This window comes from Gouania willdenowi, chromosome 21 (assembly GCF_900634775.1).
Source record: "Gouania willdenowi chromosome 21, fGouWil2.1, whole genome shotgun sequence".
Lineage (NCBI taxonomy): Eukaryota > Metazoa > Chordata > Actinopteri > Blenniiformes > Gobiesocidae > Gouania > Gouania willdenowi.
This window is the reverse complement of record NC_041064.1, coordinates 25622557-25839978: the sequence shown is the minus strand read 5'-3', so window position 1 is coordinate 25839978 and position 217422 is coordinate 25622557. Positions and strand designations below refer to the sequence as shown.

Sequence of the window (217422 nt, the reverse complement as noted above, 5' to 3'; positions counted from 1 at the left end):
TGCAAAATACCACATACACAAAGCCAAATGGAACCAAAACAAACCAAATCAACATCACTTCCAAAACGAAATAACCCAGTATTTTCACACAATTGAAAGCACTGCAAACAAAAAGGCCATAAACATTTACAAAACACTCAAGAAAAATATCAACACGAGCACCTAAGCTATCCCTTATGACTATGTGTTACATTGTGTTGTATTGTATTTAAATGAGTTTAAATAATGTAAAAAAATAAAAAATAAAATGTTAGGCTAATGCTGACGCTAAGCTAATGCTAACATTAAGCTAATGCTAATGCTAATGCTAGCTCACGCTATTGTTCCCACTGGCTCTCAGCTTCGTTTTTTTTTCAGCGAAAAATGTTAAAATGGATTTAAAAATATCAAATTGTGTGTCCACTGTGCAGCTACAATTTTAGCAGCAACAAGATATAAACGGAGCCCTAGTTGGCACCGCCTTCTCATCTACCAGCCAATCAGAGGCTGGAGAGGAGGTTTCCCATAAGCCTTTGTGGCGGCAGAAACGGAGAAGTCTCCTGTCTACCGGGCCACCAGAAGGCTTTAAAGAGGCCAAAATTCCATCCCTGACTAGTTTTCTCCGTGATTTCGATGCTGCTTGTTTTGCAAACACTTTGGAGAATTCACCGTAAATACATGAAGCTAAGCTAAGTAGGGCAGCATTTTTTCCAACCAGACTCAGAGCCATCTTTTTTATTTATTTTAATTTATCTTTTTATTTACAGAGATTTCTACAATGTACAAACAATATTTATAAATTATATACATGCAAAGGACGGACCACATCCAATCTAATAAAACACCAGTGACGTCACCCAGAAAATGCATACAAATATAGTTTTCTCAGGGAATCAGTTCCTGTTTATTGTATTTTATCCTCTATGGTTTATTATGTTGGAGAAGAAGCATTATTGTCAAATAGATTTGTTTAAAAAAAAAAAAAAAAAGACAGTGGATTTGTTATCCTAATCAGTGACATGCAGTCAGGGAAGGCAAGGTAGACAGTGCCTACCCAAGGGTGAATTTATATTTTTATTATTTGTTTTAATTATAATATAGTTATAAATGATTTATTTTTCCATTTACGATCGCCTACAGTACCTATAATTTTGAAAGTGTCTGCATTTTGTTCGTTTCATAACCCAAATGACTAAATAGCGCTATTTCCTGGAACAGCTGCAGTCTCACTCTGCTGTAAGTCAGGAGGAGGCCACACCCCCTCCCAAAAGCACATTGCTGCTCTGCCTCTTTTCCATAGCGTGTTTTTATAAATAATGCTGCGTGTCAATTCTTGCATGAATGGTAAAGGCTTGTTGGGGACAGTGCTGGATTCAGGAACAACTTAAAAAACTCATACAATACATTTCAGTGTTGTAAAAAGAATACCGTCATGTTTTGTGTGTTTAGTTTTCAATTTTTACTTTAATAAAAAAATTTGAGTTTTATAAGTAAATGGTAAATGGACTTGATTTTATATAGCGCTTTATCACCACACTGAAGCAGTCCCAAAGCGCTTTACATATCAGCTCATTCACCCAATCACTCTCACATTCACACACCAGTGGGACAGGACTGCCATGCAAGGCGCTAGTCGACCACTGGGAGCAACTTAGGGTTCAGTGTCTTGCCCAAGGACACTTCGACACATAGTCAGGTACTGGGATCGAACCCCCAACCTCTCGATCAGAAGACGACCCACTACCACCTGAGCCACGGTGTTTTTGGTTTCTTCTTTTAAGTATCTTTAAAATAATTAATATAGATCTAGGCAGCAAAGGGGCCAATATTAAAAAAAATACATTATAAAATCAAAGAGAGAATGTCAAGACAAACAACCACCACAGTGTTGTAGAGGACACTCTCTAGTATCACTGTGATAAGTTTCATGAATTTTTACTGTAGAATAATGAAATCATCTTCGGTTAAACTTATTTTGAAGCTTGGATAGCGCGACCAAGGAAATGGGAAACCTGGATGGCGTTGCCGCAGTTAACAATCAGTCTCGCATAAGTATCTCACTTCACCGCAGTGAAGGGTTTTTGTTAGATATTCAAAAATCATGATTGGGACTGGTCAGTGATCTCCAGCATCTCCTCTTACAGTCGAGTAGGTGTGGTCTTGTGTATCAGTGAGACAGACAACAAAATGGAAGATTGTAAACATATAAAACCATACTATTCAATTCAGCGTTATTCAAATCTTCTCTTCGATATCATATCTTGAAATATCATGAATTATGAGACAGTTTGATACCAAACATGACTGGAAAATAGCCTAGCATTACTTCAGGAACTGGTTAATGAATTTTCCTTGTAATTACTTGTAAACATAAATGTCAAAAATGTTTTCTGGTATTTTAAGCACTTTTTAAATGATGAGACATTTAAAATAGCATTCTGTGGGTATAAAATTACTGAAAAGAGTGGAATAGGACAGACAATATTTGCAATTTCAATTTCTGCAGAAACCATTACAATAATGTTTTTATTTGTGACTTTTCGAAACATAGTATCATTTCTTTTGTTCTCAATATTTCACTGGGACACATCCCAGAGGAGGCCTGGACAGTGTCCTTGTGTGACAGCTCACCACAGGGGCTCCGGGGTCAGAGGGACAGTTCTGTGATCTTACAGCATCCCAAAGGTATCTGTTTGTAAAGGAGGGAGAAGACGGGCGTTCTTCCCCGTGTGGAGTCGTAAAAAGAGTTCAATACTGGAAACTTCAAAGTGTTGTAGCCAGTCAATTTGGCTCCGTTATTGGGTTCAAAGGAAGCATAGTGGGTTAGCTATGATAAAGAAACGTGATAAAGAAACAGGCTCCTTGGTTAATCCTGTTAGAAAGAGGTCTTTAGGCTTGATGTGGTTTTGGTTCCCTGCATAATAAATGCTTAGTTTTATCAATAATATTAATACTGAGAATACTACTATAATACTTTTATCAAATTATTATTATTATCATTATCATTACTACTGCTACTACTAGTGTTGTGTTCAAGACCACTCTATCCGAGACCAAGACTTGCCCGAGACCAGAATGCACCGAGACCAAGATAAGACCAAGACTTTCGGGAGCCGAGACCGAGTCAAGACCAAGACCGAGACGAGCCGAAACCGAGACCAAGACCAAGACCATAAACATTTTTTTTTTTCAACTTAAAAAATATATATAAATAAATAAAATTATTACAAAATTTGACAGTTAAATAACATTCTCTCTTTAATTTTAGTTTCTTTTTAATACATTTGATGGACAAAAAAGGTGCCTGCAAAAAAATTTTTAAAAATATTAAAACTACTACTGCTACTGATAAATTCACAATTATTCTACATATTTGAAAACAAGATTTTTATGTCAGCTGAATGTACAGCAAGTGTTTAAAAGTATTTCCGCCAAGAAATAATGATTCTCGATTCTGATTCTTTCAGTTGTGCAGGTCAACAGGTCACAGATTTCACAAGATACTTTTTTAGTTTGAAAAAGCCTTTACACAGGTTATTTTTATTAATTCACTTTGTTGATTTGGTTTAATTTGGTTCCTGTAATGTAACTAGGATATTCAATTAACAAAAGTTTCCAGCTGTAACTATAAAAGTGAAACTTTCTGAAATAAAACTACAAACAAGTTGTCAGCAGTGTAAAAAACAAAGAGCTGCAGGTAGATGTGAAACTAAATAATTATTGAGAATTATTATTATTATTATTCTGGATACAGTGGAAACAGAAACTTTAAAAAATTATTATATTGTGAACCTGTTTATATTGTAGAGAACATATTATATACATAAATGTAATTGGAGTCTAAAGCCACAAAAAAACACCACTTTAAAAAATGTATATATTTTTTTAATTTTAAAAGATATAATAAACGTGAAACACACCCTTTGCAATAATAACTGTACATGCTTTCTCTTAATTGAATATTAATATTAAAAATCTGTAACTATACCAGCTAATCTTCTGCCCATATTTAGATTTATTTTACTTTAATTCTTGTTCTATTCTATATCATTCTGTCGTGTTGTTTGCACATTGTGTTCTTTGATTTTCAGACATATGTTACTGAATAGAAAAATCAAACAGGAAAAGAAAGTTCCTTGTACTGAAACTTTTATATTTTATTTTGACTTTTGATTGCACTGTTAGTGCAATGATTTTGGATTTTGCACCTTTTTTTTTATTGTTCCCTCGAGACATTTGCACTATACCTGTAGGTGTTATATTGTATTACAGTGCATTATTCTACATTTTAAAATAGGTTGTATTATTTTTTTCCAATGGTGTGTTGTGTCGCAGAATTGTTTTGTCTTGATATTTAAAATATATAATAATGTGTACACACTGTGTACTGACTTAAAGAAGAAAAAAAAAAAGAAAAAAAAAACTTTACCTATTTTTATTCAGGCATGGCCATGGCCTAAAGCCGGCCTTGCTAGGGTCGCCAGAAATGTGTGATATATGCTTTATCCACACGAGACAAAAACAATAATGTTGCTTTAAAAAAAAAGTGCATTATTTAAATACACGTTTTCCATGGCAACCGCTTCATTTCTCACCCTATATAAGCGGTTAGAAAGAAAACAAACCGTTTTCCAGTATTTGTGTCTGCAGTTCACTGTTCAGTCTACAAGGAAAACTCTCTCAGAAATCGCCAGCGATTATTTCTGAACATTATCAACCAGAATATCACATATTAACAACCTCCGCTCTCAAAATGAAGTAAGTAGAAGTTTTATTAGGCTTTATTTTACCGTCAAGTAGTTCCTACTACATTCCACCAGGCGGCAGCACTGCTCCGACATCTTCGTACATGTGGAGGTCATTCATCACAAAGTATAATAATAATAATAGCAACATAATTACAGATATAACTACTAATTTAAATGATATACAGCTGATAGGAGTGTGTGTCACAAGTATTTACACAAAACTGACTTGTCTTTAATGATGTTTCAACATTTTTCGTAACGTTTTATTTTTATTTTTGGCTAACTATTATAGAAGAGCAATTTTCAAGTGTTTTGTGCATCCTCTAAATATATTTTCATTTGTATAACATTTGAATTCAAATAATTTGGCAAGATATGGATCATTTTGTGTGTTTTTGGAGTCATTTTGTGTATTTTTGGGGGGTTTCTATTGTTATTTTGTGTCTTTTTCTGCATTTATGTTGTTGATTTGTGCATTTTTGGGGTCACTCTGTATTATTGTTGTGGTTTTCTGTATTTTCTTGTCTTTTTGTGTAACTTTGTTGACAGTTTGTGTGTCTTTGTAGCTATTCTATAATGTTTTGTTGTTTTCATAGTCATTTTGTTCCTTGAAGTAGTTGTGTTTGTCTTTGTTGAGTCATTTAGTGTAATTTTTCATTTGTTTTTATGTTTTTGTGCATTTTACTGTTGATTTGTGTGTTGTTGGAGTCATTTTGTGTGTTTTTGTTATTTGGGGATTCTTATTGTATTTTTCTGTCTTTTTCTGCATTTATGTTGTTGATTTGTGCATTTTTGGGGTCACTTTCTCTATTATTGTTGTTGTTTTCTGTATTTTCTTGTCATTTTGTGTAACTTTGTTGACAATTTGTGTGTCTTTGCTGTTGTGTCTGTCTTTGTTGAGTCATTTAGTGCAACTTTTCATTTATTTAGATTTTTTTCAATGTTTTTGTGTATTTCACTGTTTATTCATGTGCTTTGGGAATCATTTTGTGTATTATGTTTAGGTTTATATTCCTTCCAGCTTCTCTCTCTCTCTCTTTGTGTGTGTGTGTGTGTGTGTATCTTATTTATTTTCTTTGTCTCCTTGTTTATTTCTTTGTGTCACAGGACACCATTGAACATGCTGATGGATCCTGTGGTCCAGGAGGAGGAGGAGTTGAAGAATCTCCTTCCTGAGATTACAGATGTTGTGGAGCTGTATCCAGAGGTTGCAGGACTGGTGCACTGGGCGACTTACCCTGTGATGTCATCTCCTGCTCCTCCTCTTTGTAAATGTCCTCCTCCACCGTTAACAGACCTCCAAGTAAGAATCACTGAAACACATGGTGCCAATGTGGGCAACATCACAGCATACATTTGTTCATCCATTAAGAACAGACAGACCCTTCCTCATTCTTCTATATGACTCTGTCGTTGTTATAAACACAGTTTTTAATGGATTTATTTAGATCTTTTTATCCAGTCCTTATGTGGCATTGGAATATCACCCAGTTTGGTTTCTTTGACAGACCCAAGCAATAGTTTTTTGGTGGATGGTTGATATCATGGTTGGGATAAAAAAAAATTGTAATCACATAATTGATATCTAATTACAATTATAGAATGATTATAATTGTAATTGTATTTGGGGAAAAAAACTGTTGCTGTTGTAATCATAATTAAATTGTAATTGAGTTCAGATAATTGACTTTGTAATAGTAATTATTCAGTGCCAAGGCACAAAAATGTAAAAATCTGGGAATTTTTTTTTTTTCAGATAAGGCTGTCATAAAATCCAGTAAGGCATAAAAATAAAAATAAAATAAAAATAATAAAATGTAGAACACCCACATTTCAGAGATATGGCTGTATATAGTAAGGCATAAAAATGGAAAAATATGGCTTTTTTTTTTTACTGTTAAGACAATTTTAAAAATTGAAGGAAAAAAAAATAATAATTAAGGGGTATACTGACAGAAAAGAGGCTCAGACGCCCACACCAAAAACAATAATACCAATATTTTCATTAATTAGGAAGTCTAACAAATTAACCAAGAGATCAAAAACAAATTGAATGATAGATAATAATTTTTAGTGTATTTTATAGTTGATTTAAGACGTGGGAGACAACTGACCCGTTATCATGGTGCTAACAGAAAGCTAACATAAGAGGAAGGTCACATTTTATGGGGTTATTCATTCCAGGCTCAGTAATTGTGATTAACTGAATTTGAACTTTAGTAATTGACAACGTAATTGTAATTGACTTTCAGGGGGAAAATCATATTTGTAATTTGAATTGTAATTGGAAAAAATGCAGGTCACCATACTCATAATATAGTTGTAATTGAACATGGATAATTGAGGATGTAATTGTAATAGAAAAATGCAATTGACCCAAACCCTGGTGTCTAACATTCATGTTTTTGTGTCTCCAGTTTTACAGCACTCCTTTCTTCCCACGTGAATGTTTTCCGTCTTTTGAAGAACCGTAAGCAAAGCAAACAAACACACCTGATCCATCAGACGTTGGTCCACATGTTTGTGACATGATTTCTCATCCAGCGTGTTTATGTTTTTATCTTTGTAGAGATGAGTTGGATGAGTTATTGGCTGTCATGCCACCAGAGGCCCTGGAACCCATCCCAGTTCCAAAGTAAGTGTCCTTGAGTTGTTTTAATTGTCTTTTTTTTCTGAGTAACTCTTGATCAGAGTGTCTCCCTGCTCTCTCTCTCTACTACTCTCTGCTCACTGTTTGTGTTTTGTTCCTTCAGAAAAAGGAAGCGTGAGGAGGGTAAGGGCCCATATGTTAAGAAACCTCCCAACGCATTCATGCTTTTCTTAAAAAGTGAGAGGAAGACGGTGCAGGAAGAGCTCGGCATTAGAAACAGTGCTGCCATCAACAAAGTTCTTTCTGAACGTGTACGTTTGTTGGTTCCTCAATAAGTTATCTGTGATCTTCACATTTTTGTCTTCGTTGTGTTTGTGTGTGTGTGTGTGTGTGTGTGACACTTTGTTGTTGTTCATCCACAGTGGAAGTCTTTGGAAGAAAACAAAAGAGAACTCTTTCAAGCAGAAGCCCAAATAGAAGCTGACATCCATGCTCTGAATAACCCCGGCTGGAGCAACAAAGCAAACTACGTAAGTCTACTCTGCAGAAATGTTTACCCATCAACCTTAGAGGTGATGACATCATGACTGTGGAAGTGTTTAATCAGCTGACTAGAATTTTCACGTGTCTGTTTTTAGGGGAAAAAGAGTAAAAAATCACGGACTAAAGCTCCACCTCTGCCTCCACCCTCCTGCTGATGGGAATGTATAATAAACATCACCAACATACTAACGGTAAGTATCATTACTCAAAACATCACTTCATTTTATGAGGATTTTATTTCTAAATGGTTTTTCCACAAATGTGAAATCAGGTCATCAGTTACTATAAAACAAGAATAATGTGTATCTAAAGTAATATGCAGACATGGACACACACTCTGAACACAGGTTTAATCTCAACTGTGTGTTTTATTGTTTTAGTCTAAGACACATGTCAAACTAAACTTTAGATCATCCAATTCATCCCCTTGGAAAAAAGTTAAAATGACATAGAAAACAATATATCAGCTTCTCCAAATATTTCAAGGAAACTCTAGTCTTTTCATGCTTAGATCACATGATGGCAGTCATTTTTAATTGCAAATTGTTGAAAGAACTCTCAGTTTTTCCCAAACTGTGCAATTTTCATCAAATTATTTCACAAGGGTTTCCTGAATTACATTAAAATTTCTCACAATATCAAGAAAATTTGAAGAGAATAACATACCGGGAATAATATCTCTCACTTATTGCTTGGATATTGTCGATACCTTAATCAATACTAATAATAATTCATCAATGCTCTAAAACAAAAATGAGGTGTACCTTAATGTGATGTGCAGACATGGACACACTCTCTGAGAACAAGTTTAATCAGATGTGTTTTAATGTCTCAGTCTAAGAGTATTGAGTTTTGCATCAATTTAACTTCAAATTGTGTCTGTGCTCTCCATAGATTGTTTGAAATGCATATATCAGCATCTAAGATGTTCTTTAACCATGTGAATTAGTTTAGTTTATGGTGGATTCTATCATAGAAACTCACCTAGAAACAAGCCTGCAGTAGAATCAGAAGACTCATCAGCTGTTCTCTATATTTTACTAGCACCAAGGACAGCAACGACATCAGCAGCAACAACAGCAAGGGCAACTTCAGCAGCAACATCAACAGCAACAACGGCAATAGCAACAACAAGGGCAATGTCAACAGCAACATCATCAGCAACAACAGCATCAGCAGCGACAGCAAGGGCAACGACAGCATCAACATCAACATCAACAGCTGCAACAGCAACAGCAGCAGCAACAACAAGGGCAATGTCCGCAGCAACATCAACAGCAACAGCAGCAGCAACAACGAGGGCAACATCATCAGCAACATAAACAGTGGCAACTATTGATGTTGCTGGTGATATTTCCCTTGTTGTTGCTGCTGATGCTGTTGCAGCTGTTGACGTTGCTGTTGACTTTGCCCATGTTGTTGCTGCTGCTGTTGCTGTAACAATAAGGGCAACATCAGCAGCAATATCAACAGTGGCAACAGCATCAGCAGCAACAACAACAAGGGCAATGTCAGCAGCAACATCAACAGTGACAGCAGTTGCAACGACAAGGATGTTAACAGCAACATCAACAGCAGCAACAACAAGGATGATGCTGTTGCCACTGTTGATGTTGTTGTTGAAGTTGCCCTTGTTGTTGCTGATGCTGCTGTTGATGTTGCTGCTGATGTTGCCCTTGTTGTTGAATCAGAAGACTCATCAGCTGTTGTCTATTTTTTCCTAGCATCAAGGACAGCAACGACATCAGCAGCAAGAACAACAAGGGCGACGTCAGCAGCAACAGCAACAACAAGGGCAATGTCAACAGCAACATCAGCAGCAACTACAGCATCAGCAGCTACAACAAGATCAATGTCATCAACAGCATCAGCAGCAATATCAACAGGGGCAACTATTGTTGCTGCTGATATTGCTGTTGATGTCCTTGTCGTTGCTGCTGCTGTCACTGTTGATGTTGCTGCTGATGCTGTTGCCGCTGTTGCTGCTGATGTTGCTTTTGTTGTTGAATCAGAAGACTCGTCAGCTGTTCTCTATTTTTTCCTAGCACCAAGGACAGACAGCTAGAACAAGGGCAACGTCAGCAGTAACAACGGCAACAGCAACAACAAGGACAATGTCAACAGCAGCATCAGCAGCAACAACGAGGGCAACGTCAGCAGCACCATCAACAGCATCAGCAGCAACAACAAGAGCAACATCAGCAACAACATCAACAATGGCAACAGCATCAGCCTTGTTGTTGTTCTAATTTCTATCTTATGTCTATATCTATAGCTATATATATTTTTATATATGTATCTAAATGTATAATAAAACAATATTTGAACTAAGTGGGAAAAGAACTTGCTTTCTAACTCACACACACACATCACAAAAAGGTATTAGAAGTCTATTTATTCAGAGTCAATAGAAAATCATTGACCAATGTCAATGTGTCAATAAATATTTTATCGATTACTTTTTTTTTTTTAATATCTGTAAATAAGGAAACTGGGTTTTCAGAAATAATTCAGGAGAAGGTTTTTCAAGGTGTTCAGGGACCAGGATTTATATTGATAGCTGCTGAAAAATTATTTTGGCGCAAAACAATCAGTAAATTTAAAAGTCCAACCTTCTTTTAAAAAAAATAAATTATACAACCTAAACATTAATGACCCTTCCTTACATGTGAGTATATAAGTTGCACGTGAAGTGCAAAAGTGCTGAGTCTTATAAAAAGTATGCCCCAGAAGAGGCTGGAAGGGCTCAGATAGTTAACCAATGAAACTTACACACAGAAACTGGTGAATTACTGACGTGTTTTTGGCTGTACCAATCGGTCAGACCATAAAAACATTTGGAGTTTTATAGACTGTCAAAAGTTATATCAAATCAGGGAGAACAATGTAAAAAGTTATCAGAGGAAAGGAGGTGTTTGTGGTTAGTGAAGCTGAACCAGGATCTACGAGGCTAAAATCTGGACAACATCTGAATTTGTGTGGCTCATTTCTTGTCAGGTAAGTCAATTAATGATAGCAGCAGCTCTTAACTAATTTTCTAGTGTGATGATAGGAATATAATTCATATCAAGCTACTACATGTGGTATTATTGATATTTATTTACACTAGTACAGTGCCCGTCGGATGTATGCATTCATGTGGGAGCATAAGTACAGTTGCCAATTATGGTCAGATGAGTATGTGTTTGAAGGTTGGAAGTACAAAGAGGTGTACATACTCTGTACTCTGTAGTGTTATAAAGAGGTTTTGTTTGGGGGTGCAAAGTAAAGTAGTGTGATTCTGGAATCATTTTGTGTATTTTTGTATCTTTTTTGGTGTCGTTTTGTGCATTTCTGTTGTCATTTTGTGTATTTTTTGTCTTAAGATTTAGTTTTGTGTATTTTGAGTCATATTCATATATTTGTTGTTGTTTGGTGTATTTTTCTGTAATGTATGTTTTTGGAGTCATTTTGTGTGTTTTTGGAGCATTTTTGTATATTTTTGTGCATTTCTGTTGTCATTTTGTGTACTTTTTGTATAAATATTGTTTAGTTGTTTTGTTTAACGTCATTATCTATATTTTTGTATCTTTCAATTGTCTTTTTTGAATAATTATTGTTTTTTGTTGTCATTGTAGTGTGATTTTGGAGTCATTTTGTGTATTTTTATGCATTTCTGTTGTCATTTTGCGTATTTTTTGTATAAATATTTAGTTTTGTGTATTTTGAATTATTTTAATATTTTTGTTGTCGTTTGGTGTGTGTGTGTGTGTGTGTGTGTGTATGTCGCTACTCTGCGGCTCACACACGCACGCGCTTTAGCCACGCACATGCACGGACATCAGTGACTCACATCAGACCCAATCAGTGAGACTTGAGAGCTTTGCTAGTCTATCAGTGTGAACGCGCCTGCTCAGACGCCCCTCCCCCTCTAAACTATCTATAGCAGGGGCCCCCAATCCTGGTCCTCAAGGGCCACTATCCAGCATGTTTTAGATGTTTCTCTCTTCCAACACATCTGATTCAAATGATGAACTCATCATCAAGCTCTGCAGAAGCCTGATTACAATCCTGGTCATTTCAATCAGTTGTGTTGGAAGAGGGAAACATCTAAAACATGCTGGATAGTGGCCCTTGAGGACCAGGATTGGTGACCCCTGATCTATAGTGTACATCCGGGTAATCCTGACGGTCATATTCTGTGCACACTATCGAAGAGGGACTAGTACGCACTAAATATGAATGAGAATAGTGCGTAGTGCGCCATTTCGGACACAGCCTCCCTCTCGCTTACTCGTGTGTTTGCAGTCCGTGTCTGCTTGGCTGTGTGTGCAGTGATTGGCTCTGGCTGCACACGTGACTCCAGCTCGCCTCTGTGAGGAGCTGTGCAGTGAAATAGATATAGATGGTGCACTAGCGCCCCCTCACACGCTGAGGTCAAAAGCTGAATAGGTTTCACTTCTGGGTGAACATGAATGTGTCGTCAAGCTGAAATAAAATTAAAATAAACATTTGGAAATTACCAAATTACTCCAAAATAACAGATGCACACACTCAGGGTATTTGGAAGCCGTTGCCAAAGTTTCAGGTCGAACAGGCACCACATCGGTGAGCTATTCGCTACACACACACGCACACATACAAACCTTTTTTGCTTTTATAGATAGATTATTATTATTATTGACTTTATTCTTCCAGCCATTGAAAATGTTCTAAATTTATTGTTGTTATTTTTGTACTAATAAATAATAATAGAGTTCCACATGTTGAAATTCTTTGTTCAAATTAAAACAACTCCCGTTTGGCGTATTTATGTCTCTGAAAAAGTATTCTAGTAGCTCTTGTTCTAGTAGCTGGGGGGCAATAAGCAAGCCCACCCCACGTGTTGGAGTTCAAACCCAGTGAACGAGAGGGTCGCGTCCCTACGCCTTTGGGATGGGGACAGGTCTCTCACCGTTGTCTCGGCCTAGGGGCCCAATATTGGCACAGAGTACCCGGCCATTATCAAAAACTAATTCTAGGGGGAAAATGTTTCTGGAGCAGGGCCGGCCATCCCGACATGTAACACAGGTGGCCGCCTAGGGCGCCATCTGCTGGAGGGCCGCACCCCCCAAATTTATATATTTTTTTTAATATAATTTTAAAAGGTATAATACATTTGAAACACACCCTTTGCAATAATACCTGTACATGTTTTCACTTAATTGAATAATATTAAATGAGTGTCTATGAAAAGCACTAAATAAAATCCAATGTATCATTCATATTATTATTATCCTTGGGTGTCCATAAAGTTGCCTGTAGTATTGTAGTTGGTTGCTAATGAATTCAACCAGGACTCCAAGCTCCGAGTATGCTTTACGACGACTGTGTCCTCTTGAACTAAAGTATCCTCTTTACTATTATATATATTATTATTTATTTTCTAAGTAAAGCACCATCACACAATCTCAAGCAACTGTATTCTATACGTTTACTTCTTCAAACATAAATCGAGTTTAAAAATACAGAACAAAATTTTGATATAAATAGTTAATTAAATAATAATAGAAATAAATGTAATTGGTTTTAGAAAAAAATAATCATTAGGAAAAATAATTAGATAAATATAAATATATTTATTTATTTTTTGTAATTTTATAGATTATTATTCTTTTTCAAATTGTCTTTTTGTTCATTTTCTGTTATTCATATGAGCACTTTTGTAGTCATTCTGTATATTTTTGTGTATCTTTGCTGTCATTTTGTGTGCATCATAGTAATGTATGTTTTGGAGTTATTTTATGTATGTATTTACCTGGATCATTACATATATGCCAACATATTAAATACTGTACATCCAATACATTGAAAATATCTCTTTTGACTATAATCTTAAGTCTTTTTCAGACCAGGAGCAGTTTATTGTTAAAAAGAACTTGCACATTGACCAAATTCATGTCTTAAAATAAATAATTCAGTTGTAAGCTGTGCAATATTAATGGGCTATTTATTTTATGGATGAAACCTTGATTCAGAGCAGCCCTATTGCTCCTGTTTCATGCTCCAACCTGCTCACTCCACATTATTCCTCACTTTTTTCTGTGAAAGGTTATTTCTCTTTTTACATTTGGTCAGAAGAGAGAAAGTAAATGTTTGTATTTTAGTGATGAAAAGCAAAACTGCATTTTTACAAGGTCCAAACATTCTGTGTGATAGCTATTTGTGACAATGTAAAAAAAAAAATCTAACCACTTTGAAGATCAATCATCCTAAATTCAGTGAATAATTGATTGTTGAGAGCCTCTAAACTCTGTTGATTTACAAACACTTCTGCCTCTGCTCATACCCTCTCAAGATGGAGTCGCTTGGTCACGCCTCTACAGTGTCGATTAGACGTGAGACTTCAATGTTTTCAATGGAAATAGTTGTCTTTTTAAACAATAATTCAATTTTTATCTTGACATATGTATGATCTCAGTGGGCCAGACCAGTCAATTTATGGCATGATACTCTATAAATAATGTCAGGGGGTGCATTGGGAAAAACAAGTGCACGTGTGGGTTACAAGTTCCAGATCAGGATGGATCTACAAAGCACAGGAAACAGTGAGGTATCAAAGGATCTTGGCTTCTTACGCTGCTAAAACAGGTTAAAGTCAATGTATTATGAATGAATTGAATGAGAGAACTGTTGCAAACTGAAACAAAGAGGAGCTTGTTTTATATTTTTTGCATCTGGTCCTTAAAGCTGATATCTGGAGTTTCTGAGACATCTATGTTTATGTATCATTCTTTTGAAATTCATAAAAAATTCCTAACTAGTCTTTTACTGTGGTTTACTGCAGGTGGTCATTCATATACATTAATGTACAGTATATAAGGCCCTCCTTCGTCCTATAGACCCCTATACAAATGGAAATGATCACTGAGTGCACCCAGCCAATAAGCTTCAACTTCCTGTTTTTGAGACTGTCAATCAAAGTGAATGTGGAACTGTGCACTGAAACAATGCCGAGCGTCACAACAGCAAACAGGTAAATATGATTTTGGCTCTTACCTGACCCATAGACCTATATCAATGCGACCCGATGAGACCTTGTTATGTTCTGCGATGTGCGTGCAGAAAAGTAGAGGCGTGGCTTCTGGTAGATTGCAGAGGCAGGGGGAGGAAGTGGAGCTATTTATGGGCGGGACATTGAGACATTTCTCAGAAACTCCGGATAGCAGCTTTAAGGTCACAGGTTTGCTCTTTCTCTCCATTTACTGCAGAAAACAGCCTCCAGCTGAGTGAATCAGGCAGTGAAAGTGACTGTGCGCTCACCTGAAAACATCAGGAGGATTTGCGGTAAAGACTGATCCAGTCCCATCAGTGTGTGGCTGAATTTGATATCATCATGACTTCCACAGACATTTAGTGAATGGGGAAAAAAACAAGAGAACATTGTATTGATAATTTAAATAAATATTAAATGTGTACACGCTGCACATAGACTTCTTTTCTCTTTGGGGGGCGCCGAAGTCGACTTTCACCAAGGGCACCAAATGAACCTGGGGACAGGGAAGGGGGAGGGGGATTCCTGCTGTGAGCTTGGAATGGTCCGAGCTGGCAGTATGAGTACTCATACTGCTCATACCAGAGAACACCCACTTACATGGCACTGATGAGGCTGGTGTGTATAAAAATTGTAGGGACAGTTGTAAGAGGCTTGGGTATCTGTGGTCTCGATCCTCCTCATATTTTTTGGCCACCATTTCTTTGACGGTCTGGAAATTACAACAAGTGAAAGGCTTTCACACGTAAAGTGAGGAATAATGTGGAGTGAGCAGGTTGTAGTGTATAAGAAATACAGACGGGGCAATAGAGCTTCGCTGCATTCACATTTTATCCATAAAACAAAATACAAATAAAACAGCTCACGTCACACTATCTCATGTATGCACACCTTACTAGTGAAATGTATAATTTCAGACATAATTTTGATTCAACTGCATGATTATTTCAGCAATAAACAGTCATTGGCCAATAATAATAATAATAATAATGCATTGGATTTTATATAGCACTTTATCATAGACACTCAAAGCTCATCTTGATCGGAGCAAAGTTCCCATTAAAGGCAATGCATGGACATTGAAAATAAATCATAACTTACAAATTTCTCAACCAATTTTCATGTGGTTTACTTTATTGTCAAATTATGGTCTATTAATACAAAACATGAAATGAAAAAAAAAATTAAAATTTTCTCAGTTTCCTTGTTTCAACTGTACATCTTACTGTACAACAGTTTGAAGCACAATGTAGACCTACAGGCATCCATGAGTTGTTACTTTGCATGCCTTTGAAAAAAATGTTAAGTCCTGTCACTTTGACCTGAATAGCTTAGGGCAAAAATAGCCATTTATTTTACTGTAAGACTGGTACAAGATGGTCTACAGACTGGTACCAAAAGATTCCCAAGTCTCCCGAGAGTTACGGGAATGTCTTAAATAGCGTCTCCCTGATGCCCACAAATCAAGTACAATCTCACAAAACATTGATCAAGCAAGAAAGCGTGCACACACAAGACTGTATTTGCCAGAGAAAGAGAGTTGGGAACAGGGTAAGTTTGTAGTCCACGGGTCGGTGGTTGAGGATCACTGCATTAATACATTCCATTGCTGTTTTTCCTTTAACAATAAATAAACTAACTAACCAGCATCTGTGGGTATTTGTGATATTATCTTAACTGTAATGAATGTGTGACTGGTGACAAACAATCTCACAGTGAAGTGAATACTGGTAAACTAAACAAAGCAATATATTATCAATGACACAATGACATAATAATTCAAATGGAGCAAGTGCTGCCCTGTTTAGCCAGAGAGTAATCCATTTTCTTGTTTTTCTTTGGTTTGAAGAGCATGCAGAGGAAGACACAGATGACCATGAAAAAGCAGGATGCAGCTACCAGAGCAACCAGCAGCCATGTGAAGGTGGAGTCTGCCAAGAGTGCAACAAAAGGTTCATTAATGACAAATCATTAAAACTATCCATCAGATTATCATGAGTGTGATGGGGGATGTATAACCCAAATAAAATGCATTCAACAATCTCTTGGATGCTTTTTATGGAGAAAACACTCACCCTCTAATTGCAGCCATGCTACAACCTCACGAGTCCCTCCCTTGTTCTGAGCGACACATTTGATCCCTGTTCTCCTCTCTTCTTCTGTTATTCTTTCAACAACCAGCCGCTGCTCTATCTGACAACCTCCAGGTACGCCAGTGACTCTGGAAACAACAAATATACAACACAGAAAGAACAAATTTAACTTCATATATAGTTAATCACTGTAGTGAATCAAAACTGAATCTAAGATTGTGTTTTATGGTGCATTAATTGATTCATTTAATTATTGCATCTTTTATGTAAAAAGACCTTTAACCTGAAGCGATGTACCCACTACTCTTGCACACTTAAAAATTATAATGATTTAACAAAGACTTTAAAATATCACCTGCCAACCCGCCAAGTGCAGGTAAAAATTAATGTTGGCGGGAAACATTGCAGCAGTACTAGCCATTTTGGCTAGTGAAGAACAAGTCTGTTTTAATTGGCAGGCTGTGAGCTTCAACATCAATTCTCGTAGCGCCATTTTCTGTCTCGTAAACTCCTTTCCTCTCCCTCTGAGCTCTGCCCATCATGGGTAATCTCTCATCCAAAGCTGCGCTGCTACTACCTACATGGCACCAGTTGGTCACTACATCATTGTACATGCTCAATAGTCACAGGAGAGCTTCGTCACACTGTCTCCTAGCAACCCCACCCGAAAAACACAATTAACGTCTTTAGACGTCTTTGGCAGTCAACGTTACTAAACCAAAAGACGTCTTTAGACGTTTTTAGCAGGCAATGAGTTAAGGGAGTCAGGCCTACGGTTTCAACCTAGTTTACCCAAGAAGTCCATAAGTCATGACCATGCTGGCTTTTACCATTCCATCAAACTCTTCTCAGCTTGGAGCTCCCCAGCTGAGCCAAGCCAGCTGACAGTGTTTAGCTTAAGTGCTAAGCTAAGCTTATATGAACATATTATTTCTGACTCTTTTTGAGTTTTAATACTAAATAGATGTTGAGTCGTGAGTGGCTTTAAAATGTGCACCATACAGTTTGTGGGCAGTGGGATTTGTTTACATTAGTATAGCATGCATGTTGTAAAAAAAAATTATCTACAGAACATGCAGTTCTTAGTTAGTACTGATTACTTCTATTCTTTCTAACTTCAAACAGTGTTCCAGGGATCCAATGTTCATCAGTTATGAGAATATACTTTATAAAAAGTTGACTTCTCAACCAAATACACCCAAAGTTCCATATTGCACCTTTTAGGCATTGTTACAACATTGTTTTTAAGTTAAATGTTTATATTTTTACCATTTTAATGTATTTCTGCAATCACCTAAAATAAAACCTATTTAAAGAAACATGAAGGCTTAAATCTATTCTGTTGCACTCATAATGTAGTTTTTTTGCTGGAAAAAAATTTGGTTTGTAGAAAATGTTGTTGGCTGGTAACTTTAAGAATCTACTAGCCATGCTGCCTGGTGATCTAAAAACTTTATTTAAAGCTCTGGATGTAACATCATGTACAATGTAGGCCTACAGTGAAAATGATCTCTGAATTTTACCTATCCTGTTGAGGAATCATATACAGTATAACTAGAATATTTACATTTCCTGAAGAAAATACAAGTGAGGATGCCAGTGCTGGCCCACGTCATTGAACACTTAGCATTAGCCAAGCATTACTTTTAGCATTAGCCTAGCATTACCATTAACATCAGCGAGCATTAACATTACAATTTGCTATCATTAGCATGTGCTATCATTAGCATTAACCTATCATTACCATTAGCATTAGCTAGCATTAGTCTAACATTAGCATCTGCTAGAATTAGCCTAACATTAACCTAGCATTAACTAACATTAGCCTAGCATTAGCTAACATTAGCCCAGCATTAACATTAGCATTTGCTAGCATTAGCTAACATTAGCCCAGCATTAACATTAGCATTTGCTAGCATTAACATGTGCCTCGGATTAATATTAGCATTAGCCTATTAGAACATTAACATAGATTAGCCATATAATTAGCATTAGTTTGATATTAGCACTAGCCTAGCATTAGTACTACTACCCCCTATGACAATGTGTGTACCCCTGGGGGTACCCGTACTCCACTTTGGGAACCTAGGCTCTATATCACAGTATAGTTTGTGAAATGAGACACCAAAAGAAGTTTAGGAGCTTTTGTGAAGGGCAAAGACACAAAAAGCAATGCATAACTAACGTTTCTTTGATCAAATCACAGTAATGATCTAAATCAATAATAAAAAAGATATCCATACATACATTCAAAAATATCACATTGAAGCCAAACAATTCCCCAATCTGAGATTACAATCTAAAATTCAGATTGTAAAACCCAACAAGGGTCAACATGCAGGTTATTGTTCAAGGTAATTACACATCTGTTTATCCTATAAAAAAGCAACACAAGCCATACTTGCATACATCGCTTGAAGATGTTTATTATCAATAATGAATAAACATTTAATAACAAATAATTAAATTTATACATTTTTATAATTGTTTTTTTTTTTTTTTTTTTTTTTTTTTTTACCTTGTCTGCACATGCTTTCGAAGGTTAACACTACAAGAAGTGCAATCTTTTGACAGCAATGCATATTTTATTATTGCAATTAAATAAATTTATTTATTTCATTGCATAATTGTGACCGTCACCAGCCCTCCCTAGGGAAGGGTAAGAAATACTTTATTAAAGGGAGGATGTAAAAAAGAGAGGGCAGTGTTACACCAAGGTGAGGGGTTGGAGGGGGGTGGGGAAGTTAGCAGGGAAGAGGGATACAAGATAGGATATGGAATGGGTGAGGAATAGTTTTAAGTGATGCGATGTGAAATTGTGGTTGTGTATATTGTGTTTATTGTTGTGTTGTCAAGCCAGTTTGGTGACCAGTGTGTGGTTTAGGAATAATGGTGGTGGCTGTGAACAGAGGAAGAGGTGAGTGGAAATTCCATAAAACAGGTATTTGGGAACAACGTGTCTAAGGTTGAGCCCAGTATGAGTGTTATCCCACAGCCCAAGGCCAGTGCATCCATGACAAATGTATTTCCAAGTACCGCCACTGCAAAACCCAAGAGCCGCCCCCGGGCCCGAAGAAGCAGTCAGGCCAGCAGCAAGAGCAGGCAGCCTAAGGGCCCCCGGCGACCACCCCACGGCCAAGCAGTCCCCGAACGCCCCCAAGATCCCAAGCCGAGAGGCAGCCATCGCCCCCCCATACACACCCGAGAAAGCCCCAAGGAGCCAAGGACCCAGCGCACCACGCCACCGCCCGGGACCCGGCCACGGCCCAGCAGGACCGCACAGCCCCGGACAGCCCACGGCCAGCAGCCCAGGGCCCGCCGCCCCCCGGACAGCGCCAGCCACGGAGCAGCGCCCCCCGCCGGCCCGCGAGCAATCGGCGATCCCCACCGCGGGGACGGAGGCACCCCAACGGCACACATCAAGTGCGGGACAGCAGCCCCCAGCCAAAGATGCCCCGGACCCACCCACCAGTCCGCAAACGGCAGGATAGACCCACCAGGCGGCCGACAGCAACCTCCACCACCGGAACAGCTAGCGCCGCCCCCCAGTAAACAGCATCACCCCGAGGCGCCAAGCAACCCCGCCCCAACCCCGGCGAGGACACCAGCACCCCCCAGCACACCCACCCCCCAAACCGGCGAGGCAGGCCGCCCCGGGCCCGCACACCGCGGGGCCCGCCCCCAAGGCCACCAGGAGACAAAGCAAGCACCAAGCCACACCCAAGGGGGAGAGGCACCCCCGCGCCCCACCCGGCCGACACAGCCCGGAAAGACCCCGCAAGGAGAGACCCCGGCAAAGCCCCCCCGGTGCTCCCCCTCCAGCCTCTGTGGATTTATGTGTATGTGGTGTAATAGGCCGGAGGGTGTAAAAGATGATACACCCTCCAGGGGGTGACATGTTGAGATGCGATTAAAATTGGAGGGATTAGTAGGGCAACTAGAGGTGGGAGGGCCGCCCCCACGCCACTACATAGTAACACAGGTGGCGGCCCCCTCCACCCCCAGCCCCACAGTCCAGCCCCCCAAGGGTTGGGTATTGGTGTGTGGTGCATTTTGTGAGTGAGCCAGACCAGCTGGGAGTGGGGTGAAGTGAACATGTAGGAGGCCTGTCCAGTGTGAGCCGGGCCCGTCCGCGTGGCGGGCCATGCGAGAGGGTAGATGGCGCAGACGGGCAAGTGGCACTGCGGGCCCCGGAACAGCACAGCCGGAGACCCCCCCCCCACGGCACCCCCCAGACCGCGCCGGCCCCGCGGAGCACGGCGACACCCCCCACCCCCGGGCACAGCCAGGCACCAACAACATCCCCCGGCGCCCCAGGGGGCGACCCCCGCCGCCCGCCGGCCCGGAGCAACGCCACCCCGCCACCAAGGGGAGCGGCCGAGCAGGGGGGAGGCCCATGCCCGCACCAGGGCCAGCACAGGCCCACCCGGCGCCACGATACAACACTCTCCACCGGGAGGCGGCCCCGGCCCCCCCCGACGAGAGAGGACGCCATCCACCGCCAAGCAGGGCCACCCCGCCAGCCACGGACCGGCAAGCCAGAGTACCGAAGCACCCCCAGCCCGGAACCGCCCCCCCACACCAACGGCGCCAATAGAGCCCCCCCCCCCCACGGAGGCAATCCCCGACGACCCACGCACCGGCACGAGGCCCCCCCCCGACGCCAGCACACCCCAAACAACAGCGGGCCCAAGGCCACCAGCCCCGTCCCGCCCAAGGCTGCGCAGCGCCGCCACGAGCCGCGGCCGGTCCCCGGGCAGATGGCCGGAGAGCACCTCCCCGGACACGTAGCCCAAGGATCCGCCCCCGGGGCACCCCCGCCCCGGAATCGCGCCCACGGCGCCCGGTGCACCCAGCCAGCAGACCAGCCAATCCCAACGCGGATCCACCGGGCCAGGAACCACGCGCCGCGCCCCCGCACACCCGCCCAATACGACCCCCGGGGAGGCCCCATAGCACCCCTCACCCCACCCCCTAGCCATAACGTCCACACCCCGGCCATTGCGGTCGTACAAAAAGCCCCCGAGGGGGCCCCGCCTAGCTCGTCGCGCAAGCGACATCCCTAGCAAAGGTGCGCCCCAGGGAGCCAAGCCAAGGACCCGCAAGGGCCGACGGAGCAACCCACAGCCACACCCCGCCACCCAGCAACCCAGGAGGCAATCGCCGACCCCGGGCAGCAGCCACCCCCAAAGCTACCCTCACCCCGGATCCCCCCGGACCGGAGCCAAGGACCCCACCACCCCAGGCCCCCCAACGAGACCACCCCCCAGCCAACCCACCCGGCACGGCACCGCCCGTCCCCCAGGCGGGAGCCACAGCCCCCCCACCAGCGCCCCAGGCCAACGGGAGCTCCCCAAACCAAACCCCACAGGATGGCGGGCGCAAGAGCAAAGGAGGAGGAGGGGGGGAGGACGAGACAGGGGGACAGGGAGCAAGGGGAAGGAGCGGCAGGGGAGCACGCAGGGCCCCAGCCCCAGAGACCAACCAGATGCGCATGCAAGGGGCAACGGCGCCAAATCAAACAGCCCCGGGACCCCGTGAACACCCAGAAGGAATGCACACCCGTGCTGAGGCAACAAGGCACCCCGGCAACCCACCCCAGCCATCCTGACCAAGACCACCCCAGAGGCCCAAGGCGGCCCCGGCCTACAGTTGGGCTAGTGCGTTAGTAAAGAGTGGTGCTGGCAGTCGCTTGCAGGCTAGATCATCAGGCTTTTAAAAATTTAGATTTAATGCAATTAAAAAAGGAGTCCAACGCTCCTCATTTTTATAATTGTAATTACCTTCTTCCTCCCTGCAGAGCGTGGTTGGCGAGGTGAGATGACTCCAATGATTGGCTGTTTACCAGCCATGTGACTACAGTAGACTCTGCCATTGAACACTCAATCAGCACCAAGCACATCAGCTCCAGCCCTGACCCTAAAATCAGCCAACAAAACATAATCTGATGCCTTAATATTCATAAAAGCACCCAGTAGATTTGAACTGTTTGAATACTGACCATGAGCCCGTTCATAAATTGTTCCGTTGAGAGGTGACACAATCATTGGAGCTTTGATTTCCGGAGCTGAGAAATAATAAAAGAGTTTTTTTTTTTTATTGATCGCTGATAATATCTTGACTTCTTGAGGACTTGGAAGACAATTAAAATACTGACAGATGACAGCGGGGCTGAGTGCTACATCAGTGGTCGGAAAATCACTCAGAGTCTGTGTAGTGGTAGAAGAGTCGAAGCCTGACAAAAACAAATAAAAACAAAATAGATTTTAGTGGTAGAGAAACGTGACAATAAGAAAAGTCGACAGAGATTTAATTTGTTCGTGTTCTGAGCATGATAAGACATCTGGGGCTACAGGATCATACAAAAAGCCCGTAGATAGTAGATATCTTACTAATTGTTAGGTTAATTATGTATGTTGTCATGAACGGTGTTAATCATGTATTTTTTCATAGTGGTGTAGTGGTTAGCACATCTGCCCAGCAAAAAAGGTCCTTGTTCAACCTCTGGGTGGACACTTGGGTACTTTCTGTGACGGTTTGCATATTATTTCTGCGCTTGCATGGGTTTTCTTGCTTGTTCAGGGTCACAGGGGTCTGCTTGTGCCAGTACTCAATGAGTGCTAGGTGGGGGGGGGTGCCAGTCCATCACATTAATCCTATTCCCAATTTATGATGTAATGGAAACTCAATTTATACTATGCTGCTCAAAAAATGGAAAAGGGGCACGCCTTAAATAACGCATTCTAGAGTTCAATAAATGAAATACTCCAGTTGAATATCTTTATTCGTTACATAGTGTAATGTATTGAGGACAAAATGCATGATCAATAAAAATCAAGTCATTATCCCAAGGAGGTCTGGTTAAGAGAGAGGTGGGGCTATGGCATCATCGTTTGCAGAGTATGCGTATACGCCATCCACACGGCGACCCAGCAGGTGGCGTTTACGATGTTTACACTCTGGGACTCGTTTTCAGAAGTGAACGTATTCGGCTTCCAGTTCTGGGGAATGGGAAAGCAAGTCCATAGCAACGATGAACTGCTGCTGACACACTCCAGCCACATGAGGCCTGGCATTATCAGGCTCCACTCAGGTCTTCTGCTGATTGGATGTGGCATTTTCCTGATTCATCGCAAAATTCGGATTACATTGGCAGCAATACTGGAAATCGCTTGTCATCGATGGAAGGGGCCGAGCTTTCAGAACTCTCCGATGAATTCCACCGTGGTGAACTTTAAGAGGAGTGGAGAGATTGTCTCAGGGAAATGGCCACATTATTGGATTATTGATTGAATGACCAGGAACAATAGGGCTGGCAGTCATGTTGTGGCAAGCCCGTCTGAAAACATCTTCTATTATCTATTATCTTCTATTCTACCCCTCCTGAGAACAGCCTGTCAAGGTCTCTATGGTTGGATGTTGATTCGACGCACTGTCCTTTCCCTTACTTTTCATAAAGACCTGCGATCTGGCTCGGCTAACAAACTCTCAAGGTCATCTCTACGGCAACGCCATCCCACGTCATCGGCTGGAGAACTAAGAGAGACTACAGTTCTCCTGTTCCTGTTCCCCCGTGTTATATGTGATTGTCTTTTCATGTTTCTTGGTTGGGGTGTAACTGAAACTGAATTTCCCCTCTGGGATTAATAAAGTATAATCAATCAATCAATCATCCCGATAAACAATGGTAGTCAGGGTACCTCTGTCTACCACATGGATGGCTGCACATTGCCTCCCCAGTACATCACTGACCCACTGCCAAACTGGTCATGCTGGAGGTTTTTGCAGTCAGCAGAATGTACTCCATGGCGTCTCCAGACTATGTCACTTCTGTCATATCTGCTCAGTGTGAACCTGCTCTCATCCTTAAAGAGCACAGGGCACCAACGATGCATGGTGTTGGGCTGTACACTACGCATGGACATCTGCCCTCATTGAGTGGTTTGCGGTTCAACCAGTTTGTGATACTCTGACGTTCTCTCTCTGCGTCCTGTTCTGTTCTCCTCTTTCTGTCCACTAAACTCAACCATTCCACCAGATGGCCGCTACCTCTGAGTCTGGTTCTGCTGCAGGTTTCTTCCTGATAAAAGTGAAAATGTTTGGGTTTTTTCATCATAACTACAGTATGTCTACATTTTGTAGGACTCTGGCACCTTTGCACAAAGGATCAGATAGTTGTCCTGCTCCGTGTTTCCTGACAAACACAGCGTGCATTTATATGCCACCCTGGATGGGTTGTAGACACCACCTCATATTACCTCAAGTAATGAGGGAACTGGCAAAATGTACAAGCCTGTTTCCTCACTAGGTTATCACTCTTCATTTCCACCGATTGTCTGTTCAATTTGTACAACACCATGTGAAATGGATTCACAATCATTTGCGTTCCCTAAATATTTTGTAAAGAATGTATTTAAGCAGATGACTACCAACCATCTGTTTATGCATGCAGTAGTTTAATTTTTGAGAAATACCTCCTACACAATTCCATGCAGTGGTGTTACCAACCTTGCACTTGAAGCAGGATGGCTCTGCTGACTTTGTAGAGCTGGTTGTTTATTTGCACTGTAAGCTGACATGTGTAGACTCCTGCATGTGAACGCGTCACTGCAGGGATCAGGAGTCTTCCTTCTTCCTGGTGGAAGGAGCTTTCACTGCCCAGCTGATGCGTGGAGTGGTCCTGTTGAAGATGCACTGTTATACAATCAGTTTAAGTCTATTTTACAGATTAGAAACACTGATTTAAAAATGTGCACTTGCAAATGTTGTCTTCGTACATTATACCGTAGAGGAGTCGTCTTCTGATCGAGAGATTAGGGGTTTGATGCAAGTCTATACCTGTCTATGTGTCAAAGTGACCTTGGACGAGACACTGAACCCTTAGTTGCCCCCAGTGGTTGACCAGTGCCTTGCATGGCAGCTCAGTCCCATTGGTGCGTGAATGAGCTGGTATTGTAAAGCGCTTTGGGAGTTTAGTCATAAAAGTGCTATATGAATCAAGTCCATATATATTTGGGGAAAATTGGGAGCCTTCTTGTTCTTGTGGGCGACCGTGGCTCAGGTGGTAGTGGGTCGTCTTCTGATCGAGAGGTTGAGGGTTCGATCCCTATACCTGACTATGTGTCGAAGTGTCCTTGGGCAAGACACTGAACCCTAAGTTGCTCCCAGTGGTTGACTAGCGCCTTGCATGGCAGTCCTGTCCCACTGGTGTGTGAATGGGTGAATGAGCTGCTATGTAAAGCGCTTTAAGACTGCTTCAGTGTGGTGATAAAGCGCTATATAAAATCTAGTCCATTTAACCTAATTTTTACAGTGTAATGAACTTGATTCCTAAGTCAAAAGGAAAATTACAAAAATAGAAGTAGCGGAAACAAGACATGATTATTCTCTTTTAAAAGTTACCCACCTTGTTCCACCTGATCTGTTCCTCTGTTGCATTGAAGTAACCTACAGATGGACATCTGAATTTCAGCTGCTCTCCCACACTTACTGGCACTGGATAGGACAGTGTGTCCATGTCCACAGAGGAGGACTGGAACACGTGCAAGGTGATACTGCCAGCGATGCAGAAAGAGTTGTTTCTGGGGACAAATGTAAACCTTAAAGTTAGCAAACACATTTTTTAAAAGTCAAAATACTTTTTAAGATCAGAGGTTTCACTTTTAGCTCAGACTTTTTTCATTAAAGTTCTACAAGCACAAAATTGGAGGCATGTTTTTTGAACAATGAAATATAAAACAGGCTTCTCAATTTGTGGGTTGCAGCCCAAAAGTAGGTCACAGGCCTTTTTCAAGAGGGGAACAATGGAAAATAAATTTATTTTTATTTATTTATTCAGTTCATTTCCGACATGGTTGCAATCACAGAAATTCATTTTGACATTCAGAGCAGAATCACATCATTGTTTTTTTTTTTTTTTTTTTTTTTTTTTTGTTCTTTTGCATGCCGGAAAGGGCGACGGAAAAAAGCATTATGCTTGTCCAGATCCGTCCCCTACAGCGCTTTCATTTTGCATATTTTTAACAGCATGTGGTATTATCACACTTCTAACACTAGAGGACAGTAATTGTGAAAAACTTCAAACACAGATAAACATCCTCTCAGTGTCTGTTCATAATAAATCCATAGATGGAAAAGTACAGCACAGTTCTGAGACGATCAGTCCCCAAAAATACTTTATGTTGGAATAAGAAGGGACTTGAATATTTTCTTCTTTTTTTGGCAGGGTGGCTTCTGCTCAACAATAAAGATTATGCTTTTGTATTTGTGCTAGACAAAAATAACAATAATAATGATAGTAAAACACAGAGCTACAGTAGTTATTAACCCCTTGACTTCCCCAGTTCTACTATACGATAATTCAATTAAATCCAACTTTATTTATATAGACAACAATGTCATCTCAAAGCGCTTAACAAAAAAAAAAAAAGGAACCATTGTTGTCATTGTCGGCATTTGGAAACACTTAAATATTCAATTCAACTTTATTTATACAGCGCAAATTACAACAATAGTCATCTCGAATTGCTATCAAAATCTTAAGAAAAAAGAAAAAACCCAACAAATCCGCACGAAGACGCATCAGCTACAGTGGGGAGAAAAAACTCCCTTTTATTGGGAAGAACTCTCAAGCAAAAATAAAAAAAACTCCTGGTAAGATAAAAGTATGGGACAAAAAGTTTTGGTAACACTTGAAGTTTTATACATAAGGCTGACATCACGCTGTCATTATCTGTCATTAGCATGAATAAGGTGTCATGAAGGCTGTCATTCAGTATTATTCAGGGTTGTTAGGGTTAGGGTTAGTGTTAAGGGTTAGGGCTAGCGGTTAGGGTAATGAAGGGTTAGGGCTAGCGGTTAGGGTAATGAAGGGTTAGGGCTAGCAGTTAGGGTAATGAAGGGTTAGGGCTAGCGGTTAGGGTAATGAAGGGTTAGGGCTAGCGGCTAGGGTAATGAAGGGTTAGGGCTAGCGGTTAGGGTAATGAAGGGTTAGGGCTAGCGGTTAGGGTAATGAAGGGTTCGGGCTAGCGGTTAGGGTAATGAAGGGTTCGGGCTAGCGGTTAGGGTAATGAAGGGTTAGGGCTAGCGGTTAGGGTAATGAAGGGTTAGGGCTAGCGGTTAGGGTAATGAAGGGTTAGGGCTAGCGGTTAGGGTAATGAAGGGTTAGGGCTAGCGGTTAGGGTAATGAAGGGTTAGGGCTAGCGGTTAGGGTAATGAAGGGTTAGGGCAGGGGTCTGCAACCTTTACTCTCAAAAGAGCCATTTTGTCTTATCTCACCTGGATTAAAGTCCTTCCAGAGACGAAAAAAAAAAAAAAACCTTTTTAATGAAAACAACATAGTGTATACATTTCTATACAGTTAAAATTATATAGAATAATGTTTTGAAAACTAATTACATTTTTTTTTTTTAGATAATGTATTTGAAGGGCTACAAAAAATAACTTGAATTTGACAACACATGTCAGTCAACACATGCTGATCACTAATTTCTTGCCACATATCAAGCATGCATATTTAGACAGCATGTTGGCAGTTAAATGAATCTGTCCCCACATAATTCAAATGTATATTTACGTCCAGGATAGACTTTTAGTAGATTTAGTTATCTTGCCAGGGATTTAAAACTTAAAGTTAACCACAGGTGCAGGAAAAAGTTAATGGTCTGTAGATGTTTCAGGACCTGAAGTGAGTTATTGCAGGTTGACAAATCGTTATATCGTGATTTTATTTGGTTTCAAAATCATTAATCATTAATGCCCTCTGTAAGAAAATAATTATTGATTTCAATATTTTTGAAAGCTTTAGGGAGCCATTGCAAAAGAGTCAAAGAGCCACATGAGGCTCCAGAGCCGGCAGGTTGCAGACCCCTGGGTTAGGGTTAGGGTTAGACAGCCTTTATGACATCTATTCATGCTATGACAGGTGTCCTGTCATAATAATGACAAGCGTAATGTCAGCCTTATGTATAAAACTTCAAGTACAGTGTTTCCAAAGTGGTTTTAAAGGGCCTATTGATATTTGCAGTGATATAGAAAAAATAACAATCCGGATTTTCTTACCCTAATCAGTTATTGAATCGGTTATTGAATTAGTTTGATTTAATAAGTCTGGAAATGAAATGTGTCATGGAATCTTCATGCATGGAACATTTGCATGGAACTCCATTTACCAGTTTGAAATGTGGTGGTGGTAAACGGTGATGAGGGTACCTGTACGTGCAGGTGTATTCTCCTGAATCTGAAACCTCTGCAGGGAGGAACCACATCTGTTTGTCATGCTGTTGGACTCGACTTTTGTCCAAATAAGCTTCGTCCTCTGTGCTGACGTTCTTAGTGATGAAAACTCAGCTGGACGGAGGAAAATAAATTCCTCACTTGAAGAACTCTCCTGAACTTTGGAAGTGGAGGATTACGGCCTCGCCCTCCACTCTAAAGACTTCCACCTCTGGGGACACCAGGAGGCAGCCGTCTGGAGGAAGGAAAGCACACAAAAAAATCAGCACACACACTGCTTTGTCACAAACATCTGCTCTGAACTGCTGCATTTTGTTACCTTTTGTTGGAAGAGGAGGCAATGGAGGTCTTCTTCCATCTGCATTACCAAAGATGATCACAGCAAACAGCATTACCAAGTATATCATGACCTTTGCAAGCATGCACACTTCTGTAATAAAGCGACAAAAGAATAACACAGTGAAGGAACAGTTCAGTCAGTGACTCCAAGGTTTAGCTAAAAAAGTAAACCAAAGGTGAAGCATAAGAAACAATCCAGAGGAACAATGGAAGCACCTCTGAGATGTTGGCTGTTGATGTCTTTCCTGCAGCTCTACTATCTAATGATGACATTTTTTGTTGTATATGTAGTCTTGTAAAGGTTGTAAAAGTTGTGAGGTCACATTCGTCATGACATGTTGACGCTACTCTCATTCCGCCCCCACGATCTGGGTTAAAATGAACGGTTTCTGTTAAGTAACAGCTCTCAAAGCTGAGTCACAATACAGTGTCAAAGTTCACTTATTCAAGGTTATAAAGGGTTCTGAGATGACCAAGTCCGGTTTTTCTGCTGTTAGTATATGTATGTAAATGATAGAGGCTCAGTCGGTTTGAGAATTTAGTTTAGTTATGAGAACAGTTCTATTCTTTATTCTTTGCTATTGAGATTTAATCATGTTACTGTTGTTATGTTAAATGATATAGATCTAGAAGTATCTGTTTGAACAATGCTTCTGAAAACATGAGTTCCTTTGTAGGAGCCATAATCTTAACATTGGGATAAGATGAGATTGTATCTTGTTAATATTATCATTACGTACTGCAGTTTAGGGCTGTTACAGCATCAAGAAACAAAAGGAGAAAATGAAATAAAATCAGTTCTGTGTGTTTTTCCATCAGTAAGACGAGACAATTTTGTTGTATGATAATGATTCTGTAGTGATTCATCCACAGGAAATAAAGTAATTATGGTAATTATTGATCATGTCATTTAGTGTTGAAATATGTGGGGCTAAATTCCATTTAATTTGCCTTTTAGAGCATTGTTTTCACTGAACTTTTCTAATTTGTATATATTTGTTGGTTCCCAGACTGCTTTGTATTGAGATAAACCACTGTTTCCATTTCTATTTTTGGATTATCAACGGACATCTTCTGATGTACAAATTATTTTCCGAATGCAAAATCTCATTGCGATGAGTCAGCAAAGGGCAATCCCCACTCATAGCAGGAATGTCATTAATATGACTGGGAGGCTATTTCCAATCAAGATGTTGATTTTAATGAGACTTTTCATACAATTACTTTTGTTCATTTTGGACCAAAGATTAGAAAAGTCATACTTACTGTATATGGTCCATTATGTAAAATTTAGGACTACCGTATTTTTCGGACTATAAGGCGCACCCGATTATAAGGTGCACTATCAATGAAGGGGTCTGACTGGGTCTATTTTCATACATAAGGCGCACCGGTTTTTTATTATTATTATTATTATTATTATTATCAAGACGCATTAAGCGAAATAAAAGTCAGATTAGTCAAATATAATTCAACTCATTAACAATAACTCTCAACATTGTTCAGGTTTAACACATAAAATACAGAACAATACACTCACTTTTTCAGTTCAGTATGTTGAAGCACAGTAGTTAATTTCATATATAATTTTCATATATATTTATAAGGCGCACTGTTGATTTTTGAGAAAATTAAAGGATTTTAAGTGCGCTTTATAGTCCGAAAAATACGGTAGTTAAAAAAAACATCTCTGGAAAAACAACATTTCCACGACAAATCCAATCCAGTGCTGGTTTTCAGGGAGACTTGTGTGAAATTATTTTTAAAATTCGCCCATTTTTTCAGTTTTACCAAAACAGCAATATCCACAATAATGTAAATATTGTTAAACAAAAATAGTTTTACTTATCATTCTTCTTGACACATAGGGAGAAAAATGGCTCCTTCTGGACTAAAACTAAACTAAAACAGAAATAGTATGAAAACAAGAAAAAGGCTTTGCTTCAGTTTGATCATGTTTTTCTTCTTATTGTCTTGTTGGTGACCTGTTTTAGTTTAGTTTCATTTTGGTCTGTGCCTGTGGATCCATGTTTAAATACCTTTACACACTCTGGTCAATATGTGTGTGTTTCAAACTAGGTGTGTCCAATCTCCTGTTTACCTTCCTGCACTTTTCAGGGTTTGTTTGAACAATGAATGACTGAAGTCAAATTCCTCCCTTTCATTCCTGTCTGCATGGTCCTTCTTTTGTGAATTCTTAAATTAGTTTTGTTTTCAGCAGTGAATAGACCCACTAATGGGCCTTGTACTGTATGTTTTGATTTGGTTTTTTTATTAAATGGACTTATTTATGCACCTGTGATGGAGAAAGTGAAGCTTTCTGATCCTCTGAATCAATACAAAGGAAATGGTTTGTGGGAGGGACCATAGTGACATCTGTTGGTTTATCCACTATTGATTGGTATTCAATTGTAAGTTGTTTAACAACAAAAACTTTATAAATGGTAAATGGACTTGATTTGCATAGCGCTGAGGTAGTCTCAAAGCGCTTTACAATATCAGCTCATCCACCCATTCACACACCAATGGGACTGAGCTGCTATGCAAGGCCCAAGTCGACCGCTTTGGGTTCAGTGTCTTGCTCAAGGACACTTCCATACAAACCCCCAACCTCTCGATCAGAAGACGACCCCTCTACCACCTGATCCCCGGTCAACTTTGACAGCTTTGCAATCTTCAAACACTGTAGCACTGAGTACTGTTGTGATTGTGCCATAATAAACAATAGTAGATAAATGAACATCAGATATAGACACACATGTTTGGGAAATGGGAAATACTTCTGCAACTATTAGTCAAAAATCCTTGCAGTCAAAGCAGAAAAAATTGGTTTTAAACATGACCAATTAAAGGACAGCCTTGATTTAGAAACGATATAATTTGTATACATAACACTGCAAAAAATAATGTGCATTTAAAAAGAAACAAAAAATCATTACAGCAGTTTTACACAACAGTAACATACTAAGGAGAAACACTGAGAAGATAACAGTGTACACACTGTACTGGTCTTAACTATTTGTAAATGAATACAAATCTATAAGTGTTGAGGGATTTTACATTAGAGCGCTCGTTCTCCGCCTCCGGGAGAGAACCAGCGATCAATATCACCCAGTCAGGCATCGGTGAAGAGTGAAGAGGTGGGTGGGAGCGGCTGTGTGTCTCCGCTTGTGTATTGGTTGAGGTTACAAGGGGCGGGGTCAATAAGCATAAGTTCAACATTTAGATATAAGATTAAGCATTTAGATATGATATAACATTTAGATTAACATATAATATTACATTTAGATTTCAACATTTACATTTAATATTTAGATTTAGATAACATTTAGATATAAGATGCAGTTAGTAAGAACATAACATTTAGATTTAGATTATATTTAGACTTAGATTTAACATTTAGATACAACATATAACAATTAGATTTAACATTTAGATTAACATTAAATATTTAGATATTGATTTAACATTTAGATATAACATATACCATTTAAATATTTAGATTTAATGCTTCTTCTTTTTTTTTTACCTCTATATATGTGGTTAAATGTTGTGTTAAATGCAGGAAAATGTGCTTAATGTGATAAAAGTGAGATAAATAATGAAAATGTGTTAGCTACAACTTTTACACTATTCTTTTTACACTTGGCACCCCATATTCTGAGTCATGTGATTTTATGAGTAACGAACCAGACACAAAGATATCTGTTGCACTGTTACTACTACTTGGAGAAAAAAAAAAAAAAAATCAAAGCTGTGCCTCTGTGCAGACTTTATAAATTCAACATTACACTATGTACTACAGTATATACTGTATCTCATCCTCATTCCTCTTTCCACATTCTAACAGGCTTAAAGCTGATACTCCATCAGGAAGGAATACTTTAATGAGACATTTGTGATTATTCTCTGCTGCTTTCCAATCACCTGTTTTATTTTCTGGACACACCATTCCCCTCTCTCCCTCTGTCACAAACCTGGGGGTTAAATTTGACCCCCACCTTTCCTTTGACAGTCATGTCTCCTCCAGGCTGGACTACTGTAACGCACTCTTCACCAAAAGCTCCAGTATGTGTAGAACAGTGCTGTCAGGGTCCTGATGAGGGTGTGGAAACACGAGCACATCCCCCCCATCCTCCGTACACTGCACTGGCTCCCACATAGAATATAAGATCCTCCTGCACAGCCATCACTGTCTACACGGTGCAGCCCCCCCCCTCACCTCACTGAACTGCTCACCCCACACACCTCAACCAGGACCCGGTCAGGCCAACAGCATGGTCTGGTCACGCCCAGGACACAGCTCAAAACAATTGCCCCCCACCTGTGGAACGCCCTCCAGACCACCTCAGGGCCCCGCAAACGGTGGACATTTTTAAGAAAAGACTTAAATATCACCTTTTTACAGACACTTATTTTAACAGTTAATGCCTCTTTTAGTCCTGTCTTTTAATATATGTTGTGTTTTATTGTTTTAATCCTGTTGCACTTTGAGGTTTGGCATCAAATGTAAAGTGCATTACAAATAAAATGTATTATTATTATTATTAGTTGAATTTCTATCACGTGTGTCAAAGTCAAGGTCTGGGAGACAAAGTCAGCACGTCCAATATGGGCAGAAGGATTGTGTTAATCATTAAGAACACCATTCTTCAGTTCTGAATATCTTTTAGCTAATGTTTAAGATCTATGTTGATTGTACGTTAAGTTAATGTTTCGTTTATTATTACGCCCGAGGTCGTATATGTGAGTAAAGTATAAATCACTAACTAACCATTTCAACATCTTATGACAGCTTCAATGTAACCCGTTTGAACATTTGTATGATTAAAAAAATACTCACAGTGTGTAGGTGTGTGTGTCGTCCCAGCGTTGTGACTGTGATGTTTTTGGAGCACAGACTCGAGAGTAAACCTCTGATCTTTTTAAGTTCCCTTCCCCTCTGAAATTTCAATGGTTTCCCAATGTAACGCAATGTACTACAGAGCTCACCACGAGTCTGCTAACCTCACAACATAGAGGACACACTATTTTCCAATCGTGGGAGATAAGCTGTCATTGCATTCCAGAATTTCCTACAGATCTATACACCGTATCAGCTGTTGACTCAGAACATCTTCCATTTATGGTATTGTCAACATTTGTGTTTGTGGAGTGGGAAATCCCCTTAAACACAAACCAGGGACCAAAACATGAACATCATAAAGGAAAGAAGCAACTATTCAAGATGATTCTTCTTCGACTTGTTTCTGACTCATTTCTGAACTTCATGGACGAGACCATGTACAGTTTTGCTCAGTTTGTGTTAACATGATCCAAAAGTTAATTAAAATTTGCATGCATATCTACATGATAAGCACATCACAAGCTGAAGAAGTCTTTAAAATTGTCTTTATTCAAAGAAGAAAAAAAAACCTTCAGGAAAATACACAACTTCCTGTCATACACAGAAAGAACATAAGTTAAAGTAGCATGGCAGAAAGAGCAGAGGAAGGAGAACACGTCACTGCAGCGTTTCCATGATGAAGCAGCATTACGTGTATTACCTGAAATGAACACCTGTGTTTCCTATTGTTTGCAGAGTAGCTTAGTAAGAAGCTGAGATGGCAAATACAAATGTAAAACAAGCAGATAAAACCTCGGCTCACAAAGCAGAAACAAAGAAGATGCATATGCACGGAACAGAAAGAGCGTGATGCACATTAGTGGAACAAAACATCGCAGCTGTAAACATTTCGCCACCTAAGGTGTGTAATCATAGCAAACCAACGCAGCCGCATATTCACGTGTACATAGACTCACAGAAACAATAGAAACTATTGTTAATCTTCTTGACTAGGTCTAAAACTGAGGAATACACAATGTTTCAAGTGATTTAGTTAAAGAGGGTTTCCACATAGTAGTTTGTAATTACAGGTTTACGCTCGCCGTGCTTCTTGGCACTTTGTAAAAAGCGGCTGCGTCGTTTGCTTGCTCTTCTCATTTTTCCGTCCTTCGCGTAGGAAATCCAAAATCACTGCTTGTCATCAAGACTTTAATGCAGTTAGAGACACACACTGAGGATTCCTGCACACAGAGCTCAGACCACGAGGAGACTTGACAATAAGCTAATCACACATCACAGCACTGCTCAGTGATTCATTTGTGACCCCATGGATGTGGACACAGAGTACACACCCCAGGGTCCTTTGGCCCCATTTCAGAAGATCACAACAGAAAAATCCAGCTGCGTGTTTGACCTGAAGGAGAATCCATCCAGCAGGCCGTGGCTCAGTCTTTCACGTGTACCACTTAAATAACAGCCGGAGCAGGAAAAAGGAAAAGAGGGCTCAAAACAGGTCAAATATCTCCTCATATCCTCCAAGAAAGAAAAAGAAGACCTTCAGGGGAAAAACTTGCCAGTTTTCGAGACACTTCATCACAGTAACACTGAACTCCAGAGTCTGTAGCTTGAACTTAAACCGTTTGCGTCCCATATTGGTGAGATAACATGCCTGGATCCTGGTAAACGTTTCTCAGCTCAGACACTTGTTTTTTATCCTTTCATTTCACAGCTGCAGAAAAATGACTGAAAATATCTACACCTGACGTAGAGTTTGCAGCTTTCAAATCCAACAACTACGATTGATCACTTGTGAACATACAAAAAAACATCACCTCATGCTTCGGACCACCACACAGTAAACAGTCTGTCTACATTCTCCACACTAAGCGTGTTTGCGTTTCATACAGATGATACAAACTGAAGGTGAAGATAACAGAAATAACAAACGTGGAAGATGTAAAGTTAAAACCAACCTGCTGATCATGCCTTTTCCTCTCTGACACATACATACTACATGTTCTCTACTTTACCTCTCCTTTCTCTGCAAACATCTATTCACAACACTTCAAGATTCTCAGGTTCAGCTTGTCGGTTCTGTCATGTTTGATCCATTTGGTGGGACAAACATGACAAATGACACTCTGTGGAAGCTTTGATGAACTTTATTGGAAATATACTTCTCTGTTTTTTTTAATTTTAGCCCCACATTATTTATCTTCTTAGACAAACACGCTGTACACCTCTGTGGTTTAACTGTCATCTGTGGGTGGATGTGCAGACATAAATAAAATAAAAAACCATAAAAAATGTTAAACTCCACATAGCTACATTTATCTTTAAAGAATATTAATAGATATAACGGTAATGATTTAAAAATACTATTCTGAAGTCCATCCGCTTCCTCCTCTTTTGTCCACAGCACGACGCGTCATCCAACACACACACACACACCACACCCAACACACACACACACACACACACACACACACACCACACACACACACACACACACTAATTGAGTCCTATCAACCAGCCTGTTAACACAAGGTCTGTCTATCACTTCTGAAGTTACAGCTCTTTTCCTCATCCAGCTTTTACATTTCAGCCTCAGCAGACGCTCCCTTTGCCAGCACGTCAGCAGCTTTTGGAGCAAACAGAAGAACCTTAGCACACACCACTGCAGTAATAGTACGACACACTCTCAACCCAGCAGCCCATCACTCATTGGAATAGCCAGAGGGTGGGCGTGCTGAACAGAAACTCCCATTAAAGAAGCTGGCCTGCAGAAGGTAGTAGTAGTAGTAATGGTAGCAATTGCTGTATTGATAGTTTACAACCGTCCAGCTAACTGACCAGAAGATGTAGAGGTACAACATCCACTCTATCACAACAAACAAGAGCACCAAGAGAACAAAGAGGGGAACAACAAGCTGTTTGCCTCCTTTTGTTGAATTCCCAATTCATTAACTTCATTTCAAAGATTGACCCCTGATTTCATTTTCTGTCGCCGGCAACTCAGCCGAAGTTCCAGAGCCGATCCCTGGAGGCAGCGCAATGAAGGCAGCGCATTTGTTCTCTTCTGGTTGTCCAAGGGCTGACAGAGACGTCAACAGTGGGTTCTGAGATCCAGTGTTATCGAGGGAGGAGACGATGTGGAGGAGGAGGAGGAGGAAGGAACAGACAGAGAGGAGCAGTGTGTGGACCTCTACCAGCTCAGCAGGTTGCTTCGGCCCAGAGTCATGAAGTAAACCTGGCTTGAGCCTCCGGAACGAACGGAGGCAAAAAATACCTGGGGAGGGCACACAAACATGTTCGGCATTAGGATTCCACTATGAGTGTTGTTTCTGTCTGACAGAATACACATCAAATATATTCAGAAAGACTTGTGGAGTTCTCCAAGGCCCCATTCTCGGACCACCATCTTCTCCATATTTAAATGCTTCCTCATCACTCAAATCAAGGCTAACAGTAAGATATGTTATCAACATATGGCACAAACTAGCACTGCAAGGGATAAAATGAGCACGACAGCTGGTTCTACGATCTCAGTGCTTTGGCAGATCGTCGTCACATTCTAATCCTTCACGATCTAAAGGTGTGTTCACACCAAACGCAACTTCAGCAACTCTGGTGACTAGATTACATTCAAAATCAATGTAAATGATGCAACTTCAAGCGACTTCCCTTCAAGTGACGTGACTCACGCAATTCCAGCGACTCGATCGTGCAATTTGATTGACTGGAAGTTGCTCAAAGTTGAAAATTTTTAACTTTTCAAGTGACTTTGAGTGACGCTGTGTTGCAACATCCAATCGACAATTACTTTCTCCCCAGGTCACTCCCCCAGTCATCACATCACTGGGGTAGATGAAGCGATGAAGTGAGCAAAAAGCACGACTATGGTCAAGCAACTCATCACGGGCAATTTTAGCAACTATACTGTAGTCGCTGAAGTCGCGTTCGTTGTGAACTTTACACCGATCTGATCAGCTATATTGTATCAACCGATATTTTGCATTTTATGCAATTAATATGATCGGCTGTAATGTCTTAATTCGCAGATCCAATCAATGACGTCATTGACGTGATGAAACTTTCTGTAGATGCTCCCATTGTATTGTTTTATCCGTCTCACTTACACTGAAGAGTTGTTTGCTTTACGTGACACGGCTCTAAAGTATTTCACTCGCATGTTGTGCACAAAGGTGAAAACCTATCGTTATTGGCAAAAATAACCCCAGCTACTGGCTCTGAAAGCGGAGGGGGCAAGCGTTTCTGTTAGTGTGGTGTGTTGGTATGTACAGTATATTGTGTGTGTGTGTGTTAAAAGAGAGAGTCCTAGAGCGAAGAGGGGCGGTGGTTGGACACAGAAGCGTGGTTTTGGCAATGCCACAGTCGGAAATAGCAGTTGCTCCTAATGCCAGTGCCTGACAAACTTCAAGTGTGGTCTGCCTCCGCAGCTTAACATCTAACGCTCTTATAGTTGACACAGCTCGCTGTTTACGGGACAAAATTAAATGGTTTAGCTCACATTTACACCTGCAAGTGCTCGGTCTGCATCGCATTTTTAAAAGCGGAGCCTTGACGCTCTTGTGGAAGTATCACTCCCTCACACTCAAAGGCTGCGTTTAGGTCCCGAACATGGTTACCGTTTGATTTTCGTGAATCTGTATCCCGTAGTACCAAAGGAATTTGGTCGTTACCTAAAAAAACAACCGAACTTCATATGATCGGATCGGTGATCATTTTTTTAAAACTCACTGATCAGTGATTGGCCCAAAAATCCTGAAAGCTTAGTTATAACGCACGCCCTTAATGACAACCATTTTAACAATTAAAGTGTTGGGTTTTGTAATGTTAATCAATAGCTTCTAATGTACAAACCTGTCAGTGCAAATGGACAGCAGAAACATTACAGTGGATACAATTGTAAATTGGGTGTTGAAGCAGTTTCTGAGAGACACATGCCTAACTATATTGAGCCTGGAGGACTCTCACTAAATGTCTATGAGATGTTTTCATTGATCTTTATTTACATTTATAAATATAAATACAGAAGTATCAGGTGGCAGGTAAAAGGAGTTTTCACCTTGTCGTTTCGTTCGCAGAGAAACTTGAGTCTCTGGGCTCGTTTGTGCATGAAAACACCATCCAGATGTCCCGTCTCCACAGAGCGGATCTCGATGGCCTTCTCTCCCCATCCCATGATCTGGTTGGAGCGAATGTAGGCTGTATAGACAAACATGGATTATTACACTGTGTGCACAGTACTGTGGGACTGCATGGATTTAATCCAGTGAGGATCTTCTATCGGTGAGACTTAGAAGTTGTGCTACCGTACATTACAAACGTCTCATAAAATTAACTTGATGAATATCAAATATTTTAAATGACATTGAGTGAAAGTCATAAGTGAGGAGCTTTGCTGTTACTAACTCACCCACTGAGGTGGGCATCTCCCCCCACTGAAGCACCACATCCTTGGTGATGCGCCCGTAGGTATTGACGTACACACCCTCGTCCTCGTAGCACACCAGCAGCTCAATGCCATCAGTGTTGGGGAGGATGATAATGGCATGAGATTGAATACTGGTCTGGATCTGAAAAAAAGTGACACCCAAGGTGTTTGATGAGCTGCTGAGTACCATTGATCATTTGTCTCTAATCGACTAATCTATCAAACCATCCATACTTTCACTGGAAATCATCACACATAAAGCCATCATAGAAACAACTTGTTACCCAACAAATGATGCTGCGTTCTTACGTGTGTAGGCAGATAGATGTCATAAACTGCTCCAGAGTCGACATCCACAGCGTGAAATCCTGAGTATGAGCCGTAGATGACCTTTAACCTTTGCCCTTCTTCTACGGTTAAATCGACCAGTAGAGGTTTATGCACCAGGTCACCAAAGGACTGAAAAAACAGGGAAATTGATGTGTTTCACCTTTTGAATTTGGCAGCAAGCGTAATTAAAGACAGCTTTTCAAAAAAAGATCATGTTTTCACCTTGAAGGCCATGAACTTGTGGTAGGGTTTGGGTGCCCAGGCATAGACCTCCACCGAGTTCTTCAGAGCCAGAACCAAAAACTTGATCCTTTCATATTTCACTGGAAAAAAACCCCACAAACTTTTCAAACCCATGGAGGTGGAAATTTTAGCTACTGTTATTTTTACTGTTCAAACATGGTTTGGTTGACCACTTCATCAACCGGCAGACTAAATAACTGATAAAACATTTGTGATAAAGACAAACTGTGTCTGTTTATTTTATTTCTATCTGGGAATGTAGAGGGGGTAGATTTTAATGAGCTCCATGCATTTTGATAGAAGTTGTTTCCATTTTCTGCCAGGAATCTTTTCCAAACCAAACTGAATCTGTCGGATCAGGGGCCTCATTTATAACCATTGCACATGGAAAATACTTTCCACACAAAGTTTGTGATTTTAAAAAACAAATTTAGCGGGTCCGTTAACTCTGACATTGGCGTACAAACATTTTGAAGATGTGGGAAATGACGGCACTGGTGGTAATGTGGAGAATTAAAGAAAGATTCATCTCACACTGTTTTTACAGCCTTTTTTTCCCCCACTGTCTAACCTTTTGTCAAACTAATCCTTTACTGTGTTAAATCAGTTGAATACAGAGATATTCTCCAGTTTCTCTAAAACAAATTGAATGATTTTAATGACCATCCTGTCTGAGAGAATGACAGAGTACGAAAAAAAGCAGACGAGATGCAAGAGTTGAGCTGCTGCTCCTCCCCATGATGAGGAGCCAGCTGAGATGCTAAAGTCACTGCTGGGGCAACTAGGATTACAGGAGGTTCATATTTTATGATGCTAACACAGACCCACCTGTAAGTACTACTTACCAACTTTGTAATGGACACAGCCTTCCAAGTCTCCTACAGTAGTCCAGCCTTGCTTCTTCTCCACCTCTGGATCATTGTGCAGGATCTTATTCCTAAGCCAGGACAGGTAGTACACACGAAGTTTGTTCTTTTTACCTGAAATTTGTAGAAAAGAAAGAAAAAAGTGACAAAAGGAGCAACATAACACATTAGCAACAAGTTTAAAAGCAGGTAATCTGCGAAAACACACCAAATAAAAAAGGTTTAATTTGGACCACAGTGTGCTACAATATTTTTTTTAAGTTATATTATATATATTATATTATATTATATAATATTATATTATCAGATCCAGCTGTCCTCTTTTGACACCACACGGTAAGAAAGCTTATAAAACAGAACTGAAAGGGGAAGAAGGCCTCAGAGGCTTTAGCTAAGAAGAGTTTTTTCCTTGTCTGTCTGGAAAACCTGACGTCTAGACGCCTAGACACCGACCTGACCGCCACAATCTGCTACTTCTCACAATTCTGTCCAGTTTCTTGTTCCACAGCCATTTCAGCTGTTACAAAGCCTGTGTTGGTCTTCAGCACACTGATTGTTTTTTTCTGTTTCTGTCACAAGTTTAATATAAAAAGAGACCCACACCCCCTATGGAATACCACAAGGGTTAATTATTCCCCATGCTTTTCCTCTGCATGAACATAAAACACATTGAGTTATGCTTGTCATATAAAACTTAATATACAAGGGCACGTAACCAAATTTGTCATCTTATTAAATATTAATGTATTTGTTGTACATGTGCATTTTCCTACAAAAAGAGATTTCATCATAAAATTATTTATGCTAAAATTATACTTGAATGAACATTAAAATACAATGTTAAAAAAAATAAAAGAATAAATCCAGAACCTTTTTTAATTTGGCATGCTAGGTGCTTTTTTCATAATTGTCCTATACATGTATCTATTAGCAAGATCACAAAAAATTAAACAAATCACTTATAAGTTGGTAAGATTGCTCTGTGCTGCACCACATACAGTGAAAATACCTCTAGGATGCATTTGAGTGGAAATTATTAGTAATAGCAGAAAAAAATCAGAAGTTGGCAAAGGAAACCAGTGTCAGAAAAGGAAATAACCACGAGTGCAACCCTGTGGTATTTGTTTTCATCATCATTCGTTGCCATTACGCGTGCCATTGTTACAACCGAGACAAGCATCACGCGTTCAGGGTGTTACTCAACATCCTCTTGGCCAAAACATCAGTGTGCAACACAGAAAGAAACAGGAAGTGGAAAACCAACATCATTTTTTTTTTAAATATGTGTGCGTGTATCTACGTCTAGGTATGGTCTACTATACAACACACTCGTCTGCTTTCTAAATGTTTAAGGTATTTGCGAAAAGCTGTTTTTACGTTTTTAAAAGTCTTGTACAAAATAAAATACATGACGTTAACATGCATAGAGTAATGTCAGAGTGTGTTTTCGCTGCAGGCAACTATTTTGGCAGATTTTTATAGCTGGGAACAATTGGCAAATAATGTGAGGCATGAGATAATATTCAGTAACACTTCACTTCAAGTTTTATACATAAGGCTGTCATTATTATGACATGACACCTGTCATTAGCATGAATAAGGTGTCATGAAGGCTGTCATTAAGTGTCGTTAGTAACCCTAACCCCTAACCCTTTTTTACCCTATCCCCTAACCATAACCCTACCTAACCCCACTAGATCCCTCCATCCAGGGGCGGGGGGGCTGGGAGGGCAGCACCCCTCTGGCCTGGGACCTCAAGGGGCCCGGATAGGAGGTAGGACTTAAGGGAGCCGAGCCTCTATCACGGCTCAGGGGAGATAGAGAAGGCGGGCCCTCCCATGACTTGTGCCGAGAAGCGCACAGAGTATGGGCAGTCACCCATCATACAGATTTATGGGGTTTATAGGGGTTATATAGACCCACTTTGTGTGGCGTATGCATTCTAAATTAGGTGCATGCGTGAGCAGGCTCAGTGCAAAACAACCAGAGGACTGCTGAGGCGATGGTGCACGGGAGAGGACAGAGCGCTATCTCAGTCTGGATCCAGTAAAAAGTGAACATAAAAAGCTGTAAATGGACTGATATGCAGCGAGGAGGAGACTTAATATAGATATGGAGACTCATCTATTGAAAATGATCAGAATACGTGGAAATACACAGAAACCTTTGTTAACAGGAGTACAGCAGCCCGCCTACCTGCCCGTTCATAACAGTTCTAAGCATCTAGAGACTTAATGCTTTTAGGTTTTCTTTCGTACATACACTGGGTTTTTCTATCAGATAAAACCATTCTGGCCATTGAACATCGGGCCAGAAGTGCACATCTGATTACCATGGGTCCTGTAATCGTTCACCTGTACTTAAAGTGAGTTTCTTTAAATAAGCGGCCGCGTCCTCAGGTGACAAGCTTTTGTACATACCCCAACTATTTACAAGCCTTCAGTAATTGCTATTTTTCAATTTTTCAAGCGTCACATATGGAAACAACATGGTTTCTGCACAGCGTATGCGCGCGCACGTCAGTCACGTGTCCCGCTTATTCTCCAAGTAAAAACTTATCAAAAACCAGTTGAGGTGCACATGAGGCTGAGTGGACTTGCCATGTTGTCCATGGAGAATGAGAGAGCAAAGAAAAACGACATACAGAGCATCGTGGATGAGCTTCAAATAGTGGTGAGTAAGCCTATAGTACTTCATATTGAAATAGTGTTTGTGAACATGTGGGCCGCTGTGCTAGTTTTACTAAACTTTATAGCTACTGATACAGGCTCTGAGTTGAAATGGTTAAAGTGGGAGTCAAAATACAGTGATCTCTATCTGTGGTGCTGAGATGATTTGAATTTGTGTTAGTGACAATCCTGAGCTTTTTGTTGTTCTCTTATTTTGTTATACCTCATGTCCGTTTGATGGACTTCAAAATGACATAGTCACTCTCCATGGTGTCAAAGCTTGTAAGCCCTGCAGTTACGGCCATGTGTATGTTGTAAAATGTTATCATGTGCTTTATTATTTGGGTTTAAAGGGCCCGGTCATTTGCCCTGCCCCCGGCCCGGCTCTGATTTTTTCCGCTATTGTCTCCATCTAACCCAAAAAATGCCAACATAGCTCCAAAAGTTTCATAATTTAGAGAACAACACTTAATGACTGCCTTCATGACACCGTATTCATGCTAATGACAGAGAGTGACCGTGTAATGTCAGCCTTATGGATAAAACTTCAAGTAAAGTGTGACCCAATATTCTATAGATGTGAACGACTCATAAAATATTGTAAGTGAAATGAATGTAGTTTTGTGTAATTTTGTCCAGAAACTGTGATCAGGTCAAGTGTCACAACTGAATCTGTATAACCATTCAATCTATAGTCATTCAATATGACTGCAGGCTCATCTCATGGATCATTTTTTTTTCCTCAACGCAGGGGAAATATTTTTCTAAATAAGGAGAATGTGCGTGCATGTGTGTGTGTGTGCGTGTGTGTGCGTACCTGAAATAGTAACCAGAACATTGAGTCCCTCGAGGACGTCCATCTGCTGGAAGCGCCTTCGGTTGATAAGTGGGTAAACTTTCCCCTGACCACTGCGATCCAACAACATCAGGCCACTCTCTGTCCCCACCAACAGGTTGACTCCTACACACACACACACATTCATTATTCATTTTTCCCACGTACTGTATGTAGAGTAGGGGTTTGAACTTGGTCCTCGAGGCTCACAGTTCTACACATTTGGTTGTCTTACCCCACAGAGCAGCGCACAGGATCTCAGAGTTGAACCTCTTCTTGTATTTGCGGATCTCTGGGGTGTCGCTCTGAGGGCGGGTGTTGACCGGGTTAACGTTGACCACCGAACCTTTCCGCGACGCGTCTGCCCTCAGCGCCTCTGCCAGCCGAGGGTCGTTAGCATAGCCTACAAGGTGAAAGGGAAGGGCTTAGGTAGGATGGTGTAGGGTGAGAAGCGTACCAGGCTAAGTGAGGATCAGTCAAATAAACAGAGAGGGATTCAAGTCTTCTACAGTTGTTCTCAAACGCCTTGTTTCATTTGAAAGCCCAGCTTAAGCCTATATAGTGTACGCCCATTTACGTAGTGGTATGAATAGCTGGGTTTCCATCATAGTTGGGGTCAATTATAATTGCAATCACGTAATTGATAATCAATTACAATTATGGCGTAATTATAATTGCAATTTAAAAATTATGTTGCTGTCAAAATCTTAATTAAATTGTAATTGAAAAAAATTATCAATTATAATTTAACGCAAAACTGGGGAACCATGTAACAGTTTTACGTACAGTTCTACACATGTCATAACAAGCTATCCTACATTTTACTATTTAAAAAAAAATAAATACATTGACACAAAAAAGTCTCAGACTCCAACTCCAAAAATATTAAAACCTATATTTTCATTGATTAGGAAGCCTAATCAGGCAACCAATAGATAGGAAATAAATTAGATGATAGATATTTGTTTTTAGTGTAATTAACAGCTGATAGTACAAGCAAAGCACATGTTCTTAAAATGTTGATTGAGACCCAACAGTGCAAGAGTGCTAAACAGTAAGGCATCCAATTCAGCCATTATTTTGATAAGTTGTTTTATCATAAAGTCAATAACTCCATAGTCCAATTCCAAATGTCTGTGATTAAACGTTTTAGGTCTTTGTGGATTCACTGTAGAGGTAAATAGGAACATGTGAAGCTGTATGACATTTAGACATAATAATTACAAGATTTTGTTATAAAATGAATGGCAATATTATTTGATTGTTGGCAACACCATACAATAAGTGTCTGTTTTGCATTTATCGTCCACTTGATGGTGCAGTAGAGCAAACAAAGCAGTAAGAAGCCTCTGTTCATGTGCAAAGCAGAGGCTGGAAAGCTTCAGTGCAACAAGTAAACATAATTAAAGCTTAGTAGGTTAGTAGGTTGGACGCAGTAAGAACCACCATTCTAGCTGAGAACTTAAAGGGGCATAGGGCAGGATTTATGAAAAAATAAACATTCATTTTAAGTATTTTAATGCTAATGGTTGATGAGTGCTCAAAACAAAGAGAATGAGCCACACACATTTATCCCTATTGCCTTGAACAGGATTGTGTGTGATACATTTTGTACTGCTGTTCTGGGGCCGATTTCCCCGCGCATTTCTGCAGACGTATAAATCATATGATGCTGATGGCTTGGAAAGGCGGCCCAATACCTCGGAAATAAAAAAATGAGAAGAAGACAGCTTGGAGACTGAAGGAAAACCAGCACGGTGGACAAACTATTGTTTGGTTCCACAGATAAATGCAGATGCATGTGCACAGGTCTTGCAGTAAAAAGTCACATGTACGGCGAGCAAATAAATAACCGTGTCACAGTTGGAGTGCGGATTGGGCCGCATTTTCTCATCTGAGTCCGACCCGACAGTGACAACGTCCTTTTTTCTAAAATAAATTACATAGTTTTAGTGGTAAGCACCGATTTTATTAACAAACAACTGTTAATGTCAACATCAGATCAGGGCACGGGTAACAAGAGAAAGTGAAACAAACAAGGGCGCAGTGACTCATCGGACCTATTTACAATACATAATCATGTATCAAAGATAAAGATAATCCATGTTACTGTGCAGAAAAAGGAATTTTTCAACAGTGTATTCCTTTATAAATGTCCCTCCTCTGCTCCATGTCCAGCGGATCCTGCTTTCACCGTTGCGGTTAAAGCTGCAGTCTACAGGGCTATAACAGCTGTGGCTGCTGCAGCAGGAAAGGAAGGACGCTGACACTATGTGATCGAACCTGATCACCAGTTCTAAATATCTGTCCGAACCCGACCCGTTCGATGCCGTTGGGTCCCGTCAGGGTTTGGTCAGGTATCTATCCTCTAGTATGAGCTGTAAACAGTTGATGCGCGCCACTACACCGGCTTGGCTGATGGCTACAGTTACACTAACCACAGTGGTGTCACTATGAAGTCTGATTTCTAGATCGTGTCCTATGCTCCTTTAATGACTGGAGCAGGAGAAAGTTCCAGATTTGATCATTTATAGTAAAACATTTCACTTTCTACTTCATGTATTTAACTGGCAGCTGGTCTGATATAGTGTTGTGACTGGGATTTTTGCTTTAATCCTTTATTGAAGCTGTAGTAACACAATGAATAATTTTTCCTACCAAACTTCCCACCGTCGTTCTCCCTGAGCAGATTGAGTCTCTTAAGTCTTACCGACATTGTTGAGAGCGCTGCCAGTGGATGGAGAGACCTGGAGAAGGCGTGGGTCAATAAACGGAGTGAAGGAGGATGATGACTTGTGTTTCTGCATGTTGTTACTGGACTGGCTCTAAAGGGGGTTGAATAAAGATTTATTCCAAGTGACCAGAAACAAAGTCAGCATTGATTTTTCAGAGAGAAAAACTAAAGTCAGCAATCATTCACAAACACAGACAGAGGTGCAGGAAAACTTTCTCATGCACTGAGGAAAGGTAAATAATATAAAACTGTATGGCGATGAAAAGCACCACAACAAAAGAGAAAGGTATAAAATATAAATCGTGTAAACCACACACAACAAAATGGGGAAAAACATGATCTGTGATGGAACTTGATGGGAAGCATACTTGCCGTGGCGCTGCTAACTGCTCTGTGTGTTTTGAGCTATTGTCTGCAATTGGAAATAAGTAACATCAAGGTAGAAAGTGAGATTTAAGTGTTTGGTGGATGCTTTGAAACCACACCCAGTCACTATAGCAGAGAGATGCTGGAGCGAGTCTTTTACTCATGGGTTTGTTCAAGTTGTGAAACTGAAGTACGTCTACCATGAGTTGGGATGTTACAGTGGATGACAGATACCAGGATGTCCCATCATTGATTCCGGTGTCCGGTTTGTACTGATGTCATTCAACACTTGTGTTTTATTTATCAATGTTGCACGCTCATGGCAGCATTTTGAAAAGGTAAACAAAAGGTTGTCTGCCTGCACTGGTAACTTACTATCAACATTTCCAAAATAACTGAATTTAACATCTCAGTTGCGCGCTGCATTGTGGGATCAGGTGGAAGTTCACGGTAACCAAAATATTTGCAACAAAAATGGCAAACACGAGAGAAATATGAACTATGAAAAATTTAAAGCACTATAGAGTTTAAAAATTAGGTGAATTTTGTCAAAATCGATTGTTTACGAGCTCTGGAAAGCAAAATGATGAACTTCTAGCACTTTGATATACAGTCAGGGAAAAAGTGGCTTGCTAAACATCAACTTCATCTTCTTAACGAATGTGTGGGGAAAAGTGATCCTGGCACAATGTGGACTGGGCACATTAATATTTAGCTTTAGTATAAATTATATGAGAATAAATTCAGGATAAAGACTTAAAATGAAGTTAGCTTTATCTGTTGGTAATACAGGCCTTCACTCCGTTACATTCCATAAGCTTGTACCAATAGAATGGTGAGAGATGGTATGAGCGTGGTGCATCCACAGAAAGGTGCTCCACCATCAGGGGTGCACTGGGACAAACATTCAGCCCAGGCATTTTCTGTCCAGACCAGCCCACTACATAATCAGTGGACACCAGCACAGTGAAGTAGTTATTGTTTCAGTAATGCTCAACATGTGGCTTTTTATGTCTTCATTTTGATTATTATTCCACCAGAAAACTTTAAAATGGGGACACTTTTTTAACCCCTTTTTAACTACTTCCTTTGCCCATTTTGCAACTTCCTTTGTACCATTTTTGCAACTTCCTTTGTACCATTTTTGCCTGACACTTTTTTCAGACTTAAGCTACATTTTGTCAATAAGTATCCCTTTTCTTCTTATTTTTGAAAGTTCTTTTGACACTTGTATCCTATTTTTTTCCTTTCTTTCTTTTTTTTTTGGCCACTTTTCATCCAATTAACGGGCGACCGTGGCTCAAGTGGTAGAGGGTTGTCTTCTGATCGAGAGGTTGGGGGTTCGATCCCAGTACCTGACTATGTGTTGAAGTGTCCATGGGCAAGACACTGAACCCTAAGTTGCTCCCAGTGGTCGACTAGTGTCTTGCATGGCAGTCCTGTCCCACTGGTGTGTGAATGTGAGAGTGATTGGGTGAATGAGCTGATATGTAAAGTGCTTTGAGACTGCTTCAGTGTGGGGATAAAGCACTATATAAATCAAGTCCATTTACCATTTAAGCTAACTTTAGTCCAATAAATACCACTTGTTTCTTTTTTACCCTACAATTTTCACTTTTTATTGGCACATTTTGCCAATTTAAGCTAACCTTTGCCATTACATACCACCTGGTTCTTCTTCATTTGCCCATTTTTGGCCACTCTTGACTGCTTTAGGCCCATTTTAGTCACTTTACACTCTTTTCTTGCCACATTTTTGGCACTTTTGGACCATTTTTGGCCACCTTTTACCATGTCTGCCTCCACTCACTCGTCAAAAACCAGCCCATTTTAGGTCGACGGCCCACCGGGATGAGGTTCGGTTTGCCAGATGGCCAGTCCATTCTCGTCAACCGATATATTAAACAAACATAAACCAAAAGACAACAGAGGGGTATTCCATAAAGGAGGGTTAACAAACTCTGAGTCTATCCATAAACTCTGGGTCAACATACCCCGCGATGGGAAACTCTGGGTATCGGATTCCATTACAGCTGGTATGAAGTGGGTCAATCAACCCTGAGTATGTAAACCTTGGGTTACTGACGTGCACGCGCGCGATAAAAAGCCATCATCAATAGATCGAAGATGAGTCGAGCTGCCATGGCAACCACCCGGAAAATAGTGATTTATTCACCATAATGGGTGAAATAAGCCGGTGCTTGAGGAATATGAGCCTGTTCTAAAGGTGCGTTCAGTCTTCAGTGACTATAGTGGCTTAAATCACCCGTAATTAGTCACACTTTTTGGTCGCTTCATCACTTTATTGCTTCAGTGACGTGACGAGCGGTAAATAATATGAATAAAATGTGTCTGAGGAGGCGTAGCAGCAGCATAGGATGGCAACATAGAGAGCCCTCCCGTTACACTGGATATTAAGACATTAAATGCCGCTCGATATTGCATCATTTATATTGATTTTTAATGTAATATTGTCGCCAGAGTCATCTATACGTCCTAAAAAAAACACTGAAGCGGGACGCGAACCCATGACCTATCGCTTCCAAGAGCAACGTCACAACTCACTGCGCCATCATATTTTCAGTGGATTCATCTAAATTATCATCTCCTCCTTTACTACAGACGTCAGTAGATGTTTTGATGCAGATCAACCTCTCAGTGTGAAACCGTAAAGCAACACAACATTAGTAATGATGTGAACACGTCTGTGGTGTGTGATGTTACTAATGTGTTTCAGAGAAGAGTTAAGGTTCATTAAAGTGTTCAGAAACGGTGTTCAGGTGGGAGGAGCCAGGTAGAAACCCAGGGTTTCTTTGATAAAACCTGCCAGCGACCAGGTTTCGTTCACGGACAATGTTGCCATGGTAACATACTGAGAGAAGAACATACCTCGCGTTTAGGAATGGGACACTCAGAGTTTGAACATAACCCGCTTTATGGAATACCCCTCTGTTCATTTCCAATGATCTAAATCAGAGTCACGGGCATGTTGAAGATTCATTTTTGCTGTGTCTCTTCCTGCTCACTCTGCTCTTGTCTCTGCTGCCCCTGGCTCACTCTCAAATATAAACGCAGCTCTAAATCATTTTTGCATCGACACTTAGTGTTGGCTATAGATTGGTAGAAAGCAGCAACGTTGTCTTGTTGGGCTGTATTTTCAACTTCTTTATCCAACAACACCTCCAGTGGCAAAAATGCAACTTTGTCGCCTAAAGTGCGATGATTAAAACATGACCTGGATCAGTATTGGCTTCCAAATCTCTAAAGCAGGTGTCCATGGTGTGGCTGAGGGGACGTACCTCTGTGAGGATACCCAGCTTGTCCAGCGGACTCAGAGGGGACATAGAGGAGGGACTGGCATGGCTGGAGGAGGAGGAGGAGGGGGACTGGGATGCAGTGGAGGGAGGAGAGGAATGGTGGCTCTGCTGGATCAGGTCAGGGAGGTGGTGGATGCGACCAGCAAAGCCATTCCTGTCCGAGTGCTGTGTGGGATGATGGTGATGGTGGTGGTGATGATGGTGGTGGTTGTGGGGGCTGGGGGTGTGGTGGAGGAGGCCCACGCCTGACGGAGAGCCAGGGCTTGGGGCGAAGCCTGTGAGCAGGCTGGGGTTGTGGGTTTGGCCCGAGCGCTTTCTGTTGTCACCTGCACTCTGGAAGTAGAAAGAGGGGCAGACAGCTGTGGGTCTACACATGTTTCTGATCAGCTCAGGAGGTGGGAAGGTGTGCGCTACAGTGTAGAACAGTCTACTGTGCCTATTCTACAGGCGGGAAGAAAACCCTGTTAGTCAATAACACCACATTTATTTTCTCTCTTTTCTGAGCACTAAAAACACATTTTAAAAAGATTTATCTACTTTAATATTGAAGTATTATCATCGTTGTCAAACTACTGTTTGGTGTCTGAGCTAAAAAAATATATTGAAATAAGAAGAACTGTCTCACTGAAATATTCTGTAACAATACAGCTTGAATAGAAATGTTGAATGTTATGAGTTTAGAATAATAATGTATCTAATCTTTTTCACAATTTAAAGTTTGTCTAGTTTGGTTGTCTCATGGAACTCATTGAGTAAAAGTGACTTTGTCATTTTGTGAAGCCTTTAAATCAGGGGGTATCAAACTCCTTTTAGTTCAGAGGCCAAATACGGACCAGTTTCATCTCAAGTGGGCCCCAGATTATAGGTGGGGAAAAAAGAACAATTTTAACATAATTATGCCCTAATTTTCAATATCAGTTTAATTCACCTAAAAAAATATTTATTTTGTTACCACATTGATGCGTATTTTAGAAGAATTTTGTTAGAAATTGCAAGATTTATCGCAAAATTGAGAGTTCTTTCTACAATTTGCAATTAGAAATGACTGCATTTATGTAATATAAACAAAGGAAAAATGCAAGCCCCTAAAAATATTACAGTGTTTCATTAAATTGGAGAATTTGAGAGATCTACAACTGAATCATTTGGTAATTTACACAACAATTAATGTTACTCTGTCATTTTTACTTTCTGCTGCGGGCCGAATTGGATGCTCTAAAGGACCGAATTTGGGCCCTGGGCTTTGAGTTTGATACATGTGCTTTAAATGAATGCTTATTGTTGTTGATTCGTCACTTTGCATAAACTGTATTGAAGCTTTATTTTGAACTTTGTGAATCCTCAGCCAAAGAGTCTATTCTCTAACGGTACATGAAATATCATAAGTTTGGGTTTTTAAGTGTCATTTTGCTGTTGGCAAAGTAATCATTGTAAAATATGTGTAATGAACACTAAGTCTTTTTTTTTTTTACATAATCCATACGGAACTAAACATGATCAACACAAAACATGAACAAACTGAATGTAAGAACAGTGGGAGAAAACAAAAAGGAATGAGTGAAAGTATGGGGTGAAGGACGCTTCCCTTCTTCACTGACAGTACCTGTCTGACAATCAGCGTGCTGTCTTTGCAGGGGGTCGAACCCGCATCACTTTCACCTTCATCATGAACGATCATGGTTTTCACAGACTCAGTCTCTCCATTGCTCAGCCTGGAAGAACTGCAAGAGAAATAGGACATAATTAGCATAAGTGGCAATGCCTCATGTGAGTTTGATTGTTTCCTATTAAAGACTGTATAAAGCAAATTCAGCCATTTTCTTCTGAACACATTAAATAGATCATAAATGTATTGACTTAAAACATGTAAAAAGCCATTCAAACATTTGTAATCTATTTGTGGAGCTTGGCTTCACAAACTGTGTTTGAAATTTTTGTTTTCAGGATTTAATGGGTGGGTCAGAAATCATGGACATGTTATGTAATGAAGCCATCATTAGCATAAACCCGCCCCTGCTGCTAAAGCACACCAAACTTCTGCAGCCTCCAGTGGGTGTAATTCGGCCCCTAGCCAAAAACAAACCACATATTCAGACTCAGGGGAATAAAAAGTGTCCGCCTGTGCCACATTATCCATGAAATTAGCACTTTTTTTTGCACCACGATTGTGTGTTTTGCCTCTAGCACTTTTGGAAGCACTATCGATGCTGGAGCTGCTTTCACACTGCACTCTCCCATAAACACAGTACACGGAGGCTATGCACTTCCTGTGCATTGGGCGTGGTTCCAGTGCCTCTAACTGACACGCACCCAGCATCTCAGTGCTTGCTTTTTCATGATTTTGGGACCTGATTTTCAAATTTGGCTCATTGGTCAATGACACGTTTCTGTGATGTGACAAACTCAGAGCACAAATGTATTTCTGCTTTACACGGACTTCAAGTATTAAATACAAGCTCTGATGGATGAAGATGTTAGAGATGACACACCATTGTCAGAATATTAAGACCTAATGGTGATGATGAATGTGAAGTGTTTCACAACCTGTGTCAATATGACAAATGTTACCGTAAAAATGACAGGATTTGCATTACATTTGATTATTAATTAAATTACATTTTATCTCTAATTTGACCATTTGGGGTTGCACTGTTTTAGTGACAATTATAACACAAACCAGAGCACTGAACTGAACAGCAGATGGCAGCAAAACACCAATGATACTCCAATACCCAAGCTAAAGTTATGTTAAATAAATGTATAAGGCCCAACAAGAACATGTTACTTAGTAGCTTTGCCTTTAGTTTGTATTGTGTGATGTTCAGTTCAGGATGTAAAAATGTATGTACTGTAAATAAAAAAATGACAATTTATTTTCATATCATGGTAACTGGCAAATGGACTTGATTTATATGTACATTTATATGTACATAAACAGTATATACAATACATATGCTTTTATTACCATCATTTAACATTACTGCACTGTAGTTTATTGTTATTTGTATTGATAGATCAACTGCAAATCGTACATTTCATACTAATCACATTATGTTGTTCAATAAATGTGAACATTCTCAGAATGTGCTTTTAATTTCTTTTTACGAAAAAGAGGGGAAAAATAAAAATTTTAATCATATATGTTATTAAACCAGCACTTTACAGATCCTATCTTTTAAATTTCAGCATTCTTAACAAATGGAAGATCAACGTAACCATTCTATGTAAAATATGTGATCATTTTGCGTAAAGAAATTGAGTAAACCTCTTAAAACAGAACCTGATCACAGATAGGAGACAATCTGAGCATGAGCTCATGCACATACACGGCTTTGGAGTCCTCTGGGCCTGAGGTCGACTCCTCTCCAGCCTCTTGGTCGACCTCTTCATCATCATCATCGTCGGTGGTGTCTGAATCTTCACTGGAAGAGGAGTAGTCTGTCACTTTATTTGGGGGGCGAACATCGTCCACTGCACGCAGTTCCTTCGCTAACGCCGTAAGGTCCTGAAAGCCAAACCAAGATGGGATTTTTAATTATTTCATATTCTCTGAGTATTCTGTTTCTCTCTCTGTGAGATCATTCAGCATCTCAGATTTCTCATCCTGGCCTGGTCATATTAGCAGGAAACAGAAAGCTGCGGGAGAGAAGAGGAAGTCATTGGGCAGCCAATAGGAAGCAGCAAAGCCAAAAGATGAAGTGAGGAGAGCGATGAGCTGACAGCTGACATTCTTCAGGCTACTGTGGGTAAGGTTAGTGGATTAATTCTACAATGAACCAGTTATTAAAACGGCAACGATGAAAAAGGAAGAAAAAGCCTTTAATCGAGGTTAGAGAGGCATGAGTTAAAACAGCCGAGGAGAGAAAGCAAGCTCATCAGCCAATCGAATCCAACCGGTTTGATCGCATCACGAGCACATTTCATGAAGCTGTTAATCAGAATCTTTCTTTAAACGTCATACACACAAATGTGAAGGTCACAGCAAACCATCGAACACACACTCAGAGAGAAGAAAAGCATTGTGTCGTGTGCATACTGAACATCTAACTCTAAGGCTACTCCCAGCTAGCAGCTAGCTAGCAGCTACTTCCTACTCAGCTCTAACTCTCACCGCTCGGTTGGGTCTGACCAAGTCCCTTCTGTCCTCTGATTTTTTCCCAGCGTTCTCAGGCCGCTGGAGGGGAGAACCCTCTGATTTGGAAGAGGCTAGAGGGTTTAGAATTACATCATGTCAATGTTGACTTTAAAACACTCTGGATGTTCTTTCATATTGGATTCATGGTGGACGTGGACTCACAGCGGGCCCTGAACCTCTCTCCAGAACCACATTGAGAACCGCGCTGTAAGCTGGAGTTGCTGGAGTTGCTGGAGGAGCTGGAGCCTCCGCTACCGGTGTTACTGGTCGGCCTGGGGACCAGCTTCTCCACTCGCTCCCACAGCAGCCGAGGCTCCGCAACACTACAGAGATGAACCACAGCAGAGTCACAGAAGACACTGGAAATCTGGCAGCGTGTGGTTTATTTTAAACCAGTGTAACATTTCTGTTGACTATTTGTGGATTGGTCATAACACAACCTCCTGTTTATATTGTGTTGCTCTTCTTTTGGCATGAAAAGTTTTTTAAAAGCATCAGACTTTTCCTGAATTGCTTGACTGTCACCTCAAACTGGTGAATGTGTTTCATAAGCTGATTTTGTAACATGTTTGCTTTGAAATAGACGCTTCTATTAGAAATTACTGTTTGCTGGGCTGCATCAATGCATAGATAGGTGCTACATACTGTATTTCAGTGTAAGGCAATACCATTACCCAAGAGTTTCCAGCAGACTAAAGTCCCAAGCAGCATTTTTTCGCTAGTGTACACAGAAATAAAAATCTCCTGATGCAGAATCAAACAATTTACATCATACTGGAGCCTTATCGTGCTCCTTACTACTGTCAGGCAGAGGTATTTCATTCCTTTGATAATTGACGTATATGTCATTTACAAAGTTCATAAATTAATAATCAACTTTTTTGTGCTAATGTGTGGTTCTCCTTCACATCCTACATTACATTCCTGCTTTTAAAACCTCAAGTTTAACAATAAACTCTTTATTTGCTGCCAAAAAATGAACACCCAGGCCACTGCCGGATAAAACAATTATTATCTTCAGCTATAAATCTATAAAGCTATAGAGTTACACAATACATACAAAATACATAAATTCATGTAACATAACTGATGTTCCCGATCAGGTTCACTGATGAGGAGATCAAATGTGCAAAAGTAAGCAGGAGGACCTCAGTGAAAGAACTGTGTGTGTAAGTGCTAACACACACACACATGCACAGTAAACAGGGTTAGACAGCAATCCCTCTTACATAATCTACACTCCCACTCTCCTGCTCTGATGAAAACAGCAAAAACAGTTAGGACAACCAGTGCAAAAATGATCTTGAATTCATCTTTGCACAGTGGATTTTATTCCACTCATTCAGTGCTAACGTCCTGTTTTTGAGCATTTCTAATCTTACCAGACAATAATCTTTACATTTGCAGGGTTTCACTGCTCCACTGAAATTCTCTTCTGATCTGACTTCCACAGTTTTTGCATCTGTAATACTACTGTAAACTTAATACTGATCTTTTGAAATACCTCTACGTGTGTTTTCTACAGATCTACCGGTAAGTGTTTTTGTGACTTAGTGTCAGATCAATGACTACCAGAGCAGTTGATCGTTGCAGCAGTTTATACCTGGGATTGTTGCGGTGCGCAGCATGGCTGCTGTTTGAGGCGTTGCCATGGTGATGAGGCGAGTCTCGCTTCGACAAAAGTGGTGACCTTGATGAAGTCCTGACAGGAATCTTTCATGATAAACACAATGACCAGCTTATACATACACACTCTAAAGAAACGTGACTGTGCTTCGATTAAACAAAATCCACCAATCTTCCGAATCCAACATTTAGAAAACAAATTCAACTGTGTTGAGACGTCAAAAGCAAAGGAGAAAAACAGCTGGGAGAAGTCCTCCATCCAGAGACTGAGCATAGATGTGAACAATAAAACCTGCACAGGCTCATCTTCCTGGCATGTGTGCATATACTGTATCTGCAGAGCAAAATAATGAGCGTACATACAGTACATAAATACATACAAAGATACGGACAGCAAGAAATAGGTTTACAGCTCAACTGCGCACCTTACCTAAAAAGGAAGATTATAGAAAAGAAGAAGCAATACATAGCAGACATATTTGAGTCTGAAAAATGTCCCTAAAGCCCGAACTTTTATATCACGATTGAAAGACTATGGTAGATAAATAACTAAAGAATCCAAAAAAATATTCACAATACAGGAAATTATTCTAAACTTTTTTGATTATAATAATTACTTCTATGAAATGTCTTTGAACCATCTTCCTCTTATTAAAGTGTTGGAGCGCTTAGTGTTAGGATAATATTTATACATAGTAGACCTGAGCAATACATAAAAATTCAAGATATATCGAGATTTCAATTTTGGTGATATAGAAAATTACAATATTGCCTATAACAAAATATTTTTATTTTATAACTTATTTTGTATTAAAATACTCATTTTAGGGAGTTGCTGCTTTTGCTACTGCTCAGAACAGCATGAAAAGCACAGTTAGACTGCTGAGTGCGTCTTAACGCAGACCTTTTCCTACAAAAAGACACGATACAGAACTCACACGTTTTTTGCATAAGCAAATTTAACTCAGAATTGTCTTTCTGGTAAGACTTTGAGTTAAAAATATTGAGATTTATATTCTATATCATCATTTTGAGAAAAAAATATTGAGAAATGAGTTTTGGTCCATAGGGAAGACTTTGACTAATATTGTGTGGATCAAATGAATGAATAATGACTATATGAGGCAGCAGCTCCTTCACTATTTACGTATATTATTGAAACTAAGAGGGTTCATTCATTGTGTTTACAGAATATTTGCAATGATAGGATGGATTCTACTGCTACAGGAGGAAGTTCTGATCCTATCTTACCCTGGGTGGAGCCTCTTCTGAAGTTGTGAGTTCATGGTGTGGGTCAATGTGTGTAGGCGTTGCTGATGTGGAGGGTGATGATGAGGATGATGATGATGAGGATGATGATGATGAAGGGAGATGAGGAAAATCATGGCTGCCCTGACGTTGATGGTTTTCAAAGTTAGAAACGAGCGTCTCAGTGAAGGAGTGTGAGTGCGACGCAGCGGGTGACGGGGAGGACGAGCTCGGCAAAACCAAACCTCTGCTACTCTTTAAAGCAGCCACGTGTGAGCGAACCTTCCAGACGACAAGGACAGAAGACAGTGGGAAGCACGGGTTAGTCTGCATGCAGTGAATACTAGGGGTGTAAATTGGCATGAATCTGACGATACGATACAATTCACGATTTGCATGTCACGATACGATATATCCAGAACTTAATTTGAGCCGGATCCTGCCGGCACCTCCAGATTTTGACCGGCACTTATTTGATTGGATGCAGCACCTAATTTAATTTTTTTTTAGCACCTTATTTGCCTTTGGGTGTTTTGATTTAATTTTGAAGTATTACGTTTGAATAGTGTCTTTTATTGAGTTGAAATCACTGGAAATGTCATTGTACACACAAAACTGAATGTAAAAACTGAGCACGAGTGAGGAAGAGAGGGGAAAGTCAGGCCACGCCCACGCTATGTCTAAAGTGTGATTTTGCGCAAAAATTGTTTCTCTGTCAGTTTGGAAGACGATAGAAAACAGTTTGATTTAAAGTGAAGTTAAGCCTGAGGTAAATAATGCTAAGTTTCTTTTATGGAAATCGTGGAGCAGCAGCACAGCAGCAGTTAGCGTAGCTAGTAGCAGCAGTTAGCGTAGCTAGTAGCAGCAGTTAGCGTAGTGAGTAGCAGCACCTGTCGCGATGATGAACCTGCCTCCAACAGACAGGACACAGGAGGAGAACTATCCAAGGGACATGAGGAGGACTCAGAGACAGAGAGAAGAAAAGGAAAGTTCCGGTATGGACATTGATACAGGCTCAGTTCAAAGCCAAGATGAGCTGCTACTCTTACTCTTACTTATGAAAGACAAGGCAGGTCTGGGCTGTGAAATATGTAAAAAAGTTGCAAGGATACAAAGGGCTCCATGGCTGTTCTTTTTTTTGCTGTTTTGGACAAATAAAATGTAAACACACGTTATATGTTCATTATGTGCTGTGCTGCTGATTTATGGCCTTATGGCTGTACCTTTGTGATGAGTGGCTAAATTAGCAGTGATTTTGCGCGGTCTTTGGTACTGAAACATGGCAGAGACGGATGCGCTCCGTAACGGGCGATTATCCATGCTTCTTTAACGCTGATTCATCATTCATTTATTAAATATTTAGGTTAATTGGTTGATTGTGTTCATGTGATATTATTGGCCCATTTAGTTAGCAAAAGGCCCTGTTAAAAAATGTATTCCGTGACATTTTTGTCTCTCTCTTACTGCAGGAACAACACGCTGCCTGTGTTCCAGGACCTGATGATTTACAAATTAAAGCTGATCTCTGGAGTTTCTGAGAAATCTGTTTATATATGATTCTTTTGAAATGCAAAAAAATACCTAACTTGTCTTTTACTATGGTCTACTGCCAGTGGTCATTTATATACATTAATGTGTATAAGTCCCTCCTTCATCCTACAGACCCCTATACAAATGGAAACGATCGTCGTGATCGCTCAGCCAATAGGCTTTGACTTCCTGTTTTTGAGAGTGTCAATCAAAGTGAATGCGTCACAACAGCAAACAGGTAAATATGATTTTGGCTCTTACCTAAACCATAGACCTATATCAATGTGCCCCGAGGCGCAGAAAAGTAGAGGCGTGGCTTCTGGTAGATTGGCAGAGGCAGTGGGAAGACGTGAGGTTGTTTAGGGCGAGACATTTCTCAGAAACTCCGGATATCGGCTTTAAGCACTGGATATATCCCAATACTAAACAATACGATATACATTGCCAAATCAATAATTACAAATTTCACCTTTACAAGTACAAAATTGTATGAAATACAATTATTTATTTTTTTTAAATTGCAAGAACTAGTACATTCTAACTTACTGTAATTCAAGCGCCAACATCAAAAACAAGTGGTATGTTTATCAAACTGTCAAAATCAATTTTTCAAAAATGTTCTTAAATTCTTAAAACACACACACGCACGCACGCACACACACACACACACACACACACACACACACACACACACACACACACACACACACACACACACACACACACACACACACACACACACACACACACACACACACACACACACACACTATCTATAAAAGCGCCCAGTGTGTTTTGTGAAAATATATAGCAATCAACTTCCAGCTAAAATGCCATGAGGAGTGAGGTAGTTTAACAAGGTCTGATGTGGTTTACTGACACCTACTGACCGGGCGTTTACGTGCTATGCATATGTTAACGCAATTAAAAGTTTTTTTTTTTTGTTAAAAAACATGATTAGAAAAATCGATTAGGACATTTTTTGGATCGATACGATAATCACGACAAAATAAACAGCAATGAAAACATGGTGGAAGGTGAAGGATGGTTATTCAACTACAAACCTCGAGCAGTGAGGTCAGCATGTTTTATACGTCTGGCCTACTTCAGGCTACATGTTGACTTCATTTTTCCTCCATAAAAGTTTTCAGGAAATAATTTCTCACTTTTGTACATCAGCAAATATAACGAAGTGATTAGAGAAAAAGGAGGACATCTATGATGAGCACAAAGTTTGCAAATAAAGTTTAGCATAAAACTCTTCCGTCTGCATGAGGCACAAATATTTCCTTCTTCGATTGACTGCACCTTGTCAAAGAAGAAAGGAAGAAATTAAGCTGAAACCCAGTACAAACCTAGAGAGAGAAACAGTCAAAAGATGCAACAGTGGATAGTTTAGACTGCATTATGAAAATTTACATGAGAAAAAGGATTTTATCAAGAAACAATTTAGAAGAGAGAGAGACAACAAAGAACAAAGAACAAAAACTAATTAAATGATGTGAAAAAGACAAACATAAATTTCATTTTTAAATGTTCAGGCCTTCAAAGTGTTGGTTTATGCGCTGTTTTGGCATAAAAAAAAAAAAAGTTTTACTTCTTAATCAATAAGCTTACTTTAGTCTGGGAAGGATAGAGGGATAACATTTTTCAAGTTCCACCAGATACATATCATTGCAAAATAAACATATCGCCTTAAATCCAGTGGCCATGATCAGGATGGTGTCAAAAACAACTAATTTTAGCAAGTCTTGTAATTAAAGCTGTAAATATTTTCAGGGATGGATAAAGCGATTGTTGGTGTGTGCGTGCCGGCCAACAGGCCTATAAATGTTAAAGGTTACTGGAAATATTTCATCACGTTTAGTCATGGAGAGCAACTGGACAGCTACAGCTAAACAAACAGTGTCATTAGTGGAAATGTTTGTTTGAAGTCCAGTTTCCTTTTTCTTGAAATTGGATCACATGAGAACAAAACACATGTTCCACATCTGTTGTCACATAAATACTGAGCCACTATTTAATAACATCCACAACAATGCTGGGCTGACCTAATTTAATGCATGTGGGGCTATTATTTTTTTTTTCTTCTACCACATCAACACTGACGGACGTTTAGAAAATCACACAAAAGTGATTATTTACACACACATCAGTGAAGAGCTGCTACATCAATGTGGTGTGTCTTAATAAACAATACTGCAGAGTGTAACAGTCACTCACTGCATCAACAGACAGAAAACACAGTAGATGCTGTGCATTGTTACAGTCAAACCTTATTAAACAGTGAAATTATGGTGGTTTAACTTGAAAGATGTTTTGTTAGTTGTAATCAACAAAATCTTTTTAATCCAAAAAGTAAACTTGATACTTGCACAGTAATGATCATTCATTGAGGCTAATACGTTTTATTTAACATTTTAATGTCAAAAATATTTTAAAAATATAATTTTAAAGCCCAGAATATTTACACTTTACTGCCTTACATTTTAACTGCATTTTGTCACATGAAACAAAATGTTCTCTTCTTAAAAAAATCCACATGATCTTCTTCATTAAATATTTTTAAATGATGTGTTTTTCTGTTTTACCATAAGCAAAAATTGCATGTTATTTCATTACAAATAGTTTCACTAGGAAATGTTTGTCATAGCTTGTCATAGTTGGTCTTAAAACCTGGTCCCATTACCAGACAATAAGGACATGTTGATTCACTGCCAAGTTGATTACTTGATAATGTACATGTGTAAATGTTCAGAAATCCTTAATAAAAAATAAGTAAAAAAAAAAAAAAAACCTGGTCCCAAGTGATATGATATACTGTTGATGAGGTAAAAAGGTGTGAACCAGATCAAATGACTCTTCAGTTTAGAGAAATAAAAGAAAAACCTGAGTTTGTTGTCGTTACCTGTGGTTCTCCGGTTCGATGCATAGCTGGTGCCTCGGTGGCAGGATTCCCATTGGGATACGAAGACTCAGAGCGTGGCGGTACTGGAGGCTGCGGTGGTTTGGTCTGAGCTGTCTGAGGAGATCCTTGGGCGTTCTTACGATATCGTTCATCGGCCTAAAGACGACACACACTGCTATTATTAGTGACGGTTTGAAACAACAGGTCACTGTGTGTCAGTACACAATGAGGTGTGTCTAAAAGATGGAAGTCATCCGCAGCTACAGCTGTTAGTTTTCCCCCTCACGTATTATTAAAATGAGAAAAGGTAGGTTAGAAAGCAGTCCACACATACAAGCAGAGAAACAAAGCCCATCATCAGGATCTGCAGAATGAGTGTTAACTAAATGTGCTCCACACACATAAACCAGAAGGAACACCAGTTTCATGCATTTTATTTCAGTTAAAACACAAAAGTAAGGACACACGCTCAGGTCCAGGAGCCTGATTCCCAAAAGAAACTAAAGCAAGGGTCTAAGGCTACGTTCACACTGCAGGTCTTAATGCACAATTCAGATTTTTCCAAAAAATCAGATTTTTTTTGGTGTGATTGTTCATAATACAGGTGTCTTCAATTAGTTTGGAATATGAACGAAATGCAACACTGAAGTGACCCACATGCACAGAAGAGGTCCTAAGGTGATCCATAACCCTGCAGGCACGTACGGTGTTTATGGAAGTAAATATGGAGGCGTCCCGAGTAGGACTATGTGTCGTGCTGAGAAATATTCTTCCCAAAAGAAGCCAGCACTACATAACATCAAGGAGACTAAAAAAAGAAGAGAGCTAGGTTTATTGCTCTATCCATTTGCAGTGTGATGGCTGCTACAGCTTTAAAACAGAGTGTTTGGATGGTTATGACGTAGGAGTCGGATAGAAAGCACCTCGGCCGTCTAAACTTCAGTCAAAAAATCAGAGATGTATCGAATTTAGGACCACATATGAAAGTGACCCGGGTCGAATTTAAAAAAATCAGAATTGTGCCGTTCAGACTGTCTTTAACAGATCGAATACAGTTCGCATATGGGCAAAAAGATTGGATTTGGGAACGTAGCCTAAAACACAAGTGCTTAAGTATTACAGTCCTGCATTATGTAGATGTATTCCCACTCCAACAAACCTGATTGTAAGAAGAAGCTTGTGATTAGCTTCAGGAAGACAAAAACCTTCTATATCATTTTAACTATCAAATCTTAAGACGTGTGAGTTCACCAATGGGATAACAGTTATTGAAGCGTCATTCACCCCTCAGCGTCAGCGAGCCGTCAGCCCAGAGCAGAGCAGTGTGAGTGAGGAAACGCAAGCAGAGGAAGCAATCGACAGCAACATCGAGATCTGACGTTCACCTCTCTGATTGGCTCAGAGTCAGGGGCAGGGCCTTGGACATCAGGAACAGGGGACTTGGATTCAGTCGACTTTTCTAGACTGGAAGCTGGACTGTGTCTGAACTGGTCAGACTGGCAGGTCTGTGCCTTTTTTATCCGGTTGGTTTCAGGGTTGTGTTGGGGTTTGCTGCTGGGCTGTGTGGTTGCTTTGCTACTTTCCACGGTTTGGTTTTGCTGAAGGGAGAGCAGGTAGGCCTGCTCCTGCTGCAGCTGCTTCTGGAGCTTCTGGGCTTGTCGCTGCTCCTCCAGCTCACGCCACTTATACTCCTGAGTGCAGGGAAGCGCAACATAACCATGCTGAGCCTCACTTTTAAAGGTGCAGTCTGCAACTCTTATAAAAGTGACTTTTTGTCATATTTGCTAAAGCTGTCACTATTTAAGGACAGCCTTACATGAAACTAGTAGTTTGTGTGAAAAAAACAGGATCATTGAGTTCCCCTGCTGCTACTGCTGCCTTTGGCAGATTGTCAGAATGCACCGCGACCGAGCAAAAAGAACCAAACAGAGCCAAGATTGTGTTTGATGGGCAGCTGTTGCTCACCGGCCCCGCCCCTTTCCTGGGCGAGAGCACTGTCTTTTTAACAATGTATGGTCTGGAGGAGTATAAGATGGAATTAGTGACTTTTTTGCTTGAAAGGTAATTACTGCTGCTTGATTTACATTATGTTTAATTTGTAATTGTTTCACTAGAACTCTGTAGTGCATGTGTTGTTGCTCCTGCTGCTGAGGTGTGTGTACATTGAGAGAGAGAATTGCTGCAGTAATATGCTTTTAACAGAGCATGTTAGCTCCTCTGAGCGAGGGACTTTGGAAAGTTTGGAGGCAGTGCAAGAGAGCAACAGGGAGGGAGGGGGAGAGAGGGATCTGAGAGTTGCGGACTGCACCTTTAAGGATTCACTTCATCTCCCGCTGGAGTCAAACATTTAAATCAAAATCATGAGTAGTGTGTATTATTTAATCAGCAGGACAGCAAAACGTCTTTGAGCAAAGACCCCAGTAATCAATAAATTAATCAATCTGACCAAAAAGATAACTTTTGTTAACTTTTACCCTTTACAGTTTTTTCCTTTTCTTTTCTTTGAAAGTCAAACTGATCAAACATAAATCTGTATTTGTCTGAAAAGATAGATAGATAGATAGATAGATAGATAGATAGATAGATAGATAGATAGATAGATAGATAGATAGATAAAGAAGAGAGCTCCACTAAAAAATAAATACTCCTTTTTGATCACAAAAACACATTCATGATCTTATATCCTCACATCTATCTTTTGATTTTCTTTAGCTGAATGATGGTTTTAGCAGCTGTAAATCTCTTAAGTTTTACATGTATTGTTTGTTCTCTCTATTCCTTGTTCCTTTTTCCTTGATGACTGGGGCTTAAGTTAAACACATTAGTTAGCTAAGTTAAAGGCAGTATGATGAATGTAGAGCTAAATGCAGCTTGCACTGCTAATGTGGTTCTAAGATTATCCATCATCTCTTCATTTTCCTACCCCTGCTTTGTTATTAGCGACTGCTTACCACGCAGCAGAAAGCAGCTGAAGAGCCTGCTAAATAGATTTGGGCCGAAAAGCAACAGAGCAAGAAAGTAATCTTCAGTCGAGAGGTTGATTGCTGGATACAAAGTCTGAGGCTTCATTTACAAAAGGTACTTACGCCCAAAAACGTGCGTATGTCAAAATCCACGACAAAATCCTGATGTTCAGAAACTGGAGCGAGCACGATAATGTGCGGTCTTTCACATCAAGTCCTGAGGTGGCGTACGTACGTTTCTACATAGATGATGCTTTAAATTCTAAGTATTTATGAGGCACACTACCAAAATAATACAATACATTCACACATGAACCCATGAGCTGCTGTTGGCCTGTATCATTTAAACATTTTTTTTCATAGTTTTTAATTTTTTTTTAAATCTGTCTAATCCCAGTCAGCCACATGTTATTCACTACCCGTCAGAGCTCTGTGTGCTGGGATCTCCTACAGGTGATCAGCTGCCCTCTGAGTAACAGACACGTTTATTTGACAAATTTTAACATAAACTGTGGAGGCTGGAGCTCGTGGAGCGCGTCACGTGAGATGATGCTAATGGACTGATAGGGTTAACATGTCAAGCATTAACTCCCATTGTCCTATATACACTTATTAACTGCCAAATAGCTTTTATTTTAGCCTGTCCACATCTGAAATCAAATTGAAAGATAATTAGAACCCAGTGTCTTGTTTCGAAATTGTGAATGTGCAAAATCTTGTCTGTCACGGTGTCAGGATGTGATTCATTATTTCCTAGTATTATTTCTGTCTCCAAAAGAAGCTGACAATTCAAACGTTGTAAATGGACCTCTCAGTGAACATCTGGAATGAAAACAAAGCAAACCCCCTTTTTAAAATGGATGACCAGCTTCCCCACTGTGACATCATCATCATCCCTCAGGGACCTGTAAACATCCCAACTACCCAAAGAAAACCCTGAGAAAGCTTCTTATGTTTGACCTCAGCAATGATAGATCCCCTTGGAACAGCAAAAACCATAACTTGGACTAAAACCCTTTGTACGTTTTAGAAAGCAAACTAATTAAATCCAGAAAAGTTTGTGTAAGGCTTAGGCTGAGAAGTAGAATAATAAAGGCTAACCATATAAAAACTGTGGAAGCATTAAAACATAAATGCTTGGGACATTGTAATTGATGGAAAAGCCATTAAAGGGCATGCGTAGTGAATTTTATTTTCAAGCTCTGTCAACTAGAAGTTTAGTCGGGTAACTTTATAGTTATTTTAGAGCAGCTAGGAGAGGAAAAAAACAGCTTGATCCTGAAGTTACGTCGAGCTACTGTACATAGTACAGGCCTCAGGTAGGACCGAATGTAAACACTAAACCACAATCAACAACTTCACGTCACCTTCAACATAACATGGCTGCTCCACATGGATTTTATTTTAATGTATTACATCTTGCAAAAAAAAAGGAAAAGCACTCTAAATGTGTGTTTTTTTGGCTTGTTTTAAAATAAATGTGCACATATCTCTGAATGATAATCTAACTTTATCCTAAAAACAAGACCGTCCTCCATGTGTCAGAAGATTCATGTAAAACGTCTCATGAATACTTCATGCATTTTCCTGCAGATTGTTTATTTTTAGTAATTTTTAAACCTGCTGCTTAACTGCTGGGAGGAATCCAGTGATGCTTAAACAATATGGACATAGTTACTTGAAACAACTGTCTTTCTAGCCTGAAGTCTCAGTGGAATCACAATAAACACACATTTATCATCAGATTAGGTCAAACATAAGTTTGTCTTTGTAGTATTTTACACTAATAATGCGCTAGATCCAGACAATGTTTTAAAACAATGAAAGTAGTCTGATTATGCCCCCAGTTTGTATTGTGTTAAAATAACTACTGTTCATGACAAAGGAACAGAGAATAAACCAAAGAAGATAGTATAATAAAGTAGTAGGTCAGAAATCTAAGAGTGTATTTCTATCTAGTGTCAGCAAATAATGTCAAATAGATTTTGTTGGGTAGGACAAAAGTCAAACAATATTTAAATTATGTATTTTTAACATTTTGGTAGAAGAAAAACTGTTTTATTTTATTGATATTTTTGCCACTTCATTTGTTTTTTGCTTTAACAATCTACATCATAATTGTGAAATAATCAAACTCAATGAGGCTGGAGTTTGCTCTACAAAATAAATATTTTAGCATATTGTGTTGGTCCTTTTACAATGCCCTGCAGACTACATTTCCATTATCAATAAACACCTGAGGTTAAACCATGAGTTGAGAAATCGATCAGAGTAAAGGTGGAGACATTGATTGCCCCTTTATGAACTGTGTGTGTGTGTGTGCGTGTGTGCGTGTGCGTGTGCGTGTGTGTGTGAGTGTGTGTGTGTGTGTGTGTGTGTGTGTGTGTGTGTGTGTGTGTGTGTGTGTGTGTGTGTGTGTGTGTTTAAATAAATGTGGAGACATATTTTGTTCATTGCTAATATAAAGAACACATTTTCTGCTTCATACATGACTAGTGCAGATACCCTTTAGGAAATAAAATAGCCTGAGGAAAACACAACACAACTATTCTAGTCTTTCGTTGGTCAGTGCACTGAGGATGAATTAAACCAACGCTGATTTAAATGTGATGTGTTAAGCACTAACCAGTAACATTGCCTGTTCATGAAGAAGCTGCTGTTGCAGAATCTCCAGGTGTCTCTGCTCTTCCTCCAGCTGACGACGGATGTATTCCTGTCAATCAAACACAAGGGACTCATCAAACGACAGGAAAACCCAGAAAATACCTGTTCAATATCAGTAGGAGGCAGGATTGGGTCAATTATAATTATAATTGTGTAATCGGTAATTAATTACAATTTCGACATAAATACAATTGTAATAGTAATTGAAAAAAATCAGTTGCTGTTGTAATCATAATTTACTTTGTAATTGGCATGGAGATTCTATAAAAAATTGTATATATTATATATCTATCTATCTATTAAAGCAAGGACCGTCTGTCTGTCTGTAGAGCGCAGATCTCCCTGACGCAGTGTCTGTTCGACCTGAAACTTTTCTAAAAGCTTGCACACATTATACTAGCAAAGCTCTCAAGTCTCACGCAATGGGCCTGAGACACACGCATTTCAACCTGATGTGAGTCACTGAGTGGGTGCATGGGCGCGACTGATGCGCGTGTGTGGAGCCCACAGAGGAGAGATGGACAAGTAGCGAGTCACACACACACACACACACACTCATACACACGCACGCACGCACGCACGCACGCACGCACGCACACACACACACACACACACACACACACACACACTAACAATTTTTTACATGTCACGTAGACAGTGCTACATAGTGAAGCGCGCCTGATCGCTATAGCTTCCCTAACGCCACACCTGCGTCTACGTGTGACTGATATATTTATGTTTGTTAGGTGCACATCCAGGTGTGGCATAGTTGTGCATACACTTTAATGTGTATGCACAACTATGCACAACTAACGCACTCGTATGCTAACGAGTGCGTTAGACTGGTGCGCATATATGTAGAAGCGAACCACCCCCACACACACACACACACACACACACACACACACACACACACACACACACACACACCACTAACCTTGAATGATAAGCACCCCTGCACTAAGAAATGCTGAATGCTAAATAAATAGTTTTATTTGTACGAATTTAAGTGTCTTTTTATCAGATTCTACCTAAACCGCAGTATTGGTGCAAACTTTATTTATCAATTTATCATGTTCATCGCAATCGCACTCGCTATTTTACTTTGCACCCGCATATATACCCCTTTATAACACTACAGAGTACAGAGTACAGAGTATGTACACCTCTTTGTACATCCAACCTTCAAACACATACTTACATTTCGCCATAATTGACAACTCTACATAAGCCCCCACTATATGAATACATACTTCCGACGGGCACTGTAATAGTTTGATTAAATACAAAACTGGGGAATGTAACTGATGCTTTGTACAATAAGTTTACAGCTATTGCTAAATTCCAACTGTTGTTTACTTAATAAGATATTATAATCAATGTACTGAAATGTAAATATGCTAAAATGACAACATACACTCACAAATACAAAAGCACTTACGTAACTGTAATTGATTTTCAGAACATTAAAAAAATCATAATTTATATTGTAATTGGGAAAAATGCTGGGCACTCTAATCGTAATTGAATTGGAATTGAACATGGATAATTGAAATTTAAATATTAAAATGTATTTGACCCCAACCCTGGTAGGAGCCAATGTATTATCCACATAATACATGATTATTTAAAATATTTGCTTACAAAGTGAAATTCATTATAGTGATAAAAGTTGAGTGTATCGGTTCAATCTGATTTGTTTCTACCTGTTCTCGGTCAGCTCTCCTCTTTTCTTCCTCGGCCCTCCTGCGCTCTTCCTCTTCTTTGCGGCGTCGCTCCATCTCTTCCACGCGTCTTTTCTCCTCCTGCTCACGTCGGCGTTGCTCGCGCTCCTGCTGCCTCCTCATCTCTCGCTCACGCCGTTGTTGCTACGAGTGAACAAAGCCAGCGTATTAAAAAGAAACCTGCACAAAACTATTCAAATATTATCTTGACCTAAGTTTTTTCGTTGGTAAGGCAAGTGTTTTTTGGGGTTATTTTTGCTTCAATTTTTTTTTGGTAAGTAAAAAGATCATCTGTGCTTTCAACTACTTACTGCCCTATTTGATATCTCTGTAAATTCTGCATAAAGATTTTCGACACCAATTATCTTTATGAAAATATCTAATTAAAAACCTTGCAAACAGTAGTTTTCCAAACATTGAATATCCCCTTGTATATGTAGGCCTGTTAAACATATGCAAAAACGCCAATTCAAAGTTATTAGTCATTCCTAAATAGTATTTTTTTTACTGCTAAAAAGAGAACAAGGAAATTTCTAGAGATGCACCAATACCGATACTGGTATCGGTCCAATCCTGCATTCATATACTCGCTAAAGTTCACTGATATGCAAGAACCGATACCCATTGCATCCTATAGCTTTGAATGATTGCCTGTCATTTCTGGGGACATACTGTATTTATACAGAACATGTTGTGAAATGTCAGTTTTATAGTCATTTTTTTTAAATTATTTATATCTAATATATAAACATTTATTGTAACAAGTAGAGAATAAAATTTGTCTTCCAATTTATTGAATTTTGCTTAAGAGTTTTGTGTCGGTATCGGTACTTGGGATCGGCAAGTACACATACCCAAATATTGTTTGGAAAAAGTGGTATCGAAGCATCCCTAGAAATGTTCATTAATTTTTTTAAAAAAAGCTGCCCTTTAATGAAATCAGTGGACAACTGTGCTCACGGACTTCTAGTCAATGTCTTCTTCAAAATATATTGTGTACTTTGATTAATTGAAATAAATATTCAACTTAGTGATCATTAATAGAAACATTTCACAGGCATGATTTCAGTTTACAGGGCGCAGTTTGAGACCTCAACTGTAAATAATCTGAACACAACGTAAAACGTCAACATGCAGCACATGTCAAAGAGCAGGAAATGATCAATAAGAAGGCAGAAATTTCAGAGATTAAAAGCACAAAAAAAGCACTATGGCTCTGGTTTGTATAAGATAAATCTGTAGTTTCACTGTTATAGTGATGAAGAAACAGCTTTTATCTACATACAACAGACTCTTAGTCCACTGCTCTTTAACTATTCTTTCATGCTAGGGTTAGCATAACCCTAACCCTTACGAGGGAATGTGCTTTAAGTCGTGTGTCTCGCACAGCAATGACAGAAATGGAGCCGGATTCAAACCCACAACCAATTCACCTTCAAGATGTTGGTCGATTTTCCTCTTTTTTAACCACAGAGGATCATCTCAATACTTTACGACATGCTTTATTTTGTAGCCCTGTGGTCATTAAATGGTTGTAATGCATTCATTTTCAATGGTGTCCTAATATTTGTGAGAGTACAGTGTAGGGGTAATTTTAAACATGCTGCACTTTAATGGTTTCCTGTTAAAGATGGCAGGCGCTTTAAAGTTAATCCACAAACTGACAAATAAATCCCAGGCTGTGCTCTCTGTGGATTAGATTTTTAGTCAGAGGTAAAATGATATGTATTTACAAGTGTGAGTGATTTCAATGCCCATAATTCTGAACTGGTGTCAAAATTTTAAGTGGGGTGTTATAGAGCACCTAATGTGAGTAAAGGTTTAAATCTGACAGGCAGTGCCGTGGGCCTCTCGAGCAGACACTTTTAATCATAGTTTTCTTTTACTAAAATGCAACTTAGTAGTAGTCAAAATGAAGTCATCAGGACTATTGCAGTTATAGTCTAGTTTTAGTCAGTATCATTTTAGTCGACTGAATCTGTTACAGATGTCAAATATACAGGATAAGGGTTTATGCTTTTTTTTTTAAAGATTTGATTACCATTTATTAACCTGATATTGAATTATATTAATGTGTAAGACCACATGATCACGAGTTCTGATTGGATTTCATCCCATAGCGATGAAATTAAACTTTTACGCTTTTTTAGTCAAAATATACTATATTATATCTATTTATTGTCACCTAAAGAAATCGACAAAATATAGGATGTAAATTTTTAGTCGACAAAATTAGCACTCACACACACACACATTTGTAAGAAAAGCTGCAGGACCCCAAAGTTATGGTCTTTGAAAATGTTGTGGTTTTACAAAGTGAGGATTCAGGTGATCAATGCAAACATGAGAGCACATGCAGGTTGGTATTTCACTGAACATGGCTCAGGATCAACTGTGGCTGAATCAGCAGTAACAAGCATGGTCATGAATCAAAGCCAAAGGTCTGCTGTGCTGCAGCTGCCGTGGGGAAACATGTCACACACAAACTTAAACACGAAACAAGCACATTTGGCCCAGTGATATTAAAGCAAAATGATCTGTCAGTCTTTTTGCGTTTCACCTGTTTTTCATGCTTTTTCTTACTACACTCCTTAGTCCTACCGCTTACTGTATATCGTTATCATCTCTTACTTCTCCAAAAATAATCTCCTCCCTTTCTTTGCATGTTGAGGAGGAAAAGCAACGGATTACAGGATAATTACAGAATAAATGGTTTTAGGTTAATTTCCCTGAGGACAGTACCTGTAATTACCTTTTTTCCTTCTGATAGCAACCTGTAATTGATTCTGGAATATAATATGAAATATCATCACAAAAACATCCAACAACATGGCCACAGGTCACAATCTGTAATTGTGATACTCCAGCCTGGCATGACTAATAACCAACCAGTTAAACTCAATACAAGCATGTTTAGACTGGAAAGAGTTCAAGCTGAAGCTAAACTCCATTAATGAGGATTCTACATTATGTACGGATGACTCCAGCAAAGCAAAGTGTGATATCAGTGTATTTCTTACCACTAACAACGGCCTGTGAGAATTCATATTCAGAGTTTAAATAAGTCATCTTTCACCATTTTCAACAGGATCTTTACAGTTCCATCTGTGTGCTCATACGTTGTCATGAATCTACCATTTTCAGTGATATCTTTCATTTAATTAACCTTTACCATGCGTCTGAGAGAGCATACACCTATAAAACCATTTAAATTTGGTCTGAATGATGATCAAACTTAATCCTGAATACAAAACTATCCTCCATCTTTAAGAAGATTCATGTACAACATTTCATAAATACTACATGCTTTTTCCCACGCAGTATTTATTTTTAGTTGTTTTTAAACCTGCCGCTTATCTGCTGGGAGGAATCCAGTGATGCTTCAACAATATATGGACAGAGTTACTTGAAACAACAAACAGTCTTTCTATCTTGGAGTCTCAGTGAAATTAGAATAAAGAGACATTTACCATCAGATTAGGTCAAATATGAGTTTGTCTTGTAGTATTTTACACTAATAATGCTCTAGATCCAGATCATGTTTTAAAACAATCAAAGTAGAGACTGTTTATGCCCCCAATGTTACAATAACTGTTCATGACAAAGAAGCAGAGAATAAAACAAGTATAATAAAGTAGTTGGTCAGATATCTAAAAGTTGGGCACAACAAAAGTCAAACAAATTTTTATTCAATTCCAAATTTTAATGTGTAACAATTTAAAGATGCGTTACAGTTTTCTATTGAACAGGTTTGTGTTTTAGAAATGTTTTACAATAATTTCAATTCAGTTTTTTTAAGAGGGTGATTTTAGAGAGGCTTTGAAAAACATTTAGGTGAAAGAAAAACTGCTTTATTATTATTATTATTATTATTTATTTGCAGATTTCAAAGGAATTCACAATAATCCTGGAAAAATCCATGGATGAGCCGCTCCCTCACATAGCCTGCACTCTATTGGCTACAGAAGGTGCTCTTCAAACAACTCTTCAAACAACCCCAATTAGAACGTGCAGGTAGGTGGGCTTCTGTATTCTGATGAGTTTCAACTGATGGGTTTCCATCGACACATGAACTCACCCCCTTACGTCTGCTCATCAGTCCATTTATAAGTCTTTATGGTCAGTTTTTACTAAAACTCTCACTGTCTCAGAGTCCAGTGCATGATCACTCATGAACAAACCTAATGTGGCAATTTGGCAACTCTATGCCATTTATTATTTCCTACGATTACAAACTTGCCAAGATTTGTTACATTTTAAACCTTGTTGTATCTTTTATTCACGAAGCCACAGCCCTCCCCTGCTCCAGAAACTTCTATTTATTACACATATTTACTTTTTATTTAAGCAAACCTATTTTAGGCATAGAGAATGAAACCAAATACATGACAGATGTAAAACATCTGCAGTCATTGCTTTCATACATCTTTCCTCTACATACAAGGCACATCTTACCCGTCCTGTGTGCTGGGACTGTATCACTTTACCCACAACTATCGAAGCTTGTTTTTGGAACTTTCTGTCACATAGATGTGCAGTGGTGGAGGCAGATTACTCATCCCACCAGGACTGACGGTCGGAACACACTTCTTACTCCCGACAGCTGCTTTCACTGGACAAATATGTGCCGACTCACCGAAAAATCCACACTTAGAACGCTCAGCCATATTGACCGCATCCTCAAATTTAAATGAAAAAATAGGAATGTATATGCCGGAAAATATATTCTTTTCCTTTACAATTTACATTTTGAGAAGACTGATTGTTAAAAGTGTTTGTCTAAATTGTGAAATAATCACACTTATTGAAGCTGGTGTTTGCGCTACAAAATAAACTTTAGTATATTGTGTCCACTCCTTTTAAAATGCCCAGCACACTTAAAGGCACACTGTGTAATTTTCAGCACTAGGGGCTCTAGACCTGTAACTTTCACGTCAAGCGCCGCAGCACTGTCGCAAAAATCAACAAACAGTCAGTCGGGCCAGCCTCCCATGTATTTTGATTGTGTATGCAGACAGTAGTTGACCTGTAACTTTGGGATAAGGATTGGCTCTAAGGGATGGGTCAGTCGGGCTGGGATGTGAGGGATGCCGGAGGTCCGGCACTCAGCCCACCATGCCACGTCTGTGGCGTTCCCCCCCGACTAACTGGCCTCACCAACTTCGTCGGCCCCCTTCGTCGGGGGTCAATGACACTGTCAAGTGCTGTATATTGGCCTGAGGAATCATTTAAAATAACTCATATGGATCAACTCTTTAGGTCAAAAAGTCTACGGTGTACCTTTAAAATGACCAGTATGAATCAGCCAGTGAGGTTAAACCATGATTTGAGAATTCACTCAGGAGGCATTGTTTCCAACTTCATGACCAGAAAAGCCTGTTTTTTTTTACGAGTAAACATTCAGTCTCACCTCCTCCAGCCTCCTCCTCTGCTCCTTCTGCTGCTCAATACGCTTCTGCCTCTCCGCCAACAGTTGGCGCTTGTACTCCTCCTGCTCTCGGAGCTGCTGCTCCTGCAGGAGCTGCTGGCGGCGCAGAGCCTCCGAGCGCTCCTTGTTTTCCTGCTGCAGACGGATAAAGTCCCGACGCAGAGTGGATTCACCTGGCACGTTTACAATTGAGCTGATGAAGCAAAACCACACCTTATAGTTAGTCGGAAATACAATCAACTCACTTAAAGGCACTACAAGGACTACACGGACACCATGGAAAAGGCAAAGTGTGAAAACTAATTAACATCATAATTAAGTTAAGTTCATTTATAACAATGTAACAAAACAATACATATCTTTTTTTAAACTTGATTGTCACTTAAGAGTTGTATATATAACAATTATATAGCAATATATAATGATTCAGATGTATGGGCACCCCTACTTAAAAAAAAATTGCATGAATGTTGAAATACGCAATCCGGATCTGATCCTGATGAAACTCGGTGAGGTAATTGAACAACCAACCTGACAAAACTGAGTCAAATTTCATAAAGATCAATACATTTTGAACTGAGATATCAATTTATGAAATTTCACCAAAGATGAGGGAAAGGATTTTTTTATTTTTTAAACTGATCCTGAATCAGAATATTCATCTGCATCTCTTCCAGGTCTATCTTTGTTTGACATTTTGTCAAAATCTGTTATGTACTTTTCATGCAATCCTACTAACAGATAAACAAACATTGGAGGAAATATTACCTCATTGGCAGAGGTAAAAAGGTTATTTTAGTTTTAAACTGAAATGACACCACAAGGTTACCTTGGTTCTCCCTCTTGCTCAGATGCTTCCTCCTCTTCCTCTTCACTACCACTGTATTCATACTCAGTCTCATCTGTAAGAAGACCATCAGGTTCAGTTTGATCACTGTACCAATTAATAAAACTAGTCTACAGTCAAGCAAAATGTGGAAAACAACTTTTAACAACACAAAAATATATTACATAGTACAAAAATATATTCACATTATTACAGATTACAGGGCCTGATTTTCTAATATTATAAATAAAAAAATGCTGAAGCAGATGAACATGCAAAATCTATGTGAGAAAGTCAATGCTGAGGAGATAAAGAGAAAAATTGCAAATGAAGTCAAGAAAAGATAGCAATTTGAAATGAAGAACAGGATTAAAAAATTATCTTATAATTATTCAGTCCAAAAATGTTGAATTCAGGAGTAAAGATTGAAGATTCCAAAGACACACATATCCATTTCATATCCATCATCACAGGCAAAAGCGTTAAATAGATTGCTGGTGTTAATTTGCCAGATACAATCTATGTTGTACAGAGCTAATAGATAACCTTTTCAAAAATGCCCTCAGAGTCTAGAAGCATAAAAAAAAATCAGATGAAAAGGCATGAATGTAAAGCAAAACATAGACATAATATGAGCTGATTAACCCTCCCCCTCCTCCCCCTCCTCCCGACATGCAGGGATGACCCGTTTGGCCCGGTTAGTTGATGGTTTTATCTCACCATCGCAACATTATCAATAATCCACTCATGTCCACACATGTTCTGTGTTAGTGTATGGAGCTGTGAGCTGCTGGATACGTCACAATATCACTCTGTAGCGCCATAATCTCCCTCGTTCCTGCTTCTCCTCCCCAGCTAATGGTAGCATCAGTGGCTAATCTCTCATCTAAAGGTGTACTGCTGACATCTTCAGGGCACAGTTGATCACTACAACACCCCACAGCTTAGATATTGATGAGGGACCTCCGCCAGGGTGTTTTCTAGTAATCCGCGTGAAAAAAACGCAAATGACGAGTTATCTCGTCAATGGCACTGAGCGTTAGGATTTGAAATGACGAGTTATCTCGTCAATGGCACTGAGTGAATTAATTGGATGAGTTCAGCTTTAGAGGACTCACCTTTTTCTCCCCTCTTCTTCTTGGTTCGGTCGATGTGGTCTTTGAGTTGAATACGAACTTGCCTCTCATTGGGCTGATCGCGGATAAACGGGTGTTTGAGCAGCTGTTCAGTGGGAGGCCGCTGAGTGTAGTTCTTCACCAGGCAGCCCTCGATGAAGCTGAAGAACTTCTTTGACCTGTTAGGGTGAAATGTGTGTTACTTTAAATTAAACAACCATCATCCACTTTTGAACATTAAAATCTTGATGGATTGGAATTGGATGAGGAAGTTGACGCACCATTTTTTGGACTTAAGTCTTGGAGGGGGGTTTCTGGGAATGAGGAAGAGTGCTCTCATTGGATGCATGTCACACAAAGCTAGTGAACACAACACAATCAATAAGAGGAAAGATCAGTGACACTAAACAAACTTTAATGCTTGTAAAATGACAAAGTGCAATTAGCTTGGTGCGTATGAGAATACTTACGAGGAGCTCCCTCAGCCATCTCTATAGCCGTGATTCCACATGACCACAGGTCACTCTAAAGAACAGATGATAACATAAGGTTGGTGACTTCTACACTCCTACCGTGAATCTATAGACTCCAACTGACCATGAATAAACTCCGACTCAACTCAGGGAAAATGTGTTATCTCCACAAAGAAAGATAGCGTTTAAACCGACAACCTTCATCTGAGTTTTTAACTTTGAGTAATGCTGTTCGTATAGAACGTGCTGTTTGTATATACATTGAGCACCAATACTACAAAGATGGATTAATATATCTGGGGTTATCTCTTTGTTAGCAGGCTTCACCAAACCAAACATTAGCAATGGTTAGGGTTGCTTGCAGACAATTGCAGACTATTAATGGATAAAATCGTGACACACTGATCAATTTCATTTTAATATGGCACAAACAGGTTTTTTATTCACGTATCCACCTCATTTTGAGTGCAGCCTGTGGCTCTGACGCTGCGTTCAGTATATGCTTAGTAAGCCTTCATCATGACGTGAACCATAGTTTTATTTCATACAACCTGTATTATCTTACAGAACTGAGACTCTCAGCGTCACCAACAGCGTGATATATGAATGAGGCTTCATCAGCAGATAGAGGCCAGTCTATCAAATGAAAATGGACATCTTTCCTATATGATGTGATGGAGTAAATGTAAAGGATTACATGTGACCATCAATATTTTTTCTCTCCTGTCAGTTGTCCGATCTGATCCACAAGAATGACCCGCCCATTCTTGGGCACGTCATTTTCCAAGGAACCGATTGGTCAGGAGGCAGTGTCGTAGTACAGCACACACGGAATAGATCCCAAAAGTTAGTGCAATAAGAGATAATCCATCTTTGTCGTACAGGCCCTGAAAGAATATTTGTGTTTGGTAGATACATCTATTGGAAAGCTTAGTTATTTCCCTTTTAAATGGTTTCATGTTTGTAAGGAACATGTATTTGTGGGCAGAGCAGCAGAGCTGAGTAAGTGGGTTGCACCCATGAAAGATTTCTGCAGAATGCAATGTGTTCACATGTAATAACCTTGCCACAATTTTCTTTCAGTTTTTATCATTTTATGTGTGTCACTGGTTGTAAGAAGTCACATTATTGTATTTCTTTTTACACGTTACTCCAAGTCCTCTACTGTGTCTCAAACTCTTTATGGAGCACCCAGCGTCCTCCTCACCCTGTAGTCGTAGGTTGCATCAGGGTTTTCATCACAGGCGATGACCTCTGGGGCCATCCAATAGGGGGTCCCGATAAATGTGTTCCTCCGGCCCACTGTCCGGTCCAGCTGAGCACTCACACCAAAATCCACTGATGATAAATAAGATCGAGTTAATATAAAAGAAGTACCTCAAAGTAGGAATAATATGGTTAAAACACAAAAAACAGACTAGGTTAGTTAGTGATTTGAATTGGCCAGGCACAAATTTTCAAAGCATCCAAAACTCAGAGTGGGCAGTGATTTAAAAAAAAATAAACCAACATAAAATCCTACCCAGTTTAACTTCAGCATTTTCAGTCAACAGCACGTTTTGTCCCTTGATGTCACGATGGATGACATGATGAGCGTGCAAGTGGGCCAATCCCTGTAGAGATGGAGAGAACCATATTTACCAGCCGTTATCTTACACTATACCCACAATATATCATGTGCCTAATTCTATCATTTTTGTGAGTATTGACTTTGATTAATAATATAATTATAAACACATTTAAATGAATAGAATGTCACTACATGTAGCATTAACATTTAAAAAAAAAAAAGATTGTCTCATTTTTGGATATATTTAAATAACTTGACATTTATATATATATATAGGGTTTTTTAAATCCAGTGATAACATGTGTACATGTTTTTAGAAGTAAATAGCAGTAAGAACAGCTAACCCTGAGTATTTCTCTTGAGATGTAGGCAATCCAGTCCTCCTTGAGCGTGTTGCCTTTGGTATTCTTGACCAGATCTGTGATGGAACCCGCACCACAAAACTCCATCACCAGCTGTAGGACACAGAGCGAGAGAGACAATTTACAGCTAGAAGATAAAGGGCTGTGGCATCGGTTCCCAAAGTGGGGTACGCAAATTGTCATCGGAGGTACGTTGCCAAAAATAAAAAAAATTGGAAACTAGAATCTAAATAGAGCAGCAGTCAGGGGCCTCCAAGCATTGCCACAAATTACACATTGGTAAGATTACTCTCTAGTGGTAACAGAGAAACTCTCACCAAAAAAGTGCAAAAATTATGAGAGCTACAGGTACATTGTTTTGTGCTAGCCAAACATGCTGTCAAGACTTTGATGCCCTTTGCCACCACGTACTTGTGTGAAAGTGGATTTTTAGCTTTGACAAACACGAAAACAAAATACAGAACAAGACTTTGCGTAGAGAAAGATTTAAGACTCAGATTTAAAGGGCCCATGTTAAGCTAAATCGACTTTTCTGTGCTCATAAAAGTGCTATCACATGCCCAAAGTGTTTTTTTAACTGAGTCTCTCAATTGTTAGTTAGAGGGAGATTTGCTCCTTTCTTACTGCAGGGTGAGCACAAACACCTCGCTCCAATTTGATGACGCACTGAGCTGGAGAAGCTGCGCCTCCAGGAAGCTCTCTGCCGTGATTGACATGTAAACAGACACGCCCACAAAGGTGAGCTTTTCAGCGTCCTTTGCGCAGTGCTATGTATGTATTTTCTACAGTCTATGTATGTACTGGCGAATGCCCAGCCCCCACGCTCTGTCTCATGTTTATAAAGCAGCATGAGCTCGGCTACAGAGTAGGTGGGAGGAGGGCGGGCCGTCCTCTGGCCCTACGTCACCAAGCGGGGAGGAGGAAGTCAGTGTCGTCTATAGACACGCCCGCTCATGAATATGCATAAGTAGGCCGCAAATCAGCCTGTTTGTGTAGACTTGCTCAGAAAGTGACTTTTCAGAGGCTAAAACTCTGGAAAACAGGTGAGTTTGGGAAAATAAACCTCAAATACTATGTTTTTGGGGTTCTTAGAACAAATCCCCCATCAACATAACCAACCATGCAACCATACAGGTGCTGATCATGAAATTAAAATATCATGAAAAAGTTGATTTATTTCAGTAATTCCATTCAAAAAGTGAAACTTGTATATTGTATACATTCATTTCACACAGATTGACATATTTCAAATGTTTGTTTCTTTTAATGATGATTATAACTGACAACGAATGAAATCCCCAAATTGAGTATCTCAGAAAAATAGAATATTGTGGAGAGGTTCAATATTGAAGACACCTGATGCCCTGCAAAGGCCTTTAAATGATCTCCAGTCTAGTTCTGTAGGCTACACAATCATGGGGAAGACTGCTGACCTGACAGTTGTCCAAAAGACGACTATTGACACCTTGCACAAGGACGGCAAGATGACACAAAAGGTCATTGCTAAAGAGACTGGCTGTTCACAGAGCTCTATGTCCAAGCACATTAATAGAGAGGTGAAGGGAAGGAAAAGATGTGGTGGAAAAAAGTGTAAAAGCAATAGGGATAACCGTGCCCTGGAGAGGATTGTGAAACAAAACCCATTCAAAAATGTGGGGGAGATTCACAAAGAGTGGACTGCAGCTAGAGACAGTGCTTCAAGAACCACCACGCACAGACGTATGCAAGACTTGGGTTTCAGCTGTCGCATTCCTTGTGTCAAGCCACTCTTGAACAAGAGACAGCGTCAGAAGCGTCTCGCCTGGGCTAAAGACAAAAAGGACTGGACTGCTGATGAGTAGTCCAAAGTTATGTTTTTTGATGAAGTACATTTTGCATGTCCTTTGGAAATCAAGGTCCCAGAGTCTGGAGGAAGAGAGGAGAGGCACAGAATCCATGTTGCTTCAGGTCAAGTGTTAAGTTTCCACAGTCAGTGATGGTTTGGGGTGCCATGTCATGTGCTGGTGTTGGTCCACTGTGTTTCCTTAGGTCCAAGGTCAACACAGCCGTCTACCACGAAGTTTTAGAACACTTTATGCTTCCTGCTGCTGACCAACTTTATGGAGATGCAGATTTCCTTTTCCAACAGGACTTGGCACCGGCACATCCCTGTTCTTGATTGGCCGACCAACTCGCCTGACCTGAAACCCATAGAAAATCTATGGTGTATTGTGAAGAGGAAGATACGAGACGCCAGACCCAACATTGTAGAAGAGGTGAAGGCCACTAACAGAACAACCTGGGCTCTCATAAAACCTGAGCAGTGCCATAGACTGATCGACTCCATGCCACGCCCCATTACTGCAGTAACACAGGCAAAAGGAGCTCCAACTACTTTTTTGTATCGGTCTTAAGTAATATTCTAATTTTCTGTGATACTGAATTTGGGGTTTTCATAAGTTGTCAGTTATAATCATCAAAATTAAAAGAAATAAACTTTTGAAATATATAAGTCTGTGTGTAATGAATTAATATAATATACACGTTTCACTTTTTGAATAGAATCACTGAAATAAATCAACTTTCTCATGATATTCTAATTTTATGACCAGCACCTGTATGTGCAACATGAATAACATACACAAAAATGTTTTATAAAATGCATTAACTAAACTATCCAGACATTCAGGGGTCTCCTCACCGGCTCATTAGACAATTGATACTAAATAATAAGTTGTGGCAAATTTTTCTCGTTTTTCTCTAGATTATCTCCTGTTGTGCAACACTTACATGTATATAGTATTTTAAAAAAAGGAGGGGGCAATTTCTGCCAGTAGAAAATCTAAAAGTGTTTTCACACCAGTCCAATATAAACACACTCTGAGTGTTTTCCTGTGAAAGTTTTGGTTAGGTGTGAAAACACTCATTAAACTCTCATTTGGAGTGAAAAAGTAGACTCTGGCTATCTTAAAAATATGATTCTATTTTCATTTGCATCTGAATCAAGGTGCAGTTGAATCACAGTGTAAATGTTAATGAATCAACCAGAAAAGCAAGTGAAACACAGATGAGTTGTTATTTTTCCAACCACAGCAGCGCTTTGTAGTTTCTCACTCTCAACTGCAACAGTTGCTGCACAAAGGAAGAACATAACATCTTTGCACTCTTGAGTGCCCATTCTACTTGATGAACATAAGGAAACTGTTGTAAATGCAAATGGGAAAAACAGAGAAACAGCAATAATTTCTTGGCAAAGAATTAAGTCTTAATTTTTAGGTATGAAAGTCAGAATACGTTCATGTAAAATAATCCAACACAATATTTGTAATTTGCCTTATTCTCTAACAATCTGTGTGAGGTTGTTTGTAGATCAGACAATAAACAGAGTTTTACACATTGCATGTTCTTCATGAGGAGTCAGTGACATAAAAGTGACCCTGAAGAGAGCGAACAGCGTGAAACCACAACAGTGAAGGCTGTAAAAAGGTGTCTGTCAGAGCAGCTGTAAAAACAAACAAGGGCAGTTCTGTGGAGAGAGATAAATCTGTTCTCTCCAGGAACAGCAGAGTTAAAGAGTCACAGAACAAAGTCAGCCTCCCTTCAACAAAGGAGCAACATCTAAACCTCTCCGGCTTACTTCAAATCCTCATTTCTTTAATAAACTAGGGGAATTATTTTCTATCTTCTGTATTCTCCTTTTGTTGTCACTCTCTGCTTTTTGTTATTTCATAACCCTTTTCAATTAAACTCTATTCTAATTTCTCTTAATGCTTAATGTCTTCTAGGCAATTTAAAGTTTTCTGTAGTGAAAAATCTCTAACAAAGTGAATTACAGCTTATTTAACAAATTTCCATTCAATACCAATCGGGTTGAATAAACTTGATTTACTAATCGATCAGTTAAACTATTGTGTTCTGTTCTCAGGCCATTTTTACAAACATCTTGTCATTAATTCATCCTGCGGTCTGGACTGACATGTTAAGGTGACTTTTCTGCTGCAAAAATGTACATTTGTTCACACACCATTATCATTTCTAATTCAGTTTGGCCCTCTTGATTTTTTAATAACAAATATGTTAAATTTAGAAAACTATGGATTCTGTATCTCCGTTTGACAGTTTCGACTGCCTTATGTAGTTTTCAGGCTAATAAAGAAAACAACTTATTTTTAAACTTTGTGTGGTAATCTAGTTCATATTATATCAGTTTATTTCAAACATTAAGGCAAAAACAACATCAAAAATCAAACAAAGAAGAACTTATAGTAGTGCTTGACTACTACAACAGGTTATATTAGAGAGTGTTTCTAATCTTGTGTATCTGCCATGTATGTGCGTCCAATTCTCATTTATAAACTTACCCAGAGCTGGTCATCATGACCAGGTGGGCTTTTCTTGATGAAGGCTCCATAGTAGGTGGCAATGTTCCTGTGGTGGGAATACTTCTTCAGCATGTTGATTTCTAGCTTAATTTCCTCCTCTTCATCCTAGAAGGCAGCAGGAGAAATGATAAAAGACACAGTTACTGGAAATATGAGACACAATGGAGGCTTTATTTGGTAAAGAGAGCCAACAGGTCATACAGTGTTATCAAGTACGTCACACAACCATTTGGTTTTGATGCTTCAAGGCAGTATGTCTGTCTTATTTTTCAGGCTTCCAGCCAACTAATCAACCAACAAACCAGACTGCTGACCCGGGAAATCCTTCTGCTAATCCCATCCCTATAGCAGCCTGAGGAGACCAGCAGTTGCTCAGCAGGTGAGCCAGACGTTCTGTCCGTCATTAACACAAACTGGTAACAAAAGAAGCACCTAAAAAACACCTTTACTTTAACATTTTACTTGATAGTCAAACAGCTTCACATGACTTTTGTTTAAACGTCTATGATGGAACGGCAGAAGTTATTGCCAAATTCTACTTGTGACTTTGTCTTCTCCTTGACCTGAAAACGCAATTGATTTAGTTTTTTTTTTTCTGTCTGTGCTTGTAAAAGCAGGCAGAGAAAAAGGCTTTGGAATGCACTTTAAGGGCTTCACAGCAAATAAAGGTCAAAACATCCCGGTAGGTAAAAACGACTCGCGTTTCCAGCTGAAAATATGAACAGTTCCCCCTGTGGTAGTGGCTTCATAGCTGAGAAAAACAGGCCACGTGACTTTACCTGTTACCATTATGACTAATGAAAAGCTGTCTAAGTCTTTCCCCCATGCTCTGCACAACATGCATGGGAATTATTATGTAGCACAGATTGGCTACGCTAAAGGCACTTCTAGTTTTAGGTGTTGTGCACTGGTATGGAAAAATGGTTAAATGTTTTAGTGTTATTCATTTTTCTGTTTCATATTTTTTTATTGATGTGTATACAAGAACATCAAAGGCACTTAAATATACCAGGGCACATTAGTGTCAGCATTAAACGTTTGTATACAACATTCAATTTTCATATTTTTAAGAACAAATAACAATTACAAGAAACAAAACCAGACAATTGAATGAAAAAAGTACTTAGACAGTCTACAGAAATATTAATCTGGGAACTTAAACATAGGAGTAAATAAAATAAATAACTAATAATGTTCAAATTAAAAACAATTAAAAAATTAAATTAAATTTGAAAAAAAATAATTAAAAAAAAGGAAAGAAGGAAATGTGGGGATGGTTATGTTGTCGCAAAAATATTGATAAACGGTTGTCATTTATTATAGAATTTTTTCAACTTTCCCCTTCTTGAGTGTCTAATTTTCTCTACTTTTAAAAATGACATAACCTCCTTAATCCATTGAGTGTTGGAATGGGCTGTTGTTGATTTTAATTAAGGAGGAGGTGGCATCTAGCAATTACGGAGGTAAAAGCTATTACTTCCAATTCTTTAGTAGAGTACCGAGTATACTCTTTAGGAAGACCAAAAAGACCAATGTGTGGTGAAGTGGCAATTAGGAGTGTGATGATATCTCGATACGGCGATATATCGCAATATTTTTTTGTATCGCACGATCGATTATCGATATGCTCGCGCTAAGTATTTTTTTTTCCAAAAACTTTTCTGCTTTTTTACTAAAATGTGCAGGTAGGTCTTCACATAACTGTTGTCACTTTTTGTTGAAGGAACCAATATATTGTTTACTGGAATATTGCACTATAATGGTGTCACTGGTAAGAAAGACCCTATTCTTGTTTACAGAAAGCACTATTGGAGATACTTATTCATTTACATTGGTATGTTGACACTTATTTACAGAAATGTTGCACTAAAATAGTGTCACTGTTCATAGGACACTTTTTCAATTTATTGTCTTTCTGTAATATAAAATAAAAATTGTATTTTTTCACTTAATCTTTTTTTTTCTTGTTATGTCATAGATTATCACAGATTGATTTCTGACCAATATATTGACAATAGCAGTATTGTCATATCGTGAGATAATTGTCATCATGAGCTTTGTATAGCGTATCGTATCGTGAGGTACCCAGAGGTTCCCACCCCGAGTGAGAATAGTTTTTTAGAGAACCTTGTTGAAGTAAATTTGCCAAAAATTTGTCAAGGCTGAGCAAAGGAAGAACATATGAGTAAGACTGGAAGGTGAGCCTCCACATCTGTCACAAACATCCACTGTATTTGGGAAAATCGGTGCCAACCTTGTCTTTGAGTAATGACATCTAAACACAACTTAAAACTGAGTGTTCTTTATTTTTAAATGGAAAACAGTGCACATGAATAATACACAGTCATGTTTTACCACATTTCAATCAACTAATGAGGATCAATCCAACCAGCAGGTAATTCATCTCGGACACCAAATTAAAGTGAAAAAGAATGAAAAAATAAAACCTAAAGCTCGAAAAAGAAAAAAGACGGTTATGTTTTCTTCCAATGAGACTGAACATTTCAATTTTCTGTTAAGAGTAAAGCTTTCACACATTCCCATTTTTCACTTTCACACTTCTGACAGGACATGGAGCAATGGGAGAGAGTGGGAGGTGAGATGAAGACAGACAGACATCTTTAATGTGTCTATTTAAGCTCTCTTTGACTCTCTAAACAGATAAAATAAGTAACAAAGTATAAGCTAAAAACCTAATTATTCAGTCTAGCTTTTATGTTTGCTTTATACTTTTTTATGTTTAGAATTTTAGAATGTAAGTCTTTAAAGTATTTTATTATTGTTGTGTTTCACTTTTTCTGTTTCTATGCTAAATTTAATGTTTCACATTTTATAAATTCCTCCGTTAGACCTTTCTATTTTGTTTTTCTTTGTTTCTATGGTTTTATTGACCCTTATATTGACCATGAGTCTATAAATAAAGATGACTATCTATCTATCTATCTATCTATCTATCTATCTATCTATCTATCTATCTATCTATCTATCTATCTATCTGTCTGTCTGTCTGTCTGTCGGTCTGTCTGTCTATCTACTTACTTCTGTGTGCATTAGTCTATAAATCTTTTTATTATTTTACCTTTTGTCAATCACTTTAGTGAAATCCTGTTAAGCACTTTGGAGTACAATTAAATTAGTAAGAAATGTGCTATATCAATAAAGTGTGATTGATTTTGGCTAACTGTTACGTTTGCTAAAATGCTGAATTATTGAGCACTGTAATAAACCAATAAATACAAATACAAAAATCTATAGTCAAGTCATAATCATCATCATCTTCATCATCATATGTGATGATGATGATGATGATGACATCAAATACTTGATTAGTAATACTGTATATTCGTGAAGAAGGCTGTCTAATTTTCTTTGTGAATACAGTCAGTCTTCTTCTGCCCCTTTTCCTTTGAATGTGGGTCAGAGCACGCACACACACACGCACGCACGCACGCACGCGCGCGCGCACGCACGCACACACACACACACACACACACACACACACACACACACAGATGTGAAGCAGTTTAACAGTGTTATTTGTTTTCGTGTCACATGAGTGCACGAGAGCTCCTGTGGTTCCTCTGCAGGTTTCATACACACGGATTCAAGTTTCACGACATACAAACGTTTCCAATGCAGACATCTTACTCGACTCAGTCGTCATTTTTGGCAGGTACCCACACAAAACAAATGTGAGTATTAAGGAAAAAAACCGCCAAAACGTGTGGAAATTGGGCTGCTTTTAACATTGTGTGGAAGGAAAACCACCGTCTCTGAAATTCCAAAACAAACAACCACTAAAATTATATATATATATATATATATATATATATATAAACGTGTTTCTTTCAGGTAATAGTTTGTCAAGAGATACATTGTTGACATTACTGTTAAATGCAATATGTATAAATGCATAAACGCACTTCCAATAAAGTGAAGTTTGTCAAAACTGTTTTTTATTTTTATGTTGACGAGGCGTGGGTGTTGTTGGCAGCTGAAACTAATAAAGTAACTTATATTCTGACTTAGTTACTTTTAGAATCAAGTAATTGCTAAAGTAACTAGGTTACTTTTTAGTAAGTTAAGTAATCATTAATCAGTGGTCACATTTATTTTTCAAGGTAAGTGTGGCAACAGTGGTCATAACAAAATAAATCTATACTTCAGAAGAACTTCTGTCTTTGCCTATAGAAAAACTGAGACTAAAATCTGAACCAATCTCCCAAAAAAATCGGTTTGATATAAATGTACGTCTTTGACAGTGTCAAAGTGCTGGGTGTCTACTTTCCTTTAGAAACATGTCAACTTGAAGCCAGAGGGAACAACAAAGATGTAAAAAAAAAAAAAAAGAAAAAGAAAAAGAAAGAAAATGCTGCTTGTGCACAAAAGAATACAAAACTCCTCCAAATATGCTGTATTGTCTTCCTTTTCATCCATCCAAGACCATGTATGTATGAGTGCATTTGTAGATCATAACATCAGCTCTATCATACTGACAATCCATCTGATTTATTTTAAAAATACAATCCTAAATCTTTGAAAGAAATTGCCTTCAGTCTTCTAAATGACACAAGTAAAGAAAAAGTGATTAAAAATCTATGCACACACTGATTCTTTTCAGGAAGTCTACAGAAAACAGTAGAGTCACCTCAAAAATGTCTGTGTGAGTATTTTTCCAGAGTTGAAGGGGAAAGACCACCCTGAGAGGAGCCGTAGATCACAAACACTAGCTGGATCTTCTTGCATGTAGACCATAATTATGAACACTGGCTGTAATTATGCAGATAGAAACATGCATAAGGGACTGTAAAAAGATGCTCTTTAGAAGAAGAATATCTAACATTAACATTAAAAGAGTTTTGAAGATGTTCAAACCATGTCATCCAGCCATGTGACTCCTGTTAAACTCACTCAAATCTGTGTTCACGTCATCCATTTTTCCAATTTTTAATACTTATGGTATTCGCTAACTTAATGGTCCTCTATTATGAAAATTTTTTTTTTCTGGTCTCTACATCTATAAACTGGTCCTCCCTGAGCCTGCCAACTCCCAGAATGAGGAAAACAAGCGATTCCTGCATGGTCTCTGCAGCCCACCATCTGGTAAAACGACGCTCCTACAGGCTGTTCAGATTCAGCTCCTGTCGTGACATCACCAAAGGACTCATTGGCCACGTTACATAATGTTTTTTAATTTGGAATTTGTTATTCCCAATTAAATCATTCGGAATTAAAGTGTTCTGCTTCGTGTTTACATGGAAATAGTAATTCCCAAACTGAGGTTTACATGTAAAACCCGTTACTCGGCTTTAGGTCATTCCACTTTAGGTCTGGAGTTGGGAAGGTTCTGATTGGTCAGGGGCAAACGTGACGTATCACGTCTATCAGGAAAAACAAACAACAACCTTTTATTGTCGACTGTAACACAGAATGACCACACATAAGAACCGTTTTCACTTTTATTTTGATTGTAGTTTTGAAGTAGCAGCTCAACAATAACACATGGTTTCAGTTTGAACCACGGAGCGGAAGAAGAGAAAGGAACTAATCACCAGTAAAAAAGCCCAGTAAAACTCCAAAAATCAATCACCAGGAATAATTATTTGCTCCCTGGTAAAGATAGTAGCTCTAACAACAGGTAAAATGATAAACTGGTGATATTACAGCCTGTACACGCAGTATGGGGACACATTTATTCCGCCTCCGATCCTAGTGCCTGCTGTTTGGTGAAGCCTGTTCCGTTTACCATATTTACCGAGTTTACTGTGTGTGTTTAATAAGTCAGTGTGTGTCCGTGTGAAACTCTGCATGTTTATGCTTCTGTCTATCCACTCTTTTCATTATATCCAGGCTCTTATTAAACAGGCTGGAGTCCTGGCCGCCGCCATCTTGGATTATGTCGTCAGCAGCGAGTCATCGCCGCAAGTCGCGCAAAATGACCCGAATTAACTTAAAGCGGAATTAACCAAGTTAAGTGTTGACAAGAAAGAGGAATTATCTAATTCGGAATTAAAATCCAAATAAACAAGCCACTTAATTTGGATTTAAGTTTAATTCGGAATTCAATTAGCATTAGGAATTAAGTGTTTACAAGGTCAGGTTAAAGAGGAATTAACTTTAATTCTGCTTTAAAGAGGAATTAAAGCTCCCATGTGAACGTGGCCATTGACATAGGCCGTCCTCCTCTGAGCGGTGATAGGAGTCTTTGTGACACAATGAGACACAGCGGTTGGACAAAACAGTGGACTATCACATTGAATGGACTATTCCTGTAATCACTAGAGGAGATGATGACAAGAAAGCGACTCAGCAGCTTTGGAAAGCATTTGAAGTGTTCGAACTCCTCTGCTTTTTGCTGCTCCTGCTGTGGTTCTGCAGACATACGTATACTGCTGGTGCACGGCGCACACACACTTCATGAAACAGTGTTTTTCTTACTCACAATCACAATAGCCACCTAAATAGCCATGTGATTTACTTTAATGTGCAGTTTTTTTGGCTGTGTGCGAATAGCAAAAGAAAATCGCTAGTGATCAACTGTTGTGTGACGTGACGTTTATAGACACGCCCACTCAAACAGCCCTGTTTTCGAATTAGTCAGAAAGTGACTTTTCAGAGGCTAAAACTCCATTAAACAGGTAAGTTTGGGAAAATAAACCTCAAATACTATGTTGGGGTTTTTAGAACAAATGGAGATGGATGAAAAATAGCATAATATGTTACCTTTAAAATAAGTTACTGTTCATAACACTAACGTAAGGTCACTGTTCATATTGTACATTTTACTTTGTTTTATATTGTATAATGTTGTGCTCCTGCTGTTCTACATGTTTCAACCATTGTTGTTTTTTTTCATGTTTCTCTTTTGTACACTTGTTATTTTGTATTTGTCCTGATGCTAACCCAGGTCATCACTGTAAACGAGAATTGGTTCTCTATGACCAACTTATTTACTTACAGTATATATATATATATATATATATATATATATATATATATATATATATATATATATATAAACATGTTTTTCTTTCAGGTAATAGTTTGTCAGGAAATACCATGTTGACATTACTGTTAAAAATGCACTTCCAATAAAGTGATTTTTGGCAAAACAGTTTTTTATTTTTACAGTATGTTGAGGAGGCGGGGGTGTTGTTGGCAGCTGCTAAATGTAACTATAAAGTAACTAGTTATTTTGTATCTGTCCTGATGCTGGTTCTTGGCCAGGTTGTCAATGTAAATTGGTTCTCAATGACCAACTGGTAAAAAAAAAAAATAAAAAAAAAAAATATATATATATATATTTATATACATATATTTTAAAGACATGGCTTTAGGTTTCATAAAAGACAAAGGCCTGGGCTGGACTGCGGCGATTCTGGGCTTTTAAGGTCCATCAGTTGAAGAGTATAAAAAGGCACCCATCACTTGTCTACAAAAGTTATTTCAAATGGAAAATGTTTTTTGTTTCACAGTTTTTCTGGTGTCTTGGTGCCTACTGTTGTTAGTAACAAAACTAACTATAAAATCACATAGCTGAAGCTACATTTTTCACAGCAGACATTGATCACTGCATTTGAAAAGCTTCCAGTGTTACTCACCTCAGTGACATCCATGACCTTGATTGCCGCCAGCTGTCCTGTTTTGACATGTCGGCCCTGTGAAGAAAAAACAGAAACGGGAAGAGATGAGGAAACAATAAACTTTCAGTACAACACAAACAAGTCGTTCAGTCATTCAATTTCAAATATCAATCACTGTTGAAAACACAAGATGACAGCAGCAATGACAGTTTCATGTACAAATATTGCTAATTATCGGCAAGACCCAAAAAACCTGTTTGGGCCCATACTATGAAGCTGGATAATTATATCCTGGATTTATTTCCGTTAGCGGGCTTCATCGAACCAAACATTGTCAGTCAGACAGAAGCTGTCCTACGAATTTTGATTACAACTCGCTAGGTTAAACATGTTGATTCCAGTCAGGCTACATGCGCACTCTTGAGACAAAGGTGGAGATTGCAGCGTCAGACCAATCACAATCACAAATAGTGTAGAGCAACTTACATCACAAATGATGAATAATTCTTTAAAAATATGAAGAATTAAAATCCATAATTCAGACCAAAAACAACACTGTTACTGCAGTAAAAGCAGCACGTAATTAATGCAGGAATTGATGATTGTTATTGCTTAAATTAGTGAGATTATAAACGGAAAATAAACAGACACTGATCAGTTTCACTTTCTCTTTTACCTTGTCTGTGGCTCTGATGCTGCGTTCATACAGCTCAGCCTAAATCATAAAGTGGAATATATTTATATTTTATTATCTTACAGGACTGAGGCTGACTTATTTCACTTATTTCATTTTATCAGATAAAAATGTCTACATTTTCTATAGGATGCCATCATCGGTAAATGAAAGGGTTGCATCGATGTTTAAATATTCTCTCCTGTCAGATCAGATCCACACAGTGTTCACACAATAATCCTCCTTTTATTGGATGGGTTGTTTTCTAAGAGATCTGATTGGTCAGGAGGCGGGACTTTAGTACTCGCTCAGATCTTATCCAGAACAAAAGCTGGTCCCGACCAGGTTAGTCGTTCAGCCTAAGCTACCGTGGTGATTTAGCTCCGAAAGACATTAGCCAGCTTCGTAGGACAGCACACAATGATAAAATCCCGGAAGTTAGCACGATAAGATGAAATCCAGTTTCGTAGTACAGGCCCTTTGTGTTGAGAAGCTTGTTGAGCTTAGACGGTATCTTCTGATTGACAGGTTGGAGGTTTGATCCCCCACTGAACCTTATGTTATTCCTGATTACTGGATTAGCACCTGTCTGTCACCTTTGGTGTTTGAATGTGCCTGACATTGTAAAGTCCTTAGGGGCTAATTTAAAGAATACAAACATGACACCCATGTCTCATGGACAAAGTGTGATGAGTAGGTGACACTAAGCTAAAAGGAAAGGCTATTTATCATTTAGCTTCAATCCAGTTTCCTCTGATATGACCTCCTCATATTCAAACGTCTTGTGTTTTTATTCTACCGTTGAAAAATGTGTAAGCCTGAGCATAGTTTCTGTAGCAATAACAAGGATACCCATCATGACAGAGCTTTAATAAGGTGGATGAAAAATCTTTCTTTAATATAATAAAAAATGATATCGAGGACTCTTGTGTGCTTTAAAAAGGCTTAATTAATAATTATTTGATTGATTACATGGTACGATAATAAGATATACATGAATTTAATGGACAAAAATACAGTGTTAAATCTGTTCAAATATATTACTCTGTGAATTTCAGGTTACTGTATAGTATCAAGTGTTCAAATTAGGGAAAATTTAAATAAATATTATGCAATAATTCTTATATAAATTAGTTTAAGTATCTCTTCATATTCTGGGTTCTCAAAAATGTTTTGTGGACTACATCTCAAAAGCCCCAAGAACTCAGGATTTCATTCTAAGGATAATTATTTTTGCAACAGATGCCATGTAGTTACCCTCAGGAAGTTGTGGAAAATATGTAAAACAATATATATATATTTACTACCTCAAAAGGTGAATTCTATTAGATTTTTTTAATTTATTTTTTTTATTTTAAATCCATCTAAAGCATTTATCACCCTCTAATCATTGCTGATATTATCAATGAAACCTTTTTTTCTGTACTATATCTTAGGTTGAACCTACACCAATAAATACATGTAAAGAGAGTTTCTAGATAGTAATAGCAGCTCATTATTAAAGGGCGAGCAGTTGAAAACTCTGCTGTCGTCCATAATAGATATTTGCTATTCTGTGTGAATTATTTTGGTCATTTCTGTTTAAATTGAATCACTTTAAAGACATAACTCTAGAACAATCCACAGTTCCGAATGTTGCTTGTTTTTTAAAAAGCGACATATCTGTTGTTTGCTGGGTTTCTCTCTGCACTACCATTGTTTACCTTCCTCTTCCTCTTCCCTTTGCTCCAGTTTGTGGTCTGCCTTAGCCTCCTGCTTCTGCTCTGCCCTTTGTCTCTATTTAGATGACATGCATGGCTCAACACAATGAGCATTTCAAACAGAAAATTCAAACTTTCCTGAGAACAAAGATACTTATACTGCATATTGTACTGTCACTTTAGAATTGGCTTCTTTATTTTATAAAATATCTACAACAAATATTTACCATAGAAACAAATCCTATAGTTCCTTCACTGTATTGAATCGAATCATATCGAATCATTTCGTATCAAATTGGTCTGTAAAAAAATCGTTTTTTAATCTGTGTATCTAGATGCATATCGAATCATTTATCACAGGGACATGTGCGACCCTATTAATTACACAATTAATGTTGTAAATTGGTTTACAAAAATAAAAATATATAACAGAGGGAAAAAACACCTAAAATGCACCTTAAACACGACTTTCTTGTTTACACATGCTGTTAAAACAAGTTGTTTTGATTTAAAAATGTAAATGAATTGTTGTTACCACAAACTTTACAAAATGTTTACTTCCTATTTGAGAGTGGAAATACATGTAATTATACACACGCAATGGCTACAAAATATGGCTTAGTGTTCAGGCTTTTTTATTTATTTAGAAAATGGATAGTGCACATTAATAAACATATGAAACGTGTAAATAAGTCAGATTTAAATTTTTTTAATTTGGACCCAATTGAACATGTACAGCTGAACAGATTTGGTAAGATATCCAAATATCAAAATGTAAACATGAGTTTGTTTTTATGACAGCTTATAAAACAACATATTTTGACAAAACCATTATTTTTTTTAATTAAAAAAGCGACCACAAATATTGTGTTTCAGTTTAAGTTGATTCTTCCTCGTCCTCCTGCCTTCATTCTTAAAGCGGCAGTTATTTTGCTGCCAGCTCCCCTGTCATTCCTGCAGGTAACTCTCTCAATCAGAGTTGACCTTTCGTTGCCGCACATGCCCTCTGGCAAACCTCAACAGGTTCATCTCTCATCGCTCAGACTGTGGACCGCACCAACTAAATGAAGGGAGCGAGATACCCCTGGCTCGGGTATCACAGTCCCTTTCCCAGACAAAGGAAACATGATACTGCTGGAAAAAAATGCAGGTTCATGCAGCAAAATAATGCAGATTAAAACTCTCTGTTTCATGTCAGTGAAAGCATTTAATCAATGTTCAGGTTTAAATGCCCACCAATCATTTTATGAGGTTGCACAAATCCATTGTTCTGTCACTGTATTCAAGACTATTGCCCACAAAGTCAATAGCTCATATATATATATATATATATATATATATATATATATAAATCTACTACTACTACTAAACACAGTTTACTGCAGAAAGTGATTTGTTGCCGACACTGTAATCTAAAGCAGTTCCTAAAAATCTGCATTTTATTTTACTCTATGATGAATATCAATTTCTTTTACTGCCTGAAAAAAAATGTTTCTGCTGTAAATTGTGCTTTTAACCCATTTTAAAAGGTCTTGTAGTTTCGACTTCTTTAACACTGTCTTTGGAAAGTATTTTTATGGTTTAGTGTAATTTTGAAAAGTTGGACAACTACTTTCTAACTGGGTGCAAAAAGGAAAAATGTTTTTGTGTGGTAAAACAGAAAACAAAGCATACACACACATATGGAGGCCAACATGCTGTGTGATGCCATATGAGCAGTGGTGACATCATGACAAACAAATGGAAGAACGGTGAGTTTTATTCCTCAGGTCTGATTTCATAAACACACCTTGAACTCCAGAAGAACACTCAGGACTGTCACACACCCTGAAAGGCTTCATAACATGTGTATATGAGTATGTGTAATTATTAATTCCCAATTCGGATGCACTATAAAAACACAAATTATCAACATACTGTAGTGCGTCTTTCTTCGTGTTGACGTCTGGGAGGAAGGTGACCTCCCAAGAAATCATCAGCCTCCGCCACACAGACAGACTTATAAGAGTTAAAAGATGACATCATCTTTGTTCTGGTTCCTTGTTTTTTTTGCAAACGAGACACAGATGGACACATACTGACACACATAAACATTCATTGTCCGACTAACAAAGAAAGAACTGGAAAGCTTGTTCCACAGCAGCATTTTGGAGCTTTTGATTGTGTGGTTTACGAAGTGCAACAAGAGAAGATTTAAAAACCAACTTCTGCAGGAGAAAAACAAAGAAAAAGAGCAGTCTGCCTTTGAAATTGCATTGTAAATATTCAAATACACTTCACGTTCTAACTAGTGATGCAACAAAAATTCGGCCACAGAAAATTTGCGTCAGAAAATGGCCCAACAGTTAATTTTCAGTTTTTAGTTAAAACACTTTTTTCACCAAAACAATGTGGCCGAAACAGGATGTTGTGATGACCCGCACAGTCAGTACGCATTTGTTTAGAAATGAGCCAACTCAACTGCAAAGCGGTCGTATTTCAGTACATTTGCACTAAAGCGTATTCTACGCAGAGGTTGAGACGGAGCACGGAATGAAAACAATGAAACATTGTCAACAACAGTAAAACAACTAGACACAAACAAAAACCACTTTTATATTTTCATTTAACAAATTTTAAATTGTGTTTTATCATATAGCCTAATAAATCATTTTTATGACTGAGATTTTGTAGGTTTTTGATTTAGTCATTGTATAATGTCCTCCCAAGTACAGGCGACTTGCATAGATGGGGTCCTAGAAAAACACCAACATTTCCACATGTAGCATGAGCACATCATAAGATAAGCACATTGAAAGCCCTGCAGAATGACCCCATAGCCAGGTGCTAAAGGAGGTAGCGGACAACATCTGCACAGGAAGCAAGCAATGCAAGCATCAACCCGGCACAATATTGTCTTCATCACATTAGGCTGCTGGCATCGGCTCACGCCTGGCAGCAAAAGGCGGACTTTGGTGAGAGAATTAAATTCCTAGAGCACATAGTGAGGACGTCACTCAGTCCAGATTTGGTGACATTAGACTCCTTAGGACACACAGTCCACAGAGAAAATCTGATTGAGGAAGCCCATGAGCGAAACAGGGCCAAATTCTTGGAGAGTAGTTGAAAATTCTTGAAGGCTTCCACTGCTCTGATCACTCCACGCTTTTTAATCAGCACCATTCAGGCCAACACACAACACTTTATAATGTTGGAGTCAATTAAACCCTCCTATGATCTTTCAGATGCTGTCACCTTTGACCTCAAGGTTCAACTCTGAGAAGAGAAGGAATCTGGGTTTCCCAGTAAAGTCAGTGTCTACTAATGTGCACCGAGTAGCAGTGGCTCTATTCGTTGCCATATTTAGACATTTCTTGCATATTGAACCGCATAAAGGCCTTTGTTCACATACAGAGAGAAGTACAATTTTTCTGAAAGCCTCTATTGGGGGCGTAAACGCACAGTCACTGTTATAAGACCAATGATCTGGATGTATTCCAATGCTGAGCTCAAGACTTTTCACCAGTAAAATATGGATTATGTAATTAAGTAATTTCCCCCTGGGATAACTTAAGTGATTGTGATCCTGATCCTTAACAGAACCTGAAGAAAGAAGGTTCTGTTAATGTTTCCTTTTTTCCTAGCAACCCTCACCAGGTGGTTAAAAACAATGTTTTTAAGAAAAGGCTCAACACATTAGGAATCTCTTTATAATGAATTTGAAGAACCAAATGATAGTAAGATGGAATAGGCTCCTGCATCCGATGAACCTGTTCACAAGAAGCAGGTAGAGGATCTGCTAACTTCAGTTTAAATGAATGTGCATGTTTATTTCCAACAGTGTTTACTCCTTTTGAATCTTAATGCTGTCTTGAATCTAGCTTAATAGTAAAAACATAGTAATAGTGATATATTTTTTAACCTGATGTGAATGCACCTTATGATGTTCTCTCACCCGTTCCTCAATGTTCGAGATATATTGATCTTGGGTGATGCAAGTTGTAGTCAGAGTAAGGGTTGGATATATGTATTAATAATTTTTTTTAATATAAAAGCTATTTGTATTGCACCAACTTGCATAAAATATATCCTTTAATTTGATTTAAAACTTGGTTCTTATGTCAGAATGAGGTCCAAGCAAAATCTAATCTCTAAATAGCGTACATACTGGAGGTCGCAGGGGAAACGCAGTGTTTCCATGTTAACTCGTGACCGCGTTTGCCTGAATTTACACACGGAGAAGAATCTCCATGATTCTTTTTGTTCACAAATGACTCTAAGAACCTTTTTTATAACAATCTGTGCAGCCATACTTCAGCGTGGTGCCTTCACAGTCCAGAACTATGACTTTGTTTCAGTTCAACTGGCGACCTACTGCCGACAGTCAAAAAAAAAAAAAAAAACATCTGACATTCGCAACACGTGTATAGACAAGAAAAAAATACAAGCCTATTTACTGTCGCTGTAGAGTGAATAACATGTACATCTGACTAAAGATGATTATGAGATGTGATTTCATTGTTGTTTGTACATCAACTTGAATGTGTTAAGCAAGTGAAATGACATTTGAACATCATGCAGAAGACATGTCTTACACATAGAGATTTATGCTGCGCACTTTCATTGACCTCCTATCATGTGTCCCACGAGTGTCCAACACCATATAAATTTAGCTATTCCATCACAGGTTTAATCACAGCATACGTATGTATTGTGTTCAGCGAAACAGACGCTATGAGCTCATATTAACTCGCAACTGAATTATTGTAAATCCACACAAATATAGTGATGTTGTGAGAAGAGTTTTATACATATTTATTTTAACTGAACGAAGCATTATTTCATGTCAATGTCAACTGGTGACCCACTTCTGACGGTCGCAACATCCCACAGTTTACAGCTGCTCACAGCCTGGAAAATAAAAAAATATTAACCTATTTAAAGAGATTAAACAGTAAATTTAACAGCTGGCTAAACATGATTATGGGGTGCATTATACACTTCTGTCATATATTATTTTCAACTTGAATGTAAAGTTATGTGGGACACAATAGGAGGTGCAGAGCGGCACAGCAGTGGTGGCTTCAAGTGCTGTCCTCGCGTTGTTGAAGACAACTTACATGTCGTATTACACGTAAGGGGAGACACAAATAGTAAAACAATACAACAACAACTAAAAGACGTGATAGCGGTGAGGTAGCTAGCATAGCACAGTGGTAGCATTCAGTGATCGCCAGAAGTAAACAGCCTTCCTGACATTTCAGCGGAAATTACGTCATGTTCCTGGGTGCAAAGAGCCCATTAGAGATCATTCTACAATTCAATGATAGCAACTGAATTATACTTATTGAGGGTTAGGGTTAGAGTTTGTGTCAAAAAGTCTTTTCACACTCTCGCACTGGTTCAGTTCTTCCGCTTTAGGTCAAAGGTCAAGAGAGATAAACTCGCCGGTGTAGGAAGCAAGTCTGACAGAGATTTTGATTATTTTACCTGTTTGAGCGTTGATTCCTTAAAAGATTTTTTGCATAAATGTGGTATCGGTCTCTGAGGCAGAAAAACAGAGTTAGCTACTAAAGCTAATGTTGCTAAAGCTAATGTTGCACACGAGCTGGAAATTCTGGTTTTCCTGACTTTTCAAACTGCTTCAGCTGATGGCGCTACTCCAGTTCACTTATCGACCTGTCCATCTTGTGCACTTCCTTCAAATTTGTAAAGTGAATTAAAATAATAGCTTAATAAAAATAATCATGGAGCTGGTCAGTGAATGGTGAAATTTACCTTTTCAAAGTGAGAACTCATACTGTCCTTTTCACACTCGGAAATCTTGCTTTGTCCCATCAATAATAATAATACATTTTATTTATAAGCGCTTTTCAAAAACTCTAAAACACTTTACAGTTGTTAAAACAACCACACAAGTCAGAAAAAGAAACCAACAACAACAATAAAGTAAATACAGAAAATATTTAACAATCAAAAGTTGAAAGCTTGGGAGAGGAGTAGGAAACAGAGGTCTGTTGCTGAAACGGCTTCTCTCAATGGTTTTACTAAAGTGCTCGGATACATGCATCATTCCTGGGTAGAGTCCTAATCTGCCCACTGGAGACCCAGGTAGTCTGCGATTTTATTCACCAGGGGTGGAAGCGAGGGGATATGCCCTAGCTTCAATACTGCTGCTTGAGCTGTTTCCATCAGTTTTTAAAAGTGCTCGGATTGGCCGAAATCGGCATCAGAGAAAAACCCTATGTGTAATATTAATAATATGTTAAAACACTAACAATCTCAGGAATAACATTAAAAATGCTGTTGGGTTGGAAATATCAACAGAGTGGACAAGCTTGTTTACGTTTATATTCCTCTCAACCTATGACCCCCCCCCCCAGGTCGCGCATGAGCAGTTCCAGAGTGTGAAAAGGCTTATATAGAGATGACATCATGTGGGTTAGGATTGAGTGAGGACAGACAGGTAGTAGGAGCGTTTGAGAGGCAGCATTGTATATCTGCTGTAATAAGATCTAGTGGTAGTAAAAGGGGGTTACACTGCTGCCACTTTCCATAACGTAATAGTCTGACACCTTATTTTTAGACACACTGTGAAGAGTGGCGATCATTGTACCTGATATAAAAGTCAGGGTTTTTCCAGAGATATGTGCTAGGGATGCACAATAATTATGGGCCCCATAAATCATCCACTGATTATAACATATTTAATATTTATTTATAAGCCCGATAACACAACTTGAACTAATACGTGCTAAGCTAGTTGAAGTGTGGTATGGAGGTCCTTCACAGGCCATATTTACATAGGAGCTTTAATTCCCCTATTATTCAGAACAAAAGTGAAATAATATTATGTACCTTATAAAAATGTTTTAAAATGTACTTCAGGGTTCACAACTACATTTGACCATTAAGTTTTTTTTCTTTAAGATCAACCCCATACGTTAAGTTTTTCTTAAAAATATGTTTTATATTGTCTGTTGTATCAAGAACCATGAGAACAAACTGACATTGAGAAAACACATGGTTGCATTTATATCAAAAGATGCTCAAAGTAAGTAGAAAATAAGCTCACATGAAGAAGTCACATTTTTCCCCAAAGCAAAAGTACAAAGTGACTGAAGCCTTCTGGGAATATGAAGTTCACAGACATGGGATAGCTAGACATCCCCTCAGTGTTGGTGTCATTGTAACATTCCTGCTTTAGCACAGCAGGCCTGAGGGATCAGCTGTCAAAACAGGCCAATATAATGGAGACAAAAAAGAGTTAACAAAGAAGACAGAGTGAGATAAAGTATCACACCTGCAGCACACGAGTTAGAGTTCTGCCAAATGAAAAAGGGTTATTGTATGTACCGGTAATTATGTTGAATGTACAAATTCTCTAGGGATGTCCCGATACAACTTTTTCATTTCCGATATGATACCGATATCAGTGTGAATCATACATACTTTTTTTTCCTCCCTCCTTCGCTCTCTTTTCTTTAATAGAAAAATAATAATTACTTATTTTGTAGTGTGGAATGTTAAAAAAGGCTTGATCAAGTGATGTTACTCAAACAGAGAACAATAGTCAGCAACAGTAGGTATGAGGAAAAACTGACTCATTTATTATTAACCAATTGGTTACATCATTTTAACCTTCAACATATTATCTACAGTTTTCTACAATTGAATAAAATAAATACAAAATTAATTGGGGAAAAAAAAAAAAATCGGAATATCCGGAAATTTGAATCCGATATCCTCAATCAGGCTAATATCGGATCGATATCCGATATTGATGTCGGATCGGGATACCCCTAGAATTCTCATTTTCATCTCTGGCTTGATCACTTTTAGCAATAAAAGAACGACAATTGAAAAAAAATAATTTTTCCTCCTTCAAATTTACCCTCCAGTGAAAAGCTTCTGGATGGAGCCCATATGAAGCAGCTGAGTACGGCGTAGGAATTTACCCGCTGTCAGGCACCATTACTCTTGTTATTACAAAGACAGCACTGATTCTGCCTCCACATGCCATCTTCCAGCATCCAAAGATGACACAGAGCAGAGAGTGCTGGCAGCTCATTATTCTCCCATAATTTCTCATCGGTGTTGATCATGTCTGACTAAGGCTTTGAGAAACAGGAATCCCAAAAAATTCATGGAGAACAAATCCTGCCTCCAAGCTCTGGGTGGGGCCCAATAAAGATCATCAATAATTCTCTTTAAAGAGTGAAGTGAGACTAAATATTAGTGTTCCAATCCTGTGAGGGTTTTTTTTAGAAAATGTAAGAAACTAATTAAATCAATATTGATATTATCAAGTTTATCTAATACTGAAAGCCCCTGGGTTAGTGGGTGAAACAGAAAATGATGGTATCAGAAGTAAGAACAGCGTGGGGAAAGTGAAATTATGTAAACTTCAGTATGTGCTGCTGACACTGTTAATGCGTAAAAGACACATTATTTATGATATTAATCCATTGGATAGGATATCCCATCCAATGGATTAATATCATAAATAACGTGTCTTTTATGCATTCACGGAGTCGGCAATTCGCATTCACAGCTGATGAAGCCTGAATATTAATTATTGAATAATATATGACAATCAGCTGATTGTCCATCAGATATAAATCTATATCTTTCCTAAAGGATGTCATTTGTAAATGAAAGGATTGCATTTACCGCTGTCAGCTCAGATCCAAACAGTGACGTGTTCACACATCACCTTTTATTGGACAGCTCACTTTCTAAGAGAACCGATTGGTCAGGAGGTGGAACTTTATCACTCGATAAAATCCTAGCCAGAACAAAAACCTGCTGTCGACCAGGCTAGCCGTTCAGCATAATTTTCCATGGTGATTTAGCTCCGTAAGACGAAAGAAGCAAGCTTCGTAGGACAGCACACACTGATTAAATCCTGGAAGTTAAGAGGTAATCTCACTTCATAACATAGGCCCTATATGTTTACATCCTGCTTGGAAACAAGAAACAGACTTCACTTGAAACACTCACTTCTGACAAACACTGACTGAATAATGAATAATAATCTATAAACAAACAATAAAAAAGCACTTGATGGATTTTTAGGATTTTTTTTTTCTTTATATAATGTGTAAAAGTGTCCTGAAGTTCAACCCTAATCAGAGCATTAGATTAAACTCATCACAGGTCAGAAAATGACATGCCTGCATCTATCCCTACGTTTATTAAAAAAACTAAAGTGCTCTAATATATGTTTGTTTTCACTGGAAGGCGAAACCAGTGTGTCTAGACTTTCTCAAATGACTGTATGGCTTCAAAACACAAGAAAAGATAAAGAATCTGCCCGGTAAACTTTATATACTTCTGCTTTTAGGGACCAAGAACCCAATAGAACTTTTTCACACTTCCGCATTTTAAACCGGAAGTGGTGTGCAACAACTTCCTGTGGCTATCGCTTTAGCGTTAAACAGTGACAAAAATGCTCAGTCTTGGCGTAATTGCTCTTTTTCTGTTCCTGGTTGCTCTTGTGGAGTAAGAAAACAGCCATACCTGTCGTACCAAGCTTTTCTGACAGACCCAGACCAAAGGAGGCAGTTAGGAGGGATGAGGGTCCGGAATCTGTATTCTACACGACACCGCCACTTCACTCAGGAGGATTTTGTCAGCGGATTCAGTCACCATCAGATGCCTTAAAAGTGGAGCTGTTCCATCTTTATTTCCCTGGAATAATTTTATCGCACCACTGAAGAGGGAGTCTGCCTTCGAGAGGGCTCAGAAACGGTAGTTTGTCCTCTCACAGCAAGCTAGCTATGCTAAAGCTGCTACGGCAAATCCACCCACAAGTGAATAAGAATGTATCGGAATACAACTTAAAAGTCTATAACATGCCTCTCTTTAAACATTCCAAATACTTTAGCACAGCGATTCTCAACTGGTGGCTTATATATGTGTGTTTTCAACAGCTATTTTTGAAAAACTAAATTTGGTTGGTTGAATAAAAAATTTTAAAAAAGCGGGTCGCGATTTAATGACCGTGGCAAAATGTGGGTCCCAAGGTGAGACCAGTTGAGAACCCCTGCTTTAGAAGACTAAATTAGGTTTCTTTATTACAATGTTTATACTTAATATGTTGTAGATAACGGTTAGTTCACAAAGCTACTTCTTTTCTTATCTTGATAGCTGTGGATATATTCTTCATGGAAGAACTTATACCCCTTATCAAGTTTATTTGTTCGTGTATTCGCCACTGCAATTTGCAGAGCCATTTTTCCTTAGACCCACAATAACAGGAAGTTACTCGGCACCAGGAGGTCTACTTAGGCATCAGCAGATTAACAATTTATTCCTTTGGCTCAGATTTTGAATTTCTTATTCTCTTAAATCACCAAACTTATTTTGTCAAACTCACTATTTCATACAATCTGAATATATCATGGGAAATAACTTCCACTGAAAGCAAAGCTGACTAATCCAAAAGGACCAGATGTTTCTTAAATTGAACCGGTGAAAGTAAACTCAAACTAAATTCTAATTTTGTCGTTGGAGTGAAAACTGTCTAAGCTGCAGTTTTAAGGAACAATGTTGTTGTTTGTGCTGAAGCAGACTTAAACATAGAAACCACCTGTTAACCAAACCCATCAATGTGAAGGCATCAGTGTCAAACAGGACCCGTCGGCGTTACGGGGTCAGCTGCTCACTTGAACACGTGGCTCAATCTGAGGGCCACAACAAAGCACCCGTGAAGTACAGCATGTGCGTTCAGCCATGTCGGACACTGCTCGTTTTGATGACACGCATGTGCTGCAGTGATCAGCTTGCTCTGTTGGCCTGGACAGTGTGAAAGAGGCCGGTGGCCTACTTTCCTTGGTCACTGATGCAAGATGCCTCCTCCTGGGGCACAATGCTCATCTGCTATGACTCAAGCCATGATGCCATAAATGTGGTGAATGTTCAAAACATGGCCAGAAATTAAAATTTCTGGCCATTTTCTGGCTATATCCATTTTCAATAGATATAGTTTAAATTATCGACTAAGAAAACAAACTTTGAGTGCTGATGTAAGGGATATTAAAATGGTTCTTTTTGAACAAACCGGTTCAAAGACCCGGGTTGTAATGCACAAACTCAAGAAATAGTAACAGACAACAAAGGAAGATTCCTGGGCAGATATGCTGATCATTCACTTGCATTTTCTAATTCAAGTAAAATATTGACAATGATTATACATTCATTATCTTTTTTTCTTCTTATTTTAGAACCTTTTCTTAAACCAAGAGAGTCTCATTGAGATTAAGAACCTCTTCTTCAAAAGTGTTAAGTAGGGTCCTATGAAATCCACCTTAACAGAATCGCGGACGGAATCACGGAATCGACCAATGAAAACGGAATCCATTGTTGAATGAGGAAATGAACAGAATCGGGATGAAACGCCTTCACCATGAAGAAAAGCAAAAAAAAATTATGGGGAAATGTTTTAAGGGGATCGCTCATTAAGTGCACCGCCCACCTCCTGGCTGCTTCAAACGCCATCTAAACCACCGGAAACACCGTATAAACTGCCATGAAATGACACAACTCATCACTGACTCCTAAATGCAGAGCCACCAGTTCCAGCTTAACTTCAATGTGTCTGTGAAACGTTCGTTCCTCGTCAAGTGCAGCAGCGATCCGTGAAAACAGAAGCAGCTTCACCTGCTCAGAGTGTTTAAACAACATCTCATCAGAGCTACAGAAGATCCGAGGATAAAGTTGTTCTGTTATTGTGGACGAGACCATCGATGCCAGGGATTGTTGAGTCCTAAACATCGTAGGCTAATGATAGCTTCTGATAATGCCAAATATTCTGGCCCCTAGTGGTAACTTGTTTTTAGTAGTATCAACCGTTGACACTGCACTGCTGGTTGTCAATAAAAGTTCCCGTGGGTCATTTTACACCAGTGACTTTGAAAAAATATTGAGATATACATATTGCATATAGTATACTGCCATTTTTAGAACAAAGATCCAAATGTGAGTTTTTGTTAATAGTGCCTAGCCTAGTTTTTCTTTTCTTTTATTCCCAGTTATTTTATATGTGGGGGTATGCTACTTTGTAACAAAAAATGTTGATAGAAAACTTCCCAAACCACATGTTGTTACATGACAACTTTATGAGAAATAGGGTATTAAAATAAAATAAAAACTGTTATAATTAATTTTGATGTAACTAACATCATTTTAAAAATAGATATTAAAATGATACGACAGGCATTTTTTTCATTATCACACATTTCAAAGGAACCTTCCATGTGGGGTTCTAGACTGGATTCTGTAGTTGCAAGATTGTTTTTGCGAAACCTTGTTTCAGTTTATAATTTAATTTATCAGCTATGCCGATGACTGAATTGTGTTTATAGATTATAATAGAGTTAAAGAGTTGTCTGCTTTTCCTCAGAGTGGCCCAGCTCGGCTGGCATTAAAACCGCCACAATAACCTGAATCTGAGGAAGAATCAGCCACAGTGATATAACATAGATGCACATTTATTTTATTCTCATGGAAAACATGACGTCAGTTATAGAGACGCCTTACCAAAACCAAAAACATACAGTGAGACTCATTACAGCCGAGAAACAATTAGTTCCTACTCTTGCTGTCATGAACCAAAAGACATAACAGCAGAATTAAACCAGGTTCCCCTAAACAGCTCAACTCTTGGCTTTGCATGGCATATTGTTATACACGTATTACATGGTCTCATGAAAAGAAAAAGCTTCATTAGTAGAGATACATCAAACAATGAGTCTTGCCTGCAGATCTGAACAACTTGGATCAAAGTTGGTGTAAATCCCTCACTAACAAGAAGACATAGTCATCAACATCCTCCGCCAGATTGGTAGTCATTATAACTCACAACCTTTTTCCTAAATGTCCTACATCTAAGAACATAGATGTATACATCGGAAAATATTATCACATCAGAATATAAATGTACTATCTTAAACTGTTTCTAAGAAAAGCTGTCCCCTTTGAAGATACCTCGAACAGAGTAAAAAAAACGGCACAAGGGCAATAACTCCGGAAAAAATAATTGCGCGCTTCTCATTTTCAAACTCCATCAAGGTATTAATACCCTGAAGCCACACACCAAATTTGGTTATCATATCTTAAACGGTTTCTGAGAAAAGCTGTCCTCTTTAACTCGGACTGACGGATGCACGAAGCTCAAAACTATATCCCACTTATACTTTGTTTGGCGGGGGATAATAAATATGCAAAATAGGAAAAACAGGTTAGACTAAATAAACAAGAAAAGCAAAACATAGTGTGGATAGCGAGAGAGTAAAAATAGGTTGGGTTGGGTTCTTTCTTTCTTACTATGAACTCTATATTTTGTTATGCGCATCGAGTCGACTTTTTTGTAATTTGCGCTATATAAATAAAGTTGAATTGAATTGAATTAATGCTTCCAGTTATGAAATATCTTAATCCTGCTGGATTGAGGCCCTCCTGGACCAGGTTTGGAATTTATCTAAGCAGAATGTGGCCCTTTGATAGACACTGCATAAAGTCTTCCAGTGTTCAGAGTGCTGGAGGATCTCTGAATGAACAAACAGAAGTAAGGAAGGAAGGAAGGAAGGAAGGAAGGAAGGAAGGAAGGAAGGAAGGAAGGAAGGAAGGAAAGAAGGAAAGAAGGAAGAAGAGTTGAAGCAGGACATCTTCAAACAGGCCAAACCTGTGCCAAGTTTATGTAAGTAAGACCAAGGAGAGCGATCTCAGTTCTTGCAGGCATTCTTGGTTTGTCACTAAAAGTCAGGAAAGTATAGCCTTCTAGAGGTTTCCAGAATTCCACTTAATTCAGCTTCATATACTGTATGCATCCATGAAAGTCAGGAAGCTGCTGCTAGATAAACAAAGTCACAGGGAAAGTGTGATTCAATTTGTAATCATACCCTGGAGAAGTGCTTGTTCTCCTCCTCTTAAAAATGTCTTCAAGGTTGCAGCCAGAAATACTGAACTACTCCTGTGGCTCAAAGAGACAGGGGTAGGACGATATCCAAACTATAGGAAAGGACTGCAAGTGTAATGAATGGGGTTAGAGAGAGAGAGAGGGAAGTGGGTGGCAATGCTCTGGCAAATATAGGGGCTGTGCAGTGGATGAAGAGGGAGCTCTGAAGGAGGTTTCACACCGCAATAAAAGAGAGCCACTACTTTTTTCAGCCAAGGAAGGGTGAGGCACACTTAATTAAGAGGGAGATGTTTTAAGCACCACTGAAAACATGTGGCCGAAAAAAAAAGGGGGTGTGATGGAGGAGAATTTTTAGACCAAGGAGTGGTGTACACTGGGTTTCTGATGTACTACAGATGCTATTTTTACATTACATGCTATGTTCAGTATGAGATGATGATGGGTTAGAAATGGTGAACAAAAGCTATGAGAATCTTTGTTTTAAACATTAAAATCATTGACACTTAAATAATTACATTTACTTAAAATGTAGTATATCAAAGCATAGTTAAAATACAAGCTCTATCTAAATTAAACGTCCGTCAGGTAACATTCGTCATACATCTATGGGAGGCCGCCACAGGTTCTAAGTAAATGCTCCGTCAGCCATGTTGCCTCCTTCAAAGCATTGGCTCCAGCACTGGTAGTGAGACATGCTGGGTTTTTTTTCTGAGTAACACAGTACCGGTATTTGATCCAGAATCTATGTTATAAACATGACAATTACAGCTACCCTTTAAATTAACCACCGAAATCAACAGAATTAGGTCATTCTTTAACCTTTTATATCCGAAACAATTCGTAATTTAAGACCAATTTTCTACCAATTTGTGCAATCAGTTTTTTAAAGAAATAACAGACAAAACCAAATAAAAATGAATGAGTTTAACAGTTACTTTCAATGAGTATGCTCTGATTTCCTTCCACTATCCAAAAACATGTAGCCTATAGTCATTTTGATTGGGGTTGGAAAACTAGCCAATGAATGTCTATGTGACTGTGTTAGACTGGCATTTTATGCAGGGTGTTTTCCTAAATCCGTTCGTATAGGCAACTGGATTATCTGCAATCCTGTTGTACCGGATAAGTGAGTACAGAAGGTGACAGAAAGTCAATCAAGGTCCAATTTCCAACCATTCCACTAAATCTTTTTAAAAATGTAACAAATCTAAAAGTGCAACTTCATTCCAAAGATCATGCAGATCAATTTTAAAGCTCTTGTTTTAGGGATGTTGAACAAGCTTGTGTTTCAATATTTATTTATAACACACTTGCCCAAAGCGCAAAGCAACACACAAGCTAGAAGCAGGTCCAGCTTTCCAGTTTTCTGTCAGAATTCCACCACCATTCATCCACAGTGTCAACCTGGACAACCATAAAGGTGTCAAAGGTGTTATTCTACCTTTCCTTTGAGATAGTGGATTTTTGTCTTCAAAGAGCAATGTTTTAGTTATGTTTTACCACATTTCCCACCATGGAGCAGCAGAGGTTTGCCATGGCCTGAGGCCTGTGAAACAGCTTTTCCTATCTGTCTGTTCTTCTGACAATTTGACAACCATTATCAAAGGTCACAATATCATACTGACACCAAAGGTAACAAAACAATGGTGTTTAGTCTTGATTGAGGTTCAAAGTGCTCTGACATACCAGCTTGTCAACATAGATACATTTAAAAGATTGCTTTCAAACCAACATCTGACCTTTTCCGTGTACCATTTGGTTATTTCCTCTGTAGTCACCCAACAAAGAGCAGCACAGCTGTGTCAGTTTTACAAACAATGGCTTCACTGACTTGATTCACAATCAGATCTTATTTAAACCTCATTACCACTTCTAGCAATAGCAGCACAAAAAAGATCTTTGACATAATACAAAAGAAAGATATTTGAATACATGAAAAACAATTCATGTCAATGTAAAACTTTATATTAATAATAAATAAATAGTCATATGTTTACACATATACAAAATGTTCTCTGCATTTGACCCATCCCTGAGGAGCAGTGGGGGTTAGGGCACTTGTTCAGCATCCCACAGTGAAGGCCCGTGTGAGATTTGAATGGTGATCCTCCGATTACAAGCTCGCTTCCTTAACCAACAGGCCTAGTGGTTGAGTGTTAAGTGTGTTCATAATCATGACATGGCAGCCATGGGTTTAGATTTGGTGGTAAATAAAGACACATTTTGATGAGTGGCAAAAATAAACCCTGTTGGATTAAAAAGAATATAATGATTCAGCCTAAGAGGAAAGTCAATAAATTCCTGGGTGTGTTCTGACAAGCTAACGGAGCAAGAGGACAATCTGGTTACGATTAGCATTAGCATGTCCAAAAATCCCAGATAATATACAGAGTAAATACAATCTATTCATTTATTCAATAAAATAGACAAACTGATTTACATGAACATAAAATCTATTTATAGTATTTCAACATTATAGTGTTCAGCTTTTGCTACCAGGTGACTCTTGTCAGCGATAATACTAATGACACATCCTAATGACCTAATTTCATCTGACTGCTGTGTTACAATCTTCAATAGGTTACTTCATATTTACAGTAGGGTAAAGTGTCTAAACTGAGAATTCATTTACAGCTGCATCACAAATGTAAGATAATGTCTTTGTTACTCAAATATAAAATATAAGTATAGGAAAATATACTTCTTTTAGTATCTTTTCATTTCCCTACGGCTATGAAACCATGCAATCAGTAATGCTCTATGCAGCAGATACAGCTCATCCTTCCTCTCAACATACTGGCCCACAATTCAGCTCTGCTGCTGCTCTCTATAAATAGACTGAGGTTTAACCTAAAGTGAGGGACAGAGGGAGGGAAGCAGAGAATGACAGAGCAGAGCAGTAACACAAAAAAGGATCCGCCAACAGACAGAAAACAACAGTGATGCTGTTCATGAGGAAAAATGTATATCTAAAACTAACATGGCATGGTTGGGAGGAAACATAAAACCCCTTGATGTCACATCGATCTGTACTCCTCAGGACTAATCATATGCAAGACAACCTTTAGTGTTCAAAAGCATTTCAGTTCACACTCGGAAAAGGTTCTTTGAGCAATAATGTTCAGCCCATTAATACAACAGATAGAATTTAGAAGCAATTCAAAGTGGCCTGAAATGAAATATTCCTATTGTTTGGTAAAAAGGTTATGTTTATAATAAATATTGTGTAAAAATCATTGCTAGCTGACTCGTCTTATAATATTTCAGACACTTGAGACTCAAGATGACTTTAAGGCTTCTAATAAAAAAGCATGCAATCTGACACTTTGGAGAGACAAAGTGTGTTACTTTGTCTAAAATAAGATGAAGAACTACATAGCTGTTATTTATGAATGCATCCTGTGGAGACGGTCATTAATACGTCTACATCAATATATAAAGGTTATATATTTACAGCTCTGTTAACCAAATATGTAAAATACTACCACAATACAGCACTAATAGTCCATCAACTCCTCTAAGCCTTTACAGATTCTCCTTTTATTGTGTAATGGAGAGAAACAAACAATTTTATCAATCAATTGAATGTAACAATGGTTTTGGGAATATTTACAAATAAATGGGTTGAAATAAAAGCCTGTAATGTGTGATCTATGGACAATAATGTAGCAGATCTTATCAAGGTATTTATATGCTGTGGTTAATATTGAATTTTTGCACATTTTAATGTTTAACAACCAAAACAATGTTTAAGACTGTTCAGAATACATTTTAGACTGCTACTATGGATCCCAAATTACTTTTACTGCTTGTGGTTTAAAGAAAATACCTTTAAAGTGGAATAAAACCACCAAATTGTTTTTATTGCAGTAGATTCTGAATAAAATTGGACATTATACTCAACTTTTGAATTTAGTTTGTCTAATGCACCTAACAATGCATTAAATTGTAGAGGTGTCCCGATCCGATATTGATATGGGATATCAGTCCGATACACAAAATAAGTAATAAACGCAGGTATGATTCGTGCTGATATCGTATCGGATCAATATTGGTATCGGCCAATGCGCAAGGCTGCAATTTCAATATCATATTGGAAGCAAGAATTTGTATCGAGACATCCCTATTAAATTGCAAGGTAATCACCAGTTAAACACAAAACATCATACAACTACTTGATTTAAAAATCTAATCCCTGCTTAGCATTACTAAAATCATAAGACAGTGTTGCATTTTATAAAAAGTTTTTTTTTTCCTTTTTAGATTAAGGAAAGGCAGAACTCAAAAAGTGAACACTTAAATCTCTACAGCAGATGTGACCAACACCCAAAAATCACAAGCCACACAACAAATTAGTAATCAGAGTCAGGAGTCATGCATTGCATCATACTCCCACCACTGATGGTTCATCAGTGAAAGACACTGATTCTCTTAATTAAACCACGTTTTAGTTGGTAAAATCCATCAAGAAGGAAAAATTTTCCACAAATCTGAGCTGTAGAGTCAAAGGATCTCCAAAGGGGCATGTTTGGCTGGATGTTTTGATTTCACAGTGTTTATCTGTACACCTCCTATTTTACATAATAAGTAAAGGGTTGGCCTGTGTGTTTCAATCTAACTATAGTATGCAAATTCACTTTGTACACAAGCATCTGGACTGGAATCCAGAGCAATAGAAGAAGGAAGAAGTGATAATTGCTGACTTTTTTTGGTTTCTTTATCTAATGGAGCATGTATGAATTTGTAAGAGACAACATAGAAGCCCCAAACTGCAATTTACAGCATATCAGAAATGATCAGGTGGACTTCATGACTCAACAGGGTGAGGGTTGTTTTAGAAAAGGAGGACTAACACACTATTAAGCAGGTTGTCAGATTATAATGACTGATCAGTATACAAGTAAAAAAGCAATACCATCAAATGGGGTCTTCAGAAGAATTGACAATAAACAGAATTGCCAGCCATGTAAAAACAACTACTAAACAAGAATCAATGATGAGATTCAAGGGCTGTAGCAAGAATAGAATCAGAAAGGAGCAAAACCCCTTAAGATTTGTATTCTGTTTTGTTTGCTAATCCCCACAGCCTGGTTCTTCTCATCAGACGACACAATCCCTCCATCACTGCAGAAGCTGGAAAGCCATGTTTTATTTATTATGCAAGCAGGAGGCGAGCCGGGATTACACAGAGGAGAAGAGAGGACGGGCGGAGTGAGCCTCAAACATCCACCGACACTTACTCGAGTCATCAGGTTTCCAATGTGGAGTGTTTGCACTGTGCTTGCATCATCTTTGGGTGCCTTTTTAACCTCATCTATGATGTAACACTTTTTTTTACCATGACCCACATTTTGTGATAGCAGGATTTCCAGATTGAGAACAGGGCAACTGTCATGTCGGACAATTTGACACACTATGTGCTGATGAGTCATTATATTAGTGGAAATACAAGGTGGCACACCTGCAACGGTAAATCAATAGCTAATATTCAATTGAATGTCTCTGGTAAGCTGCACATGTATGAACTTGAGACTTTTAAATTTTACATCGATGGTGGGCTGCGCTGGGTCCTAGGTCCCTTGGGGATCTCTCGGGTGTATGTGTGGGCGCAGAGGCTGCCTCTCAGCCTGGGGTCTCTAGGGCGTCTGGGGGGGCTGATCGGTCCCGAGTGGGATGGCCAGGGCTCCTTGGCTCCCATTGTTGCTGCCGGCCTGGCTGCAGCTTCGCAGAAGTGGCTCGTTCTAGGCTTAACCATAGACACGTTCATTGCAAAATCCAGTTTAAGGCATAACCACTCACTCCTTCCCTCTGTTCATGGCCACCACCATTATACTTAAGCTGGGTGCTGTGTCACCCGTTTCAATTTCTCCACACTTGCCTCAGACTGGCTGAATTAATTGTACAACACAGTAAGCACAATATGCACAACTAAAACACTACATTTCACTCTCACCTTAAAACAGTGTACTCTTCCCCACCCCTTTGATTCTCCTACCCTGACACCCTCTTCCCTGTTCCCTTCCCCCTCACTTAGGTGTAACCCTGGCTATGGTTAGGAATTAAAGCTCCCATTGAAACGTGGTCATTGCGTTCTCTTTTTAAATCCTCCCTATAATAAAGTGTTTCTTACCCTTCCTTACAGAAGGCTAGTAATGGTTACAAGTATGCAATAAAATAAACTAATTTATTTAATTGCAACAACAAAACATGCATTTCTGTCTTAAAAAGATTGCTCTTCTTGTAGTGTTGTCCTCCGAAAGCATGTGCAGACAAAGTAAAAAAATAAATGAAAAAAATTGTACTTTTAGCGAACACAAAGCAAACCAAAAACATTTCCTTCCCTCTGGTAAGAAAAATAAAAAATATTGTCGTATAATCTTAGGTATCTGTTTACTGTGGCAATTTGTGACTTCACTACCTGAGAAAATGTGGATTGCTGAAGATGACTTTAGATGCTGAAAATAACGATTCCAGTGGATCCAAAAATATTCAGTAAGTGATTCAGGCAACGACCTGTCTGTCAGATGTTTTACAACCTTCTATGTAAACTAGCATAAATCACCCTTGCACCTGTGTTAGCAACAACAACAAGCACCATTTAATAAAACCCTAATCTACAGTACATTACGTTAAAGGTAGAGAGGCATAGTGACTAGTGTATGGAAGCTATTCAATTTGTTACCCCTCGTTGCCTAGTTCATGCATGCCAGGGATGTATGAGGCTCATTCAATCCAACAAAGGTTGCAAAGTAAAGCACACAGTGGACAAACCAGCAGTCTATTCCAGCCTAACATACTGAGGCAGTCACACAACAATTACAGTAGATAAAGAACTCTAGAGTCACCAAAGAGACCGTCATAAACGTCTTTGGAATGAGAGAGAAATCTAGTACATGGAACAAACCTGGGCTTCATCTAACAAATGGATTGTGATCATTTGTTGACAATTGATTAAACCTAAATGTAACCAAGAATAAATTAACATCATCAGCTTTAGAAAAGCTTAAAGGAAGCCCAATACCACATTATTTAATCACTATGTTAAAATGAAAGACAACAATCAAGATAAGACAACAAATAATCCACTTTCTGAGAATCTAATATTTTTTCTATTTCAGATCATATATTTATTTAGTCGGTTAGAAACTGATGAAAAATGGATCTGCCACCACTTTCCAATCTCAGCCACATTCACTCAACTTGAAATAATAAAAATAGATAAAAAAAAGAATCTCTCTAAGTCTGGTTGTAAACAGGTTAAATTAAAATATATTCACATTGCCAGAGTAACCACAAAAAATGCCATTTCCTGTCTGAGACCTGCAGATCATATCAACAGAACAGCCAAAAATAACCAGTAATCCTTTAAAGCGTTCCAAGCTACAAAGGGACCGTACAAGAGAAGCAAATAAAGGTAGTTTGCTTTAATCGTGATGAAGGAAGAGGATGAATAATAATGCAAAGATGATAAGAAATAATCAATTAGACTATATAATTTTGAATGCACTCTTGTACATTTGACACACAAATTTAGCCACACACAAACCTTCTTTTGCAAATCAGGTTAAAAACAAAACAGGTAATGCAACAGAATACCTAATGATGCCCCTTGTTTGATTTACAACACAGGTATAAAACTGATGGAAATGATTGATGTTATGTTTGTTTTTCTGTTTGCTTTCTATTTCAATGACTTAGCAAAGTCTGTGAGGCCGCCATGAACTCTGTGCAAAAAGCCTGGGAGAAAGTAGGTCAAGTTATGTAGGGCAGAGTGCAAACAGCAGAGCGCTCCCTCAACACCCATCAGCACCTTCCATCACCCTTTATCACTCTCTCCAGTAAATACACATATATTTATTATGTCTTCTTTTGGTACATTTTAGCTTAGCATCAACTTTCAAGACCAGTAACCTGCATAGTAAGTAATGTACATCTCTTTAAACAATACAAATAAAATGATGATAAACATGAACGTACCTCGCTGGCTGCATATAACCTGAAGGGGATGAGTTACTTGAACAAATCTATAACCAGCAGTAATATCTGGAAGAAAATTTATGTGTAGTGCCATAATTGGCCCCTACAGCACACATATTTATTATCTAACTTTGTTTCCTATTACACATACAATAACAACTATTTTACCGGTATAAACAACAAAAAGTCAGAGTGTTTGGCAAAGAGGCTGATCAGTACGTTGCAACACTACTTGCTCACAAAATGTCCAATATGCCTTTTACATGGCAAATCTTAATTTGTTTTAACCTATTTTCGCTGTGTTTTTGTACTTTTGTATTGTTCTTAACCATTGTTTGTGTTAAATGCTGTAATCTGTACTTTGGTCAACTCCAGTTGTTTTAAATGTGCTTAAATAAAGTTTGAGTTAAGACTAACCTAATGCTCACTGCAGTAGAATATTTTAGGTAAAAGTGAAAATGGAGCTATTTGCAGTGTGAAAGTGAAGTCTGATCCAGATGTTGTCTGTATGGCTTACGCACTCACAGGTGCAACATTTAAGGTTACCCACCAACATGTCCAGACTTGTTTTGAAGCTGGCAGCATGTCCTTGAGAGTAAAACACACATGCAAGAGTTAGTTCAGGTTCATGAGTTTCTAAGTGGCTCAACCAAATGCCTTTTACACTTCACCCAACATTGAAACTGTGTGTGGCTGCACAGGTGATACGCTGAAAGAAAAAGGCTGTTGTGAAGCCGTGTGATCAGAGGAAGTGTTTTAGAGAAACACAGAGAAGGCAAACAAAAGCCCAGTGTTCATGAGTTTTCATTCTATGTGCAGTCACACTGTGAACAATCAGAAACACACACACATTCAGAATGTAAATAAATGTAAACACATTTGATACAGGTATAATTGCTGTAGTGTCCTATTCAATATTGGGTCAAAAGACTGAATTAAGAGTTGGAAAGCACAATGCAACGTTATCCACTGCAATTGGTTTTTTTTTTTGCAAGAATGGCGTCACATTTCAAGTTCACGGGCACATCCACACATTTATGGTGATGAACAGAGCTGTGTAATTATCCAACTGTCAAACTGTGGACAGAATCCCACCCCCGTATTAAAAAAGTGGACAAAATTCCATTGTCTTGTAAAAATAATGATATGAATTTAAATAACATATAAATAAAAAAAGCACACATACAGTATTTTATAAGAAACATTTGCATAGTCTTAAATGCTAATAACAATTAGGGTTCCAGTTAGAATTAGGGTTTTGGGAGTGGTTTTATACACACACAAAAAAACACACACATACACACACACACACAAGCATCATTGCTTGGACAAAGAGTTCTCTTACTCTTCTTATTTATTTATTTATTTTTTATTGAAAACATCCGTTTGTGTGTTAAATATCTATAGGAAAACAGACAACAATGTGATAACCTATTCATGTTTGAGGTGTAGTATGCTGTTCTTTAATCTTTTAATTACTTATTGTCTCTCACATAAAACAAACTTCAAGAACTGCCTTCTTTCATCTCCGTAACATTGCTAAAATCAGATCTATCCTGTCTCAGGGCGACGCCGAAAAACTAGTCCATGCTTTTGTTACCTCTAGACTGGATTATTGTAATTCTCTTTTAGCAGGCTGCCCGAGCAAGTCGCTTAAGACACTTCAGCTGGTTCAAAATGCTGCAGCACGTGTACTGACTAAAACTAGGAGAAGAGATCACATTACTCCTGTATTAGCCTCTCTGCATTGGCTTCCCATAAAATATAGAATAGAATTCAAGATTCTTCTTCTCACTTATAAAGCCCTAAATGGACAGGCACCAGTCTATCTCAAGGAGCTTGTAGTGCCATACAATCCCCCCAGAACACTACGCTCTCAAAATGCTGGACTACTCGTTGTTCCATTCATCTCTAAAAGTAGTATAGGAGGAAGAGCTTTCAGTTATCAGGCCCCACTTCTCTGGAACCATCTACCAACCACGGTTCGGGGGGCAGACACCCTCTCTACCTTTAAGGTTAGGCTCAAAACATTCCTCTTTGATAAAGCTTTTAGTTAGGAACCAGCTCATAGCTCATAATTAAGATGCAATAGGCATAGACTGCCGGGGGGGGGGGTCTGGCATGCTCGGTTGGAGAGAGGTTGGAGAGGGCGTTAAGAGAGAGGTCATTTAGGTTAGAGAGGGACCGGAGAGGGTCCCATTCCTCTTTCAAACACTCCCTCTATGTCTGCTTACTCCCTTGTGTGTTTGCTCCTGTACTCCTTCTGGCTTTTGTCTTGCAGGTCCGTGGGATCCTCAGTGTGGAGTTACAGAGACTCAGCGGCTCTGTCTCCACCCTTTCCTCTGCACACACCCAACACAGCATAACGTGGATGGCTGTTCATCATAGGAATGGGATCCACACAAGGTTCCTGCTGCTTAACAGAAGGTTTTCCTTGCCGCCATGATGAATTCATGTTGGGTGTGGGATACATATGTATGTGTATATACGTATATATGCATATGTGTGTATCCATAAAATGAAGAGTCCGTCCTTAAGACTGCTCTACTGTAAAGTGCCTTGAGATACCATTGGTTATGATTTGGCGCTATACAAATAAAGATTGATTGATTGATTGATTGATTATTGCTTGTAAAAGGTTTTATGTATTAAATATCTGTAGGAAGATGTGTCACACTCATGTGCAACAAATTATGAAAGCTATTGATAAAAGTTTGCATTAGACAGGTCTGATAGACGTTTATTGAATATCATTTATTTGTGTGCATTTGTCTTTATCCATCAACTATGTGCAAGTTCCAGATTGACTGAAAAAGTATGAATTCAGTGTTTAAATACAAACTGAGTTATTTATTTCCTTTTCTCATGTTTAATCATTCCCTTGTTGGATATTTGCTGTAGTTTTGGAACATAACAAAGTACTTGCAGCATACCTTTTGAAAAACCAATAGCCAGTTCCAATTCCAACTCTCCCTCTCTGCATGACTTAAAAAATGAGCATGATCTCCTACCCTTGCGCCTGCATGGAAACACTAATTTAGTCAGTCACAACAGCATCATTTCCAGAGGTTAACCTCACTTGTGTCCTCAGTTCACACTGTGTCCTAACACGAACCAAGCTCAAAGAAAACCCCTGAATCTTTTTATTTTTTTAAAGAACCTGTGAAATTACAATAAATGATCAAGGAAAAGGAATCACTTTTTTTTTTTTTTGCTGTGTGGCGTTGTTGAATAACAATTACAGTGAATTATTTTACATAACGTCACTCGGAGCTTCATCTGTCTGCTTCAGAGCTTAGGAGAGTTTGCACAGTCTGCCTGGCTACAGGAGGGAGTACTTGGAGAAGCTCTGGGCCAATCAGAAGCCTTAACTCAGTCAGCTGGCCAAGGCTCGCAGCTGAGGTCCAATTGCAGGGAAGAATTGTGGTCAGGTGACAGATCAGTGCAACTCACTGTGTTTTGAAGCACATGAAAACCAAGCTAATGAGGCAGTGTGTGTGTGTAGAGCCAGCTGAGAACCCAGATGACAGAGGCTTCACAGCTCCATGACACAAGAAAAGGGTTATTATAGCAATAGGAACAAGTGTGTGTGTGTGTGTGTGTGTGTGTGTGTGTGTGTGTGTGTGTGTGTGTGTGTGCGTGTGTGTGCGTGTGTGTGTGTGCGTGTGTGTGCGTGTGTGTGTGTGTGTGTGTGTGCGTGTGTGTGTGCGTGTGTGTGTTAACTCAGGAGCAGCACTAAATGAAAATTGAAAGATCACAGATTGATTACATTTTTACCTCAATGATTTAAGCTGACAAGATTAATGATTCAGCAAAACCAAATAAGAGCGGATCCAGATGGCTAAGAAGATTTAGTGTGGAGGTGACGACCCCATTTCACAAAGCCGGTTTGGTAGGAATTTGGGATAGATAAGGGTAAACAGTGTTTCTCACTTAAAAAAATAGTCATTCTGGGAAGCCATTAAAATCTTCAAACGTGATTATCAGCAATCAAGTGTGATTAATTACAAAAACCTGGGTTTTTCCAGAGTACTTATTCAGAGCCATGGTCCAAGATATTTGCATTGGGTCCACAAGGCCATTCACCTATGTGAATGTGTCTATTTTACATTGGAGATGCTCAGGATTCAACACATTTGGCAGTTTTCACACAGTTGTTGGGTTTAGAACTCACTTTTATGGGCAAACATCATAAAAAGAGCTGACCTATGTTAATAACAAAAACCTGAATAGGCCAGTTGTCACAGCATTTCAATGAAAAAACATCAACTGCATGTGCCAACATTGCCTAGCACCCTACTATTCAAATCAGGGTGATCATGTAAAGAATATAAATGTTCTGATAGAAACCATAAAGCTTTGCTAGCAAGGGTTCAAATCAAAATGATCTCCCCAAAGACGTCCTTTTAAACCCTGCAATAACCTGCCGTCACATTACGGTTTATTCTGTTTTTCGTCCAAATCAGCAGATAAAAAAATATTTTTGGGTTTTTGTTCTTCTCTAATCTGAAGTAATTTTTTTAGGTGCAGTATGTACCTATTTATAATGTATTTATAAAAATGATTAGAAGACTTTTTTTACAAATGAATTTGAATTGAAAGTGCAACTTATCTTATATCACATTTAAATCCATCTGTTATCTATTAAAATAACCTGGCAAGAGCCAGATTGATGTGTAGCCCTCCCTCTAACTCGAGTTCTCCACATCGATATGGGTCTGTGTCTGGCGAATCCTTTCAGAACCAGGGAGGGACATGAACAGAATGCTTGACGCTGATTGGGCGAAGTGTCTGTCCACCATGATTTGTTTTAGCCAATCACACAGTAACAAATGATGATGTCGTCATCAGCATACACCGCAGAGACGTTGCACCAACAACAAGGCCTAGCTGGTAAAAACTTTCTTTCGGGACAGTAATGCTGTGGTCATTATGTTGTTATGTGACTTTTGCCATTTTGGCAACACGAGTATGCAAGCTAAGGGCACATTAACCAGCCTCCTGCGTCGACATCTTTCTATTTTGCTAATAGCGGTAGCCCAGCTAGTTCCTCTGTGTGTGTCTGGGATGGACTGGCACCCTGTCTAGGGTGTACCCCATCCCCTGCCTAACACTCATTGAGCATTGGAGATAAGCACCAGCAGACCCCTGCAACCCTAAAACAAGGAGCAAGCGGATGGGTCTTCAGATTGTGGAACAGCTTGAAAACAAGCGGTGATAATGGGTCCTGAAGCAGAACCACTCACCTCAGGAGGGCCCTTAGGCACATTAGAAACACAAAGCTAAAATGCTAAAATGTCAGCATTACATGAATACATGTCTATGTTGCTGATTCGGCACAGGAGAGACATTAAGGGAGCCAACTGTGAACTATTTCAATTTTCTCCAAGCAAAACATTAAAGGCTACCTTTACATATGTATCATCTAGAAGTCCACAGAGATTGTTGATCACCAGCTGACAAGCAAAGCAAAGAAGGTACAAAGCAACCTTTTCAGGTAAACTGAGTGCACGGCAAACCCCAGAGACTTGGTAATTATCCACTTCTCTGAGACGTCTTTCTTAAGCTTGTACCCAGGGCAAACACCGGCCTCCCACCCAATACCAGCTTTGTTTTCCCCCTCCAGATGGCCACCCATACAGTAAGTACCCTCCCCTACACACACACATATATATTATCAACTCTTACACATACACATTTAAGAAGTCCACCATTGGCTACTTGTTTAAACCACAGAAGCTCAGACAGAGGAACAACTGTCATTATGAGCCATGACCAGACGCTTAGAGTTATCCGTGTGTGTGTGTGTGTGTGTGTGTGTGTGTGTGTGTGTGTGTGTGTGTGTGTGTGTGTGTGTGTGTGTGTGTGTGTGTGTGTGTGTGTGTGTGTGTTCGTTGAGGGGGAGGGGCCATATTAGGCCAACAGGAGGGACACTGGGTCATGCCTTCATCTGCCAGGCTAGTTAGTCCACTTCTTATTCTGCCAGCGTGCAAAACTCTAGTCCCCAAAAAGACCTCTTCAGATATTCCAGTTGCAGTCATTTAATAAAAAAAACATTCTATTAAAAGAATCTTCAGAAACATCTCAAATGTAAAGCCAAAATTGATTCCCAAAATTGTAGCTCATGCATTTTTGCAAATTATCATCCTTCTCTTACAGTGCTGAAAGGTCATTTTTAATAAGCTGTCTGAGTTGATAAAGGAAATCACAGTGTAAACTGACAATACAGACCACAATACAATAGGGATAAATTGACTACTTATAAAGTTATATGTTTCTATTAGCAATAAGTCAATGACTATGGTTGTTTTAATTACTAAATATAAGATAACGATACATGTTAAGGCTGTGGTGTCAAAAAGCAGTAAAAATGCAGCTATTTACCCCAAGATAAAGTGCTGAATGCTATAAGGAAATTAAACTATACAACAAGGAAACAAATGTACAATATTAGTGCTACAATATATTTCGTCATTCAATTGAAATAAATATGACAATGTAATGAGAAAAGAAAGTCTGTTGTAGCCAACTTTAATGTTGAGTTACTTTCATAGCTAAATTGATTAAACATTGTTTCTGCTTAGTTTGTGTTCATTTTTGTAGTTTTTATTCCTATATAGCATTAATTTAATTAATTAGAGAATAAATGGGGTGGGGTGATACACTAAGTTCACGATACAACATGATAGACGATAATGGGCTTGTGATAGCAATACGATATTTTTGGAAAAGAAAAAAGAGAAAAGAAATTGCAGGGGGATAAATAACCAACCGTCATACTATATACATATATCAGTTGTACGTAGAAGAGCAAACTGGACACATGAATGTTACAATTGCTCTCTTTTTTTACAATCTGTGGCCCACTTGAGATGAAACTGCTCTGTATCTTTGGCCCCTAAATAAAAATAAGTTTGACACCCCTAATCTAATGCATTTCTGAAAAATTCAGTGATGGAAGTTCACCTCACAGCGTGAGTAATGTGGCTGAGTGGAAAGTCTCCAAAAATTACAGTCCCCAAAAATAACGCTTGTGTTGTGTTTGTGAGCACCGTATAAAAGCCAATCTATTCATCACTTGTAAGGCAATGTAACAATAAAGGGATCTGCTGCATTCACACTGAATGCATCACAAAATCTTTGTGCGACCAGATTACATACAAAGTCAATGGACAGAAGCTTCCCAGATGTGAAAACTTTCTTGTGCGGCGGTGCAGTCTGATCCGCGCGTCAAGAGCCGTGTGAGCGCGCTCCTGATTTTTTGTCATATTCGCAAGAGTGGAAAATATTGAAGTCCTGCGACTGTTTTGCATGACGAAAGCCAATCAGTCTTTGTTGACGATGATGTCAGGCCGTCAACACTGACACCGGTCTGTTCACCCATTTAATCATGGAGTAGAAGCTGTGTGTGACCACCTGGAGCTGTATGACAAAGCCTTTATAATCGGGACTGGATTAGGAAGGATTTGGCATGGAGGAGAATCAGTGAGGAGGTGGTAAGAGCAGGTAAAGGTTCTCTCTGTAGTTTTCATTTTTGAAAGTCGGCACTGAGCGAGGATAGCATTAGCCGCTAATCACACCAGCTTTTTTCACTGGTGGTTTATGTTTATGAGTGGAGAAAAAGGAGCGCAGCTCCTCGCTTCAGCAGGCAGTGAAACTCACTGAGCTGGATGTGTCACTGGTGGGCGTTGCTTTGCTTCAAACGCGCATGTGAAGCGAATGGAGAAATTTTTTGATCCTGCAAAACCAGCGGAACATTTTGTGCGGCAGACCCGTCCGGTGCCGCAGAAGACGCATTCAGTGTGAATGCAGATTTAATGCTTTGTTTTACTGGGTTTGTTTTATGTGAAGATGACATTGCATGCAAAGCAAAGGTAAACCAAACTTTACAAAAAACTATTTAACTTTTTAATGGATTGCGATATGTTCATTTTCTCTTTTATTATGCAAAAAAGTTTCATGAATGCCTTTTGATAATCAGAATCAGTTTTAATTTCTCAGCTATATGATACAAAGACAAAAGCAATGTCGGTGCATCAATACGCATGATCACTCTGGATGGAAAAACTGTTTTCTGCTGAACGTAATGTCCTTTAACGACAAGTTCAGGCATCTTTTAATAGCTTGTGCTGACAAATACAAAGGCAAAGAGAAGCTTCCGACATGGATCACAGAATGCTTCTTGTACAGGCAATGTATACATTAGTTGATAGTCTTTCAAAAACCCCACTGAAATGGTGGCCATTTTGGTTCTACACATAAAAGCTTTTCAGTGTGTGAATGTTATCGGGCAGGAACAGGTCACAGATAACAGAATGAAGGAGCTGTTGTGTGAGATGCTGACCAGTGCTGTAGAAAATCAATGAGGATGGAGGCCTGGTTGGAAGAGGCTGAACTAAGTCTGGCTGTAATTTAGAAATATTGGACTCTCAAAAACCAAAAATCCCTCAAGTCCCACCAGTCGTTATGTATTTGACATTAAGATGATGAGCTATGTGATAAAGACACTGATTATAGCGTCTGTCTGTGCATTTGGGGATTTTCAAACATCTAAGATAAAATCAAAAACAACATTTCTGTATTTCCTGCTCGTCGAAGGAACCAAAGACTCACACTGCAAACAACATCAGAGCTGCAAGAATTACAACAATTAGTTTTACACTAATAAAGTAGTGTGTTAATCATAATGCATCAGCCCTATTTCCTAACGTTTTAATCTGATTAAACAACACCTTAATTAAATTACCCTTATCTCTAACCCTAGCGACTGTAACTGGTGAATCTGTGCATGAATTAGAAATAGAAATTCTGCATGACGAAGGCCACTGGAACACGTTGGCATTAACCCTTTCAGTGGAAGCTATCAGTGTACAAGAAGGGCCATGAACAGTATATTTATGCTGCCAGCCTATATAGACCAACAGTCTATATTTATGTACATGGAAAACTTGGCTTAGCTGAGAATATCAGGATAACTCACCACAACAATCCCACTCCAGGAAACAACCAGGACCAAGGGGCGTTACTGGCTTTGATATCTAAAAGCTGACTCTGAATCAAAGGAGCACCAGGCAGGCAGTCTTCTGCATATGGTTTTTGGGCCAAAATCCTCAGCAGAAAAGCCCAGAAAGAGGCAAAGGTTTTCCATTCGCCACATTTACATACCATGGGCCCCTTGAAAGACTGACTCAAAAAAGCTCAAGATTTTGGCAAGAAGTTCCACTCAAACAAAATCAAGTCAAATTACTTTAAATTTTTATGGAAATTCATACATTTTCCTGCTGGATGGAAGTATTATAAAATCATCCTCAACAGTGCATCAGTCTGCTTAGTGAATATCAAACATGACACAGATACTGTATGTGTCTTATTTTTAGATTCACTACAGCTATCAGGCTAGAGTTGGTCAAAAGCTAGTCTTTAACAAGAGCAAAAAATATCACCTATGTCTATTAAAACTATTATGTTCATGGCCTTTAAGTAATCAAATGTAAAACCAGTATTCCTAAAAGTATAGTCAGTTTGGATTTTGGTGTGCTGGTTCCACTTGTAGAGGGAACCTTTACACCAACAAATCCAGATGTTCTTCACCAATGCTGGGAACATTTAAAAAATGTGATGTCCACACCAACTCTACTCCTTCACTGTCATTTGAATCAGCCCAGTTCCTGTTGCTGTTATAAGTGGCAAAGCTTCCATTCCTTCTGATTGGAAAGGTCACTACAGATAAGGTCATGTAAAAACCATAAAAGAACAAAGTTGGAGGAGAACGGTTTTGCTACAGTTGTTGTTGCAGTGCATTACTTCCTGCTCTTTAAAAGGTCAAATCAGACTCAAGAAGCATTCTTGTTTCAATAGCCGGAAGGAAGGTGAGCCGGCTTTACGTGAGTCAATTCCATGTGACTACTTTTTAGTTCCTCTACTTTATGGAGTGAGCTATTAATAGACTTACGCAGAATGGGAATAAGGTGAAGCAGCTAAAATATGTAAACCCATACTGTGTATGAAGCATGTCCTTCAAGAAACAACTTCAATTTATTGGCACTTAAAGATGCAGTCTGCAACTCTAACAAAAGTGACTTTTTGTCATATTTGCTAAAGCTGTCACTGTGTAAGGACAGCTTTATATGAAACTAGTAGTTTGTGTGAAAAAAAAGGACTCATTGAGTCCCCCTACTGCTCCTGCTGCCTTTGGCAAATTGCCAGAATGCACCGCGACCGAGCTAAAAAAAACAATCAGGGCCAGGATTGTGTTTGATGGGCTGTTTGACAGCTGTTGCTCACAGTCCCTGCCCCCTTCGTGAAGCTGGAGCATCGTCTTTTTTACAGTGTATGGTCTGGAGGAGTAGAAGATGGAATTAGCGACTTTTCTGCTAGAAAGGTAATTACTGCTGCTTGATTTACATTATGTTTGATTTGTACTTGTTACACTAGAACTCTGTAGTGCATGTGTTGTTCATGTGCGCACAGCAGCCCCATGTGGGCTGCTGTAAGTGACACTGTGTTGTTGTTGCTGCTGCTGCTGCTGCTGAGGTGTGTGTACATTGAGAGAGAGAAGCGCTGCAGTAATATGCTTTTAACAGTGAGTGCATGTTATATTACTGTGATGTTGCTGTCGGACTAACGTTAGCTTGTTGGCTCCTCTGAGGAAGGGACTTTGGAAAGTTTGGAGGCAGGGCAAGAGAGCAGCGGGGAGGGACGGGGAGATTTGAGGACTGCACCTTTAAATTAACTGATGTTTTTGACTAACGCAAAAAAAAAAAAAAACGTTCATTACAGTGGCTTTGTGTACACTGAACTTTCCTCTAGAGCAGCAACAACAGAACAAAACAAATAAAGTGCAGCTCAGTGTTTCTCCTAAGTTTACATGTCCACAGGCTCCTCTGAACTCTGTTCTGTGGCTTCAGCAGCAGTAACTCATGTCAACATGATCCATTTTCAGTGGATTTGGTTGTACTGGTAAATTACTATGAAACTATGAGTGATTTATTTTGCTGTAAATGTTTTCACAATGATTTAGGAAAATTATTCTCAAACAAGAAAAAGGTTACGTTTGAGGTACCTGCGTTTACAGTTGGGTTAGTAACAAAGTGAAAACCAAAAAGGTTTGGCAAAAGACTAAAGTTTCAAAAGCTCTGGCTGCTGAAAAGTAAAAGTAAAGTGTTCACGCACACCTTAAATGGTGATGGAAAGACAATCAAGAGATTGGGCACACCTGGGTGGAGATTGGAGGGAGGAAGGAAACCTACGACCCCAAGCAACACATGTAGACAAGACTAGGAGTGTAGAATCCTGACCCTAAGGCCAAAATAAAAAATAGTAACAAACAAAAGAAATACCTAAGAAAACAAAACCCAACAGGGTTTGAACTCAGAACCTTTGGTTTACAATCACTACCCAGTGTTCCACCAAGTAGACTTACGTAATTATTATAACAAAACAGTTCTAGAAAACATATCTATACTATAATGACAGAAATGTCTGTGTGTCAAACAAATTCAAACAAAATCAACAACACCTGACTAAAAAACAGAAACAACGCAAAAAAAAAAAAAGGAGCATCTGTTCTGTGCTTTGAGCTCAGGGATGCTCTTTGTTGCATTTCCACTGACACACTGCTGGACAACCACGCCCAGCCTCCCTTAGTCAGCACCATACCCAAACAAACATGTTTCCTTCTGTCAGGATTGGGAGACAGAGAGGAATTACACTGCTTTGAGGAGCTGCTTGTTTAAATCCCCTCCATTTACTGAGAGATTTAAAACTGTTTACACATAATGGCATTTTAAGCATTACCTTGAAATAAAAATGAACTTGGTACATATAATCATTCCCCAGTTCATCAGATCTGTGGTAAGTTAGGTGATAGTGGCATTCAAATGATGTGCCCACTGCAATTTCAGTCAAGTCCCGTTTCCTGTTTCCTGGTAAGTGCAACGTCAAAATCCGTCCACCATAATGTTCCTGGTCTTCTTAGGAATAACGTCATAATGTCCAAGGAACTGAATGACATGTAACTAAGCACTAAAACATTGAATCAAAATGCTATTCCACTACAGACTATATATGGGTGTGCAGCGGAGTAGTTCTGATGTGATGTCAACATGATCTGCAAATGCTGATTTGCTGAAATGATGATAAAGCCCACATATAAGGGAGAAAGTTAATATAAATGGTTCCAAAAACATTTCTGACTGTAATTTAGGGGTGTGAAAAAAAAATCGATTTCACGATATATCAATTTTTAGCAATTTTTTTATATATACATATTTTTTTTTTTATTATGTTTAATTTTTTTAAAATATTAAATCAATATTTTTGTGTATTTGTGCAATATTTCAGTGTTGGTTACAATGCTTTCAATGTGTTGCAATGGGTATTTGATGCACTTGATTTTATGAAGGCAGTGTGTAATGCCTGCAATATTTATGTATGACAGGCATTTTATTTTCATATAAAGTGTTTAAACTGACACAATAGGATAAATTATAAATTTTTCTTATTTTTGTGCATTGTCAGTAACTCAGAGTGCTTTATCCTTAATGTTCTCACTTACAGTTTTTCGAATGCTGTCATTATGTTGTCATGGTTACTTTAAGACTTTGAGAATTTCAGTGAAAAGAAACTTGTTGCACTTTGTTTTATGATGGCAGTGTGTAACACTGCGTTTTCTTTTTTTCAGTGTACATGTGCAAAAACACTAATAATAAATAATAAATAGGATGTTTTAAAGCAAATAGTTTTGACTCAATTTGTCCTCTGAATGATCAATATCTTCTGATGAACATATACAGCAACTTGATTTTTCATCTCTAAGTTTAATTTTGACGTTAACTGGGGAGAATATCGCGAGATATCGCGATAATATCTTATCATGACCCAAGTATCGTGATACGAATCATATTGCAACATCCTTGCCATAATTCACCCCTACTGTAATTAGTAATAGAATTTTACTATTCAGCTTTTAACCTATCATTTAAATGCATTCATGTGATAGGTTGCGTATTGCTTTAATATAATACAGGTATATTTAAAACACCTTAAACTACACCTTTAACCTCACAACAGTATACAGTAGCATTACAATAAGCCATCAAATTATTTAAGAGCCAAACATTTTGTTGACTAAAAATTTTGTCAGTTTTCGTAGACTAAATTTTTTTAAAGTGACAATAACAAGATTATGACTAATTTAAAAAAATACATACTAAGTTGCATTTTAGTCAAAAGACTATGACTAAAATCTAAATTTGCTGTGAAAAATGACACTGCATCACACTTCATCAATGTTAACATTAAACATCAACTCAGACAGAAAAAGCTTCAACGTGCAATAATATCCAACTGAAGCTGCAGGTACAATACAAGCGACGCCCCCTACAAACCACGCCCATGCAAGCAATTATACAATGTGCTGAGCCGTTAAAAAATGCCCACATGTGCGATGGTGACCGGTGAAGCACTTTTTCAATGTAACCTGAAATTTAGCCAGGAAGTGGCGGCAGTAGCGGTTGAAGCAAGTGTAAAGGTTCAAGTCCAGGGGGATCCATAGGGCGTAGTTTGCAGGGGGCGTATTCTCTATGGTTTGTAACGGCTGCGGCTACAGCTAGACTCTTCTCCCAAAGTGAGATGTAATGCTTTTTTGTACAATGTCTAGTTTATGAAAACTGTAACTACCTGAACAGCATAGCAAAGTGACTGAATCACATGTGACAGCAGGTTTCCATCAGTATTTCCTGTTTACACGTTTCACTGCTGAGAATTGTTTTTGGTTTGATATAGAACGACCGTATCGGTTCCTGTCGTTCTAGGCTGTGGCTTTCTCATCTCTACATCAAAGCAAAAACATCCTCCTTCATATCACTCATTAATCTTTAACCTAACTTTCATCATAGTTTATGTCGATCATACTTTTTCATCTATACCTGTAGAAACTAAAGTAAGACTTAATACAAATATAGACATGACAGCTCACAGCTTGATTGTTGTACATATCAGTATCATATTTGTATTATTTTTGTAAATATCTATCATATTTGTATATAATTTGTATCATTGTATTATTATTATTATTATTAGTATTATCTATCTTACTTTATTTTTTACTACTGTAATGTGTGTGTATCTGATCCTTATTTTTAACAGTCTTTTACTTAATTATACACTCATTTAACGTTTATTCTTTTTTCCGTCTTTGTTTAACGTTTTATTCTTTTATTTGTGATTTTTTCTTAAGTGGCTATAACGTTGGAAATTTCCCCCTGGGATAAATAAAGGAATTCTGAATATAATCTGCACTTTTTTGTCCAATCAGCGACTTTTAGTGTGAAGGGATGGTCCATGATGGTAAATGAGCTAATCAAAAGTAATTTTGGTGTGGTTAAAGTTCCAATTTTGCATGAATACATTAAGTAAAAGTAATTTCAGTTGGCTGATATAATTGTAATTTCAAGAACCAAACTCAAACTAGATCTCAATAATATAATTTATAGGAAGAATTTAGAATTTTGTTGTGTGTGTATTCAATCTGTTTTTGAAAAACATAATAACTATAAATAAATATGTATAAATAAACCTCTTACTTAAACCCTGGATGTTATAGAGAGCCTGAAACAATTAGAGTTGTGGTTTTCCACAAAAGTTTCTTGGAGAGTTTTAAACTCAGCAAGTCATAAACAGGTTATAACATTTCCTCAGTTGGGTGGGGGTGACCTTAGTCCCACTAACTGAGTGTAGTAGCCTATTTTTTTAGATTAATTTCTGTGCTTTCTAAACGATTGCAAGCTGACAATAGGCTTAGATAACACATGAACCTGTATCTCAACATGGAAATAAAAAAATTGCTATTACCTTATTATTATGTGTTTAGAATGAAAGAAACACATGTGCAACAGTGATGTAGAAATGAGCACTTTTGCCTCACAGCAAGAAAGTCTGTGACCTTTTTATGTGGAATTAGCATGTTCTCCATGTTTCTTCCAGGCACCCAGGCTTCCTCCATCCAAAACATATAATTTGGGTTTTATTAGTTTATGAATTGACTGTAGAATTAAGTTTTACTGCCAATGTAAAAGAAATACAGACATGTTTTTCAGCTTTGTGTTTTAAATTAATTAGGGTTTAGTCAAATGTATCTCCCATTACATTACAACTAAAAGAATGTAAGTGTTGTATTTTCCCAACTAAAACACTCTGGCAGCTCAATGATTAACTCTATTAGAATCTGTATTTCCTGTTTTTGTCTAAATCTGTCCACCTCACCACACATGCCGTAAAACCACTCGTTCTCTTTTCCTCATTTCCACTCCAACAACTAATGTTAAGGCACACTCAGTCACACTCTTCTTAGCCCAACCAATAGTGTAAAGATGTGATGCTCACACATATTTTGGGGTCAGCTGTTTGCCATGCAGGCTCTGCAGACAAAGAAAGAAATGGTTCGTCCTCACTCAAATCTGCATATGTCTATGATTCACTGGATCCTCAGGAACTAAACTCAAAATGTCAAGGTTAATTTGTGTCCCAGTACCTTAAAGCCTTTCCACAGCCACTGTGTCCTATGCAGTGTTACAAGTAACGCGTTACTGCCCCAACATCACTTTTGACAGTAACTAGTACTGTAATGCAATATTTTTCTAAACAAATAACGCTGTTGCAGTTACTATATGGTGCGTTTGTCCGTTACTTTGCTAGCTGCAGTGTACTTCCTGTTTACAGTGGCGCTACATATTTTTGTGGGATGCTGTGCCAACCACGGTAAAACAGTAGAAGAAGAAGCATTGTCAGCGTGTTTCTGTTTACATCACGTGCGCCAATCATGGCGAGTCAATGCGGGGACAGGACGAGCTTCTCAGAGTGGAAATACGCACATTATTTTTTGTCTCTAAAAGATGCATCAGTGAAGCTAAGCTAACGCTGTGGCTGGATTTTAACGGACTGTGACTGTTATCCAGGGACAGGTCAGCCAAACTATTGCACGGTATGTTGTTGTAAATATGCAGCCTGTCGCTGCTGCTGAGTCACTGCTAACAGCAGCTCATTAACATGATATGTTTAGCATTGTGTAGCTGAGAAAAATGCTGTGAATTTGTTTTTCCAGATTTATTTTTATGAGCATTTTCAACAGCAGAATGTGCACCTGGAATATGCACAGCTTACTTTACATTACTGTGTTAAGGCTGAAAAATTACTGTTTTAATTTCGGAGCAGCTGTTTTGTGCTTTATATGCACATCATTTATGGTTGTTTTATAGCAGCTGATCAACAGTGGATTATTATATTATTACAGCACTGACATGAAGCTGTATGGACACAAATGACCCATAATAAATAATACATTCTTTAATTCTAAGTAACTCAAAAGTTACTTTTTCCAGTAACGCATTACTTTTTGGTGTAAGTAATCAAAATAGTAACTGAGTTAGTTTGTGAATGAAGTGACTAGTAACGGTAATTAGTTACATTTTTTCAGGAACTAGCACAACACTGGTCCTATGTTTTGATGAAACGTTTACAGCCAGAGAAAAGACACAGAAAGAAAACAACCCAAAAAAAAGGAAATCTGAGAGCTGTTGTTTTCTGCAGCCACAGTGTCTGATTATGAGACATTTGACTGTACGCTCTGTGGTTGGTTGGTAGAGAAGTAACCATGTCGGAAATAAACTGAATAAATAAATAAATAAAATAAATAAGGCTTCTAAGGGGAACTTATAAGGGCCAAACTCATTGTTTGCAACTATAAAATTAAATTCAATGTGACACTCGTCTTAACCATGGATGCCATCAGCGCTGCTGGTCACTTGTAGAAACCTATCATTCATCCTCGGTACCTGCTTATCCTGTAGAGCAGTGGTTCCTAATCTTTTTTGTCCCATGTGCCCTCCTTTGCATTTTTGTTAAATCATGCATTACCCCTCCTTCATATCATTAGTACCCTTTCCAGAATGTCATATGTTTTTTTTATTTGTGGAACAGCAGGCTCTCCCAAACCCCTAACTGTGTCTCCAACATTGGATTTCCTAAGACTTCATCTACAAATTCTAAACAATGAGTGGAATTTAAAGTTACTTTTATTTTTATTTTTAAAGGGCCCATGTTAAGCTAAATCAACTTTTCTGTGCTTTAAACATCATAAAAGTGCTATGTGGGCTTCATACACATGCCCAAAGTGTTTTTTTCATTGATTCCCTCAATTGTTAGTTAGAGGGTGATTTGCTCCTTTCTTACTGCAGGGCGAGCCCAAACACCTTGCTCCAATTTGATGACGCATTCCCACTTTGATGATGAATTTGATGCGGCACTGAGCTAAAGAAGCCGCGCCTCCACTAAGCTCTTTGCCGTGATTGACATGTCCACGAAGGTGAGCATGTCAGCGTCCTTCATGCAGTGCTATGTATTAGGAATGTGCAACGTTTTATCATCTATGATTTATCGTCAAAAACATTCTCACCGGTAAGAATATGTCATCCCACGATATAAACAATATATTCCCATGTCGGAAATTAGCGAGGGCCACAGGCCGTTTGTCCCTCAATTTAGCCAAGAATGCCCATAAAATCCTTGTTCCACAGACCCCTGTATGTTGTCATCTTATTATTCTCTGGAGCAAAACGCTTTTTACGGGAGCTCCGCAGCGAAGCCTCCGTGGCCGTGGTGAGCACCATGCCTCCCGCCCCCAGCTTTCTAACACCCACAGACGGTGGTGCGCGTCACGGCTACCTGAAGCCGCCGAGCAGCGATACATCATGGACCGCTACTTGGTTAAAACCAGATAAACATCCAACAAAGTGAACCAATCCAAGTTCCTCCGTCAGATCCACCCAAAGTTCCACAAACACGGAGACAGAGATGAACCTGCAGCAACGATTATGAACTGGAAACTGAACTAAAGCTAACTATGCTAAGCTAACCCACCGACACACAAACACGTCTTACTGTCATAAAGCCACAGAGAGCCTTCGATTTGTTTATGGTCAGATTTAACACTTTTATGGAGGGATAAAAGCTAACATGTCACACGTTGTGTGAAATAAATGTTAGCATAATATTAATGTCACTATTCACTATTTTTTAATTATATTTCATGTGTTCACAGACAAAGCTGGTCTCATTAGATTAATTTAAGTATTGAGATTATTACACCTAAATATACTGAACGATTAAATCAGCAGCTTGATCTGGTTTAAATATAGGAAATCAGAATTATTTATTAACCATAACTTTATGAAACAAGATTCAGCAGCAGTAAAAACACTGATGGAGTTATTTGTGCTTTTCATGTGCTTTTTTTTAGAAAATAATTTCATTTTAAGTGAGGAAATAAATTTTGTACAATAACACCAATAGAGTGATCCGCATGCACCTATATATTCCATAAAATATCAGCTCATGAACTCTTTGAGTCAGCGGCTATTGTAGCCTTTTTTAATGTGTTGATGTATTCAAATGTATTTGTGTTTGTAAGGAACCTGTTTACACTGTAAGTTGGGAATTGTTTTATTCATTTATAGTTCGTGATCGTGATGTTTATTGTTACTTTTTTTGTTGTTGTTTTTTTTTTCAATTCAGTTTATTTCCGACATGGTTACATTCACTTTTTTTTAATTTTTAATTTTTTTTTTTTTTGTACATGCCGAAAAAGGAGACAAGAGAAGCAGTTTGCTTATCTAGGTCCCGTCCCCTGTTTTGTACACCGAAAATTTACATCAAAGCTCTCTGGTCAAACATTCTTAGGTTGTTCTGAACAGTCCTTTTTTGTGTAGGATTTATTCTCATCTGTTGTCAGATGAGAATTCCTCCTCCTCTCTATCGTTGTTCGTGTCGGCCTTGTTCCCTGCCAGACGTTGTTTGCATTCCTCCAATTCAAAAAAAGTTCATCTTCTTTCGAAGTTGTTCGAAAGGTTTTTCCCTTTCCATCCATGACGTCACCACTCGGGAATGTCTCTTTTGGACACACAAGTTTGCAGCTTGGTTTGTCTCTACATCAAGGTTATTCCAGCTGTTCTATTGGCAGTGTTGTATTTTCCACTGTTAGATTTAACCCTTTCTTGTATAAACACATTACTATGTCTTAGTTCATAAGCAAGGTAGTAATGTAATCCTTAATCACCCCACCACCTAGCAATTGAAATGAATAAGTGACAGACCTTTTTTACTCTTGGTTTCCACATTGAATTCAGTGTCAGTGAAATAATCACAGTCTGAGTTTTGTTTCCAGTGTTTATATAGATTTGGGTCCATGTCCGTGATTACCATCGCTAATGTTGTTGTTTAGGTGGATCCTTCGTATTTTCCCAACTCTTCCTTTGTTTTGATGAATATTGGTTTTCCGTTCTCTTCTCCCAGTGGTGTGATATAAATCCTGCAGTTTTTCAGCCACGTCTTTAGAATCTTTCCTCCTTTTTTTATTTGGTGTGCCTTCCATGCAATGCTTGCGTTTTGTTTTGTCAAGTTTTCATTAATAAATACCTTCGTTTCCTTCAGTTTTTTGCCTTGCTTCAGTAGTTCTCCTTTAAATTTCACATTCGTGAAGGTTATTTTTACAGCTCTGTTATCATTTCTCTTTGGCAGGAGTGGCAGGAGTTGATGTTGTCAGGGTTCAGGACAATGTCCTTCGACTCCAAGTAGTCAATGACCTGTTGTTCAATCGATTTTGTTTCTTCGTCACTCGCGTAACTCCTGGGTATTATCTTTAGGCCTGTGATGATGACATCTTTCTCTCTTTGCTTTTGTTCCAGCTCTTCAACCCTCGCGTTCAACAGTTTTATCTCTTCAGCATTCCTCTCATTCTGTTGTTTCAGTATCTTTGCTTCACTTTGAAGGTTTTCCAGTGATTTTTCCAGCGTCTTTTACAACGACTTTATCTCGGCAGATAGACCATCTTTGAGGTTTCGTAGACCCTCGCGTATCATCTCCTTGACCTCTTCCAAACCCGGATCAGGTTCTGGAGGGCCTCCATGTGGTTTCTTAACCATCTTTCTTTTCGTCTTGGGCCCAATTTTTCAGGCTGTTCAGCTGTAGCTGTAGCCAAGGTCGTGTTATCGGAACGAGTGAAAACATGTCTGCTCTCTCAAAAAGACCAGAGATTACTCTGATAAATACCAGAAATTATCGGGATATTTTTTTAATCCATGTCGACCATCCCTACTGTGTATGTATTTTCTACAGTCTATGTATGTACCGGGGAACGCCCCGCCCCCATGCTCTGTCTCGTGTTTATAAAGCAGCATGAGCTCAGCTACGGAGTGGGTGGGAGGAGGGCGGGCCGTCCTCTGGTCCTACATCACCGTGCGGGGAGGAGGAAGTCAGTGTCCCGTCTATAAACACGCCCAATCATGAATATGCATTAGTAGGCTGCAAATCAGCTTGTTTGTGTAGAGTTGCTCAGAAAGTGACTTTTCAGAGGCTAAAACTCTGGAAAACAGGCGAGTTTGGGAAAATGAACCTCAAATACTATGTTTTTGGGGTTCTTACAACAAATGGAGACGGGTGAAAAATAGCATGACATGGGACCTTTAAATACCATGCAACTGTTATGTGATTACTTCAATATTAAGTTAATATGGTGTCCCTTGTAAAATGTGGCTAATTATTGTCTCATTGTGTCAGAAATGTGATCAAATGGCCTCTAAAGCATAAAATAATCATTTAGCAAAAAATTACAAGAAAATATAGCATTTCTTTAGCAATACATGTTAGTTTAAGATGAACTTCTCCCAAAAAAAGCCTGAAAATGAACTAGAAACATTTCCTGATTATTTATAAATGAATTGTTAAATATTTCCGAGTACCCCCTGCAATGTGCTCACATACCCCTAGGGGTACACGCACCCCTGTTTGGGAACCAATGCTGTAGAGAGTCTGCTGGAGCCCATCCCATTTGTCTTTGGGCACACGAGAGGGTACAATTTATACAAGACTAGCCATCACAAAAACAGATGTCTTTGTTTGATAACGAGTTAAAGAAGTCTTTCCCAAAAACATATAGTTTGTCTGAACAAAACACATTTTTTCCTCATAATCACCAAAACCTCAATCACCAAAACCAAATATTTTATGTACAACAAAATAAGTTACTATGTGGGTATTTCATGCCATCATCTACTGCCTGTGAACTGCTAAGCAACGGCAATTTAGTGTCATACAGCTGGTAAAAATATGTGTTTGTATAACTTGTCTGCATGAACCCATATGAACACATGGATGTTTAAGAAAGCCTACATTTGAAGATCATGTGCAGTTAGCTTTAGTGCAGAGTTGTAGTTAGGTGTGTGGTGGCCTAATGGTTAAAGAAGCAGACTTGTAATCAGAGGGTCACATTAAGGCTGGGAGATATGGACCAAAACTCGTGTCTCAATATTTTTTCTCAAAATGGCAATATACTATATAAACCTTGATATTTTTACCTCAATAAACTCTTACCAGAAAGACAATTCTGGGTTAAATTTGCTGATGCAAAATGTCACACAGGCACATTTATTAACAGCTGCACAATATGGGTCAATTTTGCCTTTTTCTCCTTGTGGCTTGTTTAGGGGAAGGTCTGGGTTAGGACACACCCAGTAATCCATCTAACTGTGATTTACATGCTGTTCTGGGAAGTAGTGAAAGCACCGACTACTAAAACAAGTATAAAATAAACTATAGAAACACATATATCAATATAGGCGATACTATAATTTTCTAAATCAGCAAAATAAAAAACATGATATCACGGTTGGGGTCAATTACAATTACGTTTTCAATTATCCATGTTCAATTACAACTCAATTATGATTAGAGTGACTGGCAATTTTTATGGAGAAACCTTTATGAAAAATAAATTAAGATTTGGTCTCTTCCTTTTTATGTTTATACATGAGATGTTTACTGTATGCAAGGAACCCGTATTACCAACAATAAACATGAGGGGTGAAAGTAAATAGTAACTTTTACCTTGAGTATACATAAAATACTTGAGTATTTTATGTTTGACTTACTTGTACCTGTACTTGTGTACAATTTCCATTACGTAACAGTACTTCTAATTGAGTAGATATATCAGTAATCTGATTACTAAGCAGCTCATGCCCAGTCTTCTCCTGAACCATAGTGGGACTGTAAAGCATCATGTACCCATCACATGTGCTTTCTAGTGTGTGTGTGTGTGTGTGTGTGTGTGTGTATGTTTGTGTGTGTGTGTGTGTGTGTGTGTGTGTGTGTGTGTGTGTGTGTGTGTGTGTACAGGCCTGCCATGTCCTATAATAATGCAGCACAGAGCTACTACAGAAAAATGCCTTCTGGGTAATGGTGTTCACAAATACGCAATGAAACACCGCCCAGCCAATGGCGCACAAGTCGATCAACGTGGTGAGCGCACGATTTGGGTGTGCGTTTCCACACAGCACGGGGGTTTGGATGGGATGATGAAGAGTGATGAAGAGGAGGAGAAAGGACTCCACAGGGAGTGGAATAGGTGAATGTTGTCAGGGATGATGTTTGCACGGCAACGAAAGAGCAAATCGTGAAAGGATGAGATGTGAAGCACAGAAACGGTATCAGATCATCCAGGATGAGGAGGATGGAGGAGGAAGGATGGAAGCACCGTCACAGGGAAGCTCATACACTAATGAATGTTTCTGTTCCCGTTTCCGACAGTTTGTTCCCTCACACACACACACGCACACACACACACACACACACACACACACAGAGAGAGAGAGAGAGAGAAACCACTGATGGAGGCTCGAACCAACCTTGTATACTTGTCCATAGGTGCCATTTCCAACCACTTCCACCAACTCGAAAATCCCAGCAGGATCCTGCAATAAAACACACACACGCGCGCGCGTTTTAGGTGTATTAATTGATTTTCCCTCATTAGTATTGGATGCGTTCGATGTATAAACCGGCTGCGCCCGCCTGGCCTTTGCCGGAGGATATAAGACAAAGAAAAGCCACAGCCAGGCTGTGTCAACAACAACACAGGTCAATGTGTGATGGCACTAACACTAACAGTCCGGTAATGTCAAGCAGAATCTCTCTCACCCTCAGGGATGCCAGGTCTATATCCACCAGACTTTTGGCCGGAGAATCGTTCGCCATTTTGGTAGAAAATGGTAATAAATAAGCAGAATAAAATTAATTTTTAAATGTCCTTTACACAAGCTGTGCGTGTTTCATCCTCTTGCGGGTTTATGTTTAATCCAGGAGATGAATTTTTGTATCCAACGCGTTTTTCCGTCCTTGTAGTGCCAGACAGACGGTCCGCCACTGTTACGTACCGACCTACTGCGAAGCCCAGCCCCCTTCTCTCTCTCTCTCTCTCTCTCTCTCACTCACTCGCTCCTCAGTCCCCGCCCCTTTTCTCTGGATCTAAAGCAGGAGCGGCTCTAGGGAACGGATTTTATTTTATTTTATTGAATTTCATTTTGTTTTATATTATATTGTATTATAAAATATTATATTATATTATATTATATTATATTATATTATAAAGTTATTTAGTTGTTTTTATTTTTATCAAATTGTTATTATTTTTTTCAATTTCATTTTATTTATTTGACTTTTTTCATTTTATTTTATTTTATTTAAGAAAAAAAACTATTGCACATTTAGAAGGGAAAAGAATACTTCATTTTATTAATTGCGTTGAATCATCATTAGATTAATTAAATATTTGAAATATGGATATGCAAGAAAATGCAAAGATCCTTTGCAGTATCCTGTTGTGGACTTTGCTTTTCTTCAAGCAGGATTGTGATTGCATTATGTCAGGAAAGTCTGAATGCTACTGCATGGTGAATGAAAAGAGTGAGCTTTGAAAGCTAAATTTGCATTTAATGACAGATGAAAATGCAAGATTTATCTGAAGAGAAAGGAAGAGTATGATAATACCCTTAGTATTTTATTTGTTACGTTTTATTATTTTCTTGTTGTCTTTTCTCATTATGTAAAGTAGGCTATATATCACCTTATCAAGCTAAATAATACACAATTATGTGCTTGACAATATCAGCAATGTTCAGCAAGTTCAGCATTATGATATATCATAATGCTGAACTTGCTGAATTCATTTGTGCAGTAAGTTATGTGGCCTTGTGTCCCAAATATGTTCAGATTTCACATTATTGTTTAGTATAACCCCACGAACAACAAGTAACTTTAACTTCTTCAGGTAAACAAACTATCTACTGTTCAACTTCACTTGATCAAGTGATAAGATTAGGACATTCATATATTGAATTACCTACTTTTTTTAATAGTTATTTTCTGTTTTTTGAGTTCCCAGATCCCAGAACTGCCCACAAGCAGGATCTGCCCTTAAACTTCCATTAAAACAAAGCCAAATAATTTCCTTTTTCTTTATGAATTATAATATTTACTAATGATGTGTGTCGGACAAACACTGCTTTTTTCGATGCTGCTTTGGAAGTGTGTGCAGAGAAGATCCTGATCCTGATAACTGTGTTTAATGCCAGAAGCAGCAGGAGAAGAACCAGCTCCACCTTTAAAAGCTCTAACTTTAATCTCCCAGTGAAAGATAAGTCATTGTTTTCTATACCAGCCCAGTTGCTGGTAGTTTAGGTGTGTTTTTGAGCCCAAGAGTTGGCTGTTGCTTGGAAACGGCACAGTGCTTTGTTAACTAACTCTGGACAAGGAGTGAATAAAGACTGTGGCTATAGAGGAGAGCTTTGAGAGAGTGACACAGACACCCAGTGTTCCTACACAGGCAGAAAACCTGTAGACATGCAGAACAAGCCTCAAACTGGGTTTGATAAAGCCTGAAATTAGAGAACAGCTCAGTTTCCCATTAGGGTTCAACATCCAGGTGATGGTTGACTGGGGATTGGGAGAACTGGGCTGTCTGGAAATGCCAATATTTCATATTCTCCATAAGATTTACATATAAACCATTTTGTTTCAAATAAAGACATTGAAGACAAACAAAATCACTAAAGTTTGGACATGTTTTGAAATTCTGAACTCTATACGTGTTAGCTGAAGAGTAAAGAAGTATTCATTTTATTCCATCATGAAATTCACATTTGACAATTTCAATATGTATTGTAGTCCTAATTGTATGATTAGGTCACTTACATTGATTACCTTGTTTCTTTGTTTGGGGTCAAAGGGTGACATTATCTTTTAAACTGTTTATCAACATCTATAGTATTTCCTCCTATTACCACTCAAGTGCATTTACTGTATTATCAAAAAGCTTAAAACACTGTTATTCACGCAGGCTCTTCAAGCACTTGATTTTATTTTTACTGCTTTTATTCAATAATCAATTATTATTTCCGAGACAATTGATTCTCTAATGTCGGCCACTTGTTTATCTCAATATTGTTTGTACTTCAATGTGTACAATAGGTATTTTTAATTCACAAAATATGATAAATGAATACATATCAAGAAGTGGTTATCTTAATTTCACATTTTAAAACAGAATCAGTATGTATATACTGTACATAGTGTGGGACTAACATTGCCAAATGGTTTTAAATAAAGTGGTGGTGGGGGGACTACAGTAAAAAGCAACATTCACTCTGGAAAATCTGATTCCTATTTCTTATGATTAATTTAACCCTATTCTATTAGCCGACACTGCCCCCTTACGGCACAAAGATGCTAGTGCATTTTACACAAGCTGCAATCAAACGATAATCTATAATTACTAGGTAACAGTATTTGGTACAGCATCTATTACACCATTTGGTCATTCATGGATGAATTCAAAAGCAAAATAAATAAATAAAAAATACAAAGTTTGTGTCTTGCTTTTATTAGCAGTATAAAATAGGTGTAAGAGCTCCCTTTACAAATGTACCAGGGTAATGCAGCACGTTGTGAACACCTCTGTCCTACAGGCTGCAGAGGAGTCCCCAACAGTTGGAAGGCCAGAATCACACAGAGTGAGTCAGCGTATTTACACGCACAGCAGTAGTGCAAATAGCTGTGGTATTGAATCAGAATGACCAGTTAGTAAACTGTTCACTGTTGGTTTAACGGACAAAGAGTTGAATTTATTCATAAATTAAAATTATAAACAGTTGTTCTTTCACAAGCAGAAGATGACAATCAGTTTTTAATATGGGGACGTCTGGAAAAACAAATATAAAATCTATTTAATTTGTAAATCTGCTACAGACATTAGTAGGTTTGGGGGAAAATGCTTTACCTGGGCCCACGACTATATAAAAATAAAATCATTTGAAACATCAAAAACATTTGGTTTGATAGACAACATTAGTCTGTCAGCACAAAACTTTAGCAATGGAAATGTTGGGTATGATACCAATAGAGGCACCATTGTGCCACTACAAGTGGAAAAACAAAAATACTGTTGTTCTTAAGTGTTTGGGGAAAGAACCCAACATAAGAGAATTAGCATTACAGTGTGCATGTAAATACACTGAGGGAAAAGGAGAGCAATAGTGGTGGAAATGCTCTTTAAATAAACAGTAAAAGGCCTCGAGTCACATATATACATAAAAAAAAAAACAAATTAATATGTCACTGTACACAAAGACTCAAAGAGAAAAAAAACAAAACAAAAAACAAATACACAATGGACCCCCTTTCACTCTGCATGTAAAGTCCCAGAGATATGCTACAATAGGACCATAAAGTGTCAGAATCGGAGAGGAATCGCTCCCGGTTGCCTTTGGCAGTCAGAACGTGTGCAAGAGGTTAACTTTCTTACTTGACATAGTTTATTTTAAAAAACAACCAACATGCGTAGAAAAGTCCCCCGTATTTTCACATGGAGCATCACAGCATTTCTTCTCAACTTGACTCCCAGTTTAATTTCATCATCTACTGGTTAAGACAGACAAAACAAAGCTGCAGTTTGTTCTGTAGGAATTTAAAGGACTTGGTTGGAGATGAATTTCCAAACCCATCAACTCATATGAACTTCTTTAACTGATCATTTTTATAATAGTGTCGTGTTTCGGATTGGGCTTTTCATACAAACAGCGGTGAAAGCAGTTTAACATGAGATACTTTGTTTCCAGAGATGTTTTGTAAATCAATTTGATGAAGATGGTTGGGTTAATCTAAATCAAAAGTTAAAAAAAAAGCCTCAGTCAGACCCTGACACAACAGACCCCCTCAACACTTTACTACACGACAGGAAGTGGCTTTTTAAAGGGAGTTGATCTGTTGGAGGTCTAGTTGAGTAAAGTAATGTGTTACTGTTAACACATTAAAAAAAAAGTGAACTAAGGTGCAAACGATTAAAGCAACCATTGAGGACATTTGTGAGCTGCATAGATGCCAGAGCGATCTCTCTCTGCAGCTACTGCATCATCGCGGCTTTTTGCGAGTAACAAAGATGAGGACTCTTCGGATGGCAATGAGGCGTTCCTTTAGGGAGGTCATGGCCAGGATGGTGAGCTGAGCACGATTTTCCAGGGGAAGAACAGCGAGGAGCCACCAGCACCAGGCGGGACCGCTGGGACTCGCCTGCAGGGAAAAAGAAATATAGGCTCAACTCTCTCATATTTAAACTATGTGTAAAGAACTCAAAGAGCGTTCTCTAAGCTTTCAGAGCAAAAGTAGATTACTCACTGTGAAAAAAGGCAGACAGTGAATTTATAATGCATTGGTATGTTCTGACCTGTGGGTCGGGGTCTTTGCTGGGAAGATTTCCAAAGTGACTGAGAATCTGACTCTTCATGTTGTCCTTCAGGGATGTAAACCAGTTGCTTGCCTGCTCGTACACTGCGTCATGCATCTTCAAAAGCTCCACCAACTCCTGTCCATTGGACTGAACAGACAAAAAAAGAATAAAAGCAAAATTAATCCAGTACAATTAATACAATTATTATTCAGTAACTTGTTTTTTCTTGAGCTTTTCCACCATTAACATTTGCAACCAAAATCCATAATAATAGTAATCAACAATGGGAGAAATGCCTGAAACTCTGGGCTCATTCTGTTGCTCTTCACCTACTTTTTTGTCTTCCAGGTACTCGATCTTAGCGGTGTTGTAGCCGTCTCTCTGGCCATGACTGAGGACCTTGAATCGTGACACTCCAATAGTGTCGACTACCGAGCGACCGTCAGGAAAGAACTTGACATCACGTACCTGAAAAGTGAATAAACATGATAAATCATACAAATCTTCTCATGCAAACCATTGAGTGGTACGTCTTGGAGCCCTGGTTTACCTCCAGCATGCAGCCGTAGTCAGCAAACCCTTTGAGGTCGTCTGCTATGCACATGCCAAATTGCCTAGTTCCCACCTCCATAGAGCGACGAATCATGAGTCGGTATCGTGGCTCAAAAACGTGCAGCGGGCAGGGAATGGTGGGGAAGGCCATCGTGCAGATAAAGATGGGCATTTCCTGGTTCAAGCTGCAGGAATCACAGAAAAGAAATTTAATTTAAGAAGTTCTGAAAAGAAGAAATCTTCCAGAGCTGTGTGTCTAAGATTTACTTTGAAAACTCCTTCATTTCTTCCTCATGGATTTTCTTCCTCTCTGCCAGCTCATCTCCTAGGTAACGCTGCAGGACCTCCTCCATCAGGAGCGTCTTTTTGTAACCTCTGTTGGCCAGATACTAAAACAACAAAAATTATTCAATTAATTACAAACTGGGTTTCACAAGAAAATTTAACTTTAATCAATATAGCTGTGCTCAGCGTTAATAAAGAGGTTAAATCCTGCACCTCTGATAGGTTCTCTTTGCACAAAGGGCAGTTGGAGTTATGGTCTAAGCAACGCTCCAGACACTTGAGGCAGAAGGTGTGTCCACACGGAGTAGTCACCGGCTCATAGAACAATCTGAGGGGCAGATGATCAAAACCAATCACCACAATGTTAAATAATTTGTCCTGAACAGGATTCCATTGGAATCATTTGTTTAAAGTGGTCTTTCACTCCCCAAATCAGGGTTTAAATTTCACTATTTAGTTAATATATGTGTCCTGTGTTTACTCACCTCATGCAGAGTGAGCACTCCATGTCCCCGCTTTCTAACAGCTCAGCAGGAACCACCTTCACTCCACTAACTGATGCCGTGTGAGCCATATTCTCCTTATCTGCAGGAAAAAGTCACAGCACCTCAGCAAAATTCATAATTTCTGACAATGGGACACACTTACTTTGAGAATGTTTCAGTTAAAAGACTCCCATACCAGCTCTGAGATGTTTGATGGGCGGTTGGAGCGCTGGCCCATTGTTGCTGTGTTTCCTCTTAAGGCCACTTGGGGGCACTGGCAGTGTAGCTAAAATGCCAGTCAAACTTTTGGAGCCGCCGTCTCCCACAGCACAGTTGGCGTTATCGGAGGACATGATTGAGGGGGGCGAGTGGTCCACTACAGCACTTTTAGTCACGCTGAACTCTGAGTCCTGCACACACAAAAAGATGATAGGTATGATGGAAAAGGATGTTTTCAGCAAAGTACCACACTCATGAGAACAAAGCTCAAAACTTCCAGCAAGCCAAAGCCTTACAGCAGATACTAAAAATACTGAATTATTAATGCAAATCAAATTAAACTTCTAAACTTTAGTTGATAAATATTATATACCGTATTTTCAAGAATATAGAGTGCACCGCTTTATTGGCAGCTTTCCAGCCATTTTAAAATTATTCTGGAAAAATAAACGTTATAGCTACACTGGGACAGAGGCTGCATCCTATTGGCTGATGAGGGTGCGCTTCAAATGACTCAGCCAATTGGAACGTGCAGGTAGGCGGGCCGCTCCGCCCATTTGGATTATGTTTTCTTGGATTGTGTTTTCTAAGGAAATGAGTTTCCATTTACACATGAACTCATCTCTTCACTGCTCCACGTCTGCATATCAGTCCGTCATCAGCTTTTGATGCTCAGTTTTTACTGGAACCAGACTGATACAACGCTCTGTCTGTCTAGTGCGATCACTCCTGAACAAACCCAATGTGGTGATTTGGCATCTTTATACCATTTATTGTTTCCTATTATTACAAACTGGCTGATTTTTTGCTGCACCCGTCCAAAACTCCACCCCAAAAGGGTGATGGTCAGTAATATTCTGCCTCCAACCGCCGCTTTCCCTGGACAAATGTGTTCTGACTTGGTAAAAAAATTCCACATATTGAGTAGGGGTGTGTATTGCCTGGCATCTGGAAATACGATTTGTATCCTGATACATAGGTCACGATACGATGCGATACGATATATCCCAATATTAAAGTATAATGCAATTATTGCATTTTTTTTAAATTTTTTTATATGACTTAAGAAACAACTAACCTGTAAATGTGTACACTTTCATGAGAACATTATGTATGAAATATAAATTATTGGCATATTTCACACTTGGCATATGGAATGTTAAAGCCAATGATAATGAAATAAAAAATTAACATACAATCTGCCTTTGGCTTTTAAACCAACTTCAACTTTAGTGCAACTTAACTGAGGTATATCCCTAGAACAACAAATAAATGCAAATAGTTTTAGTACTTTCTTTTTAGATTGTATTGAAAAAAACACAAGCTGGTCAGCATGCCCAGGTTTCAGTACTTCTTTGTGCAGTTACAATATCTCCTACAGTGGAAAATACTTTCCTGTTTAAATAAAGGTAAAAAAAAAAAAAAATATATATATATATATATATAAAAATATATATATATTTTTTTTTTTTAAATAAAATTAAATTAAAATCGATATTGATGCATTTGGAATTGATCCGAGAATCGCGCGACGTAATATTACGATATATCGCCAAATCAATTTTTTCAACACCCCTAATATTGAGCGTCCCGGTAAATATGCGCAGAAAAAAATAGTGGCCTATACGATGGAAAATACAGTAGATATGAAACACTACGAACATAACCTCATAAAATAATGCTTCTATAATAAACAGACCCCATTACATCTCAACTGTTAGCTTGATCAAGGTATTTAATCATGTTGCTGAGGATTCAGAGCCTTATGTTGTTGTGGAAAGTTTTGGAAAGCATCAGGATAATCATAAGCAAAAACATGTCATCATGTGTTTGACAACTATTTAACTCTTGTTTTCTTTGGTGTGTAATACCTGCGAAGAGGAGCCTGGCTTCTGTGTGAGTGGCCTCAGGGATCTGAGCAAAGCCGTGGGTTTGATCAGGCGAGTGGCCGACCCCCCCTGCAGTGGGTGCAGTGGCGTTGGCAGGTCCTCATTTTCAAACACTGATGAGAACAGCTCACTTAAGACCTAAGGAGTAAAGAAAACATAATGCTTCACTATCCACACGGACCAAAAAAGGGGCAACATACTTTTTAACCTCTGCAGGAACAACATATTAACCATTAACAGGAACGTATTGAATTACAAGAAAAATATTTAGCTACAAAGCAAACAAAAAATCCCTCTTTTACCTTCTGCGCCTCCAGTTTCACTTTGGTCCAGTCTGGCTTCAGTGCTACGCAAAGAAAATACTCCTGCAAGGCCTCATCATTTTGTCCTGCTTTACCAAGCGCTGTAGCTTTCAGACCGTGAGCCTAAAAAAAACAAAATATGGGTAAATATTTGTGTCAGGTAAATTACAGAAATCAGAAATGCCACCCTCCTCCAAAAAACCAAACAAAACAAAGACTTAAGAGATATCTTGTTAAGAATTGCCATATTACTATTGTGCACTGGCATTGACAATCTTGTCATTTTTCCTTCAACAATTGTTCTTAGGAAGACACAATTATGACAAAATGACAGCACAACGTTCAACAGAATTTAACTTAGAAGACATTTCATTTCTGGTGTCCTTAGGTGTGACTTGTAAGTAGTTGATAAAAATTGAACCTAAAAACTAGGAGTGTGACGATATCTCGATACAGCGATATTTTTTCGCACAATAGATTATCGATATGCTAGCGCTAAGTATCGATTTTTTATTTAACTTTTCTGCTTTTTCACTAAAATGTGTAGGTAGGTCTTCACAGAAATTTTGTCACTGGAATTTGTTGACTAGAATATTCCACTATAATGGTGTCACTGGTAAGAAAAACCCTATTTTTTGTTTACAGAAAGCACTATTGGAGATACTTAATATTTTTACATTGGTATGTTGACACTTATTTACAGAAATGTTGAACTAAAAATAGTGTCACTGTTCATAGGACACTTTTTCAATTTATTGTCTTTCAGAGATGTAAAATACAAAATGTATTTTTTCCACTTAATCTTTTTTTCCTTCTTGTTATGTCAGATTATCGTAGATTGATTTCTGACCTATATATCAATAATCGTAGTATCGTCATATCGTGAGATAATCGTTATCGTGAGTGTTGTATCACATATCTTATCGTGAGGCACCTAGAAGTTCCCACCCCTACTAAAAATCACCCAGGAGACATTAGGTCCACTTGGGTGACACCCGAACTTCTAACTAATCACTTTGGAACTGAAGTAGACTTATAGATGAGAATCAAGTTCAGTTCTTCCAGTAAAAAAACCTCATCAAATCCAGTTCCTTAACCAAGTCTAACTGACAGAAGTGTACATGAAGAACCAGTAGCCTTCGCAGACATGTGAAAGAGAGGTTTTTAGTTGCACAAAGATGTGCTTCTTACCTTTGCCCATAGCGGTTTTATCCTACAGAGGCTGTCGGCATCGAGCACCGCTTGGTTGAAGTTTCTCATCTCTATGTGCAACTCAGCTCGTTGATACAGCAGCTGGCCTGAAGATGGCACTGTACACCATGAGGATAAAAAACATCAGATCAGAGACAAGGCCTCTAGGGGGACCAGACAGGCTTTTCTAGGTCTCATGCAAGTAGGGCGATAATGTAACATGTGGCATAAGACACGTGTTGGAGAGCTGCAGTATGTAACTGGTGAGCCGCTCTGCGTTTCCTCATGTCATTGCATAAATACAATTAGCATGACTTTGCATAAAAGGGAGTTATTGTATAATACAGCTTGATGTTTCATTACTCAATTATAAACTTATTATTATACTTATAGTATACCCAAAATACCACCACACTTTCAGCATATATATATCCTCTCACACATTATGAAATTATAATTTTATATAAATATATATATCTAAAAACTCCTGCAGAACACCTCTCTGAATAATTTTACTATAATTTTGTTTTCATTGGCACACTTAAGCATTAAACAGGTGACAAAAACATCAGTGTCTTAAGCTGCTCATTTTGTAAGTCCCATTAGGTTCACATCTAAAGTATGGACTGGTTTAACAGGTGGCATTCAAGTGCCGTTATTGTAGTTTGACTTCTCATTATGGAAGTTAAGTAATTAAAAACATTTATATCAGCCTTGAGCCTTGATGTGTGTTGTTGATGTGGTAATAGCATTGTGTAACAAAAATGAAAATAAACGAGCATAAAAAAGGCTAAATGATCATTATAATAAAGACTTTTAAATAAGATGCGGGTTTAAAAAAACAAAAAAATTAGTCAAGGTTGAATTTATTAAAAAACTACAGTAAATTACAGTACTTGAGTTTAACACCCACCTACCTAATCAGTGTTTCGAAACACTTGACATGGACTGAAACTCTACCCATTATGTGCCCCTCAAGTTCTAAAAGATAAACCAATGCTGTATTGACCTAGCTGAGTGTGGATCTGACATCGTGAGTGAATTCAGGGCATTTTCTAGCACACAGTCACAAATACACGACGTGCTACAACAGGAGTGAATGAAAATGTGAGATATTCAGAGGGTTTGCTTTTATCCTATGCTTTTATTAATCCTTTAGTTTTCTTTGTCAGACAATCAACTTTGACATGTGATTTCTGTGGCATTATTTTGTTTAAAGATGCTGAGATTTTTACCTCTTCCTCAAACAGGTGGGACAGACCTGGGGTTCCAGTCTTGTTGGTTATACTAAGTACACCCCAAAAGGAGAGAGACCATGATGTAGGAGGAATTATTTGTGCTTTATCTTGACTTATTTTGATGTTTGTACAATAATCATTAAGAGCTGCATGGTTACTAACCACAGCAGTTATTATATCTGGACATGGTTTACAGACTAGAAGAAGAGTGGGACCAAACACAGTCATTCTACATCACAGACAACAGAAGGTCTCCTGCTGTCTTTGTTGGGAAAATATTGACTGGCAATGACCAATCTGTGAAAACTCAGTCTCTTCCTGTCATCCGGAGCCTCGTCACAAGACAGAAGGCATGAATCAATATTGATGGGGGCATGCATAATTAATGAAAAATGTATGAAATACAGCCATTGCCTAATGAGTGTGCTCCTTTTGCCTGAACCAACATTTTGGCGTGTGTGAAATTGAATGAGACTGTACATGTTTTGAATAGACCAGCACAGAAGGAGAATTAGAATGTGACTTAACAAATAGGCCAGATGTAGGAGGATGCGTTACATCAACTTATTATAAAGACTGTGCAACACGGTGCACGACAGATGACGAATGAAAGAACTGCATGTTTCTGTGCTAATCTGGTTTCAAGACAAAAAAAAGTGATCAGAAAACCAAACATGAGTGTTACTTGTTACTGTACTCTGTAATGTAACACTGCAGGCTTTATAAACAAACTAGTCCTGTTATTCAACACATCTTATGAAAACACAAGAGAAGTACATATAGTGACCTAATTTCTCCTTAAGTAATGTTCACGTGTAGGATATACTATGCATCAGTAAATAAATAAACAAATGAACATTGATGTACAAAAACTCTAGTAGAAGGGGTATGATTGTGTGAAAATATATTACTAAATATCTTAATAAACTATTATGGGAGTTTAACATCACAAACTGCAGAGAAGCACATGAATGTGAACTGGAAAACTCTGGATCAAATATGTGGGCCGCTTAAGTAATGATGGCATTTGCGTCATGTAATGCCTGACCCATGCAACGAGCACAGATACAAGTGTCGCCCCCTGTGGGTGACACCTAGGAAATGTAGAAAAATCTAGGTCACCTGGACAAAATCCTGCAGTATCAAAGGCAATTGAAGTTTTATGTATACATGAAAACTTTGTTATGCTTACCTAGTTCCACAGCTGTATTGTACTTCTCCAAGGCCTCTGAGAGGTTCTGCTTTTTCCACAAATCTTCTCCCTCAATCCAGTTCCTCCTGGCTTTACTCTCTGATGCAAAAAGTTTATCCAACAGGCAGCTGAGGACAACGTTCACCCTGTGGCCATTAGGCAGTTTCTCTTTATTGTTAATCTTTTCTTTGCATTGAATACAATCGTTGATTGCGTTTTCCTCTAAGCATCTTTTGCAGAAAGTGTGCCCACACTCTACAGTGGTGGGTTCATGGAGCAGACACTTGCAGAGGTGACAGGAAAACAGGTCTACAGCATCGTCTTCATCACATTCTCCATTTGGCTGATTACCTTCTTCCCCATTACTGCTGCCCGTGCAGTGCCCACCTAAATCTGTGGGTATGCCCAGCTCTTTTTCACGTAGAGTTCGAGCAATAGTTTCCACCAGGAGAGGAAGCTCCTCTGGGCGTAGTTTTCCCAGGCTAGCTGCTGTGCAGTATGAGTCCAAGGCCTCAGAAATTCGCCCGGCACGGGCGAGAGAGTCAGCTTTCCTCAGACACAGTCCCCGGTCCGGGTGCTGGAGATCTGCGAGTTGGGAGCTATAGATCTCAATAGCTAGACTGAAATCCCCAGCACGGTTGGCCTCTTCAGCGACCTCCAACATTTCTGGGAAGATCCCCGATGCCCCGGGATTTGACAGTGGGTGCACGAACACCTCACCCTGGTGAGACCTTCCTACTGTCTCCATTATATCTGAACGGAATCAGAACCTCAGAAAAAGAAAATCAATCACTTTTGGGCAAAGAGGACAGACTCCACACCAAAAAAAAGCATATCTCCAAAAACTTGATTCTCAATAAAGTGGACCTGCATAAGAAACAAGATTCTTAAACAAATATTTTAACATCTAGTCTGGCCACAGCAGACGATTTCCAACTACTAAAACCCATCACTAGGCATCAAAATGCTTCCGATTTATCCTAAATTCTGCAAATATCTGAACCTCAATGGAACTGGATTTAGATTCTGACAAAACCTGAACAGAAATAGTTGTTTTTAAAAAAAAAACAATGTGCATAAACGTACAATAACCAACCATAACCTTTCACTAAAGGGAGAATTTTGAAGAAGAAAAAAAAAAAAAAAAAACTGCTAATACACACTGAAAGTAAATAAAAACTGTGACTCCCACCAGAGAATGAGCGAAGAACTACGTCCTGATGAAAACAGCAGAGACCGCTACTCTAAACTCGTAAATCTAAAGTCCCATCTATCCAAAACTGACTCCTGACAAGATCTGATCCCGAAGAGTGGATCCAGTCTAAGTAGGTTAGACCGCACTACCTCAACGCTTATAAAACTGGAGGCATATATAACACGATAAACCCAAAACAAGTCCCACAAACAGCCGCCTACAGTCTGACCTGCTGTGATCACGTTACGTGCGGGTTTTCTGCTGAACAGCAGCTTTAGCATAGAAGAGGTCTGCTTTAAATACAAAGTGAATACAACTTAATGGATCCCAAACATCTTTTCAACATACAGACAACCAAATTCAAAGAAATGTAACTTAGACACATTGATTTAAACGAGGAGAAAAGAGGAAATCCGATAGCAGTTCGGTTATCTGTCTTTCTTTTTAAAACAAAAAAATTAACGTGCACGAATTGTAACTTCGTGGTGTTTAATCGTATTTGGTTCCGTTTAAAGGAGATCAATGTCTAACCAGTTAGATGCTGGCAGCTGATCGGTCGTTGTTTGTATAGGAGACTCCGGGAATGCCGAAACTAAAGCGGTTCCGCTCCACGTCCAAAACGACACGTACGCACTTTTTCGGAACAAATACCGAACCCAGAACAGCAACTGAATCCGTGTGTCAGAACCTCTGCCTGGAAGGCGAACAAACTCCGGTGGAAACAACACAGCCGACGAGAGACTCCATCTTGGTGGCTAGCCAGCTAGCTTCAGCAGCTGGGGTTGTGCCTTACCGGATTTCAGACTCAGCCAATCAGAGCGCACAGAGCGCCACATGTGATGTAAGAAGTAGTTTCTCATTGGTCGTTTAAGTGGTTTACTTATATAACGTATTAGGTTGTATAACCTCTGAAACAGCAGTGAAATAGAACTACGATCTGTACAAAAACACACTAACAGCGTCTTTAAATCAGGCTTCTTTACACTTTTCCTCACATCAGACTTATGTTCTTACAATAGAAGAAATCACTGCTTTTCTTTTTAGAGCTAATTTCTTACTTTTCCCCAGTTATCATAGCCGTGTGAGCTGGATTCCTTTTTATATAATGATTTATATAATCACGTTTGCTTGTGCAGTTTGAATATCACATTATTATTATTTTTTTACAAGCTTGTGGAATCTTCTAATAAAGTCTCACGGTGTTCCAGTTCAGGCAGGCGCTGACTGTTGGTGATGGTGAAGCAACATTTTTTTTTTTTTTTTTCAATAATTAAAAACATTGTAGAAATCTAGCAACAGCCATATACACATTTTCCAAATCAAAGTACAGTAGTAGGCTATATACTATATTAGAACATTTTAATGCTCTAACTTCAGGTTTCAAAAGCTTGAGAAATTAAAAAGACTGTGGTCAAATGTAAAGCTCAATACAAATTACAACTGTCTCAGAGCATCTTTAAAACTCACTGTTGTATGTTGATTCTGAGCTGCACTAGTCAATTTCTACAGGGTAAATATAAGATATTCATATATATAAAAAAATAAAATAAATAAATAATAATAATAATAATAGGTATTTGTCAAACTCAAGGCCTGGGGGGCCAAAACCGGCCTTTTGGAGCATCCAGTTTGGCCCGCAGCAGACTGTATCAAGGACAGAAAACATGAATCATTGTGTGAATTACCATCTAGTTTAAATGTGGATATCTCAGTCCTTCCAAATTTACAAATTCAATGAAACTCCACAATTTTTGCCAGAGGATCACAGTTTTCCACTGCTTATATCACATGATGGCAGTCATTTTGAGGCCGGACTACCAGACTCAAAACGCCACTCACTTTGTTGTTGTTATTGTTGTTCTTCTTTTTCTTGTGTACACTAGTTATAATAGCTACTCCTCTGTTATTCGTGAACAGATCGGGCTGAAATTTGGTAGGTATAATCTATGGATTTGTATGCATTGATGCTCAGAGCCCGATTTTCGATTTGGGGTCCAGAGGGTACGAAGGGGCCCCAAAAGAAAAAAAAAACAAAATTCCTCATTTATTTGTGAGTCAAATATTACGACGGTTGGTGGTACCAAATCATTGGAACATACCAATATATAAATGGGGCCTATTAACCTGTACATGTCACATGGGTGCCAGGGGGCACCCGGGGGTCCCATTTTTCAAATTACTACTCATCCATTAGTTCTCGTTAGATCGGAATGCAGTTTGGTTTGAATACTGAACATGATGAGACGCTCGGTAATTTCCAAATTTTGGGGAACATAGTCGTGTGATAAATAGTGTAAAAGGTAGTTCATTGTAGATTTCGATTATGCCTCGCACAATTCGACTAATCGAATTTGCCAATTTCCATTAGAGTCGTTTTCTCATTTATTTGTGAGTCAGATATTGCGACAGTTGGTGGTACCTAATCATTAGCACATACCAATATATGAATGGGGCCCATTACTCCGTATGTGCCACGGGGGCGCCAGGGGGTCCCACTGAATTCTCGGGAACATGGTACGTGCTATTCGGCGCAGACATTTTCCAGGCCCGGCCGTAGTTCATCTGAACTTGTTAATCTAGGGCGACCGTGGCTCAGGTGGTAGAGGGTCGTCTTCTGATCGAGAAGTTGGGGGTTCCATCCCAGTACCTGACTATGTGTCGAAGTGTCCTTGGGCAAGACACTGAACCCTAAGTTGCTCCCAATGGTCGACTAGCGCCTTGCATGGCAGTCCTGTCCCATTGGTGTGTGAATGTGAGAGTGATTGGGTGAATGAGCTGATATGTAAAGCGCTTTGGGACTGCTTCAGTGTGGTTATAAAGCGCTATATAAATCAAGTCCATTGACCATTTACCAATCTCAAATTGTTGAAAGAACTCTCAATTTTTTCCAAAATCTTACAATTTTCTTTGGATCATTCCACAAAATATCCTCAAATTAAATAAAAAATTGAACACAAAATCCAGGAAATTTAAACAAAGTTCCTCCAGGGACTGACATCTTTCACTTATTGCTTGGATATTGCCGGGGCCTTGCATACTTTATATATCATTTAAAATCTTTTCACATTTGCAGGTGAAAACTAGATAACATTAGTCTATAATGTAAAATACTCCTTTCGCCGCCTAAAGTCTGTGGCCTACTTGAGATCAAACCTCTGTATTTGGCCCCTAAACTAAAATGTGTTTGACACCTCTGCTTCAGACAGGAGTCAGAAAAGTCACTACAACAATAAATTACAATAGGTCCAGAAGTATTAATAGTGATGATGCTTTCTGAACCTTCCATGTCAACTCTCAATGATTGTGAAATACATTTCCGAACTGTTGGATGTTTACCACTAATAGGAAATGTAAACTGGTTTAGACAAATCTATAGTTTGATTTATGATAAATTATTGTTTTGGTCTAATATGCTTGTTTTAAATGTGTTTTTATGTAGGTCTTAATTGTGATCTCAGCACTGACTGCCAAACAAGGCTTTTCTGTTACCTCAGTGGGACAGAAAACAGTCGAATCTAGTACAAACAAAAAATGTACATAAAAGTATTTTAAACTAAAAGAAAAAACAATTCACAAGGTAAAATAAAATGTCAATAGGCATGTAAATCAAATAAAATGAGCTTCATAGGAATAAGCAACAATCTTTTATCAAATACATACAAGCCAGAAATACAGTAAATAGGACCAGAATTAATGACTGCTCAATTAGATCTTGAAAAACCGCCTGTAAAAATGTAAGAAAATATAGAATATATACTGCATATATATATAGCGTAATAGCTAGCAACACCCTCACCAGCCGATTTTGCGATGGTTGAAAAATAGGTCTTGAAGATCACTCATTATAAAACCTGATACCCCAGCAATGGATTGCATTACCCACTAATAGGAAATGTTAGCTAGCGGAATTACTATTGCAACAACACATCATCAATAGAGTGTAACTAGCATCCCAGATAGCAGCTGGCTCTGTGCTGGATCCGTCCTCGAGTCACCAGATTCGCATAGCAGTCATGGCCGCTATGCGCCTTTGTGCCAGTTGTGGCGAGGACCTGTAATCTGACAGTCTAAAATGACTGGGTTAAGGGGCGAAGTGCGGATGCCAAATGCGCCACAAGTTTCAATTTTAACGACCAGTGCGTGGCGTCAGGATACTCGGCAGAAAGTTGGATGAACAACAAGCAGCTCAATGTGTGAAACAGTGTTAAAGGTAAGTGCCTCGTTTAACGTACTCACTACTGTTATCGCTATGTATTCCTTTCATCCCTGGGCCCTTGTTGAAGTTATCTTGTCTGTCATGATGCTGTTGTAAGCTGACTGCATGGCTGGAAATATATGCCGTCAACTTTACCAAGTGTTTACTAGCATCACAAACTGTTACTATTTGAATAACAGTGGATAGCCGTTCATATTAGCAGCACCAGCATCGATCTGTCTGTGTGCCTGCCTTTGTCAAGAAGCTTCGTTGAGTTTATCGCCGGCATTGGCCATACCATGTTGCTAGCTATCCTACTAACCCTGCTAACTATTCTGCTAACACTGCAAACTATCCTGCTAAATTACATTATCAGTGTTCGTAACATGAACGTCAATGCTAAGAAGAGTCAGTATACTTGGTGCACAGGAGAGGGTTTTCAAACACTGCTACTGTTGCGCAACAAACTTCTGAGGCCTTGCCTTTCTTCATATGATTCTGTTGCAGAATCAACGATGATGTTACTTTTAACTTAATTATGGTAAAACTACTACAAACAGAATGATTCTGCACATGAACATGTTTGTTTGAGGTTTCACAGAGGTGAATTATTCCTTAAGTTTTTACTATTTAATATTTTTTTAATTGATAAAGTGAAAATGTAATACCTAATACGTCAGTGTTTTTTTACCTTGGGGTCGCCAGAAATGTCTGATAAAAATTTTAATTTATGTATGAAAACAGCTGTCTCACATGACGGATGGTGTTTTGTTGCATTAGTAATTCTGGATCACTATTTTTAAAAACATGTTTTACACCTGAATCTTCATTGCTGTCTGGCCTAAATTACTTTTGACTAATAATATGTTTATGTCGTCAAAGTCGGACAAGATAAACATTAAGTAGCAAAAAAAAAAAAAAAATTATAATTATAGAAAACACACACACACACAGATGTCAACATGTATGTAAAAAAACCTTTCTGTATCAGTTAAATAACAAAATTGCAGCTTATTTTTATTGTACAAATATAAGCATGTCTGAATTTAAATGGCACAAAAAAAAAAAATTAGTCATCATTCAGTTAAGACTTTCTTTGTGAATGAAGAGCTTGTTTAAATCAGCTTAACTCCGCCTCTTATCATCCTTCTCTGTCAAGTGCACAATGTTCCTCAGCCACCAACATGTGGCTGCTATTAAGCAAAGCCACACGCTTCAGGGCCGCTGACAACACACCACACTACCCTCACGCACACACACGTCACACACACACCTGTCTACAGCCTGTTTGTAAAGCAATAGTCAGTGGTCGGTGGGAGTTAATAACGAGAGCTCTCAGCAGCAACACGTGAGTCATTTTCCTGCTGGCCCTGATACATGCAGCAGGAAGCAGGTAGGGGTTGGGGGGTTGCTGAGATGGGATGTTGTTGCCATGACACCAGTCACACTTGTAAGTACCTCTGAGTGTTGTACCAATATGTTTTAAACATTTGAACTTTGTATTGATCACAATGACTCTGAGGGGGGCCCATTTTAAACATAACCTTTACTTGTACGTATGTCTCTAAAACTAACTCCATCTGAGCTTACCTTTTCATACCCTCAGAGGTAAATCATGTGGCTGTTGCTGATGGACGAGATTGTTTTACAATCAAGATGAATCTTTTTTATTTACTTCTTCACCGCAAGGTTTGTTTTCTATTTGCCTGTGGAGGGGATCCCCAGAAGGAGCACTCTTCAGTAATCCCTCTTAGGTAAGGGTGTCAAACTCATTTTAGTTCAGGGGCCAAATATAAAGTAGTTTGATCTTAAGTGAAATTTATCTTTTGTTTCATTTATTTTTTAATAGCAGCAAAATAACAAAAAGCTCGAACAGCTTCAACCACTGCGATATTAGTGCACTACAATGTCAGTTTATTACAGTGAACCCAAAAGCAATAGAGGAAGCTGTTCAGCAGCTAAATACATCAACATGTTGCCTTGACACAGTACCTTCATACTTCTTTAAAACTGTTTTAAAGTCAATTGTGACTGATTTGTGTTGGATAATTAACTGCTCATTCCAATCAGGCACTGTACCAACATCCCTGAAAGTAGCTGCTGTGAAACTTCTGTTAAAAAAGAGAACACTGGACGCCTCTATACTGGCTAACTATAGACCAATTAGCAATCTGCCTTTCATGGCCCAGGTGGTTTTCAACCAACTGAGTCAATTCTTAACCTTCAACAGAATATTTGATCAATTTCAGTCAGGCTTTTGTTCTCATCACAGCAAGGAAACAGCTCTTGTCAAAGTTTTAAATGACAATGTTAAATACTATTTCAGGAAAAGTGTCTGTTCTCATTCTACTGGACCAATTGACACTGTGGACCATAACATTTTGTTGCACAGATTGCACAGAGTGCTACTTAGAGGAGCAAAGTTATATTGAAAGCATTGGGAAGTTTGAATCTGACATATTAACAATGTCCTGTGGGGTTCCTCAGGGCTCTGTTCATTGTTCCCCTCTGTTTAGCCTTTATATGCTTTCTTTAGAACAAATTGTACAGAAGTATTATTATTGTATCTGGCAATTGAAAATTGTCAAAGATATTGTTCTCGGAGAAGTTCTTATTTTTCTTCCGCAACTTGCTTTGTCCTGGAACTCCTCCTAGGCTATTAATGCAGTACTAATGACACGTATGTCATCTCATAGGGGCAATGTCAAGGATTTGCAGTCAACCTTTTTTGAAGCCAAAATGTCAAGGTCAAGGTCTCGTCAATTGTCAAAAAACAACATTTTTTTATATCTCTACTAATATTTATCATACAAATTTGATTTATGAAAAGCTAATTTCAAGTATAGCATTTTATTTCATTGGACTGAAGCTGTACGACCTACCAGTAAAGATTGGTAGGGGTCATAGTTCATGACGTCACAAAAAAAAAATAAAAATTTTTTCCTTATAACTTGGCCACTGGTACCATTGAACAACATTTCCTTTCAATATGTGCCCTGCGACCTTGATTTGCTCAAGGTATATTTAAGATCAAGAACTCCTCAGAAAAGAAAACAAAAGGAGACCTCAACGCTCTCAGGAGGACAAATCTTCGCCAAAACAAAAAAAAAAATAAAAAAAATTATGTTTTCCCTATAACTTGCCCACAAATTGAGATACAGTGCTCAGACTGGTACCATTGAACAACATTTCCTTTCAATGTGTGACCTTGACCTTTGCTCAAGGTATATTTCAGGTCAAGAACTCCTCAGAAAATAAAACAAAGGGAGACCTCAATGCTCTCAGGACAACGAAGCTTCGCCAAAACAAAAAAAAATACTGTTTTCCTATAACTTGGTCACAAATTGAGATACAGTGCTCAGACTGGTACCATTGAACAACATTTCCTTTCAATGTGTGACCTTGACCTTTACTTTTATTCCTGCAATATTACTTTCAATTTGATAAGTAAAAAAGAACAACATAAAGGAAGATTACTCAACAACAAAATATACACAATAAGATGTCTTTCACATGAACAATTCTAATTGCCAATTTTCAATTGTCAAATTTGCATTTGCCTTGCGAATACAGGTCTTGTCTAGTTATTATCATTATTATTTATATGAGAATTATGCAGACAACTCACAACTATATATATCACTGAACCCAGATGACAATTGTCCCATAGAGGTGTTTTGTGTGACTGCTTAGAAAACTGCTGGATGAGTGAAAACTTCCTTCAACTAAATCATGTCAAGAAGGAGGTGATTGTCGTTGCTAACAGGGAAAAGAGGACTGCTGTCAGCTAGTACCTTGAATCTAAGTCTTTAAAAGCTAAAGACCAAGTCTGAAACCATGGTGTTCTGATTGACTTAGATCTGACATTCAGCAGTCAGATGAAACCATTTACAGCCTTCTACCACCTACAGAACATCTCCGGAGTGAAAGTGTAATCCTGGTTAACAAAATCCTTATTAGATAAAAAACCTGTTGATAAAAAACATAAACAAATACATTGCAAGTGATAAATAGACAATAAATAACAGGGTTAAAATCATTAAAATGATCAGCAAAGCAATATTTCATGATGTACTGTTTAATTTTGGTATAAATTAATGTTATTTTTGCTTTATTTAAAATTAGATTAAGAAAGAAATGTTGTTTAGGCTCTTATTTTGAAGAGTCCCTTTGCAGCGTAACTCATGTGACTAGCTGAAGCTGATGTTAAAAGAGAAGGAAATAGAAAATAAACTGAGTAAAGAGTCTATGCAAAGTTGTTTTTGTACTCTGAAGGAGTTCTTTTGTTTTCCAACCTGTCCTTGCTGGCTGAAATTAAACGGGACTTGGTGAGTTTAAAAGTTATCTTTTATTTCATCCAAGGAATATTTTGTCATAATATATTAGTTATTTCATCAAAAGGGAAAGCTAAGGTAGCATATTTATGTTGTTTTATGTAAAATGATGGACATTAATTAATTATTTTTAATGTAATTGAAGCATGGCTTGAAATGAGCTGGAAAAACATTACTTTTACTGATATTTGAAGCCACCAGATGTATTATTTTATTTATTTATGCATATAATTTGGTTGCTATGGTAGGTCCTTAAGGTTGGGATCAAGAATCTAGAGCTAAGATCAGAGTTGGATTCCACGTGTGAGATACAAGATAGCGAGCCACAGTGAACACTTGAGCTGTGCATCACGTGAGAGCAACACGCCCTCTGCTGGATGTTCTACTCTGTTTCTTCAAAAAAACTGGTAGGATTTATCCTTATCTCTGCAAAGATAACTGATCATTCAGGACAATCACAGGAGTAACAGTAAAAGCAACAGAGACATTTAATAGTGATAACGAGTTTGTTCAGTCTTTTGCTGAATTCATTTGAGTTTTGTGCATTTCATGATTTTTTAAAATATTTTTGTCAACCATACATTGTAATGCTATTATGGTGTTATTTGAAATGTAAAAGTTCTGGTTGGTTCAAAAAACAAACAAAATCAGGTTGAACTTAAAGGGAAACTGGAATTAGATTTTATTCCAAATAATACTGAGTGAACTCAAATAGATTAAAGGATAAAACTTGAAACTATTACAACAATAACCGAGGTTGAGAATATTATCCTTTTAAATCCAAATAAAATATAAAAAGGAAAAGGAATTGAGAAACCCCCCCCCAAAAAAAATTTCATTTTCTTGAAGTGATATTGGAAATGTTGTGTTAATTGTCTTGTCAACTGTTTTTTCTGTCTTCACTGTAAAATAAGAAGCTGGCAATTTATTTCATTTATTCCATGGTCTGTGGTCATTAATATAATCTACACATATCACTGGTCCAGTAACACTGACCTTAGAACACTAACTACCCCAGAGGTGGTACAGAAGGGTTCATGACTCAGAAATATCAGGAGAAACTGGTCCATGCTTTTATCTCCAGCAGACTGGACTATTGTAATGGTCTTCTGACAGGAATCCCCCAAAAGAGCATCAAACAGCTAAAGCTGGTTCAGAACGCTGCAGCTCGGGTCTTAACCAGAACAAAGAGGTCAGAACACATTAGTCCAGTTTTAAAGTCTTTACACTGGCTCCCAGTCAGCCTCAGAATAGACTTTAAAGTTCTGCTGCTGGTGTATAAATCTGTGAATGGGTTTGGTCCAGAATACATCAGTGACATGATAGTCAGGTATGAACCCAGCAGATCTCTCAGATCTATGGACACAGATCAGATAGTGGAGCCCAGAGCTCACAGCAAACATGTTTTTAGTTGTTATACTGCAAAAAAGTGGAACAAACTGCCAGCAGAAGTGGAGTCAGCATCCAATGTGAACATATTTAAATCAAAGTTAAAGGCACTCTTTTGAGAGTGCCTTTACACTCATACACTCTTTTGTGTATGAGGGAGATTTTTAATCATATTATTGTTGATTTTGTTTTTACTGCTTTAATGTTCTCATTGATTTTTAAAGTGTTAAATGTTTTCTGTTGCACTTTTTAATCATGTAAAGCACATTGAATTGCCTTGTGTATGAAATCCATCCATTTTCAGACTCTCTTGTTCCTGTTTTTCAGGGTCACAGGGGTCTGCCGGTGCCTATCTCCGGCTCACACTAGGCGGTGGTACACCCTGGACAGGGCGCCAGTCTGTGTATGAAATGCGCTATACAAATAAATTTGCATTGCCTTGCCTTGCTTCTTGTTTGGCAGATTTACTGATGGTTAATGAAAGGGTCCATTACCCTGCAGTGGTTCCTTCATACATGTCTACGTTGCACGGAGCAAATTGGTTAAAGAGTCTTCCCAGGAAACCTCGTTTTCTACCCTGCTTACTTTCTCCCAGCTTCATTTTCTTTCTTTTTTTCCCCCTTTCTTTTACATTTACAATGTCTGCACATGCTGTCAAAGATCAACACTACATGTAGTTTGTAGTTTGCAGTGAAACACATACATTTATTTTATTGCCTAATTGTGACCATCACCAGCCCTTCCTAAGGAAGGGTAAGATCCACTTTATTAAAAGGAAGCTATAAAAAGAGACAGCAGTGTTACACCTTGGTGAGGGGGAAAGGAACAGGGAAGAGGAAGCTAGAGTGGAACAATGGAAGGGGGGAGTAAAAGTCAATTATTAACAGCCAAACTTGTCAAACAGGTCAGTTTCTCCCTGCCATCACCAGATCGTGCCATGGAAGCAGGGAGACTGGGGCGTGGGGGGCCTTTGGGTGCACATGTGAAAGTAGAACAGGTGGAGGTGGGGAACAGGGAACATTCAGCTGCTTCACCAGAGAGGAAGAGAGCGGTCAGGGCGTCCTCTTCTTCTTCCTTGCCTGTGTACGCTGAGGCGTCTTGGTGTTTTAAACTGCGGGACCTGGGGAGCAATTTGTGGGAATGCCTTCTGTCACATGGGTGGAAACAGGACTGGGGGTTTCTGGAGAAGACAGAGGAGGAGAGACAAGGCAAGACAAGGCAATGCAAATTTATTTGTATAGCGCATTTCATACTCAAGGCAACTCAATGTGCTTTACATGATAAAACATTCAATTGTTTAAAATCAAGAAGAACATTTAAAATCATCAGTAAAATCAATTAAAATCATCAGTAAAATCAATTAAAATCATCAGTAAAATCAATTAAAATCATCAGTAAAATCAATTAAAATCATCAGTAAAATCAATTAAAATCATCAGTAAAATCATCATGACATCAACAACATGACCAAAAATCTCTCCCTCAATCATATGCAGTAGAGAAAAAAAAGTGCCTTTAACTTTGATTTAAAAATGTTCACATTGGATGCTGACTTCAGCTCTGCTGGTAGTTTGTTCCACTTCTTTGCAGCATAACAACTAAAAGCAGCATCACCATGTTTACTGTGAGCTCTGGGCTCCACTATCTGACCTGTGTCCATAGATCTGAGAGACCTCATTGTACCTCTTTTTAGCCTCACAACGACGCTGCATGGAGGTCGAACCACCGTGCCCACTACTGGAGAACCACACTGCCCATCACTCTCCCCGTGGCCTGGACCACGCAGCGCAGGGCACGAAGACACACATCGGTAACCACCGACATTTTTTTTTACTTCGCTGGGTCCTGAGTCTGTCTGAAATCCTCACACAGCTCAGCTTGGTAGGCTGTAAGCAAAGAGAGGACATTCAGTGCTCTGACCAAGAGCGCAGCCGCTGCATAAGCTCTGCCAGACAGGTCTGACTGGAGACGGTCCGCTCTGGTTGGCAACGTCGGTCTCCAGGGAGACACCGCAGGCTGCCGTGGGAGCAGGTGTGCCACGATGAGTGGCTCTACTGGAGGCATCCAGAGTAGTCTGAGGCTCTCCATCACCTCGCAGTCGAGGGATGAGGCACTGGCCAACGGGGTCCTGCTGCTGAAGGGATGGTCCTGCCAGGAACGTGCTACCGCAAACAGCAGCTCAGGGAATATGGGGAGAAGTTGTCTCGACGCGCCCCTGGATGTGGGGAGCCTTTTTCCCTCATAGCGGGACCTGGTAGTATCCGTGACAATGATGGGACATGGAATGGCCAGCCGGGCCGCAGCGCGTTTGCACACGTCTACTATACCCAGGCTTGGGAGAGGGGAGACAGAGAGGCCATAGAGGTGGCAGGTAGCTCGCCCCGGGCCGGAGTGATGAAAGTGTCATCTCCCTCATCCTCTCCCAATACGAGGAAGTCAGAAGAGGCTCCTTCATCCTCTCCGTAGGTCAGCTTGAGGACATCCTCCTCGTGTGGGGAAATAGGGGCCAGGTAGAGCTAAGAGCTCCAGCTGGAGCCGTGTGCCGCCGTGCTGCCCATGAGGATGCCCCTCCTCTTCTCTCGCTGCGGCAGGGACGTCGTGAGGAGGAAGGAAGTGGTCCTATTTGGACATGCTCGCCTGATGTGCTAGCTTCCAGCAGAGGCGTTGAACGCCGCACAGTGCTGACATCAGCAGGGGACATTCCAGCCCCAGACAACTCGAGCAGACCTGGTGTGTGTCCTTGCTGGAGATTTCATTTCTGCATTGGCAGAGGCATGCCTCAGAGCCTCCCGGCCCATCAGCAAGAGGGGCCTTGGCCTCCATTTCTGTGTTGGCGCAGGGAGAACAGGTGGATAGCCTAATGCTACCACATGGTTGCTAGCATGTGTGCTAGTCGGGATACAGGCCAACTTGCACCGGAGTGTCAAAAGACGTCGAGGACAGCATTGGGTCCGAGTAGCCAGCTGGTGTGCTACTGCCTGGGCGCTCAAATACCATGGTGTGGCATTGAGTGTAGAGACAGGCCATCCACTGGAGTGTAAATGTCTGCGAGGCAAGGCCAGCGCTTCTTTTGACCTGGTGTGGTCCACAAAAAAGCAAGTGCATCCAGTCCTATCAGCGTCTGTCGATGGAGGCTAAAAAAAGATCCATCTGTGGACAGTTGAGCTGGTAGAAATATGCTTGAGAGGGAGGTGGTGTATAAGTGCTGTATAGGAGGTGGAAGTGTCACGTTTTACCAGCCGATCAGGATTGGCAGATTGAGAAAAGTGCTTCTGAGGGCTGCAGATGGAGTGCATGTCATAGTGAGACATCTCACAAAATATTATGAAATAGAACCCAGTATATAGATAATCTGAAGCGCACTGTGAGCATTTCGGATTATTGTATTCATTGTTAGTAGCCGTTACATCACCTTGTATTGCCTTTGACATTATCTGACATGTTTGTGACCCAATGCAATGCAGCAGGAGGACAGAAAAAAATATTATCACTTTAAATGGACTATCCCTGTGGTTCGAAGTGGTGAAAATGACAAAAAAGTGACTTAGCAGCTTAACACTCCGGTGAGCGTTTGAAACAGCTGACTCAGCTGACAGTTTACTCCGCTGCTGCTGCTGCTGTACACACACACCCTAAAGCAGCCGATTGTCGGACTCGCAATCACAATATCGTCTTAAATAGCCATGTGTTTTACTGTAATGTGCTGTCGTTTTTTGGATGAAACAAGAGTGTGTGGATCGCAAAAGAAAATCACTATGATGATGACTGATCACCCTTTCTAAGAGTGAGGCATGAAGTCTGCGTCTACAGACACGCCCACACATGCATATGCATCAAGGTCCAAAAATGACCTGTTTTATAAAGCGTCATAAAAGTTACTTTTCAGAGGGCTAAAACTCTTGAAAATAGGCGAGTTTTGGAAAATTAACTTCAAATACTATGTTGTTGGGGTTCTTAAAACAAATAGAGATGGATATAAATCCATCGCCCATGATGATTCGCTTGAACATAGTTGCAAGTGCGGGAATAGTACGTGTCTGCAGAGCCGGAGGCCTCATTGAGAGGGCTGCACATTTCTCCGGCCGCACGTTTACAGCACTTATCGTAGAGAGCGCCACTTGTACTTACAGCCTAAATGATCAATTTACGGAGTTACTAAAGGATGAGTTCACTGAAAATATACTTAGAATTTAAAAAGCTTTTTCAAGGAGTATGCCACTTTCATTTTGACCCCAGTAAGTTGACGAATTGTGCAGCTCTCTTACTGCAGTGACGCGGGGAAAAACTCATTGCCAATTGGATGCCGTGATACAGCATTGCTCAAAGTCGCTTAAAAAGTTCAGAATGTTCTTTGAGCAACTTCCAATGACTCAGGACACACAATTGAGTCGCTGGAATTGCGCGAGTTGCATCACTTGAAGGGAAGTCGCTTGAAGTTGCGTCATTTACATTGATTTTGAATGTACGCTAGTCACCAGAGTCACTGCGTGAAAGCACCTTTAGGCATGCCAGTGTATCTATGACCAATGTGTGCGCAAGAGCCGCTTTTGTAAACCCAGGCATCGCCCCTGGCCTGAAAGAGCCAAGGAGGCCCTGCCTGGTCAGGGTCGGTTTTTGTGGAGGTTATTAGTCTAAGAAAAGGCCACTGGATATTTCTTGGAAATAAAGTCTTATCCACAAGATGTAGAAAGCATCTATCTTTATGCAACTACATGTGAAAAAAGTATCATAATTGTGTATTATAAATGAAAATATTTTAAATAGATGGACTTTATTTTGTGTTCACACAATGACAGACAATGTCAATGAACAGGTTAAAATTAAACTCGTATACTTTCCGTATACGCATTCAAAGTAGAAGCTTCCACAGCATAGAAAGGGACTGTAAGATGCTGGGAAAAAAGTCACATATAGTAGGAAACAAAGCAAAACCTGTCCACTTGAAAAATGTGTATGCAAACTCAATCAATTAATTCTGTCCCTCTTTACTAATCTAGTGATTGTTGTTTAACAGTTTTTATTTTCTTCCTTCAAACTAAAAATGGCCAATATATTTCAAAGGTCCAGAAACATTAACAAGAGCCCTATACTACAAAGAAGTGTTGAAGTATGAATATCCTACAGCTGAGGTCATCTGCTTTAATGCCAAACATTGCCACAAGATGCCAGTATAACAACTGGTAAAGGGATATTGCTTTCAAACAGGGTGAATAAAGCAAGGGTTATTTGCTGGTCAGGAGAGAAGTGCATATCTACAGAGCAGGAGACCAGGGACGAATGTCTCCCATGGGACCCAAGGTAGCAGATCGACTCTAAACCTGATCTGACCTTCATGCACACACACACACACACACACACACACACACACACACTCACACACACACACTTTATTCTACTCCTTATTTAGATTTCCTATATCTTAGATTGTTAGAATATTCAGTTATGTTTGGAATTATATTTTAACCGTTCTTACCTTGTCCTTGTTATGTTACGTTTAAAAAAATTAAATACCCATTTAGCTGTATAATGTCTCACCTTTTGCAATAAATTGTCAAAATGTGAAAATGGTGATTATTTTTGTCTTAATGGTGTCTGAACGGAAAGACTGTATAGGTAAAATAATTCCTTCTTGGCTGGTAATTAATTCATATTAACTGCTGCATAGCATTATTATGCCATTTTTATATAGAGGTGGCACTCCTTTTTCTTTATAATAAATAAATGCATCTAATTTACTAATCGCTCTACAGCAATCATACTATTGTTTATTCATTATTCACATTATGTTAGCACTCAGTGATGAAAATGTTAAGCACAATTTTGTTATTTAAGCTCATTTATTGTTTTAATTGATTCATTCATATATCAAAATCCATATAAATTGAAAAATGTTGCTTCTCGTGTTAGATATTGTTAGGCCATTTAATTTACATAAATTGAGATTAATTGAGAATAATTAAATATAAAGTCTGAAATTTATTAGATTTTTTTTTCAGGAAGTCCCACAACTAATACATATACTGTACATATACACACATGTAAATAAAAAGATAGGGAGATTGTTAATGTGTTGTTCTCCTGATGTGCCTTTAACAGTTTGTGTATTTGCTGGTTCACACAGTGGTTGTACGTTTTGTGTTTTTTGAGGGAACATTAGTTCTTGCCTGGTGATTCTCTGTTCCTGACTGAATAAATGGTCTGCAAAATGAGTAAATGTGATGTTTATTGATCTTCAGTTATCACCCACTGTACAAACGTCAACACAGTCACTGATTCTCTGCTTGTCAGTGTTTTCCTTCAGGAGTTTGTCCTGATGTTTTGGCAGCTCTGCAGCGCTCAGCTGCTCTTTGTTCTTCTCCGTCACCAAGAGTGAACTCTACAGTAGGCAGAAAGATCAAGTTCATTAATCCTATTAATGTAGTAAATTATGTTGTTCAGAATTTAACTCCTTTGTTTGTTTTTATTTCAAAATGACAGTTTAACTAATAGAGGTTGAATTCTTACATGTATTACAATAATTATTTATGTTGTTTCAAATAAATCCAGCTTGAGCAACCTCTCACCTTTTCTGTCACAAACTTGTTGACGTCATCTTCATTAACATCTTCAGGTAGCAAGTCTTTCCATTGGAGGCCCGCCTCCCTCCACATTTTCCCCGCCTCTTTTTTTGTCCCTGCCTCTTTTTGGCGCTGGTTAAAGTTGCAGTTTGTAGAATCGCGTTCCCCCTCCCCTCATGAACAAAACTCTTGCATGCAAGCGCACACTGGAACTCTTTGGGACTTTTTTCTCCATGGAGACATAGTAAGAAATATCGGGACTTTATCTTGTGTTATTGGAGAATATTCTGATGTTTTAGGGATGTAAAAGCAGTCACAGCCGCTCTTCACACAAGCAGCTGCTCCTCCGTCTCCTGAGCCCAGCTGATCAGAGCAGACACCACATCCACACTGCAAATGAAATGGGTCTGTTCTCGTCACCTTATATAATGTTTCTCTTAGGTTTACAATTCATTATCCCACCTGTTATCAGTCTCTCTCTGACTCAGGGCAGTCTGTGCACGGACTGAAAGCGGATTGCACGCAGTCTGCCGCACACACCAAATCAGAGGGACCTCATGAGCGCCTCCCGTCTCTTATATCTACACGTTAGACAAAAAAATACAACATAGTGTCAGAAGTAAACTTTTATTAAGTGAGTTAAATCTTGCGTGCTGTCATATAAAGCCCAGAATGGCAAAGTTTTCAGCTCAGGAGCAGTTCAACTTTGCGAGACCGGAAGAGTAGCCCGACTGGAAGCAGCGTTTTACAATGTACCATGTAGCCACGAAGCTAAATAAGGAGCCAGCCGACGTGCAGGTCCGGAGGCGGAGCAGGTTTACAAGTCGTTTACCGTGCACGGGGATGCGGACACGGATGACTATGATTAAGTGCTGGAGCAGTTTGACAGAGATTTTGTGCAGAAACGTAACGTCATCTTTGAGTGGACCCGGTTCCACTCGCAGACTTAGATGGCAGTGAGAGAGTGGGGCAGTATATCAGGCACCTGTATGAGCTTGTTGCATATTGTGATTTCTTCGAAAAGGAAGAAGAAATGTGTGACTGGCTAATTGTGGGAATGAGAGACCTTTCCCTGAAATTACAGGTGACCAGTGACTTAAAGCTGATATCTGGAGTTTCTGAGAAATCTATGTTTATGTATGATTCTTTTGAAATGCAAAAAAAATACCTAACTAGTCTTTTACTATGGTCTACTGCCGGTAGTAATTCATATACATTAATCTATATAAGTCACGCCTTCGTCCATACACCCCTATACAAATGCAAGAAAGCGCCAACTTCGCCCAGCCAATAGGCTTCGACTTCCTCCTGTCAATCAAAGAGAATGCGCATGCACTGTCACAACAGCAAACAGGTATCAATCTAGCAGCATAGCGTTATGGATGGAGAAGCGCTCCGAGGGACTTGCTGCATTTAAATGATTCCGAATGGACCAGGATTTGGAAACATTTCTCATGGACAGGTAATAAACATGTTTTAATCAAAAGTTATGGCACTCTAACAATAAATGTGTAGTTTTTGTAGTTAAACGACTTTGTTATTGTTTTGCAATGCGCGTGCACAACGTAGAGGTGTAGCTTCTGGTAGATTGGCAGAGGTAGGGGAGGAAGTAGAGCTGTTGAGGGCCAGACATTCTTTTTTCTTCTTTTTTCTTTTCTCTTTGTCTGCAAATGCTGTCAAAGGTCAACACTACAAGAAGTGCAATCTTTTTAAGACAGCAATACATATTTTTTTTTATAGCAAATAAATTAATTTATTTTATTGGATAATTGTGACCATCACCGGCCCTCCCTAAGGAAGGGTAAGAAATACTTTATTATAGGGAGGATATAAAAAGAGAGGGCAATGTTACACCCAGGTGAGGGAGAAGGAAACAGGGAGGAGAAAAGGTAGGAAATGGAAAGGGTGGGGAAGAGTTCATTATTTTCAATTGAGATGTGATGTTGTAGTTGTGCATATTGTGCTGTGTAATCAAGCCAGTCTGGTGACAAATGTGAATTTTAGGTATAATGGTGGTGGCAGTGAACAGATGGTAGGAGTGAGTGATTATACCTAAAACAGGTATTTGGGATCAACTTGTCTAAGGTTAAGCCCAGTACAAGTTTTATCCCACAGCCAGTGCATCCAAAACCAATGTATGTGCAAGAACCGCTACTGCAAACCCAAGCGCCGCCCCGGGCCCGACATTCTGAGCTGGTGAAGTTGCAGAACAGCAATAATGGCGGCGCGGTGGGATAAGTTGGTGAAGTGAAAACAAAGACTTTCAAAAGTAAGTGGAAACACAACAAAGCTCCATATGCAAATAAAGGCATGAGTTGTGGCTGTTGTGGGTGCAGGCATGAGAGAGACAAATGTCTAGCTAAAGATAAAGAGTGTAATAAATGCCACAAAAGTGGACATTTTGCAAGCAAGGGCAGAACAAAGCAAGTACAGGAAGTAACTGAAGATATGGATAGCTTGCTCCTTGGCTCACTAGAAGGAAGTGCTAAATAACATGCTAACAGTAGATTAACTCATCACTGATACAGAGCCAACATGGCGCACCACGTTAGTGATATGTAAGATAGCAGTTAATTTTTAAATGTATTCTGGTGCAGACACTACTGTAATAAATGACGCTACATACAAACGTCTAAGCCAAAACTCAAAGCAGTGACATCCAGCCTGGACAGCCCAGGAGGAAAAGTGGAGCACATGGGACAATTTTAGGCTAAGGTTAAAACAACATACGGAAGAAAAACAAAAGACTGTTGCTTCAGGGTTATTGTTGCTAAATCCAGGTATGACAACTTATTAAGCAGATCTGTAGGAGTCCACTTGGGCCTGATCAAACACATTGGAGAAGTAAATGTGTATGAGGATTTGGGACTTCTAAAGGGCGATCCAGTGAAAATAATCCTCAGAGATAACGCCCAGCCATACAGTGTTGCTGCACCTCATTGAGTACCTATTCCAGTACTTCCTAAAGTTGAAGAGAAATTAAAGAGAATGGAAGACAACGGTACCATAAAGCGTGTTCCTGAGCCGACAGAATTGGTAGCACCGATGGTATCGTAATAAAGCAGACTGGAAAAGTGAGGATATGTATTGGGCTAAAATTAAATGAAAGTGTGTAGAGGGAAAAGTTCCCACCATCTATAGCTTCCTACACAAACTAGCTGGAAGCTCTGTTCATTCAACATTAGATCCAGCGAGTGGGTTTTGGCAGATAGCGCTGAACGAGGGAAGTTCAAAGTTCACCACGTTTATAACCCCTAATGGACGCTACTGTTTTGAAAGGCTTCCTTTTAAAATACCATCAGCTCCAGAGATATTTCAAAGAAAGATGCAGTAACATTTACAGGACATGATGGCACAGTGGTGTACATGGACAACATCATGGTGTTCCATGCTGATGTGGAGGAGCATGACTGCTGGTCAAAAAGGGTAATGAGCACTATTTGTGAAATAGGACTGAAGCTCAATCACCAGAAATCTGAGATAAGGCAAAGCTCACTTCACTTCCTGGGCCAAGTTGTTAATAAGGATGGTATTACTTCATGCCCAGAGAGAGTGTCAGCTATTACCACCCTGGAAGCACCAGAGAATGTGACATGGCATGGTTAACTATGTTGGCAGATATATTCCTCATTTGTCTCAGACTCTACACCCATTCATTGAGCTGATGAAGTAATGTGTTGTGGATGTGGGGCCATCAACAGGAAGAAACCTTCAAACAGGTGAAAACATTGATATCATCTGCACCAGTGCTTCAATACTTCAATCCAAAGTTTCCTACAGTGGTAGAAGCAGACGTGCAGTACTATTGCAGAACTACGGAGGTGTGCTCAAACCCGTGGCTTACTGTTCCAGAACACTCACCAAAGCAGAAAAGAAAAAAAACGCATTAGATAGAAAAGGAATGTCTTGTTGGCGTATTGGCTTTGTAAAAGTTTTTTTTGTATTTGTGTGGACTAGATAGCTACAAGCTGCTGACCGACCACAATCCACTGGTGACTCTCATCAACCACAGAGACTTGGATAGAACACCACTGAGATGCCAGATTCCTCATCTGACAAATGAAGTTCAACCCTGTCATAGAGTACATCCCTGGTAAGAACCTTATTGTGTTTGATGTTTTGTCTAGACATCCCAGAGTACAAATCAGATGATACAGGACTAGATGAGGAAGTTCAAGCATATGTGTGGACACTATTGAAGAATGCCACAATCGCAAAACAGTTTTGCAGCACATTAAAACTGAAACAGATAAAGATCAGTTAAAGAGAGGGAATCAGATTGTGATCCCACAAACCCTGAGAGCAGAGATGCTGGAAAGGATTTATCATAGTCATTTGGGCCTAAATCAGTGCAGGCAGAGATACAAGGACGTCATCTGGTGGCCCAAGATAGGCATGGCCACAAAGGAGAAGGTATCATTGTGTGCTCACTGCAACGGACACAAGCCCAACCAGCAAACAAACCACTAATCACCACATCACTGTCCGTGGGTTTAAAAGTCAGAAGTTCCTTATGGTCACAGACTATTATTCAAGATGGCTAGAAATACTGAATCTTACCAAAACCACAAGCAAAGCCGTCATAGGAAACCTACTCAGTACAATTTGGGATGCCTGAAGAACTGATAACCGATAACGGCCCACGGTTCAGTTCTCAACTGTTTCGAGACTTCATCTTCAAATATCTCCAACTCGCTCTCCTGTGCTACAGAGACACTGTCACTGAACCGACAAAGGAGAGTCCAGCCAGATTACTCATGGGAAGGTGGCTGGAAATGCTGGTCCCCATGCTGAGACCGTCTTGGCCCGATGTGTCTACTGTACGGAGGTACAACACCAGAGCCAAGCAAGCCAACGAAAGCGTCTTCAACAGGAGGCACTCTGCGAAGCCACATTCTACTCTTCACATTGGTGACAAGGTATGACTCAAGACAGACATAGAAGAAACAGGGACACAGACTGGAGTCATCCAGGCTTCGAGCTATACTCCACAATCGTTTGTGGTGAGAATGCCACACGGAGAGGTGACGAGAAACCGCAGACACTTGCAGCTTGTCAACAAAGAACAGACAGCGGCTCGGCTGGAAAAACGTTCCCCTTGCAGGACAGCAGTGATATCACCCTAGGTCTCAGGAGCCCTGCACCTGTTGACACAAAGATTATCGGTGTGACAGGGCGCATTGTGGTGGGAGCAGTTGAGTTAACTCTTTAGTTAGGAGAGAACATGGTACAACATGGGGCATAACAATGACCCGTTCTATCAGGAGTAGTCCACCCACCACCCTGTAGATTACATTTTGAGTAGTTATAAAGTGTTGCTGTTGAAGTTATATAATATAGAAGAGAGTGATAAGACATGATGCTTAGTCCTTGAGACATGTTTAACATCGTTTAGGTAGAGAATCTGAAGCATGTTGTTTAATGTTACCACTGATTTAAGAGGGAGATGTGGCATGAGCCTATTGATGCACATGCACAGTGCTATGTAGCCTGTTTGACGGCATGTCGTAAAGTTGTTAATAAACACACAAGTTACCTGTTGCACACATGAGCACCTCCCGTTTCTTATATCTAAACGTTCTAAGAGAGGAGACAAAGTTATTTTCTTTTTTTTTTACTTCTCTTTCTTTTTTTCTTGTTTTCTTATGTCCATTTCTGTGTTGTCCATCAATGTCAGGAGGATCAGAATTTATTTGAAAAGGAAAGGTCTATTTTTGTTTTGTCAAGGGAAATGTGCAGATTTTTTACTTTGTACAAGGAAACTCATACTTTTGAATCAAATGTGTCGCTCTGGAGAAGTCAATGGAGAAAATATATTTGTTTTTATTTTGGTAGTAATAGATCAGCAGGGGTCGCTATACTAAAGGGAAACTTCAGAGGGAAAATCATCAAACATCTTACTGACGATAATGGTTGATGGGTTATATTGATTGTTGAAAATGATAATGCTGTGTTTATTTTGGTAAATATCTATGCAACAAATAATAAAAAAAAATAAAATACAATTTTACTACAAACCATTGAAAGCAAAGTGAATACCTGGTTGTTGGGCTGCATGATTATGGCCAAATTGATTATCACGATTATTTGGATCGACATTTTAATCACAATTATTAATCACGATTATTTATCATTTTAGGGAAAACAAACAGTATGTGAACAGTTTAAAGTGCAAAAGATAAATACTAAAATTTACCCAAGAATTTGCCCAAATTTATTATGAGCTAACTATAAATACAGTTACATAGTGCAACTCCTTGAAAACAATTACAGCGTATAAAGAAAAGTTAAGAACATTAGACTTAAGCCTACAGGTTTTGAGCAAGAAACACCAGCCTGTCAACATTTTCTGGCTTGAGTATCTGCTGGATTAAATTAATTAGGTACTTATGTCAATCAACTCGTGGGGGCGTGTCGACACGTTCAACACAAGCGCTCCACCTAAAGAAAAACCCTAAAACTCCAGTTTTATATCCATCAGAGGCCGCATTTTAAACGTAAAAATTGCCGATGATCAGGTTATTTCGTGGAGGCCAAAATCTTAATCACAATAAAAAATTGATAAATTGTGCAGCCTTACCTGGCCGTCTAAATTTCCCAAAGCCAAAATCATACGGAGTGGGGACTTTTAACACTGTAATGAATGACAGGAATGACAAATGACCTCTCAGATGTAAATGCAAATGACTTCTGGCTTGTCTCAACAAATATGATTGAAAATGTAGAAAACAGAAACTATGCTGACTGTATTTACTGATCATAAATCTATTATTATTACAATCAACCTTTTATCCAAGAGAGCTAGAAAAAAACACTGACACTATTGAAAATGTGAACTAATTCAGTGCCCTTATGTATTGCTATAGAAAAATGGAAGGTTAAGTAGCTTTTTCATGAATGGCCAAATGAGGTTGTGTTGGAAGGTAAAGTGAGCACATCTTAACTGAGACAATCTGATGGGCTATTCCCTTGGGCGTGATTGACATGTTCATGTCTACTCAGTTTGCCAAGGATATGGCTTATTTAGAACAGGGAATAAACCCGATTGGTTTCACAAAGGCAGGACAGGAAATTGTAACATTTGCCAAGCAGTGCCCATACCTGCTGTTCAGTGTAAAAATGACTACTTTCTGATGCACACACTTTCCGGCCCAAAACATGCTCGAATGCCGCATTGAAAGTGAATGAGGTGTTAACAGTCACAGCTCAGAAGGGTCTGGTGAATTCAAAATGAGAAGGAAACAGAAGGCCTTACAGTTTTGATTATGTCTATTATTCATGTCATCGTCATAGTCAGCACATATAAATTTGCAACAAACAAAGCAAACATCATCTCATATGGGATGAAATCTGGCAGTATAAACAGATTAACTTGTAGCTAGTCGACTAAATGAACTGTGGAGAGCATAATATTTAGCACGGTAATATAGGCTAGCAAACATCTGCAGCTGGCTGAGAGAGAGAGAGAGAGATCCAGCCGGATGAACAACGTTAGCAGGCAGTGGCAATAGATTAATATTGTAAACAAATTGCAAACGCACCAGCATTAAGTTATGCCTGGAGGAACACTTTGAGAGAGTGTAACTTACAGATGAGTGCAGACAGTATCCAGACATCCAGAATATATAGGGCTAAGGGAGTGTCAGATTTTATGGCCTAATGTTAACTTACATCAAGAGTGTGTCGTATAGCAGCTAACTACACACAAACATCCACAGATTGCAGTTTGTTGTCTTTGCACATCCGGATCTCCTCAGACTCATTTAGTGTCATTAATCCACAACAGTCAGTTTAGATGCACAGAACGGGAGTGAACTGCTGGCTATTTACTGCGCTGCAGGTACAAATCCATGGTAACCTGAAGCTCCGGTGAGTCCGTTGATTCGGGAAGTGAGGCATGAGAATGGGCTCTCCAGTGATTGGATCTGGTGCACACGTGACTGTGCTGGCTCCATGTAAAGCATTTATGAAATAATGTATTAACGGTATCATTGCAGTCCAAACAAATCCAAAGTTGCACACCCTTGAACCAAGCAGCAGCCATGTTTAAACTCTCAGGTCAGTCTGATCCTGATCCGCAGAGATATTTGAGGAACACACACAGACAGACAGACAGACAGACAGACAGATTCCTTGCTTTTATAGAGAGTCTACTGAACGATAATGTCTTTAAAAGGCAAACTCAAAACCTTATTGAAAAACACTGTGGAATGGCCACATTATCTAATCATTTTGGAGAATCCTGCAAATTAATGAAATTTGATATTAGAAAGGTGGCAATGGTATTGTATCGAGCAAGCGAATGTCTAAAGCAAAGAATGAAAAAGAATTCCAAACTATCTCACAAATCATGTAATGAACTGAAAAGGTAAGCTTAACCCAGGATGAACAAACAGCTTGAATTATTAATGTCTCACTTGATCAAATCTATGAAGAAAAGGCAAAAGGTGATTTTATTAGATCAAGAGGGAAATATCTTGAACAAGGTGAAAAATGCTCCAAATATTTTTTTTAATTTGGAAAAAAGGAATTATGAGATGTCCTCAATAAGTAAACTAAACATAAATGATACTGTTTGTGAAAATGATAAAATGATTGCAGAATATGTTGCCAATTTTTACAGAAAATTATACTCCCAGGAAATTCTTGATGAAAATAAAATTGATTTATCATGTCAAAATATAGAACATAATATAAAAACAATTGATGAAGAATTTAAAAATGATTATGACCGAAATATGCATGCATCTTCCATATTTACAAAAATCTATTGACTCTCTCAAGGATAACAAGTCGCCAGGCAATGACGGTTTGACAGGTGAATTCTATAAATACTTCAAAGAATCTCTTGCTCCATTTCTGCTTCATGTGTTTGTGGAAGCCATAACAAAAGGCCACCAACATTACAACAAGGTCTTATTAAATTAATATCCAAACCAAAAACAGATTAACTGAATTTTGACAACTGGAAGTGGATTACCTTGTTAAATAATGATGCCACAAATGTTTGCTCAAGATGGGACTGGCAAAAATGATTGATAAAGAGCAGTCAGGATTTATGCCAGGTCGCTGTATTATTACTAACGTAAGGTTGATTTTGGATCTGTTGGATTATAATGAATACATTGCTAACATTACAAATCCCGTGAAAATTGCTTGAGAATTCAGCGATTTATGACAACTTTAATTGTGTAAGCACATCATTCCTCTATTAACGTAATGCACTGTAGGAGCCATTGCCACTGATCCAAGATGGCCGCCCTGTTGATGCACCGCTCTAGTGGGCGGCAGCAGTCGATGCGGCGTCTATGTATTATGATGTCTATGGGAGGGAGGCTGAGAGGGTAACCAGGGCGGCGTCGGACAGGGCGATGGCCAGGGTGAGACCGCTGCGCCCGCCGGCGCAGAGTGCAGTTTTGGTTCCGAGCGATGGTCTGCGTACCCCCCCGGACGCCAGCCCATCCCCCAAGAGTGCACACGTGGCAAGTCCGTTGTGGTGGACCGCAAGAAGCGTTGCTTGACGGGGGAGTGCAGCATCTTCTTTTTTATTGTGAAAATAAATCCACACAACTGACGTGCTGCTCCTCTTTGGGTCTAAACTTTGTGCAGTGTTGGCATCTGTCGAGTCTGAGGCTGTGCAACAGGTTAAAGCAGCGTTTACATCTCCACCGCCTGCTTTGCGCTGCTCGGCTTATTAATTCGCAGCCTTTGCGGTTAGGATATCTTTAGGTTATTTAAATAACCCCGGTTGCCTGAATAATATGAGTGAGATGTCTCACTCACCGGAGTTAAGACCATCCTCACATTGCCCGGGAAAAAGTGAGTGGACGATGGGTGCACTGATGGGCGCAACAATGACACGTATCAGTCTCTGTAAGATGTCCACTTAGAAATTCCTTGATTTTGTATGGATTTGTGAAATTTTGCAGGATTTTAAAAAATCATTTTCAGTTAGAGATAATGATTCGGCTTGGATTTACAGTATATAACACTTGTCATGACCCTCAAAGTGCTTTACAGAAACCATTATTCATTCACTAGTCATACCAGTAGTGGTAAACTACATTGTAATTATAGCCACAGCTGCCCTGACACATACTGACAGAAGCATGGCTGCCAGTTTGTGCCTATAGCCCCTCTGACCACCACCAACATACATGCATAATTCATACCCATTTGGGAGTGGGATTCAAACTGCCAACCCTTAAGTCATTGGACAACATACTCTGAGTCACGGCGGCCCAAATGACTGCAATCAAATGTTATAGGCACGGGGAAATTTGAAGCCCCTGCGAATACTTTGGGGTTTCATTGAATTTGTGATCTTAAAAGGATTGATGTCTCTATGACTGAAGTATTTTGTACTTGTACCTGTGTATTTTCTCCTACGGGCCAAATTGGAAACTGTTAAGTGCTGGATTTGGACACCGGCCCAAGAGTTTGACACTTGTAGAAAGCCATGACCCAAATATACTGTAAATAACACGGTATAAGCTGCAGTTTGATTCAAAAACAAAAAAATGTATAAAACCAACTAAACAACAATCTTAAACTTGTCTCCTGGATATCTGATGAGTAGGTAAACACTCAATATAATGACTCGATATAGTTGAATTACTGTAACTGCCAGGTTTTTGTATCATTTTGATACATCAATTGTTTTCAATAAATATCATTCGCTCTTTGTTTCTTTTTCATTTTTTTGCAAACCCCTTTTGGGTTTGGATGTTGAGAATTTCTTCCCTAAAGGGAATAGACTCTTTAAGCAGGTTAGTGCAGCTTTCATAATGCAAAAACAAAAGGAACCCAACAAATTGAAAGTTTAGCCTTCCAAGGTCTAAATCCAATTAGATATTTATGGGATGTGCTGGACAGCCCAGTCTGTGTCTGAGTGAATTAAGACCTCACCTTACATTTTAAAGGACCAATAGATTCTGCAGCTTAGGTCTTGCTGCAGCATAGCACAGCACAATTTAAAGTTTGGTGGAACCAATGCCTTGTTGATTCAGTGCAGTTTAAAAAGTGGAATCCACACATTCAGCAGACCCAAGTATGTGTAACAAATATCTAAATGCCAACGGTGTAACAATTTTTCCTGTTTTACTGTCCATTTAGCTTGTGTCACTACTGGTTTTAATCATCAACCTATCAACAAGCGCATGTGTCATGGTTATAAAGGCATTAACCTCTGTTATCAATCAGCATAAGTTACTCTCGCTTCAGTTTTTGCTTCTGATTCCTGTAAAGTTTTCTGAGTCACAGCTGAGTGTGAGCAGCTGCATTAGAGGGTCACTGTTAGTCAATGATTTGAGGCCTAATCGACACTGATGGTTTCAGAAGCGGATGCCTTTTAAAAGAATGCTGCAGTGATATTATTGTGTGATATAAGTGTGCGCTTGCTTTGTCATCTCTTCTTAACAAGATTAGTGATAGTCATTGCAATAGATTTAGGTTTGGTGACTTTAATCCAACATGTGGCTCTATTAAGCCTTCACACGATGTGCTTGACACATCCAGATCCAGATACTTTTAATGTTTATATGACACGACCCAAAATCTTTGAACAATATTTCACCAAATGGGTTAAAAAAAATTTAACCTTTATTGAAAAAGGTTTAAAAAATGTGGCTATTCTTTCTTAAAACAGTCCAAATAAGTGGGTATTGATTGTATATGGAAAATAATTGGTAGTTTAGCTCTCTGTTCAATATGAAAGCACACATACATACGTACATACTTATGTACATAAATATAGATATAAAACAGAACAAGCATTGTGAGAACTTTAGTACAACTGGATGGATTAATGGATGGATGACAGAAAGATGGATGGATGGATGGAAAGAAAGATGGATTGATGGATTGATGGATGAGGGATAGATGGATGGATTCATGGACAGAAAGATGGATTGATGGATTGATGGATTGATGGATTGATGGATGGATGGATGGATGGATGGACAGAAAGATGGATTGATGGATTGATGGATTGATGGATGGACAGAAAGATGGATTGATGGATGGACAGAAAGATGGATTGATGGATTGATGGATTGATGGATGGACAGAAAGATGGATTGATGGATGGACAGAAAGATGGATTGATGGATTGATGGATGGACAGAAAGATGGATTGATGGATGGACAGAAAGATGGACTGATGGATGGATGGGTGGATGGATGGATGGATAGATGGATGGATGGACAGAAAGATGGATTGATGGATGGATGGATAGATGGATGGACAGAAAGATGGATTGATGGATAAATGGATGGATGGATGGACAGAAAGATGGATTGATGGATTGATGGATTGATGGATTGATGGATTGATGGATGGATGGATGGATGGATGGATGGACAGAAAGATGGATTGATGGATTGATGGATGGATGGACTGATGGATGGATGGATGGATGGATGGACAGAAAGATGGATTGATGGATGGATGGATGAACGGACAGATGGATGGACAGATGGGAACATGTTTCACACAAAGTAGAAAGAATAGCAGTAGCCTTTATGATTCTATAGTCAACATAGAAATATCCCTTCTAATTTACACATCAAGGCTGTACAAAGGACAGTGAACTGAATCCTTTTCTATTTTCAAAACTCACATTAAAGACATGATTCTCAGATTGACCTTTAAAACAGACAGAAATGCTGTTGATGATTCACTAATCAACGACGGCATGTCGATGGGTGTCAGAACTCACGACTTCCTCTCCTTATTTCTACTGCTAGCAATGACAGCACCTCTGACTCACCGCAAACGTCAGTTTGAAGTAAGTTTAGTGTGTAATACTATTAGAACGTGAGCAGGTTTCACTTTTCACTCCATTGTATTGAATTTTTGTTAAACAAGTGAATCATTAAATTATGTACAAATCAATTGTGTGTGTAAGCAGCAGAAAGGGATGAGCGGTGGTTCAGGGAATGACTGGGATGCATGATTATGGATTACCCTTCTGTTTTATATTCTAGTGAGTGACTGGAACATGGGTTGTTGGGGATGATCTGAGCTTCTAGGTCACATACCAGGGAAGCCAAAGCAGAGGGAGAACAGACTGGAGCACCATTCAGCCAGTGGGGCTCTCCCCATCGATATACTGTACATACAGAAGGTTACTTTTAAGCCATTCAGACGTTTTCTATGAAGGTTTTTTGCAAGAATATACGCTGAAACTTGATTGTTTGAAGCTTTTAAATAAGAAGTGTCAGTTTTTTGAGAAAGGCATTTTTGGAATCCAAACTGATATCAACTAATGTAAGACTTGCTGATTATTCATGCAAATAATTCAGAGCATTTCACGTTCTACCCTTGGTTTACTATACTAACAAATTTATGGAAAAAGCTGCTTTTAATTTGCTGTGCCTGACTCCTGCAAACTTTAAAAGGGAAAAACTGAAGAAAAAACATAGCTATTGATCAGTAATGACCAACCTTTCGTGCTACTTCAAAGGTAGTGAAGAGCCCGAAGGGCTACCAGTTTGAAAAGCACTACATTTTCATGGTAATACTTAATTAGAGGGTAAGGTATTGAAGGAAAACTAGCAGTTACTTGAAAAGGTTGGAAATGTTTCAACTTTCAACTCTTTATTGTTTTTAATGAATACAATTGTTTCATTTTAATTTCTTTCAAGATAATCATGTTCCTATTTTACTAGACATTAACAACTTTCAACTGATCATAAAACATGTAACATTTGTACTATTTAACAATTGTGTAACTTTTTGCAAAAATCCACTTTGCATTTTAGGGTGCTTTCACACCTATAGTCCAGTGGACTCGATGTGGTTCAGCTGGTGAATCTGCAACATTGTTGCATTTCAATTTGGTCCGGTCCGCTTTCACACATTCTTTTTGCCAAGCGCGCCAAACTTTCTGAACAACGTCACGCAAGCAAAACAGTCAGTTGCCTATTGGACAGAATACTTCAGCCTCCACAGACTTCTGTCAGAAAAATGCAATTTCCAAAGGAAATCCTCAAACAAACACAGCAGAAACGTAATTATTAAGGATTAAAAATGACCCATAAACACAATGAGTGTGGAAATGTTTGTGACGTGTATGTCTGTGTGTTGCTGCAGAACGGAGGAGCACTGGGTGTGTGAATGTGTGTGTGTGCATGCCGCCACATAAACACAGAGATGACACCGCCCCGTATCCCACCTGTCAGCGCTCAGAGGCGTCATGTCACCGGTAAGATACAGGTAAGGATGTATAATGTGTGAAGATGTGAATGTATGAGCAGTTGAAACACAGAGCAGTCAGGTGTGCGGTCCTGGCTGACTATGAACAGTTTGATGAAGAGAGAGAAGTGAAATAAATGAATGATGTGGGAGTAAATACGGAAGGGAGTGAAGAAATGTTTGTGACGTGTTTGTTTGTGTGCTGAGAAAGCAGGTCTGAAAATGAATGAATGGATGGATGGATATTTGTGTGTTTGTTACCGTCTGAAGCGCCGGGTTGTGAGTGTGTGCGCGTGCCTGTGATTGCTGTGCGCCACCTCTGCCCTGTCACTGATGGAGTTGCTCCATCACATATGCGCTTCAACGTAAAGTCCTATATTTTGTCCTGTTCTCACATGGTTAAAAACTGCACCATGCTTCGCTTGAAGCGAACCGAGACCCACATTTTGCAGAGGACCAGACTTTGCTTGTTTGCTTCGCACCAGAGTTCGTGTGAGCTTTCACATTTTGCAAAAAGACCGGATTTTCCGAAGAAGCGAAGCATGGTGCAGATCAAAGAGGTATGCGAGAAAGCACCCTTAAAAACCAATACATTGAATCTGCAAAACATTTGTCACTTGTTTCAGTGAAAATAAACATTTAAAGATGGTTTTTAAATGTGGTTTTCAATTTTATATGAAAACTTCGTAAATCCGATTTTAGACAGAGCTTATTTGTTACTAGTGCTGCTAATATAACAGGCCTTAGGGCACCTCATATGGGCACCATGTTGGTGACCCCTGCTATAGATTCAGAGCTTAGTTACCCTACTATTTGTTCATGGAATGTACAGAAACAAACACTCCAAGAACGAAAGTGCGACATTAAGGAAAATTAAACAACTGATGGGTCATAACTGGATTTTTTTTTGGGTAATTGTCAATTGGTAAAGTTTGGTAAAGTTTGATTCTTATTCATTCAGCAAGTTACTTTTTCAAATTCAAATGAATTACAAGACCTTTTTTCTGGATGGAAACCCTGCTCACCCTGCACCCTCAGAATAGCTTGGCACTCAGATTATTGTGTGCTTTCAGCTTTAGATAATCTCTTGGCAGGTGAGAGGCAGTGACGTGCCGTCAGGGTAGGCAGTGCCTACCCAAGGGTGAATTGATATTTTGATTATTTGTTTTAATTATAATTATAATTATTATAATTATACCTATTGTTAACTTCCGGTATTATTTGTGTTCATGCGAGAGTCTGTGAGACCTGTGCGCGTCACTTCCCACTGCGTGTGTGTGAAGAGGATGTTAATGGCGGTGGAATAAAGTGGTTGCAGTGAAAACAAGAACATGGTCTTCTATGAGTTTACATGGTAGCAGAGGATGGTTTCCAACTACAGAGTGCCACCGAAGCTTGATGAGGCTAGACCTTACGAGTGTTGGAAGAATTAAGTCAGTATTTGGAGACTTGTTACGAACTTGGACAAAAAGAAGCAAGAAGCTCGCGGTCGCGCTGGGGCTCGAAGGCAGAGCCAGAGAGACTGCTTTGGAAATACCCGCAGATGACCTGCATAAAGATGAAGGTATGGAAACGTTGCTTGCTAAGTTGGACGGGGTATTTTTAAGAGAAGAAAAAGACCGTGCTTATGAAGCATACTCACACTTTGACGCAATATCCAGAGACAGTGCTCTGTCCATGGCGCACTATATAATAGACTTTGAGCAAAGATACAACCGGATGAAAAAGTACAACATGACCCTGTCTGACGCTGTGTTAGCATTTAAACTTCTGGACACGGCGTGTGTAGAGGAGAAGAATAGGCAGTTAGCACTCACAGCGTGCACGGATCTGACTTTTGTTTCAATGAAGTCGGCTTTAAAGCAGATTTTTGGAGGAAGAATCACTGGAGCGGGCAGTGAGACTCAAGATGCTGCGTTTTTCATGGAACAAAGAAAAAGACAACCCTACAGACCCAAATGGGGCAAACAACTCACCTCAGAGCGGACAGAGGCAGCCACAACAAGGTACAAATCCACTTGACAAATATGGTAAGCGAACTAAATGTGCTATTTGCCAAAGTACGTACCATTGAGCTAAAGACTGTCCCCATCGAAAGAGTGAAGTGAAGTTAACGGAAGATGAAAATCTAGAAGACTGTAACATCACACTGTTTACTGAAGCAGTTATGAAGGACTCTGAGGTTTTCTTAGTTGAATCATTGGGGTCCGCTATCATTGACACAGCATGCACACGGACTGTCTGTGGTGAGAAGTGGCTGGAGTGTACTAGAGTGCTAGAGGAGCACAAACAAGATGTCACATTGAAACAGAAGTTGTTCCTGCTGATATCCCTTTATTGTTAAGCAAAGTGTCTCTAAAAAGAGAAGGAACTCTCTTAGATATGGAAAATGACAGAGTTGTCATACTCAAGCAGCAAGTGCCTCTTGAGTTCACTAGTCCAGGACACTATTGTGTGGACATTAGAGACAGAAATGCATAAGTGAACTGCAATGAGAATGAAGTCCTCGTCGTTACTGCAGAGATGTCAAAAAAGGAAAAACACAAGGTTCTCCTGAAGCTACACAAACAGTTTGGACACGCCTCTGCAGACCGCTTGCAAAGGCTCATCCAGAGCTCTGGAAATACTGATAAAGACTGCCTGGTAATTTTGCAGGAGATTATTCATGACTGTGAGGTATGCAAAAGGTACAGCAGGGCCAAACCCAAGCCTGCTGTTGGTCTACCTTTAGCCTTGGAATACAATGAGATGGTGGCAATGGATCTACATGAGCTGGAGCCTGGCGTATGGTATCTACACATCATCGACCACTTCACAAGTTTCAGCGCTGTAAACATCGTAAAGACCAAGAAACCCTCAGAGATCATCAACTCCTTTATTCACTCTTGGATAAGTGTCCATGGTGCACCTAAACGGGTCTACACAGACAGCGGCGGTGAGTTCAACAATGAGGAGATTAGAGACATGGCAGAGAACTTCAACATTGAAACAAAAACTACAGCGGGATACAGTCCTTGGAGCAATGGGCTGCTGGAGAGGCATAACATGACACTAACTGAAATCCTTTTGAAGGTAATATAAGAAACTGGGTCTGGTTGGCAAACCGCTTTAAACTGGGCTCTTATGGCTAAAAATAGTATGATCAGTGTGCATGGTTATAGTCCACACTAGCTTGTGTTTGGTCACAGTCCTAACCTTCCTTCTGTTTTTGTAGACAAACTACCTGCTCTAGAGGGCACTACAATGAGTGCTAGAGTAAGGCAACACTTGGTAGCGTTATGTTCTTCCCGTCAAGCTTTCACAGAGGTGGAATGCTCAGAAAGGATTAGAAGAGCATTACGGAAGCAGCTGAGATCAACAGATGAAAAGTATAAGACAGGAGATAAAGTGTACTACAAACGAGTAGACTGTACGGAGTGGAAGGAACTGGGTGTAGTTATTGGTCAGGATGGAGCTGTAGTGTTCAATAGACATGGTGGAATTCTTATCAGGGTACATCAGTCTAGGCTGAGCAAAGTAAATGCACAGCAGGAGGATAAACCAGAACTTCCCCATGTTCCTGTAAATGATAAAAATAAGGAAAATGCAGCACCAAATGATGGGTCAGACATTTCAGACGAGGAACAAATCACTGGAAACACAGAAACAGATGAGAGAGACTAATGAGATGCATGCTAGATCAGGAAATGATGTGACTAATGAGATGCATGCTAGATCAGGAAATGATGTGACTAATGAGATGCATGCTAGATCAGGAAATGATGTGACTAATGAGATGCATGCTAGATCAGGAAATGATGTGACTAATGAGATGCATGCTAGATCAGGAAATGATGTGACTAATGAGATGCATGCTAGAACAGGAAATGATGTGACTAATGAGATGCATGCTAGATCAGGAAATGATGTGACTAATAATCAACATTTTACTGATGTAAAACTGAAAACAGGTCAAATGATCACATTTACAGAGATGATGGCTCTAAACACACTGCCAGAGTTTTAGGCAGAGCAGGAAAAGCAAAGGGGCAAAACAAACACTGGTACAATGTGCAACATCTCAAACCTGATGGCAGTGAGGGACAACTACAAGCACCAGACTTGTCACAGTTTGATAACCTCCACATTGAATGTGATGAAACAGATGCTGATGTGCTCGTTACCAAAGATGTCTCTTTAGATGATGCAAAACAGCAAGAGATAGAAAACTGGAGAAATAATGATGTTTATGTAGAGGTCACAGACAAGGGTCAAAAATGTGTTTCCACTAGATGGGTTTGTACACTGAAAGACATTCTGAATGGTATTGTTCCCAAAGCTCGCCTAGTGGCGAGAGGTTTTGAAGAAGTAAATATTCATGAGTTACAAAAAGATTCTCCCACATGTGCATCAGAGTCACTTAGGCTGTTGTTGGCAATAATCTGTCAAAGAAAATGGAAAGTTAATTCCATGGACATTAAATCTGCTTTTTTGCAGGGAATGGAGCTCTCGAGAGACATTTACATTCGCCCTCCATCAGAGGCGGGCGTGGACAATGTTCTGTGGAAATTGAACAAATGTGTGTATAGACTGGCGGACGCTTCTCTCTACCGGTATAACAAAGTTAAGGAACTCATGTTGAACACAGGTGGAACAATGTCACTAGTGGATCCTGCAGTATTTTACTGGCAGAATGAAAAATCTGAGGTCACAGGAGTATTAGCATGCCATGTTGATGACTTTCTTTGGGCAGGCTCAGAGTGCTTTGTGACTAATGTTATTCCTGTGGTCAAATCTGTTTTTCATGTGGGTCGTGAAGAACATGAGAGTTTTTCATATGTTGGGATGGACATTACTACTATGAGTGGTACAGTACAGGTTCACCAACATACTTACATTGACAACCTGTAGCCAGTTTGCTTACAGACACACGAGCTGTACCGAGAGATGCCCCATTAAACGAGTTAGAGACAGAACAACTCAGGTCCAAAATAGGCCAGATTTTGTGGGTTGCTAAGCAAACAAGGCCAGATGTTATGTTTGACACATGTAGTCTAGCATCATAAACAAAATCAAACAGGTGTGTTGGTCAGAAGCCAAATCACAACTCGCTGACTGTCTGACTAAGAAAGGTTCTTCTTCCCTCATATTGCTTAAAGCACTGGATGAGGGTGTCTGGTTGCTGTGAAGGTATCTGTGATACAATTTTTTTTTGTGTTTACTGTTTATGTGATGACTGCTGCGAGGACAAATATTTTATTTATGATGACTGCATGTTTTAATCACTCAAAATATTTTATTTTTATTTTGTTTTTTATTTTAAGAAAGAGGGAGATTGTTAACTTCCGGTATTATTTGTGTTCACGCGAGAGTCTGTTTCATACTTTCTACAGTGAATGGTACAAAAGGAAGGATTAGCTTTGTGGATGCTCCTCACTGAGGCTGTTCCAAGTTGTTGTCTTTTTCTCCGTGTTTCTGTGTCATGAGATATATCTTGTTGGGAGAGTATGGAGGCTATATTAAGTAATTGTTTATGTTTCTTTAATGGTGTTTTATGATGTTGATTTTGTTAGATGGCTAAATGCTTGTTCATGTGGATCTTGTTGGGTTTTTTCTTTCTTATTATGAAGTTTATATTTTGATAAGCGCATTGAGATGACTTTGTTGGAAATTGTTTTATACAAATAAAATTGATTTGAATTGAATTAACACTTGCCAGCAGAAACATATGAAATTGTCATTGGTGGTCTCAATTTGCAACGTGCTTACCAAACCCTAGTGGTGTAAGCGTTTTATAGCCACTTGCACTGATGTCAAACTAACTCTGGTTCAAAGATGCAACTCACCCCATTTTTCAGTAACTACCCATGTGAGCAGAAAGCAAACTGCAGAAAGTCAAATAAACCAGACAGAGAAAGTTACTTTTCCTTTGTTGTTCTTTTATAGGTGAGTCTGACCATAGTTTCCTGAGGACCCTTGTCATTCCTGGGGTGTTTGTGCTTCCCCCTCATTGGTGGAGGATATTGGTGCGTCCTCTGACTCAAGCAGACTAGAGTACATTGGCCTCTGAGGGGAAATAAAAGGCATCTGTCTTGCAGCACAGGGTGATTTGATGTTGTAAGTGTGGGTGCCCTTATGATACATTGACACCACAGCTAACACATCTACCCCCACTCTTTGTTAATGATGATAATTATTTGGTCTTTTTAATTGGATGAGCACATAAAACAACCAAAAACATCTGTTACTCATGTGGTTCTCTTCATAACAACAGTACAACATGAAGAACAAATGAGCTCAAGTATAGATCTGATGGTTGTCCACATATTTTTATTATGCTTTGGGGAATTAGAGTTTTAATCGACAGTTATACTTTAACTGAGATTTTATTGTGAGAAATGAGTCCTTGTTGTGTTCTTTACATTACTACATTTTGTACCGAATTTGAATCCTTGCTGTGAAACATAATTAATATGGACACAGGTGTCAAATTGTTATTGGATTCGGAAAATGTTTTTTTGTTGTTGGTGGTGTATCGGTCCACAACGAACCTTGTTTAAATCATGATAAAGGCTTTTTTTAAGACTTCATTTATTCAGTTTGGTGAGGATAAAACCAATAAGCCTTGTTAACATTTGATGATTGTGTTGGCTGTCACACGTGATTGTAATTTAACCTCTTGAATTTTCATATCGACTCCAAGTCTTATATGAAATGTATTCAAAATAATCAGAAGAAGTCGGAAACAATAGCCACAATGATGTAGGTGAGTGTACCAAAATTGTGAGCCTCTTTGAGTGAAAATAGTAATTTGGTCACAAATCCTTTTTGTGGAAAAATGTTGAGTAATGACCATTGACTCAAATGTGTTTAATGGTTCCCTTAGCAGCACTTGGGGTGCATCGACCATGTAGGATAGGACATGGTGGGTCACTTTAAAGGTGAGCTCAGCTGGCAGGGCAAAGTGAGTTATGGGGTTAATAAGGGGACCAGCATTGATGTGCATCAACAGCAAAGCGGTCTGAGGTTGCTCATTACAGGCAGAGCTGGATAAACACCCCAACAACAGCAACACAATAAAAAAACTAAATGAAACATCAGGGACAGGCTTTTTGTCAAGAATGGACAAAGCTGCTTTATTGTGTACTTTGGCTTCATATTCCGTTCCTAACTTTCTTTCTCCCTCTTACACATTCATTCAGAGAGTTTGTCTTGACAGGAACATCTTATTAGATCAACCAAGGATTTTCATACTGCTAAGGGATCTTTTTACAGTATGTAACAAATTACATGTAAGGTCCTTTTCACATACCTGTAACATTTGGAGGTGGAGGCTCTGGTAGAAGACCAGGTTGTCTTCCAACATTAGTAAGGATAACATTTGTGTCATTCACAAAAGGAAAGGTGTTAGGACAGGATCGGAGTTAGGAAACAGCCATCACTTTTTTTTTGACAATCAGACGTATTTCCACTAGGTGACGTAATAATCTGACAGCCGTGAAGGTTAGTGACGTCTACCGTGGTGAAAAGACTACAAATTTTCGAAAATGGTCTAAAAGCACAATTATAACACTTTCCCCTGATATAATCTAAAAAATCACAAGGTTTAAATGTAAATCAAAGGAAAAGAGGCTACCAGGCTACGAGGAACAAAAGAGAAACTTAAAGAACGTCACATTGAGAATGGTTGCACTCACCTTCCACTCACTTATATGAATTATGGTGAATAAAACATAATGTGGATAAAAATGTCTCTGATCCCTTTTTCTGGAACCACAGAGTGTCTGTTTTATGTCAGTTATAATCTGATAATATGTCTTACATATAATAAGATATGGGTTTTAAATTATTTAAAGTTGTTCAACATTATTGCATTGAACTTGCATGATCTCCGTTACTCATCAGCGCTTGAATGTGCATGTCCCTTTAAATGTTGTCGCCGCAACGAATTGTGGGTGAGTATTATCTCGTCTCCTTTGGTAAAGGATCTATCAGTGTTTCCTAGGCTAAAGGAGGTTATAAAGGAAGCATTGAGCCTCTTTTCCTGAGCTTAAAGAGAACTTGGACGCTCTTTATCATGGCCACCATTTAAACACTTCCGGGGGTGAAGGAACAGTGGATAGTAAAGGAGATAGGAGGGACTATTCGGACGCAGCCTTGGTTTTCAAGCAATATTCTGCCAGTTTGTTTGTGACTTTTACCAGCATTTTGGTTTCCATTTTTGCACCAGTTTGAATTTTGGTACTTACCTCAACTTACACTTTTGTCCAGAACCTGCCTGTGAACTTACCTGCCTCCTGCCTGCCTGCCCATAATCTGCCTAGGTATATACTGTATCTCTATTACTCTGCCAACTTCCCTGTAAGATACTTACCATTTCATCTCCTCATGTTCAGTCCTCTGGCTTGTCTTTGTCCATCTTTTGGTCCCGTGCTCTCCTGGTCTTCCAGGCCCCTGCCCTGCCCAACTCTACAAGTTATAAAAATCTGTTGTCTGTCTGCTTCTGGATACTATTTTCATTTCTGACTTTTGAGGCCCTTCAGGAGCCTAATTTGTGCTTGATATTTCCTGGAACTGTCATGTAATGAGTACGCATGCGAAGGGGGGGACATGGGGGCTGCATGGGAAGGGCAATAGATGAAGGAATCTAATTAATTATTTTATTTGGACAGAATGGCAGGAATTGGTCAAAGTTGGTAAAGTTTTACAGCCGCTATAGGGGTCTGACTCTTTTTGTTACACAATATACATAATGTATTGACATTTCATCCCCTTAGGATGGAAGGACAATTTCACCCAGTCTAACAAAAGGTCTCTGAACAGGATTGTGTACTGCACTTTTAAAGATACAAATGCATGTCTTGTCAGAAAAACCTTTCTTGTTGAGATCTGATGATTCTCGACAGAACAGGTAGCATTTTGTCTTCATCACAGGGAGACCGTGGGTTGTCCAGTAACCGAAGGTTGGGGGTTCGAATCCCATGAGGCACTTTACCCACATTGCCTCGTATGAATTGTGCATGAATGTTGGTGGTGGTTAGAGGGGCCTTATGAATACTGGTTTCTATATGCGCTTTGAGTCTCCTTGAAAAAAAGCGCTATAAATCTAAGCCATTATTATTATTATCTCCTTTTTGCACGAGCCTCACCTCTCTGTCACTACATAGATAATCTACCTATTTATTCCCTTTAATATATGTATATTAGGGGTTGAACAGACTAGTCAACTAGTCGACTTTAATGTTGTCTCGCGACTCTGTCCAAGTGACACGTCGTGACACGTCGACTTGTCGCAGTACCTGACTTTTGCTCAAGATGGCGGCACAACACAACAAACGAGCATCCTTGTACCCCTGCACGGCAAGGCAGCACAACACGGTAAATGGTAAATGGACTTGATTTATATAGCGCTTTATTACCACACTGAAGCAGTCTCAAAGCGCTTTACATATCAGCTCATTCACCCAATCACTCTCACATTCACACACCAATGGGACAGGACTGCCATGCAAGGCGCTAGTCGACCACTGGGGGCAACTTAGGGTTCAGTGTCTTGCCCAAGGACACTTCGACACATAGTCAGGTACTGGGATCGAACCCCCAACCTCTCGATCAGAAGACGACCCTCCACCACCTGAGCCACGGTCGCCCCCATCAAGTGTTTCTCACTCCTTCCTGGTTTGTGCTGAAACTGCAGCTGGTAGGCAAATACTATGGCTAATATACATGCTAACATTAGCTGTAGTGGTAACATGTCTATGTATTAAGCAGATCTGGAAAACATCAGCAGCGCAGGATGGAGGCTCCGTTAGCGGGGGAAGACCGCTGTTGTGCCAAAATCTGTGACCCAAAAAAATCTGTGACCGCAGGTGGCGACAGTTCCAACCCCTGCAGCTTTTTGGTGGACATTTACTCCCCCTAAACAAGTTTGTAATTCTTCCCCAGTCTGAATGTACTTCACCCACCAGAGCGTCATGTTTAAGGGGGAGTAAATAGCTCCTTAATAGCTACGAAGAGGTTTACGCAGTTGATGCAGCACTCTTCTTCTCTACCGCCGAAAAACCACAGCTTATATATATATACATATAATTTATTGCTTTCCAACCCCTCAGAATAGTGTAGCACTTCTCTCTTTGGCTCATAATGTCTAAGAACAATACAATCTTATGGGCATTTATTCTAACTGTATGTACTTTGATGTAGACAACTTGCATACTCATGTTAACAGGGAGAGCTGGTGACCCAAGCAGTAAAAACAAAGAGTAATGGGTTTGACAATTACAGTATGTGCTCAATCAAAATATTATAGATTTGCTTGGAAAGCCTTTTGCGCCAACCAAGAAATTCACCTAAATGATCAATTAAAAAGACTAGTTCATGCAAGTTTTCCAATTTTTCTCACTGTGATAGTTGTTTATCACTATTATCTATTGGGCACAAACATGCCCATTCCTTTTAGAATTTACAATGACAATGAAGATTGAAATGATCATTATCCTAATTCACTAAACTATGTTTAATCAAAGACAAACCTCATTTTCTGTTAAGGTGACTACAAAATCCCACATACTTATATATAAATACAGATCACAATCAGGGACTACAAATTCCACAACCTCCTAACTCTGAGGCATCTGCTGCAGAAATCCAATCAGTCCAAATTAACCACCAGCCACTCTCCCCCTGACTGTTACCAGCTGCAGACCCTATATGTGACCACAGGGACCAGTATCAGCAGATCATTCAATACTGGAAGACAGATGCAACGTATCAATGTAACATGTTAGCATCGTGACAGTAAAAGAGGCCGTGGTGCTGTAATGAACACGCGTGTGAAAAAAGGGCTGCAAGTAAGAATGAAAAACTGAAGGCCAGATCCTGAGGTGAGGCGGAGGTGGAGCACTGCTGACATACACACAATACTGTAGGTTTAAGTGAAACACGACCATTTGGTTCTAGAAAATTCTAGAAAATGTATGTTTTTAGTGGTGAAAAATATGTTTTTAATCTATTTTCTGATTTATTTAATTATTTTCTTAAACAGGGCATAGTCAGTACTTTATGAACATTTATTGATATTATGGCGCCAGGATGGTGTAGTAAAGCACTTACTAGTCAACAGTATCTCTGCTGCTCAGTCGGAACTTAACTGGTCTACAGCTTTTGACATCCTTCCAAAGGGGTTCAAAACAACAAGAATATATTCATGCCATTGTAAATATATGATGAACATGTTCCTGGAACACGCACAAACAGTGACTCAGCAGTGACTTCCTGATGCAGCGGGTGAACAAACCTATTCCCTCCTGAATCACTGCCGACAATCATTATCATTTATTTACCAGGGTCTGCTGTCGGCTTGCGGTTAATCTATATTGGAATAAAAGTATAAAAAAGAGCTATGTAAACAAGTTTAAAAGCAGGTGTATCTGCTCTGTGATGAATACCAAATGCAAATGACCACTGTGGTCTCATCATGTACCTTATGTTTCATACCAAACTTGCCATGTAGACGAACACACTTTGTCAATACTTCCAAAAACTTCAGTCCCCTGATCTGTTTAACACTTACTAGAAATGCAATTCCAGAGCTAAAATATCAACGATTTCTCTGTGTTACATTCTTGTTGTTTTTATTCTGAAGAACTTGATGTCTTCTCAATCTTTGAACAACATTTTTTTTCTTTTTGGTAACTTAATTACATATAATGTGTTTCAAAGCTGTAATATTTCTAAACAACATCCACTATATAGAGTGGTTTTTTTTTTTAACGATTTACATCATCATAAAGCCTGGAATATGCAGGTATTTAGCAGTCGAAAAAACCTAACAAGCAGACAAAATTCACACAAACTTCACATAAAAACCCTCCAAACAAAGATTTTCAACCCGTCTATCATGCATTTTAAATTCAGTATAGAAGAATTGGAGATAATGTACATCGCTAACTGCAATGACAAGTCTGATCAAGTGAATTATTGTTTACACACAATGATCAGCACCTCAAACCAGTGCGAGAGATGATTACATTCAAAACCTAGTTATTGACTAAAGCGTACATCGTATAATTGCGATAATTTAAAGCGGACATGGTCCCCTTTGTAGTGATTGCTGAGATCACTACGTGCGCCCAGTACGAGACAAAACCTTGTCTGTAGTGTTAGCATTTCAGAGCATGGTGGAGGCTGCAAGATGTTTAATATTAATATATTAATTCTAATAACCACTAGGAACGAGTGTATCATAGTGTATCTAGTCTGAAACACACGGACGGACTGATCATTGGTTCATGGTTCAACTAGTCTGGGAAACTAGGATGGACTATCCTTCTATCCTATCCTGTTTGCCCTTCTGTTCACTAACCCAACCAGTCGAAGCTGATGGCTGCCACCTATGGACCTATTTCCGCTTGAGATTTCTTCCTATATAAAAGAGGGAGTTTTTTCTTCCCACTGTCGCTAAATGCTTGTTCATGTGGCTCTTGTTGGGTTCTTTCTTACTATGGACTTTATATTTTGTTAAGCGCACTGAGATGACTTTGTTGTAATTTGCGCTATATGAATAAAGTTGAGTTGAGTTGAAAAATATCAAACCAATGGCTGTATTAGGGTATTAATGATCGTGAATAGTAGGAATTCACTCAACTCCCGATACGCTTTGATTCACGATACTGGGTTCACAATACGATTCTCTCACGATTTATTTTACAAAATGGGACTGTAGACATATGATGACTGAAAAATATTCCTTTATTTTTTTGGGTTCAAAACTATAAAAACTGTACTGTTTTCCTTTTATTCTTTATTGTCAAAAGAATCCCTTGATAAACTATTCAAAACAATGCAATTTCACTAAAAATAAATCTTGAATGAAATAATTAAAGGAATAATACAAATGAAGAAGCCCAATAATTTAAATTCTGATTCTATAGTAAACAATGCAAAACTGCATAATAGTTCTTTTTCTTTTTAAAAGTGCAACTGAAAATGTATTTTGTGCCTTAACAATTGGGCTTAAAAAAAATAAAAAAAAACCCAGTAATTTCACTGTATTTAGGTCAGATATTTGTTTGGACCAGCAGAGGACGCTGGTGGTCGGTTGGCATGCAGATATTCATGCAGTGAAGAAGAGATGCTACGCTAGCAGACAGAGCTAATAGAAAAACGTGACTTTTACAGATATTCACATAATATTACAGATATTCTTTCGGTGCTAAAAGGGAAAGGAATCATATATGAATGTGTTTAAGAGTAGAAGGCGGCCAGGAAGAAAGTAGTAGCAGATGCCGCCTGCCGCCAACACTTCGCCCTCTAGCGCCCTCTGCTGTTTAAAAAGTACTGCGATTCAATTTTCACAGTATCGATGTGAACAGTGATACCTATGAATCGATTTTTAACTGCCTTACGATTAATCATTACATCCCTAGTTAATAGTCATCACCTTGCAGGAATGACAATAAACATCATTAGGATCAATCTCACAAAATGTATTTTGAGACATTTGAGTTAAGTATAGCATTAATAACTTTATTTCATTGTTTTCTAATGTAAAAACTCCACTTGAGAAAAAATTAAACAAGGAAATGAAAAAGTATAGATATCTAAAAACATTTAGAGGTGGTGACAGGTTTTAGCCCTACCGCATTTTGTTTGTTAGATAGATCAAGCTTTGTAAAGATTTCTTCTACTAATAAAAAGACCAAATATACCAAATGAAAGCATCCATATTTCCAAGAGTCTTAAAAAAAAAAAAAAAAAAAAAACAAAATAAGCAGAATGCATTTGACCATATTATCAGTTGGATAGAACTCATATGTTTATATGCAGCTCACTTTCTATCCAGTCGACCAAACAAGACCAGCTAATCCCTCATCAAATAAAGATACAGCGTCCAAATGAGGACACCACCTGATACAGGAGACAGCCAAATGTTCTGTCTACCTGATTAATATCTATCACATTGAAACCTTTATACCTGTTTTAATGACCTGCACCGATAAACACGTTGCTACAGATACATCATGTAGTCAGAAAAAGTGACACCGAAAGCCAGTCTGACGAGTCATATTACATGACCTCTGCTTATTTATCAATTACTAACATGAAATGTGGAGAAACTATTCCCTCACTTATATCAGATTTTAAAAATTCACACCGACCATCAAAGATAATACAGATAAAAATAATTATTTTTTCTGTATGAACTTCAACTAAATAATTTTCCTAACAACCATATTTTTCTCTGACTAAAACTAAACCTTGACTTGACATGAAAAAAGTAACTTTAGTCAAACCTGTTCTATATTAAAATGTAACACTAACATTCTTGTAAATTAGTCAACCAAAAGTTTTACAAAATAAATTCTAATGATTAAATTACAACTGTAAAGAAGTTGCAATTTCATCAGAAGACTATAAACCTAATATTAGTGTATCCTATATGTATCTGAATTTGACGTCAGAATTAAACCCGATGATCCAAAATCAAATTAATTGATTGATAATCCCTTACTAGTGTCCAAATAGCCCTACAGTTTTATGTACAATATATAGTCTCTGCTGCTAAGTACATTTCATTCACTGACAGAAAACATGATCTTGTTTTCCAAAAATAACAACGTACAACAAATCATAAGTGCACACTATACAAAGATACAGAAAGGGGTCAAGCAAGCAAGAATCATACTGTACATACACAATTGAAATAAAAAATAAAAAGGGTAAATCAGTTGTTATTCCACTTCAAAAATATTGTTATATACAGTATCAGTGTTTCCCAAACTTTATTGCTCCATGTACCCCATAGCATTTATTTTGTTTTGCTCATTTTAGAATTTGAACTTCAGCTTTTGGTGTATTTTAAAGATTTGTGGCACAAATGTGTGCATGTAAAATGTGAAAAAAATAAACTTGCAGATGTTTCATGTGTACCTGCTGAAAGGCGTTCAAGTACCCATGGGGTACACCACGTACCCCAGTTTGGGAACCACTGTATATTGTCACAATTTTTATGCATTTTTTTTTTGTATGAATAAAGGATAAAGTCTTGATATATTATTTCAGTTCACACAGCAAGCAAAAAGAATTGACCATAGAAAATCAGAAAAGATGTTCAGTGTCAATCACTTCACCTGGAACTGGTCATAATGTTATGGTCATAATGTTATGGTCATAATGTTATGGTCATAATGTTATGGTCATAACCTATGTCATCATTTACTCTAAAGTAAAAGCTTTTGGAAAGTCAATGGAGTCATCCTCTGTGTGTGTGTGTGTGTGTGTGTGCGTGTGTGTGTGTGTGTGTGTGTGTGTGTGTGTGTGTGTGTGTGTGTGTGCGTGCGTGCGTGCGTGCGTGCGTGCGCGTGTGCGTGTGCGTGTGCGTGTGTGATTGGACACTCCTCCGCGTGTAAAGTCGCGCGCTTTTAAAGTGCCCTGAATGTTGCCCAGCGGTCAGACTCCACGACGAGAAGAGCCGAGTGCAGCCGAACCGAACCGAACCGAACCAGTGGACGCACTGTAAACATGACTTTGCTTATCGTGCGACAACTTTTCATTTTTTGCCTTTTCGCCATTATTGGATGTAGGAGCTTATCTGGTAGGTAACTAAATGTAATTTACCTGAATTGAACAATATTGAACTTTAGTAATCTGAGAGTTATTGTGTTTTTTGACTGTAAAGTTTTATTAGCAATCGGGAAACAAATAATGAGTTATTTGGATGCAGTTTATCTAAGATACTTTAATACAATACTTTATTTATTCTTCACTGTGTCTCATAATCCGCTTATTCATATTTTTATTTTGCTAATGTGAAAGTTGTTGTTCCAATTGTTTGAATTCCTCCCAGTCTTTTTTGGTCTATTTACAATCAGTAGTTTTTATTTCTTTTTTCTCATGTTTTTTTTATTGTAATGTCTGATTTTTACTTATTTTTCACTTTATTTTTTTACTGTTCTCTTTGACTATTGTATGTTTAATTACTGAAATACTTATTTGATTTATACATGTCCACAGTAAAACTACTACTACAAATACAGTGTACAATATGAGCAGCTGAATGTTTTCATTTCCTTTGGGATCAATAAAACATTTTATGATACAGCCCGTGTCTGTATTATAAAGTGCTACCACTATTATCTTATGATATTTTATCTTATGTGTAAAATATGGACTTGTTTTTTGGGGAACTGAAAACACACCCGTGGATAGAATACTGTTAAAGAATTTGGTAAATCTGTTATATAGGTCATTACCAAGCAAAAGTATAGTTAGAACAATTTATTATGTGTTATTAATTATTATATGCTTATTATTATTGGTTCCATTTCTTGCCATTACACAAATGTCATTGCATTTCTTTTGTTGTGCTTTTTAGCCATCGACTTAACTTAGCAGATGTATATACTGTACATGTTTGGCATTATTGTATTTTTCACTTAAAGATGGTACAGGGATCACCTATACTTTAGTGTAAAGTAGTCATTATCAAAAAATAAATAAAATAAAAACAGATCCATCTCACCAGTTGCTTCAAATTGTGCTGCTTGAATTGACCTTTAAAATGATGGGTAATTGAATCATACAACACAGAACAGTGACATCACTGAGAACTTGAACAATTATGATCAACCAATTATGTTTTTGTTTCCAGGACGATATCGATATGTTCACCTGACAGCCAAACGTTGTCATGGTAATCAATATAGTGGTTAATCTAAGGTGTAACTGAAGCTCACTTTTAAACAGGAAATATTAACATATATCCACTTGTGCTCTCTTTTAGATGGTCATCCTTTTGATGGGTGGGAAAATGGCATCGAAATAAGAAAGGTAATAATTATTGTTTCCATACATTGTCTTGTTTTATTTGAAGTCAAATTGTACCCAAAGAGATAGGAAATTATTGAGTTTTTATCAATAACAAGAGCACTCATAGAGCGCAAACCACCGGCAAGCACCAAATCTCCTCTTTGGCAGAAATTGCCAATTATCTGAATCGGTGATCAGGATCACTTTAAAGGCTTGGAAGAAATGTCTATCCCCATTAATAACCAAACAATATGTCTAAATGTATGGACATCCCCATTTTTTCCAAAAGTTGCAGTGAAATGCAGAGTCCGGATCCAATCCAGATGAAACTTGGTAGAGTAATTGAGGAACCAACCCAACATAACTGAGTCAGATTACATAAATGTCGGTCAATTACGAACCGAGATATGATTTTTTTTACATTTTTGCCAATATTGAGAGATAGTGATTTTTTTTTTTTTTTAATTTAACATTTTAAACACATCCAGAATCAGTATATTGATCCGGATCCCCTCCAAAATGTAACGGAATGTTCCATGGTGTAAGTTTAATCTTTGGTTAAAATGTTGTTAAAATCCATGAAGCACTTTTGATTTAATCCTGTTAACAAACAAACAAATGAAGCTGCGCTCGTTTAGCGCAGACTTTCGAAAACGGCCGATCGAATCCGCACGTCTCCACGGAGACACTGTTCCAAAACGAAAACGGTTTTCGATAGTAGGTTGGTCAGTCTGTTTGTGTGTCTGTTTATGTACACGATCGTACACTGATGACATCACTGTTGATGATATCGTCAGTGTTCTCATTTTAAAACAAGGCGTTCCACAGTGTGGATGGGAAAAAGAATGGGATATATATCTATATTTTTTTTTTTTTGGTAGCCAGAACATCACCAAAACTTCATCAGCTGTTCCTTGACTTATTATCAACATTTCCTGAAAATGTCACCAAAATGCATTAGTTATCAATAAATAACTAAGTGATGAACAATTATTATTCCATTCTTTTTCTGTGCCTGCTTATTCTGCTTGACGTCACAAAGCACAAGACTATCACAGCTGAGTCAGGGTTAACAACTACCACTAACACACACACACACACACACACACACACACACACACACACACACAGACAGACACATTGAACTATCTAACTGAGATGTTTGTGCTGCAGGTTGGAGGTGCAGACCTGAAAGGTGTGTTGATAGGAGACCAGGATGAGGTAGGAAGACACCTGACCCATTTTTACCCTCTGACGAAGGGTACTGTCATCAGTTTCTCGTCTGTCTTTCTGTGTGTTGAGTGGTGTAGGTATTTTAATGCAAGACCCACCAACCATTCTCACGCCAAAACATTGGTACTAATGGGGGGATTCCAGGTAGTGAAAAAAAAATTCCGGTCGGTCGATTTTTGGCAAAAAACCTGCATTTTTGAGGAAAAAAACTTTGCCGTGGACTGATTTTAAAGACGGAAAGGAGGTGGACATTGATACTTTGTGGTAAGGTGACGGTCACTCAGGGCTTTAGATTAGTGCTAAACATTTTTCCAATCTGATCATTTTTGGCAAAAAATGTTTTTTTTTTTTTTTTTTTTACAAAAAGTCTATATTTTTGGACTCTGATATTTTACGTAGGTGTAAATCTGAATTTATAACCCAGCAACAATTCATACATCAAACATTGGTACTAATATGGGGATTCTAGGTAATGAAGAAAATTTTCCAGTCAGACCATTTCTGGTGAAAAAACAGCGTTTTTGAGGGTTTAAAAAAACACTGTCGTGGACTGGTTTTAAAAAAGGAAAGGAGGTGGACCATTGATCCCTTACTGTAAGGTGACATTCCCTCAGGGCTTTAGATTAGTGGCAAAAAAAACGTGTATCATTGTGTTTGTCACAGAAACTACTACGTAATAAAATTCTATGCGTAAACAGGTGAATAATCATATTTAATAATGTTTTATTTCCCCTACCAGTATTATAAATATAATGGATGAACCATTTCCAACTATAAATTCACTGAAGTGCTCAGCTTGGTCACAATAAATCAATGTAAATTATTTTTCGTTAATATTTTGAGGACTTTTTCAAATGTCAGGCCGATGGTTTTCAAGTGCGGGCATGTTATGTTTTATGCATACCACCAGCACTTGTTACCGTAAATGATAAATGAATCATAAGGACATGTGACAGTAAGTGTTTACTCCCCTCAGCAGAAAAAAAATAATAATCCCTTAAACCTTCCGTCTTGTGGAGGGATGATGTGTTTGACTGGTTGCATCTACTCAACTGTGTTACCTTAACTATGGTATATATTTGCTATAATTTAGTTGTCCAGTTGATTTTCTATCCCTTAGATCCTCATGTGGGTCAGACAAGAACCTTTTTATTCATCATTAATCTGAGCAGCCTACTATTTACTGTTATTCATTTTATTTAGAAAATCATATTTCTAATCAACCAAAGTACAGAGCATTGAGTAATCAAACTTCAGAACTGCATTAAACTATACAGTATTTTACGTGATGATCACTACTTTTCTCTGTACTTTTCACTCTGAGATAAATGGTTCAGATCAGATTCAGCCCTCTTACCATGACTTTTACTCATGTGTCTTAAATTATTTGGACTTTATGTTCTCACTGTTCCTGAATGTTTGCAACAATTTAATAAGTAGATCATTGATACTCACTATCTTCATATATTCGTTAAGGTCATACAAACCATTATGTAGCTGTATGTTTAATATATTTCACATCTGCACTTTTACCTTAGATTCATTCAGCTGCGACGCTCATTAACTTCTGCACAATCTGTTTGGCAGTAACAATCATTTTATTTGTTAAAAACTCCCCTAAATTAATGGATTTGGCGTAATGTGTCCATGTCAATGAAAGGATGAATAAATGCATATTTGTAACATGCAACATAACATCGGATATTCACCTTGCGTTTTTAATATATATATATATATATATATATATAACATACCACTGACCATACACCAGATCTGCAATACTTAAAAACATTTGTCACAATGTTTCTGTAATAATCATTTAAAGATGGTTGATTTAATACTAAAACTTTATCATCATACATCTCTCATATGTATTTATCTTCGTGAGTTTGAATCCTGGAAAGTAAATCAGATTTTAAATGGAGCTCATTGGTGACTAGAGCTCCTGAGGGCCCCTCACATGGTCCATGTGAGCTACATGTTGGTGACCCCTGGTCAAGATACAGTATTATTATTGTACGCATTATAAACCCTTACTTTTAAAGCTGCAGTTTGCAGAATTGTGAGGCGCTCCACGCTGCCCCCTCCCCTCTTGAAGTAAACTCACTGGTCTTCTTGTGAACACCTGCATGCACGTGCACGCTGTGGAACTCTTTGCTACTGTTTTTTCCATGATGAGACTAGTAACAAATGTAGGGACTTTATCTTGTGTTATTGAAGAGTTTTCTGATGTTTTAGAGACATGAAAGCACGTATCACACTGCTGTGAAGACAATAAGAGGCTCACAGTTACTTAGGGGCAGCTGACTGAAAAGCGGGTCGCCACATAGAGAGACCTTGGCGGAGTCCGTTTCTCCTGAACACATTTGAGCTTTTACTCTGGTGCTTCTCCGCTTCGGTCTTCCTTTCTCCTCTTGCGTTGCCGTGTAACTGCTGTGTCAAAAGTTGCGCTAGAGACAGCTGGAATATAATGCCATTGCACTATCCCTATTCCCAGATCATGAACGCTCATACACTTTTGCCGAGCAGCTCGGGCAGCCAATAGTAACGCTTAAAACAGCTCATGGAGCACTGTGTTGTAGAAAGATCTCTGATTGGTTGAAGTCCAGCATTACGCTCCTGTATTTCTAAAGCTCATGTACAAGACCATGTGAAGGAGACGAGATTCACTGTCCACTCAGAACACTTGGGATTATAATATGCTCAAAGATGATTCTGGATTTTTGACCAAATATCACAAAAAAAACTTACATACATTTTAGGAGATGTTCATACCACAATCATCAAAGAAACATAAAGAGAGGTTGCAGTGAAGTGAATAAACAAACACTTAAAATATTTCTCGTTAAACTTTTTAAATTATATCAGAATTCTTTTGACTTTCATGTAAACAGGCTTTTTACATCTCAGCAGGAATTAAATTAAAACTTGACCCTGCAAGAAATCATAATAATAATGAAGTAATTATACTGTAAACAACGTTTGCTTGGATTACTGTCAACCTTTCAGTTTGCTAAAGAATCAAAACAACAAAGCCAAAATATTGCCTTCGCCGCACCGCCTTTGTTGCACTGCCTCAAGTTCATACAGACATAATATAACAGTGAATTTTATACTATCAATGCATTATTATTGGTTTGTTTAGATGGAAAATGTAGAGGCATGACAAGGGTCCCTGGTCACTGATGGGCACGTGGCGTTCGCATAGGCTCCACCCCTTTCCTCGTAGTGTGGCCACTACAAGAGCAAAAGGCCCAGCTCGTGGCGCTTGGGCCTAATGACAAATTGTATGTTTTTGTATAATGGACGTTTTGTAACTCTAAAGAAGAGCCAAATTATTAGACATTATTGGGGTTAATAGTGTATTTTTATTTGATACATCAGGATGTTGAATAACAAAGGCCTACATGCATTATTCATGACGTGGTTGGGTTTCCAATGCTGTGATTAACTAATACTATCATTTATCTTCACAGTATTTGCGTGTAATTGAACTAAAAGTCAGTTTCATCAAAGTGAAAGTGATGTGTAAATTGATGATTAAATGTGTTTTATTTGAATGATTAACCCACTGTATGTTGTGCTTCCTCATAGGAGCAGGTCCAGAATGTGTTCAAAAGAGTAGGTATATTTCCTTTTCTGTTTCATGATTTTTGTCCAATAAGCATTTCATTGACATATTTATAACTTTTTCCTTCCAGTTCTTGTTTCATTACTCCAAAGCACGCAACTCTGTCGGCACTTTACAGCAAGAGGTGAGCAAAGCTGCATTAATGTCATCTTTTATGATTATGATTTGGTTTTTCATCCAGTTTTGAAACTTTTTTTTTTAAAGTTACAATTTGCAACAGCAATAAAAAAGAAAACATGCCGCAGTGCTTTTGTTGAAGTTATGCGTTATGAGATTAGCTTTCAGAGATAAGGCACATCAAAGATTTGCTTGTTTTAATTGTATGGATACTATACAGAGCTCATTTTACTCCACTGAAACAATGAAACTGCCATTTTCTGTAGATTAAAAAAAAAAAGATAAATAATCGCCTGAGGAAAACTCATCCCACAGCATACGTAGATTTACTCTGACTGTTCCATCTATTTAGATCATTTTCTTTGTGTTTTGGGGTCTTTGTTAGTCTTAATTATATCTCTTCATCTCTTTTTTTAGTCCAACTCAGTTCACCCTCTGCTACGACTTTCACCTAAGCTTTCTCAGAGAAAGAGGAAAGTGCTGCTTCTGGTGAGAGACATTTGAACACAAAGCCTGTTTTCAGTGAACATATATTAATTTAATTGCCATCAGTGCATTTGGTCAAAATGACATTCTAAGCAAAGAATCCATTATGATGATGAGGACACAGCTAAAGGCCTGATTCATTTAGGTCAGGGATCTGCAACCCAATTTTGCCTCATCTCACTTGGACTAAAGTCCTCCTGGGGCCAAAAAAAAAACCCTTCTATACAGTTAAAATTATATAGAATAATGTTTGATTTAATTTTATATTAATCATGTAAATGACAACTTAAAAACAGTTTAAAATAAAATAAAAGAAATTGACATCAAGAAATAAACCAGTATCTTGCATCTTCAAATTCTTATACATCACAGTTTTCATGAACACAATGTTCTATAAAGAAGAATTTTTTTAGTTAAAGTATTTGAAAGGCTACAAAAAGTTATTAGATGTTGCAGGAGGTGAAGTAGGAAGGTGCTGAGTCATTGCACAACGTGGTTTATTTTAGGTTAACACATTGTTATATCTTGATTTTTTTTTTTGGTCATTAATCATTAATAGCTTCTGTAAAAAAATAACTTTTTATTTCAATAGTTTTTTTTAAGCTATAGGGAGCCATTGCATAAGAGTCAAAGAGCCACATTAGGCTCCAGAGCCACAGATTGCAGACCCCTGATTTAGGCCATCTCACTTCTTAGTTTGCCACATTGAGGTTTGTCACTTAGGCCCGCAGTTTGTCTTATGTACTACTTTAGGTTTTTAATAAGTCATAAATACCCCCTCATGTTTGCTTGAAGCAGTTTATATGAAACAGACTCCATCATGAGTGTGGAAGTTATATGAAATCTAAGCCATTTCATCATTTTGTTGGATATTTGCCTTTTAATGCCATAAAGCAGAATGGCACCAAACTTAAATTTTCGCTGAAAAAAAAGAGGTGATTAGGTCACAAGGAAAGTTTAAGTATCTTAATAATAAGATATTGATTGATAAATCTTTCCATACTACCCGATTGGGAAACACCCGACTTATAAACAGGTGCAGAAATACTATAAACAATGTCCTGCTGGAGTTATTTGCTTTGTCCATGTTAATATTGCATCTTTGCACACTATTTAATGATATTCTGATGACAATGACTTCTCAGCAGGTTACTGCATCCAGAGATTTCCTGTATGCAATAACATGTTTTTGTATTATATAAGTTGAATACAAAATTATGACAAAGGCATTTATTATGAAGGTGAAGCTCTTTTCTAGAGGTCATTTTATTACAAAATATTATAATTATTTTATTGAAAATGTATCTCAAATGTGAATCAATTATATAAGCCAGATGTGCCTGAGCCACCTGAACAGAAGACAGTTATTTTTAGTGTTTCCTTTTTACATGTGGCACTGTAGCTTTTAGAAACTTGGAAGGAAAATGTAACAAAGTCAGATATCAATGGTGGCCATGTATATTCACAAAAACAACAAAAAAAGAACCTCCCCTATACTATTTATCTGCATTTAAAGACGTGACCTTTTCAGCATGCCTCTTTATCTAAACGGCAGTGATTAGGAATAAATCACTCTAAATTGCATCACTAAGAAGGTTGGATTTACTGCTGCTGACTGTTGACTTTCTCCTGCTAATTAAACAGAAGATTCGAGGTCTGCCAGAGGGGATGTTGTAAAAGGACGACCTGAAAACAAACCAAATTACACTCAAGAGGAGAAGAGCGGCAGGCACTTTGCCTCCTGAAGAAACCCAGCCACAACCAACCAGCTGAGCTACGTTGCTCAGTCGCCTCTACTGGCACGAAATATTCATTAATTAACAGTTTAAGGATTGTCCACTGCAGAGACAGGTGCAAATAGGACAAGTTAACCATCACAGTGTAGGTTCGATGAAACCTTTATTACATTATGTGTATGTTCTTGACCTTTATGAGTCAAATTCACTCATTAACACACCAATGTGACCGAGCTGCCTACATCGGGAGGAGGACTCCTCGACACAAAGTCAAATTCTAAAACCAGGTCAACTTTAAGCTAATTGACTTCAGAGTTCAGAGTAACATTTCAACCTTCTTTCTGAAACATGATTATGAACACCACAATAATCACAACTGCTGTATAATACCGTATCATGTTCTGTGATAGAACTGCATGTAATAAAAAACCAAGAGCTAAAGTCAGCTGAATGTGAGCACATGTACAGTGTGAGATCATCTAAATGTGTTTGAAAGTAAAATACAAAATTCTCTTTTGTACAGATGTGGGTGATGATGATAAATGTTTATTGAAATTACAAACGTGTAATTGTTCTTTTCACAACATCTCCAGCAAATGTACATTAATGTGGTTGAGATGGTCCGTTCTCTCTGGTTTTGTGGTCTCTTCCTTTAAGCAGGTGGCTCATTGGCGCCACCTGCCAGATTAAAAAAAAAAAAAAAGCATGTACCAACGTGATGAGGTTGGGGTCCCATTTCTGTTCCTGCTCTAATGTTTTAAAGCCTTCCGTTAGTTTGTCACGTCGTGTTTAAGGCTTGATAAGAAAGTGAACTTTTCTCAGTCGTCGCTATCAGAGTCACTGTCTTTTCGAGAAGGAAGCGAGCTCCTGATCGACGACATCAGTTTGTCTTCAATTTGTTTCTTGGGGTTTTCTTCCAGGTCTGACTTCACTGCTCCACTTTCTGATAACCTCCACTCAAGCTCTGGAAGAAACACATACAAAATAAATAACATGTGGTGACAAAAAAAACCCTGTGATTTACATTGAACAGGAAAATGTCTTAACATGTAGTTACTCTTCTTAAAAAAAAGGATTATACTTTATTGATGACAAATTCAACTTTTTTTCAATTTTATCCCACGTTTTCAATTAAAAAAAAAAAATATATATATATATATTTTTTTTAATTATTTTTCACCACATCCACATTTAAAAAATATATATATTGTTTTTCTGAATATTCATGTTTTATAGTAAGATTTGGAAATACTTTCACATTTTGAAAAAGTTCAATAACTTCATTCTTTTTCTTTCTTTTTTTACAATAATATTAATAATGATTTTAAAAATATATTTTTGTGTGGATCTATTTTAGCTTAGCTACACACATCAAATTAAAGACTAAATGTTCCCTTTATGTTTATTGCAAAAGAAAATAAGTTAAAAGAAAAAGACAGACCATTTAGAAGACACAGAAATTATATTCTTAAAGAATTATAACAACCACCAATAAATTCCAAAAGTATCAGATGTAGAAAATAGTAGGGATGTACCAAATACCAATATTAGTATTAGTGTCAGGTTTGATATACTGTGATTTCACAGATGTAATCATACCTTGACCGATTGGGTTTTATCTATTAATGTGGCCGTTTGGTGGTGAAAATGCAATGTCACCAGATTTGTAAATACATTTATTTATGTTCCAAATAAAGTTGGAGAAATAAAACCCAATGCTGCATGAGGAAGTGTTTCAAGGAGATAAAAAGTGATTTTATCCTGTTGACCTAAATATACACACCGTACGAGCTGTGACAACGACGTTGAGAAAAACCGTTACGAGACCCGTGAAAACAAAATGTACATTCACTCAATTTAGAAAATGAATAATAAAGTACAAAGAAAAAAACATTTCTCTATTTTTCAAGCTCAGTGTTCAGCAAAGGCCATCCCCCACCCTCCATATGCCCCCCCGTCATGACGTTAGGAACAGCTGCTCTAGAGAATCATAGCAGCTGTCTTAGAGTCAATATGGAGTCATAGTACTCTGTATTTGAGAGTCCACAAATCAGAGAACTCGATGTGGAAAAAGTGCTAAAGGACATCTCTGGAAAATCAATGGCTGCGTCCGAAAAGTCCCTCCTACCTCCTTTCCTATCCACTTTACCATAACCCTGTGGATGACGTCACAGGGTTAAAGGTGCAGTCTGCAACTCTTATAAAAGTGATTTTTTGTCATATTTGCTAAAGCTGACACTATGTAAGGACAGCTTTACATGAAATTAGTAGTTTGTGTGAAAAAAAAACAGGCCCATTGAGTCCCCCTGCTGCTACTGCAGCCTTTGGCAAATTACCAGAATGCACCGTGACCGAGCAAAAAGAACCAATCAGAGCCAGGATTGTGTTTGATGGACTGTCTGACAGCTGTTGCTCACAGTCACCGCCCCTTTCCTTGTAACGCCATCTTTTTTACAGTGTATGGTCTGGAGTAGTAGAAGATGGAATTGGTGACTTTTCTGCTTGAAAAGTAAATACTGCTGCTTGATTTAAATTTTTAACTGTCTTACGATTAATCGCTACATCCCTAGTCTTTTCACATACTTCTCTTTGGGAGTCAAAGTGAAGATCAACGATATAAAATACCAACAAGTAGAGCAATTCCCCTGTGTGGGCGATCTACCCCCTTACCTTCAACTTTGAGGTTCATACCCCCAAATACCAGAGGACCGATGAACTGAGCCTTCATCTCTCCTTCAAAGTAGACAAAGATGGTGGGAAGGTTGTGGTCGGGGTAGTTGGGGATGCAGGTGGTGGAGATGGACTTTAAGAACTTTGTCTGCGGGAACTTTCTGGCCAGCGTTGTCAGGTGCTGGTTGATGAGGGAGCACAGAGGGATGCTGGGAAGTCAGAGGACATGAAACAGTTAGTGCTGAACCACAGATATCCTCCACATACTCACTCAAAACTACTCTGAACTATGAAACCACACCAACATACATACCATATGCATCTGTATGGCCTCAAAACTACTGCTAATAACTATACAAGGGCAGCAGTGATACGTATGGTCTGAAACAACTATATATTCCTAGGGTTAAGTAGGGACAGTATGAGATCTCCAAGGGTTTTCATTACCAAGCAACATGCTCCCTGTGGATCGTTCCCGAAAATAAACAACTCATCAACGCACCATATTGATCCATTTGACAGCTGTGTATGTTGCACTGACAGAAACCCAAATAATTAATCTAATCACATTCTCAACATTTTTGTTTCTTATACTGTATCTGTTTTAGGATCAGGTGGTAAAGGGATTGTCTAACCCAGTTCTAATCCAGTACTTGATAATTGTTGTTTTTATGTAAACATAAAAATAAAACCGAACACACACACACACCCGAATCTCTCTCTTTGTTTGTGTGTGTGATTCACCCCTGTTTGTATAGGTGCAGCACCACCCAGATTCTGTCTCCGGCCTTGTTGACCTCAGTTACATAATCCTGACCGGAGATTTCTCCAACCTCTCCGAAGACGTTTTTAATCTGAGATGCTTTCCACTCGGCCAGCCGTTTTTGTCTGTAGAAGAAGAGGCAACACACATTTGTCTATACACAGTCTCATTAAAACAAGACATATTACTAACATGAAACCATTGGTATGAATTGGTGATAATGAAAACGAGTGAATGTCTGTTTTTATTCGCCACCAGGGCCTACCTGTACATCTCGATGGCAGCTTCATCCTCTTCACCAAACTCATCTTCATTCTCATCTAGTTCATCCAGTGTCATGTCCTCGTATGTTTTAACTGTCCACAGAGAGAAAAGACGATATAAACATCTTTCCACTGAAGAAAACATTTTTTTTTAAACTCCCACACAGTTCTCACATCAGTTTTAGTTGGTTTGCATGCTGAAGGAAAAGCTGCCTTAGTATTAGTATTATTATAGGTACATGCTGACGTTTTGAAAATAATTGTAAAGTTACAAACAGAAAAGACAGATCTGCATGGACAACAGAAACAAACAAAACTAATGAGGGAAAAGAGCTTTTAGTTCCTTTTTATTTGCATGCACACTGTGCTTCCATGAAAGACAATCCACAATAATTCATTCATTAATTGTTAGGGATATAAAGATGAATCGTGAGGCAGTTAAAAATCGATTCAAAGGTGTCACGGTTCACATCGATACTCTGACATTGAATAGCAGTACTTTTTTAACAGCAGAGGGCGCTATCTATTTAGAATTTAAAATTCAGGATGCACCACCGTGTTTTAAATCAGAAGTGTGGAAGCATGTTGGCTTCCCCAAGACAAAATGAAAGAAGCGAGAAAGAAAGAACATGTGAAATCCAAGGTAAAAGGGGAACAGAGAGAAAAGGAGAAACAAGAGAGATAGAATGAAAGCCATAGTTTGTTTATTTATATTATTTATTTGATATGGGATTTGTTTTGAGGTCCAATTGTTCAGTTGCACTTTTAAAAAGAAAAGGAACTATTACGCAGTTTTACATAGTTTACTGTAGAGCCAGAATTAAAATGAATAGGCTTCTTCATTTGTACTATTTATTTATTTATTTCAGGATTTATTTTTGATTAAATTACAATGTTTTGCATAGTTTATCAAGGGATTATTTTGACAATGAAAGATAAAAGAAAATAAAGTTTTTTTTTTCCAAAGGAAAAAAATTAAGATTTTTCAGTCATTTGTCTGCAGTCTAATTTTGTAAAATAAATCGTGAGAGAATCGTACTGTGAACCCAGTATCGTGAATCGAATCGTATCTGGAGTTGAGTGAATCATTACATCCCTAATAATTGTTGATATGTCTGTTGTTATGTCTGCTATGGACCATCTACTGTATCTGAAATCTGTCTGAAATAAAGTTTGATGATGATGATGATGATGATGATGATGATAGCAAGCGCTCTCTTACCGACAGACTGCTGCTGCAGAGCCAGCTCCTCCTCTTCATCTTCTTTCGGTACCTCTTTGGGAGGAAGGATGCCTTTCTTTCTCAGGATATCATTCCACTCTGTGTCTTCGTTTGGGTCCTAGAAACATTTTAAAACATATGCATGAATCCTGTTACACTGAGGATTTTCTCATTCGTCGATGACTATGTGATCCCATGATGGCCCCCTAGGCCTTTATTTTAGTGTTGGTAGTTATATCTCTCATAACTATGACAACAAAGAGCCAGTTATGTAATGCATCATGCAATATTATTGACCCTAATAATAAAAGAGGAACACTTTTTTTGCTTCATCTACAAAATATTTTCCTTCCACCTCTTTCTTTAACTTTCTTTCTTTGCTGACGAGCATTTCATTGTTCAGTGCCTTGTTCGTAGTAATGCTGGTGACAAATGGAGGTGTCTTCATTCACAGTTTAACACTTCCCTAATCACAACAGTTACTTATAAACTGCTACACCTTAGATTTATAGCCATATGTGGAATATTGTGTAATCTGTCAGTTGTATCAGTGTTTCTCAAATAGGGGTACGCAATGGCACCACAGGGGGTACATAAGAGAGAGATAGTGGAACATTTACAAATGAAAGCATTAAAAATATGGGGTTTTGTACTGTTTATATCTAGTTTAAAATGATAATCATAATAATGATGATGATGGAAATGATTTTGAATAGAACATGAACAGTCTTGGTCCCAAACTAGATGACGGGAAATGATAAGAAAATATAGAAATAAATCTATTCAGGAGGCACTAAATACTGTTTCATTCCACTTATTTACAAAATGAGATTCTTTAAAATGTGTGTTATCACTTCTTCATTCATAACTATCAGGTTTACGGTTAGGTTTAGTCTTAGTCACTTGACCTAAACTGTCCAATGACTGACCTATTCTCGTCTTTTGTAATATAATTTTTTTCATTTTAACATATTTAACATGGCAAATTCCACCTTTAAAAATACATATATGAAAAAAAACAACATTTTAGGGTACTTCCTGGGTTAGGGTTAAAAATACATATACGAAAAAAACAAAAAAAACAAGGAAAACATTTTAGGGTTAGGGCTAAAATAAAAGGGTTAGCAGGGTAGCTAAAAATAAACAACAGCTAAAATAAAACTGACGGAACTTCAAATCACGTGGTGTACCTATCACGTCACTTAAACTGGCCAATGAGGGGCACCGCGCATGAATAGACTTGCAGTCTATTTGTACGTTTCCGTATGAATAGCCACGGCCTTTCTTAAACTTCTAACCTAAGAGACATATCACTATGCAAATTGACTCCAAAGCTTTTTTTTTTTTTAAATTAATATAAACAAACTGCTACAGGCTTATGGCAAACATTGGCAAAAATATTTACAAGAAACGTAACAACTAAAATGGCTCTGATTTCACTCTTCATATGTCTTTGTCTTTATTCGGGCTTTAAAATACTTAATATGGTTCAACATTATTTGGGCGTTGATACGCATAAGTGTGAAATCTGTCGTGATTTTTAAGTTATCGTACACTTTAATCAACAATAAAGTGTTAAAATGTCTAATTATTTAAGGTAACACACAACAACAGAATAAAAACGTGACATTTGGGCTTCACTGACCTGCATTGTTGAAATTCAAAGATCCCTGAAATCACACTTTTGCTCTGTCCACACACGGAAAAAGAAGGAGCGTCAGAATAAAAGGTCCGACTGGAAACAAAAACATACAAACGAAAGTTCTGAGATTCAAACAACACCGGCGTTACATTGTGAGGATGTGTTTTGACTCAATGTACCTTAAATCGTTAAAAATGTAAGTTTCGTAATTTTTTTTAGTTGGTTTCTATTAGTGTTTGGTAAACGTAAGACTGAAAATACATGCTAAATTGGTGGGACAATAATATTCCCCACTCCTACATCCGTGTGCTCTGTAGGACCATGTAGGGAGCGATTACAGAGTCCATTTGTAGCATCACCATATAAGGAGCGCTAGAGATATGACGTCACGGCTCCTTTAATTTAGGTTTTTCTGTTTTTTCAACAAAACACCAGGACAAAATGACCACAGCCACAAAAGTAATGTGACAACGACAAATATTCAAAGATTGATTATGTAAATACAGTAATAGCCAGCCGGAAAGTTAAGTTATTTTTCTTATTTCAAACTGTGTTCATATTTTTTATTTTGTATCCCCTGTTCAGATATTTGTATCTATTCTGTTGATAACCAGTCATTCATTCACATTATTTCTTGGATTGCCAAACTCTGAATGACTATTTCCTTTACGTTCACTTTTAAATATTTAACTTTTTTCAGTTTAACTTTTTAATATAATTTTTTCTAAACTTCAAAATAACTAAAATGGTTGTTGCACACACCATCAGCTTGTTGGAATGTTATTTTTGATTCATGATAACTTGAAAATTAGGCTTTTGAATGAAAGTGCACTATTTCTAATTGAATTCTGCTTAACACCAACAAATGTTAATATTGTTTTGTTGGTTTGGTCGGTTCTTAAATAATCACACAAATGCTTACTTGAAGAGATGGTATTTTATCGGAATTTAAAAAGCACACGTTCACGTCTATAGGAACCTAGTAGAACCCACATTCTTAAAGCAGGAACACCCCCTGCTGTCCAAACATGGAACAACCGTAATATAAGTGAGTAATCAAATCTCAATTTGTTCTTATCATTACAAATATTAATATATTTTAAGTTTAGTTGAAGTAAGATATGCACTCAAACCTAAAAACTGCCCTGTTTGGTAATCTACACGAATTTACTAGAGAAATCTATCAAAGACGCAGATTGAAATTCAAAATAAAAAAGCCTACCTGAATTTAAATGAGTAAGAAGACTAGCAAATGCAACAAAAAGACCAAATTACTGTTTGAAGTCAGTCTGCCCTTACCTTTTTTCCCCTCAAAATGGACAGTTGTACGTATCTATACAGTATGTGCCTGTAAATTCATCTCACATTGGCGAAAACCTACAGTCCATGTCTTTGGAAGGTTGTGGAACTGATGCCTGCAGCACAACATCTATGATGATGTGCTGCATTAACACCATGAGTGATTGTGTAAAAATTGCAGTGAAAAGACAGAAAGCTGCAATTAAAAAATGTGAAAGAATTACACAGCCTTACATTGTTTAATTGAGGAAAGTATTACTGTCATGTGAGGATACTGGTGAAGGTCTCGTATGTTCCTCTGCATAGCTTGATTTAACAGTACATCTTTTACATGTCCAAGATCGTTACCACCACAGTGAATGACAAGCACCTCTTCTTCCTTTAAGGCAGTGATGAAAGAAGGGAAGGATGACATGCCTCCTCCTGGAGTTCACAATCCAGACCTTGCACACAGGTTACATACACGCACGCACGCACGCACACACGCGCACACACACACACACACACACACACACACACACACACACACACACCACAAATTATTGAACATAAGATAAGATAACCTTTATTTGTCCCACAAGGGAAAATTTGCAATTTCAGCAGCAGATAAATAAAATAAAATGAAACAATAATGAAAAATAGAAGATATAAATGCCCATACATAGCCAGTAAATGAAAAACATTTTATTAATCCCGAGGGAAATTCATGATTGGTGTAGACACTAATTTGCTGTTCAAGTGCAACTGTTAATATGCATGATTTAATACTTATTGTGTCTTTGCTTTTAATAATTTTAGTTGTTAAACCAGGGGGCAGAGCGGGTAAATGTGACAGTCCAGGATTTCAACGGAGCAAGAGAGTTAAGAATGGAGGTGAGGCGGGTGTTATAATAGTCCATTAATCATCAGCTGATGAGTGAGGAGAGGGGGAGAGAAGCTGGAGATGTTGACTGAGGAAGGTGGAATCCAAGTTTTTGATATTTCTGAACAGTATATGGCGTTTTGGTTTGGTGAGATGGACTGATATTGGAAATTTGAATCTAACTGCCAGGTGATCGGAGACACCCATGTCTTGTACTTGAAAGCCTGTGATTGGGAGGGAGTCTGTAATGACAAGGTCCAGTGTGTGGCCATTATTGTATGTGGGGCCATCCACAAGCTGCTGGAGGTTGAGACAGTCCAGGATCTGTTTGCAATTGGAGGCCAGTTGACAGTTATTGGAGTCTATGTGTATGTTGAAATCACCAATAACCTACCCATGGAATCCTGAGGCGTTGGCAGGCCAGCCGAGAGACATAGTCTCTCCAGTGTGTCCTGGGTCTTCCCCAAGGTCTCCTTCCTGAGGGACGAGCCATGGACGCCTCACCAGGGAGTCGCCCAGGGGGCATCCTAATCAGGTGCCTGAGCCACCTCATCTCTTCTCAATGCAGAGGAGCTCATGACCATACGTGAGGGTAGGTAGGAACAAAATTTGACCTGTAAATTGAATCCCTCTACACCAGTTGGATCGTTGCAGACTCTGCATCACTGTAGACGTTGCACCAATCTGCTTGTCGATGTCTCGCTAAGTCCTTCCCTCACTCATGAACAAGACCACAAGGTACTTGACCGTCTGCTCATCCCAACCTGGAGAAGGCACTCCACCTTTTTCCTGTCGATAACCATTGACTCGGATTTGGAGGTGCTGATTCTCATCCCTTCACACTTGGCTGAGAATCGATCCAGTGAGGGCTGAAGATCACGGCCTGATGAAGCCAACAGGACCACGTCATCTCCAAAAAGCAGTGACCCAATCCTGTAGCCACTAAACCAGACCCCCTCAATGCCCTGGCTGTGCCTAGAAATTCTATAATACAATTATAATAACAAGAAAAATTAACATGGACAGTTCTAAATATGAAAAGCCAAAGGTCATTGGATTAAACTTTAGGGCTGAACCATAAATCATAACATACAACTGAATGAATATTGAACAGACGAAGATGTGCTTGTTTGGAATAAAATTTCCACAACAGACACATTGGAAAAAAATATTATGCAATATACCTTTCTCTTGACCATAACCATATAACTATTTGGTAATGTATTTATTGTCAATCCAAAATACTGCCTATATTTTGAGAACCCATTCTGAAAATTTACGAGACACCTGATGCAAAAACATCAAGATGCAATTAAAGTTGCAAATGCACTTGCACAAAGGAAAGGCTCAACAATGCTCAATCTTCTTCAGAGCAAAAAAAGGAACCAGTGAAACTACAATCATAACTGTTCAGCTCTGTCCTTTGGTAAAGGACAAATAGGATGAAAACGGTAACCAACCTACAAGTCATCAGCAACAGACTATGTGCCATGCAAGTTTTGTTATGCTCTGTACGTCAAAGCAGATATCTGGAGGCATCACAAGAGATGCAAATTGTAAGTGAAACTGGATGGGCCAGTTAAACCAAAGGTTTAGGCAAGTTCTTCCTTATTGTTGCTAATTAAACATTCGATTTCTAAAAAACTTCAAACAATCCTGGAGGGCATGGCATATGATGCTGATACATAACTGCTGAAATCTGACTAAGTGATTCTGTCACTGGGTGGGGGGATGTTCCTGAAAAATGAAGAAGTTAAACGCCATCGAGCAGATATAAGAATTAAACTGCAAGATCTTGCCAGACTTATGCTGGTGGCAAGATACCTTGACAAGGGACTTGATTAACCCAGTTGAATTTAACAATGTGCGAGAGGCTGTGAAAAAGATGACAGGATTTGACCAGCTAACAAACAGATTTGCAGTTCCCTCAACT

The 217422-nt window shown here is 38.8% G+C and overlaps 6 protein-coding genes across 16 annotated transcripts; 2 read left to right on the top strand and 4 right to left on the bottom strand.

The window, feature by feature from the left end:
* Positions 1-4454: 4454 nt before the first annotated feature.
* LOC114455545 (transcription factor 7-like) lies at positions 4455-10042 on the top strand. 2 transcript variants are annotated; one of them, XM_028436875.1, is made up of 8 exons: positions 4455-4737; positions 5835-6030; positions 7145-7197; positions 7297-7362; positions 7481-7628; positions 7740-7847; positions 7956-8051; positions 9585-10042. In XM_028436875.1, the coding sequence occupies exons 1-7, from the start codon at positions 4733-4735 to the stop codon at positions 8013-8015; spliced, it is 636 nt and encodes a 211-aa protein (XP_028292676.1). In that variant the 5' UTR covers positions 4455-4732; the 3' UTR covers positions 8016-8051; positions 9585-10042. The 2 variants fall into 2 exon arrangements, with proteins under 2 accessions (XP_028292676.1, XP_028292677.1); XM_028436876.1 differs by lacking the exon at positions 9585-10042 and adding an exon at positions 8905-8961.
* Positions 10043-15985: 5943 nt separating this feature from the next.
* On the bottom strand, positions 15986-34534 carry LOC114455650 (interleukin-1 receptor type 2-like). The gene is given in 12 exon segments (XM_028437025.1): positions 15986-16803; positions 16948-17093; positions 22749-22884; positions 22967-23032; positions 23123-23200; positions 25474-25645; positions 26372-26546; positions 29176-29327; positions 29329-29369; positions 29372-29434; positions 29519-29629; positions 34382-34534. Coding segments are annotated over 11 exon segments (1284 nt in total). The 5' UTR covers positions 29622-29629; positions 34382-34534; the 3' UTR covers positions 15986-16651.
* A 399-nt stretch (positions 34535-34933) lies between these two features.
* Positions 34934-139223, bottom strand: LOC114455648 (mitogen-activated protein kinase kinase kinase kinase 4-like). 9 transcript variants are annotated; one of them, XM_028437016.1, is made up of 32 exons: positions 138976-139223; positions 138684-138749; positions 91716-91772; positions 84094-84219; positions 79736-79846; positions 79344-79434; positions 79029-79159; positions 77819-77873; positions 77630-77708; positions 77352-77527; positions 76237-76309; positions 75390-75600; positions 69962-70123; positions 68218-68304; positions 64014-64319; positions 62629-62784; positions 58194-58472; positions 56920-57029; positions 55479-55639; positions 55293-55387; positions 54508-54686; positions 52785-52902; positions 51164-51514; positions 47475-47589; positions 45000-45167; positions 44747-44890; positions 41240-41374; positions 40374-40474; positions 40131-40280; positions 39804-39963; positions 39453-39592; positions 34934-37652 (listed from the first exon to the last, which is right to left on the bottom strand). In XM_028437016.1, the coding sequence occupies exons 1-32, from the start codon at positions 139030-139032 to the stop codon at positions 37569-37571; spliced, it is 4434 nt and encodes a 1477-aa protein (XP_028292817.1). In that variant the 5' UTR covers positions 139033-139223; the 3' UTR covers positions 34934-37568. The 9 variants fall into 9 exon arrangements, with proteins under 9 accessions (XP_028292817.1, XP_028292821.1, XP_028292818.1 ...); XM_028437020.1 differs by lacking the exon at positions 51164-51514; XM_028437017.1 differs by lacking the exon at positions 58194-58472.
* A 2778-nt stretch (positions 139224-142001) lies between these two features.
* lonrf2 (LON peptidase N-terminal domain and ring finger 2) lies at positions 142002-151658 on the bottom strand. The gene is made up of 12 exons (XM_028436914.1): positions 150911-151658; positions 148481-148599; positions 147290-147412; positions 146970-147125; positions 145076-145289; positions 144880-144979; positions 144608-144722; positions 144377-144498; positions 144108-144294; positions 143891-144025; positions 143555-143704; positions 142002-143400 (listed from the first exon to the last, which is right to left on the bottom strand). Exons 1-12 carry the CDS (start codon positions 151656-151658, stop codon positions 143242-143244), a joined length of 2328 nt encoding a protein of 775 aa, XP_028292715.1. The 3' UTR covers positions 142002-143241.
* A 46564-nt stretch (positions 151659-198222) lies between these two features.
* On the top strand, positions 198223-207236 carry nms (neuromedin S). Its single transcript, XM_028437062.1, has 7 exons — positions 198223-198351; positions 199540-199586; positions 200739-200786; positions 204393-204419; positions 204500-204553; positions 204964-205035; positions 206677-207236. Exons 1-7 carry the CDS (start codon positions 198279-198281, stop codon positions 206707-206709), a joined length of 354 nt encoding a protein of 117 aa, XP_028292863.1. The 5' UTR covers positions 198223-198278; the 3' UTR covers positions 206710-207236.
* Positions 207237-207298: 62 nt separating this feature from the next.
* Positions 207299-213627, bottom strand: pdcl3 (phosducin-like 3). 2 transcript variants are annotated; one of them, XM_028437060.1, is made up of 7 exons: positions 213508-213627; positions 213332-213421; positions 211687-211804; positions 210467-210557; positions 210183-210326; positions 209439-209647; positions 207299-207732 (listed from the first exon to the last, which is right to left on the bottom strand). In XM_028437060.1, exons 2-7 carry the CDS (start codon positions 213335-213337, stop codon positions 207587-207589), a joined length of 714 nt encoding a protein of 237 aa, XP_028292861.1. In that variant the 5' UTR covers positions 213338-213421; positions 213508-213627; the 3' UTR covers positions 207299-207586. The 2 variants fall into 2 exon arrangements, with proteins under 2 accessions (XP_028292861.1, XP_028292862.1); XM_028437061.1 differs by lacking the exon at positions 213508-213627 and having other exon boundaries at positions 213332-213437.
* Between the last annotated feature and the right edge of the window lie 3795 nt (positions 213628-217422).

Excerpts from the sequence above, each read along its gene's own strand:
- LOC114455545 (XM_028436875.1), top strand. Across the intron at positions 6,031-7,144 it reads CACCGTTAACAGACCTCCAA|TTTTACAGCACTCCTTTCTT; the intron begins GTAAGAATCACT and ends TTGTGTCTCCAG. Across the intron at positions 7,848-7,955 it reads GGAGCAACAAAGCAAACTAC|GGGAAAAAGAGTAAAAAATC; the intron begins GTAAGTCTACTC and ends GTCTGTTTTTAG.
- LOC114455648 (XM_028437016.1), bottom strand. The coding sequence starts at position 139,032 with ATGGCGAACGATTCTCCGGCCAAAAGTCTGGTGGATATAGACCTGGCA. Across the intron at positions 55,388-55,478 it reads AGAGAGGTTCAGGGCCCGCT|CCTCTTCCAAATCAGAGGGT; the intron begins GTGAGTCCACGT and ends TAAACCCTCTAG. Across the intron at positions 45,168-47,474 it reads CAGCGCTCTCAACAATGTCG|GCTATGCTAACGACCCTCGG; the intron begins GTAAGACTTAAG and ends TTCACCTTGTAG.
- lonrf2 (XM_028436914.1), bottom strand. The coding sequence starts at position 151,658 with ATGGAGACAGTAGGAAGGTCTCACCAGGGTGAGGTGTTCGTGCACCCA. Across the intron at positions 145,290-146,969 it reads AGCCAGGCTCCTCTTCGCAG|GACTCAGAGTTCAGCGTGAC; the intron begins GTATTACACACC and ends TTGTGTGTGCAG. Across the intron at positions 144,980-145,075 it reads CATCAAACATCTCAGAGCTG|ATAAGGAGAATATGGCTCAC; the intron begins GTATGGGAGTCT and ends TTTTTCCTGCAG.
- nms (XM_028437062.1), top strand. The coding sequence starts at position 198,279 with ATGACTTTGCTTATCGTGCGACAACTTTTCATTTTTTGCCTTTTCGCC. Across the intron at positions 204,554-204,963 it reads TCGGCACTTTACAGCAAGAG|TCCAACTCAGTTCACCCTCT; the intron begins GTGAGCAAAGCT and ends CTCTTTTTTTAG. Across the intron at positions 205,036-206,676 it reads AGAGGAAAGTGCTGCTTCTG|AAGATTCGAGGTCTGCCAGA; the intron begins GTGAGAGACATT and ends CTAATTAAACAG.
- pdcl3 (XM_028437060.1), bottom strand. Across the intron at positions 210,558-211,686 it reads TCTGCAGCAGCAGTCTGTCG|TTAAAACATACGAGGACATG; the intron begins GTAAGAGAGCGC and ends CTCTGTGGACAG. Across the intron at positions 209,648-210,182 it reads CTGCACCTATACAAACAGGG|CATCCCTCTGTGCTCCCTCA; the intron begins GTGAATCACACA and ends CTGACTTCCCAG.